Source organism: Siphateles boraxobius, unplaced genomic scaffold (assembly GCF_051911475.1).
Source record: "Siphateles boraxobius isolate OS27281-9 unplaced genomic scaffold, OSU_SipBor_1 8, whole genome shotgun sequence".
Classification (NCBI taxonomy): domain Eukaryota; kingdom Metazoa; phylum Chordata; class Actinopteri; order Cypriniformes; family Leuciscidae; genus Siphateles; species Siphateles boraxobius.
In genome coordinates this window covers 32,221,317-32,509,674 of record NW_027509208.1, presented here as the reverse complement: position 1 = coordinate 32,509,674, position 288,358 = coordinate 32,221,317, and the positions used below count along the sequence as shown (strand labels likewise).

Sequence of the window (288,358 nt, the reverse complement as noted above, 5' to 3'; positions counted from 1 at the left end):
TTAGAAAGTTTGTTGAGTTTGTAGCATTTTATTGGCATGATTTAGCACTTAGCTAATCAATATTAGCATGTAGCTATTCACTGCAAAACGGTTGCTTGGGTACTATGTTTGATTGCTAGGGAGTGGCTTGGCAGCTGCCAATCATGAAGCTCCAAAGTCAATGTGAATGTATAAACCAACCCCCATCTCTATACGATGTTTTGATGCAGAGATATAGGTCTTGCAAAATGGTTGCTAGGGTACTCTGTTTGGTTGCTAGGGAGTGGCTTGGCAGCTGCCAATCATGAAACTCCAAAGGCTGCTTGTCAGTATGAATGATATAAACCAACTCCCATGCCTCTGTGACATTCAGAATGGAAGATATCCCTCTTTGGATTTTGGTTGCTAAGGTGCTCGACAATGGTTGCTAGGGCGTGGCTAGGAAGTGTTGAGGTGATTCATGATTGGCTGTTTGCTGCCCCGAGTCAAACGAGACCACCCTCATGTTTCTATGACAATTCAGTCCAGAGATATCCCTTCGATCTCTTTCAATGGAAGTCTATGGGAGTTGTTGCTAAGGTGCTCTAAATGGTTGCTAGGGCGTGGCTTGATAGCTTCACAATGATCCTGAGAGACTGATTGGTTGTCTGAGTAAAATGAGCCCGCCCCTTTGTCTCTACGACACTGTGATCCAGAGTTATGTTCAATATAAAAGCGGTTTCTATGGTGTAGGACGGCCCATTTCATGGGCCGTCCTACACCATAGTAAGTCAATGGGGAAACTTTGGGCAGCTCCTGCCCCCCAGGGGTGCAACTTTTACCCCATTGTGTGGTATGTTCTTACAGAGTCTGTCAGCCTCTTCAAATGTGGTAAATTACACGTTTCTGCGACATCCTCGTTCCGAGCTACGACTCGTCAAAGTTTGACGCAATGTTAAGTCTATGGAATTTTTCGGCCGGTTTTTCGCCCCTGGGGCGAACATCGTACCCCCGATCCCTTATAAAAGTCATAGCACACCATTCCCGAACAGGCCGCACCATTTGACGCCTCATTCGTGGGTCTGTGACAAAAACTGCGGGAGGAGTAGCGCGTCAAAAAGTGGCCAGAAGAATAAGAATAAGAAGAATAAGAATAATAAGTAAGTGAGATAACAATAGTGTTGCTTTGCCATAGGCAAGCACCACTAATAAGTATGTGAGATAACAATAGTGTTGCTTTGCCATAGGCAAGCACCACTAATAAGTATGTGAGATAACAATAGTGTTGCTTTGCCATAGGCAAGCACCACTAATAAGTTTAAATAGGATTTCAGTAAGTTGGCTCTCACAAGCCAACTTAACTAGAAAAAGTTCGTTGAGACTTTAAGTTGGCTTGTGAAAGTATGGACCAATAAGTTTGAAGAAGTTTAAATTAGTTTAAAGTTTAAATTAGTTTGAATTTTAAAGTAGTTTGAAGTTGAAATTAGTTTAAAGTTTAAAGTAGTTTAAAGTTTAAATTAGTTTAAAGTTTAAAGTAGTTTAAAGCAGTTTAAAGCAGTTTAAAGTAGTTTAAAGCAGTTTAAAGTTTGAAATAGTTTAAAGTTTAAAGGGGGGGTGAAATGCTCAGTTTCACTCAATCTCATGTTAATCTTGAGTACCTATAAAGTAGTATTGCATCCTTCATATCTCCAAAAAGTCTTTAGTTTTATTATATTTATAAAAGAAAGATAGGCTGTACCGAGTCTTTCCGGAAAAACCCGAGCGTGTGGAGGCGTACCGTGTGGGCGGAGCTAAATAATCACGACACGAGCGCGCGAAGCTTTTGCGTTGAGAGCGTCTGGAAGCTGTGAGTGACATCCGAAAATAAACCATAGCTAACAATCAGATTCAGCCATACATTATATAAAGAAATAATTAAATAAATAAATACCATGTGGTTCTTTACTGGCAACATGACTTTCAGAATAATAACCTTGCTAGACTACAATCAAATAGTAATCCCATGCAAAACAAGGATCTAAACAATATAAGGGCTCGTTCATACAGAACGCGTTTTTGCTCACAAAAACGTGAGATGGGCAGTGAAATGGGTGAAAAACATAAGGTCTCGAGCGTTTTTTTAAAAATAGAAATGATTTGAACTTGAGCGCAGTGTTTTTAGAACACCATGTCATGCGCGAGTTTTACAACATTTGTGTGTTGTAAACAGACAGACTGGTTTATGAGGACATGATTTATTTTTACAATAAACAAACTGACACCTACAGTGGCCAGCTAAACAAATGTATTTAAACACACACCATACATCGCATGCTCCATAGATACATTAACTGTATGTGATCATGTTGTTTACTTTCTGTGCTTACACGCCGATAGTTAACAACTCACAGACATTTGAAGCAGTTTTACTCACCGCCTGCGGTTCCAACGCACGACCGTGAACCTTTATCGTTGGGACTGCTCCATCTTTGAGTATTAGGCGATCTGCAAATCCGGCGTTGAACTGGGCCTTGTTTATAAAACTATTACTGTCGAAATGAAGGGAACAAACAAAAACACTTGCACAACTCCTTTGCTGCTCTGGAAAAACAAAATCCATCCACAGGTCCCTTAACGCTGGGTTCTCTGGAAATTTGTGCAATGTTGTTTTGCCCTGGCAACCAAAAACACACTTTTTTGGTGCCATTTTTTTAATTGCAGCGCAGCCGAGCCCAGCGCTCTGATGGGCATAGGCGTACTCTCGCACGCACTAGGCTACAGATGCGCGCGCGCCCTTCCGGGAGAAGTGCCCTTAAGACCCGTATAAGGAAATTCCGGCGACTCTGACGTCACACAGGCCCGTATTCGAAAAAAACTTTCCGAAACTTGTGACAAACCGGAAGGAGTATTTTTGGAACAGAATTACTCCATCAAACTTACAACTTCATTTTTGAAACTTTGTCCATGTTTAGCATGGGAATCCAACTCTTTAACAGTGTGAAAAACTCACTATGCATGAAACAGCATTTCACCCCCCCCTTTAAAGTAGTTTAAAGTTTTGAAGTATAGTTTGAAGTGATTTAAAGTTGCTAGGGTGTTTCTAGTGGGTTGCTAAGGTGTTCTGGGTGGTTGCTTGGCGGTTGCTAAGGTATTTTAGGTGGTTGCTAGGGTGTTTTGGGTGGTTGCTATGGTGTTGCTTGGGTGTTCTATGGTATTTTGGGTGGTTGCTATGGTGTTGCTAGGGTGTTTTAAGGTATTTTGGATGGTTGCCAAGGTGTTCTGGTGTGGTTGCTATGGTTTTGTTAGGGTGTTGTAAGGTATTTTGGGTGGTTGCTATGGTGTTCTGGGCGGTTGCTAGGCAGTGCTAGGGTGTTCTGGGTGGTTGCTATGGCGTTGTTATGGTGTTTTAAGGTATTTTGGCTAGTTGCTAGGGTGTTCTTGGGGTTGCTATGGTGTTACTAGTGTGCTCTAGGCTATTTTGGGTGGTTGCTAGGGTGTTGCTAGGGTATTTTAAGGTATTTTGAGTGGTTGTTAGGGTGTTCTGGGTGGTTGCTAGGCAGTTGCTAGGGTGTTCTAGGGTATTTTGGGTGGTTGCTATGGTGTTGCTAGGGTGTTTTATGGTATTTTGGGTGGTTGCTAGGGTGTTCTGGGTGGTTGCTATGCTGTTGCTAGGGTGTTCTATGCTATTTAGGATGGTTGCTAGGGTGTTGCTAGGGTGTTTTAAGGTATTTTTGGTGGTTGCTAGGGTGTTATGGGTGGTTGCTAGGCAGTTGCTAGGGTGTGCTGGGTGGTTGCTATGGTGTTGCTAGGGTGTTATGGGTGGTTGTTAGGTGGTTGCTAGGGCGTTCTGGGTGGTTGCTATGGTGTTGCTAGGGTGTTCTAAGGTATTTTGTGTGGTTGCTATGGTGTTGCTAGAGTGTTTTAAGGTATTTTGGGTGGTTGCTAGGGTGTTATGGGTGGTTGCTAGGCAGTTGCTAGGGTATTCTGGGTGGTTGCTATCGTGTTGCTAGGGTGTTCTAGGCTATTTTGGGTGGTTGCTAGGGTGTTTTAAGGTATTTTGGGTGGTTGCAGGGTGTTCTGGGTGGTTGCTATGGTGTTGCTAGGGTGTTCTAACGCTTTTTGGGTGGTTGCTAGGGTGTTCTGGGTTGTTGCTAGGCAGTTGCTAGGGTGTTCTGGGTGGTTGCTAGGGTGTTCTAGGGTATTTTGTGTGGTTGCTATGGTGTTGCTAGGGTGATTTAAGGTATTTTGGGTGGTTGCTAGGGTGTTCTGGGTGGTTGCTAGGCAGTTGCTAGGGTGTTCTGGTGGTTGCTAGGGTGTTGCTATGGTGTTCTAGGGTATAGTGGGTGGTTGCTAGGGTGTTCTGGGTGGTTGCTAGGGTGTTCTAGGCTATTTTGGGTGGTTGCTAGGCAGTTGCTAGGGTGTTCTGGGGGTTGCTAGGGTGTTCTAACGCTTTTTGGGTGGTTGTTAGGGTGTTCTGGGTTGTTGCTAGGGTTTTCTGGGTGGTTGCTATGGTGTTCTAGGCTTTTTTGGGTGGTTGCTATGGTGTTGCTAGGATGTTTTAAGGTATTTTGGGTGGTTGCTAGGGTGTTCTGGGTGGTTGCTAGGGTGTTATAGGGTATTTTGGGTGGTTGCTATGGTGTTGCTAGGGTGATTTAAGGTATTTTGGGTGGTTGCTAGGGTGTTCTGGGTGGTTGCTATGATGTTGCTAGGGTGATTTAAGGTATTTTGGGTGGTTGCTAGGGTGTTCTGGGTGGTTGCTAGGCAGTTGCTAGGGTGTTCTGGTGGTTGTTATGGTGTTCTAGGGTATTTTTGGGTGGTTGCTATGGTGTTGCTAGGGTGATTTAAGGTATTTTGGGTGGTTGCTAGGGTGTTCTGGGTGTTTGCTATGGTGTTGCTAGGGTGATTTAAGGTATTTTGGGTGGTTGCTAGGGTGTTCTGGGCGGTTGCTAGGCAGTTGCTAGGGTGTTCTGGTGGTTGCTAGAGTGTTCTAGGGTATTTTGGGTGGTTGCTATTGTGTTGCTAGGGTGTTTTAAGGTATTTTGGGTGGTTGTTAGGTTCTTCTGGGTGGTTGCTAGGCATTTGCTAGGGTGTTCTAGGGTATTTTGTGTGGTTGCTATGGTGTTGCTAGGGTGTTTTAAGGTAATTTGGGTGGTTGCTAGGGTGTTCTGGGTGGTTGCTATGGTGTTGCTAGGGTGTTCTACGCTATTTAGGATGGTTGCTAGGGTGTTTAAGGTATTTTGGGTGGTTGCTAGGGTGTTCTGGGTGGTTGCTATGGTGTTGCTATGGTGTTCTAGGGTATTGTGGGTGGTTGCTATGGTGTTGCTAGGGTGATTTAAGGTATTTTGGTTGGTTGTTAGGGTGTTCTGGGTGGTTGCTAGGCAGTTGCTAGGGTGTTCTAGGGTATTTTGGGTGGTTGCTAGGGTGTTTTAAGGTATTTTGGGTGGTTGCTCGGCAGTTGCTAGGGTGTTCTGGGTGGTTGCTATGGTGTTGCTAGGGTTTGCTAGGGTATTCTATGGTATTTTGGGTGGTTGTTATGGTGTTGCTAGGGTGTTGTATGGTATTTTGGGTGGTTGCTAGGCAGTTGCTAGGGTGTTCTGGGTGGTTGCTATGGTGAACTATTTATGAATTTAAAAGTTCATAAGTGTATGAATTTATGAAAATTCATAAGTGTATGAATTCATGAGTTTATAAGTTTATGAGTTTATGTGTACGAGTTTATGAGTTTAGAGTGTATAAGTTTAAATGAGTAAGAGTTCAGAGTTTATTAATTTATGAGTTTGAGTTTGAGTTCATAAGTGTATGAATTCATGAGTTTATAAGTGTACGAGTTTATGAGTTTATGATTTCATGAGTTCATGAGTTCATAAGTTTATAAGTGTACGAATTTAAGAGTTTATAAGTTTAAATGAGTAAGAGTTCAGAGTTTATTCATTCATGAGTTTGTGTTCATAAGAGTATGAATTCATGAGTTCATAAGTGTATGAGTTTATAAGTTTATGAATTCATGAGTTCATAAGTGTATGAATTCATGAGTTCATAAGTGTACGAGTTTATGAGTTTAGAGTTTATAAGTTTAAATGAGTAAGAGTTCAGAGTTTATTAATTTATGAGTTTGAGTTCATAAGAGTTTGAATTCATGAGTTTATAAGTGTATGAGTTTATGAGTTTAGAGTTTATAAGTTTAAATTAGTCTAAGAGTTCAAGTTTAGAGTTTATTAATTTATTATGAGTTTAAGAGTTTAAGTGTAGATAGATAAGTGTCATAGATATATGAGTTTATTAGTTTTAAATGTGTCTCAATGGCTCATATAGTATATAGAATGGCAGTTTGATTCAGTCTAGGGCTTCAAGGTATTTAGATTTGAATTTTTGGCAGTTGGCCAGTTTGAAAATCTGAGATAGAGTTTATAAGTTTAAATGAGTAAGAGTTCAGAGTTTATTAATTTATGAGTTTGAGTTCATAAGAGTTTGAATTCATGAGTTTATAAGTGTATGAGTTTATAAGTGTATGAGTTTATGAGTTTAGAGTTTATAAGTTTAAATAAGTCTAAGAGTTCAAGTTTAGAGTGTATTAATTTATTATGAGTTTAAGAGTTTAAGTGTAGATAGATAAGTGTCATAGATATATGAGTTTATTAGTTTAAATGAGTCTCAAAGGCTCATATAGTATATAGAATGGCAGTTTGATTCAGTCTAGGGCTTCAAGGAGTTTAGATTTGAATTTTTGACAGTTGGGGAGTTCTGAACATTCTGAACATTCCGCAATGTTAAGTCAATGGGAGTTTTTTCCGACTTTGATCGTCATTTTTAGGAAAACCGTAAGTCCGATCAGTTAGAAAAGATATAGCACACTAAGTCAGAACAGTCTGAGTGTCTGAGCCGAGTTTGGAGTTTGTAGAGTTAAAGCTCTAGGAGGAGTTAGAGTCAAACATTTTAGTGGTAATAAAAAATAATAATAATAACTAGAAAAAGTTCGTCGAGACAAACTTTAAGTTGGCTTGTGAAAGTTTGGACCAATAAGTTTGAAGAAGTTTAAATTAGTTTAAAGTTTAAATTAGTTTAAATTTTAAAGTAGTTTGAAGTTGAAATTAGTTTAAAGTTTAAAGTAGTTTAAAGTTTAAAGTTTAAAGTTTTAATGGTTTAAAGTTTAAAGTAGTTTAAAGTTTGAAGTATAGTTTGAAGTAATTTAAAGTTGCTAGGGTGTTTCTAGTGGGTTGCTAAGGTGTTCTGGGTGGTTGCCTGGCAGTTGCTAAGGTATTTTAGGTGGTTGCTAGGGTGTTTTGGATGGTTGCTATGGTGTTGCTTGGGTGTTCTACGGTATTTTGGGTGGTTGCTATGGTGTTGCTAGGGTGTTTTAAGGTATTTTGGATGTTTGCCATGGTGTTCTGGGTGGTTGCTATGGTGTTGCTAAGGTGTTGTAAGGTATTTTGGGTGGTTGCTATGGTGTTCTGGGTGGTTGCTAGGCAGTTGCTAGGGTGTTCTGGGGTTGCTAGGCAGTTGCTAGGGTGTTCTGGTGGTTGCTAGGGTGTTGCTAGGGTGTTCTAGGGTATTTTGGGTGGTTGCTATGGTGTTGCTAGGGTGATTTAAGGTATTTTGGGTGGTTGCTAGGGTGTTCTGGGTGGTTGCTAGGGTGTTGCTAGGGTGTTCTAGGGTATTTTGGGTGGTTGCTATGGTGTTGCTAGGGTGATTTAAGGTATTTTGGGTGGTTGCTAGGGTGTTCTGGGTGGTTGCTATGCAGTTGCTAGGGTGTTCTGGTGGTTGCTAGGGTGTTCCAGGGTATTTTGGGTGGTTGCTATGGTGTTGCTAGGGTGATTTAAGGTATTTTGGGTGGTTGCTAGGGTGTTCTGGGTGGTTGCTAGGCAGTTGCTAGGGTGTTCTGGTGGTTGCTAGGGTGTTGCTAGGGTGTTCTAGGGTATTTTGGGTGGTTGCTATGGTGTTGCTAGGGTGATTTAAGGTATTTTGGGTGGTTGCTAGGGTGTTCTGGGTGGTTGCTAGGGTGTTCTAGAGCATTTTGGGTGGTTGCTATGGTGTTGCTAGGGTGTTTTAAGGTATTTTGGGTGGTTGCTAAAAAGAAAGAAAGATTGAAAGAAAGATTAGAAAGAAATAAAGATAGATAGAAAGATTAGTTAGAAAGAAAGAGAGAAAGAAAGAAAGAGAGATAGAAAGATTAGTTAGAAAGAAAGAAAGATTAGTTAGAAAGAAAGATTAGTTAGAATGAAAGAAAGTTAGAAAGTAAGATTAGTTAGAAAGAAAGATTGAAAGAAAGATTAGAAAGAAAGAAAGAAAGAAAGAAAGATAGAAAGATTAGTTAGAAAGAAAGAAAGAAAGATTAGTTAGAAAGAAATAGATTAGTTAGAAAAGAAAGAAAGAAAGAAAGAAAGAAAGAAAGATTAGTTAGAAAGAAAGATTAGAAAGAGAGATAGAAAGAAAGATAGAAAGATTAGTTAGAAAGAAAGAAAGATTAGTTAGAAAGAAAGAAAGATAGAAAGTAAAATTAGTTAGAAAGAAAGAAAGAAAGAAAGAAAGATAGAAAGATTAGTTAGAAAGAAAGAAATATAGAAAGATTATTTAGAAAGAAAGAGAGAAAGAAAGAAAGAGATAGAAAGATTGTGTTCATAAGTGTATGAATTCATGAGTTCATAAGTGTATGAGTTTATAAGTTTATGAATTCATGAGTTCATAAGTGTATGAATTCATGAGTTTATAAGTGTACGAGTTTATGAGTTTAGAGTTTATAAGTTTAAATGAGTAAGAGTTCAGAGTTTATTAATTTATGAGTTTGAGTTCATAAGAGTTTGAATTCATGAGTTTATAAGTGTATGAGTTTATAAGTGTATGAGTTTATGAGTTTAGAGTTTATAAGTTTAAATTAGTCTAAGAGTTCAAGTTTAGAGTTTATTAATTTATTATGAGTTTAAGAGTTTAAGTGTAGATAGATAAGTGTCATAGATATATGAGTTTATTAGTTTAAATGAGTCTCAATGGCTCATATAGTATATAGAATGGCAGTTTGATTCAGTCTAGGGCTTCAAGGGATTTACATTTGAATTTTTGACAGTTGGGGAGTTTGAAAATCTGAAGATTCCGCAATGTAAAGTCAATGGGAGTTTTTTCCGAGTTTGATCGTAGTTTTTAGGAAAACCGTAAGTCCGATCAGTTAGAAAAGATATAGCACACTAAGTCAGAACAGTTTGAGTGTCCGTGCCGAGTTTGGAGTATGTGGAGTTAAAGCTCTAAGAGGAGATAGAGTTGGAAATTTTAGTCTCAGAAAAAGAATAATAACTAGAAAAAGTTCGTCGAGACAAACTTTAAGTTAGCTTGTGAAAGTTTGGACCAATAAGTTTGAAGAAGTTTAAATTAGTTTAAAGTTTAAATTAGTTTAAATTTTAAAGTAGTTTGAAGTTGAAATTAGTTTAAAGTTTAAAGTAGTTTAAAGTTTAAAGTTTAAAGTTTAAAGTTTTAATGGTTTAAAGTTTAAAGTAGTTTAAAGTTTGAAGTATAGTTTGAAGTAATTTAAAGTTGCTAGGGTGTTTCTAGTGGGTTGCTAAGGTGTTCTGGGTGGTTGCCTGGCGGTTGCTAAGGTATTTTAGGTGGTTGCTAGGGTGTTTTGGATGGTTGCTATGGTGTTGCTTGGGTGTTCTACGGTATTTTGGATGGTTGCCATGGTGTTCTGGGTGGTTGCTATGGTGTTGCTAAGGTGTTGTAAGGTATTTTGGGTGGTTGCTATGGTGTTCTGGGTGGTTGCTAGGCAGTTGCTAGGGTGTTCTGGGGTTGCTAGGCAGTTGCTAGGGTGTTCTGGTGGTTGCTAGGGTGTTGCTAGGGTGTTCTAGGGTATTTTGGGTGGTTGCTATAGTGTTGCTAGGGTGATTTAAGGTATTTTGGGTGGTTGCTAGGGTGTTCTGGGTGGTTGCTAGGCAGTTGCTAGGGTGTTCTGGTGGTTGCTAGGGTGTTGCTAGGGTGTTCTAAGGTATTTTGGGTGGTTGCTATGGTGTTGCTAGGGTGATTTAAGGTATTTTGGGTGGTTGCTAGGGTGTTCTGGGTGGTTGCTATGCAGTTGCTAGGGTGTTCTGGTGGTTGCTAGGGTGTTCTAGGGTATTTTGGGTGGTTGCTATGGTGTTGCTAGGGTGATTTAAGGTATTTTGGGTGGTTGCTAGGGTGTTCTGGGTGGTTGCTAGGCAGTTGCTAGGGTGTTCTAGGGTATTTTGGGTGGTTGCTATGGTGTTGCTAGGGTGTTTTAAGGTATTTTGGGTGGTTGCTTGGGTGTTCTGGGTGGTTGCTATGGTGTTGCTAGGGTGTTCTACGCTATTTAGGATGGTTGCTACGGTGTTCTAGGCTATTTTGGATGGTTGCTATGGTGTTGCTAGGGTGTTTTAAGGTATTTTGGGTGGTTTCTAGGCAGTTGCTAGGGTGTTCTGGGTGGTTGCTATGGTGTTGCTAGGGTATTCTATGGTGTTTTGGATGGTTGTTATGGTGTTGCTAGGTTATTGTATGGTATTTTGGGTGGTTGCTAGGCAGTTGCTAGGGTGTTCTGGGTGGTTGCTATGGTGAACTATTTGTGAATTTAAAAGTTCATAAGTGTATGAATTTATGAAAATTCATAAGTGTATGAATTCATGAGTTTATAAGTTTATGAGTTTATGAGTTTAGAGTTTATAAGTTTAAATGAGTAAGAGTTCAGAGTTTATTAATTTATGAGTTTGAGTTCATAAGTGTATGAATTCATGAGTTTATAAGTGGACGAGTTTATGAGTTTATGATTTCATGAGTTCATAAATTTATGAATTCATGAGTTTATAAGTGTACGAGTTTAAGAGTTTATAAGTTTAAATGAGTAAGAGTTCAGAGTTTATTCATTCATGAGTTTGTGTTCATAAGTGTATGAATTCATGAGTTCATAAGTGTATGAGTTTATAAGTTTATGAATTCATGAGTTCATAAGTGTATGAATTCATGAGTTTATAAGTGTACGAGTCTATGAGTTTAGAGTTTATAAGTTTAAATGAGTAAGAGTTCAGAGTTTATTAATTTATGAGTTTGAGTTCATAAGAGTTTGAATTCATGAGTTTATAAGTGTATGAGTTTATAAGTGTATGAGTTTATGAGTTTAGAGTTTATAAGTTTAAATGAGTCTAAGAGTTCAAGTTTAGAGTTTATTAATTTATTATGAGTTTAAGATTAGATAGATAAGTGCAATAGTTAGATGAGTTTATTAGTTTAATTGAGTCTTAATGGCACATATAGTGTATAGAATGGCAGTTTGATTCAGTCTAGGGTTTCAAGGGATTTACATTTGAATTTTTGACAGTTGGGGAGTTTGAAAATCTGAAGATTCCGCAATGTAAAGTCAATGGGAGTTTTTTCCGAGTTTGATCGTAGTTTTTAGGAAAACCGTAAGTCCGATCAGTTAGAAAAGATATAGCACACTAAGTCAGAACAGTTTGAGTGTCCGTGCCGAGTTTGGAGTATGTGGAGTTAAAGCTCTAGGAGGAGATAGAGTTGGAAATTTTAGTCTCAGAAAAAGAATAATAATAATAACTAGAAAAAGTTCGTCGAGACAAACTTTAAGTTGGCTTGTGAAAGTTTGGACCAGAAAGTTTAAAGAAGTTTAAAGTAGTTTGAAGTTTACATTAGTTTAATATGTAAATTAGTTTAAAGTGTAAATTAGTTTGAAGTTTAAAGTAATTTGAAGTTTAAATTAGTTTATAGTTTTAATTAGTTTAAAGTTTAAATAAGTTTAAATTAGTTTAAAGTTAAAAGTATTTAGAAGTTTAAATTAGTTTAAAGTTTAAAGTAGTTTGAAGTAGGTTGAAGTTTAAATTAGTTTATAGTTTAAATTAGTTTAAAGTTGAAATTTAGTTTGAATTTTAAAGCAGTTTGAAGTTTATATTAGTTGCTAGGGTGTTCTGGGTGGTTGCTAGGCAGTTGCTAGGGTGTTCTAGGGTATTTTGTGTGGTTGCTATGGTGTTGCTAGGGTGATTTAAGGTATTTTGGGTGGTTGCCAGGGTTTATAGTTTATATTAGTTGCTAGGGTGTTCTGGGTTGTTGCTAGGCAGTTGCTAGGGTGTTCTAGGGTATTTTGGGTGGTTGCTATGGTGTTGCTAGGGTGATTTAAGGTATTTTGGGTGGTTGCCAGGGTGTTCTGGGTGGTAGCTAGGCAGTTGCTATGGTGTATTGGGTGGTTGCTATGGTGTTGCTAGGGTGTTCTAGGCTTTTTTGGGTGGTTGCTATGGTGTTGCTAGGATGTTTAAAGGCATTTTTGGGGGTTGCTAGGGTGTTCTGGGTGGTTGCTATGGTGTTGCTAGGGTGCTCTAGGGTATTTTGGTTGGTTGCTAGGGTGTTCTAGCTTATTTTGGTTGGTTGCTATGGTGTTGCTAGGGTGATTTAAGGTATTTTGGGTGGTTGCTAGGGTGTTCTGGGTGGTTGCTAGGCAGTTGCTAGGGTGTTCTGGGGGTTGCTATGCAGTTGCTAGGGTGCTCTAGCGCATTTTGGGTGGTTGCTATGGTGTTGCTAGGGTGTTTTAAGGTATTTTGGGTGGTTGTTAGGTGTTCTGGGTGGTTGCTAGGCAGTTGCTAAGGTGATTTAAGGTATTTTGGGTGGTTGCTAGGGTGTTCTGGTGGTTGCTAGGGCGTTGCTAGGGTGTTCTAGGGTATTTTGGATGGTTGCTATGGTGTTGCTAGGGTTATTTAAGGTATTTTGGGTGGTTGCTAGGGTGTTCTGGGTGGTTGCTAGGCAGTTGCTAGGGTGATTTAAGGTATTTTGGTTGGTTGCTAGGGTGTTCTGGTGGTTGCTAGGGCGTTGCCAGGGTGTTCCAGGGTATTTTGGGTGGTTGCTATGGTGTTGCTAGGGTGATTTAAGGTATTTTGGGTGGTTGCTAGGGTGTTCTGGTGGTTGCTAGGGCGTTGCTAGGGTGTTATAGGGTATTTTGGGTGGTTGCTATGGTGTTGCTAGGGTGATTTAAGGTATTTTGGGTGGTTGCTAGGGTGTTCTGGGTGGTTGCTAGGCAGTTGCTAGGGTGTTCTGGTGGTTGTTAGGGTGTTCTAGGGTATTTTGGGTGGTTTCAATGGTGTTGCTAGGGTGATTTAAGGTATTTTGGGTGGTTGCTAGTGTGTTCTGGGTGGTTGCTAGGCAGTTGCTAGGGTGTTCTGGGGGTTGCTAGACAGTTGCTAGGGTGTTCTAGGGTATTTTGGGTGGTTGCTATGGTGTTGCTAGGGTGTTTTAAGGTATTTTGGGTGGTTGCTAGGGTGTTATGGGTGGTTGCTATGGTGAACTATTTATGAATTTAAAAGTTCATAAGTGTATGAATTTATGAAAATTCATAAGTGTATGAATTCATGAGTTTATAAGTTTATGAGTTTATGTGTACGAGTTTATGAGTTTACAGTTTATAAGTTTAAATGAGTAAGAGTTCAGAGTTTATTAATTTATGAGTTTGAGTTCATAAGTGTATGAATTCATGAGTTTATAAGTGTACGAGTTTGAGTTTATGATTTCATGAATTCATAAGTTTATGAATTCATGAGTTTATAAGTGTACGAGTTTATGAGTTTAGAGTTTATAAGTTTAAATGAGTCTAAGAGTTCAATTTTAGAGTTTATTAATTTATTATGAGTTTAAGATTAGATAGATAAGTGCAATAGTTAGATGAGTTTATTAGTTTAATTGAGTCTTAATGGCACATATAGTGTATAGAATGGCAGTTTGATTCAGTCTAGGGTTTCAAGGGATTTACATTTGAATTTTTGACAGTTGGGGAGTTTGAAAATCTGAAGATTCCGCAATGTAAAGTCAATGGGAGTTTTTTCCGAGTTTGATCGTAGTTTTTAGGAAAACCGTAAGTCCGATCAGTTAGAAAAGATATAGCACACTAAGTCAGAACAGTTTGAGTGTCCGTGCCGAGTTTGGAGTATGTGGAGTTAAAGCTCTAGGAGGAGATAGAGTTGGAAATTTTAGTCTCAGAAAAAGAATAATAATAACTAGAAAAAGTTCGTCGAGACAAACTTTAAGTTGGCTTGTGAAAGTTTGGACCAATAAGTTTGAAGAAGTTTAAATTAGTTTAAAGTTTAAATTAGTTTAAATTTTAAAGTAGTTTGAAGTTGAAATTAGTTTAAAGTTTAAAGTAGTTTAAAGTTTAAAGTTTAAAGTTTAAAGTTTAAAGTTTTAATGGTTTAAAGTTTAAAGTAGTTTAAAGTTTGAAGTATAGTTTGAAGTAATTTAAAGTTGCTAGGGTGTTTCTAGTGGGTTGCTAAGGTGTTCTGGGTGGTTGCCTGGCGGTTGCTAAGGTATTTTAGGTGGTTGCTAGGGTGTTTTGGATGGTTGCTATGGTGTTGCTTGGGTGTTCTACGGTATTTTGGGTGGTTGCTATGGTGTTGCTAGGGTGTTTTAAGGTATTTTGGATGTTTGCCATGGTGTTCTGGGTGGTTGCTATGGTGTTGCTAAGGTGTTGTAAGGTATTTTGGGTGGTTGCTATGGTGTTCTGGGTGGTTGCTAGGCAGTTGCTAGGGTGTTCTGGGGTTGTAAGGCAGTTGCTAGGGTGTTCTGGTGGTTGCTAGGGTGTTGCTAGGGTGTTCTAGGGTATTTTGGGTGGTTGCTATGGTGTTGCTAGGGTGATTTAAGGTATTTTGGGTGGTTGCTAGGGTGTTCTGGGTGGTTGCTAGGCGGTTGCTAGGGTGTTCTGGTGGTTGCTAGGGTGTTGCTAGGGTGTTCTAGGGTATTTTGGGTGGTTGCTATGGTGTTGCTAGGGTGATTTAAGGTATTTTGGGTGGTTGCTAGGGTGTTCTGGGCGGTTGCTATGCAGTTGCTAGGGTGTTCTGGTGGTTGCTAGGGTGTTCTAGGGTATTTTGGGTGGTTGCTATGGTGTTGCTAGGGTGATTTAAGGTATTTTGGGTGGTTGCTAGGGTGTTCTGGGTGGTTGCTAGGCAGTTGCTAGGGTGTTCTGGTGGTTGCTAGGGTGTTGCTAGGGTGTTCTAGGGTATTTTGGGTGGTTGCTATGGTGTTGCTAGGGTGATTTAAGGTATTTTGGGTGGTTGCTAGGGTGTTCTGGGTGGTTGCTAGGGTGTTCTAGAGCATTTTGGGTGGTTGCTATGGTGTTGCTAGGGTGTTTTAAGGTATTTTGGGTGGTTGCTAAAAAGAAAGAAAGATTGAAAGAAAGATTAGAAAGAAATATTCAATTCAATTCAATTCAATTCAAATTTATTTGTATAGCGCTTTTCACAATACACATTGTCTCAAAGCAGCTTTACAGAAATTGCATTTCGGAAATGTACATAGAAAAATACAGTTAGTTAATCAAGTATTAATTTATGGCATAACATATCGCCGGCGTCGAGTCGTCTCTTCACAGGCGTCGAGTCGTCTCTTCACAGGCGTTGGGGGATCTGAAGTCTCCGTGAGAGGCTGGATACAAACTGGAGCTGACGAACGCTATTTACCTCGGGACTAGCGTCCCGAGATAACAGCAGAAAGGCAGATGGGAAATAATTAGCATAGCTGATGTTCATAATGTTAATGCATTCGAACTGATTCAGCAGTAGTATCAAAGGTTAAGCATTACGTGAATGCTTGGTTAAAGAGATGCGTCTTTAATCTAGTTTTAAACAGGGACAGCGAGTCTGAGTCTGTAACAATATCAGGAAGGCTATTCCAGAGTTTAGGAGCTAAATGCGAGAACGCCCTCCCTCCTTTAGTGGACTTAGATATCCTAGGAATGACCAGAAGCCTCGAATTTAGTGATCTTAAAGAGCGCGATGGATTGAATGGCGATAGAAGGTCTGTTAAATACACAGGAGCTAAACCATTTAGGGCTTTATAGGTCAGTAGGAATACTTTGTAATTGATACGGAACTTGATAGGTAACCAGTGTAGAGATGATAAAATAGGTGTTATATGATCATATTTCCTTGATCTAGTAAGAACTCTAGCAGCTGCATTTTGCACTAACTGTAGCTTGTTGATTGAGGAGGCAGGACAGCCAGCTAATAAAGCATTACAGTAATCTAGTCTCGAGGTCATGAATGCATGAACTAACTTTTCTGCATCAGAAACAGATAGCATGTTGCGTAGCTTAGCAATGTTTCTAAGGTGGAAAAAGGCTGTTCTTGTAATATATGAAATATGATTTTCGAAGGTCAAGTTGCGGTCTAGTATAACACCCAGGTCTTTTACTGTAGTGGATAAAGTAACAGGACATCCTTCTAAATTAAAGTTGTATTGTAAGGGATTTTGTGGGTAGTTTTTTGGACCAATAAGTAATACCTCCGTTTTATCTGAATTTAATAGCAGGAAATTACACGTCATCCAGCATTTTATATCATTTAGACACTCTGTCAATTTAGATAAGTTAGTGTTTTCATCTGGTCGTGATGAGATATATAATTGAGTGTCATCAGCATAACAGTGGAAATTAATTCCATGTTTTCTTATAATATTACCAAGTGGCAGCATATATATTGAGAATAGCAGAGGGCCTAACACCGATCCTTGCGGCACTCCATAGTCTACTGACGTTATCTTTGATTTTTCCCCATTTAAACAGACAAAATGGTAACGGTCTGATAAGTACGATCTAAACCAGCTTAATGCCTGTCCCTGAACACCAGTGTAGTTTTGTAGTCGATCCAAGAGTATTTTATGATCGATAGTATCGAACGCAGCACTAAGATCGAGTAGAACTAGTATTGAGATACAGCCTTGGTCAGAAGCTAAAAGTAAATCATTTGTAATTTTAACTAGCGCAGTTTCTGTGCTATGATGCGGTCTGAATCCCGACTGGAATTTTTCATAGATATCATTTTCTTGTAAGAAAGAGCACAATTGAGCGGACACAATTTTTTCTAGTATTTTAGACATAAATGGAAGATTTGAGATGGGTCTGTAATTTGCTAAGTTATTTGGATCTAATTGCGGTTTCTTAATGAGAGGTTTTATTACTGCCAGCTTGAATATTTTTGGAACATGACCTAAAAATAAAGACGAGTTAATAATATTAAGAAGAGGCTCTTCGACTACAGGTAACACTTCTTTCAGTAGTTTAGTGGGTATTGGATCTAATAAACATGTTGTTGGTTTAGATGCAATGATAAGTTTATTTAGCTCTTCCTGTCCTATAGTTGTAAAACGGTGTAGTTGTTCTAGAGGGGCCATAATTGAGGCTGAATCATAAGACATCATAGAGGATTGTATATTTACAATTGTGTTTCGGATGCTTTCTATTTTCTCATTGAAGTAATTCATAAAATCATTACTACTATATTGTAATGGAATATTTTGCTCTGGTGATGTTTGTTTATTTGTTAGTCTAGCCACGGTGTTGAATAAAAACCTTGGATTATTTTGGTTATTTTCTATTAGTTTGCGGAGATGCTCAGCCCTGGCTGCTTTTAGAGCCTTTTTATAACGTGACATACTGTCTTTCCACGCGATTCTAAAGACCTCTAAATTAGTTTGTTTCCATTTACGCTCTAAGTTACGAGTTTCTCTCTTGATTGCATGCGTAGCACTGTTGTACCATGGTGCTTTAGTTTTCTCTCTAACCTTTTTTAATCTAATTGGTGCAACAATATCTAGTGTACTAGAGAACATGGTGCTCAAACTGCTAGTCATTTCCTCTAGTTCATCTGTTTGTTTGGGTGCACTGCGCAGCTGAGATAGATCAGGTAAGCTATTTGAGAATCTATCTATAGTGGTTGGAAGGATTGTTCTGCCTGGTCTATAACGTGGCGCAACATGACAAATTTCAGCAGTACGTATTATACAAGTTACCATGTAATGATCAGTGAGATCATCACTTTGCGGTATAATATTTATATCAGTTGGATTGGTTCCATATGATATAATTAAATCTAGTGTATGATTTAGACGATGAGTGGGACCACTGACGTTTTGCGTGACCCCAAAGGAGTTTAATAAATCTGTAAACGCAGTCCCTAACGCATCATTTGTATTATCTACGTGTATGTTAAAGTCTCCAACAATTATTGCTTTATCGACATTGACCAATAGATCTGAGAGAAAGTATGCAAACTCTTTTAGGAAGTCAGCATAGGGCCCTGGAGGTCTATATAGGGTAGCCAAGGCTAGAGATAATATGGATTTGTTTCTTGCATCTAAGAGCGTAACATTTAGCACAAGTACTTCAAACGAATTAAACCTGTGACCTGTTTTCTGAGTAACATTAAGAATATCTCTATAGATTGTTGCAACACCGCCACCACGACCGATCAGACGGGGCTCATGCTTATAACAGTATCCTGGCGGAGTAGACTCATTTAGACCGAAATAATCATTTGGTTTAAGCCAGGTTTCAGTAAGGCAAAGTACATCGAAACTATTATCTGTGACCATTTCATTTACAATAACCGCCTTAGGTGTGAGCGATCTAATGTTTAGAAGACCTAGCTTTAGAAATTGTTTTTGTTCACTGATATTTAGATTTTCTGGTTTAATTACAATAAGATTTTTGCTAGATCCTACACTAGATTTATTGTTTGGCCTCACTAAGCGAGGAATAGACACAGTTTCTATATAATGTTCTACACTACTTATATCAATTAAGTTGGGACAGCAAAGACTGTGATTTGGACTTTGACTTACTAGTCATATGGTGTGTAACGTCTTGGAGATGTTGTCCGACAGAACAGCCGCTCCGATTCTGCTGGGGTGCAGGCCATCAGCGCGGTAGAGCCTAGGTCGCTCCCAGAACAGATTCCAATTATTTACAAAGAGCAGTTTCTGTTCATTACACCATGACATTAACCATTCATTTAGAGCAAATAATCTACTGAACCTTTCTTGTCCTAGTCGGTACGTGGGAAGCGGTCCAGACACGATGATCGTTGCTTCAGGCGATGTGCTGCGAACCGTCTCGATCAGGCTTCTGTAGTCCTTCTTCAGAACCTCCGTCTGCCGCAGCCTGATGTCGTTCGTCCCCGCGTGTAGGACCACAGCTCCGACGCGCTCGTCACCGTTCAGGATCTCGGGAATCTGTGCAGCGACATCAAGAACACGAGCACCAGGAAAGCAGTGAGTGCCTTACGCTTACACCTTACGCTTACCTGAGGTAGCACGGACATGACGGACCATGGAAGTGCCGATGATCACGGCGGTGTCACGTTCCGGCTCGCGAAGAGGGGAGAAGCGGTTCCGGGTGGAGATCTCGAAGACCGGGAGGGGCGGGGAAGTCCTTGGTCTGGTCCTGGCTCGTGTCTTCCGCTGTGGGATCACCCAGGGTCCATGGTGTTGCCTCGGTGCCGGAGTGAATGAAGGCAGAGATGATCGCGTCCTTCTGGGCAGAGAAACGCACGGAGTAGACGAAGTCGGAGTCAAAAAGTTACTAACCACTGACTTGTGAGCATCGGCGCGTGATGTTTCAAGCGTTGATCGCCGATCTCGCAGCTCGGCTTGCTTCACCAGCAGAACGCGGATCTGTTTCTCCACCGACTCCAGCTCCAATCGTACCGAAACCAGCTCGAATGTGTCCTCACCTGCACTCAGAGGTAACGTTAGACACACATCCGATATGTTCGCCATTATAACAGATGAACAGTAAATTAGTAGTGATACTACCAATATCACTACTAATTTAGGACTGAAATGATGGATATAACCCGTATCCTTTCAGTCAAACGGGTGTAAAATGAGAGGGTCGATAGGCGCGAGGCCACGCGTGAAATGCTAGCGGGCTAAAGGCTAGTAGCCGAGATTCGGAAAGTTGGATCTAAGTAGCGATATCAAAGCAATCCGATTGTTTTTTTATAAGGAATAGTGTCGAGGATAAGTTCACATGATATAAAAATAGAAAGTGCTTGTTTATAAATGAGTGGTAAAGAAGAAAATCAGGGATTAATGAATCAATTCGACGGAGCTCCAAACACAAACACAGATCGCACGCGCATGCGCAAAAAGAAATAAAATTAGAAATAAAGATAGATAGAAAGATTAGTTAGAAAGAAAGAGAGAAAGAAAGAAAGAGAGATAGAAAGATTAGTTAGAAAGAAAGAAAGATTAGTTAGAAAGAAAGATTAGTTAGAATGAAAGAAAGTTAGAAAGTAAGATTAGTTAGAAAGAAAGAAAGAAAGAAAGAAAGAAAGAAAGAAAGAAAGAAAGAAAGATAGAAAGATTAGTTAGAAAGAAAGAAAGAAAGATTAGTTAGAAAGAAATAGATTAGTTAGAAAAGAAAGAAAGAAAGAAAGATTAGTTAGAAAGAAAGATTAGAAAGAGAGATAGAAAGAAAGATAGAAAGATTAGTTAGAAAGAAAGAAAGATTAGTTAGAAAGAAAGAAAGATAGAAAGTAAAATTAGTTAGAAAGAAAGAAAGAAAGAAAGATAGAAAGATTAGTTAAAAAGAAAGAAATACAGAAAGATTATTTAGAAAGAAAGAGAGAAAGAAAGAAAGAGAGATAGAAAGATTGTGTTCATAAGTGTATGAATTCATGAGTTCATAAGTGTATGAGTTTATAAGTTTATGAATTCATGAGTTCATAAGTGTATGAATTCATGAGTTTATAAGTGTACGAGTTTATGAGTTTAGAGTTTATAAGTTTAAATGAGTAAGAGTTCAGAGTTTATTAATTTATGAGTTTGAGTTCATAAGAGTTTGAATTCATGAGTTTATAAGTGTATGAGTTTATAAGTGTATGAGTTTATGAGTTTAGAGTTTATAAGTTTAAATTAGTCTAAGAGTTCAAGTTTAGAGTTTATTAATTTATTATGAGTTTAAGAGTTTAAGTGTAGATAGATAAGTGTCATAGATATATGAGTTTATTAGTTTAAATGAGTCTCAATGGCTCATATAGTATATAGAATGGCAGTTTGATTCAGTCTAGGGTTTCAAGGGATTTACATTTGAATTTTTGACAGTTGGGGAGTTTGAAAATCTGAAGATTCCGCAATGTAAAGTCAATGGGAGTTTTTTCCGAGTTTGATCGTAGTTTTTAGGAAAACCGTAAGTCCGATCAGTTAGAAAAGATATAGCACACTAAGTCAGAACAGTTTGAGTGTCCGTGCCGAGTTTGGAGTATGTGGAGTTAAAGCTCTAGGAGGAGATAGAGTTGGAAATTTTAGTCTCAGAAAAAGAATAATAATAATAATAATAAGTTTAAGTACAATATCAGTAAGTTGGCTCTCACAAGCCAACTTAATAAGTTTAAGTACAATATCAGTAAGTTGGCTCTCACAAGCCAACTTAATAATAACTAGAAAAAGTTCGTCGAGACAAACTTTAAGTTGTCTTGTGAAAGTTTGGACCAATAAGTTTGAAGAAGTTTAAATTAGTTTAAAGTTTAAATTAGTTTAAATTTTAAAGTAGTTTGAAGTTGAAATTAGTTTAAAGTTTAAAGTAGTTTAAAGTTTAAAGTTTAAAGTTTTAATGGTTTAAAGTTTAAAGTAGTTTAAAGTTTGAAGTATAGTTTGAAGTAATTTAAAGTTGCTAGGGTGTTTCTAGTGGGTTGCTAAGGTGTTCTGGGTGGTTGCCTGGCGGTTGCTAAGGTATTTTAGGTGGTTGCTAGGGTGTTTTGGATGGTTGCTATGGTGTTGCTTGGGTGTTCTACGGTATTTTGGGTGGTTGCTATGGTGTTGCTAGGGTGTTTTAAGGTATTTTGGATGGTTGCCATGGTGTTCTGGGTGGTTGCTATGGTGTTGCTAAGGTGTTGTAAGGTATTTTGGGTGGTTGCTATGGTGTTCTGGGTGGTTGCTAGGAAGTTGCTAGGGTGTTCTGGGGTTGCTAGGCAGTTGCTAGAGTGTTCTGGTGGTTGCTAGGGTGTTGCTAGGGTGTTCTAGGGTATTTTGGGTGGTTGCTATGGTGTTGCTAGGGTGATTTAAGGTATTTTGGGTGGTTGCTAGGGTGTTCTGGGGGGTTGGTAGGCAGTTGCTAGGGTGTTCTGGTGGTTGCTAGGGTGTTGCTAGGGTGTTCTAGGGTATTTTGGGTGGTTGCTATGGTGTTGCTAGGGTGATTTAAGGTATTTTGGGTGGTTGCTAGGGTGTTCTGGGTGGTTGCTATGCAGTTGCTAGGGTGTTCTGGTGGTTGCTAGGGTGTTGCTAGGGTGTTCTAGGGTATTTTGGGTGGTTGCTATGGTGTTGCTAGGGTGATTTAAGGTATTTTGGGTGGTTGCTAGGGTGTTCAAGTCAATGGGAGTTTTTTCCGACTTTGATCGTCATTTTTAGGAAAACCGTAAGTTCGATCAGTTAGAAAAGATATAGCACACTAAGTCAGAACAGTTTGAGTGTCCGTGCCGAGTTTGGAGTATGTGGAGTTAAAGCTCTAGGAGGAGATAGAGTTGGAAATTTTAGTCTCAGAAAAAGAATAATAATAATAATAATAAGTTTAAGTACAATATCAGTAAGTTGGCTCTCACAAGCCAACTTAATAATAATAAGTTTAAGTACAATATCAGTAAGTTGGCTCTCACAAGCCAACTTAATAATAAGTTTAAGTACAATATCAGTAAGTTGGCTCTCACAAGCCAACTTAATAAGTTTAAATAGGATTTCAGTAAGTTGGCTCTCACAAGCCAACTTAATAAGTTTAAATACAATATCAGTAAGTTGGCTTTTCCAAGCCAACTTAACTAGAATGTACATTTCCAGAAGAAAATGTGAAGTGGTGCTTGCAGTGGCAAAACTCGCCACTCGGTTGCTAGGGCGTTGTTAGGCGGTTGCCAGGGTATTCTGGGTGGTTGCTATGGTTTTGCTAGGCGGTTGCTAGGGTGTTCTGGGTGGTTGCTAGGGTGTTGCTAGGGTAGTTGCTATGGTGTTGCTAGGAGGTTGCTAGGGTATTCTGGGTGGTTGCTAGGGTGTTGCTAGGCGGTTGCTATGGTGTTCTGGGTGGTTGCAATGGTGTTGCTAGGCGGTCGCTAGGGTATTCTGGGTGGTTGCTAGGCAGTTGCTAGAGTGTTCTGGGTGGTTGCTAGGGTGTTGCTAGGCGGTTGCTAGGGTATTCTGGGTGGTTGCTATGGGGTTGGTAGGTGGTTGCTAGGGTGTTCTGGTGGTTGCTAGGGTGTTCTGGGTGGTTGCTAGGGCGTTTCTAGGCAGTTGCTAGGGTGTTCTGGGTGGTTGCTAGGCGGTTGCTAGGGTGTTCTGGGTGGTTGCTAGGGGGTTGCTAGGGTTTTGCTAGGTGGTTGCTAGGGTGTTTTGGGTGGTTGCTAGGGTGTTGCTAGGCGGTTGCTAGGGTGTTCTGGGTGGTTGCTAGGGTGTTGCTAGGTGGTTGCTAGGGTGTTCTGGGGGGTTGCTAGGGTGTTGCTAGGCGGTTGCTAGGGTGTTCTGAGTGGTTGCTAGGTGGTTGCTAGGGTATTCTGGGTGGTTGCTAGGGTGTTGCTACTCGGTTGCTAGGGTGTTCTGGGTGGTTGCTAGGGTGTTGCTAGGCGGTTGCTAGGGTGTTCGGAGTGGTTGTTAGGGTGTTGCTAGGTGGTTGCTAGGGTATTCTGGGTGGTTGCTAGGGTGTTGCTAGGAGGTTTCTAGGGTATTCTGGGAGGTTGCTATGGTGTTGCTAGGCGGTTGCTAGGGTGTTTTGGGTGGTTGCTAGGGTGTTTTAGGTGGTTGCTATGGTATTCTGGATGGTTGCTATGGTGTTACTAGGTGGTTGGTAGTGTTCACATTTGGTTACTATAAAGTTTTTATAATGTTCATGGCATGATTTAGCACTTAGCTAATCAATATTAGCATGTAGCTATTCACAGCTAGCATGTTTAGCATGTTGAAAGTCCTGTGTGCTAGCATGAGTCAAAAGACCCAACCCCCATCTCTATACGATGTTCTGATGTAGAGATGTAGGTCTTGCAAAATGGTTGCTAGGGTACTCTGTTTGGTTGCTAGGGAGTTCATGGGCCGTCCTACACCATAGTAAGTCAATGGGGAAACTTTGGGAAGCTCATGCCCCCCAGGGGTGCAACTTTTACCCCATTGTGTGGTATGTTCTTACAGAGCCTGTCAGCCTCTTCAAATGTGGTAAATTACACGTTTCTGCGACATCCTCGTTCCGACCTACGACTCGTCAAAGTTTGACGCAATGTTAACTCTATGGGATTTTTCGGCCGGTTTTTCGCCCCTGGGGCGAACATCGTACCCCCGATCCCTTATAAAAGTCATAGCACACCATTCCCGAACAGGCCGCACGTTTTGACGCCCCATTCGTGGGTCTGTGACAAAAACTGCGGGAGGAGTAGCGCGTCAAAAAGTGGCCAGAAGAATAATAATAAGAAAAAGAATAATAAGTATGGACAATAACAATAGTGTTGCCTTGCTTTCAGCAAGCACCACTAATAATAATAAGTTTAAATAGGATTTCAGTAAGTTGGCTCTTACAAGCCAACTTAATAATAAGTTTAAATAGGATTTCAGTAAGTTGGCTCTCACAAGCCAACTTAATAATAATAATAAGTTTAAATAGGATTTCAGTAAGTTGGCTCTCACAAGCCAACTTAATAATAATAAGTTTAAGTAGGATTTCAGTAAGTTGGCTCTCACAAGCCAACTTAATAAGTTTAAATAGGATTTCAGTAAGTTGGCTCTTACAAGCCAACTTAATAATAAGTTTAAATAGGATTTCAGTAAGTTGGCTCTTACAAGCCAACTTAATAAGTTGAAATAGGATTTCAGTAAGTTGGCTCTTACAAGCCAACTTAATAAGTTTAAATAGGATTTCAGTAAGTTGGCTTTCACAAGCCAACTTAATACGTTTAAATAGGATTTCAGTAAGTTGGCTTTCACAAGCCAACTTAATAATAATAAGTTTAAATAGGATTTCAGTAAGTTGGCTTTCAAAAGCCAACTTAATAATAATAAGTTTAAATACGATTTCAGTAAGTTGGCTTTCACAAGCCAACTTAATAACTTACTTAAGCTAGACAATGACTTTCTTCTAGGACTGCTGTGCAGCCAAAACAATCTTTGTTGCATTCATTTCCTGTTATCACTGTGAAACTGCTTTGAAACTATCTGTATTGTAGCGCTATATAAATGAAGGTGACATGACTTGACTTAACCACACTCTCGCCTAAAAACTCTTAAAAACTACATTACGTGACACAACAACAGTAGTATTTGGTTCCCGTGGTGATAATGGTAGAATATCGCACGGCTGGAAATGGCTCTCAGAACCAGTTGTGTACAGTCGTTGTGTGTGTGTGTGTGTGTGTGTGTGTGTGTGTGTGTGTGTGTGTGTGTGTGTGTGTGTGTGTGTGTGTGTGTGTGTGTGTGTGTGTGTGTGTGTGTGTGTGTGTGTGTGTGTGTATACAACCCCATAGAAAGTTTGGTACATTTCGTAAAATGCAATAAAATACACAATCTTTGATTTGCTTATTCTAATTGTTAAACTTTTTTTAACTGACAAAAGTACAAAGAAAAGTTTTCCAATGTTTTCACTGACCAACATAATTTTTTTTTTTTAAATATAAACATATTTTGATTTTGATGTTGAAACACACCCAAAATGTTGGGACAGAGGCTAAATAAAAGACAAAAGATTATAGAATATCCAAGTTAAATTCTTTTGAAACAGTCCACAATTAGCAGGTGAATTGGTAATAGGTGATGGTATTGTGATTGGGTGTAAAAGGAGCTTCTCTCTGTCTTTCACCACTTTGTGACATTTCTTTGAGATTTTTGAATCAAACAATTCAAAAATCACATTTCTCAATGCAAGATTGCAAAATGTCCATAATTGTCCATCTAGAATACCTAATATTGTGAAAAGATTCAAGGAATCCTGAGAAATCTCAGTCTGTGTAGGGCAAGACAGGAGACAGTCTTTGAGCCCTCAGACGACACTGCATGAGAAACTGTCATGCTTCTGTGTTAAATACAGCCACATGTGCTCAGGAGCAGCGCCGCCGCTCCCACCACGCGCATCACGCGCTGTGCGTAGGGCACCAAGTGCTGAGGGGGGCACCAAAAATAGCCTAATGAAAAATCAATCATCATATCATAGTCATAATAATTATAGTGCCGATATTATTTCATTATAGAAATATTATTAGGCACTTTTTAGGGATGTATATAACAAGACAGCCGGAACAAGAGTATTTAATTGCTCTAGAAAGTAACGATGGTGCCGCTGCCGCCTCAGTGTTCCGTTGGATTGCGCGTTAAAAAGTTAAAGTTAAACCGGCAAAAATAAACGTTTTTTTTTTTTTCCCGGGGGCGGGGGGCACCATAAAGGAATTATGCTTAGGGCACCAAAATGTCTAGCAGCGGTAAAGCTCAGGAGTACTTTGGAAAACCACTTAACACAGTCTGACACTGCATCAATAAATGAAACTCTAATCTCTGTTACACAGGGAGGAAAGCTATTCATCTGATCAATGCAGAGATGCTGCCGAGTTCTCTGGGACCATCTCATCTCAGATGGTCTGAAAGACTGTGGAAATGTGTATGTGTACTGAATCTTTTGGTCAGATGAGTCCACGGTTCAGCTTGTTTTGGGGAAAAAAACAGACATAAGATTCTCAGTCCCAAAGATGAAAGGGACCCTCCAGACTTTCATCAGAAGCAAACATCCGTCATGGTATGGAGGTGCATCAATGCAAATGGCATGGCTGACTTGCATTTGTGTGAAGGGACCTCTGACATTTAGGCGTATATTAGGATTGTACAGAGAGATTTAATGGCATCAAGATGACATCTTTCCTGGGAAACAAGACAATGCCAGGCCTCATTCTGCATATGCTAAAACAGAGTGGTTTCTTAGACAATCAACACAGTAGAAGGGATGTGCCTGCCTGCAGTCCAGGGGCTGGGTCCGAAAACCAGTCAGTACCCAAGGAAAGGAATGTTTCAACTGATTTAAACATATCACTAATGTATACACAGGGGGAAAGTGGATTGTACCATGTGTAAGCATGAGCAACATGTTTTTCTACCTTACAAGGAAGTTGTAAGCCCCAGAGTGGTGTATATAAGCTCAATCTTACTGTAATCTTACCTCAGAGAAACATAAAGGCATGACGGGTGAGAGGAAAGAGACACCTAGAGAGTCCTATTAGTAGAGTCCTACTAATAGTGGCGCTGTGCAGACGGGTGCCTCTCCAATAGCTCTACAGTTTTTAGCTCTTTTTAGTTCTTTTTACTTACTTAAACCTCTTTTTTTCCTATCTATATCACATGGATATTTCCAATCTTAAAATGCAACCAGGAGTTAGCTTTCTCACTCATTCAAGGGAGGAATTGCTGGTTCTGCGCACGAAAGGACGAGCCGGGATACGGCACCCTACACCGGCGGAACTGAGGAGGAGACCCAGGGGCTGCAAGGCCGGGGCTAAGCTAAAGGCCGAGCTAGGGGAGAATCGAAGGCGCTACAAGCCTTCGATTCCCTCCGTAATCATGGGGAACGTGAACTTGCTGCCAAACAAGATCGAAGAGCTGTCCGCGTTGAACATTTACCGTGAGATCAGCTTGTTCATTTTCACGGAGACATGGCTAAACCACCTTGTACCAGATGCTAACGTGGACCTGCTTGGATTCACTGCCGTGAGAGCTGATAGAGACACACAGGCAAGTGGAAAAAGCAAAGGTGGAGGACTCATCATGTATGTCAACAACCGCTGGTGTAACCCAGGACATGTCTCCGTAAAGACAGCCTCATGTTGCCGGCACCTCGAGCTGCTAGCCGTTACACTGCGTGAAAAGAGCTGTAATCGGGCATGTAAAACTCCTGAGTACTCCTGTGTACTCCACAAATAAACGTGTGTGTACGGGAGTTTGCTGTCCCGTCACACAATCCCGAATACTCCTGGATATGTACCAAGTTTGGGCACAGCAGGGAGCCACTAAGGGCCATCAGTTACCATGGTGAATAATCCCCCGGTCGGGGTCAATGCAAGGGAATATTAGCATTTCACACGTTTGGGACACAAGGCAGTGGCCTCCTTCAATTGGTCAGAGGTCTTACATAGGATTGGCTGCTCAATGCTTTGTCCATCCTCTAAACCCCCACACTATTGGTCCAGTTTATGGTCTCATTTGGGTTTATTATTACTCATTATTAATATTTATTATCATTGGTGTTCATGGTTATAATGTCAAGACAATCAGATAGACAAAGTTGAGTTTGTTATTTGTATTATTTGTAAATGACACTGGGCACATGACATATATATACACACATTCAAAATTCTATAAATAAAAATACATTAGCACAGAATACACTTTACTATTAGTCATACAATATATAACCCCACATAATATATAAGGCCTGTGTATAATATATAGAAAACAATATAATATACAAATACTTTAGAATATATAAATAGTACAATATATAAATAATACAATTTATAAATAGATAACAATATGGAATTGTATAGAATATATAAATGGAGTATATATATAGAAAACTATATAGAATTATATATAATACAATCTATAAATAATACTTTATAATATAAATAATACTACATATAAAAAAACAACAGAATATTCAAATTATACTATAGAATAATATTTAGATGCGTAATACTAAAATAATTCACAGGCCAGCTTCTGTGGTCTCCACCGCGACTCGATCTGCACCAACTCGTGCATGGTGAGTTCCCAAGTACTTCTGGTCTGCTTCCAGTCTTTTTTGTAGCACCCCACACAGCGCAGACAAAACTGTACTACCCACACTGACTTTCCATCCAAGATAGCATCCTCCTCTTCAGACATGTGGTCAACTGTTGTAGTCTTCCAGATAGCTGCCTCTTCCTCTTGTCTGGAGAACGCCTGTCCTGCTGCTCAGCAGCTGCAAAATAGGAGGGAAAAAAGTAATTAAACCACTGAATATATCAAATTGGTTGGGATGGGAGCCTCTCCCAGGCTGAGTCTTTTACTGAGATTTATATTTATTTACACTTACTCTTCTTTTTCTTTGTCTCATGCGCACAATGATCCTGCTGTCCTCCATCTTGTCTTTGTTCTCATCTTGGGCCATCCTGTAAACCCTTCTAACAGTTTCAAAATACGTCTTGCAGGATGCTAGAGAGAGGAATATAGTGAGGGGGGAGAATGTGTTTATTTATAACTAACTAATCTATACAGTTAATAGTTGTAGCCTTGGTACATTCTCTTGTGACTTACCTTTAAAAACAGCAGGATCTACGTCCAGTACAGCCATGGAGACGCCATTATAAAGATAGGTTGTGACCTCGAGGTTGTGGGGGGAGGATATACTGTGGAGCAGTAATTAAAGAAGGTTGATTAAAAATATAATTTAGAAGAAAGGACTGTTATGAAACAATAGTTTTAAAGATATACCTTGTCTGTGGGTCATATTTGTGTATGTTGTTTTCCCCATTGTGCAATCTCCGTACAGCTTTCTGTAAACATCCAACATAGTATGAGGACTCAATTCAAATACATTAATAAATAAAGCACACGAAGTTAAGCGGACACCGCCAAATGTTTGTGACGGTCAGAAAATAACTTACCGCAACAGAATTATTCCCAGCTCTCTTTAATTTCTTTGAAGCAGGCTCCTCTTTTGCCTCTTTGAGCTCATTGATGTCAGCCTCCATCTTATCCAACCTCTTGTCCATCGTCTCCAGTTTTTCAAATATCCTCTTCAAACTTGCATTTACCATATACACCAGTCTGTTTTCGTTCGGACTCGGAGTTTGAAAAGCCACATTGTCCCGACGTAAAGGAGTAACATCTCTACCCTGCTCTCCGTAAAACTCCAGCGATCTTTTGCAAGCCATCTTGAAGAGCAGAGGACACCCAGATACAAACTGCTTTTCAGGGTCTACAGTCTTTGTTGTAGATCGACACAATGTAAAGCACTTATCAGCCCACCTTTCCTGAATACTAATGAGGGGGGCAGGGGAATAGGGGCAATCTTGAGCTGCCAGTCCCAAAACAAATTAGCATTTACAAAGCAAGCCATCAACTAACAGCATGTGGTCAGACAAGTTCCTGTTTTCGGGCCTTTGCGGGCATTTACAGGTACGCGTAACAAAGTTCCAAAGATCCCTGCCAAACAGCACATTTAGCGGGCGTATTCATTGTCTGAATTCTCCCGTATACACCCCTTTTGACGCAGTGTTAGCCTGGGGCCATACTATCTGCCGAGGGAGTTCAGCCATGTGATCACGCTCTGTGTTTACATCCCTCGGAGAGCGGACGCAGAGGCTGCTTGTAAGAAGATCCACTCCGTCACAGCAGCGCTGCAGACACAGCACCCTGGGGCCTTTATGATCATCTCGGGGGATTTTAATCATGTAACTTTGGACTCTACTTTGGCTGTTTGTCACCAGGTTGTAGATTGTCCTACAAGAAACAACAGGACTATTGATCTCCTGTATGCTAATGTGAGGGATGCATACAGACCGACTCCCCTCCCCCACTGGGGAAGTCTGATCACAACCTGGTTCACCTACAGCCACTAAGGTCCAAAAACAACCGGTGACAACTCGCACCAGCAGGAGGTGGTCCCCTGAGATGGAAAGTGCCCTGAGAGACTGCTATAACATCACAGTCTGGGATGTGCTGATCGACTCGCATGGTGAGGACATAGAGGGAATGACACATTGTCTGACGGACTACCTGAACTTCTGTGCAGACGTGGTCTCCCCCATCAAGACTGTCCGCTGTTACCCTAATAACAAGCCATGGGTAACACGGGAGGTCAAGGCTGTCCTCAACAGGAAGAAGGCTGCCTTCAGGAGCAGGGACAGGGAGGCCATGAAGACAGCACAGCGGGAGGTGAAACACTGTGTGAGGGAAGCTAAGGACAACTACAGAAGAAAGGTGGAGGAGAAGCTGAGGGAGAACAAGATGAGGGAGGTCTGGGATGGCTTGAGGACTATCACAGGTCACAACACAAAGACAAGAACTACAGGGGGGAAAATGAAGATGGCCAATGAGCTGAATAACCTTTTTAATAGGTTTAACCAGCTCAGGCCCTTGTCCCCCTTACCCTCACCCTCACCGCAGCAAGGTCTTCTTCCCCCCACACACCTCCCCCCTGACACCACCATACCCCAGTCTACACCCCCCCCCCCCCCCCACTTCGCAATACCTCCCTCTACACACTTCTCCCCAACACCACATTACCCCCATCCTTCTCAATACAATCACCGCCCCACATCACTACAGACCAGGTCAGAGAACAGCTGAGGAGGCTTAGGCCCAGGAAGGCAGCGGGCCCGGATAAAGTGTGTCCAAGACTGCTGAAGACCTGCGCTGCAGAGCTGGGGGAGCCGCTCCAACGGATCTTCAACCTTAGCCTGCAGCTAGGGAGAGTGCCTACCCTCTGGAAGACATCCTGCATCGTTCCAGTTCCGAAGAAGAACAGGCCCAGCGAGCTGAATGACTTTTGACCGGTGGCACTCACTTCACACCTGATGAAGACGTGGGAGCGGCTCCTCCTCAGCCTCCTCAGACCCCAGGTACAGCACGCAGAGGATCGCCTGCAGTTTGCGTACCAGCCAGATGTTGGTGTGGAGGATGCCATCCTCTACATGCTACACCGGGTCCACTCCCATCTGGATAAGGGGAACGGCACAGTGAGGATACTCTTTTTGGACTTCTCCAGTGCCTTCAATACCATCCGGCCCCCTATACTTCAGGACAAACTGATCAGGATGGGAGTGGACCACTTTCTGGTAGACTGGATCAGAGACTACCTCACGGACAGGCCACAGTATGTCAGGCTGAAGGACATCATGTCTGACACTGTGGTCAGCAGCACTGGAGCCATCGTGGGATGACACAGCCATTGTTGGGTGCATTAGGGGTGACAGGGGGGGGGGAGTATCAGAGTCTGGTGGGGGACTTTGCTCTCTGGTGTCGCACTAACTGCCTACAGCTCAACACCTCTAAGACAAAGGAGCTGGTCGTTGACTTTGGAGGTCCAGATCAAGCCCGCTACCGATCCTGCTGGAGGGAATTGAGGTGGAGGCAGTCAAATCATACAAATACCTCGGACTGTGTCTGGATAACAAACTGGACTGGACAACACACACGAGTAACCTGTACATGAAGACACAGAGCAGGCTGTACTTCCTGAGGAGACTGTGCTCCTTTAACATCTGCAGCAAACTGCTGTGCATGTTTTACCAGTCTGTGGTCACCAGTGTCCTCTTCTACACTGTGGTGTGCTGGGGGCGCAGCATATCCAAGAAGGACACCAACAGGCTGGATAAACTGATCAGGCGGGCCGGCTCTGTGATCGGCCAGAAGCTGGACTCACTGGTGATGGTGGCAGAGAGGAGGACACTGGACAAACTGCTGGACATTATTGACAATGCCAGCCACCCTATGCACACCATCATCAGCACCCAGAGGAGCCGGTTCAGTGGAAGGCTGCTCCTTCCCAAGTGCCGGACTAACAGAGTTAAGGACTCCTTTGTCCCTCATTCCATCAGACTCTACAACTCCTCACTTGGGGGGAGGAGGCAATAGGGTAGAGAGGACGATACGGACAATACATACATACACACATACATACACACCTGGACTTAAATAATTACCTGGTCAATTTATCACTTTAACACTGGACTCAACACTGACACTTTTTAAATAATTTATGGTCTTTTTTGTTGATATTCTGACTAATGTATTATTATTATTATTATTATTATTAATTAAGTTGGCTTGTGAAAGCCAACTTACTGAAATCCTATTTAAACTTATTATTATTCTTTTTCTTCTTCTTTTTCTTAACCAAAATTTTCTGACTGCTACTCCTCCTAGAGCTTTAACTCTACAAACTCCAAACTCGGGTCAGACCTTCAGACTGTTCTGACTTAGTGTGCTATATCTTTTCAGACTGATTTGACTTTCAGATTTCTTAAAAATTAATATTAAAAATCATAAAAATCCCATTGACTTTCATTGCAACAGTTCAAATTGAGCCAAGGCTACGGTGGCCCAGCAGTGTACAACACAAAAACTCAAATCTAAACTCCCTGAAGCCCAAGACTCAATTAAACTACCATTCTATATGTACTAATGAACTTATCTATCTATCTATCTATCTATCTATCTATCTATCTATCTATCTATCTATCTATCTATCTATCTATCTATCTATCTATCTATCTCTTTCTATCTATCTATCTATCTATCTATCTATCTATCTATCTATCTATCTATCTATCTATCTATCTATCTATCCATCTATCCATCTATCTATCTATCTATCTATCTATCTATCTATCTATCTATCTATCATCTATCTATCTCTTTCTATCTATCTATCTATCTATCTATCTATCTATCTATCTATCTATCTATCTATCTATCTATCCATCTATCCATCTATCTATCTATCTATCTATCTATCTATCTATCTATCTATCATCTATCTATCTCTTTCTATCTATCTATCTATCTATCTATCTATCTATCTATCTATCTATCTATCTATCTATCTAATCTATCTTTCTTTCTTACTAACTAATCTATCTTTCTTTCTTTCTTTCTAACTAATCTTTCTTCTTTCTTTCTTTATTTCTTTCTTTCTTTCTAACTAATCTTTCTTCTTTCTTTCTTTCTTTCTAACTAATCTTTCTTCTTTCTTTCTAACTAATCTTTCTTCTTTCTTTCTGTCTTTCTTTCTTTCTAACTAATATTTCTTTTTTCTTTTTTTCTTACTAACTAATCTATCTTTCTTTCTTTCTAACTAATCTTTCTTCTTTCTTTCTTTCTTTCTAACTAATCTTTCTTCTTTCTTTCTTTCTTTCTTTCTTTCTTTCTTTCTTTCTAACTAATATTTCTTCTTTCTTTCTTTCTAACTAATATTTCTTCTTTCTAACTAATCTTTCATCTTTCTTTCTAACTAATCTTTCTTTCTTTCTAACTAATCTTTCTTTCTTTCTAACTAATCTTTCTTCTTTCTTTCTTTCTTTCTTTCTTTCTAACTAATCTTTCTTCTTTCTTTCTTTCTTTCTAACTAATCTTTCTTCTTTCTTTCTTTCTTTCTTTCTTTTTCTTTCTTTCTTTCTAACTAATCTTTCTTCTTTCTTTCTTTCTTTCTAACTAATCTTTCTTATTTCTTTCTTTCTTTCTTTCTTTCTAACTAATCTTTCTTTCTTTCTTTCTTTCTAACTAATCTTTCTTTCTTTCTTTCTTTCTTTCTTTCTTTCTTTCTAACTAATCTTTCTTCTTTCTTTCTAACTAATCTTTCTTCTTTCTTTCTTTCTTTCTTTCTTTCTTTCTTTCTAACTAATCTTTCTTCTTTCTTTCTTTCTTTCTTTCTTTCTTTCTTACTAATCTTTCTTCTTTCTTTCTTTCTTTCTAACTAATCTTTCTTCTTTCTTTCTTTCTTTCTAACTAATCTTTCTTTTTTCTTTCTTTCTTTCTTTCTTTCTTTCTTTCTTTCTTTCTTTCTAACTAATATTTCTTCTTTCTTTCTTTCTAACTAATATTTCTTCTTTCTAACTAATCTTTCTTCTTTCTTTCTAACTAATCTTTCTTTCTTTCTAACTAATCTTTCTTTCTTTCTAACTAATCTTTCTTCTTTCTTTCTTTCTTTCTTTCTAACTAATCTTTCTTCTTTCTTTCTTTCTTTCTTTCTAACTAATCTTTCTTCTTTCTTTCTTTCTTTCTAACTAATCTTTCTTCTTTCTTTCTTTCTTTCTAACTAATCTTTCTTCTTTCTTTCTTTCTTTCTAACTAATCTTTCTTTCTTTCTTTCTTTCTTTCTAACTAATCTTTCTTTCTTTCTTTCTTTCTTTCTTTCTTTCTTTCTAACTAATCTTTCTTCTTTCTTTCTAACTAATCTTTCTTTATTTCTAACTAATCTTTCTTCTTTCTTTCTTTCTTTCTTTCTTTCTTTCTTTCTAACTAATCTTTCTTCTTTCTTTCTTTCTTTCTTTCTTACTAATCTTTCTTCTTTCTTTCTTTCTTTCTTTCTTTCTAACTAATCTTTCTTATTTCTTTCTTTCTTTCTAACTAATCTTTCTTTTTTCTTTCTTTCTTTCTTTCTTTCTTTCTTTCTTTCTTTCTTTCTTTCTTTCTTTCTTTCTTTCTTTCTTTCTTTCTTTCTAACTAATCTTTCTTCTTTCTTTCTTTCTTTCTTTCTTTCTTTTTCTTTCTTTCTTTCTAACTAATCTTTCTTCTTTCTTTCTTTCTTTCTTTCTAACTAATCTTTCTTCTTTCTTTCTTTCTTTCTTTCTAACTATTCTTTCTTCTTTCTTTCTTTCTTTCTTTCTTTCTTTCTAACTAATCTTTCTTCTTTCTTTCTAACTAATCTTTCTTTCTTTCTTTCTAACTAATCTTTCTTCTTTCTTTCTAACTAATCTTTCTTCTTTCTTTCTTTCTTTCTTTCTTTCTTTCTAACTAATCTTTCTTTCTTTCTTTCTTTCTTTCTTTCTAACTAATCTTTCTTCTTTCTTTCTTTCTTTCTAACTAATCTTTCTTCTTTCTTTCTTTCTTTCTTTCTTTCTTTTTCTTTCTTTCTTTTTCTTTCTTTCTAACTAATCTTTCTTCTTTCTTTCTTTCTTTCTTTCTTTCTTTCTTTCTTTCTAACTAATCTTTCTTCTTTCTTTCTTTCTTTCTTTCTTTCTAACTAATCTTTCTTCTTTCTTTCTTTCTTTCTAACTAATCTTTCTTTCTTTCTTTCTAACTAATCTTTCTTCTTTCTTTCTTTCTAACTAATCTTTCTTCTTTCTTTCTTTCTTTCTTTCTAACTAATCTTTCTTCTTTCTTTCTAACTAATCTTTCTTCTTTCTTTCTTTCTTTCTTTCTTTCTTTCTTTCTTTCTTTCTTTCTTTCTTTCTTTCTTTCTTTCTAACTAATCTTTCTTCTTTCTTTCTTTCTTTCTTTCTTTTTCTTTCTTTCTTTCTAACTAATCTTTCTTCTTTCTTTCTTTCTTTCTAACTAATCTTTCTTCTTTCTTTCTTTCTAACTATTCTTTCTTCTTTCTTTCTTTCTTTCTTTCTTTCTTTCTTTCTTTCTTTCTAACTAATCTTTCTTTCTAACTAATTCTTTCTTTCTTTCTTTCTAACTAATCTTTCTTCTTTCTTTCTTTCTTTCTTTCTTTCTTTCTTTCTTCCTTTCTTTCTTTCTTTTTCTTTCTTTTTCTTTCTTTCTTTCTAACTAATCTTTCTTCTTTCTTTCTTTCTTTCTAACTAATCTTTCTTCTTTCTTTCTTTCTTTCTTTCTAACTAATCTTTCTTTCTTTCTTTCTAACTAATCTTTCTTCTTTCTTTCTTTCTAACTAATCTTTCTTCTTTCTTTCTTTCTTTCTTTCTTTCTTTCTTTCTTTCTTTCTTTCTTTCTTTCTTTCTTCCTTTCTTTCTTTCTAACTAGCAACTTTAAATTCAAACTATACTTCAAACTTTAAACTACTTTAAACTTTAAACTATTTAAAACTTTAAACTGCTTTAAATTGCTTTAAACTACTTTAAACTACTTTAAACTAATTTCAACTTTAAACTAATTTCAACTTTAAACTACTTTAAAATTCAAACTAATTTAAACTTCTTCAAACTTATTGGTCCAAACTTTCACAAGCCAACTTAAAGTTTGTCTCGACGAACTTTTTCTAGTTATTATTATTATTATTATTATTGTACTGTCTTTTTTTATCTACTATTCTCGTTCCTCCTTGCTAAAACTGCTGCTGGAATTTTCAATCTCCTTGCGGGAGTCATCCCAAAGGATTAATAAAGAGAAGTCTAAGTCTAAGTCTCTAAGTCTAAGTCTAAGAGATGGGGGGAGAGGAAGGAGAAACATAAAGGCATGATGGGGTGAGAGGATAGAGAAATGGGGAACAGAGAAATCTGGAATTCAGACTTCCTCATCTGTAGCCTTATTCTGCTATGCCTGTTTCTCTCTAGCCTCTTTCACGCAGAGATTCCAGAAAATACACGGATAAAGTGACCCGAGATTTGACCCGGGTTCGTTTGATTTTGGTTCATTCACACTGCCAGTGATTTTCCGGAATCAGAGAGCCCGTAAAAATCCCGTAAAATCGATGTGACATGTAATGTCTCAGCAGCGTCTTAAGTTTGCTTATGAGCTGCGATTTCTCTCTCTCTACGCTCTACGAAACTACGCGTGTGCATTTTTTTCTCTGATTCGATCATAAACTAGCGCATTACCTACTGTTTCACTAGCGTCATCATTACGACACGGCATTGATTGCGGCTTTTGTTCACACAGCCCGCGTTCCGGGACTGATCCCGGCAATGTTACTAGGTCCCCAACCCGGCATCGATCCCGGCATCAATCCCGGGTCGTGTTTGCATTCACACAGAACGCGTTCTGCCAATTTCCCAGCAATTTCCCGGGATCAACGCGCTGTTTGAAAGGGGCTTCTGTCTGATACATGAATAAAATAATAAATAGAGATCTCTTGGCAAAATATCTGGTACAGCTTCCTTATTCAACCATAATGGGTAAAAGCATGCTTTTCAAATCTACAGGCCCAATATCTCTTATCTCCATAATTATTTATGCAGCAAAATGCTGTGTAATAAGCTATTTGACTGTAAACCGTTAAATGTCCGTCTAGTTTGAACTTGCAACTGCTCTCTCCGCGGAAGCTTTGTATTTAAAGACGAAATCAAATATTTCAACTCAAATCAAAATTTTCTGTCTAATTACTTATGTGGCAAGTAGTGTAATAAGCGGGATAATGTACATCCAGACGTTTTTTCTCTCAAAATAACCCCCTTCAGGCTGATGGAAAAGTCCTCATCACCCTGTCTGGGTTTATTTTTAGAGAACAACCGGCTAGATGTACATTATCCCTTACATATTGTCACGGATACACCTAGCGACACACTCCAACCAGCATCAACTCAGCACACCTGGTCACGCTCATCATCCGCTGAATACTGATTACTCACCACCTGCACTGCATCACAAACTTACCGACCTGCACACAGGATTTAAGCTCCAGTCTCTCCATTGTTCTCTGTCCGGTCTCGTCTAGTGATGCGTGTGACTCACCTGGTTCCTCATGCTTCTCTGGTTCCCTTGTGCTCGCAGTAAGTATACTCAAGTTTATCACTAACCACACTCCTGTGTGTATTTCCAAGCAGCCATTGTGTTCGGCGGTGCTTCAGGATTCTCCAGTCTGATTCTCCGAGTTCTTCTGTGCATCTATGGACCTGTTATCTCTTCTCTGCATTCAAGTTGGAAGTTTATTCAAGTCCACTCTCAGTTCATGTGTCTTCGGATCGGTATTTCCATTCAAGTGTCTACGTATCTGCATTCAAGCTCGAAGTACTTTCGTGCCTTCAAGCCCTGATTTATCACCAAGTCTACTTTTGAGTTTTAAGTATTCAAGAGACTATTTCTGTTCCAGTTATTTCCCTGTTTCCTGTTTTCTAGTGATGGCGAGATGAAGCTTCATAAAGCATTGAAGCGTTCCATCCAATGGTTCACTCATGTGCCGAAGCTTCATGGTGCTTCATTTGCTCTATTGTGCCATCAAGTGGACAATAAATGTAAAACGTGCAGTGTGATTATAATGACATCGCATGGTTTCATCGCAAAAAAAAGAAGCTTGAATATATCGCTAACAAAGTCCCAAGTCCACAAAATGTGAGGGGGAATCCTTTGCATTTTGCTGGCCCTTATATTTCAAATAGACCGCCAAACCGTGAACCACTTCCTGAAGCAGTCACGTGGTACAGGCGGCTCGCGAGGCTTCAAACGTCACCACATACGTCACCGATACAAGCCTCGACACGCGCTTCACAGAAATCATCACGGATTACTCGACACACGCTTCGAAGCCTCGATACGGGAGGACACATCACTACTGTTTTCAATTCTGTGTGGATCTCGAAGCCTTCTATGAGATCGGATATTGCAACAGGTGTGTAAATAAAGTCTGTTAACCATATTCCTTGTGTCCTCATCCTTCTAGTAGATTTCATAATGTGATTTACCTAGTAGATTTCATAATGTGATTTACCTCCCAATTTCCAATTCTTTTACTTTAATGAAAGGTTGATTTTGGCAAATGTTTTGAATGAAAGATTAAAAGGATAAACAATGCAGATTTATTTTTAATCTTTGATAATATTTACCAGGGGTGGCAATAATTCTGACCACAACTGTGTGTGTATATATATTAGCCTACATATTTTGTCTCTTGGAAATGCATATTTGACAGTATAGCTTGATGTAAATTTATTTTCATTTACACAAACAGTAACATCTGTAAAATTAACAACCTAATTTTACAGGTGAAATGTAAATATTCTTTATTAGTTGGAACTACTCTTTAATTATAACCATTGGTTTCTGTAATTTACCCTATATTTCATTACTACTTTGATATTTAACATGTCTACAGTACTATAACATTTTATATGAATAGGCTATCCCACATTTCTACCACAATACCATGTTTACAGTAAGTGTTACTACAGTAAATCCATGGTAAATGTTTGTGGATTGAAAAATATTCTAACTGAATTGATGTCGCACAATGTTCCTCCTGTTTCCCCTTCAGTGTTAAGAATGTCAGCTATTTGTTTCACTAAAATCTAGTTCAGTCACCTTGTGTTGACACTGTGATACTGCATGATTTATTAATTATCTGTGGTCTTTAACCCTCTGGGGTCTGAGTTGTTTTCTGGGTCCTGGAGGTGTTCGGACATGCTCTGACATTTGTGCTTATTTCTGTTACTTGTGACATTTTCATGGCTAAAGTCTTATTACATTGTATTCAGCACAAACTCTGCTACAGTAATATGTCAGCAGCATGTATGTAAAAGTTTCTAGTTTTAAGATGTTTATGCGTGGTTTGTGAAAAAACAAAAAACAAATGTCACTGAAATAAGATCATAAAACCCATAATGATTATTTCTTCACAAGACTTTTGAAAATTGTATCACGTAGCCTAGAATATTTGCTCCAAAACTATGTGAAAATCATCCTGCATACTCATTTAGATAAGATAATATATTGATTTAAAATTTGTGTGAAGTGTTTTGTGTGAGAAGGCTTTAAGCGAGGAGGCGTGAATCTCTCATTAATATGAATGCATTTTACACCTGAGAAAGACAAAGACCAGATCATTATGAGGAGCCTTGCACAAAGAATGAGGAGAAATTAAAAAAAGAATGGCTTTTAGATTGTCTGGATTTTTTTACAACACAACATAATCCAAAGATACACAACAAAGGACAAAAAGCACATAAGTTAACACACTGATCTTAAGAAAAAGACTTAAACAGTCACACACCTTCGTGCCATTCATGAAACATAGTAGCCTACATACCTGTCATGTCCAAGGTGTTTGAATTTTCATTTTACCATGTTCATGTACAGAGACTCATGTGAATGTCGAAGTCAGCAGGACTCATCCAATGGCATCTGGTCCCTTTCTAAAAAATAAATAAACACCTGTAAAGATGTTGATATCAAGACAAACTATAGGGCTGCACGATTCTGGGAATACATTTTAGATTTTTCACACACACACACACACACACACACACACACACACATATATATATATATATATATATATATATATATACACACACACTGCCGTTCAAAAGTTTCGGGTCAGTATGATTTTTAATGTTTTTAAAAGAAGTCACTTATGCTCACAAAGGCTGCATTTATTTGTAACCCAGTAATATTGTGAAATAATATTTCAATGTAAATCAGCTGTTTTCTATGTAAATATATAGTAAAGTGTAATTTATTCCTGTGATCAAAGCTGAATTTTCAGCATCATTACTCCAGTATTCAGTGTCACATGATCCTTCAGAAATCAGTATAATATGATGATTTGATGCTCAAGAAACATTTTTCATTATCATCAATGTTGAAAACAGTTATTTACATTTTTATTTCAGGATTCTTTGATGAATAGAAAGTTCAAAAGAACTGCATTTATCTGAAAAATAATCTTTTGTAACATTAAACACTACCGTTCAAAACTTTAGGGTCAGTAAGAATTTTTATTTTATTTTTTGGGGGAAATAAATAAAATGGATCAATACTTTTATTCATCAAGGAGGAATTAAATTGATAAAAAGTGACAGTAAAGACATTTATAATGTTACAAAATATTCTATTTCAAATAAATGCTGTTGTTTTTAACTTTATGTTCATCAAAGAATTAAAAAAAAAAGGTACACAACTGTTTTCAATATTGATAATAATCATAAATGTTTCTTGAGCATCACATCATCATATTATACTGATTTCTGAAGGATGATGTGACACTGAAGACTGGAGTAATGATGCTGAAAATTCAGCTTTGATCACAGGAATAAATTACGCTTTTAACTATATATTCAGATAGAAAACAGCTGTTTTACATTGAAATAATATTTCACAATATTACTGGGTTTGTTTTGTATTTTTAATCAAATAAATACAGCCTTGGTGAGCATAAGTGACTTCTTTTAAAAACCTTAAAATCTTACCGACCCCAAACTTTTGAACGGCAGTGTATATATGTATATGTATTTTGTAAATATATATACGAACACCTACTTTGTTGTGCCTTGTATATAGGCATGTGTAGGGCTGCATAAAATAATAACAATAGCCTAGATAGTAGGCAGCCTATAAATCGTTAAAAATGAACACTTCAGTAATACTACACTAGACAGACATATATTGTTTATCATATGTTACTTCAAATATTTCTATTCGTTATGAAATGAGATGAGTTTGGCATGAAGCCTAATGTGTGGCGTGTTTTGCTTTTCAAACACACAGCGTGACTCAGACCCAAACTCAGCGCGTGCAGCGATCGAGCCGCTTCAAACTATGAAATATTATTGTTACATTATACATCTACGTTTGAGCAGATATCCACAAACACAGTATTTAACAGTAAACAAAGGTCTAAACATTCAAATATTCACCATATTAGAATAAACACTCATACTAGCATACTTGTATCTCATTTCATAACATTTTAGGCTGGCACCAGTTTAGTAGCTACAATGTTAAGTTTATGCAACAATAAAACACTATTATGTCTCTTACCTTAAAGATTGTTCTCATAATCAAAACGTGTCCTTCTGAGGTAAATCCAAGGTAAATCCACAGCACAAACAGTCTTCCAAACTGATGAAAAGCAGAGAAATACTGGAGTCGCTAATTCTTGGTTTCGAGCTGATGAGGGCGTTAACAGCTCTGCGTTCCTTCACGTGGATCATTTGAATGAGAACAGCTTGCGCGCGTGGGGATGTGGTCACATTAAAGTTAATGAGCTCGGGCTGGAGAAACTGTACATATCGTTGCTTTCATACGGATTTCTTAAACTGAGAATATTTGTTTTTGATATGATTTACTTCATTTAAAAAAGCTCTGTAAAGAAATTACTTGCATGCGTGGGTGGCAAGTATTGGGTGAGTTACAGATCATTTTCTGTCGCGTTTCAGAATGCACTTCACATTCAGAGAGAAGACAGAAGCCCTGGGGGTTAAGCTGTGGGCATTTGAAATTCATCCCCGGGCCGGACTTTGGCAGCACATCTTGGCCATCCTGGATAACATCAAGTAGTGGCTAAAGAGGGTGAGGCTCAGATGCTGGCAGAGGTGACTGCAGGTCAGATCCTGGCTGTTGTAGGGGCTTCCCTGAGAGGGAAACATTGATGTTCTTGACAATGGCTATAATGGATCAGGTAGAAGGGTAGGAGGGCCAAACATCTGTATGATAATCTGTGATGTGACTGTCCCAGCTCATACTTTCTTGGGCCATCTAGAATGGAGATCATAGTTGACGACCAAAATGTGCTGATGACGAGGAACTCCATGGCCATGTACACTTATGTCCTCACAAATTTCTAGCTGAAGGTGCTCTGCAGAGAAGTTGGGGCTAGTAGTCCAGTCTTTTTCATTTCATCGATAGGACTTGTGCACATAGGCTGCCGTCCAGTCTTTTTCATTTCATCGATAGGACTTGTGCACATAGGCTGCCCGGCACTACAGTACAGATGTCGATGGAGACACAAACATCACTCCAACATGACAACACCGCTCTCTGTGACAGCACTAGAGTAAACATCAGGGGATTGGCCTGCACTACTCAGAAAACATCTCGGTTACGTATGTAACCCTCGTTCCCTGAGTAGGGAACGGAGACGTTTCGTCGTGACGACGAATGGGGTTCCAGTCTAATCACGCAACCTTCACAGCTGTCTTTCAGTGCCCTGCATAAGTCTGAGCTCTCTGTCGGGAGACTGGCATGGACAAAGGACTCCTACTTAACACAGGAATACTAAGGTACACTGGGAAGCATATCTCATTTCTCAGAGGAAATATGCAAATAATCCCACCTCACCTGGAGAAATATTGCACATATCCAGTCCGTGGAGTGGAATGATGAGCAAGCAAAAACACCTGAGCGGGTCCTAATACTGGCTGGTTGAAGCGAGTACACGAGAGGACACTGGCTCCACTCGGAGATTGTAGAATCTGGCGAATGTGTTGGATGTCGCCCAGCCTGCTGCTCTGCAGATGTCTGGTAGCGAGGCGCCATGGGCTAGAGCCCAAGAGGAAGCCACACTCCAGGTGGAGTGGGCTGTCACACCAAGGGGGCATGGTCGACCTTGCTCCTGGTATGCCAAGGCAATGGCGTCCACTATCCAGTGAGACAACCTATGCCTGGAGAGAGACTTTCCCTTCAGCTTCCTACCATAACAGCCAAAGAGCTGGTCAGAGGTCCTGAAACACTGCGTTCTGTCTACATATGAGAGCGCGTACTGGACAGATCAGTGCGAAGGCTGGGTCTGGCTCCTCCAGGGGCAGCGCTTGCAGGTTCACCACCTGATCTCGAAAGGGAGTGGTGGGAACCTTGGGCACAAATCCGGGCCGGGATCTCAGGATCACGTGAGAGTGATGGAGGCCAATGCAACCATGAGCGCTGTCTTCATTGACAGGAACTTAAGCTCTACTGATTGCAGAGGCTCAAAGGGAGCACTCTGCAGGGCAGTTAGAACCACTGAGAGGTCCCAAGAGGGAACGAGAGGACAAGGAGGATTCAGTCTCCTCGCTCCTCTCAGGAACCTGACGATCAGGTCGTGCTTTCCTACGGACTTACCCTCGACTGTGTCATGATGTGCGGCGATAGCGGCAACATATACTTTCAGGGAGGAGGGAGACAGCCTTTGCTCCAACCCATCTTGCAGGAAGGAAACCACGACACTAATCGGGGCATATCCGGTGGTCTTCTCGATGAGAAGAGCACCAGTTGACGAAGAGGTGCCACTTCAACGCGTAGGCATGTCTCGTAGACGATGCTCTAGTGGAAGTGATGGTAGCCACCACCTCTGGTGGTAAGGTACTCAAACCTGCTTTGTCCCGACCAGGAGCCACACGTGGGGGTTCCAAAGACCGGGACAAGGGTGCCATAGGGTGCCCTGTGCCTGAGAAAGGAGGTCCTTCCTCAGAGGAATAGGCCAGGGAGGTGCTGTCACAAGGAGTACAAGTTCGGAGAACCAGGTGTGGGTGGGCCAGTGAGGCGCAACCAATATGACCTGCTCCTCGTCCTCCCTGATCTTGCACAGGGTCTGTGCAAGAAGGCTCACTGGGGGAAACGCATATTTGCAGAGGCCCCGCTGCTAGCTGTGTGCCAGTGCGTCTGTGCAGACCGTGCCCTCGGTCAGGGAGTAAAACACGGCGCAGTAGCTCGAGTCGTGGGAGGCAAACAGGTCTACCTGTGCAACTCTACCAGAAACTCGATGCAATTGACATGCCAAAGGTGCTGGAGTCCTGTCCAGGAGCCCGCGGCAGCATGTCCGCTTTACATGGCGCCCTAGCCCGTGTTGGAGGCATCTGTTGAAACAACAACATGCCTGGAAACTCGTTCCAAGGGCACTACGGCCGGTAGAAGGCTGAGGTTCGACCACGGGGTGAAGGTCTGACAGCAGGTCGGAGTAACTGGTACTCGGAGCGCGCCGTGTTGCCATGCCCACCTCGGGACTCAGTCGCGAAGCCAGAGCTCAAGCGGTCCGAGCGACGTTGCCACGGCTGCAGATGCCATATGCCCCAGGAGCCTCTGAAATAACTTCAGTGGAACCGCACTCTTGCCCTCGAATTGTTTCAGGCAAGTCAGCAGTGACTGCATGCGCACACTCATAAGCTGCGCTGACATGGCGACCTAGTCGATTTCCATACCGAGAAAAGAGATCCTCTGCACGGGGCAGAGTTTGCTCTTCTCCCAGTTGACCCGAAGGCCCAGACAAGATAGGTGCCAGAGCACTAGTTCCCTGTGTTTGCAAAACCTGGTCTCGAGAGTGAGCTAGTATCAGCCAGTCATCAAGATAGTTCAGGATGCGAACCCTGTGTTCCCCTGGAGGAACAAGGGCTGCCTCGACGACCTTCGTGAAGACGCGAGGAGACAGGGCTAGGCCGAATGGGAGAACTGCGTACTGGTATGCCTGCCCCTCGAAAGCAAACCGTAGGAACAGTCTGTTTCGAGGGAGAATGGAGACATGGAAGTAGGCGTCCTTCAGGTCGATCGCTGCAAACCAATCCTGCGGCCGCACACACTCGAAGATGCGTTTGGCCGTGAGCATTTTGAATGGCAGCCTGTGAAGGGAGCGGTTCAGGATGCGCAGGTCCAGGATTGGCCGTAACCCACCGGATTTCTTCGGGACACTGAAGTAGGGGCTGTAGAACCCGGACCTCATTTCGGCTGGAGGGATAGTCTCGATCGCACCCTTCGCCAGTAGGGTAGGAACCTCTACTCTCATGATATTGCCACCGACCATAGTAGAGCGGACTCCCCTGAATCGAGGAGGAGATCATGCGAACTGAATCGCATAACCGAGCCTGATGGTTCGTGCGACTCAGCGGGACAGGTTGGGAAGCTCTAGCCAGGCTCCCAAGAACTGTGCCAGCGGGGTCATGTGAACCACAGACGTCCCCTCGTGGTGCAGCGAAGCGGAATGACCGGCACGAACGTGGACGGCATAGCGGCCCAGTGTGGGGGCACGGACATTAACCGCAACCTGACAGAGGAGGCCAGGGAAGGACCAGCGTTCCGCAGGGGCCTGCTCTGCCAGGGGTCTGGCGACAGAGGGAGATGAGAGTGGTGCGGCCCAGGGATGGCACACACTGTCATCTGAGAACTCTGAGACAGAGGGCGACGAGAGTGCCGAGGCCTGTGGGCGGCGCGCACTGTCATCCGAGATATCTGTGTGCTCAGGGATGGGGGTGTCAGTTCTTTCTTTAAACACATTAGGGTGCTGCCCAGCCGGGGGTGAGCAGTGGGGAGTGGAGAACAAAAAGATTCTCCCCCGTCTCTCCACCGGGGGAAGGAGTGGTCCTTCTACCATCTCCTGAAAAGAACTGACGACCATCCCTGAGCTTCCCATCTCAGGAGCGCCGCTTAGTCTGGTGTTTAGTGGGGCGCGGGGCTGGAGAGGGCGGTGGCGAGGATTCTGCGCCGGCGGCTGGGTGGAGAGAATATGTTTAATAGCCTCAGTCTGTTTCTGAGCGGTTGAGAACTTTTGGACAAAGTCCTCAACCGCTCCACCGAAGAGGCCGGCCTGGGATATGGGATTGTCGAGCAGCCGGGACCGCTCGGCATCCCGCATATCGGCCAGGTTCAGCAAAAGGTGTCACTCCTGGACCACAGCAGTGGACATCACCAGACCCAGTCGCTGCATTGTAAATCTGAAATAATCCATATTTCAGATTTCTGAGATGTTTTTGAAGGGCATAAGAAAGAGCATACGTGGTTGACGTCTGATATTTACTTACAGCACTTTTAACAGAGTAAAGAAGACATGACATGGAGTCGGTGTATGAATGAGTGTATGAATGGGTGAATGTGAGGCAATATGTAAAGCGCTTTGGTGGCCATGGTTCTGTTGAAAGTGCTATATAAATGCAGTCCATTTACCATTTACCATTTACATGTTGCACAATGAAAGATCAGAGAAAGCTAAACTTGCCAAAATATCATTCGATTCACTAATTTTACTTTGATCAGCAGAAATCCAAATTAACCAAACCAAGCCCGTAGTCATCTACAATGGCTGAAGGAAAAGCTTAGTGAAAATATCCTAAATTGCTTGTGTTAATTTAAAAAAAAAAAAATTGTAAAAAAAGCTTTAGTGTATTATATAGCATGTTATCACTCTTAAAAACTGTGATTTATAATATACATATTTTCTTGTATCATTTCCATTATTCACACTGGATAATTCATCACTAAAATAAGTAAATAATTTATTGTTGTACAGTCAAGATTACCAATACTGATAGTTTAGTATTATAATGAAGCTACTGAACAATGAATACAGACTGTAATTGGTACTCATAACTGAGGTATACAATTGCTGACCATGTAATGACATGTCAAAGTTATAGTTTAAAGGCACATTTGTAACTACACAAGCCTTTTAAATGTTTAATGAGTTAAATGTTATAAAAAAATATACTAGCATTCAAAAATGTGTTCACAAAAGTCTTTGGAAAGTTAAATGCATCTATCTGTACAGAATGTAAACTGAAGCTGGGCTTTCATTAAATTTTTTTAGATATATATATATAAACACAAACACAAACAGCAGCATAGAGCACACACACATACATGCAATATACACTTTTCTATTAGATGTGGTATATTGTTTTATCCCTGTCTGATGGATATGGCTGGAGTATTTGGGTAATAGTTCATTGCTGGCACAGTATGTTGACCCTGTGTCTGATCTCTAGGGCCTTTTACTTCCCACAGTCAAGTTCATAAGTCTTCTGCTGTGTAGAGTGACACAATACTGCTTCCTCTAGTTAATTTTCCATTCTACAGACTTGAAACAGGCTATATGTTACAGGTCACTCCCGCATCTTCTACGTGACCACAGTTGGTTTTCGCCCATCCAGAGAACTTACACTGGTGAATAGAGTCTTCAGTACCAACACAAGCAACATCATCCATCCATATTAACCCAGTGCCTAAAAGAGAAAGAAAACTGTCAAAAATGAATCTCATTAATATTTTCAATCTTTATGGTTGTAAAGGATACATCATGCAGATGCACTGGGACACATCCTCAGTAATGTATCCTGGGGTCATTGGGTGTTTCGGGTCTTTCAACATCAGACACCCTCGCCCAGGCGACCCGGCCGGGGTTGATCAGACCCTGGCCTGTGTCCCAGCAGCAATTGCCCACGGTTCTGCCCTCTTAATCCAAAGCCACCTAGTAGCTATCTCATTAATCTTTTCAATCTTTATGGTTTAATATCATAGAACAATGGCAATGCATTTTACACATTTGACAAATGCTTTATCCAAATTACATTTGAGTTCTACAATGCATATAATAACTTCATACACTGCCTAGCAATTAAACCCATGACAGTACCGTAGAGTGCAGTAAATATTTGCAAGCATATCTTTTGCTACCTTAACCTTGTAATGACTCTGACCTTGTCCAAACCGGCCTGTTTTGTGGATTTCTTTAGCACCACGGTACCCCAGCATCCTGCACACAACGTCTCCATCTTTTATGTCCCAAACGTCATCGCACACTGTCCCCCATCGAAGCTCATGGAACACTTCCACTCGACCTTCATGAGGCCCGGAGCCGTTGACCAGCCTTACCAGAGTTTCTTCAACTGAAATATATACATTCATTGCAGAATGATATCAGTTTTCGTATTTTTTTTAATCATATTAAAAATCAGTCCCACTTTACATTAGGTGTCTTTATCTCTAGGGAAGCCCTCCATTAAAGATTTCTCTTGTTGACTATTAGTCATTAATTTAAGCGATAAGTCGACTAATCAAACGAGCATATTACAGTTTTTTTTTCAAATTGCTTACACACTGAAAGTGGAACTTGAGGCTCACTCATTGAAACCATTCACCCATGTACCTAATCTTCAGACCAAGTCTGCAAAAACTGCAAGCACGCGCTTTACATTTATTTTGAAATTGAAAAACAAACTTTTTGCAAAATTCTAAACACTGTTCTCTACATACCACACTCATTTACTGATGACCTACACCAAATGATCATGTGTGAAAACGCATACATAAATTGATCACAGAAAAAAATCAAAACTCAATTTTGAGAAATAAATAAATTGTATTCACCCCCTTGAATTTCTGTTTATAGTACAAATATATATGCATATATATTTACATATATACGTGTATGTATGTATATATACAGTTGCAATCGAAATTATTCAACCCCATTACAAATCAGGTATATTGGCTCAATTTACAGACTTTCAACTGTTTGCAATGTACAAATCAAACAAAAGTAATTGAAATAGCTCAACACAACAAATGTTTCAAGTGGTTTCCCCAAATTCAACTGAAAATGCAACTTTAAATGACTTCTGCAGTCTCAAAATTGTTCAACCCCTTCATGGCAAGAATCTTTAGTACTTAGTAGAACACCTTTTGATGTTCTGACCTGTTGCGAACGAGATGTATAACCAGACACCAGCTTCTAGCAGCGTTTCTGAGGAATCTCAGCCCATTCCTCATGAGCAATGGCCTCCAGTTCAGTAATATTCTTGGGTTTGTGTGCTGCAACCACCTTCTTCAAATCCCACTAGATATTTTCTATGGGGTTGAAGCCAGGTGACTGTGATGGTAGAATCTTCCAGGACTTCTTCTGCAACCAAAGCCTTAGTGGAATTTGAGGTATGCTTGGGATCATTGTCCTGCAGGAAGGTCCAATGACGCCCAAGCTTCAGCTTCCTCACTGACGGCATGACATTTTCTCTTAGGATTTCCTGATACTTCAATGAATCCATCTTGCCTTCCACATGCTGCAGGTTTCCAGTGCCAGAGGATGCAAAGCAGCCGCAGAGCATTACCGAGCCATCGCCATGCTTAACTGTAGACCAAGTGTTCATTTCAGCATATGCTTCATTCTTCTTCCTCCAGACATACCGCTGTTTACAAAAGCACAACGTTTAGTTATTGTGAGTGCACACAAAAAAAATCTGTCAGTTTCGAATGACGTATTAGGTCATTCATTAGGCCTTGATGTAAGATCAAAAATGATGTGATCGCGAAAAAAGTTATCGCGCCTGCGTCTACATGTCATGCAGAAAGCGCTCTAATAACTTCCACACTCCGCACAAACACTTGAATATGGGCTTAATAATAACACACATTTTTATAGGTTAACATTAAAGCCAGAAGCCATGTAAAATTGCTATTATGTTTCCAATGATAAGCCATTTTTTAGGTAGATATTTTCCTGCACATACTGTAATTACCACAAGGACACGCTGGTAACGATCTCTCCCCCATGGATTGCGTAACTTCACCAGGAATGTATTTTTTTCGATTAACTACTGTAACTTATACAATTATTGATTGACTAAGCCTCTTCTAGTTGGCTAACGATTAGTCGACTATTACAGTTTTCTCGATTGCTTAAATACTATAACCAGGCTTTTGAACTAAAATTTCAAAACCATAATGCCATTTATCAAAAAGCACACCCATTTCACTAAACTATAAACACTATTCCCTGTTTTGACACATGAGTTAGATTTGTTGAACTCTCACTGCAAAACTCTACACACAAATCCCTTCTTTTCTCATTGCCTAGACCATGTTGTCATGTATAAAGCACTAGCATTCAATATTGTTCACTCAAGTCAGGACAGCTTCAGCTCAGTTAGACACAATTACCCAAGTGGAAACACTAAGAGTCAAAATTGAACAAACATCAATCAGTTCTTTCAATTGATATTAAAAAGGGCCCAAATCAGTTTATTGAGTTTTGGAACAATGGATCCAGAAAGAAATGAAGGAAGAGATCGAGAATGTATAAGAAGGAGGAGGACGAGGAGGCAAGAAGACAAGCAGTCTCAGATGAAATTCAAGCCACTCTAGTTGCCCATGTCTTTGTCAATGGTATGACTATGAGGGAGGCTGGGCTACGAGTACGGCCAAATTTGAGTCGCTTTACCGTCGCCTCGAGAAACTTCAGGGAGGTGTGGTGGCAAACAAAATTCTATCACTGAATAAGAGACAAACATTTCCAATAGTCTTTGATGAGGTGTATTTTCATGCAAGAAAAGGCCAGCAGTCGTACAGTCTGGCTGCGGAGTGTGACAGTGAAGGGAGGGCATCCTTTCTAATTTATAGTCTTGACTCCCAGAATGCTATCTTTTTAGGCCAATGATGGTATTTCAACCATATGTGGAATATTCTTAGACGTGTTCATCATATTGTCTCCTTGAGTGGCGGCCCTCCTGTCACGTCCCAACACTCTTTACCATTCCAATGCAATTCCATATTATAATAAGGTGTTGTGTGGCTCTTTTACTGTCATATGATGGTCACACACATTTTACTGTAAGTAAATATAAACATTTTAGAGGAGAGAGAGAAAAAAAAGTAAAACAGGGAAAAAATTTTTGTTTTGTTTAGTTGTGTGCTGTACTGTGTAGAACAGTACATGAATGAATAAAAATGTGCCACGTGAAAGGTTTGTAAGGGGGAACCACAAGCAACATAACTTACCAGTTTTGGAAATGTTGTTTTGAATTTACAGTTTTTCTGAATTGCTAAAACACTAAACCCCATTCTCTGAAATAAATTCTCAATAGCCTAAACCAATTTGTCGAATAAATTACTCTTTCTGTGAAACATTAAACAAGTTCAGGTAGTTAAAACACTGTTTGCAAAACTCTAAACACATTCTCACTCAGTAAAACATATTTCGCACCGTGATGCACTTATGTTTCAAAAACACAGGCAGGCAAAAAGTTAAACACAACTACAACACAGTTGTCATCGTTTACACACAACGACTCAATGCTGAATGTTGATACAAACAATGATGGAAACAATATAAGAGGGAGAGGAAGAGTGCATGTAAGAGGTGGTGAACAAGGAGAAAGAGCACGGTGTGCAGAATGTTGTTACAGTTTTTTTACGATTGCTTACACACTAAAATTAAACTTTTCCCACAATTAGCAAAACCTTACACTCAAGGAGCAAAACACAAGGCTAGATTTGCACAACTGTAGGCACATTGTCAGCTTCACACTATTTGCAAAACATTACACACAGCGATTTGCAAAACAGTAAAAATACTTGTATACATCAGACACAGAAATTTAAGTGGCTTTAAGTGGCCCAAAAGAGGTGCCGTTACTCTATTATTATTATTATTTTATTTTATTTTTTTGCTAACTCCCCTCCTCCCCTGAGGTAACAACAACTATATTGAAGGGGTTTTATATACAGCAGTCAACAGACGACCTTATAACAAATAATAAATCCTTTTATTAGTTTGTGGATTTGCTTGAGCTAGAAAGAGCTACTGAACATAAATAAAATGTGCAAAAGGATATTGAAAAAAATCCCCTTAGAAAGAGCTACAGTAGAAAGAGCTACAGAAAATAAATAAAATGTGCAAAAGGGTATTGAAAATTGTGAACAAAATGTACATAAAATAAATTATAAAACATAATAAAATACACTGGAAACAAATGATACTTTGGATTAACTTTAAAAAATTGCTGTAATTTGTTACAACTATTTTTTTTTTTAGATTTTATCAAATTGTGTTTATGATTTAGTTAAAACCGTAAATTTTGATTTAATGTCAAACCAAAATTTTAATTTTTTCCAACACAACGTTTTACCTTAACCCAAAGTAATAATATCTTTTGTTGCAAAGAACGTGTGTAATTCTTTTGCTTTGATACACTGTAAAAAATAAAATCTTACAAAAACGGTCAATGACTGGCAGCTATGGCTGCCAAACAAAAACCGTAAAAATAAAGTAAAATATCCTAATTTAAATTGTGCAAAAAACTTTTAAAGATATTTTCCTTAAATGTTTTACAGAAAAACACTGTTATTTTACAGCTATTTTCTGAATTATTACGATCAAACGCCCTAACTGTAAAAAAAATCCCATAAAAAAACAGTCAATGACTGTCAGCAATGGTTGCCATACAAAAACCATAAAATGAATGTAAAATATCCTAATTTAAATAAGTGCAAAGACTATTACAGAAATTTTCTGAATTATTACGATCAAACACCCTAACTGTAAAAAAAAATCCCATAAAAACAGTCAATGACTGTCAGCAATGGTTGCCATACAAAAACCATAAAATGAATGTAAAATATCCTAATTTAAATAAGTGCAAAAGACTATTACAGAAGTCGTCATTAAGCTTTTTAACAGAAACACAATTATTTCACGTATATTTCCTGAATTTTCCACTAAAAAATAATAAAGTTTGATATCACCATGATGGAGATTAGTGTTTGCTTTAGTTGGGCTCTTGACCAAGGCTTTTTAACATTACTTTTTCTCTGGCTGTTTTAACTGTGTCTCTGATACATATTTGTTATTGTAGGAATCCAAGAGAAATTCAGATTAGGATATCTTGGTCACTTATTAGTGATAATAGACATGTAGTTGCCTGCTTTATTAATATCTGATTAAATCGTTAAATATTAGTTAGTTTTGCATGCCAATACTGCTATAGAAGATCCTGCAGTGCTGTGATACTCAGATTTTATGAAGTCATTATACAGAAAATGTTTTGACAGGATCATACAGACATCAAGTATCAGCGTATGAATCGCAACAATGGTGACAATAAAAAAAATCGGATCAACTCTGAACTACTAGGCTTTGTTGATTGTCACCATTGTTGAGATTCAGTTCAGTTCCGTTCGATTTTCTGAAGGCAATTTGGTTGCAGCAAACAGGCATACACATAATATAAAATCACACACACACAATACACCCAATAAAATACATTTACCTAGAATTTAAAAACTTTACAGCTGAGGGAACAAATTAATTTTTAAACTGATTCGTTTTACTGAGCGGAGTTCTATACCGGCTACCAGACGGGAGAAAATAAGACTCATGATACAAGGGGTGAGAATCATCTAACAAAATGTTCTGTGCTTTATCCAAAGCCTGTCTCTGGTATAACTGAGCCATGGCCATCTGCTTCCTCCCCGTTATTTTATTTCCTTGATTTACCATTCTCTCAATACGTTTTTTATTTTTCACATTCAGAGAATTGAACCAGCACAACAAAGAAAAGGATATAAACGACTCAATATAGGATCTATAAAACATACACATCAATGTTTTATCCACATTAAATGACCGTAAATTCCGCAAACAATACAATCTTTGCTGCCCCTTCTTACACAAGGCATCAGTATTTGCGGAAAAAGTCAATTTACAATCGAATACAGTACCCAAGTACTTGTACTGTTCAACACTCTGGATACCCACTCCGTTAATACTTATTTGCTTATCATCAATTAATTTCCCCCTCAATCTAAAATCAATAATCATCTCTTTATTTTTCATGACATTGAGTTTTTAAAAAGCATTCTTACACCAAGCAATAAAATCATCAACCACAGCACCATGCATAGAATCCTGCCCGCGTCAATAAGCTAACAATTACAGAGTCATCAGCAAATTTTAAGATGTGCCTATTACTATAACCACTCTTACAGTCATTAGTGTACAGAATAAATAATAAGGGAGAGAGGACGCATCCTTGAGGTGACCTAGTAGATAACACCAGCCATTCAGAATAACAGTCGTTTACTTTGACTCTCTGTCTTCTCTGCACAAGGAAATCTAAAATCCAGCCAAATAAAACCAAATAAAAATCCAACCCAAATTCTTTAATGAGTGTATCAATTAAAATATGTGGCTGAATGCTATTGAAGGCAGATGAAAAATCAATAAAAAGTAATTTAACAAGTTTTCGGCTTCTCTAAGAGCTGAAATACTAAATGTAAGAGAGTTGCAACACCATCCTCTACACCTCGTTTATTCCTGTACGCAAATTGAAGAGGCTCTAGAGAACTCTCAGTCTTTTGCATAATTTCTCTCTTAACTAATTTTTCTAAACATTTCATCACTAAGTATGTGAGCGCCACAGGTCTAAAATCATCTAATAACTAATAAAATATTTTTTTAATTTCAGATTGTTATAATATTGATGCCACGCTATTTCAAAGGTCAAGTTTATGACATTAATAATAGACTTTGTATAACCCAGAAGTCCATCTATATACAATGACATCTCAGCAAATTTATTCAGAGACTTTACTGTCATCAGTGAATCAGATCACCATATGATGAATATACCATCATCAATAAATGACCGACAACATCTGATATTTTCTCTTGCATATTTTGCAATAATAAATGTGTATCAAAAACACAGTTAAAGCAGCCAGAGAAAATAGAATGTTAAAAACTCAAGGGTCATGAGCCCAACTAAAGCAAACACTGATCTCAATCATGGTGACATCAAATTTCTGTTAAAGTTTTTTTGCACTTAATTTAAATTAGGATATTTTAATTTATTTTTACGGTTTTTGTTTGGCAGCCGCAGCTGCCAGTCATTGACCGTTTTTAAATTTTTTTTTTTTTAAAGTGTAGGTTGTATCAAAGCAAAAAAATACACATGTTCTTTGTAACAAACGATATTATTACTTTGGGTTAAGGTAAAACGTTGTGTTGGAAAAAAAATAATTTTTGGTTTGATATCAAATCAAAATTTATGTTTATAACTAAATCATAAATACAATGTAAGAAAATAAAAAAATTTGTTGTAACAAATTACATCAATTTTTTTAAAGTTAATCCAAAGTATAATTTTTTTCAGTGTAGAGGGCGTAACACGTACTTTGAGGCAAAGTGAAAACAGAAGGTATAAACTGAAAATCACAATTTTCCATTGGACCAATGTAAATATATATTTTTAATGAATTGCACTCTTTCACTTTTTTCAGTGTAATAACCATAGAACAGTAGAACATAAACATGAGTCTTGAAGATGGTTAATTTCTTTACCCCTGAAAAATATACAAACGCAGATTCAGCAAAATACAATCACAGTACACCAAATGAAAAATGAGAAATACTGTACAAATCGTTTTACCTAGAAAAGGCTCCAGCACGTTTTGGGCTCCACTTTCGTTGCACTTTGGGCTTCGCAGTTTGTGGATGCTGCACTTCTCCTCCCTAGGCCAGCCATGCCTGCACATATGTTTGTGCTTTAAATTGATCCAAGGGCGGTCCGTTGCATTTCAGGAAGAACAGATTTGAAAGCCTTTTGATGTCGAGAGAGTTTCTTTTATCTGTCAAATTATCATTCATTGAGCTGAAAGCTCGCATTCACTTGTTGATACTGCAATGGTGAGGACAGCTTTAAGAAGAGGCTTCAGGGCTTCTGGTGTCTTGGAAGCTTTAAGGTCTTTATACTTGCCACTTGTGAGAACCGCATCGACTGCGGCACAAGTGCTGCTTTCATTAGCTTGCGTCTGACCTGCAGTCAGTGTTGGGGAAAGTTACTTTTAAAAGTAATGCATTACAATATTGCGTTACTCCCCAAAAAAGTAACTAAGTACGTTACTTAGTTACTTTTTATGGAAAGTAATGCGTTACATTACTTTTGCGTTACTTTTTCTCACCTGCATGGGCTTGTTTGTTTTTTAATGACAGCTAAAACAATCTATTTTTGCCAATTGTTAAGGCCCTTTCACATCAAAAGTTAAATGAATAAGCCGAAGGCTGAAGGAAATGCATATTTACTACTGTACAGTAGAGGGCGCCGCTCAAACAAACCTTTCAGCTGCTGCTGTTTTTGAATAAATAACAATAGGATACAGGAGAAGGAAGTTCAACACTCTTATTTCTAAACCTAATCTAAAGTCATTTTTGCTTATTAGTATGGTTGAATTAGATCATTGTAGGTCAGCAGCAAAGACATTGGTTAATAAAGTGAGATTAAATACATAAAGTATATTTGTGTAATTTAACATAGTTAATTATAAAACTTTTGCACAAAATTCTGAGATTGCATTTGACTGTTTTTATTCATTTTGAGGAATACTGAATGTTTTTGTGCAAGTGAGATGAGTAAATGCATGTTCAATGCAAATGCACACAACACCTCACTTTATTTCTCTCAACATGGGGACAGGAGAGCTGTCAGTCAATAAATGTGAAAAAGTAACTAGCGTTACTTATTTGAAAAAGTAACTCAGATAGTTTGTTGTAAATTGAAAAAGTAATGCGTTACTTTACTAGTTACTTGAAAAAGTAATCTGATTACGTAACTCAAGTTACTTGTAATAAGTTACCCCCAACACTGCCTGCAGTGATATCATTCTGGCTTGGTGGGGTGTCAGCCAGCGAGTCCTCTGATTCTGACCTTCGTTCTTTTACTACTCAGAGTCTGAAGCCAGGAGAAGCATATTAAGTGTTCATTGTATTTGTATTTTAACCGAGCAGCAGGGACGTCACTAGGATTGGAAGACAGCGGGGGCTTAGCCCCCAGGCACACAGATTTCAGGGAGGTATTTGCACACACACTCAAGGATTCTCACTCTCTTCCTCTATGCTGTGCGTGCACTACGTGGTTTGGAGCTCGCGAGCTCTAGATTCCGGGAGATTTAAACTAATTTGCCGGCATCAGGGAGCCGCTATCAATATGCGGGAGACTCCCGGAGACTTATTGTTGTTCTTATTATCATTTAGGGGGCTTAGGAACATTTTGGGGTAGCTTCAGCCCCCCTAAAATAGGCCTAACGACGTCCCTGCCAAGCAGCTATGGTTGCGCGTTTCACACACCCTAACCCTCTCCGGACCACGTTGAGTTGACACTGACAGCGGCAAAAGCGACGCATGCGCTTTTCACTTGTAAAACTCAAGGGTGTATGGGTAATGTAGTCTCTGGTCTTAGTGGGACGAATTAGGAAGCGTGCATTGTGAAGGGCGCTTTGAAAAGCGGCAGCGCAGGCAAGGGGTTAAACACAGCCACCAGGTGCACAAACACATAATTGCTAAATTGTAGACAAACCCATCAGGTTTAAGCACTATAAAAAAGCAGCAGGTAGGTTCACCTGGCTTCAACCAAAATGGAAGGAGTCAGAAGAAGAGTCAGGGTGAGAGGAGGAGGAGGAGGAGGAGGAGGAGGAGGAAGAAGAAGAGGAGGAAGAGGAGGAGGAGGAGGAGGAGGAGGAGGAAGAGGATGAGGAAGAGGAGGAAGGCCTGAAGCAGTAGGAGAACGTGCACAAAGAAGAAGAGGACCAAACTTAAACATTGTAACAGAATTAAATATCTTTAACAGTTTTTTTTCTCTTATCCATGTAAGAATGGAAGGGTGTAGAAGCACTACGAGGCATTAGAGGGCGCTGTATAGGCTCACCTGTCTGGCATATAAAGAAAGGCTGACATGAAGAAGGAAGTGAGTTGTGGGTAGCGGGAAGTTATGTTTATTGGTAGCTGCCTCAAAAAAGAAATGTGTACTCATTGAGAAACCATTTTGTTTTAACCTCAATGTAAAGCCCAATTTATACTTCTGCGTCGAACTTACGCCGTAGCTACGCCGTAGGCTGTGCGTAGCGCGCATACCCTTCAGCGTACCCTGACGTGCACCTCTCCAAAAATGTAACAACGCGTCAATTCTACGCGGACGCAAGCGCTGTGATTGGTCTGCTCAAACCGCTTCCTGGGGTTTCACATCATGCTCCCTCTGCGTGCGTCAACGCGGACAACGACGCAGAAGTATAAATTAAAACCAAAGCGTAGGCTATGGCGTAGAGGCTCCGGAGTAGGTCCGACGCAGAAGTATAAAATCAGCCTTAAGGGCTGATATTTTCATTCACGTCTTAGGGTGAATTGGGAAGAAAGCATAACTTAAGATGGTTTAAAAAGGATGATATGTGGCAGAGTGGATTTGTTTGATTCTTCTCTCCAGATGGAATGGACAATGCTAAAGAAGAGGGAAATATTTCAACGCACTCAATGCTTTTCTTCATAGCAACATATTTCAGCGCACTCAATGTTTTATCTCCTCCTTCAGGTTGCATAAATTCATTTTTTCTCACGGGACAAAAACTCATCGCAGATAAGAACCCTTAAGTTTTTTGTTTAATTTTGTGAAATCAAAGACAATCGTTTTCTAGTACTTATTTTGAACTATTGTTAGCAAGTGCCAGCTTTGGGCGAATAAAACAACTAAAAAAGAAAAAGAAAACGCAAGAATGTTTGCTCAAGTTCATTAAACAAGTTATTTGATCTATATGGTAAACCCTCAATAGTAACTTGAAGAAATGTAATGGAAAAAAGTTACAACATTTTGTGAACCACGGATTGACGCTGAGGGAGGCTGGACTGAGAGTTCAGCCAAATCTTAGCAGATATACAGTGGCAACTGTCATAAGGACTTTTCGACAGGAAAACAGGTAAAAGAAGATCTGTCTACAGTTACAGTAATCAACCACATGATGTTTTATTAACAAAGTTCGGGAGGAGCACGTTCAGATAATTAAACCTAATTAAACACACGTGGAGCACATTCAGATAATCAAACCTAATTAGACACGAGTGGTGCTTAATCAACGAGGTAAGCGCTGTGTATATATACAGCAAACTTACCTCCGTTCATTGACAGTTTAACAGCATATTGGTTCGACCTTTTTGCTACCATGTCTCAACTCCAGTTCTTCCCATCCGATGAGGAATCTAACTTCTCGCCGGATCCTCAGCCACAATCAGCTGACCCAAGGACAACTCCTTCTCTGCCCAACATTTCAACTGATCCTCAGGCTTCTCCACGCGGCCGCCTGCCTGCCCGAACAGCTACACGCTCGCCTAGACGCAGAGGCCAGCCCTCGCCTCCACCATCGAGACATCACAATCCCTCCCCTGCTTCTTCCTATCGCTCGGCCGTCCCAACAATTCCACCAATTGGAAAGTGGACAGTTTTAGGATTGAGGCAAGCGCTGATCAATTCAGATGTTCAGTTCTCGCGAAGGATGAACAAAGCGGAACTATACACCTTGTATGTATCCTTGCAATCAACTAACCTCTCTCCGAAGTCCATGCCGGCCCCGAAAAGGACCAGCAGGCAAAGCAAAGCTCAGGATTCACCTCGCTCGACAACACCACCATCGCAGCGTACCAAATCCAGTTCTCTTTCAGCATCAAACCGCAGCAGAAGGCCTTCAGCAAGCTTGGGCCGCGCCCCAGTTCCTTCTGCTGTCAGTCCTCGCCAGCAGGCTGCAGCTTTGGTTGAAACCAGGCCCGCCGACCTTCCCTCAGCATATCAGAACATGGCTCCTGCTGTTTCTAATAATCCTTTTTCTTTTCAGTGGCCTCCAGCACCTGTCCCAGATGCTAGCGCGAGGCTGCCTCCGCTAGCATTGGAGGCCCAATCATTTCAACCTACTTTTGCAACAGCTACTAATCCCTCTTCTTTTCAGTGGCCAGCAGCTCCAGTAGCTCAAGCTAGCGTGAGGCTGCCTCCGCTTGCAGCACAAGCCCACTTTTCTCAGTTTCAACCTTCCTTTCCTTCTCATACTTTTAATCCTCTTCCCCAAGCCCCAGAGGCCAATTCAAGCGTGAGGCTGCCTCCGCCGACAATTGCAGCCCCGGCCTCGGTTCCTTTCAGCTCTCTTCTCCAGGCAAAATCTCTCCACTCTCTCTTCACAGCAACTCAGATGCCCGTCCCATCGAACGCCGTTGCTGCGGAGCCGCCCCCAGTGTCCCACAACATCCGAGCACAGATCCTGTCAGGTGCAGACGTAGATCTTTCATCTCTTCTCTCTCTGTTACCTGTAACCGAATCAAACCGTCAAATAGATTGTGGGGATTTTTCTGTCACTTTAAAAAACCCAAATCCACATTCATCACGTTTACTTTCTTTTTCCGAGTTCACAATTGCGTTCAGCCGTTTCACTGAAGTAATCTGCTCTGCCTTCCCCCATAGGCGGCGCGAATTAAACGATTACTTATCAATTATAGCCGAACTTGCGCTGTCCTATGGAGGAGGGCACTTCTACACATACCACAAGCTCTTTTCCGCCAAGTGCTCTGTCCGGGTCGCCCAGTGGAACCAATGTCCTTACTGGGGCGCTCTTGATCCAGATCTACACAGCAGGGTTTTCCTAGGCTGCAGGAACATTTCATGTGCGGTATGTAGGTCAGTGGCACATTCAACCACAACATGTCCCCAAATCAACCCCTCCATCCCCCCCTGCCCAGACTCAGCCCCAGTTAAATCAACCAGCTATGTGCCAAGACTTACAACCAATGAAAATCCCGATGGAGGAAGACAGCAGACAGCCTCCTTTTCAAACAGCAGGCAGCTGTGCACTAGTTTTAACCATGGGAGGTGCTACAGACAGCGTTGCCGGTTTCTCCATGTCTGCAATTTCTGCGGCGGTGCTCATGCCCGCCATGTTTGCCCAGTGTTCAAAGCAGTCAATAAAAAAACATCAAAAAATTACTTGTCGACTCCCGTGAATATTTCTCGCTTAGCGATCGAACTAGCTCATCACCCGGACACCCACTTCACACACTATCTTCTGTCCGGCCTCGAGCACGGTTTCAAACCTGGCGTGGAATGCCCACTCTCTCAAAATATTGTCTGTAATAATCTTCAATCTGCTATGGCTGAGCCCGGTGTAGTAGACAACCTGATCAAAAAAGAAGTCGAGTCAGGCTTCATGATTGGTCCTTTCGACAATCCTCCTTTCGAAATTTTTCGTATCAGCCCCATTGGAGTGGCCACAAGAAAATTTTCAGGTAAAAAACGCCTTATAATTGATTTATCAGCCCCACATGATTCCCCGTTCCCAAGCATTAACAGTTTGATCCCCCTTGACGAATTTTCTCTCAAATACCATGATGTAGATCAGGCGATCGACATGATAAATATCGCGGGTCGGGGAGCTTGGCTGACAAAAATCGACATCACTTCTGCCTTCAAAGTGATGCCCATCCATCCAGATTCATGGCACTTATTCGGTGTACACTGGCAAGGAAAATTTTATTTTTCCGTACGCTTAACTTTCGGATGCAAAAGCAGCCCCAAAATTTTCGACACGCTATCAGAAGCTGTTTGCTGGATTTTGTCAAACAATTATGCGATTCCTCACCTCATTCACTTGCTAGATGATTTCCTAATCATTTCGCCTCCCGACGCCATCCCAGCCGCTCATATCCTCACCGTTCAAAATGTTTTTTCAGAGCTTGGGATCCCCATCGCCCAGGAGAAAACCATGGGTCCCACCACATCCATCGAATTCCTCGGCATTAACTTAGATTCAGTACAATTCCAGGCTTCCCTGCCAAAGGAAAAAATTGACAGGATCATACTCGTCTCATCTACCCTCATTGACCGCTCAAATTGTTCCAAACGCGAACTCTTATCCCTGCTCGGCCACTTAAACTTCGCAATGCGCATCATTCCACAAGGCCGCCCTTTCATTTCGCATCTCCTCTCACTCGCTTCTTCGGTTCACGCACTAGAAGACCTAATTTCCATATCTCAGACGTGCCGTGATGAACTCAGGTTATGGATAACTTTCCTAAAACAGTGGAATGGCCTATCCTTTTTCTATAACGATCTCGTTTTTTCTCCAGTCGATATCCAATTATTTACAGATGCGGCCCCCTCAATTGGCTTCGGGGGTTTCTACCAAGGACGCTGGTTTGCATCTCCGTGGCCCCCCCAACTCCAAGACACGACTCAGTCCTCAGCCGTATTTGAGCTTTACCCTCTCGTGGTAGCAGCCTTCCTGTGGGGGAAAGGATGGGCCACCAGTAGCGTTTTAGTGCATTGTGACAATGAAGCAACTGTTGAATGCATTAATAAAGGCCGTTCCCATTCACCCTCCCTGATGCCACTCTTAAGACGCCTAACCTGGATCTCAGCGTGTGATCAGTTTATCATAATTGCCAAACACATCCCCGGGTCTGAAAATCAAATCGCTGACTCTCTGTCTCGTTTTCTGTTTCAGAAATTCAGGATGCTGGCTCCAGAGGCAGACCAATTCCCAACTCCAGTACCTCACTATTCAGAACTAATATTCCCGTAACCCACCCTCTAAAACAACTCCTCGACACATCACTGGACACCATCCTCCAAGCAGTTTCTCCCAGGACCCTCCAATCTTATGTGACAGCTTGGAGGTGTTTTAAAGCATTCCACTTCTCATACACCTTGCCATTCCCTGATTTTTCTCTCCTTTCAATCACCTCATTCATCTCCTACCTTAACAGCATTAAGGGCCTCCAAGTTGGAACCATCAAAGGTTACCTGAGCGGCATCCAGTTTTTCCACAAATTGATGTACGGCGCTCCCTCCCCAGAGATAAATAATTCACAAACCTCCCTTCTGGTCAAAGGAATTCAACGATCTCATCCCACCCATCCCGACACCAGACAACCCATAACACTAGATATTCTCACAAAATGTATTCATGCCCTCCGCACAGTCTACCAGCCTCTCGAGACAGCCCGTACACTCGATGCTATGTTTATTCTAGCCTTTTTTCGGCTTTCTTAGATGCTCGGAACTCGCCATCACTTCCAAATTCGACCCAAGAGTCCACCCCACCATCTCAGACTTATCAGTACTGGATAGTGAAACCATCTCATACTTGATTAAGCAAAGCAAGACAGACCAATCCAAAAAAGGCCATTTTATCTACATCTTCAAACTCTCATCGCCAATCCAACCATACCAATCCATTCAGGCATATCTTCATTGGAGAAGCTCCCAGGCTAAATCCCCTCTTGATCCCCTATTTATAGATGACTCCAACAAACCTGTGACACGCTTTTGGTTCCAGAAACATCTCAAATCCGTTCTCCAACAGTCAGGCATCCAAGCAAAACACTTCTCCAGTCACTCTTTCCGCATCGTAGCAGCAACTTCAGCTGCCCAAAAAGGCCTCTCCCAGCAGCAGATACAAGCTCTCGGAAGATGGTCCTCAGACGCTTTCCAAAGCTACATCAGGACCAACCGGTTCCACATTAAAAAAGCCCACCAAACCCTCATCGAATAAAACCCTCCGGGTTGTCCACCTGGGTGTTCTTCCTTCTTCCAGTGATCTAAATTCCCAACTGACAAAGCAAAAACTCTCCCTGTAGAAGACTTATATTATCTTTTTCCCAGCGGACATTGCATAATTCTGTCCAGCGAGCATTGGTCTCCCAGCGGACATTGCAAGCATCTATGTTTCCTCTTTTCTGTCCAGCGAGCATTGGTCTCCCAGCGGACATTGCAAGCATCTATGTTTCCTCTTTTCTGTCCAGCGAGCATTGGTCTCCCAGCGGACATTGCATAATTCTGTCCAGCGAGCATTGGTCTCCCAGCGGGCATTGCATAATTCTGTCCAGCGAGCATTGGTCTCCCAGCGGACATTGCATAATTCTGTCCAGCGAGCATTGGTCTCCCAGCGGACATTGCAAGCATCTATGTTTTCTCCTTTCTCTGTCCAGCGAGCATTGGTCTCCCAGCGGACATTGCAAAGCATCTATGTTTTCTCCTTTTTCTGTCCAGCGAGCATTGGTCTCCCAGCGGACATTGCAAGCATCTATGTTTCCTCTTTTCTGTCCAGCGAGCATTGGTCTCCCAGCGGACATTGCATAATTCTGTCCAGCGAGCATTGGTCTCCCAGCAGGCATTGCATAATTCTGTCCAGCGAGCATTGGTCTCCCAGCGGACATTGCAAGCATCTATGTTTCCTCTTTTCTGTCCAGCGAGCATTGGTCTCCCAGCGGACATTGCATAATTCTGTCCAGCGAGCATTGGTCTCCCAGCGGGCATTGCATAATTCTGTCCAGCGAGCATTGGTCTCCCAGCGGACATTGCAAGCATCTATGTTTCCTCTTTTTCTGTCCAGCGAGCATCGGTCTCCCAGCGGACTTTGCATGCATCTATGTTTTCTCTTTTTCTGTCCAGCGAGCATTGGTCTCCCAGTGGACTTTGCATGCATCTATGTTTTCTCTTTCCCATCCAACAGGTATCGATTTCCCAGCGGACAGCAAGAAATCTCCAGTTCGGGCTTCCAAAAAACGCGCCACTCCACCGTCAGCCGGTAGGGCCCATCAGCCCGACGCTGTGAGCTGCTCCCGTCGGAAGCTACATGGGCCCTCCTGGTTGGGCATTCCCAATCTTGTCAACCAGTAGGGCCCGTCCGCCCAGCGCAGTGAGCTGCTCCCGCCAGAGGCAACACGGGCCCTCCTGGTCAGGCGGCATACATCACGCTGTTCATCGGCCGGTAGAGCTCGCCTGTCTGACGCTGTGAGCTGCTCCCGTCGAGAAACGGTGCGAGCCCTCCCAACTGTTGTTCCAAATTACGACTGCTCCCCGTTCGTGAGCCAGCAGGCCCTCCTGGTCAAGCAACCAGGCTTATTCTCAAAACGCCAGCCCGCCAAATTCTCTGCGTTTTGGGGGGTCTTTAGTCTGGCGGCTGTCCTTTGCTCTTTTTGCCTTTTGGGGGAGTACTCTGGGTTCGGGCAAAATTCAGAGCTCGGAGCCCTCCCCCCGGACAGCACGCCAAATACGCATAATCTTTACTCTGTTTAATTGATGTAAGTGTGAACTCGTGAAATGATGTTTTATTAACAAAGTTCGGGAGGAGCACGTTCAGATAATTAAACCTAATTAAACACACGTGGAGCACATTCAGATAATCAAACCTAATTAGACACGAGTGGTGCTTAATCAACGAGGTAAGCGCTGTGTATATATACAGCAAACTTACCTCCGTTCATTGACAGTTTAACAGCATCCCTCCACCACCCCATCTCCTCACTTATAGTCCTAATACTCTTACAACAACGGGGGGAGTACTCTGGGTTCGGGCAAAATTCCGAGCTCGGAGCCCTCCCCCCGGACAGCACGCCAAATACGCATAATCTTTACTCTGTTTAATTGATGTAAGTGTGAACTCGTGAATTATTGTATGCACCATATCAGCACTTGTGATATCCATTCATGTGACATTGTACAGTAAGTTACATGTATTATTCTCTACATCGGATTGAGGGTCAGGAACGACAAGGAGGAAGGGGGCCCATATTCACGCAAGAACAAGAGAGAGAGATAATAAACATGGTGTTGGCCAATAATGCTATCAGCAAACATTATCGGTGACCATGCCATTTTCAATAATGTCCATCAGGTCTCTCACTGGTCAACACTGGCACGCATCCTGAAAAGACATCAGGTTCAAATGAAACAACTTTTTCGTGTGTCTTTTGAGCGTAATTCAGAGGGGGTCAAACTGTAAGAGGAGGTTTGTATTTTTCAGCACTGTGATGTTGCATACTGCACACATTACTTTTTTACATTGACTGTATACTAGACCTATCCTGAATTACACAATCGTGTCTTTCACTGTATTTCTTTCTTAGTTTTGCACATGGATGCTGAGGAAATCCTGCATGAATTCATATATATTGATGAGGCAGGGTTCAACCTCACAAAAGCAAGGAGAGGCAGAAATATCATTGGCCACAGGGCTATAATCAATGTCCCAGGGCAACGTGGGGGTAACATCACCCTTTGCGCTGCCATTTCACAGGATGGGGTTCTCCGTCAAGCCAAAATGGGCCCTTACAACATGCCTTACATTCTCGCATGTTTGGACGGATTGCATCACATAGTCACAGCAGGTAATGAAATGCACCAGATACACTACACTGTCATCTGGGACAATGTGTCATTCCACCGCTCTACTTTGGTCCAGAACTGGTTTCAACACCATCCACAATTTTATTAGACTTGCTAAAAGTGTTTTAGGCTAGCAACAGCAGTGTGTAACTGGTTTAAAAATATTGAAGTCATATGAAATGTGTGTGTTTCGTATGGTAACAAAAAATTGTTTTTATGAAGTTGTGTATATAGTTTTGACAAAAGTATTCCATTTTGCAAATATCTGAAGTGTTCAAAATTGTGCTTAAGCAATTGAAAAAAACTCTAAGGTTGGATCTGGAAGAAGGTCTGTGTAGCTTTGCCTAGATCCACATTTGATTAATTCCACATATTTTGCACTACTGTTGAGTTTCTTCAAGGTGCTTTTTGTCTGCCACTCTTCTTCATGACTTTAACAAGAGCAATGTTATCAATTACACTCTTAACTTTTGAGTTAAAGAAATCAAGGAGAAAATCAGAGTCTGCAGATATACTTGGTGTCAAAGATAAAGGGCGGCGCCAGACGCGACGCAAGTGTTTTTTTTTTTGTGCTAGTTTCAGCCTGACGCAGTTATCTTTTTCACTTCCTGTGCCATGTTGTTTAAATAGCAAATGCATTTGCGCCTATTTTTGCACCCATGGGCATTACTAATGCGCCCTTTAAATAACAGCAATAATATTGCCATTGACTTTAGACCAGGTTTCAGTTGGTGAATGGTGCAATATTTTTTTTGTTATTTAAGGGCGCATTAGTAATATGCGCCTATAGGCGGGTGCACAACGCATGTACACTCTGCTCATTACACACAGGGACGCGTGTTTATAGTATAACAAACTCTTAACTGTCAAAAGATCAAGGGAAATTTGAATTCTCAGTTCATGGCCACTTTAAAGGGTGCATTAGTAAAATGAGCCTACAGACGGGTGCACAACACGCGTACACTCAGCTTATTACACACACAGGGTGCAGCAGCACACAAATCTAGCCAAATATTAAAAATAAAAGGATTACAATATAAAAGATTAATATTGTGTACATAAAGATATGGTGGAATCCGGCTTGTCTCATAGATGGTCTGCTTGCGTGCTTTAGCCTACGCGCACGAGCAGATCCGTTTCCTCTCTGTAGAAGCGTTCAGTCTTTACACTTGCAAATTCCGCCATGTAAATAGCGAATTCGCATTGGCGCGAGCTCAACTGGCTTTTAAAGAGAATGGGAAATGACACTCTTATTGGATTATTGTATGTTACACCCAAAACACAACCATTACTCATTAAGAGACTAGGGACAACCCGTTCAGACCATGCGCCCTTTGGATACACCCTAAGTGCACTTGCGCCAAGTGCTTTAGACCATGAGCTTAGATCATTAAAATAGGTCCCCTATTGTACTCTCCAGCGTTACAATATCATCCATGGCTTTATCTCACTGCTTTTGACTGCTGTTCAAAACATACGACTGTGTTCCCATATGCAGGGTTTGAGACATTTTATTATAAGAGTTCAAAATCCTAAACTCTACCTTAACCTGCAACAGTGATCAGAGAAAATGATTTTGATTTCGTTGTCAGACTGATGCAGATTTCACACAGTTGTTTTAGTCCCTGGTGTCGGGGTCAGATGATAAGAGCAAGATCATGCAGAGAGATTTTAATGTTCAAAGTTTAACCTTTCATAACATTAATGCAGAACACACTGAGTACTGTAGATCAATGAGATGGTATAGTCAGAAAAGATCTCGTAAATATGTAACAGCTGTGTGACTCCTGGCAGCAAACACACACCCACACAGCTGATTAAAGCCATATGCATGGATCATTAGAATGGTGTGCTCAGAGACTTTTAAGAGAGTTTAAGAAAATCCGTATAGAGAATGATTGCATTAAAATCAAAAAGTTAATGGTAAAGAAAGTGGACAACTGCTTGAAAGTAGGCAATACAATTATTTATGTCTCAGTGATTGCTCACTGCATTGCCGAGTCTGTCAATAAACTGTTTTTGAGATGAGTAATCTGTGCCGAACCAATCACCGGCGTTAACAGTGAGATGCATGACGAGGCGGCCGTGGCAGGTGGAGCAGTTTGCTCTCCAGTGAATGCGCTGATGGATGGGAAAGGACTTGCTGATGACACATCTAAATGCTCATTGGTTTAAACAACTGTGATGCATTGTTCTCATCTAAAATGTGTGATTTTTTAACTCTGATAATTTTTTGTGTGTGTATAAATTATTTGTGAATATTCCCAAATACTCTGACAATGCAATTTCTGTATGGGACAGGTGACTGTTGTCATATTTATTCCCCCTTTCAGGGGAAATTAAGTACTTTGGGTGTCTGTGTTCATCATATTCATTTTTTTTATATAAAATCAACAAAACAGAACAACAGAACAGAACACTGCTGGCGGGAAATTATTTGTTTTTCATCAATTGTTCAATAAATCTTCATAAAGGTTTTCAGCTTTCAAATTCAATATAGAAAGAATGTGAGCCAATATTCACTGTTTATGTGCTTCCCAAATCAGAGGATATGTGTAATCTGTGAAGAAACACAGTTAGCAACATATTTAAACCATGTCGCTTTTTTAGACTGTATATACATTTGATTGTCATCAAATTATGCCTAATATCTTTTGAGGCAAATTTAGATATTTTTTCAATCTGGAGTTTTGAAAATCATTCCACGGGTGTAATCAAAGGGGCGAGTAGACAGAGTGGAAAATGGTCATGTATTAAATCTTTTGAATAAAAAACTTGATATAAATTATAAGAGAATATCAAAGGATGTAATCATTAAAAAATATGTATGACTTGACTTTAACATACATTAACAAAATACTTTCACAAAGCACAATTTTTAGTAAAAACATAAAATACAATGTTATAATGTAGCATGTTTATTTTCTGCATGAATCAAATGTTCACCTGTTTTCCCTCCTTTTTCTCCACACTCTCCCTTCTCTCCTTTCTGTCCTCTTTCTCCTCTCATACCTGCAGGTAAAGCAGAGAGTTTCATTCAAAATTCATTCTTTTGTGATCAGGAAAATTATGAAAATTGTATAATTGAAAATTATACAATTTGCAAGACGCAAGGAGCATGAGCTCAGAGAACCAAGTGCTGGTGGGTCAATACGGTGCTACCAATAGGACCTGTTCTTTTTCCTCCCTAACTGCACAACATCTGTGTAATACCAATAGCAATAGCACTGGCAACTCGAGGCAATTGATATGCCAAAGTAGGTCCAGTGAGACGGGTTGGGAGACTTAAAATCAAACTCAAAACTCAGTACTCCAAACTCAGCACGAGTAGCACCAGAGGAACAACCAGCGAAGTGGAGCAAAGGCGACATTTTGGGAAGCCGATTCTGTGGCTATGGGTATATCGGAATACCTAACTTGCTCCGTAAACCCCAGCTGGAACTGGCCAGCGATGGGTGAGGAAGCAGTGCATCCTTGAAAAACATCACACTGACCTGTGCAGGGCTTTGCGTGGGTCGCAGACAGATATGAGAAGACAACAAGCTTGCATTCAATATGTCCGGGCTGCAGACTGTGTGACCCAAGAAATTAGATGCAGCTGCCACTCCACTTGGGCTTTTGGCAGAACAAGAAGAAAAGGGAACAAAGGATTCTCCACCTGCCCCTCCAATGCTGTTGCTCATCTTAGGGATGCTTCAAAGCCTTCTGATGAGTGAGCTACGTTGCATTTCCTCCAGAAGCTCGCCGCTGTGGCCGGGCCATAGGCTCGGACTATGGCGGAGCTAGTGTGGCTGCCACAGGTAGATGCCTTCTACAATGAGCAGACGGAGCAAGAGATTTTTTTTGTATGTGGAATCACACCAAAGGCAGATGTATGTCTGCTTCTTAACTGCCAAGAACTGCTGGGCAAAGTCCACAACAGTGTTACCCAAGAGGCCACCTTATGAAATAGACCTTATGTAGCAACCACTCTTTTCAGCGCTGAGCTCATTGTCTTTTGACTTCCGGTCTGTATTTTCACAGCGATCTTGCGTAGTTATGAATGAACGGCTCGTTAAAAAAAATTCCAAGGTCCATTTGTTAAGACATATGCTTTACAATGCTTATGATAAACATTACAATGCTCATGATAACTTTCGTTAACTCTACAATAAGTAAATCAACTTCACCAGCTAATTACTGCTGAACAGCGATGCCATAGAAATATACAGAGCGACCGCAAAAACGGAAGTACAAAGACAATATTCTAAAGATGGCGGCGCCCTCGTTTCTCTGGTGCATAAGGTCTATAGGGGCGTCAAAAAAGCGAACCTTGCTGTGAATCGTGTTTAGAGCCCAGATAGCAAACATCCAGCCAACCCTCGACAATCGACAGTTCGTCCTAATATGGAGCCCCGAATTAGAAATTTGGCTTGCCATGAGACAAGCCGCCTAACTCATCCAGGATCTAACTCATCATCCAGGACCTAACTCATCATCCATCTGCCCTCAGTGCTTGCCGCAGCGACCTAGTGCATACAGAAGGACCAGAACGGGTAGCGACTGAAGTGACTATCTCCCTAGACAGAAAAGAGAGTTGTGAAAGCTACATTGCCATGACCATGTTCTCACAATGGGAACATAAATCAAAAACGAAAACTTCCTCTGCATGGGTCAGACCCAAACACAAAAGGCAGAGATCGTCGCCATCCAAGGAAACCCACAAACATACCCAGAAACACACAAGGCAGAAGGGCATCTTTAAAAAGACACTCTCTTGTCTGTGTTTGCTCTTTTAGGGAAATCTGCTTTTTTAATGCTGAAGTGCCTAGGGTAGCTCTTTGCACTTATCTGTGCTTTAGAGAAGGGAGAGAGACTGCTGCAATGTGTCGTGTACAGCAGCTTCGATAGAAGATTCTCTTGTGTATAGGTGAATGGAAAGAGTGACTTCACACTACTCAGCTCCGAAGAAAAAATTTTGAATGAGTGGAGCAAGTCACCTTCTTTTATACCCTTTTATTAGGGGAGTGGCATGCAAATTCTACTCACCATTTCTTATTTGCCTTTTCTCAAAGTATCAGAGAATCAGAATCAGAATCAGAATCAGAAAGATCTTTATTGCCAAGTGTGCTTGCACACACAAGGAATTTTCCTTGGTACTGAAGCTTCCAGTGCACATATACAAATACAAATACAAATACAACAAGAAACATATACAAATTATAAGAATAAAAATTATAAAAAAATATGAAAATACTATAAAATAAAAATATATAAGGTCACAGTTGGGTTTAGTCAGAATAAACATTTACAGATTATGAACATATTTACAGTATTTTGAATAGTATATATAAATATAAATATCACCTGAATTTTTAAGATATTGCACTAAACTGTGGGAGTATTGCACTTACAGGCATTTGCCTTGGGAGGTATGTTAAGTGTTCAGAAGGGAAATGGCCTGTGGGAAGAAACTGTTCCTGTGCCTAGCCTGTCACCTGCTCTCTTCCTCACTCTGGAAGAGTACAGGTCCTGGAGGTTTGGCAGGGGGGCACCAATGATCCTCTCCGCAGTCCGGACTGTCCGTTGTAGTCTCCTGATGTCTGATTTGGTACACTCTAAAAAAAGATGTGTTTAAAAAACAACACACAGGATGTGATGATGGTATTTTGACACATGTTGTGCATATTTTTAACACACAATGTGTGTTAAAATGTAACTCTGGATAGAATAGCACTGGGTGGAGGGAAGTTCGTGTTAATGAAAAAATTATAGGTATATTTTATATGGTATCCCATAAAATGCTCTAAAATAAATAAAGCAATACATTCAAGTAAATAAATAAAATCTTCATTAATGAAAACTTAAAGATTAATGAGTGTTTTTTTTTTGCAGCCAATCACATCATGCCTCTTTTTCAATGTCTTTTTAAAATGCTGCTTTCACTTGTTATTATTAACCAGATTAACTTTATTTCTGTCAGACTCTACAGAAGCTCTTATTGAGAATTAACAGGTTTTGGTGTTGACGATTCATTGAATGTTTCATTTAAAGTCACCAGAATCGTGATTAGTGTCAGTTTTATTTGGGCTCTTGACCCTTGACTCTTTAGTAATAGTTTTCTCTGATTGCTATAATTTCTTTTAACACATATGAAATAGCAGAAAAAGTCATGGGAACAATATCCCAGATGATAATATTATCATCATGGACACGTAAGATTATTAAGCTTAGTTTAATATTTGAAAGATGATTTTTTTTAAAATAAGAATATTGCAATTAACTTTAAATACATTTTTAAAAACACAGTTCATAAAGAGCCTTACAGTCTAAAGCCCCGTTCACAACACCAGCGACACGCAGCGACAAAGCAACATGATCCCATTCATTTCAATGGAGCGCTGGCGACATCCGGCGACACGAGCGGCATTGACCGTTGGCGACAGAATGTGCGACAAAAGTTGAGAAAAGCGACAAAAGTTGAGAAATTTCAACTTTATGCAAATGAGAAGCGATTTTCGCGAGCGACAACCAATAGGAAAGAAGCCTTTTCAGTGGAGCTCACGTCACCGTCTCGAGTGCAGGCAAGACAGAAGAGTTCGAGGATGATTACACTGTTTAATATGATTTAACTGTAACCACATATATGGATATAATAAAATGATGCATGGAAAAGAAACTGTCGACAGTCTCAGTGAGTTTAATTCATACATTTATGGTTCGAGTTGTCTAATTTTATGATGCAAGTTTAGTACTGCTGCAGTTCATTTTACAGTTTCCCCTGCATTGTTTTGACTATTAGGGACAAGAAAATTTATAATTTGTCAAATACGAATGACGTTTTAGTAATTTATGACAGTTTGAGTCAGTTTAATTTGTTGATTGATCGATCGTTAATCTAGTAAATTATTTAATCCACTGAACACTGCTATGGTATATATCACTTGTGATGGTATTTTGTATAGATATGGCCAGACGTGCAGTCTACCAATAACATTAAAGCGACAGCACTACGAACGCCCACGAGCGACATCACAGTACAGAGCCTAGCGACATACAGCGACAAAGTCGCTGGTGGTGTGAACGGGGCTTATGGTATCAAACAGACTTCAAGAATCAGCGTATGAATCTCACCAATGGTGACAAATGAAAAGCTTCATGCTGCAATGCATTCTGGGTGCCACCATAGTACAAATCTCATCCATGACTCCCAGCATGCATTGCGGCATGAAGCTTTTCTTTTGTCACCATTGTTGAGATTCATACGCTGATTCTTGAGGTCTGTGTTTGACTACTTTCTGTTGCAGATTAAAATTATCAGAAAACATTTTTATTCTGCACTGCTGGATAGCATGGTGTAGTGTCACAAGATTGGTATAACTAACAGCACATAAATAAATGTAATGCGCACCATCCATATACTTGATCAGAACAGCACTTGCTGATTATGACGTCATCAAGTATCATCTGATCATATTTTCTCTCACCATAACAAATTGTATTATATTAAAATACAGTTAAAGCAGCCAGAGAAAAACTAAAAGAAGAGTAAAGGGTCAAGAGCTCAAATAAAGGAGCCATTAATCACGATTCTGGTGACTTCAAATAAAACATTCAATGTAACATCAACATCAAAAACTCAATTTGAACTTATTCTCAATAAGAGCTTGTCTATGTAGATTCATGACGTCTAAACCATCCAAATGTTCGAACAAACTCATTATTAAACGTCACAGGACTACATAAACACAAGTTAACAATACGTTTCAGTGTTCATCCAAACACTCAGTTGTAAAAACACAGGAAGTAACTCTGGCAAATACACACCGACTACAGTCACATGTGACACATATCTGACACAAGTTGTGTAACTATAACACATTAGTGTGTAAAAGGTTTCAACACACTTCTGTGTAAGAGGAATAACACATTAGTTGTGTTAAAGGTAATACAAAATGTGTAGCCCTAAACACAGAGGTGTGTTAGATATAACACAGGTTGTGTGTTAAATTTGACACAACATGTGTTGTGCCTGAGCACACACACTACATGTGTTAAAATCTACACAACATGTGTTGTCCCTGAGCACACACACTACATGTGATAAAATCTACACAACATGTGTTGTCCTTGAGCACACACATCACATGTGTTAAAATCTATACAACATGTGTTGTCCCTGAGCACACTCACTAAATGTGTTAAAATCTACACAATATGTGTTAAAATCTACACAACATCTGTTGTCCCTGAGCACACACACTACATGTGTTAAAATCTACACAACATGTGTTGTCCCTGAGCTGATTCAGCACATGTGTTAAAATCTACACAACATGTGTAATAGTTAACACATCTCTTTTTTCAGGTTGTGTTGTTTTCAACTAATCATTTTATAAGAGTGTGCCGACACTCACCATCACTGTGAATGGTATGTAGTGTTTGCTATGTTCTGAAACATTCAGGCCAGTGTAAATACAAGTTATTTATATAAAATATTTTGTCAGTTGCTACATTTTAAATAATTCAAAGTGGAAACTCTGTTAACTGTTATCTCTCATGGATTTTTGTCAAAAGCAGCATTATCAGTTATGGGTTGAAGTGTGAATAACTGAATAATGTCAAGTACAGTGAGTCTGTCCAGTCATTGAGCTTAAGACATTGTCTTGTACTTTGTGTGCACATGCATTCTGTACTCGACTACTGATTAAACAGTTAATATTTTTGCATCTGGCCCTTTCGCTTTATTTTTTAAAATGACACAATGTGTGTGTTAAAATGACTTGCACATTTATTGTGTTAAATTTGACACAACATGTGTTGTCCCTGAGCACACTCACTATATGTGTTAAAACTGACACAACACATCTCTTTTTAGAGTGTACATTTTTAATTCAACATAAATCCATCAAAACACAAGTAAACACATCTTTGTGTAAAAATAACACATCTTTGTGTTGACCAAGTTGACACAATAGTTGTGTTAAAGAAAGGGACACATAAGTTGTGTCAAATTTGACACAATATGTGTTGTCCCTGAGCTGATTCAGCACATGTGTTAAATTGAACACATTATGTATTGTTTTAACACATCTGTTCTAAGAGTGTAGCTGAACCAAACCAGACAGTGTTGGAGGTGCATAAAACAGACTCAATGACGGCTGAGTAGAACTGAATCAGCAGCTCCTGTGGCAGGTTGAACTTCCTCAGCTGGCGAAGGAAGTACAGTCTTTGCTGGGCCTTTTTCACAATGGAGTCAATCTGATTGTCCCACTTCAGGTCTTGAGAGATGGTAGTGCCCAGGAACCTGAATAACTCCACTGCTTCCACAGTGCTGTTCATGATGGTGAGTGGGGGGAGTGCTGGGCGGTTCCTCCTGAAGTCCACGATCATCTCCACTGTTTTGAGCGTGTTCAGCTCAAGGTTGTTATAACTGCACCAGACAGCCAGCTATTCAACCTCCAGTCTGTAAGCAGACTCATCACCGTTTGGATGAGACCGATGACAGTGCTGTCTTCTGCAAATTTCAGAGGTGTTTGGGGCTCCCAAATGCGACCTTCAGTGTCAGTACATTGACCCAATGTCAAGGTGACTGACAGATAGGGAACACCAAATTCCAAGTATCTGTTTGAATTCTGGTAATAGTGGTGCATTTTTTTCTATGGTTTCTATGGCCACTTAGAGGGTTTGGTAAGGTTTATGGAGGGATGTTGCAGTGATACATGTATTTTAACAGATTTTAAGATTCAGTCCAAATTTCCTGTAACTATAATAATTTATAGTTCATCTGTGGGCGCGGATTCAATATAGATCATGAGTACCCAAAAGGCCGCCCCGCATCCAGAAGCGTGAATATTAGCCAGTGCGATTTTAATTTTGCATTTTGCAAATGTGTTTGTCACTCCTGACAAGTAAGTAGCCTCTTAATAGCATGAAAAACTAGCAATTTAAAATGACATTTAGAATAGTACCGTATTTTCCGCACTATAAGGCGCACCGGATTATAAGGCGCACCTTCAATGAATGACCTATTTTAGAACATTAACTGTATATAGGGCGCACCGGATTATAACGTTTGACTGGGTTTGCGTTATGCATCCACTAGATGTGCCAAATGGAATGTGGCGATTGCGCTGCGCCGGAGGCGAGGCGTTTATTAGTAAGCGTGAGTGCGCTGGGGCGGGCACGTAACTTACATTCGCAGCCTGACTCATACGAGTATTCATGTGCGGCGGCTTGCTGACAGCAACAGGTGGCTGTTTTGAATGAGACGACCAGGTAACTGTGAACGGGGAACGCTTTATGAACATTCTGTGACGCGCAAGTAGCGCCGGGGACAGTGTGTCTGTTCGTATGTCAGTTAGTAAGAGTGAGCGCTCGTGAGCGGGCACGTGAATTACACACATAACCTGATTTATACGAGGTTGAACTGGCCGTGTGACAGAGCGGCCATAAGATGGACACGAGCGCGAGTTCGCGGGCGAATTTAATAACGCGGAGCGTTATTAACCAATTGATCCAATTAACCAATTGATCCATATATAAGGCGCTCCGGATTATAAGGCGCACTGACGTTTTTTGAGAAAATTAAAGGCTTTTAAGTGTATAGTCCGGAAAATACGGTATATGTCAGTCATACACAGCCACAGTCTCACTCTTCTGGTCTGTTGTAGTCAGCAGCAATCTCGGCCAATTCACACTGATCTTTCCCAGCTGTTTGTCACATGCTCTGAAAACATGACGCATCTATTGCGAGGCCCAAGATCGTAGTGAATGTAAGTGAGGATGATTCTATTACAAAAACATGGATCTGAGGTCCAATAAACACCAGAATGAGGCAATGAAAATAGGAGAAATGGGTGGATTGTTTTGGTGGAAGTTGAGGAAAGATGAAGAGCGAGTGGAGGATGATGTGGTGCACTGGAGAACATTAGGGGAACTCATTATATGTTTTGGAAGGTGTTTAAGGAGCCACACATGTTCGGAGAATGAGATCATTGAGTTGGAGTTTGAGCTCAGACTGAATATTAAATACAGAGTGAAAATAGAAACAAAGAAGTAAGCAAAACCTGAAGTCAGCTAGCTCTTTTACCAGCCTAGAACCTCACACCCTGTCCAAATCAAGTTTCTAGTGACAAGTGAATTGTCTGTTCACAATGAACACAAAACTGTTTTGTGGCATGACTCATTCATAGTAAATGAGAACATATTTGATGCTTTATGTAGAGTAAAGGATGTCTATATAATATCAAGAGAAAGCTATACAATTTAGCTTAGCATTCTCATTGATCTCAGTGGGAGTTTGCAATCTAAAATCTACCTATTATCTGTTTGCTAATTGTTTTTAGTCAAACACCTGAACCTGAAGGTCATGAAACTTATAATTCCAGAACTAAAGGAAAATAACATCATGACATCATTTTTGAAACTCCCAGAACACACACAGTCCCTCTTCACTTGTTTCTATACTGAATTGTGACATAATGCAGCCTCTACATGGAAAATATTAGTCAATTTTATGCTTTTAGGAACCCCCTAAAAAGAATACCACAGACATAGAATCTTATTTTCTTATTACACATTCCTGGTATAATTGTAGATGAAATGTCACATTAGAAAATTAAAATGTCTGGAAACACATTTCAGTTCGCCTAGTGCAGGGGTAGGCAAGTTCGGTCCTAGAGAGCCGCTGTCCTGCAGAATTTAGTTCCAACCCTAATCAAACACACCTGAACAAGCTAATCAATGTCTTCAGGATTACTAAGGCTATAGGCAGGAGAGGTTTTTTTCAGTGTTGGAGCCAAACTCTGCAGGACAGCGGCTCTCTAGGACCGAACTTGCCTACCCCTGGCCTAGTGGGTAGCACTAGGCGAACTGAAACAAAGATAAAGGGTGAGAAAAGAAATTAGGGATATACATCTGTGTACCTAGCAAAACACTTGTTTTAATCAAAGCTGAATACAGTGAACAATAAATATTTACATTGTGTTTACACTTTAATGTGTGTGAGTACAGGTTTGACTATACTTGTGAGGTACAAAATCTCCTCACTAATATACAGTCCCCTCCAAAAGTATTGGAACGGTAAGGCAAATTCCTTTGTTTTGGTTGTTCACTGAAGACATTTGGGTTTAAGACCAAAAGATGAGTATGAGACAAAAGTTCAGAATGTCAGCTTTTATTTCCTGGTTTTCACATCTAGATGTGTTAAACAACTCACAACATACCACCCTTTGTTTTAACCCACCCATTTTTCAAGTGAGCAAAAGTATTGGAACATGTGACTGAGAGGTGTTTCTTGTTGCCCAGGTGTTGCCTTTTAGTTTGATTATACAAACATTAAATAGCTCTGCATGACTAGTCTAAGTTTTCATACTTGGTTCAAACCTATAAAGACTGCATTTCCTGTTAAAGAAGATAAACCAACATGAAGACCAGAGAGCTGTCTATGGGAGAAAAGCAAGCCATTGTCAAGCTGAGAAAAGAAGGAAAATCGACCAGAGCCATTGGACAAACATTGGGCATAGCAAGCACAACAATTTGGAATGTCCTGAAAAAGAAAGAAACTACTGGTGTACTGAGTAACAGACGTTGAACAGGTCGGCCAAGGAAAACAACAGTAGTTGATGACAGAAATATTGTGAGAGCTGTGAAGAAATCCCCCAAAACATCAGTAAGTGACATCACCAACAACCTCCACAGTGCAGGGGTGAAGGTTTCACAATCCACTGTTCGAAGAAGACTCAGAGAGCAGAAATATAGAGGCCACACCACAAGATGCAAACCACTCATTAGCAGTAAGAATCGGAAGTCCAGATTGAAATTTGCACAGAAGTACAGAGATGAGCCGCAAAAGTTCTGGAACACATTCTTATGGACTGATGAGACCAAGATTAATCTCTACCAAAGTGATGGTAAAGCCAAAGTGTGGAGAAAGAAAGGAACTGCTCTTGATCCGAAGAATACAAGATCATCTGTGAAGCATGGTGGAGGTAATGTCATGGCTTGGGCGTGCATGGCTGCTTCTGGAACAGGCTCATTAATATGTATTGATGATGGAACTGATGATGGTAGCAGCAGAATGAATTCAGAAGTGTACAGAAACATTTTGTCTGCCAATTTACGGAGAAATGCATTGAAACTAATCGGGAGAAAGTTTATCATGCAGCAGGACAATGACCCAAAGCACACTGCCAACAAAACAAAGGACTTCATCAGGGGGAAAAAGTGGAAGGTTTTAGACTGGCCAAGTCAATCACCTGACCTTAACCCAATAGAGCATGCATTTCACCTCCTTAAGAGGAGACTGAAGAGAGAAATACCCCGAAACAAACAAGAACTGAAAGAAGCTGCGGTAAAAGCCTGGAATAGCATCACAAATGAAGAATGCAACCGTTTGGTGATGTCGATGGGTCGTAGGCTTGAGGCACTTATTGCAAGCAAGGGTTATGCCACCAAATATTAAATGTTATTTACTTTAAGATTATTTGTTCCAATAGTTTTGCTCACTTGAAAAATGGGTGGGTTCAAACAAAGGGTGGTATGTTGTGAGTTGTTTAACACATCTAGATGTAAAAACCAGGAAATAAAAGCTGAAATTCTGAACTTTTGTCTCATAATCATCTTTTGATCTTAAACCCAAATGTCTTCAGTGAACAACAAAAACAAAGGAATTTGCCTTACCGTTCCAATACTTTTGGAGGGGACTGTATACTGATAGACCTTAGGGACCGTTCGGTATTTATGGAATGGACCACCAGAGGAAAATAGGGGAGGGTCATGTATTTTTATTCTTTGTTGAGGGGAGGGTCATCCAACTTTTTTTAGTCTAGGGGGAGGGTCACCCAACTTTTGTATTCATGAAAACAGCAACATTTCAAAGTGGCTTGTTTGACAAAATGAACTTTTGTGATTGCGAATAAGTGCAGTGTCCTGTGAGTATAACTCTACCACTGCATTAACATTCGATGAGAATGTACGTCGAGTTTTACAGTATTGGGACTTAAGCCTTGTTTAAACTTTTGCCTGGCTCCACAGTGCGAGCCTCCGCTGTCTCTATCAACTTAGGTGGCACCTTACCAACAAGTAAGGTGCGCATTACTCATGCGCACCTCCCCAAACGGACGAGGCATTTAGCCTATACTTGACGCGCTCGCCGTTGTACTATTCTTTGAAACGACAGGAGGCGACTGAAGGCTGATTTATACTTCTGCGTCGGACCTACGCCGGAGCCTCTACGCTATATACTACGCGTTGGTTTTGATTTATACTTCTGCGTCGTTGTCCGCGTTGACGTGCAATTACTCATGCAGAGGGAACATGTGAAACCAGAGGGAGAGGTTCTAGCAGACCAATCACAGCGCTTGCGTCCGCGTTGAATTGGCGCGTTGTTACATTTTTGGAGAGGTGCACGTCATTTATTCATACAAGCAACATTGACAGTGTTACAGTGAGATAATTATGTGAATATGTAAGTGATTGTTGAGCATTAGTGATGAACACCTGCTGTTAACAAGCAAAATCACTGAAGGAAAGAGGAACACAAGAACAGAAAATAGAGAAACACAAGAACTAGAACTGACTTCCAGCCATTACACATTATTACACTTATTAATCACCAGTTTTACTTTATTTCTGTCATACATCTACAGAAGTTGTTATTGCGATGTGTAATTGAAAATGTTTGGTTTGAATTTACTATTGTGGAGATCAGTATTTGCTTTAGTTGGGCTCCTGACCCTTGACTTATTTACATTCGTTTTGCTCTTGCTGTTTGAACTGTGTTTTCGCAAGTCGTACTTGTGTGTGCACACATACGGTTTGCGAATTGTTTTTGTTATATTTATGATGATGATGATGACAAAATCATAGCCTGTTCATTCACTAATCTCATTCAGAGTTTAATCCTGTATTAAAAGTGTTACATTACCACCACTGTGAAGCTTCTAGCAACATCAATCAGTTGCAATGACAATTGTTTTAAACACATAATACACAACAAAAAACAGAGCTACACTGTCTTGTAGAAACACAGAGATCTCAACAATGGTGGCAATAAATACATATTTTATTCATGCTGCAGTATATGCTGTGAGTTTTATACTATCCTGGAACCCAGCATGCATCACGACATGAAACTTTTGATTGTCACCATTGTTGAGATTCATATGCTGATTGTTGATGTACGTCTGTCTAAGTCAAGCAGGAGTTCAAAATGTTTTAATGCACTATATGATTTCAATATCCATCAGAATAATTGATTACAGCAATATTGCTGGATCTTATGCTGTATTCACAGATATATGATTGATAGATATTAAATACCCATAAATGTAAAGCTTTTACACAGGATGAGATCAGACATGTCCAGAATGATTATGGTATCAGTACAACAGCCAAATACACCTGATGAAAAACTAGTGAAAATCTAATGTTATAAAGTCAAAGGTCAAGAGACCAACTAAATCAAACACTGATCTCCATAATAGTGACTACAAACTTTATTATTTTCAATAAAACCTAAAACCTCTGTTAATTCTCAACAAGTAATTTTGTACATGTATGAAAGAAATAATGTTAAACTGGATTGTATACTGTTTTCACAGTCAGTGTGGCTGGAAATCAGTTGTAGTTCATGTGTTTCTCTTTTTTTCTCATCTTGTTTCTCTGTCCTTCAGTGATTCTGCTTGTCAGGTGTTTATCAGTGTCTGAATTCACTCACTTCTTTTTATTGACTTTGTCAAATGGACTATATTAGTGAACTAATGTAGGGAATAGTGAATGAATGTATAGGGTGTGATTTTGAATACAGCCTCTGGTGTCAACTTTGAGCGCTGTTAATTCACAGTATATTCCTGTAGGCTATTTTCTTGAAAATGGCAAATATAACCCAGAGTGCATTTTTTTCTATGAGTGTCCCCACAAAGATAGTGAACCAGACATGTGTGTGTGTATTTGTCAACATAAATGTCTAACCTTTCGGTCCCTCTGGCCCAATATCTCCTTTTTCTCCGTTGTGTCCATCCTGCCCACCTCGTCCTGCCAGTCCACGAGGACCCTGAATGCCCTTTTCTCCTGACAAGCCTGACAAAAAACAAAAACAAAAGTTTCTTTAGGATGTATACTCAAGACAAATGACATACACATGAGCTGTCATTGGGTTGTGTTCATACATGTGGATGATTTAGAGACTATAGCTGGTCAGTCAGTTGCTGGTGATGATATGTTTTGGCTGTGCTTCACTGTGTGTTGTGTGAGTGTGGTACTACACCTCTTATTCCCGTCAAACCAGGAAGTCCAGCTGGTCCCAGGGGCCCACCATCACCCTTCTCACCCTTTGGTCCTGGGGGTCCTAAAAACAGAACAACAACATTTAACTATTAAAACTGAAGTGTAAAAAATCGATCCATTACTGGTTCCAGAGTCACCTAACAACAGACTTCTTATAACCTAGACTAGCAGGCTCTGTTTCTTTGTTCAGTGCAATTTGTACAATGGAGAACACATGTTTACCCTGCTCTTTGGACTGTGTGTGTATGTGGACTATAAAGGATAGGACATATTTTCTGTAGACCTTTGGGTGAAGCAACTGTTTAAACATCACAAGCAGCCCTGACACAGGAATACTGATTCAACCAATTGTGTGAGTTTGTGTTGGGACTACAGTATTTGTTTGTCCAACCAATGGCAAATGGGGGAAGTGTCACAGCCAAATCCTCAGTGTTAAAACAACACTGTTCCATGTTCATAGGTTTAGGGAGTAACACTGAAGTAGTAATGGAGTTGATTAAAGTAGGATCCATCTACAAGTGATGACTTACAATTCACAATGTTTTCTTTGGCCTGTTGCATGAAGCCAGATTCAGTTGCTAGAACTTGCTACCCAGGTAAGTTTGAGATTAGTTTAAGAAAACTCTGGTTTTGCGGGCTCAATAATATAGATTGTTTTTTAGCTGGTTTCATTGCCATGGTAACTTACGCTACATGGCTAACCTGCTCCGGAGCAGGTTTTATTCTGGGTTAGAGTTCCAAACCAAAACTCCGAAATAAAATATCTATATATTAGTATATATATATATACATATATATATATATATATATATATATATATATATATATATATATATATATATATTATTTTTTTTTTTTTTGAGTAAAGCAGTTTAGAGTGAAAGATTTTTAGAGACAAAATTGACCATCTTTTGCTGCTAATTATTTATTATATTTATGTCTTATGAATTGTAATTATGTATAATTCATATAATATATTCTTATAATTATTATATTAATTTACAATTAATATTAAACTTTGCTTTTAAATATATATATGCAAGCTTTAGCTAATGTATGTTTTTAAACAGATTAAGCATACATGTATTATTTTGAGCTCTATGTGAAACTATAAAATATAAGGCCTATTTGTTTTATTCACTTGTATTGATATAGTCAGATATTTTATTTCAGCTGCCTTCTCAAACATTTGCTGAAGAAGCAGTGTTTATTCTTGCCTTGTAAATGCATTTAATTTCGTGATATTTTTTTTCATTACAGTCTCTTAATGTTCAGAAGAGAAGTGAATCACACGGCCAATCACAACAATCACAACGTGCAGTCTCTTTCGCAAGAAGTGAATCAACTGATGCTCTCCATGTTCCGTGTGATTGGCTGTTTTCTGCACGTGTCACACTTTCAGGTGCACACACTTCAGAGTTAATTGGAGACTCTGAATTAAACCTGAGTTGACGGAGAATATTTATACTGAGCTTTGTGAGATCACTGAACCTGATTTAAACCAGGTTGGTTTTATCTGGATTTGTGAATCTCAGAGTTTGTTCAACTAGTTTCATGCAACAGGCCTCACTGAAGAGACATAAGAAAAAAAACGAGGCGAAAGAGTGTCAGCAATGGAGTCGCAAACAAACATAAAATAAAAGAGCTGGATCTATTTCCAGTCAGTGAATACTTTAATTATAATAAACTCCAAAATAGACTTCAGGGGCCTATACCATGAAGCCGGTTTAGGTGACTAGCCAGCTATGTTTCAGTTTAGTTTGCGTCAACCCTGGGTTTTAGGGACCATGAAAGTGGTTTGGCTTTTAGCAGTGTTCATCGCCATAGTAACTTACGCTACACGGCTAACCTGGTCCGGGGCAGGTTATGTTCTAGGTAAGAGGTTGCAAACTGAACTTGGACCAATCAGCTGTGAGCAAAGTGACACATGTCTGATGCGATAAAGTCACTCCATCTGTTTCTACTCCAAATTAAAGGTCACTACATAGCAAATGATTTTTAAAGACAAAATCGTCTGGTTTTTAGTGATGCTTATTTAGAATAATAAATTTGTATGATTTAGATATTATTTATGTAATTATTATACCCTTTATCAATCACACATGTACAATTTTAGTTCATCAATTATTATTACGCAGTTTAAATGAATAAATATATAAAGGTAATATAAATACGCTTTAGCATCAATAGATGAAGCTATAAAATGACTACATGTGAGCTTAAATGTTCAATTCTCTCTATACCTTTATCAGCTGTATAAAATAACTTCACAACTTTTACTTGCACTGATATACAGTAGCGAGACTTTTTCTTTTAGTTGTCCTCTTTCATAGACAGCTGTTTTCTTCTTGCTGTGTAAATTTGTTTAAATTCTTACTATTTTAATACTTTTATTTAATAAGTGAATTTCACTGCTTCTCTCGCGAGAAATAAATCTCAGTTTCACTCTTTCTCAACGCTGTTTGCTACTGACGTCACACCTAAACTCCTAAACTCAGGATCAAAGCCTGAGTTGACAGAGAAGGTTGATGATCAGCATCATGGTACCAACAAAGCCTGGTTGGATTGGTTTGGTTTTGTCAACTCTAAACTAATCCTGTAACCCTGAGTTTGTTCAACTACCATCATGGTACAGGCCTCAGGTTAACTAATAACAAAAACACAGGGATCAAAGCAACAACAATGACAAAATAGACAAAGGGCAACTAAGGCCACGTCCACACGAAGCCAGCGCTTTCCCTAACCGATCTTTTTTTTCCTCGTTCTAAAAAAAATTCCGTAAAAACGTCGCCGTCTCAAGAAATATCTCCGTACACTCGAAACCACTGAAACGACTCAAACCGATGTAGTATACATGCCAGAAGACTTGCGCATAAACCTTTCGCACTGTATACAGTAATATACAGTATGTAATATTAGACACAGTAGCTTTATTGAACAATATGAAAAACCATAAATGGCCTGGTACAAAATAGGGATGAGTCACGATATTCGATTAGTTAGCTAAAGCATAAAGCTTGCCACAAAGAACCGGCAAATAGCCTAATCATTATGAATGTGTCAAATATAGCAAGGAGACATTTTAATTGTTTATTAATAAACTAGTGTTTTCTGTGACGATGCTGACTCGCAGTATTGTGAAGGTGCATATAGAGAAAAAAGCGCACTTCATACGGATTATTAGAGTTGTCTGTTTCTTTTAGTTTTGAATTGTTTGTTTAAAAGTAGAAATTTCAAGCTTAGATATATTTCTGAGTTTCTGTTCATTTATGAGACAAGCTCCAGTTCACGTGCGATGCAAGTTATATCGCGTCGGCGCCTCCATGTCCTGATTATAGGCTATTGTCTGCTATATTTGCTTCTTACTTATTAAATCCAGGAAATTGGTTGATGAAACATTGATTAAAATTAAGATACAATTTATACAAAACGAAATTTACTTTAAAGAAAGGCTTTATACAAAACAAAACTTAATGAAGTGGTCAAAATGATGTGTCTCGACATTGCGCATCTTATGATTAGGCTTCTCACGCTGTTCACTTTTCATATAATCAACATATGTGACCCGTCACAGAAACCAGGGACACAAGTCGGCAGCACAACTTTCGAGCAAAATGAGAAAGAAGAGTTTTTTTTCAAAATTGGTGATTTTCAATTTTTTGGAGAATCTGTTAATTGAAATCACGAAGAAGCCTCTCCATGTTTGAGATAGCAGTATTGGTATATTTAAAAGCTTACATTTTGAGGTTGAAATCGGCTTGTTTTCGGAGATTCTATCATGCAGTAGGGGCGTGGCGTGTCATTGTCTGTGTGTATTTCCATACTGAATAACCCGGCGCTTTTGCCCCCGCCCTCCAAGTCAACCACATGGCTACTTATTATGCTGTGCTCTGGCCAGCTCTCTCTGATATCAAAATTCAATGAAGATGGATGCCGCAAAGATTGTCGCAGACGAGATGAACCGTCTGGCAGTTACACCGAAAATGTTTTCGCCGCACTTCGTGGGCTCGGGAAACTGAACCGGAGGTATGGGCGCAGCGCGCTCGCCCTCAGTGCTTCAATACGGCGGCTCGGCTCGCTGACAGCGGTGGCTGGCTGTTTCATATGTGACGGAGAATCGAAATAGAGGATGCAGTTAAGACCTTTGCTGCTGCGATGAAGGCCTGCCGTGCGTGTTTCTGAAATGTAAGTTAAGCTTCATTTGCTCTTTAGTCGTTATTTAAGACCTGCTGATGATATAATGTGCTTGCGGACATTTCATTTGTGTGTGTATACGCACATAAGAAAGTGGTGTAAAGAGATTTGCAACAGTAATTTGAGGAGGTGAAATGTGATTATTTGGAAAATTGCAGAAATGACTGCTTAAAGAAAAATGCCAGCAGGCATTTGCCTCCTACATAAACTTTAATATTGTTGACATTTTGGGCACACGAGCGTTGCGTACTATTTGCGCTATAGATATGTAGGCCTATGGCTTATTGGTCTTTGTTTGTTGTTGTTGGTTTTGCGTTATATGTATATGGCATATTGGTCTTTGTGTATTGTTGCTGGTTTTGCGTTATACTGTATGTATATGGCATATTGGCCTTTGTGTGTTGTTGCTGGTTTTGCGTTATATGCAGGCTATATGGCATATTGGTCTTTGTGTGTTGTTGCTGGTTTTGCGTTATATGTATATGGCATATTGGTCTTTATGTGTTGTTGCTGGTTTCGCGTTATATGCAGGCTATATGGCATTATTGGTCTTTGTGTGTTGTTGCTGGTACGTTGCAAATAGAGGGGCAGCACAATTGTTTTTCGCCTAGTGCGGCAGAAGTGCACTCATTCGAAGTGTAAAAAAAGCTGTAAAGCACATGGAGGAGCTTTACAGGGGGTATGGCTTATCTAAATGAGATGTAAATGAGCCCTATTGTCACCCCCAGCAGCAGAGACAGGTGAGAACTGCACAATCTTTAGCTCGTTTTCTCCTCTTTGAGCTTTTTTAAGTGCCTACTTTAAAATGGCCACAACTTCTCCAAATATTATCAGATTTCCACATGTTACACATCGTTGGAAAGCTTGGATATTACACTCTCAGAATCTATGAATAACTCAAAATGCCCCAGAACCGACTTGTGTCCCTAGTTTCCGTGACTGGTCACATATATGAAATGGAAAAAAATAACATAATATTTAAACATAAATATGAAACTAACTTTTCTTTAATGGCTACAACATGTAGGCCTACAGTACAGAGAAATTTAATGTCGGAGCGAACGCCGTGTTACCGGTGCGCATGGGGGGGCAGAGGTGCATTTTTTGAATAATAATAAAATAATTCCCAGAGATCGTCGAATATTATTTTTGCTTGAAATGCCCATCCCTACAAAATACGAAATGTCTTAATCAGACAAAATACAACCATCATAGCATAAGAAATAAATATAAATAAATAAAGAAGTAAAATAAAGAAATAAAATAAAAATACATTAAAGTAGGCCTAAATAATAAATAAAGAAATAAAAGAGGCTCAGTAGCTTCTGAAGCATGAACGTTACTCAAGCAAGTAGTCGCAGTTGTTGTTACTGATTTAGCGCGTCTGACTAGTCGACACGTGGGTTGATGACATCATCGTTTCACAAAATATACGGATTGGCCGTACACACGAAAACACAAGGGTGTTGTTTTCAGATTTATCCACCCTGTGACCCGGTTTAAAAAAAATAGCGGTTTCAATCTCCCAAAACGCCGGATCCGTCTGGATGAAACGTCGATCCAATAAAAAAATTGTACGTATACAGCTAAACGCGTCTCCGTGTGGACAGGGCCTAAAACACAGGCTATATAAATACAAAAGACAAACAAAGGAGATAATCAAAGAAACTCAGAACAAGTGCTACTCCAATCAGCAATCAAACTAGAACAAAGGAAAGTTCTAACAAAGAGCAGATGCACAACAATTACAAGTGACTTGCAGCCACAGAGCTGGAAATCAACTGCAAATACAATAAATTAAATCTCTCAATATCTTACATGAGGATGCTCGAAACAACTATAAAAACAGCATTACCTTGTTTGCTTATTATAATTGAGTTTGGGCTTGTTTTTTTAATACTTTTATTATTATTATTATTATTATTATTATTATTATTATTATATTAGTTCTTTTCCCAGCCATTGCAGTGTTTCTAGAAACACACTGACTTGTATCAAGGCAATTTTTTTTATATTAAAATTATACTGCCCTTGTGTTATTATAATGTATTATTGTTTTGACAAGATGAGCAGATACTGTCTCTGAAGGATATATAGTGCAGTGTCCTTCACAAATGTTCTGTTTAAAACCAGTGATTCGGAGGGTGTATCAAACTGCCAAAGCCACCTGACTTCAGTAAATAAGGCAAGGAAAAAACTATTTCAAAACTAATTCATAGCTATTTTTAAATTTCAATGGTTCACCTCTAGAGGACGATTTCACATAACCCATGAACCAGTGTCTAAACAGTAAATATGTTTTTACTTGATCTCGGGTCATTTTTATAATGTAGACACAATATTTCTTTACTCTGATGAAGAGTAGGAAATGTTTTGATCCTGACAGAGATCTCTGTTTAAACATATTTTAATGCATGAAATGAGTACTGGCCATATTTAGGTTAAGCACAATGGGCAAAACTTTCAACCAATCACTATCAGTAATATTTAAATCACGGAAGAAACTCCAGTACAGGATTCAGAGGACAACAAACCACACATGTTGAGTTATGAAAAAATATCTCTAATACAAATTACATTAAAATTACTATTACTACTCAGAAGTGCATACACCTTGTGTATGTTATAATCAAGCAATGTGCATTCTTATTAAGACATTTATTAAAATTGTAAATTTAGAAAAGACTGTTAGAAAAAAACATCAAACACTTAACAGTTTAAACAAAAAAGCTTTTTTTCTCAGTAACATTGTCCTTATTGAGACGCCGATAGAAAGGGGACAAGCTCCTACCTTGTAATACAGTTAAATTTTTGAGTGCCATGGAGTGCTCCCATTCCTTTAGCCTCAGATCTGCAGTGATGACGTTTAGGATTTCAATCTCACTCCTGATCTGTTCCTCAAGGTGTATTTGTGTGATCCTCATGCTTGTGGTATCATGGGACACATTTCCAATCTTCTCCTGTAGTTCACAGATTTTCACTTGGTGCAGACTCACATCTCCACTAAGTGAATGGTTTAATGTCTGCACTGTCCATCCCACCTCCTTCAGACCCTCCTGTAGAGTCTCTACGTTTACCTCCATTGTCTTTAAAACTGCATCCTGTGTTCGGATAGAGCCAGCAACAAAGGCTAACTCCTCTCCCAGACTGCTGCTGTTCCTTTGACTAGAATGACTGATCATGGCTAGATGCTCCCAGAGTTGAGCCACAGAGTCCGTGGTGTGCTCGGAGAAAGCCTGCAGATCTTTGATGTCACGCTCCAAGCCCTGTGCTAGTCGCCCTGGTCGTATTAGTAACAGAAGTGTAGAGCATGTATTAGTCACACTTGCACAAGTAAATTAGGTTTTATGTTGATGTGATGTAGTGTGTTCACACTGGCACCTCAATTACAAGTATAGGCATATTAGACTCGAATAAGTATTCATTCTCTCAAACAATAGACCATGGGGATATTAATATGAACGGCACAGGGAATAAATTAAATAAATGTAAATGCATCGTCCCACTTTATGCTTTAATTACTATTTACTGATCGTTAATATTAGGGACAGGTTTGGTGGTATGCTTAGATTTAAAGGTGGGTAAGGTATAGGGTCAAAATTATAAATCTACATGTAATTATGGAAATTAATTATATATGTATTTACATGCAGGCATTTTTTTTAAAGTATATGTACGTAAAAATGTGTATGTACATCACAGCAAAATCCCCAGTGTTAAATTAACACTACTCAGTGTACATATGTGTCCACACTACAGGGTGTTAAAATTAACACTGAATCAGTGTTAAAGTTAATTAGATGATTTAGTGATTAATTAAGTGATGATTGGCCATTAGTGGTGACACCTAATGTTAATAAGCATAATCATTGAAGGAAAGAGAAACAACAAGAACAGAAAAAAGAGAAACACAAGAACTACAACTGACTTTGAGCCATTACACATTATTGCACTTATTTTTAACCAGTTTGACTTTATTTCTGTCATACATCTACAAAAGTTCTTGAGATTCAACAGAAGTTTAGACAGTAATGTCTAATGGAAGTTTTCGTTTCAAGTCACCATATTGGTGGTCAGTGTTTGAGTTGGGCTCTTAACCCGTTTCATTTTTTAATGTTAGTTTTTCTCTGACTGTTCCAACATTGTGTTTATGAAGCACATGTGTTACTGCAAGAAAAAAACTGTTCTGCTCACAATATGTTTTGATGATGAACATTATCGTCATGTAGTGACCTGAGTCACTGATATCACTCAGAATCTAAATGTTTGACTATATGCTTGATGTCTTATTTAGTTACTGGTGATTGTAGCCCTGAGGTTCTACAGTTTGAGATCCAACAGCAATATGAACAATTTTGAAAATACTTTGAGCACAAAAGCTCTTGTCTTTAGACACACAGACATCAAGAATTATCATAAGATTCCCAACAATGATGACAATAAACAAACTAGTGACAAACAGATCAACTCTGAACATCACAAAACAAGCTACTTAAGTCATAACAGAACAACAGCAGAATAAAAGCAAACAGATAAAAACAATGAAAATGACAGGACAATTCCGCTCCATAATTTATTCATGCTGCAATGCATGATGTGAGCCATGGATGTGTTTTGATTGGTGGCTCCCATCATGCACTGCAACATGAAGCATTTGTGTGATTGTCACTTTTGTTGAGATTCATATGTAGATTCTTGATATCTGTGTGTGATTTTAAAACCTTCAGATTATTAAAGCACTACTGGAATTAGCTACTGTAATGCAAAATTAATAAAGTATTTGTATAATCAATTTATAATGCTGGGTGAGACCAGTGAATCAGGACATTACAGGATTGTTATTTCATCATCGACACATAACCATCATGACCTGGGCTGCGTTTCCCATAAACATCTTAAGCCTAACTTGATTGAAGAAGAATTGCAATAAATGGTCTGTATGATCAAAATAAGCTTACGATGCTTTCAGGAAATGCAGCCCTGGTCATAGTTTCTCTTGCTAAAACAAATGTGCTTTATAAACACAGAGTTGGAACAGCCAGAGAAAAACTAATATAAAAAATTAAAGGGTCAAGAGCCCAAATAAAGCAAACACCGATAACCATAACGGAGACTTGAAACGAAACATTCCATAAAACATTACCATCTAAACTTCTGTTAAATCTAATAACTGTATAGATGTATGACAGAAATAAAGTCAAACTGGTAATAATATGTGCAATAATGTGTAATGGCTTGAAGTCCGTAGTTATTTTTCCTTCAATGATTCTGCTTATTAACATCAGGTATCTTCAATAATTCTCAATCATCACTTAATTATCTCATTAACTTCAACACTGTTTCAGTGTTAATTTTAAACACCCTGTAGTGTGGACACATGTGTACATTGAGGAGTGTTAATTTAACACTGGGGATTTTGCTGTGAACATTGTATCAAATTATGAATTAAATTGTTAATAAATAGTAGTTAATGTAGTGTGTAGTAGTAAAGTAGTAGTGTTTGAAATGGATTTATTACAATAGAGAATTTCTGCTGTTGTGGGAGAATCTCTCGCCGGTTAAGCCAACTGTGAATTTCTTCTTCCCGGACCAGAGGGATCTTACTCGAGGATTTAAAATTAAAGCCCACTCTAGTCAACAGCAGAGGATGCGAGGGAGAAGAGGTGGGGTACTTGAAATAATGAGAAAGAGACCGCTGTTTCGCATTCCACTACCGTCCATTTCTTAGTTTGGTATCTACGCAACAACAAAGAGGAATTACACGCACATGTTGGTTTTCAACATGAATTTAGAGACAGTTGTTTGCTTTCAATTATGGAGACATGGCTATTGAAATCAGACTCTGAAAAAGATCTGTTAATCTATGGATTCAGTGGCCCATTTCGTCCTGATTGTGATGCAGGGATAACTGGCAAGATTGTGGTGGTGAGAGAGCGACTATGCACCTTTGACATAGACATTGAGTTGTTCATGATATCCCTTCGTCCACATTACGCCTAGAGAGTTTCCCCAAATATTTAAATACAAACTTGGCCATGAGTACATCGAGAAGAGCATCACGCAATTTCAGACATTAACTTCATATTTTTATGATGGGTGATTTTAATCACTGTGCATTGTACAAATATGTAAGGAATATGCAGCAGTATGTCACATGTCCAACTAGACATAATATAACCTTGGACCAATAATGACTCTATTAAGGGAGCATAAAAATATACCCTATTACCTCCATAAACCTCCTGAGGTCGGTAGAGACTCATAATACACCTTCGTTTTTGGTCATACAGATAAGTGTTATACATCATTCATAAGCAGGGCTGGACTGGGACAAAATATCAGGCCTGGCATTTTGGCCCAGACCGGCCCACTAAATATGATCATAAACACCACCGATCTTTGAATGCCCTTGAATATATACCAACTCCTATTCCTTAAAACCACTAATGCCATGTAATGAGTGAGTATGAATAAGTGATTTAACAGATGAAATAACTCCAAAATTGTCATTTATTAATACAATTGAACTATACTCCAGAGTGATGAACCCTAAACCAAGCTAAACGCTGCAATGGCACAGCAATAGTAGTGTTTCCCACAGGATTTTTGGTAAAACTGTGGTGGGTGGACCTCTTTTCCTCTAGGCGACTTGGGGGTCATGCCCCCGGAAGAAATTTTTGTGCATTTTAATGATGAACTCATCAATCTGGTGCACTTTAAGGTCCAACCCGTATTCAGTGTGCGAACTGAACAAAGAAAAACTCAAACCTCATTTAGTTGTGATATTGTGTCTGTCTACATTACACTACTACACTGTTAACCCTTTCTGTAAAAAAGGCCAATATCATACCATTTTCCATCAAAACAGTAATATACAGTAGAAAACAAAACTAGCCTACAGGAATATACTGTGCATTAACAGCTCTCAAAGTCGACACACAGGGGCTGTTTTCACAATCACACCCTATACCCTCATTCACTACTCCCTAAATTAATTCTCTAATATGGTCCACTTGAATGAAAAGAAGTGAGTGAATTGAGACACTGATGAACACCCGATAAGCAGAATCACGGAAGGACAGAGAAACAAGAACTGAAAAAGAGAAACAAGTTTATTGTCACCATAATGGAGATCAGTATTTGCTTTAGTTGCTTTCTTGTCCCTGCACTTCTTAGCATTCATCTCTCTCTGACTGCTGTAATAGTGTGTTTTAAAAGCACATTTGTTGTGGCAAGAAATAGTCAAGAGAAAATTGATCTGGTGTTTTTGACTTTTGTGATGATGTAACAATTGTACTGGACATGTCTGATTTTCAAATGTGTCCTGTAAATATACTTTGAATTTATGTTTTTTTCATATTTAGCATATATCTGTGAATCTACAACATAAAATCGAAGATTCTGAAATCAGGTCTTCTGAAGAATATTGTAATCATATAATGCATTAAAACATTTTTAACTCCTGCTTGACTTAGACACACACAGAAATCAACAATCATCATATGAATCTCAACAATGGTGACAATCAAAAGTTTCATGTCGCAATGCATGCTGGGTTCCAGGATAGTATAAAACTCCCAGCATGCACTGCTGCATGAATAAAAGAAAAATTGCCAGTTCTTGTTGAGATTCATGTGCTAAATGGTGATATCTCTGTGTTTCTACAAGACAATGTAGCTCTGTTTTTTTTTTTGGCTTATCCATGATGTGTTAAAAAAAATATTCATTGTAATTTATTACTGTGATTTCATGGTGGTGGTAATGTAACACTTTTGGTTGAGGATTAAACTCTGAATGAGTGAAAATGAAATCCTTAGTGAATAAACAGGCAACACGATGATTTTGTCATCAAAATCATTATAACCGCAGTCGTTTAAAAACTGTGTGTGTACACACGTACACAAAATAAAACCTCAAGATATAGCATCAGCATATCAACTAAAGCAAACACTGATCTCTATAATAGTAATGTCGAACCAAACATTTTCAATTAAACATCTCACTAACAACTTAGTAGATGTATGACAGAAATAAAGCCATACTGGTTAATAATAAGTGTAATAATGTGTAATGGCTGGACGTCAGTTGTAGTTCTTGTGTTTCTCTATTTTCTGTTCTTGTGTTCCTCTTTCCTTCAGTGATTCTGCTTGTTAACACCAGGTGTTCATCACTAATGCTCAACAATCACTTACATATCCACTTAATTATCTCACTGCAACACTGTCAATGTTACTTTTTACTCTTTGTAGTATGGATTTTCCTGTGGGGTTGAAAGGGTTAACAGTGTAAGATTAAAAAGACACACTCACAAAATGTATTTTAACAGCAATAAACTGTACGTAATAAAACAGGTTTATACTCGCAACACTGTTGCCAGTAGTTTACTCTAAAATCTTGTTTTTTGGGTCACCATTGTGTTGAAGAGTAGAGCCTGTGCTTCAGTCCAGGAGAAGATCTAGAAACATTGATGATACGCTACATGTTGCTTTATTTAAAAGGCAGTGATCGTATAGTTGCTGGTCCAGTGGCAATCTCTTTATTTACAAAAGTTTTTTTGTGGTTTCAAATGAAATAAGTTCACAGTAATACTTTGCTCATGTTATTAATGCATTATAAATTTTAGTTGATTTAAGGCAGTCGGTTTCTGCAAGTGAAATTAGTTAACTAGAGTTTTAGTGCATTTTTACAGTAACATACTGTAGATTACAGTAAAGAACTGTACAATTAACAGTAAATTACTGGAAACAGTGTTGCCAGTATTTTAATTTAAAAAAATCTGGTAAGGTCTAACAGTGTACATAATAACAATTATAATATTAATCCCATTACAGTAATACACTGTAAAAAAAAATCTTAATTTTAACGTTAAAAAACTGTAAAATAGTAATGGAAAAGACATGTTAATTGCTTAACAGTATGTACCCTTACTGTATACAGTGGAAAAACTGTAATAGCTCTCACGGGACATTTCTTGTAATTTTGGAGTAAACTACTGTTAAATGTATGGATTTTGGAAGTACACTGTAAAAAAAAAACTTGCCGTTCCATTTACCGTACCTTACCGTAAAAAAAATACAGTAGCAATTTTTATGTTTAACTTCACTGAACTAAAATGTATGGTAACAAAAACTGGCAGTTGTACCATAAAAAATACAGTAGAAAAAGTTATGTTTTACGGCATTGAACCAAAGTTTACAGTAAAAAACTGGCAGCTGGTTGCAAGTACTTTACCTTAAAAAATACGGTAGTAATATTTTAGGTTTTATGGCATTGAACTTCAGTTTATGGTAATAAACAAACAAACTGCCAGCTGTGGCCTGTAATTTAAAAATATTGTATTATAAACCAATTTGTCATAAAAGTTATTATTGAGAATTACCAGAGGTTTAGACGTGGATGTTTCATTGAAAATAATAAAGTTTGAAGTCACCATTATGGATATCAGTGTTTGATTTAGTTGGGCTCTTGACCCTTGACTTTCTAACTTTAGATTTTCTCTGGCTGCTTTAATTGTGTATTTATAGAACACGTTCGTCATGGCATGAAAATCAGTGAGAAAATGTGATCCGGTGTTGTTGGCTATTTATTGATGATGATATAATCTTCGTGTAATGGCCTGATTTACTGATCCCATAAAAAGTCTTATCTTTCATTGTATGAGCAATGTTAAATACTAATATATTTCATGTTATTGAATATAATAGCTGTGTGACCCTAATGTATGTGAGCAAGCGGTGACAAACAGGTAATCTGAAAAACTTTAAAAGCACGGTGTACAAAAGAGGTTTTCAACTACTATATGATTTATACCAACACAGACATCAAGAATCAGTGTATGAATCTCAACAACGGTGACAATCAACAAAATAATCATATAAAACTCTGAACATCACAAAACAAGCTACTAAAAATGCAACAAAACAACAAAAACAAAAGCAAAAATAAAAGCAGATAATAATAGTAAAAGAAAATACAAAAAAATAAATAAATACTCATTCAGCATAATTTATTCATGTTGCAATGCATGCTGGGAGATATTGATGAGTTTTGATTGATGGCTCCCATCATGCACTGTACTTTTATCATCACCGTTGTTGAGATTCATATGCTGAACCGTGATGTATGTGTCTGAAAGAGACAGTAGTTCAAACATTTATTGTGCACAATATTTTTAAAATTCTTCAGATTATCACAACACTGATGGATGAAGAATCATGCTGTAGAATCATAGGGATACTACAATCAATAACATAAAATGTATGTAAGACAATACTCTATATGAGCTCAGTGAATCAGGCCTGATCATCACTACATAACCAACATCACCTGATTCATTTTCTCTATGATTTTCTTGCCATAACCAACATGTCTTATAAAACACAGAGTTACAGCAGACAGAGATAAACTAATGTTATAAAGTCAAGGGTCAATAGCCCAACTAAATCAAACACTGATCACCACTCTGTTAATTCTCAAACATAACTGTAGATCTCTGAAAGAAATAAAGTCAATCTGGTTAGTAATAAGTGAACCTCGTAGTGCTGTTTGTGAAGTTGTTTAAAAGGACATTGTGTAGAAATTTATCCCATCTAGCAGTGAAATTGTATTTTGTACTCAAACGAATTGTGCTCTCCAGCGCCTCGCTTTTTCAAATGTGTGTTGCATCTACGGTAGCTGTTATGTACCAAAAAGCTATGACGGGATGTCTTCTAATAGCACTTTGTCAGGTTTTCCTTCGAGTGAACAGGTTTGTTATTTCAAACAAACTGCAACTTGACACAACAAACAAACGAATGTTACAGTATGAATAATAACAGTGCAATGCAGCCTTTTAAACTAGCCAGTGAGAAATAAAGTAAATCTGGTTAGTAATAAGTGAAGCTGGTAATGCTGTTTGTGAAGTTGTTTAAAAGGACATTGTGTAGAAATTTCTCCCATCTAGTGGTGAAATTGTATTTTGCATTCAAGCCAATTGTGCTCTCCAGCGCCTCACTTTTTCAAATGTGTGTCGCATCTACGGTAGCTGTTATGTACCAAAAAGGATGTCTTCTAATAGCACTTTGTCGAGTTTTCCTTCGGGTGAACAGATTTGTTATTTCAAACAAACTGCAACTTTACACAACGAACAAACGAATGTTACAGTATGAATAATAACTGTGCAATGCAGCCTTTTAAACTTGCCGGGGCAGTGACAAGAGGCTCTCACTGCTCTGCTCCTCCGTTTCTGCTGCTTTCAGTTACGTGACGCTGGCTCTAAATGAAAACGTGTTGGCCAAGTACCCTAGCAGACCCTCTCTGCTATTATAGTTTTTCAAGATGGCGGAACGACATGGAAGCCTCCGTGGACCCGTCACATGTATATAAAGATAATAAATTCCTTCGTTTATGAGGACGAGTCAGATAATTGGCAGAGATATTTGTACACCATATAGGACATATTTATGAATAAAAAATTTGATTTTAGATAATAAAATATCTAAAAAACTACACATGGTCCCTTTAATCCTCTGATGAGATCTTGAGAGATTTAATGTTTTTTATCTTCAGTTAATTTCATCTAAGGATGCAGCCAAAGTCAGTTGTAGGTCTTATGTTTCTGCTCATCTCTTCTCTTTTTTCTGTTCTTGTTGTTTTTCTAAATTGACATTCACAGAATTCCCTGGGTGACACTTCACATTTGATGTTAGTTCATTTAAATAATTATGTTTGTTCTTAGTTTTTGTTATCAGTTATGTACATTTGGGTTTTATATTACATCATATATTGTTTAATGAATGTTTATGGAATTATTTGTAGTCATGTGTGTTACCATGATGGTGTTTTGTATTTGTGTGTATTAGACTGTGCACCTTCTTTTTATTAATATGTGCCTCAGCTTGTGAAAATCTAATGGTGGTGAACGTCTTGGTTATGTATGTAACTCTCTTTCCCTGAGTAGGGAACGGAGACGTTATGTAATATGGCGTTGAATGGGGTTTTGCTTAAAAAGCCTATCGACTTCGAGTATTACAAAACGAGCCAATGGCAAAGAAATGCCATGGGTCTGCGGAATTTGCATGGCGCAACTCCGGCCCACCTCGTGGGTATAAAAGGAGGACGCCGGCAACATGCAGATATGTTTCTTCGCTGAGGAGCCTTAGACAACTTAGAGAATACACATATGACCCAGAGGGGAATGCATATGGGGAACACTAGGGTGTCCAACGGCAGGTGGAATATTTCAACCCCAGAGGTGGCAAGGTGGCTTGCCAAGGGAAAGACACATACTCAGAGAGGCTTACAGTGAAAATACACATGTGCGGGTCACCCAGAGAGGGGACCATGCACATGGAAGGCACCTAGCCAACGCGCAGGCAATAGACACTGGCGTCGACGTCAGCAGTGCTGGAGGAACTCAGGGCTTGAGGGGAAGCTCAACTGAGGAAAATATTGCACGTATCCAGTCCGTGGAGTGGAATGGCGAGCAAGCGAAGCCACCTGAGCCACCTAATTGACAGGAACTTAAGCTTGCCTGATTGCAGAGGCTCAAGGGGAGCACTCTGCAGTGCAGTTAGAACCACTGAGAGGTCCCAAGAGAGAACGAGAGGAGGGCGAGGAGGATTTAGTCTCCTTGTCCTCTCAGGAACCTGACGATCAGGTCGTGCCTTCCCACGGACTTACCTTCACCTGCGTCATGGTGTGAGGCAATAGCAGCAACATATACTTTCAGGGTGGAGGGCCTTCGCTCCAACCCATCTTGCAGGAAGAAAGCAAAACACTGATCGAATATCTCCGGGGGTATTCTTGGTGAGAAAAGCACCAGCTGACGAAGAGGTTTCATTCAACGCATAGACATGTCTCATGGACAGGCTTTAGCGGAAGTGATGGTAGTCACCACCGCTGGTGGTAGGGTACTCAAACCTACCTCGTCCCATCCAGGAACCACACGCGGAGGTTCCAAAGATCGGGACAAGGGTGCCATAGGGTGCCCCGTCACTGAGAAAGGAGGTCCTTCCACAGAGGAATAGGCCAGGGAGGTGCTGTCGTGAGGAGTACAAGTTCGGGGAACCAGGTCCGGGTGGGCCAGTGAGGCGCGGCCAATATGACCTGCTCCTCGTCCTCCCTGATCTCACACAGGGTCTGTGCAAGACGACTCACTGGGGGAAACGCATACTTGCGGGGCCCCCCGGCCAGCTGTGTGCCAGTGCATCCGTGCAGAGCGTGCCCTCGGACAGGGAGTAATACAGGGCGCAGTGGGTCGAGTCATGGGACGCAAACAGATCTATCTGTGTGTCCCCGAACTGGTCCCAAACCAGCTGAACCGACTGGGGATGGTGTCGCCATTCTCCAGGGAGGGGCTGAAGCCGTGGGAGCTGAGGGCAGGTCGGAGTAGCTTGTACTCAGAGCGTACCATGTTGCCATGTCCACCTCGGGACTCGGTCGCGAAGCCAAAGCTGAAGCGGTCTCAATTGAGCAATCCAAGCGGCGAAATTGCGGCTGCGGATGCCATATGCCCCAGGAGCCTCTGAAATAACTTCAGTGGAACCACACTCTTGCGCTTGATTGTCTCAGGCAAGTCAGCAGAGGCTGAGTGGAGAGGAGAAGGCGACAAAGTCGATACCGAGAAAAGAGATCCTCTGCACGGGGCAAAGTTTACTCTTTTCCCAGTTGACCCCATGGCCCAGACGAGCTAGGTACCAGAGCACTGGGTCCCTGTGTTCCCAAACCTGGTCTCGAGAGTGAGCTAGGAAAGCCAGTCGCCAAGATAGTTCAGGATGAGAACCCCGTGCTCCAATGGAGGAACAAGGGCTGCCTCGACAACCTTCGTGAAGGCGCGAGGAGACAGGGCTAGCCCGAATGGGAGAACGGCGCACTGATATGCACGCCCCTTGACAGCAAACCGTAGGTACGGTCTGAGTCGAAGGAGAACGTAGACATAAAAGTAGGCGTCCTTCAGGTCGATCGCTGCAAACCAATCCTGTGGCCGCACACATTCGAAAATGCGTTTGGCCAGGAGCATCTTGAACGGCAGCCCGTGAAGGGGGTGGTTCAGATGCGCAGGTCCAGGATTGGTTGTAACCCACCAGATTTCTCCGGGACAATGAAGTAGGGGCTGTAAAAACCGGACCTCATTTCGGCTGGACGGAGAGTCTCGATCGTACCCTTCGCCAGTAGGGTAGCAACCTCCGCTCTCATGATAGGGGCATTGCCAACGACCATAGTGGAGCGGACTCCCCTGAAGCGGGGAGGAGACCGTGCGAACTGAATCGCGTAGCCGAGCCTGATGGCAGGGCCGTCGGGGCAGAATAAGCCTCAGTCTGCTCGTGGGCGATTGAGAACTGTTGGGCAAAGCCCTCAACCGCAACGCCGAAGAGGCTGACCTGGGGTATGGGGGTGTCGAGCAGAGGGGTCTGCCCAACATCCTGCACGTCGGACAGGTTCAGCGACAGAATGGTCGATATCACCTGACCCAGAGAGTGTGCGGCCACTTTCGTCGCTAGCAAGGTCAGGGGCGGCGTGCAGCTCATTAAAGAGACCCGGGTCATTCCTGCCCTCGTGCATGTCCGTGAGCATCTGGGTCTGGTAGACCAGCAGAATGGCCATGGCATGCAGTGAGGCAGCTGCCTGTCCTGTGGCGCTATAGGATTTCGCCACAAGTGTAGACGAAAAAGTACAGGCTTCGGACGGGTGCTTAGGATCGTGCCAAGTTGTAGTTCACTGAATTTTGGTGAATAAGAGGACCCGTTTTATTTTGATGCACATATTTGTACATTAGCAGCAGGAATGTAGGACAATATGGATGTGAAAGCAGTTATAATTAACCTATGTGACAATAAAATTTGTTTTGGTTAAAATCAACAAATAATCGTGATAATTAATCGTGATCTCAATATTGATAAAAATAATCGTGATTATCATTTTGGCCATAATCGTGCAGCCCTATACACAATAATAATCTTTTACATTGTAATCCTTTTATTTTTAATATTTGGCTGGTCTGTGTGCTGCTGCGCGTCCCTGTGTGTGTAATAAGCAGAGTGTATGCGCATGTTGTACCCACCTATAGGCGCACATTACTAACACGCTCTTTAAGTCACAAGAAAAATTGTATTTAAAATATTGCATCATTGACTTTAGACCAGGTTTCAGTAGGTTAATGGCACAGTCTATTTCAGTTGCCTCAAAATAGCAATGCAACAACAATGCCTAAAAACCTTGTTTTCAGACCAGCACGCCCATGGGCACACAAATGGGTGCAAATGCATTTGCTATTCAAAAATGTGGCGCAGGACATGAAAATGATAACTGCATCGGGCTGAAACTAGCAAAAAACACTCACGTCGTGCCTGGTGCTGCATTGTGCCGGGTGTATGATACGGCCCTTAATTTTTATCATACTTTGTAATTTCTATATATCAATATAAAATAAGAATATGGTGTCACTTCCTCTACAAAATTAATGAAAAAAATATGCAAGTTCATTGATGGGTAATAATATGGTTATTAAAAATGTGTTTGACTACCATGTAGGTATAAATAGCTTTCTAGACTCTTGTGCTTTGCATTTTGGCGGTTACCTAGCTGTTGCAGCTGTTCGCTATGATTATGGAAGAGGCTCTCAAGCTTCCAGATGTTCTCCAGAATGTCGCTTTGGGAGGGGAGTTGGCTAAGAGATCTCTGCAAGGTCTCAGTGTGCTCTCCCAGACGAGTCACATTCTCCAGCAGTGCTTCCTCCCTTTGTGAAGATGCATGGGATTTTGATACTGGAAAGGGATAAATGTTGAAAAAAGGTTATTTTAAAATGACCGGTTACAAATCCCACACTGCACAATCTCCAATTATCTGGCCACCGGAATGGTGTTCTCCATCGGTAGCCATTTGGATAGCTGCATCCAAACTTATACATGACTTGCACTAAACTAAGCTAACTGCTTTGACACTATGTTCAATAACTGAGAACAGAGGATGAATTTCCCCCTGGGGTCGACTTACTGAAGTTTAGTCAATAAACTCTAGTGCAAGCCATAATGTGCCAGCCAATCACCTCATGTACCTCTTGGCATGAAATGATAGGTCCTCTGCTTGTAATTGACAGCAAATCGTTAACATTTAAATAGTCTTTTTCAGTGGTAGCTGTGAACAGGTCTCACTGCAGCTTTTATTGACACTGACACCAACGTTATCCTCTATAGTACCTAAATCTAGATCTGCTTGCTTGCTCAATGCAGTCTATTTACATGTTTGCAGTAGCTCTTTATTTTCACTGCAGCAGCAGCAAACTAGTTTGCAAGACCACATTCCCAGATGGCAAGGTGACATTGATATTTGTTCAGTTTTGATCCAAATCAAAAGAGATTGACATTTCAATGTTTAAAGTATGTTGGATCAGCATTGACATTTATAAAAGTCGATAGCACACATTGGTGGAGACAGGGAAATTGAACTAAGAGTTGTTTGTAGTTGATGACTAGAAGATCATGCAGGTATGTATCTCTGCAGAACATTACTGGATGTTTCCCAATCAGTGGAGCATTTTCATCCGCTTTACCCAATTTGCTCTAATCCACTTGGTTCAGGGGTGGGCCTTCATGATTTTAGCAAGTCGGTTGAAAAACATCCATTGTAGTTTGAAGATGCCCACTGCTTGGTAAACGGCCATTTTGGTTTTGCATGTGTACTTTTTTGCCATTTGGTAAGTTTATTTATATAGCACATTTCATACACTATGGTAATTCGAGGTGCTTTACACATAAAAAAATTACAATAATCACAAAATAAAAGCAATGGAAATTAAAACAGTTATGAAAGGAATTAAAAGAGATATAAAGATGATACAGTTATAAATGAAGTAAAAGAGTAAAAAGATGATGTATAGATAAACTTCTCATCTAGCCAGTGGCCAACACCAGTGTACCATATTTTTTTTACAGCTGCTTGTTTTACTGTGAGATTTTCCCGTGTTGATTGTATTGTGTCTGTGGTGTTCTTTTAGCACGCCTAAGTAATTTATTGGACGTCTCCAATGGATCAGACTTTTCCCTAAAATTGGACAGGAAGAGCTCTAGGAAAGGAATCGATCCATTCGATCCAGGGAGATCGCTGGAGACAGGGAGAACGCTGGGGACAAGGAGATTGCTGGAGACAGGGAGATCGTTGGAGACAGAGGGGAAGAGTCCACATACATCAAACGATGTCAGACGTAGAGCTGGGGTGTGGTGAGTGCATTTATAGTGGCAGTGAAGCGTCAGATCCGCCCTGGCTCCCTGAAGCGTCTCATCCCCTGGCCCCATTAAGCGTCACATCCGCCCTGGCACCCTGATGCGTCGCATCCGCCCTGGCCCCCTGGAGCGTCGGATCCGCCCTGGCCCCTTGAAGCGTCGCATCCACCCTGGCCCCCTGAACCGTCGGAGACTACTCCACCCTGGCCCACTGAACCGTCGGCGACTGCTCCGCCCTGGCCCCCTGCACTAACTGCGTCTCCAGTTTTTCCCCCTCTCCACGGACCTGGCCCTCCAGCCCGCCCTATTGTCTGTCTCCGCTCTGCTATGTTACGTCACCAGCTGGAGTGCCTTTGAGAGCCACCAGAGGGCCCTCCACATCAGACTATTGTCATTCCCTCACAAACTACATCTCCCATAATTCTCTGCCTGGAGTTATCAGCACTCATTGTTTTCAGCTGTGTCTCATTACTTTGTTTAACTCACCCTACAATAGCCTGGTTTTCACATTCATTCCCTGCAAAGTCTTGTTTAGTGTTTCTAATGCAACATACATTAAACAAAAAACAGCCAGCAAAAACAGGTAATCCGCGATCGATTTCGTCCTTTTTTTATGAATGAGATTCCAAATCTCCCGAACACGGTTAGCTGGTTCCTTTTAAGGTAAAAACCCACCATCTAGTTCCTGTTTGGTGACGTGGTCTAACGTGCTGCGAGGTCACAAGAAAGATCTCGCGATGATGGGGATTGAGTTCAAGGACACACACAGAAGGGGAAATACAGTTCTTCATGTTAAGGGTAAGAAATACCTGGTTGAGTTTCTGCATTATAGTGTTCAGATGTTGTATGTGTTCATCTAATGATCGTGAATAGATAATAATGTCATCTATGTATACAAAACAGAATTTGCCTCTTATTTCTACCAGGACCTTCTCCATAAGCCTCTGGAAGGTGGCTGCGGCATTCCTAAGCCCATACGGCATGTTGCAGAATTGGAATAGCCCCTGGTTGGTGATGAATGCTGTTTACTCTTTACTCCCCTCCTCCATATCCACCTGCCAGTATCCTGATTGCAAATCCAATGTACTGAACCAGGTGGCACCATCCATGGATTCTAAAATGTCACGAATAAGCAGCATTGGATAAGTGTTAAATATGGTCTTGCTGTTAAGCCTCCTATAGTCCATGCAGAACCTGTAGGAACCGTCAGGTTGGGGGACGAGGAGTATGGGGGATGACCATGGAGAGAAGGAGGGTTCAATGATGCGGTCTCTTAGCATTTGGTCTACCTGTTCATCAATGATATTTTTGAAGGGTGAGACCCTGTATGCCCTAGATTTAATCGGCATTTCATCAGATAGAATGATCTTATGTTGTTCCACAGATGTTTTACCTAGGACATTGGACGTGATACAAGGCCAGGTAGCCATCAGTTTCTGTAACTCCTTTTGATTGTCGAAGTCCCAGGCTGGATCAACCTTAGGGTTCTGAGAAGTGATCGATAGTTCCCAGGTTGAAGGTAAGATGTAGTAGAGACTCAAGGTGGCAGAAGGGAATATATTTTCCCCAACCTTTGTGGTAGACAGCCCAGGGATAATCAGAGAAGTTAGGAAAGGGTAGTATATATAACCTCTCTCCATTTTAAGGCCATATCTGCCTTGGCCAACATCCACGATGGTTTCGGCTGCTCTAAGGAAGTCCAAGCTAACTATAATAGGAAAAGCCAGATGGGCATCTTTCATATGTGTCCACTCTGCATACTTTATCATACCACTTATAACTGACTGTAGGAGCCAGGTATGGGTTCTTAAACACTCCCCTTTTGGTTGCTCACGGGTTTTAGTCACATGGTGTGGCTGCTGATAGTAAATTAGGATATCACCTGTTCACGTGGAAAAAGAGGAAGAGAGAGGGGGTGATGGGGGAAGGCCTAATTTTTGCTGACGCGGTTCACTGTTTGTTATATTTATTGATATTTTCGCTCTATGGAACTGATCACCTGTACAGCCTACCCGCAAAATAAACCATCAAAACGCAACAATTGGAATCCTGGAATTATGATTATGAATCCTGGCAGACAGTTTTTCCCTTCTCAGCCTCTCGGCGTCTGCATTTTATTTTTTGGATAGATGCCTATATTTGTCAGCAAAAAACTATCGGCAACAATGGAACGGAGCCACGTCCAAGCAACTTTGTTAAGACAGACAGGAGAAACTGGAACCGGTCTGTGAGCCATACTATCTCCACGGCTTCAACAGCGGCCATCCCAACAGAATCGCTTCGTAATAGCGACATGTAACCTCTGCTTTGTATCTACTGTGTATCGCTTGTTGGAGCACAGTTTGAATCGTTTACTGCCATGAGGCGAAGTGTTTTGTTTGTGTAGGGAGACCGCTGTTCAGTGTTGCGTTCGGAGGCTTGGAAAATTGGAAGTGTGTGATTTGGCTTATCAAGTTGGATATCTATTGTGCTTTGCATGCTACGGCTGTGGCTATGGATGTTGCTGGATTCACACTGGAAACATATTGTGACGCTCATTGTTTTATGTTTTAAAGAATGAGTAGATCAAGTGCTGGTGCAAATTATGGCAAATCTAAAATGGATTAAAAAAAAATCACTCTCACTGAAAAAGGTCTAGCGAGCAAAATTGAGACGATCCAGAAGGAGCGTCAAAAGGAAGTTAATAAAATAAAGACTGTGATATTGTCTCTCAAGGAGCTCATGAAAGATAATGAAAATGCTTTAAAGGTTAAGCAACAGTTGGATATGTTGGAGCAGTTGTCTGAAAAATGCTATTGATTTGCACACGTCTCTGATGCATTTAATTCAATCTGCTGAACAAGAAAGACAAAATAACTGGTTCACAAGCATCAGTAAAACAAATCAAGGATTTATTAAGGATGGCAAGGTATGGCTTTCAGAAATCAGTCAACATCCAAGCAGACATCCTTCAGAGCTACCTCATAATGAAGAAAGGCCACATGAAGCTCGGTCAGAGGAAAAAGGAGAAGTTAACAACAGTCAAGAATCTGAATCTCATCAAAATCCTCAACATGACGGCCAGGATGAAATATTACCAAGTGACAGTATATTGAATCAAGGCAGCCGAAACTCAAAATCCATTATCTCTACGACTTCATCTGCACGTATCAGAGAAGAGGCTGAAGTCGCTGCTTTGCTTGCACGTCAAAGGTTGTTCAAAGAAAAACATGCTCTTGAGGAACAGGAAGAAAGAATAAGAAAAAGGAAAGAACAACTTCAGCTTGAAGCCGATATAGCTGCATCAATCGCGAAAATGGCTGTCTTAGGAGCCTCTGGATCTGGTGTACTGCGATCACGGCGTGTTGCTTCACGGCGATCAGATGGAATGATGTCCTATATTTAGAAAAATGAAAGAAAAATTTAAGCTCTTAATGTTGATGCAGAGACTTTTGTACCACCTAAACCTGAAAAGTTTGGAAAGGGAAAATCATTACCTAACAATACTGATTCCAACTTAAGAAGAACAAGGCTTAAACGAGAGCAAGCAGATAACGCCCTTCATCTCCAACAGGGGGCCTCAGAGCTAATGAGAACACAACATACAACCCCAAATGCAGCAGCTCCTCAAGTATCTCATCACAGTCATGTCCATACATCTCCTTCCATGAATGGCAACAATGATCACAATCCACTGTTGTCTATAATGGAGAAACAAAATGAGATAACTTTAATGCTGGCGAAGCAACAAGGCTTTTCATCATTGCCTAAGAGAGACCTCTAAATATCTGATGGCAATCCATTACAGTAGCATGCGTTCATCCGATCCTTTGAACAGGTTATTGAGGGAAGAACTGATAATGCTGAAGCTTGTTTGCATTTCCTGGGTCAATACACCAGGGGGCAACCAAGAGAGCTTGCCATAAGCTGTCAACACAGGACTGATGGAACCGGATATGTAAAGGCTAAAACCCTACTGTTTGAACACTTTGGAAATGAGTATATGATAGCGTCTGCATACTTGGAAAAGGTGACTTCATGGCAATTAATTAAGTCAGAAGATGGAAAGGCTTTACAGGCATACAGTCTCTTCTTGCGTGGATGTTGCAATGCCATGGATGAGGTTAACCGTCTGTGTGAATTAAACACTCCTGCCAATATGCTTGCTGTGATAAAGAAACTGCCCTACAAATTGAAAGACAAGTGGCGAACAGTAGCATGTGATATTCAGGAAAGACACCGCCGAAGAGATATGTTCAGTGATATTGTGGTTCCCTATCTGTCACATGCCTGTCCTGTCTTGTGTTGCACATGGGTGTTTTGTTATTGTGGGCCATGTGCTCTTGTCCTTGTCTGATCCCTCCCCCTCGTTACCTGATTATTGTTTGAGTTCTTCCACCTGTCCCCTCTTGATTTGTTCCCTTCTTAAGTCTCCTCTTGTTTGCAGTCTTTGTCGGATCGTTGTCTAATGTTTCCTGTTCCCTGTGATCCTCCTGTAAGTTTCATGTTCTGTTTTTGTTTTATATGTATTAGTTATGTTTTCCCCCTCGTGTGTTTTGTTTTGTGTTTATGTTTTCTTTTGTAAATAAATATAATTTCTCCTGCACTTGAGTCCTCACACTTTTTTCCTTACCTGTTCCGTGACATAACGATCCGACCTAATGAGGACTCAGCGGAGAAGAGGGGCCATGCCAGGGACTGTTCACGCTCCGTTTGCCCAGCGAGAGACTGTTCACGTCACGTCTGCCCAGCGAGAGACTGTTCACGTCACGTCTGCCCAGCGAGAGACTGTTCACGTCACGTCTGCCCAGCGAGAGACTGTTCACGTCACGTCTGCCCAGCGAGAGACTGTTCACGTCACGTCTGCCCAGCGAGAGACTGTTCACGTCACGTCTGCCCAGCGAGAGACTGTTCACGTCACGTCTGCCCAGCGAGAGACTGTTCACGTCACGTCTGCCCAGCGAGAGACAGTGCACGCTCTGTCTGCCCAGTCAGAGACTGAGCACGTCCAGTCTGCCCAGTCAGAGACTGAGCACGTCCAGTCTGCCCAGTCAGAGACTGAGCACGTCCAGTCTGCCCAGTCAGAGACTGAGCACGTCCAGTCTGCCCAGTCAGAGACTGAGCACGTCCAGTCTGCCCAGTCAGAGACTGAGCACGTCCAGTCTGCCCAGTCAGAGACAGATCCGGAAATGCCCATTTGTGTGGCCGCCAAGGCACTTACGGACTACCTGGAGCGTCTGGCTCGGATCCTGGACATGCCCGTGTCTGCTGTTCCAGATCCGGAGCCAGTGTCTCCTGTTTCAGAGCCGGAGCCAGTGTCTGCGGTTCCAGAGCCAGAGGCAGAGCCAATGCCTGTTCTGGAGCCGGAGACAGAGCCAGTGCCCGTTCCAGAGCCGGAGGCAGAGCCAATGCCTGTTCCAGAGCCAGAGGCAGAGCCAGTGCCCGTTCCAGAGCCGGAGACCGAGCCGGTGACTGTTGTTCCTGAGCCGGAGGCAGAGCCAAGGCCTGTTCCAGAGCTGGAGCCAATGTCTGTTCCAGAGCCAGCGCCTGTTCCAGCGCCAGAGCCAGTGTTTGTTTCTTTGTTTGTGTTTGTTCTTGTGACTGTTACAGTTCTTGAGCCGGTGTCTGCTGTTCCTGAGCCGATGTCTGCTGTTCCTGAGCCGGTCTCTGCTGTTCCTGAGCCGGTCTCTGCTGTTCCTGAGCCTGAGCCACCGTCGTGGCCACCCGAGGGGTCTTCACCGCCCTGGCCGCCCGATGGGGGGTCTTCACCGCCCTGGCCGCCCGATGGGTCGTCTGCTTCGCCCTGGCCGCCCGATGGGTCGTCTGCTTCGCCCTGGCCGCCCGATGGGTCGTCTGCTTCGCCCTGGCCGCCCGATGGGTCGTCTGCTTCGCCCTGGCCGCCCGATGGGTCGTCTGCTTCGCCCTGGCCACCCGATGGGTCGTCTGCTTTGCCCTGGCCGCCCGATGGACTGAGATTCAGTTCAGATCACGCCCGCCTCGCTTCAGAGGGGCTCTGCCCACAGTGGTGGGCCCCGAGCAGGCTCTGGTTATGGAACAGGAGGTGAAGACCATGCTTGGCTGGACAGTGAACGGGCCACTTGGTGGAGAGTATTGTGATGGACCTGAGTGTCAGTCTGTTACCATCAACAGAATATCTGCTGTTACACTAGAAGAGCTCTGGAAACATCAGTTCAAGGCAGACTTTCCAGAATGCAGTCAGGATGAACAGCCAGGGCTGTCAAGAGAAGACTGTAAGTTTCTGGAAATGGCTAATAAAACTGTGAAACTTGTGGATGGCCATTACAGCATTGCTTTACCTCTGAAGTACAGAAGCATGAGCATGCCTAACAATCGCAGGATTGCAGAACAACGTGCCCTTAACCTGAAGAGGAGGTGCATCAGGGATGCTGCATTTTACCAAGACTACACAGTCTCCATGATAAACCTCATGCAGAAAGAGTGCCTGCTACAGATCTGGAACGTATTGACGGCAAGGTTTGATATATTCCACACCATGGAGTATACCATCCCAAGAAAGGAAAAATCAGGGTTGTCTTTGATTGTGGAACCTCATTTCAAGGTGCATCACTCAATGCACTGCTCCTACACGTCCTGATCTAACAAGTAATTTGGGTGATGTCCTAACCAGTTTCAGGAAGGAGCCTGTTGTACTGATGGCTGACATTGAGGCTATGTTTCATCAGGTATGAGTGCCTGAGGAAGATGCAGACCTGTTGAGATTTCTCTGGTGGCCAACTACTGCTCGATTACATAATTTTGCGGACGCAAGTGAGAAGGGATATGGTACTGTTACCTATCTGCTGCTGCAGAATAACTGCTTTCAGACACACAGCACATTCATAATGGGAAAATCAAGAGTGTCAACTTTAAGACCTGTTACGATCCCTCGCATGGAGCTGACAGCAGCTGTTGTAGCAGCTCGAATGGATAAACTGTGGAGAAAGGAGTTAAGACTGCAACTTCCCCACTCTGTTTTTTGAGACAGACAGTACTTCGGTACTGAAATACATCAAGAATGAAACTTCAAGGTTTCGTACATTTGTTGCAAACAGAGTCTCCGAAATTGTCAAGGTTTCTGACGCATCTCAATGGAGATTTGTGAATACTGCACATAATCCAGCGGACGTGGCCTCCAGAGGGATGAGGGCCGAGCCATTTCTAAAGAATGAAGTGTGCGCATCTGGTCCTTCATTTCTTATGCAGCCAGAACAAGATTGGCCAGTCAACCCAGACAACTTGCAGGAACTGCCGGATGTAGACCATGAGATCAAGGTAGCAGCTGCTATTGAAGTGTGTGCAGACCAAGGTGAAGACGATGCCGTGACATGTTTGATTAATCACACCTCATCTTGGACATGTCTCACAAGAGTGATGGGTTAGATCCTAAGGCTCAAGGGTTTGATTATGAGTCTAAGGAAGAAGAAAGAAAATACTGCATGTCCTACTCAGTCTGCGTCAGATGCAATTCAAAAGGAAGGTGAGGTCCACAGTGAGCTGCAAAATTTCAAAACCAAGCTCTGTCACGGTTATCTCTCAGTGGGAGAGATTAAGGAAGCTGAGATGCAGGTAATAAGATTCTGTCAGAGAAGAAGGTTCTCAGAAGAGTTCTCAAGCCTCCAAAGGGGAGAGTGTGTGAAAAGAGACAGTCACATATACAAGCTGCATATACAAGTACAATCCTGTACTGGATGATGGTGTATTGAGAGTTGGAGGACGACTTAGTAAGGCTGTCATGTCCGAAGAGTCCAAGCATCCTGCCATACTAGCTAAAGATCTTCATATTACTGACCTCATTCTGTGACACATTCATCAAGAGATTGGTCATGGAGGCAGGAATCACATGTTGTCCAGATTACATCAGAGATACTGGATTCCTGGTGTTAGTGATTCCATAAGAAAGATCTTGTCGAAGTGTGTGGTCTGTCGTCGGCTACATGGAACCTCAGGTCAACAAACAAATGGCAGACTTGCCTGAAGACAGAGTTTCTTCAGAAGAACCTCCATTCAGTTTTCATCTGTCCGATGAAAACCGCATATGTCCATTTTGCAGATTTTGAGATTTTTCGATGGATAGAATGTCCAGGTTCATTTCCGTATACAGTATGCTTCACATTATCTAAATGACCAATGAAAAGTTGTGAAATCATGTTATCTGATTTTCACTTATATCCATTTGGTGTCAAGTTTCATCTTAAGCGTCTCTGGAAGTACAGCATTGGATAGCCGAATAACACTGTGATGTAAAGTATCAGCAAAAGTTTGTTTTTGACAACTGTTCTCAAGTTTATTATATATTCACAAAATTACGGTAGGACTGTGCAAACAAAGTATCAGTCTAGCACTGCCATGTCAGTGTATTGATTCATTGTCGCTTCATAGTTTGCAAGAGATATTCAATAAACTGAGCGTATTTAATAAACTGAGACGTAGGCTATTTAATAAACTGAGCGTATTTAATAAACTGAGACTTAGGCTATTTAATAAACTGAGCGTAGCCTATTCATCTGTCAATATGAAACGCGACTTGGAAATTCTAATTAATGATCGGAAGAACGCGTATCGACCACCGTTACTGTAAAATATGCACGTATGTCCATTTAAACTCGATTTTGGTCAAATGTGGATTATATCATTACACTTGCAAGAATATGGTTACATTTAAAGATGCCGTACCAAGTATGCAATGCTACGTTCAACTGCTTTTGAAATTACGTCGTTTTTTTCACATCCTGAAAAGTAACCGTTTTGGACATACGTGAGTTTCATCGGGCAGCGACGATATATATATATATATATATATATATATATATATTTTGTCCTTGCATTCTTTCTTGTGGCTCAGTGACACACCTGTGTGAAAGGCTCATTATGCAGCTCATTATGTGGCTCATTATGCAGGCCATATTTTCTTCTCAGGTGTGAATCAGTGTATTCACGCCCCCTTGCATATTGCCTTTCCAAACAAAAAATTTGTCTTACAAAATTTAAGTCAATGTATTGTTTTATGTGAATGATTAGGTAGGATGATTTTCAGATCATTTTGAAGCAAAAACTCTAGGCGACAACATCCATTAGTCAAAAGTCTTGTGGACATATATTTAGTATGTGTTTTGTGGCCGTATTTCAGAAACTTTAATATTTTGTTTTTTCAAGAACCATGCATAAACAATATTCTCTCAAAAATACAAACATTTACATATATGTTGCTCACATATTATGGCAGCCCTGTTTGTGCTAAATAGTGTAATTACACCTTTGCCATTAATATGTTTATAAGCAACTGAAAAAAGCACAAATGTCAGGGCGTGTCAAAACATCTCAAGGACCCCAAAAACACCTTAGACCGTAGAGGGTTAAAGGGGATCAAGTGGATCTTCAACCCTCCAACTGGATCACATCATGGAGGAGCATGGGAGAGGTTGATTCGCTCCATCAGGAAAATCCTCAACTCCACTTTGAGGACCAACGTCTGGATGAGGAAGGACTCCACGCAGTGCTTTGTGAAGTGGAGTCAATTCTCAAAAGTAGACCTATTACTAAAGAATCTACAGATCCCTATTACTAAAGAATCTACAGATTCGAATGACTTAGAAGCATTGAGACCTAACCACCTTCTTCTTAAGGCCAAACCATGCTTACCACCTGGCCTGTTTCAGAAGGAGGACGTCTATGCACGACGGAGATGGAAGCAGCTTCAGTACATGTCTGATCTGTTTTGGAAACGATGGACTAAGGAGTACCTACCACAACTACAAGCGCAACTTCATCCATGGGGACATAGTACTCATAGTGGATGATTCTGCATCTCGTAATTACTGGATCACTGGTAAAATCACTGAAGCAGTTCCCGACAGGAGGGGGCTTGTGCGACAAGTCTGGATTAAAACTCCAACCAGCTGTGTATGTAGGCCTGTCACCAAGATTTGCCTTCTTCAGGAATCATCAGACTTGTAATCTAACTTTGAGACTTACAAATGGACATAATCATATATGATGGTTGATAGATGAACATTTGTCGCAATGGACTATGAGTGTATGACCATGTATATTCCTGCATGTGTAATGAATATGTAATTATTACTGTGTATTAACTGTAATAATTAGGGGACGGAATGTAGGAGCCAGGTATGGGTTCTTAAACACTCCCCTTTTGGTTGCTCACAAATTTTAGTCACATGGTGTGGGTGCTGATAGTAAATTAGGATATCACCTGTTCACGTGGAGAGGAAGAGATAGGGGGTGATGGGGGAAAGCCTAATTTATGCTGATGCGGTTCACACTGTTTGTTATATTTATTGATATTTTCGCTGTATGGAACTGATCACCTGTACAGCCTACCATCAAATAAACCATCAGAACGCAACAATCGGAATCCTGGAATTATTAGTCAATCAGCACGTCTGGCAGACAGTTTTTCCCTACTCAGCCTTTCGCCGTCTACATTTTAGTTTTTAGATAAACGCCTATACTGACTGTTTCCTGAAGCATAGCCTGGTAAACTTTTCCATCAGCCGTAATGAATCTTTGATAGGAAACTGGCGTGCCTGATGAAGCCTCTCCTCCGAGCTGTCTCCACAGGTTCTCCTGCATCAGGGTATAAGTACTCCCTGTATCCAATACCGCCTTCACTTCTTTACCTCTTACCTTTACAGATACCAAGAGAAGGGAGGTCATTGAGTGGGGTTTCGCAATGCAAAGTAATGCCAGATTTTTGGAGGTATTACGTTCACTTGGTTTTCTATTGGCTTTTTCTCTACCATTCTGACTGTCCACCTTCTGCCAGTAATCAATCGCCCCCATACAGTCTTTCTTCACTATAGAGCCCACTTTCACCAGCTGTTCCACAGTTTTCACTATCCCTTTCAAGCAGCCCTCGACCCTGGGGTTGATGCTGTTGAGGATTTAGCTCACCATCTCTTCCTCTGCAATTTCAGGCTTCCACTTGAGGCAGAGGGCCTGGTAATCATAGGCAAAATATCTCAGGCATTGAAGTGGCTGCTGAACCTCAGCTTGTCTTCCATTTCTGTGAGGTCATCATCTGGTAGTAACGCAGCTATAAATGCCTGTTTAAAAGATTGCCAATCTGTTACCTTGTTCTTCTGAGTCTTCCACCAGCTCAGACCAGGTCCTTTAAGAACCGTGCTCAGGGTGCCGACAAGCTCCACACTGGGAAGGGGCCTGATGTCTAGATAGTTTTCGCACTGTTCGATGAAGTTGTGCACATTCAAAGTCTCACAGGACTCACCAAGAGTAGGAAACTCCAGACGAATCGGGGGGCCGCCTGCCGAAGGACGAGATTCTGAGAACAACTGGAAGGTTAGGCACATTAGGAAGAGGAGTACTTACATGGGGTAATATCATAAGAAGCATTGGCTGTCTTGGATGGGGGGAATTTAAATCTACATGCAGGAATAGGAGTTCTAAAATCATGAACAGAGTATATAGAGGTAGCTGAAGTGTAGAACTGCAATCTAGAGATAAAAGGGTACTAGTGAATCACAGCTTTTCATTTGACTCTCCTATCTTGCATCTCTTCTCAGGAAATGATCAGCTATAGCTCTCTCCATATTTTTCCAGTGATCTGTGGAAATTATCTTCCAAGTCTGCTAAGCCAGTATCCACTGCCTCAAAGAAATTTGTTTCACGATTGAGATAACTTTCAACTGATTGTTTAAAGGGAACATATCATGCTTTTAAATCGTTCCTTTTTACATATAAATCATACATTTGTGGTCTATATAAAGCGGAACTGCAATGCTTGGGTCTGAATTCCTCATCGTTGGTGCAGATGCCGACTTGGCTCTGTGCCAATAGGTGTTTCAATGCGGTCCGGTGCCTGTTCCTGAGCTGTGTAGGGATTAGTGCTTGTGCTATCCTTAGCTCGTTTGAGCTGGGCCGGGTTTTCCCACGCGGCGGGGGTTTTATTGTTCCCCATACGTAATGTCGAGAGACCGACTCGATAAGGGAACGTCTCTGGTTACTCACGTAACCGTAGTTCCCTGAGAGGAGGGAACGAGACATTACGTAACCTGCCATGTGGGAAAGATTTACAGTCTCCTTACTCTCGTTCAGCTAAGATTCTGAGGTTTTTTGGGGGGACCACCATTGGCTATTTGCAAGCAAAAGAGTTATTCAATCAGACTTCATAACTCGAGGAAAATGGATTTCCCCATACGTAATGTCTCGTTCCCTCCTCTCAGGGAACTACTGTTACGTGAGTAACTAGAGACGTTTTTGTTTCATCTCTGTTTTGCTTTACGGGTGTGAGAAGGACAGTGAGTGAAATCCAATCAGCTTTGGTGCCCATTCTGACTTCCATCATTGTAATTGTTTCATGATTTTCTGGTTTATTAATTTAAATGTTATTGTTTTTTTTATTATTTAGCGTCTTTGTTGAATGTTGATACAAGTGTGGTAATTTCTTTCGTTTCAGGAGCCGAGGCTTCAAGGCAGGCCGCTAGTAGGCCCTCACGTGCGGTGGTGGAGGGTTTTGTCATGGAGTGCTGTGCGTTCATGCTTGACTTTATTGGAGTGCGTGTGTTGATACCTGTGCACAGGGTGGTAAGAGTGATGGTAGGAGCCTTGTGCTCACTAAAATAGTAAATCTGCCATTGTAAGCTTCGGTCTCCTTTTTGCTCTCTTGAGAATTGTGAATGTTGAATGTGATCCAGTTTTTTAAATGGTTTTTTTTTAAGATTGTTGTGACTACTAAAATAAAGCTTTTGTATTTTTCGTATCCACGTCTCTGGCCCTCCTTTTGGAAAATCACGCTCCTGCGTGTCCCTATGTAGGTGGTTAAATTCACTAGTATACATATTTCCCTGGTTAAACAGGGTGGCGTAGTCTTGCACATGTAGAGGTAGTTTACTCCTCTTAAGGTCCCGCTACACGCAGTACCTGCTTGATTTTATGTTATAAAAGTGGTTTGTGTGTTAATGCTTTAATAACAAATAATTTATCAGGGCCGGGAAGCGCAAAGAAGACGACATGCACTACTTTTGACGACGTCCACTCACTTTAACCTCCTCACCCACAGGTTCCACTGGATAGATTTACTTTTTTTTGAAGGAAATCGATAAAACCCTACACCTTTTGCTGTATATCTGGCGGCGCAACCCCAAACACAACACGTTTTAGTCATCGTTTCAACTTTGATCAACAACAATGATTTTAACTATGTAACTGTTTATGACAATGACAAAACGGCAAAATTCTGTAAAAAAATACAAACATTTACCTACAAATTTACATTTTTTTTCTTACAGTGCAGAGAAGGGCGAAATACAGCAGCCAGGAGAAATCAATTAAAAGAAATGTGCTAAACATACAATTTTATAAGTCAATATTATTATATAAAAGCTTCCCCTTATGTGGCCACACTACAGTGAATTGAAATTCAAACCTGTATGAATTTATTTGTTCAGCTGAATTGTGGGGCACCATTGACTTCCATAGTATCGCCCCCGAATGCCGAATTTGGGAATTGCCACTTTAGTACATTGGGGCAATTATATATAATTAAAAAGACAATTTCCTCAGAATCTATCAATAACCCATCGTGTATAGAGCAGTTCTTTGAATCACTTAACATTCCGTCCTTAAATATGAAAGACAGGGTTGTTGTGGAACAGCCACTAATGATTAGTGAAATAAATCAAGCAATATTCAATGTGCAATGTTCAAAGTCCCCAGGTTCAGATGGTGTTACAACCGAGTTTTACAAATCTTTTAGTGATCATATTTCATTATTGCTTTTAGAGGTTTTTAATGAATCACTTTAGAAAGGCTGTTTACCACCAATATTTTATCAGGCAAACATTTCCTTAATACACAGGATAGATAAAGACTCTTTAGACCTTAGTTCGTACAGACCTATCAGTCTTCTTGATGTTGATAACAAAATACTGGCCAAGGGTTTGGCCACTCGTCTCGAAAAAGTTCTTCCATCTGTGATCTCCACAGATCAAACAGGATTCATCAGAAATCGCCTCCTATTTTTTAATATTAGAAGATTATTAAATATTGTTTCCACACCTGCTCCCAATCCCACTCAGGCCGAGGTACATACATAGGATTTGTTTCTATAATTAACTTCTATTCAAACAAACAATAATAACTCAAGTTATTTTTAATTAAATCGCTCTACGAGACAGGATTGCCCTCTTTCACCCCTGCTACTTGCTTTAGCAATAGAACCCTTAGCAATTTCTCTATGTGAGTCTACAGCCTATACTGGGATAACGAGAGGAAGAAAAGACACAAAGTATCATTATATGCTGATGACCTGTTAGTTTACATCTCTAACCCCTTACAATCAGTGCCAACCATTATGTCAATCTGAGATCATTTTGGGAAAGTCTCAGGATATAAGATACATTTTTCTAAGAGTGTTATATTGCCGATCAACCCTAAGGCCCAATTTGAAAGACTTTCCTGTTAGGGCTGGGACGGTTACCGCATTACCGCAATACCGCGGTCACGTGACTCCCACCGCGGGTCTGAGCTCGTCACCATCATCACCGCAAAAATAAAATAAAAATAATAACCTTGGCCTGCACATGTGTGCACGTTGTGTCTAATGACATGGATTCATTGATTCTAATGACATGGATTATGTCTAATGATATAGTGGCTTACATGGATTCAAGGTTTTCTAAACAAAACTTATCATCAAAAGATGGAGCAAATCCGATCTTTCACGAGTTGAGGAGCGCAATGTTCCATGACACATAATAACATTCCATTCGTATTAGAGATGCGCGGATGGGCTATTATTATTTAATCCGCAACCGCATCACAAAACGTCTCAGGTTACGACTGTAACCTATGTTCCCTGAGAACAGGGAACGAGACAATACGTCAACGACGTTATGGGGAACGCCTCAGGCGTGACAGGTGTCTGAAATCACTATCAAATCACGTCAATCATATTGACCAGCGACAGCCCGTGAATCATTAGCGTGAATGATTAACTTGCGACCTGGAAGTATATAAGGGCGCCTTGCAAACATGACAAATCACCTTATCGTCTGAAGGGACTGTACGGTAGGCAAACCCCGAGGCATGGCAGGGAGACGTATTGTCTCGTTCCCTGTTCTCAGGGAACATAGGTTACAGTCGTAACCTGAGACGTTCCCTTTCGAAGGGAACTCAACAATACGTCAACGACGTTATGGGGAACGATATACCAACGCCGCCAGTGTCTGTGTTTCGAAACACTGAGGAGGCCTGTGAAGGCCTAAGGGCTGATCTAACTGGGAGGCCTCACGAGAGGCCTACGACCGTCTGAGCAGACTCAGGAGGCCGCATGCTCATAGTGACCCCGGTGAGGGGAGCACAAGTTCCGCCTGGTAGGCAAACCAGACTGTAGGCAGGAAAGGTTCCGGGAGGGAACCAGTAGCAAAGAATAAACACTTTAGCGAGCCAGGGCGCAAGCTCGCCTTCAGCAGCTGCCTCCTAAGGCCAGCTGAGACTGATAGCAAGAGGCCACTAGCTTCATAAACCCAGCACCACGGGGAACATTGACAGGGAGGCCTGGATAGGCCTACTACCTGATAACCACAGTATGTGGGGAGCTCACCTTCAGGGAGGCCCGGTGAGGCCTACTACCTGATAACCACAGTATGTGGGAACTCACCTTCAGGGAGGCCTGGTGAGGCCTACTACCTGACCGTTCTCATTCAAGGAGGCCTGGAGGAGCCTACTACCTGATAACCACAGCATCTGGGAACTCACCTTCAGGGAGGCCTGGTGAGGCCTACTACCTGACAGCCAATTATTTGGGAGCTCACATTCAGGGAGGCCCAGAGAGGCCTACTACCTGATAGCCAACGTAAGTAGGAATTCGCCTTCAGGGAGGCCTGAGTGGCCTACCACCTGATAACCACCGGTAGCTTTGAGCCCTGAGTCCGGGTGATAGTATAAGGTGGCCTGCTAAGGCCAGCCAGCTGGGGACTCGATTATCAGGGAGGCCTGGTCGGGCCTACTAGCTAATAGCAAGTCATATTCTGCCATAACGTACACTGTTGGGTGTACTACCATACTACACAAGCATAATTTACTAATGGGCTTCCAGTAGCGCTATAAGGTATGTCCCACAATGTTGGGACTCACCTCCGAGGAGGCCTGTTTAAGGCCTACTACCCATCAGTGAGTCAACTGCCCGAACCACCAAGGCCAACTGCATAAAGTGAGCTGGCCTACAGTGCCCTCTAGGGGGCTGTCCAATCAAGGAGGCCTGCTGAGGCCTACTACCTAATGGCGCAGCCTTCGTTTGCAGAAAAGCTGTTTAGACAGCGCCTACAGCATCCTGGTGCCTAATCACGTTGCCCATGGCAGTGTACTCCGCAAGAAAGCTAGCACCCTTAAAACAAGGGGAGTACAACATACGCCACTCTGCCTCAACGGAGGCCCCAGTTAGTCAGGGGCCTACCATCTAAGCATGGGCGTCAACTCAGGGCAATGCTCTGGCTTCAGGGGAGCGTACTTCGAACCAAAGAAGAAGTGAAGCTTACTTCATACTCGACCCGAGCCATAGTGGTGCTAGGTAGGATAAAACAGAACTGGGAGTGAAGTGCTCAGACCTACCCTGTATCACAGGGGAATACTCACACCTCACCCTGAGGTTACCAGGGTGCGAGCCTGCCAGCGGCTCTAGGGGTGACAGAAATGTATCTGTGCCCAACCTAGGGGAGTGGGGCTTGAATGAAAGCCAAACCACCTACAACCCAGCGCTCGGGCAGTAGCTCAGCGAGGTGAGTGAAGCCTAAACTGGCGGCCTAAATCCGTAGGCCAGTTCTGCACGGCAGGGTCGGGCAGGAAACCCAGTCTTCTTCGTGAAGCGAAAGACGGCCTAACCCTGCTCAGTAAAGACATATATACCACGGAGGCCTATTTGAGGCCTACAATGTCCTTATAAACCATCCTCTGCACCACGCTGCATTACTCTAGTCACCCCAGAATGCAGAGAAGGGGGCGGGCCTTGGCCAAACGACTCCCATGGGAGGAGGCTGTTTATACAGGGATGCTAGAAACCTACATTCACAAAGTGAAGGGTCAGAGGAAGAAATGCTAAATTTTTAGCAGAGCGCCTCTATTATCCCTGGCACAGCCTAGGCCAGCTACAGAGGCGGCCCTGGTGAGGGCCAGCCTGCAAGCATAGATCTATCTGAGGGCTCAGAGGAGCCACACCCTTACTAAAGAATATAGTCTGTATTATTCCATACAAAGGGCTGCAGAATCGCTCAGCCTAATGAAAACCCAAACAGAGCTCAAGGGGCGACATACTCAGGAAGAAGTCAAACGGACCCGTGGGCCGGACATAAGATCTATCTGAAGCTCTAGAGTCAGTCAACACTCTAAGTAAAACAATTTTAAGAGAGAGACCAACCACTCTACCCTGAGGTGGCTAGCAGCCCGAAGGCTAACACAGTTACCGTTCTGGCCACCTAACGGGGAACTTCAGGGCCCTGATAATCCAATAAAGTTCTCTTATTACCTTGACATGACCCCATGACTCTATACAGGGAACGAGGTCTGTAAAGAGAAATATGTTATTTTTTAATCACAAAAAATACTCTTTGAAAAGACCAGCAGCTCACCTGCGGCGTGCAAAGTGAAGACTCGCCAGATAGTTCTTTACAAACCTGGGATCCGCCACTTTACATGGCTGAAAGGGGCGTTTCCACTAACCAAGCCTAGGTGGGCCATCAGAACATAGTTCTCATCATAGGCCCATCCCCAGGCCTGATGTAATGAACACCTGGGGGTCAGAAGAGAGAGGGCAGATTTCGTGACCCTCCGGGGAGGTTATCCATTACCGACGCTGTGTGCGTTTGCGCTGGATAACCTCCCTCAAATCTCTTCTGTTTCGGGAGTCACGCCTCCTCTGCGACCTGCTCCTCAAGGGAGGGGGCGCACGAGAGGCGACACTGGCTCGCTGGCCCTTCCTACGGTCCTCAGACCGTGAGGGGCCAGGCTCTCCCGCCTGCCTGGGTGCGGACGCGGATCTCAGCGGTATACAGGACTTAAATGCTGCTGAGCGCGCCTTCGCCTCCCTAAACTTCCCTACCACCGCCTCTACGGAGGTGCCAAAGAGTTTGGAAGGCGAAACTGGCGAATCGAGGAGAAAGGCTTTTTCTTTCTCCCCGATGCCAGCTAGATTTAGCCACAGATGCCTCTCTTCCATGCCTTCTCGATCTCCATGTGAAGATCAGGAAGGAATGGAAGGCTCACCTGAGCTGGTGGTGTATGGCCGGGGAGAAACCGATCATCGAGCCTACCGCGAGCGGCCTCTCCTCTAATGCGCTGCCAAGGCAACTGCAGCCTACCAGCAGCGCGCTCCATAACATCCACCAGCTCTGCATACACGGGGCAGGATGGCTGAGGGGGTTCAGGATCTTCCTGATCATAAACCTCCTCAACCATGTCCTGCGCGTCCTGAAGAGCAGAAACTGCAGGAACAGCGGTGAGTAATCTTCCCCATCGACCTGCAGTTCGCCCTCGTCAGCCGTCGAATCATCTGAGAGGTTTACAGCCCTCTCGAGGCGATCGACGAGCTCCATTTGGGAACCCCATGATGCAAGTCGCCGCTCGGCCTCGGCACGAGTGGGACCTGCACCATGAGGACCAGACGCTCAGTCCCCTTCACTCAAGAAGAGGGCCAGACGAGAGCGGAGCGTTTTAAGAGAAAAACGCTCGCAGTTTGCACAGAGGGCTCCTTCGAGAACCTCCCGTGCATGCTCTTCTCCCAGGCAAAAAAACGCACAGCTCGTGTCTGTCAGCCGGTGTCAGGAACCTCGGACATGGGTCGGCACACTTACGAAAACAATCTGTCTTTCCTGTGCGTTTCATTCTCTTACCTTTTGCTCGTAACTTTGAGTAGCGTTTCACACAAACAGTCCCTGAAGACGATGAGATGATTTGTCATGTTTGCAAGGCGCCCTTATATACTTCCATGTCGCACGTTAATCATTCACGCTAATGATTCACGGGCTGTCGCCAGTCAATATGATTGATGTAATTTGATAGTGATTTCAGACACCTGTCACGCCTGAGGTGTTCCCCATAACGTCGTTGACGTATTGTTGAGTTCCCTTCGAAAGGGCACTCATCATCTGTCCGCCATCCACCCGCACCAACGTTTTTTGATAAATTTTCGAAACCGCATCCGCGGCACTGACTGTTTTAAGGTCTATGAGCAATGTGAGGCGCTGCTGTCGCGAGGCTAGAAAGCTCTTGGCTGTTCTAGAAAGATCCAATGCAGCAAAGATATTTAAAGACTAAAGTCTCTAGTATATTGGCTATGTTGTATCCCCAGAATATCAGCAGTTCATCAGCAGTGAACTCCGTCTCCGATCGGCGCACAGAGATAAATATATATAAGTAAATAGCCTATAACGCACATCGGCAAACCTGACCTTACCTTACTAGGCTACTGTACACTAAAATGTTATCATTTCGTTTTGAATTTTGTTTAAAAGTAGACATTAAGGCCCAGCCTACGCCGAGTTTCGGTTCATTTGAGACAAGCTCCAGTTCACCCGCAAGAGATCGCACCCGCGCTTCCACGTCCTCCTGATTATATGTCTGCTATTTGCTTCTTATTTCTTAATTCCAGGCAATTAGTTAATGAAACAGTGATTAAAATTAAGGTACAATTAATACAAAAAGAAATTTAATTTAAAGAAAGTCTTTCTACAAAACAAAACTTAATAAAGTGGCCAAAATCGTGTCTGACCCATCTTATGATCCTATCTTACTCATACTGTTCACTCTTCATATAATCGACATAGATTAAATAAAAAATAACACTATATAATGTAAAAATAAATATGGAGTATAATATTTGTAATTAAGACATTTTTTTCGTTTTTTTTCGGATGTAGGTGACAATATTTAACAAAGTCTGTCTACAAAGACTGTAGACTGTGCTGTAGAAACAAAGTCTCTACAGCACAGTTCAAAGACACTCCTTCCTGCTGGTTCAGCTCTCAGTCCACTTTTATCAAACTCTTCCCGATGTGTAAACTCATTCCATTCATAAAGCTCTCTTCCCTGTACAAACTCAGTCCATTTGTCAGCCAGCAGGTCGTGAGTGTTGATACGAGTCCCCGGTCCTTCTCTCTCTCTCTCTCTCTCTCTCTTGCACCAGCCGGTTTATATGCGGTCTCCCCACGCCAATTGCTGCAATCAGACACAGGTGTTCGTCATTTTGCACTTGACCTACTTACTTACCGCTCGGCTCCTCCCTCACTCTCCCGCTGCAAACTCCGCAAAACCACGCCCCCCTCATCACATACCCCAACCGCCCGACTCAGGCCTGGGAGCCATCTGTCTCGGACAGGTCGCAACTGCTGCAGTCTTATCAATTTGGGGACGCACCTGTCCATGACCCAAGTGGAAGCCCAGATACCTAACTTCCACACGCCCAACCGCACATTTCGTTGGGTTGGCCGTGAGCCTGGCTCCTCGCAGCACCCCGAGGACAGCCCGCAAATGCTGTATATGACGCTGCCAATCATTACTATAGATGATAATATCATCCAAGTAAGCAGCGGCATATGCAGCATGCGGCCGCAGAATTCTGTCCATCAGGCGCTGAAAGGTCGCCGGAGCCCCGAACAAGCCGAAAGGAAGAGTGACAAATTGGTGTAATCCAAACGGCGTTGTGAAGGCATTTTTTTTCCTCTGGACATTGGAGTTAAGGGGATCTGCCAATATCCCTTTGTTAAATCCAGTGTCGAATAAAATCGAGCAGTGCCGAGCCGATCAAGCAATTCGTCAACACGAGGCATTGGATACGCGTCGAATTTCGAAACGGCATTCACGTTGCGATAATCCACTCAGAACCGAACCGAGCCGTCGGGTTTTGGAACCAAAACGATCAGGCTTGCCCAGTCACTGTTGGATTACCCCCATGTCCAGCATAGCCTTCAATTCATCCTGAACTACTTTCTTTTTATGTTCAGGTAAGCGATATGGCTGGCTGCGTATTACTATACCCGGCTCAGTCTCAACGTGGTGCTGAATGAGGTTTTTTCGGCAAACTCCGTTTGTAAATTACGAATATCAGTGATTTGGGACGGCGAGAGGTGATCTCCACCAGGGGCCAGAGTGAGTGATTGAGATTTTAAATTCGCTTCTGGACCAAGATCCTCCTCCCCACTCACTACCGTTGCCAACATCACTGATTCCGCCTCATTCCATTTTTTAAGGAGATTGAGGTGGTAAATCTGATGTGCCCCTCCCCTGTCCGTACGAATAACCTCATAGTTGAGATCCCCGACTCGCCGTGTGACCTCAAAGGGTCCTTGCCACTTCGCGAGTAATTTAGAACTGGATGTGGGGAGTAATACAAGTACTTTATCTCCCGGTGCAAATTCCCGTAGTCTAGCCCCCCTGTTGTACAGCCGACTTTGTTTGTCCTGGGCCTGTAACAAATTCTCCATAGAAAGCCGCCCCAATGTGTGGAGTTTTGTTCTCAGGTCCATGACATATTGAATTTCATTTTTGCTATTCTAAGGTCCGTCCTCCCAAGCTTCCCTAAGCACGTCCAGCACCCCACGGGGCTGACGCCCATAATGAAGCTTGAAGGGGGAAAACCACGTGGAGGCTTGGGGGACATGGCGTACAGCGAACAAGAGGGGTTCTAGCCACTTATCCCAATTTTTGGCGTCTTCCTGCACGAAATTCCGAATCATTGATTTCAACGTGCGATTAAAACGTTCCACCAGTCTGTTTGTGGGTGATAGACGCTGGTGCGAATCGATTTAATGCCCAATAATTCGTATATTTCGCAAATAGTACGCGACATAAACTCCGTGTCTTGGGCGGTGAGAATCTCCTTTGGGATTCCCACCCGGGAGATTAATTGAAACAGCGCGCTCGCTACGCTCTTGGCAGAAATATTGCGACGCGCCACTGCTTCTGGGTACCGCGTTGCAAAATCCACTAGGACTAATGCAAAGCGATGCCCTCGTGCGGATCGTTCTAATGGCCCGATGAGGTCCATACCAATTCTCTCAAAGGGGACCTCCATTAAAGGAAGGGGGCACAACGGTGCTTTTGGGTTGGCCGGTGGGTTTACCAACTGACATTCACGACAAGACGCCCACCACTTGCGCACGTTCTCGTGAATGCCCGGCCAAAAAAATCGGTTCATTAGACGATTTAGTGTAGCTGTCTGCCCTAAATGCCCAGCCATCGAATTACAATGAGCCGTCTGGAAAAGCATTTCCGACGACTTTTCGGAACTAATAACTGTGTTGTATCTAGCTTTGTCTGGGCGTCCTGGGTGAACCGATACAACTTGTCTTTTATAATTGCGAAATAAGGATATGAAAGAGGTCGGTCTGGGTGGAGAGGCTGTCCGTCGATTGTGCGGACCTGATCAAATGCATTTTTAAGCGTTTCATCTCGGGACTGCTCCAGAGGAAAGTCATCACGCTCCGAAAGATCCTGTCTTTCAATAGCGTTCCGATCCTCTGGTGCAGGTTCCGATGGTCCCGGTACAGCCTCTCCCATCTGAGCGACCGCTCTCCTCCCCCGCTTCCTTTTAGTCCCAGAAACACCCGCACATAAATGTCCCAACAATACTTTAAACCCCGGCCAATCGGTCCCCAAAATTAGCGGGTGTCAGAGGTGCTGACATACGGCTGCCTCCACACTATGCTTTTGGCCCCTGAATTGGATCGTGACCAGCATTAAGGGATAATCCACCACTTCCCCGTGCACACACCTTACCTTAACCATGCGGCTATTATCCAATGCCCCAGGTTGAATCAGATTTTGATTGATGGAGGTTTGGTTACAGCCTGAATCCATCAAAGCCTGAAAAGTAACCCCCTTTATACTCACTGGTATTTGGTACAACCCAGCTCGATCGGGGGTGGCCTGCGGTGTATGAGGGACCCTTACCAGAGTCCCCACATCCATCACTGGACACTGATCGATAAAATGACCAGGGTCCCCGCAACGTCAACAGGCCGGCCCAGTCCTTGCCACCGCTGCAGTGGCGGGAAGTGGGTTAAGTGTTTGGCGCGGGGAGAGCGCGGGTGCAGGGAGTGGAGGGAAACCGGATGCGGAGGATGCTCTCCTAGGCGGCGCTCTAGGTGCGGGGATAGGCTCTGCCCCGGTGCCAGTCCTCCAACGGGGCGCTGTCCTAGGAGGGAAATTGCCACGGGACCTAGGGAGAGGGACAGGACGAGAAGAAACAGAGGGAGGGGGAAGAGAGGGAGAGAGAGAGAGAGAGAAGCTGCTGGAAGGGGTTCGCCGACCCCTGGGCACGCCACCATCTGGTCCTCCGCCAACTGGATGGCCTGGTCCATCAACGTCAGGCGGTGGCACTGGACCCACTGCGCGGTTCTCCAAGGGAGCAGCGCCACGAACTGCTGCAGTACCACCTGGTCGAAGATTGTCCGACATCGCGCTCTTTGGCCATCAGCCTTCTGCGGCACATTCACATTTTGTGAAGCGGGATGGTCTGGGCCGAGGCTGAAGCTGGCGTTGGTGGTCCTACCCGTCCCTCCCGGTCTATCCAGCTCCGGAACAGCTCGCGGTCTTCCTGCCTCGAACCAGCGCTCCTGTTCCTCCTTCACGGCCAGCAGGGCACGATGTTGTTCTTGGTGGAGACCCGCGAGCGCATGGATGACATCCGCAAATGGGGACGGAGGCTGTCTGGCGGCGGCTTCTTCTTCCATCCCGGGTTTCGGCACCAGTGTAATGAAGGTTCAGTGTAGGGATGAAAGAAGACAAGGGTCGGCGTAACGGGGACTCGTATACTTTATTAAAAATGAATCAAAGTAAAGAAAAGGTGTGCCACATGCGCCTTCACCGTAGAAGTCTCTACAGCACAGTTCAAAGACACTCTTTCCTGCTGGTTCAGCTCTCAGTCCACTTTTATCAAACTCTTCCCGATGTGTAAACTCATTCCATTCATAAAGCTCTCTTCCTCGTACAAACTCAGTCCATTTGTCAGCCAGCAGGTCGCTAGTGTTGTTACGAGTCCCCGGTCATTCTCTCTCTCTCTCTCTCTCTTGCACCAGCCGGTTTATATGCGGTCTCCCCACGCCAATTACTGCAATCAGACACAGGTGTTCGTCATTTTGCACTTGACCTACTTACTTACCGCTCGGCTCCTCCCTCACTCTCCCGCTGCAAACTCCGCAAAACCACGCCCCCCTCATCACACTCACCTTCCTCTTGGCCTGCGTTAATTTATTCAGCCTTATTCACCCCCCGCCCATTAACTGCTAATCATTTTTTTTCTGCCTTCCCAAATTGATTCAATATTTCAGACCTTCTCCAAAAAAGGGATACGGTCCTTCCAAAATTTGTTTATTAATAATTCCTACTGTAGCAATGTTCAGGGTAGAAGGAGGCGGGAACCGGCGAACATTCAAATAAACTTTATTAAAATAAAACAAACCAAACTAAAATACCGCAAGCAGTCGCTCGCGGACGACTGCTGGCTTACCTAAAATAAACATAACGGCCAGCAGCCCCTCGCGGACGACTGCTGGCTAAAATAAAACACAAATACAAAAAACACAACTCAACTAAAATACAGGCCTGTTCCTCTCTCGATCATCAACGTCGTCGGTCCTCCTTTATGCTTCCGCTCCTCCGAGAGAGATGCGAGACCGGTGTGCTTCACAGGTGTTGCTCATTAGCAATCGCACCACCGGCCTCACGCCGTTCTCTCACGTCCCTCTGCCGTCCTGTTCGCCACACCTACATTTCACTTTTTAAGGACTACAACAAACCCTGCCCCTGGGAACATGCAAGCAGTGTTGAGAAGAGGAAGAGTTGTTGTAGTAGAGCATATTTGTGAGTCTGCTCAAGCTGTCACATCCGTCTTTACACATTTATTACAATACAGTACGTAATACAAATCTATGTCACTCTGTAGGCATCTTACAACAGTTCCCACACTACACTCTGCCGGAAGCACCAGCTCATTTGCATTTAAAGGTACACACACATTACAACGTGTTTTTGCTTACCCTCAAAAAGGGAAAATTTTTAACATGCAATAAAAATTATCTGTGGGGTATTTTGAGCTAAAACTTCACATACACACTCCGATATCCGAGACTTATTTTACATCTTGTAAAAAAGGGCATTATGTCACCCCTTTGATAAAGAGAATGTTAAAAAAAGCCAATAATATAATAAAAAATATTTTTTTTAAAAAGAAAGAAAAAGGCCAGTGGGCCAAATCAGTTGCCAGGCCACCGGGAATTCACCTCATTCATCACCATATCACCTGAGCCTCATTTATAACATGTGGGTTCTTCAGAGTCCAGAAACTGCTGAGCACTTCATGAGTTTTGAGTTCTGCAATTGCAACATCTAGCTCAAAAGATCAATAAAACAAATTTAATTCCTCATGCTGTAAGCCATCTAAAGTACATCTGATTTAATGTTAATAGAATGTTCGTTCAAAGTTATCTGGCCTTTAATAATGTTCTCAAAAGGTTATTACCAAAAAGTTATTTATATATCGTTTGTAATAGTTTTTATTTAACATTGATGGAGCAACACATTTTGTGTGAAAATAAATCATAAATGTGGTTTATTTTGTTTAAAAATCTTATAAATATATGAGGTGGCGAGGGGGGTCTTTTACCCCACAGTCACACGGTTAAAACCAGCATGGGGCAAAAGACACATAGTATTAACACAAGTACTGCTTTAACAGTGTGAATACTGGGCACTGCATTGTGACTCATCTCTCTCTAAATGTGACACTTAAAGGGGTCCTTGATTATGACGTGTCACGAACTGCTCCGAGACACGAAGGTTGAGGATCCAAATGCAGTATTTATTAAACAGGGTAATCCAAAGATGTAATCCAGATAACAGGCAAGGTTCATACACAAACAAACAATCCAAACAATAACAGATCAGGGCTGAGGCAAAGAGAGAAATCCGAGGGAACAGGCAGAGAATCAAGAGAACCAGGACACGGGAGAAATAGGATACAAACATGCTCAGAAATCCAATGAGACAACATACAAGACTTTACAGGGAATGAATGAGTGTACATGGTTTAATAAGGCTGAGACTAACAAGGTAATGAGACACAGGTGGATGCAATCAGGGATGATGAGTCCGGGCAGTGAGTTATGGGAAATGTAGTTTGTGAGGGAATGACAATAGTCTGATGTGTAGTGCCCTCTGGTGGCTCTCAAGGGCACTCCAGCTGGTGACCGTTATAAGATGACTACAACAAATGGCAGGTAGGGAATACAACAAGCTTCTTCCTGTGTTGGGGACATCACAAACACTAAAATTGACATAAACCATGTTGGTTGTCACTGCTTTTTACAGCCCAGAAAAAGTTTGTCATAAGGCTGACAAACAGGGAGGTTCAAATTTATTTTTTAACGCTGTTCCTGAACATTATAACCTCAACATTTGATTTATCATTTGATTTAAGTGCAGTTGTTGTTACTTGGAAACAGTGTTTGTTTACTGTGCTCAAGAGCTGAAATCTCGGTGAAGTCTTGTTTGTTCACGCTTAGTCACGTGGTAAACAGTTTCGATAGTGAGGCGTGGCCTAAGCCAGCTCGCACTATTTATACGGTGTGTTTTGTAGCACTTATTAGAAAGAAGCAGTCAAGCAACAGGAGGTGACAGTAACTGTAAGTGTTTTGTATCCTTTTCTTATTTGATTTAAGTGCAGTTGTAGTTACTAGGAAATAGTGTTTGTTTACTGTGCTCACAAGCTGAAATCTCTGTGAAGTCTTGTTTGTTCACGCGTAGTCACAGAGTAAACAGTTTCGCTAGTGAGGCATCGCCTAAGCCAGCTTGCACTATTTATACAGTGTGTTTTGGCTGCTCTGTCAAGTCTTCGCCATCAGTTAGGAACCTCGGTGTGCTCTTTGATACCAATCTTTCATTTGAAAGTCACGTGTCTAGTATCTGTAAAACCGCATTTTTCCATCTTAAAAATATATCTAAATTACGTCTTAATGACAAATGCAGAACAATTAGTTAATGCGTTCATGACATCAAGGCTAGATTATTGTAATACTATTATGGCTGGTTGCCCTGCACGCTTAATAAACAAACTACAACTGGTCCAAAACACAGCAGCTAGCCCATACACAAAAGAAATATATTGAAATATACTTTATAGTGTCAAAAATATATGTGGCATATATTCCAAATACACTGAAATATATTTGCATTGTTGTTCACTTATATTTATCATTTTGAAATATATTCTCAAATATAACAAAAATATATTATGTTAAGTGTGCAATATATTTACATTTATAACGTAATGTAAAATATATGAAAAAATATATGGTCATAAAATGTTTAGCTTGCTAAAGAAGGGTCGAAAATGTATTTTGATCATAGTAATTCCTCTACCTTTTCCCCAAAAACAACAGTAGGCTACCATATTTCACTACTGTATTGTGAAACACAGCTATAATAAATACTGTACTTACATTTAAATGACTGCAATGTAAAATGACAGATAGTAGCTTTCCTAGGACTATTAGGCCATATTAGGTGGCACGTACCTAACACTACGTGCAATTATTAGATTTATTGTTGTTTTATTGACATCTATCCTGAAGTCATTTAAATATTGAAAATATGCACAATATTTATGATGCAAGTATAACAGTGACACTCCAACAGTGAAGTACACTTAAACAATAGATAGAACTCAGTGTCTAACACTGCACACACACTATTAAATAACTGTATTCAATTCTGTAAAAATAATTCAAATAAAACCATTTGCAAAAGTTAAAACATATGAACATATACGTATGTTGTTAGTAAATATATTGACATACAAATATATTCACATATTTAACTAAAATATATTAAAAAAATAAAATAAAAATATATTTACATATATTTAACTAAAATATATGTATTGGGCCAATTTCAAATATTTACATATATACCAAAATATATTCTGAAAATATATTTCAAATATATTTCTTTTGTGTAAGGGAGAGTTCTTACTAGAACCACTCACGAGCAGAAATCTCGGTGAAGTCTTGTTTTTTCGCGCTTACTCACGTGGTAAACAGTTTCACTAGTGAGGGGTGTCCAACTGTATACCACGGCAGCAGACACGGCAGCCCTTGTGTGAAGCCCTTGTTGTGGAAATTTTAATAGTCATTGATCCCAAACAGGTATCATAAGAGAAAGAACCTATTCAATGTATAAAAGTATATGTGTGTACGTGCTTGTGCGTGACTTTTCAGGAACATATGGGACAGGACCTCTGACCTTAGGGACGGTCAGTTTTGGCCAGTTTATTTCAGTACCAGTTTGTGTCTTTAAGTAGAAACTGAACAGCAGTAAGGACCTTATCTGGGTGGGTGAAAGGTACAGCGGGTGAGGAGGAACCTTGAAAACAGTATAAAGGCTGTCTCATATCTTCCTGTTGGGTGTCACTCTCTTGCACAGCGTAACTTCTGTGTACTAGACTGAACCTATTCTTGCAAGAATAAATACTTTTCTTTTTATTAATTTGACTCTGAGTGCCTCTTACGCAGTGATGATGTTTAACAGATGTTTGCCACAACAATTTGGTGTCAGAGTGGGGTTCCTTGGAAGTGCCTTCTGGACCTGAGAGCGGACGGTGTTTGGCCACCTGGACTGAGCAGTTCCAGCTCTACCTCGTAAGCTTGAGAGAGAGGGGCCGACCGCTATCGGGTCCGGGAGGGGCTCCACTGGAATCAAAAGAAAGCGTACCCGTGGCAACCAACATATCTCTGGTAAGAGACGTCTAAAATATTTTCTTTTGGGGAAAAGTATTTTGTTTGGTATGAAATGTGAGTGAACCATATTGGCTGAGGGCTGTTTCTGTGGTACGTAATCTGAGATTAATTGAGATCTATATATAGATCAAGAGGTTTCAAACAGATACGAGAGAAAATTATCTGAGATTAATTGAGGTCTGTAACAGATCAAGAGATTTCAAACAGATAGGTAACCTGAAAATTAGTTGTTCCACGACGGAGCAAATTGTTTTTAGGTACTGAGACTAATTAGGGGGACCCAGAACAGTTTTTGGTAAACCTTAATTAGGAGGGCACTAATAGTGCAACCCGACCGATTTGGGTTAAAAGAAAAAATCGGGTCTGTTGGGGACGCCTAACAGATCAGGAAAACGCGCGTTGAAGAGAAATCCACAGAGAACAGAGAAGCAGCCAATATGGGGAAGTCTCAAGGTAAGCATGCAAATTTGATACACCGGTTTTTCTATCAAATGAGAAAATTATGGGGGAAAATTTATGTTTTAGATATTGAAAAAACTGAGAAAATACCATGATTTCCCCAGGGAGGGAACACTGAGCACAACTAGACTGAAAGTAGTGCGAGAATCAGTTGAACAGGGCAGTGAGAAACAAAAAAGGATGTTATGGCTGTGTTCAACATGTGTAAGCAATGTGGACAAACAATGGATTGTTGTCTTAAAGGGGCAGATAAAAAAGAACTGTCGAGAGAAATAAAGCTTTTACTTCTTCATGCAGTAAATGGATGCATGACATTAGATGTCTAGAGAACTTAAATTTATATGATAAGGATTGAAGTAGCAAGCAGCAATAAGGCTGTCTGTGTGAAATAGAGGGAACTGTAAGTGAGAGACTTGATGGAAGAGGGAAGTGAAAAACAAAAAGGTTGGTGTGTGAGATATGTGTGTGGGGATTGTTAGCAAACAATCATGTACTGGTTAGATAATGAAGGAACTGGCATGTAGAGAAAAGAAAGAATTAGCATGTAGAACAGAGGATGCAGAAGGAACTGGCATGTAGGGAAAGATGGAAGGAATATAGTAGAAAACTATATGTGATGAAAATTAAATGTCTGACAGAATTTATGGAAGTCAAATTAACTGTTTAAATGGTATGAAAAATGAGTTTCAGAATAAAAATAAGGCATTGAGTATGATTAACGGGGACTAATGTGATATAAAGATAAGGAATGTTTCATAAAGCAAAATGGGGAAAATTCTATATTTTAATGGTAAAATAATGATTGAAATTAGGTTTAGTTTTAGTTCGATAACCATTGTGTTTTGAACCTAGGGTCCAGCTATGCTGGGGGTACAGCAACAGGGTTTGATTATTCAGCCCGGTTCCCGGATGTTAGATATGTACTTGTTCTGTAATTAGGGTTGTTGATGATAATACCAAATTAGTAAAATGTAAAGACAACTTTGACCAAAGATTCTGGAAATCAATAATGTATAATGTTGGATATTTGTTGATATTAAGTAATTGAAGCAAAAGATATTGTCTGTTTTATAAATGAAATTATGGGTCGGGGATAATTTCCCTGGACAAGTATGACTAAAGTTAAACGAAAACTTTGTGAAAACAACTTAGAATATTTTGAGCATTTCGATGCAGCTTATTAAAATTAATGTGCGGCAAATGATAATGATGAAGATTATGATTTGGCTATTGTGATTAAATCCGCCACTGGTGGACTGTAAAAGAATACAAAGAACTGCTTAATCAGTGGCTCTGTTTACATTCCTGAATGGGACACACACTGCTTCAAGGGTGTGCAGTAAGTTGGAGCCGTTTGCAAGCTCACAGTGATCAAACTATAGTCAAGGACAGGTGTCTGATGCTGTAGTTGAGGCTGACACATGAACCCACTAGATGACAGAGAGTGTCTTGATTGTGGTCAGCAGGACCATTTAACACGTAACTGTAAATGCCCACCGAGGTGGTGTAAAAAAAAAAAATGTGATAGTGACACATTTCTGATAATAATGTAGGTTTGAAAGTAGATCAGTGTTTAAATGACGACATTAACATTTTGTCTGAGAAATAAGAGATAAAAAAAAACAAGGTCAAGAGATTGAAGTCTTAAAGTGAATCCTTTTAAAGAAAAGATCTATAATAGTAATTTTTAAAAGTGAATTGATGAATACAGGTTGATGTAAAATTAATGACTCCAACAAATGTGAGTTGTAAAATATATAAAAGTAACTAAAAGGATGATTGTGTGTTAATTAAACATTTTAAAAAGGGTTTAGAGTATATAGAGAGACTAATCTCACAGATGATTTACAATAACTGCAAATGTATCACAAGCAGAGAGTGCTTGCCTCGTCAAAATTAAATCCTAATTGGAGATTGATAAACTCCAAGAGAAAACTTAAGTCAGATATTAAGCTATGGTAATTGAGATTGAGAAATGTGAAACGTTATTGAGAACTACAATAATTATTTTTATGTAAGAACAAATAAGCAGAAGTAGTAGGCTACTGAATTAACGGTTGCTAAATGTAAAATGTGTTGAAAGGCATCTGATTAAACAAACAGCTTGAAAAGTTGACCATGAAAGAGCTAGAAGCTGATGTTTTGCTTTCAAAAGATAAGTCTGCTATTGGCTGTAATGAAACAGTTTGATTATCTAAATCTGATGTGTGCTGTGGCTGAAACAGCCAGTGCGACAGAGACTGAATCTGAGTGGAAATTTGTAATGTCTAGATTCCCTGACGTGGGCAAAAGACAACTGTAAAACTATGTTTATTTGAAAACACATGTAATTTCTGGCAAAGATGCCTTAAGCTGGGATAGAGTTAAAAGATGGTAGATAAAAGTTTGATGTTAGAAGTATATGAGAGAGCAGTGTACCAGTCCGAATGTCTCAGAGTCTATCTAATTCAATGAGTCAGCTAAAAGCTGACATCTGTGATAATAAGTAAAGCACAGTGTTTCAGTTGAGAATCATAGACACAGAGATGTTTAAAGAAACAATTGCCGTTCAGAGGGCTATTTGTAAATGTTTTAAATGTAAAACTGAATGACTTTAAAGAAGTCTTTAAAATAATAATACAGACCTTAAACGATAGAGGTGACATTTTGATTAGCGTATTTTAGGACCAGTAACAACTTTGTCTCATTTAGTCTCCACCATTCAGGACCGATGGCTCCGGCAACAGATGAAGTACACTGAATGTACGGTTGTGATCTAAATTCACTGAGTATAGTCTAAGTAGCTAGGTTGCTGCTTTTAAGATAGTTAATGGATTTAAGTGATTAGATACTGTTATTAACCTGTCTCCCTGTGAACACTATTAGGCAATCGTAATGGCTCTGGTGACTCTTGAACGTGCCTTTCCTAAGCTCCAGAAAACAGCTGAGTTCTGTTGAAGAAAACTGATTGTATTGGGAATGAGCGGTCACCAGTGTGTACGTGTGTACGAGTGGCTACTCAATGACGGGATGATCTTCCTGGCCAGGGGACAGCCCAACGCAGGGGGTCACGAACATTGGGCAACTCCGGATGGAGGTGTTATTTGTGAGAAAGGTATGAGAGTTGAGCGCTGATTACTGGAGGCCACCGGGGTCAGCAGAGCATTGAGAGGTGAGATGCGCTGTGAGGTTAAAATTAATGTTACGGCAGTCTGACCCAGAAATGTGAGTTCCTCTATACCACTCACCAGAAACCGCATTGATTGTATGGCTTGTTTTTCATTGTGACAAGTGTCTGCAACTATGCCAGGGGACGACACCCTGAAGAGAAGAAAATTAAAGATAAATGATTAACGGGAGTGGGCTTTCAAAAGCCAGCTGATTCCATGAGGTGATTGCCATTATTTGCTGCGGAGACAGTAACAAAACTTAATTATATGAGGGACATGATGTTGGTTGCCATATGGGCAAGTAAAATGTATAGAAGAGTTAATGTTGAGCTAATATGTCTATAACACAGTTTTAACTCGTGAAGGTCGTTGGACATGGTGGTGGCTAAAGATGAAGACAGCTTTGTAGATTTGAGAAAAGTCTGGATAATAAAGCTGAATGGTAAAAGGTTAATGTAATGACTTTAATATTACTTTTGTCTAAATTACAGTCTTAGGAGGCTGTTGAAAAGATTATTTGTTTATAGTGTGACGAGCACCCAGAGGGTTCGTCAGCGTCGCCCTGGAAACAGACGAGGAACACCTGCATGCCCTCGTCACAGGCTGATCGGCCCCAGCTGTGCCCCATCAAGCAAACAGCTATATAAGCCACATGGACTTTGTCAAAGGGAGAGAGATCTCTGCACGAGACAGAACGTTAATGCCTGTACTCTATCTTTCTCCAGAAAGCAGCAGTTGACCGCTCAGCCTCCAAGAAGCACAGCTCAGACTCCAAGAAGCACAGCTCAGACTCGCTGCACTACGAGGAAGAGGCAACACACTTCACCGGGTTTTTCTTTGTTTTTTTCTTCATGTTGTAAATAAATCCACTCTTGGGCACTTTGCATGAGCTCCCCTTGTCTTGTGATTCTTCACCCCGTGACATTTGGTGGAGAATGCAGGCAGGAGAGTGAAGAAAGAAAAAAAAAAAAAAAATCACAGACAAACGAGCTCCTGCACGTCTCATTGTTTTTTTTTTGTTTTTTTTTGTTTTTGTTTTTTTTTTGTTTGTCCTCCCGGTTCTGCCATAGGCGAGTGATCCAACCCCAACATGGAGGAACTTCTCAACCGACTCACCGAGGTTAGCATCCGCCAGCAACGAATAGTTGAGCATCTCGCCACCCGCCAGGAAGAGAGCGAGAGGGAATTCGCAGCAATGCATGCCGCTCAACGCGTCCCACTGCCGGACCCCCGAACTCAAGCCGCCAAGTTGTTACCAAAGATGACCCCCCACGATGACATTGAAGCGTACCTACAGATGTTTGAGGTCACAGCCACCACTGAAGGTTGGCAGCGCGAGGATTGGGCACAGGTATTGGCCCCTCTCCTAACTGGTGAAGCGCAGCGCACATACTTTTCTCTCCCCGCCGCCACCGCCCAGCGCTACGACGAAGTAAAGCGGGAAATTCTGGCCCGCCTGGGTTTGTCTCCAGTATGCGCTGCTCAATACTTCTATGATTGGGAGTATAAGCCCCGTCGACCGGCCCGTCCCCAGGCCGCTGAACTCACGCGGTTCGCGCAGCACTGGCTGCTGGAGGGGGATCCAACGGCCAGTCAAGTGGCGGAACGCGTTGTCATCGACCGTCTGCTTCGTGCTCTTCCCCGTTCACACCGACAGGCGGTCGGGATGAGAAACCCAACCACCACCCTGGAACTTGTCGAAGCCATCGAACTGGCAGATGCTGCCCTACAGCGAGAGGCTGGGGAGCGAGCGCCGCCCTTTCCTCGAAGGCTGACCCTCGAGCAACGCACGCTAAAGAGCACTCAGGGACAAGTAGACAGGCCAGCGGTTCCCTCACCACGGGACGAGCCCATGCCAACGGCGGCCTCTACGCCTCCGGCCCGAACTTGGCTCGCTGGCTGCATTGTTCATAACAATCTACCAATTGGAGCCCCGGAAGCCGACGTCAGGATCAACGGTAAGCCGGTTCGGGCCATCCTGGATTCCGGCAGTGCGGTAAGCTTGGTCCACTCAAACATTCTGTCCCCCCGATCGGAGTCTTCCGCCTTCCTCCCTATAACCTGTGTCCACGGGGATACCCGACAAGTACCAGCTCGCAGAGTGACCATCTCAGCTGGCTCGGGGACCTGGCCGGTGGAGGTAGGAGTGATGAAGGATCTGCCGGTTCCCGTTCTGCTTGGGAGAGACTGGCCCGGGTTTGACCGCCTGTTGGCTGCCTCGACGCTGCCTGCCAGCCGTAGAAGAAGCCGCCAAAGACCGAGGCTGACTCGGGGACCTCGTCAGCGCCCCGTCCTCCTGGCCTCGGACAGCGGAAGAGACGGTGAGTCCCCCTCTCAAAATCCTAACCCTTTTTATGATGTGTTCCAACAGGTGACGCGAGGGGGCTCATTTGCCAAGGAACAACGGGGGGATGACAGGCTGAAACACTGTTGGACCCAAGTCCGTGTCATCGAGGGCAAAGAAGCTCAGCCTGGCCCCCATCCTTTCCCACACTTCATTGTCCAGAATGGCCTGCTCTATTGTGTCGCTCAACGAAGGGGAGAAGAGAAAGCGTTGTTAGTCGTGCCACGCACAAGGACGGAGACCGTGCTAGAACTCGCACATTCACACCCCATGGCGGGACATCTGGGGGCCGCTAACACCGTTCAGCGGATCCGCGACCGCTTCCACTGGCCAGGCTTGGAGGCCGAAGTAAAGCGCTTCTGCCAGGCTTGCCCGACCTGTCAGGTGACGTCACCCAGGACTCCACCTCCCACTCCGTTGATTCCTCTGCCCATAATCGAGGTGCCCTTCGAGCGCATCGGGGTGGACATTGTGGGGCCACTGCCTAAGTCTGCCCGGGGACATGAACACATCCTGGTGATCGTCGACTACGCCACCCGGTATCCAGAAGCAGTCCCCCTCAGAAAGGCCACTGCCAAAGCCATCGCTCAGGAGCTCTTCCTGCTCTCCAGCCGAGTCGGCATCCCAGCAGAGATCCTGACTGACCAGGGTACCCCCTTTATGTCCCGGCTAATGGCTAGCCTTTGCAGCCTGCTGCGGGTGAAACAGTTGAGGACGACCGTCTACCATCCCCAGACTGATGGCTTGGTGGAACGGTTTAACCAGACCCTAAAGCAGATGCTGAGACGGGTGGTCGCGGAGGACAAACGCGACTGGGACCTCATGATACCCTATGTCCTTTTCGGAATCCGTGAAGTTCCCCAGGCCTCAACGGGCTTCACCCCGTTTGAGCTCCTTTTCGGTCGACAACCCCGCGGCCTCCTGGACGTAGCAAAAGAAGCCTGGGAGCAACAGCCTGCAGCCCATCGCTCTGTGGTGGACCATGTGAAACAGATGAGGGAGAAAATCGATCGAGTCATGCCACTGGTAAGGGAGCATATGGTGAAAGCGCAGCAGGCCCAACAGCGCCACTACAACCGGGCCGCCCAACCACGAGAGTTCCAGCCCGGAGATCAGGTGATGGTTCTAGTCCCCAACGCTGCCTGCAAATTCCTGGCCACATGGCAGGGCCCCTACACGGTGGTAGAAAGAATTGGACCGGTTACCTACCGTGTGCGGCAGCCGGGAAGGAGACGAGCCGAGCAGCTGTACCACATCAACCTCCTAAAAAAATGGGTTGGGACTAGAGACCAGCTCGCCGCCCTCGCCACCTCTGACCCCGTGGTGGTAGACGTCAACCCCCATCTTTCGGCGGCCCAGAAGGGGGAGCTGCAACACCTAATTGATCAGTTCTCTGACGTATTCTCTTCTCTTCCCGGGCAGACCACCGTCCTGCAGCACGACATCCGCACACCTCCGGGAGTCATCGTCAGGCAGCGGCCCTACCGTGTCCCTGAGGCCCGTCGGCAGGCTATTGAGGAGGAAGTACAACAAATGCTGAAGTTAGAGGTGATAGAACCTTCACGCAGCCCATGGTCCAGCCCGATCGTGATGGTCCCGAAGCCTGACGGCAGCCTCCGCTTTTGCAATGACTTCCGTCGCCTCAACGAGGTTTCTGAATTCGATGGTTACCCCATGCCTAGGGTCGATGAGCTACTGGACCGGTTGGGAAGGGCCCGGTACATCTCAACACTGGATCTTACCAAGGGCTACTGGCAGGTACCGCTCTCTGAAAACGCAAAGCCTAAAACTGCTTTTTCCACCCCTAGCGGCCACTGGCAGTACCGGACCCTACCCTTTGGTCTTCACGGGGCACCGGCCACGTTCCAGAGAATGATGGACATTTTACTACGACCCCACCAGGCCTACGCCGCCGCCTACATCGATGACGTCGTGGTGCACTCCGAGACCTGGGAAGACCACCTGGACCGTCTGCGGAGGGTGCTGTCAGAGCTCCGGAAGGCTGGGCTCACCGCTAACCCACGAAAATGCCACCTCGCGCTTTTCGACGCAAAGTACCTGGGTTTCCAGGTCGGTAGGGGTCTCATCCGACCGCAAGAGAAAAAGGTAGAGGCAATCCACTCAGCCCCAAGACCCGAAACAAAGACCCAGGTACGAGCGTTCTTGGGGTTGGCGGGGTATTATCGCTGCTTCATCCCTAACTTCTCCTCCTTAGCCGCCCCTCTGACAGATCTGACTAGAAAGGGACAGCCGGAGAAGGTTCACTGGACGGCAGAAAAGGAGGAAGCGTTCCGAAACATTAAGACGGCCCTCACCTCGGAACCGGTACTCCGAGCACCGGACTTTAGCTGCCCCTTCCTGTTACAGACAGATGCATCCGATACGGGATTGGGAGCCGTCCTGTCACAGATCAAGGAAGGTGAGGAACACCCTGTTTTGTATATCAGCAGAAAGCTGACCCCAGCCGAGAAAAACTACGCCACGGTGGAGAAGGAGGCCCTGGCTGTCAAGTGGGCTGTCTTGGAGCTGCGGTATTACCTCCTCGGCCGAAAGTTCACACTGGTCACGGATCACGCTCCCCTTCAGTGGATGGTCCGAGCCAAGGACACCAATGCCAGGGTAACCCGATGGTTCCTCGCACTCCAAGACTTCCACTTTGTTGTGCGCCATCGGGCGGGAGCTGCAAACGCCAATGCTGACGGCCTTTCTCGGATTTGGGCAGCTTTTGCAGGTCTGTCAGGGGTAACTCCCCGCCCACCCCCTATTTCTCCCCTACTGTCTCAAATCATCCACAGGACTAAGACGACGCTTGGGGGGGGGAGTGTGACGAGCACCCAGAGGGTTCGTCAGCGTCGCCCTGGAAACAGACGAGGAACACCTGCATGCCCTCGTCACAGGCTGATCGGCCCCAGCTGTGCCCCATCAAGCAAACAGCTATATAAGCCACATGGACTTTGTCAAAGGGAGAGAGATCTCTGCACGAGACAGAACGTTAATGCCTGTACTCTATCTTTCTCCAGAAAGCAGCAGTTGACCGCTCAGCCTCCAAGAAGCACAGCTCAGACTCCAAGAAGCACAGCTCAGACTCGCTGCACTACGAGGAAGAGGCAACACACTTCACCGGGTTTTTCTTTGTTTTTTTCTTCATGTTGTAAATAAATCCACTCTTGGGCACTTTGCATGAGCTCCCCTTGTCTTGTGATTCTTCACCCCGTGACAATAGTGAGAGAGACTGCTTGAGTGGAGGAAGGGATGGTAACTGTGTCTGTCCTTCTGTTATCGGCCTGCTAGAGCAAGCTGAAGCAAAATAGTGATAATGAACCAAAATCCAGCTGACTTTTCTAAAATCAAATGAATAATGAACAGACATGCTTTGAAACTGGTTAAGAGACCATGTAAAATTAGGTAAAAGCTACAGTAAAATGTGAAGTTTAAAATCTTAATTAAAATTTAAATCTTTTTAGAGATGATATAATGAAAAGCGAACATTAAAAATGAACAGTTAAAATATGTGTCTAATATGAGTGTGTGTGATGGTGACTGCACTCAATGTCTTGTATGTGTTAGTTTGGGGTACGAATACTGTGTCTGAATAGTATGTATATTGTAGCATTAACCTCTGGAATGAGGGTTTTATCATTACAGATGGGTTAAGGCAAATGACAAGTTTTAAGGAAGCTAATAGTTTTGAGTCAATCTGATGACAAGATGATGCAGAAAATGGGACGAGCTTTAAATGGATTAGTTATCCAGCTCTGTCTGCTACTGGTAATTATGAATCAATCTATGGATTAAAAGCATTTATGTAAATTGGATTTGTGAAGTTGTAGAGAGATGTCCATCATGGGTTGAGATAAACTAAAATGTTTTAGATTTGCAGGCAATAACAAAGTGACATATTGGCTAAGTCAATATCAAATTATCCAGAGAGTCTTTCACATTTATGAATATTGTGAACAAAAGGGGGAAAATGTTGTTTGACTGACATTGACCAAGTCTGTACAGCACGACCTGACCAGACAGAAAGAATTGATGACTTTGAAAATGTTTGTAGAAGACGGGATTAAGAGACCAAACAACAATCCAGCCTGAAAAGCAGGATACACTGTAAGACTGAGGGCCGTTGCCCTCCAAATACTCTGATAAGATGTGTTTGTGGCTTTAAGTAATATTTTTGTTTCAGAGGCAGAGAAAGATGTCTGGAGGAATTTTGGCTTTGGGACAACGTTTGGGTTAGTGTTGATGGCAAACTTTATCCAAACACCATTATGTTAGATTGATGCACGAGATGATTCATGCATCAAAAGGGGGGATGGTAACAATTGGTAACAATTTTGATAACAATTGACAAAGTATGGTTTACTAGGGGACAATATATGTTGGGAAGACACTAGGCTTAATTGGGTAAAAGCCTGGCAAGAAGCCATTCTTCTACCTAACAAAATTGATGTCTGTAAGTGTGCCGCACACGCTGATAACAAAATTGCAGGACTGTTTCAACAGGAAACGCCAGGGCAGATGCAGCAGTGAAGGCCGTGGCAGCACAGCAGACAAAAGAAACTACGTGTACTTTACTATCTGAAAATAACCTCGACATTTGTTTTTCTTTACAGAGCATGCAGACTTTTGATGCAGGGCAGAATGTGCCCAATAAAATAATGGTTATGGATGAATTTGACTAACTATCCTGGCCTAGATTGTTATTGTGGCAGAAAGAAACAAGGCCACACCTGCGCAGCGCATAACTTAAGATTTTCCTTTTGCAGAATGTCAGGAAGGATTGCAGAAAACAGAACTAATTCTGTTCCAAATGTATAAATATTGTGTTGTGGACATGAGCAAAGTGGGTTGAGTGTTTTTCAGGGTAAAAGGACCCCGAGTGCTATTAAGTGAGGAAGAAATTATTTAGTGATAAGATGATTTGTAAAATGAGAAGAAACAGAGTTGAATTGGACAAGTGTTGAGAATAAACTTGAAATTCTTAATGCATATCATCAGCAAGGTGAACAAATGGTGAAAATTCCACAGGTCACACCAATAGGCACGAGCGGCAAGACAAGCGGTCGTGATTTAAGGGAAAACCTTATAAGGATCAGAAAATGGTTGGAGAGTGTGACACCTGGGTCCAAGCCTCTCACCTTAGACAACACCAACAGGCATCAACCATCATATAGAGCACAAAGTGAGGGGTCAAAGGCTCGTGCTAGTAACAGCCTCCCTCACCGGCGATGGAAGACCATGGCTACGGCTCGCAAAGTGTCACCCTGGTAAAGACGGAATGTCCATGGGGCAAACGAGATGACCAACACACCTGGAGGAAGATGCACCAACTAATGGTTTGAGTTTAGCAAAAGAATCTGGTTTTGTGATGATTTTGATGATTTTATTTGATTGAATCAAAATATGGCTAGATCAAATGATTTGATTGGTTAAAGATTCATTAGAAAATATTTCAGGTAAATTATAGGGATTATTATTGAAGAAACTTGATGATTAGGCTGTCCATTAAGGGTAAGAAAGGCCGATCATGGGAGAATATGTATGGTAATAAGCTAAAAGATTGTCCGTTTTTGAAATATTAGAGTTAATTTTGAACAACTACATTGGTTAAAAGAATGGATAAAAAATATAAAACCTTTTCAGGATAGATTTTATTAAATATGGTGTTAAAAGTTAAGAAAATATGGTTAGGAAAATGGAGGCGATGTATGGAAATGGGCGTGGACTGATGGTAAATGGATAAGATTGGTTAATCTTTGGGGGGTTGGGGGTACTGTACTACCAATTTCAGCGATAGGATTATCAATATTGTTATGTTTACCATGCATTATAATGTGTCTCCAGCTCAGTACAGAGACTGGTTAAAGCTGGGAGTCTGTTCAATTGGATGAACAAAATATGATGATACAAGTAGTGGGAGCTACTGTGACATGTGTTAAAGTGTATGTTTCATTTCCTTTTTCTTTCTTTCTATGTATGTTTTTGATATGAACAGAAGGTTAAAAGCTGTGGTTATCCGCTATGTGATGACGTACAAGGAGAGGGGTCGAAATGAGGGATTTTATTCTACTTTTATTTCTTCGTATTTCTTAGCCTGGTGAAATGCCATGTGGGTTTCAAGATGTGTAATGATAACCAGGGTGTTAAATTGATGTGTTTCATACTTAAACTATACACTATTTCTTGTTTATACTGAGGTGACTGAGAGTCCGACCTAGGTCGGGAGTGCAATAACAGTGCTTATTCATTCAGCCCGGCCGCAGATAAAGTCTTTACTTGCTTGCTAATACTTAAGGGACTATCCCCACAAAAACAGCCTAGGCTTTTTACTTTTCCAAATGTTATTTCACAAATGTTTAACTGAGTGGTCAGTTATGTGAAAACCAGAGATGAAGAGTATAAGTGTGATGAAATGACTTAAAATTTTTTCTATTATTTTTATTATTATGATTGGGTAATCTGAATGATAAAAAGGGGGGAATTGTTGTGGAAATTTTAATAGTCATTGATCCCAAACAGGTATCATAAGAGAAAGAACCTATTCAATGTATAAAAGTATATGTGTGTACGTGCTTGTGCGTGACTTTTCAGGAACATATGGGACAGGACCTCTGACCTTAGGGACGGTCAGTTTTGGCCAGTTTATTTCAGTACCAGTTTGTGTCTTTAAGTAGAAACTGAACAGCAGTAAGGACCTTATCTGAGTGGGTGAAAGGTACAGCGGGTGAGGAGGAACCTTGAAAACAGTATAAAGGCTGTCTCATATCTTCCTGTTGGGTGTCACTCTCTTGCACAGCGTAACTTCTGTGTACTAGACTGAACCTATTCTTGCAAGAATAAATACTTTTCTTTTTATTAATTTGACTCTGAGTGTCTCTTACGCAGTGATGATGTTTAACAGAATTTTTGCCACAACACCCTCATCGTGTGAAGACTGAAGAGTGTAAAGACCAACGACTCTACCTGCGCGACTCCACCTAGCAAGGACACCGACAAGGCACTTGTGTATAATTTTCTTGTTGTTTCCACTCTTTTACAAACCTTTTCTTTCCATCTTTCTGTTTCTGAGCTCTCTTATACTATGTGTTTACAAATCCCTACTATTACTAACAAGCGTAAATCAAATGTCACACATAGGAGGCAGCACAATCCTAGCAACCTGCTTACCTTTCCGGTGTCTTCTAGTACTTTATTCTCTTTTCTCATCGGTCTCTGATATTGGTAGTCAGCTTTAAACAAAGCTGATTTTATTTAATTTATTTCTAGTCATTCACGTATCAGCCTATTGGCCCTGACAGAGACCTGGATCAGACCAGAGGACACTGCAACACCTGCTGCCCTCTCCACTAACTTCACTTTCTCACACACCCCTCGTCTGACCGGACGGGGTGGAGGTACTGGTCTTCTCATCTCAAACGATTGGAAATTTTATCCTTTACCACCTCTCTGTGACAACAGCTCATTTGAATCGCATTCAATTACCACCACTAGGCCTATTAAAATCCATTTTGTAGTTGTTTATCGCCCACCAGGTCAACTTGGCAGTTTCTTGGAGGAGCTTGATGTGCTACTCTCATCCTTCCCTGAGGATGGTACTCCTCTCATAACCAACTAGACCTTACTTGCACGCGCTACTGCTCCACTGACCATACACTGGTCAGTCCGCTGCATAGCTCAGATCACTTCCTCCTCACTCTCAACCTCAACCTGCCTCAGAACATAACTCAAACTCCTCCACAGGTCATCTTTCGGCGAAACCTACGCTCACTCTCACCCTCTCGCCTATCCTCTTTGGTCTCATCCACACTTCCTCCACCTGATCAGCTCTCAACATTAGATACTAACAATTCAACGGATAGTCTTTTATTCACTTTAACATCCTGCTTGGACAACTTCTGCCCCATTTCCTCCAGGCCAGCCCGCACCACACCCTCTGCCCCCTGGTTATATGATGTTTTCCGTGTACATTGTTTTAAACTCAGGGGTGCAGAATCGAAAGGGGTGGCACAAATCGAAAGATCCTACTGACCTTGGTCTTTATCAATCCCTCCTCTCTTCCTTCTCTGCTAATATCTCTACAGCTAAAATGTCTTACTATCACAACAAAATTAACAATTCTTCTGACTCTCGCATGCTTTTCAAAACCTTCTCCTCTCTTCTCAACCCTCCTCCGACAATTTTGCCACATTCTTCATAAAACAACCACCATCAGCGGCCAATTTACCAAATCACAAACTGACACACACATCTTACCAGCTAACACCCTCATCTACCCTCCTTCTCTCTACTTTCAGAGGCGGAAGTCTCTAAACTCCTCCTTTCCAATCACCCTACTACCTGTCCGCTTGATCCTATTCTCACTAATCTACTTCAAGCCATTTCTTCCTCAGTTGTGCCCGCACTCAGGCACATCATAAACACCTCTCTTCACTTAAACAGGCTTGGGTAACCCCACTGCTTAAGAAACCCACTCTAAATCCAGCACATCTGGAAAATTACAGACACTTGAATGAGTTCTTTTCAACAAGATCTCTTACTTTCTTACACAGAACAACCTCCTGGACAACAACCTGTCTGGTTTCAAAAGCGGACACTTAACTGAGACTGCCCTGCTCTCTGTAATTGAAGCTCTGAGACTTGCAAGAGGAGCTTCCAAATCCTCAGTTCTCATCCTGCTGGATCTGTCTGCTGCCTTTGACACAGTTATCCACCAAATCCTCCTGCCAATCGTAAAGTAGAAAGGCATCTCGGGAACCGTACTCCAATGGTTCAAGTCTTACCTCTCAGGTAGGTTGTTCAGGGTGTCGTGGAGGGGCTGAGGTGTCTAAGACCCAACATCTAGCTACTGGGGTGCCTCAGGGCTCAGTGCTTGGACCACTTCTCTTCTCCATCTACATGACATCACTAGGATCTGTACATGGCTTTTCATGGCTTTTCCTATCACTGCTATGCTGATGACACACAACTCTACCTTTCATTCCAGCCTGATGATCCAATGGTAGCTGCTCGCATCTCAGCCTGCCTGACCGACATTTCTGGCTGGATGAAGGACCACCACCTTCAACTAAACCTTGCGAAGACAAAGTTGCTTCTGGTCCCGGCCAACTAGGGATGCACCGATACCACTTTTTTCAGAATCGGTCCGATACCAAAAATTCTGAGTATTGACCGTTGCCGATCCGATACAACACAGTTTTTTTTTAAATCAAGTAGAATTTATATAACTCTCCGTGTGTTGAACTAATAATCATTCTTTTGTGTGTTAGACAACTTCAATATAAAGAAAAATAATATATGATCATAATCCAGGGTTTTGCCCTAGGTTTACAGCTTTTTTGGGGGGGTTTGGTTGGTTGGGTGAAAATTGACAGACACAAACACTTAAAGGAGTCATTGTGTTCATTTGTTTCTTTTAATGGCAGCAGTGAATATATTAAAGGTGGGGTATGTGATTCTCTTTTTTGTCCATTTTTTCAAAATAACTTAAAATCCTATTCCTAACCCACTTACAGCCACTGAGTTAGAAGCACTGAAATGAAAATGAAGCAATTTAATCATCTGTGGAACGGGCAGGACTCGAAAAACTTAAGCCAATCATTTCCAAGACCACCTAGAATCATTGGACAGTAAGTTCTCAATCAAACGGTCGTACCACACCCCCCTCCCCCCAGCGCACGTGACCCCCTTCGAGCGCATACTCAAAGCTCGTGACGCATGCGCATCTCGTCAGTAAAGCCGGTTCCATGCTTAGTAGTAAATCGTCATTACAATCTCTCGCGCATCTGAGTTTTCGCTCGTGCATGATTGCGCGTCCATGTTCTTCGAATGGGTGGAGTCAAGGCCAGCGTTGGAGGAAAGAAGGTAGGACCATTTGAATTGTATATTTTCAAAATCTGCCGGTCGTTTTCCAAATCACATACCCCAACTTTAACTGAACAATTATTTGAACAGTACATTAAACTAAACATTGGAACATTTATTTTTATGTAATCTATCCACAAAGTGTGCGGCTTTTGTCACTGCAGTATATCTTTCTGAGCTTCTGGAAGAATATTTCCAGACCCTCTTGATATGGGAAGTCAGAAACGTCTGGCCTATTTATTGAGATCTGCATTCATGATTGGCTACATCGCTCAACGCTGCAAACATGTTATAAAAAGAAACTCTGGCCTGTAAATCGTTTCTATTTTGTTTTAGTTGTTCTTGTTGCTTTACTGCAATATTGTGAATACAAATTTATTATTTTTTATTCATAGATATTTCTAGTTTGCGGGAGTCCAGTGAATCGTTTTATTCTCCTGCAACGCGCACACACAGAGTGAGTGCATTAAAGCCCGCGCTCGCACTCGCACTCGGCCATAAAATCTAGTCCCGCGCCGCACTCTATTGCGTTGGAGGTGCACGTCTCTAGATCAAGGGGCCCGGCCCGAGGATAGTGACAGGAAATATCGGCCCGACCCGGCCCGAGGGTCAAGTTCGGGCTTGGGCAAAGAATCTAAGCTCTAAGTTACTTACCAAGATCAGTCTTGTACAGCCAAGGGGAGTATTTCCCCTCTGACAGCTAAGCTGAGTCAAAACCAGTCATCTTTTGATGTTCGTCAGGGGCAGGATGCGCAGCACTTAGACTTGGAGCAAGAGAGCTACTCCGGCTGCTACTCGCAGTAGAGCGATTGTTGCCATCTTCAGTTCCCTGTGAGCGTTTAAAAAACACAAATATTTTTGTCTGATTTTCATATCGTTGTCGCGACATATTTCCCGCCGCGCTCTCTGTCCACAAGTGCTCATCTGTATGTGACTCAAGTGTTTGTTTGTTTGTGTGTGAGTGTGCGCGTGTGCGCACTCATTGGGACAATTGTAAACGCGCAAACACAGACAGAAAAGACATGCCATCGTGGAAATAAGATCTTGATCTGGTCTTGCCAAATATGGCTTTTGGTCTCGACCGAGTCCAGGTGTCTTTATTATGTTCCCAGTAAGCACACATAAAAGCCATTTATATGCGCGCCGTTTATTTGCTCTGGTGTGAGCTGCAATTGCATCAGAACCAGCCAGTCATCGAGATAATTCAGCACGCGCACTCCCCGGAGTCTTAGGGGAGAAAGCGCCGCGTCCATGCACTTCATAAATGTACGGGGTGCTAGGGACAGACCGAACGGCAGAATTGTGTATTGATAAACTTGCCCCTCGAAGGCGTATCTTAAGAATGGCCTGTGATGGGGGGCTATCTGAATGTGAAAGTATGTGTCTTTCAGATCCACAGTGAAACACTGCTATTATGAGGTATCACCATATGTCATCATTCTGTTTTCTTTAGATTAGAAGATGATATGATATCATGGGGAATGTCTATACCTAAAAATCCTGGGTGTTGTGACACTTTTTTTGCTTTTAGATCAACAAATAATAGCCCAAAATGATTGTCTTGATAATGTCTTGCACAAGACTTTTTTTCCCTGTCCTGGACTCGGTCTTGACTCGGACTCAAACCTTTTTGGACTCGGTCTTGTCTTGGACTCGAACCTCTTTGGTCTTGGTCTTGTCTTGGACTCGACTAGTCCTGGTCTTGGACTCGACAAAGGTGGTCTTGACTACAGCCCTAGCTTGAAGCAACATGGAGTCAAAGCGCGCAGTGCGTCGAGTCTTTTTTATAAAGTTCAAAGCACAAATACACAGTAGTGTACTATACAGTATCTATCTATGCAATAGTTTATTGAGCCTTTTCTTTTAACAGTTTTAAATTTCAGTTACTGTGCGCGTGAAGAACAATTATAGTGCTCTGACTCTACTTTAGTGTTGTGATCTAGCCTAAGAGACACCCGGTAGAAAGTAACATGATTAAGTTACAGCAATAAAGTCCAGCAAGATAAAGTTGTTTTATGTGAAACCATAGACCTTTATCTACAGATGAAGTATAATAATAGTAATATTGAATCATCTTGGAGAGGGTTTCATCATGTTGCCTGTCGTAACCGAAAGCAACGCGCTGTTTGAATGCTGAATGAAGAATGATTGACAGCCGCAGCGCAGGGAAAAGTTTACGTGATCTTGAATATAATTACTTAAATGTTCATTTCTATGTCATATTATACAATAATGGCTTCAGGACACTTGTAATATAGTGCACAAAACTTTATGGTGCTTTATAATGTTTTTTGTGGGGCTTAACAATAACACAGAATAGTATACGCACAATATCGATTTGGATCGGCCTCGTCTGACCGATACCCCATCCAGCAAAAATGGCAGTATCGGAGCCGCATCCCTACGGCCAACCCAACACTACACCACATTTTCTCCATTCAACAAGGTTCATCATCCATAATTCCATCAAGGTCAGCCAGGAACCTTGGAGTTGTGATTGATGATCAATTGAACTTTACAGACCACATTGCTACATTATCAGGAGGATCAGGCCCTTCCTATCAGAGCATGCTACACAACTCCTTGTCCAAGCACTTGTTCTATACAGACTGGACTATTGAAATGCTCTCCTGGCAGGTCTTCCAGCTTGCACTATCAAATCTCTTCAACTGATCCAAAATTCTGCAGCTAGAGTGGTATTTAACGAGTCGAAGAAAGTACACGCCACTCCTCTCCTCACAAAATTGCACTGGTTGTCAGTTGCTGCTCGCATCAAATTCAAGTCACTGACTTTTGCCTACAGAACAACCACTGGCTCTGCTCCCTTTTACCTAAACTCATTACTTCAGATTTACGTGCCATCCAGAAACTTAAGCTCTGCAAGTGAACGTCGTCTTGTGGTGCCGTCTCAAAGAGGCACTAAATCTCTTTCTCTGACCTTTTCCTGGTTGGTTCCATGCTGGTAGAATGATCTGCCTGACTCAACCAGAGCAGCTGAGTCCATGTCCATTTTCAAGAAACAGCTGTTTCTAAATATCTGTTATCTTTAAAATAAATACAGGTACTGCGTAGATAACAACTTCCAGAAGAGAGTACAATGCAGGCTATACGCAAAAGCTTCTCATGAAAGAAGTAGCCATTACCATTTTGTCGGAACAATCTGTTGTTTATGGATCAAAACTTGTAAGTAGGCATATGTCTTATTATTTGTAGTTGTGATTTCTATTAACAGTTCCAATTATAAGCTTTATGTAGTTGGTATGATAGCTATGATGTAAATGAAGGGCAAAGCTTTGCCTCCGCTAGCCTGCTAACCAACATTACAGTATTGATGTAGTGTTTACTTTAGCTTTTGTAAGCTCTTGCTTTTGTAAGACTGTTCACAGCCCCTTAGGAAAATTATCTGTGATTTTGTGATCGATTACTATTTGAATTACCATAGTTTTCCGAAAAATATGATTAAATGGTGGATAACATCATATCTATAAGAAAATTACACACAAAAAAACATACCACCCTGAAACGTCCAGTGAATACCGTGTTTGCAAAGTCCGTGCTTAAAATCCGTTCAGCACAATCCTCTTGTTCATTAACATTGTCAGGGTCTGAATTTGGCTCGAAATGGTTTGAAATTGACCCCATCGTTAATATTTACATTTGAGTAGAGCTTGCGGTTATGGAGGGGCAAGTGATTTCCCAAACACACGCTAAGCACTACCAATCACAACACTCTGGGCCAGCTAACCAATCACAGCACATTTCGTATTTCGGAAGGAGAGGCTTCATCGAAAACGACGCGTTCAACCAGACTGGGGAGAGAGGAGCTGTAACAATGTAAAATATGAGAAAAATAATGCAATTTTTGATTTTTCAAAAATCAAGCATGAAAACATTCTACTATACCCCCAAAACAAAATCAAGACTTTAAGACATATTTTGGGGAGGAAATGCCTGATTAATTAAAGTAACATGTAGTGTCTTGGCATGTGTTTACAGAATATCCACATAGTTCAATCACTACACAAAATGCCTGTACGGCTGCTTGGTGCATGTTCAGTAATTTAAACAGGCTGTGAGTCATCTGTTCTAAAACACTCCAACTCAAAAGAGCACTCGGTTTTTCTCGGTTTTTCTCTACCCTTTTTTCCCTTTTCTTGTAGATTGTCCTCCCTCCCATTTCACTCATATTAAATTTCAAGCAATCAGATGAATGATGTAATGGCTTGTGCAGTGAATGACTCATTCAGCTGATGTGTGTGTGCATGTGTCTGCCCTGCACTTCAAACAAAAATACTGAATAACACTGCAGGGTAGATTTCCAGGGTTGCTGCATGTTTTGCTTTATGATCCAGATTATTTAAGTGGCAAACCAAAACATAACAAAAAATGTATTTAAAAAAAAAATCAAAATACATTTACACATGTGTAAATGGTCCATGTTAGCACTTATCTAAAGCAGAGTGTTGTGGTATTAAAATGGAAAAATCAATAAGTCTGGAGTGTCTGGAATCTGTTGTGACTGGATGAAAGAGTGAATTTGTATACTGCTCGTTCTTCAGAGCAAATGTTTACAGTTAGATCATAATGTTAAAGCTACAATATGTGATTTTTTTCCCTGCTAGGGGTCGCTAACCTCTTACAATAACAAAGGCTTAGGTTGATGATGCATAAGCAGAATTATGGAACTTGTCGTCATGCTGATGGATCTAATAATGTTTATGGAAGAGTGAATACATTGATGTTTTTAACATGACTGTGGTATGAAGCAGGTCGCGATTGGCTGTGATTTGAAGCAGCACTTGGGGCGCTGATCTTGTAGTGACTGGTAGCGTGTGCGTGCCTCGTGTGTTTGTTACATGAAAGTTGTCTCCCGTTCCTTGTTCCTTGTTTCGTTACGTGTTTTTTTATTATTATCCAGAGCATTGTTTTGTCTTTTAATATATTGAAGAAGATTCATCAGACGAAATGGATTGGTTTTGGTTTTTGACGTTTCGGACATTTTTTGGGGTTGTTTGGAGTACTCAGGAATCTCCACGCTATCCAACGTTACAATACAGCTGGGAACTGTTGCTCCAATTGCGTAGAAGACCTTGGCGAACTGGAATACTGGCAAACTGGAACTGTAAGGCGAGGAAGAGGGGGAAGCGTGGTGGAATCCGACTGAAGCTAAAAAAGTTGGGGTTTAAGGGCATCCCACTGCCCAGCATAATTCTCGCGAATGTGCAATCCCTACAAAGTAAAATAGACGAACTGCAAGCAAATGTGAGCTGTTTACAGGAGTACAGATATGCTTGTATGTTTGCACTGACAGAGACCTGATTAAAAGAGGACTGTGACACCGAACTGTCTTTGGACAAGTCTCAAGGAGTTTGTCTGTTTGTATGTGAACAATCGATGGGCAACGACAGTGATTGTACATGAGGAAATGTGTACTGCTGACATAGAACTATTGACTGTATCCATCCAATCTTTTTATTTGCCAAGAGAATTTCAGGAACTTTTTGTTTCAGTGGTATATATTCACCCGGAGTCTGATGTTCAGACGGCAACGGATATCATCAGCCAGGTGGTGCAGCGGTATCAGTTGCGTTCACCGGATGCTCCCCATTTCATTATGAGTGATTTTAACAAATGTTCTTTGGAGGGAGTTTTAAATTTTCAGCAATATATTGACTGTCCTACACGTCATCAAAAAACTCTTGATTTATGTTATGGGTCAATACTGGACGCATATAGATCTTTTTCCAGACCCTCAATTGGTCCATAATGCAGTCTCTTTGCATATAAACCAGTGTTGCAGAGATCAAGGATATCAGTCATTAGCTCCAGTCATTAGGTCATTTCAAAGATGCACTGATGATAATATCTTACAGTTACAAGACTGTTTTGATCGTACCGAATGGGATATTTTTAAAAACTTCTTGTGTAGACAATGATGATCTAGCTGATGTTGTGAGTTCTTATATTCATTTTTGTGAAGAGTCTGTGATACCTAGGACAAATGTAAAAATGTACTCAAATAATAAGCCCTGGATGATAGGGATATGAAATGTAACGTTACGTGACATATGTGGTTCTCCAGCTGTTTTATGGGCATCTTTCCGCGGTTGAAAAACACTGATCGATCGATTTTATTACATTTCGGTAAGTTGGTAGTAAAGAGTAACAGATGATTGTTTCACGTGCCGCTTGAACTGAGATCTGCCAGCTTTCTTTAACGTCACATTTACAAGCGCCAAAACTGTGTATTGTTTGAATTTCTTATAAAAATTGACAGAATCTGAGAGCTGAGAATCTGTTTCATATCGATAGTAACCTGCTCTGTCTTGTCTGTCGGTGTCAGTGTCCTCTTAGCTTTGCGATTTTCCTCTGGGTGAGAAAATAGATGTGTGGCGTGAGAGCGTGTAAAAAGTGACAAAATTGCGTCTCTCACAGTGAACTCGTGAGAGTTGGCAGCCCTGCAGATTCAGCTTGTAAATGTTTTCCGCGGGTGTGCTTCTGCTGCCGCGGTCTTGCTCATTTGCCATGTTGTTTGTGTATCTCTATCATGGCAAGCGCTGAGCCCGGTCGGAACTACGGGAGCCCAGATGGGAGCGTCGACAGTTGTTAAAGAGAAAAACGATTTTCATTAAAAAAAAATCGGCGTAAACTACACATTCGAGTTAATCGATAAAATCGATTTATCGCCCAGCCTTACTGGGTGACAAAATCATTGAAATATGTTTTAAATGAGAAGAAACACATTTTTTACCAAAGCACATATATGGAAAAGAGGCAGGTTAATAAGGAAGTAAAACGAGAAATTAGGAGGGCAAAAATGAAATACAAGGCATCAGTGGAGGGAAAGTTTATTAACCCCCTGGGGTCGGCGGTCACGCCGGCGTGACCAGCTCGCTTTTTTTCTTATCAGTGCAAAAGAGACTTAAAATACTCTGTTGATTATGATCTTACATATAAGTGTTAAACATCATTCGATAGAAGTGTCTATTTTTGTGTATACTTACAATAAAAACAAAGTGTTGTGCTTTTTGTCAAATAAAGAAAAATAAACATGATGCGAGTTTTGCCTTCTCTCTGTCAGTGAAGTCCATTCTGAATCACGTCCGTTAATGAACTGTAACTCTGCGAATACTTGTCAAACAGGCACGAGAGATTTTTCTTTTTGAAGCTTGAACTCTCTTCTTTTAATTGAAGTAATTTATATAAAAAAACAAATATTCCTCAGTTTATGTAATCTGTATGAAAAGAGAGAGATGTCAGTCTTTTTCTTTTCAGCTCATTATAACTTATTACGTGTTAATTTGACACGCCCACGGAGACTGCACGCTATTCAAACCCAAATGATCTGAGGCAAGCCATCCAAACATGCCAACGCCCACATCAGCTGGATAAAACACATCAAGTTTAATAAGAATCTTGTACTTTACCTCGTCTTGCTACACTGTGAGGAATAATACTAACTAATAAACCTGGGAAATGTACCAGGAGTGCTGGTAGTTTCATTTCGAGGAGCAACGGATCCAGCTGATGTAGTAAGTTATTTATTCTTAAGTGCTTTGTTCTAATCGCGATATTGAATAGTGTCTGTAAACAGCAAAAAGACTGTTTAAATATGAATTGCGTGTCTGTATGTGAATGATGAATGAACGACACAAGCGCGCGCGCTGTTGTTTACTACAGTTATACAGCGGTTTCTGTGCTGTTCATTCACTTTCGCACCTACATTAGTAAACATGTTATTTTAACATGAACACATCCAAATTATATTGCTATAGCCTACTGAGATGAGTAAAAATAGACTGAAATATGTTGAAATAAAATGTCTGTATAAGCAACAAACAACAAAAATATGAATGCTTGGACAATATTTCGTATATTAGTTTTGGATAGATTATAAAGTTTTTACTGTAAAAAAAGACTACTGCCACATTAAATAGGTAAGCTTTTGTTCGCCAATTTCTGCTAATATGTTAAATATACTATAGTATGGGATGTTTTGTCAAAAATAAAGTAGGTATATTGAATTATCAACTAAGATGATATTATAGTGTTTGTTCCAATATTCAAACTAATGAATACTTACCTTTGAAATACGTATGATAAAATGTATACTTTTTACAAATAAAGAATACACTTGAAATATTGTTAAAATTGTAATTGTTGTTGTAATTGACCCTTCGCAGGGAGCTTGATTGACAGGTGATCTGACCAATCATACTTCGCCATCCACCATTTTGCCCGACAAAGCAGTCAGGAGAGTTAGTAGATTAACATGGGAGGATTTGAACTTGAAAAACTGAATATACTGACGCCTTTCCGCGGTTAAAAAAACATTCCTTCTTATGTTTATTCATGTTTATTTGATGCTATAAATGAACTAGAAGGACGAGATGATCGGTTCACGAGCAGCTTTAACTGAGGCTTTACAGCGATCTGTCACGACACATTAAAGAATCACAAAACGGTATTTATTGTTTACATTTCTTTTTAAAAATGACCAAATTTGAAAGGTGAGACTTGTTTAATATGTTTGATTTCAAAAGTAACCGAAAAGTAACCTGGTCTGTCCTGTCTGTCAGCGTACTGTCAGTCTCCTCTCTGATCCGCAATGTATTTTTCACTGCGTGAGAACATGGTGTGCGTGAGAGTGGTGTAGCTTTTCGGACATAGCGACAGTAACTAAGGGGGGACGGGTCTTTGTGAAGGGTCAATTGTAATTTGTAATTGGTTACAATTTCGAATAGTAATATATATATATATATATCAGATCTTTTTCCCCATGAAAATGTCATTCCCGGTGATCATTGACAAAGTATGAAAATAAAATTATTAAACACATTATAGATATGCTTATAAATCAAGAATAAAGCATTTATAGCTGTATTTATGAACTGCGTATTAATGTATATTAATGCTTTATAAATTACAAATTAACTGTTTACTAATGCTTAACTACTGATTAATTGCATGCAGTTATTATAAAGTGTTACCAAAATGGGATATAATTAATAAATATGACTACATCATTCGTCATTACATTATTATTAACATTACAAAATTCAAATCAAAGATAATTGAATGTGACTCATTGAATCATATGAAATTAAGATGAATGACAGCAAAAATATGGCAAAAAACATACAATTATGTAAATAATGTTAATGTTAATAATATAACTAAAATAACTATGCCTAAAAGTTTACAAATGTTAATTAAAAACTAGATTGTTACGCTTATGTCATTCTGGATAACGGATGACATGTCCTGGCTAACAGAGGTTCTCTTACGAGAGGTTCTTGCGTATTGCGTAAGTTTAGCTTACGCTACGGAAAAGATTCAACTTCTCGAGATACTGAAGCCAAAAAATTATCCTTAATTTTGTATTCCTTGTCAACGCAGTGCAGCAGCTAGCAGACCTAGAGCAGGCCATCTCGCGTGCTCATTGGCTGCCCTGCGGCAACTGCTGCAGCCTACCAGTGAGCCCGGCGTGATGTCACGCCCAATGAAGGGCGCCCGCGCCACGTTCATACTGTCACAGCCTGCCAGAGTGTGGGTGTGGCCTAGCGTTTAAAAGTAGGGGCTGTAGGCTGAATTCGCTGATTTTTCGTCTCTTCAGCGAGCTCTTCGCATCGCTGGATTTGAGAGAAGCCACCGCCGCCGTCGAACAGCGAACAGCCAGTTTAGGACAGAGCTGAGGAAGCCGGCCGTCTTCGCCGCCTTCAGCCATCCGTTTGAGCTACGCTATCCGGCGACGTATCCTTTTTGCCTTGCAAAAAAAAAAGAAAAATTCTAAAAGAGCAGCGAGCGTATTTTTCAAGATGCCTCGCACTTCCTGTGGCTCGTGTAGAGCCCCGCTCAGCGCCGGAGACTGCTCCTGATCTGCGCTCTCTGCCTGGGCCTGGAAAACGCAGAGGAGTGAGGAGCTTCCGCTGTCGACCCTGCGGGCTCGACTTGAGGCGTTTAACACCGCAGCAGTCACTCCGCCCTCTGTGGGACCGCGCAGGAAGAAGCGCCGTTCCCTGAGACAGCCGGACCCTGTGGCCACAGCGAAGCGCTCGCCGGAGAACCTCCCTCGAGCCTCGCCTTCTCCGCCTCTCCTCACTGACGCGCAGCTGCCGCTTACGAGCCTCACTACTGTCGCATTGGAGGATGAGGCCGAGGAACACGCCACGAAAGACTGCTGCTCCATCCTGGCATCGGACAGCGAGGAATGGTCACTTCATTTCGCCACCTCGTCGAGCCAGGAATCTACCCGTACCCGCGCTGGAGCTGATGCCGAACTGATGCGCCTGCTGACACAGGCTATGTTGACCATCTCGGGCTCGAGTGGTCACTGCCAGAGGAACCCGCGCCGAACAGGCTCGACGGCTGTTTCCTTCAGAGTCGCCGCTGCCATACAGCTTCAGCAACTAGGCCCGCTCCATTCCTGCCAGAACTTCATGCGGAGCTGACGAAGTCATGGAGTACACCTTTTTCTTCAAGACTTCAGTCACAGGCCTCCGCATCGCTCTCCCAAGTGGACGGCGCCGCCGAGAAAGGGTACACGGCTATTCCCCGTGTGGAAGAGGCGGTCGCAGCGCACCTTTCCCCGCCCTCTGCGAGGGAACGCCCTCTGCGGTCACGGTCAGCCCTAACGTCTAAAGCCTGCAGAGCCACGTCCGCCTTAGTCGGCCGCGCTTATGCTGCCTCCGGCCAGGCCGCGTCTGATCTACACTCAATGGCTGTGCTTCAGATCCTGCAAGCCGACCTCCTCCGTGAGTGGGATGAGAAGGGCCGGGATTCAGCTGCGGTTACGGATCTGAGGAGTGCGACGGATCTCTCTCTCCGCGCCACCAAAGCCACAGCCCAAGCCATCGGACGAGTTAACTGTGAAAGAGAGGCACCTCTGGTTAACGCTCGCGGATATGAGGGAATCTGAGCGAGCCACCTTCCTGAACGCGCCGCTCTCCCCCACTGGTCTCTTCGGCCCAGCGGTGAACGGGATCGACTGCTTCTCCTAGGTGCAGAAGACCACGCAGGGCATGAACCTCTTCCTGCCGCGACGCTCGAGTTCCGCCACAGGCCGCCCTCGCGAGAGACAGAGACAGCCGCCCGTGCGAACCAGCACCCAGCGTCCAGCACAGCCTCAGCCTTTGCAGCGACGCCAGGGCGGCCGCCCTAGGTCGCGCTCAGACAGCCGTTACAGACCGCCGCCCCCCAGAGGGCCTCGGCAAAGAATTACGCTGAAGTCTGAGCACGCGAAGCCCTCCTAACAGCGAGAGAGAAAAGTCGCGCGTGTCCCGCTGCGGCCGGACCGCCGTCAAAGTTCATTTCCCTGTCAGTCCCCTTCAAATAGGCTACTGCAGTGGTTCAATTAGCAGCCAACGAGCCAGTTTATTCACCCTCTCGCCTGCACACAAACGCCGTTTTCACGGCGACCCAGAGAAATCTCAAAAAGAGTATAATGTCTGGTCCGGCTCACGCAGTCAGTATTTTAAGTGTAGTGAAAGTGCCCACGCCCCAGTGTTCACCCCTACACATAAGCACTCCGAATCCCGTGTCACTCACAGAGCCAACTCTCATAAAGTGCAGAAAAGCCGCTCGAGTGTTCAATGTAAAAAATGTGTCCACAGGTCTATGCCCACTATCTGCCCGCTCTGTTACACGATCAAAAAAGCAGGTTATGAATGTAAGTTTCGTGCCCGCCAGAGAACGCTCACGCTTGCCAACACAAACCTCCCCCCGGGCCCCGCCCGCGCGTCTAAGTGTGATCACAAAACGCAGAGCGTTAATAAAACGTTCCCCATCCAGTATGATCGGGGCGTCAGATACAGTTGTAAGTCTCGTGCCCGCGTACACGCGCTCACGCGTACAGAAAGCTTTTCCGCCCGGTGCGCTGCTCGCGCGTCAAAGTGTGGTAAAAGTATGTTCCCCATCCCTTATGATTGGGACATCTCACATAAGTCAGCCGGTTTCGGCTGTCAGCGAGCAGCCATTGCCCAGAACCGAGAGCGCGCGCGCCGCGCTTTCGGCTCCGGTTCAGTTTCACAAGCCCGCAAATGGCGGCGGTCTGAACCCGGAGGCCATTCGCCCCCTAGCGGCTCACATAACTGCGTGGGAAACTATCCCAGGGATTTCAGAATGGGTATTGAGCACAATAAAGCAGGGCTATACACTTCAATTCATTCGCCGTCCCCCACGCTTTCAAGCCCGGACCGCGACGATAGTGAATGCAGAAGTAGCACACCTACTTCATGCAGAAATAGCAAAGCTGCTGTGCAAAGGGGCTATAGAAAAGGTACCGCCTACTCTCAGCGAGTCAGGCTTTTACAGCCGATATTTTCTCGTACCCATGAAGGACGGAGCCTTCAGACCTATCCTAGATCTGAGACATTTGAACAAAGTACTTGCGAAAAGACCGTTCAAAATGCTTAAGACCAGAAAAATTCTCGCGCACGTTCACCCGAGGGACTGGTTTATTTCTCTAGATCTGAAGGATGCCTCTTTTCAGATTCAGATAGTACCCCGTCACAGGCGATTTTTGAGATTCACCTTCGACGGTCAGGTATATCAATACACCGTCCTGCCGTTCGGCCTGTCCCTAGCACCCCGTACATTTATGAAGTGCATGGACGCGGAGATCGCCCCCCTGAGAAGTCAGGGGCTGCGAATAATGAACTATCTGGACGATTGGCTGATACTGGCACAGTCAGAGACAGAACTGCTATCTCACAGAACAGTGCTTCTCAGTCATCTGGAAAGCTTGGGTCTCACGGTCAACTGGACCAAGAGCTCATTACTGCCCAGCCAGTCAATTTCCTTTTTAGGAATAGAACTGAACTCGGTGACCATGACGGCTCGTATATCGACACAGCGCACGCGCCGTGTTCGCCACCTAGCCGCGTCTTTCCAGAAGGGCAGCTTTCTCCCTTTGAAAACTTTTCAGAGGATGTTGGGCTGTACGGCATCAGCTGCAGCGGTGCTTCAGCTGGGCCTACTGCACATGCGCCCGCTCCAACGCTGGTTGAATGCTCACGTGTCCCACCGAGCCTGGGTGTCTGGCGGCCTGAAAATCAGAGTGACTCAGACCTGCATAGCGGCTCTGCAGCCCTGGTTAGTGGCCGACTGGTACCAGCAGGGAGTAATGATGGGAACCATCTCTTATCGGAAAGTCATCTCGACAGACGCGTCCAACTCAGGTTGGGGCGCGCTGTTCGAGGGCAGACCGGTCTTTGGCCAGTGGTCTACCAGGAGAAGGGTTTTCACATAAACTGTCTGGAGATGATAGCGGTCGAGAACTTGCTGAAGTGCTTCCTCCCGTTCATACAGGACCAGCATGTTCTTGTCCGCTCGGACAACATGTCTGTGGTTTCCTATGTAAACCGTCAGGGCGGTGTCAGATCCAGAAATCTCTGCAAACTGATGGAACGCCTCCTTATTCGGTCTCAGATGCACCTGCGCTCGCTGAGGGCGGCGCATGTAGCTGGCCATTTGAACGACAGCCCAGACAAACTGTCCAGGGACAATGTTCCCCCAGGGGAATGGTCCCTGCACCCCGAAACGGTCCAGAAACAGTGGCGCCTATTCGGCAGAGCGGAAGTCGACCTATTTGCGTCAAAAGACAATGCTCAATGCCCGACGTTCTTCTCGAAGGACGAGGACGCGCTGGCCCAGGTTTGGCCCAGCCTCCCGCTATATGCTTTCCCTCCGGTCTCTCTGTTGCCACAGGTGATCAAGAGAATCAGGGAAACGCGCCACTCGGTGCTCCTCATAGCCCCGCGTTGGGAGAATCAGATTTGGTTCCCAGAACTAGCACGGCTGTCACATACAGCTCCGTGGCCGATTCCGGTGAGGGCAGATCTCCTCTCTCAGGCTCGCGGCACGATCTGGCATCCCCATCCAGAGCGCTGGTCTCTGCATGCATGGTTGATCAACGGGTACTCGTTGCCCTGCCAGAAGGAGTGATGAACACGATCACGCAGTCTAGAGCCCCTTCCACAAGAAGGCTCTACGCGTCTAAATGGTCGGTGTTCTCTGGATGGTGCACCGACAGAGGTCTGGAGCCGCGGACATGCGGGGTGGCGCATCTGCTCACCTTCCTACAAGAGCTGCTGGATAAGGGAATATCCCCATCCACGCTCAAAGTATACGTGGCGGCCGTGGCAGCATTCGCAGAATCGACGCACGGCCAGTCACTGGGAAGACACGAGTTGGTCATCCGCTTCCTTAGAGGAGCTAGAAGAATGAATCCGCCGCCCCCCCCGTCGATTCCCATGTGGGATCTTTCGTTGGTCCTCGAGGCCCTGAAAGCGTTTCCATTTGAACCACTAGACTCCGTGGGGTTGAAATATCTATCACTGAAAACCGTCTTTCTGACTGCACTGTCGTCAGTAAAACGTGTGGGGGACCTGCATGCGCTGTCTATCAGCTCGTCGTGTCTTGAGTTCGGGCCGAATGACTCTAAAGTCATCCTCAGACCTAGACATGGCTATGTCCCTAAAATGATGGGCACTCCATTCAGAGCGCAAGTTATTTCATTGTCAGCTCTCCCAGCATCTGACATTGAAAGTGATGTGAATCTCCTCTGCCCTATCAGAGTGCTGAGGGTTTACATTACGCGCTCCGCCTCCTTCAGGCGTTCGGAACAGCTTTTTGTTTCGTTTGGTGGGCGCACCAAGGGTCTCGCCTCCTCGAAACAGAGCCTGTCCAGATGGATAGTGGACGCTATAGCAGCCGCTTATGCGTCGAAAGGTCTGCAATGCCCTCTGGGCATCAGGGCTCATTCCACGAGAGGCGTGGCCTCTTCGTGGGCATGGTCCAGAGGAATTTCTATCCATGACATATGTGTAGTGGCGGGCTGGAGCTCCCCGTCTACCTTTGTCAGGTTTTATAACCTAGAAGTTCCTGCCTTGCAGGCTAAACTGTTGTCAGTTTGAAGGAGAGGTGTATTCTGCCTTGATCTCCTGCTCAGATCACTCTCACATGACTCAGCTCTCCTGGTTGAGCTGCACTAAGTAGGGTATGTGCCATGTGCCTATACAGACCGGCGTGCTGCTCTGTATTTCCTACGTGTGCTTATGTACAAGTGATGGCCCGCGTGGCTGGCCACCTTATTTTTCACTTATGGGGTTCCCCTGAAAGTTCGGGGTCTCATGGTGGATGCTTGGCGCGCACGGCGTTGACAAAGTGTTCCCGTAGCGTAAGCTAAACTTACGCAATACGAGAGAACCTCTCGTAAGAGAACGATACTCGGTTACTAACGTAACCTCGGTTCTCTCTAGAGAGGGAACGAGTATTGCGTAACCGGCCGTGCTCGCGCCACGATTGACTTCGCATCAGTCGACGAAAAACCAGAGAATTCAGCCTACAGCCCCAACTTTTATACGCTAGCCCACGCCCATTCTGGCGGGCTGTGACGCTATGAAGGCACGGGCGCCCTTCATTGGGCGTGACGTCACGCCGGGCTCACTGGTAGGCTGCAGCAGTTGCCGCAGGGCAGCCAATGAGCACGCGAGATGGCCTGTTTTGTCATTTCTGGATAACATGTCGTTCTTGGATAACAAAAAAGAGAGGGAAGGAACGAGTATTGCGTAAGTGTAGCTTACGCTACGGGAAAGATTCATCTTCTCGAGATACTGAAGCCAAAAAATTATCCTTAATTTTGTATTCCTTGTCAACGCAGTGCAGCAGCTAGCAGATTATAAATACTTTTATTTATATTTTTTACATTTTTGTCATATTTTTGTATTCAGATTTTAAGTTACCCGGAATGACATTTTGGGACTTTTGAGCTCAATAGTTCCTTTAAGATTAATTATTTATATTGAATTCTCACATGAGTAATTAAAGAGGGGGAAGTTGAGTCAAATGTATACATTTTTAATGTAATTAATATGCTTTGGACACCGGAATTGACACGCCACGTCATTGACCCACATACATCTTGCTCACATTATGGTAGGGATTCACATGAAATGAGTAGGGATTTGTATTTTAGTTTGAAAACAGAGGAATATCTGAAAATTGATAAAGCCTCTGTTTTGAGGGTTTTACAAACCACCCAAAGAACTAAAAGCCCTGGGCCTGATAAAGTCAGTGGGAAAGTTTTGAGGAGCTGTGCTTATCAGCTTTGTGATATCAGTGATTTCATTTGTCAGACCTCTTTGAAATTACTGAGTGCCTTCAGCGTGGAAAAAATCCATTATTGTACAGATTCCAAAAAAGACCAATGACAGAAAAATTTATGATTTTAGACCAATTTCATTAACATCATTATTAATGAAGTGTTTTGAGAGAATTATTAAAATTTGGCTTGTAGAGCATACTAGTCAGCTGATTGTTCCACTACAATTTGCCTATAGGAGAAATAGGAGTGTGAAGGATGCCACTCTGACAAACCTAAATTTCATATATAAACATGTGGATATCGGTAAACGTCATGCTCGTTTATTATTTATAGATTTTTCATCAGCATTTAACACTATTCAACAATTATTTTAGCTGAATGTTTGCTTTCTGAATTTAATGTTCCTAAGGGTTTGGTGGCCTGTATTTTAGATTTTCTGACCAGAAGATCTTAAATAGTACGGGTAAATGGAGAACATTCCCGGGAACTGTATTCTTCAGTGGGCTGACCCCAGGGCTGTATTCTTTCACCTTTATTATTTATTTTATATACAGATAGGTGCAGAAGTCAATATCCAGACAGACATATTATGAAATATGCAGATGACACAGTGGTGCTAAGTTTGTTAAAGCTAGGTGACACAGAGCATGGGACCATTTTGAATTATTTTTCGGATTGGTGAGAGAATTCTCATTTACAAATTAACTTCTCCAAAACTAAGCATATGACGATTTTTTTTATCGTTTCTTTTTTCTGTTGAAACTCCATCTAAATTAGTCATTGCGGGTAAAGAAGTTGAGATGGTCAGTTCATACAAGTATTTGGGTACATTAATTGATGATAAGCTTAAGTGGGTGGAAAACACACATCTTATTATATCGAAAGCACATAAACGGTTATATTTATTGAGGAAGCTTAAGTCCTTTGAAGTGATAATATTGATCATATTTTATAGTTCTTTTATTGAAACTGATTTGACTTTTGCTATGATCTGTTGGTTTTATGGATTAAATGTTAAAAGTAGATCCTAGCTTCAGAGCATTATTCATTTAGGGTCAAAGATTACAGGCTCTGTACAGATAGGTTTGTCTACTCTGTGTGAGAGGAATGTTTTAAGGAAGTTTTTGACTATCTTGGATGATACATCTCACATCTTGTTTTCAGAATTTGAACTGCTTCCCTCAGGTAGGCTATATAGAGTGCCCAAATGGAGGACTCTTAAAGCTTCAAGATCGTTTGTTTCAAATGCAGTTATGAGTGTAAATACTTATCTGAAACAAAGATAAAGGTACTGTGAACTTCAATAGTAGCTAGAAGTATTGTAAATGCTCGGGTTTGTGATGTTTTTGTGATGTATTAAAAAATTGTATGTTGATGAGGTTTGAAGCTGCTTAAATTGCCCTGCAAAGAGACAAATAAAGATTTTACTACTAATGAGAGACAGATATCAGCGCCACACGTGAGTTCAGCGGATATAAAGAAATAAGGACATTTCATTCTATACTGAACTACCCGCAAGTGGTGAATTAATACTCACACAGTTCAGTTTATTAGACGAATGAAAGTGTTTGAACGAAACAACAACAGCGTGAGCATCCCGCCCGACGTAATACAGTTTTCCACGTCTGTCGCCATGGTTACTACGGCAGTAAGAGCGGAAACCAGGGAAAATTTGGATATTACGTCATTGACAGGCGACAAGTGAACATGGACGAGCCATTATTTAAAATTAGAATTTCTATGAAATTAAAAATCTTTGGGAACTTTTGGGATATTAAGGAGATGTTTATGTTGCATATCATAAAGACAAGTTATCGTAACTAAATGTCTCTCTATCACTGTTTTTCTCTCTCATGGCATCAGCTGTTGTTCTTCATTAGAAGGTCTTCATGGAAGTTACACTGAAGAACTAGGAAGCCAAAATTTCTGACCACCATTGGAGGCTATGATTAGAACCCATTTTTTGCACTAGGAAAAAGGCAGATGTATAATCAAAGCATATATCCATACACTCTAATCCTCAAAGTAATTAATTTTATTAATTAAATCATACAAATTAGACAACAACACCATTGCAATAACAAACAATGAACCAGTAATACCTGATTCACACATACTCCATTTGCAGTACGTACTGTAGTGTTTATGCATTTTAACAACAGTATGTACCATAAAAATATTGCACAAGTTTGTTTGCCCATGTTACATTCTATGTGTGTTTGTTGTTGTGCTTTTGTTTTTCCCTCCCTCTCGTTACGTCTCCTATACGCTATCTCGTCAGCAGTCAATCATCATTAGGCTCTTCTGCGTTCAATCTTCTGTCGCCCCGCTGGTTTAAAAGCCTTCCAGCGCGTCTCGTTTGGCAGCAGTGTGTGTGTGTGTTCAGTGTTCAGTTGTGTACTTTGTATCAGTTAGTAATTGATTTTCCCATTCATTTCAATGTGGGGCCATATTGACCCCGAAGACCAGAAGTGTAAAAAAATGTTTTACATACCTATAGAACAACCGAATCAAGCCCAGTTTTTTTGTGTGTGTGTATAGATAGATAATGCAGGAAAATTCACAAAATCTTATTCCACTGGGATGAAGGGAACCATTTTTTTTTTACTAAGGAAAAGTCGATTGGGGTCATATAGACCCCAGTGACCATGTCGCCGAGTTAATTAAACCAAACATTGATAATTTGCCATTCCTAAAATGTGGTTTGGAGTTAGATAAGTCAACATCGAGGTAAAAACACGCCCACGGTGAACACAGAAAGACACTCTCGACAGAGCGTTGAATGCACCATGGAAATGGATGCTAAGATGGACGCATGCCATACTTCAGTGGTGTAGAATTTTAGTGAATAAAGATTTTAAACCAATCTGGGGTCCATTCTTTGTACCTCGTTTACTACACCTGAAATGATTTGACAGATACCAGATATGGAAGCTTTAGCATAAGTTCTGCCAGGAAGACTCAATTGCTATGTCACTTATTACCTTCTCATCTATCCAATCGTGTTCTAATTCTCTTGGTATAAAGTTCGGTATTGACACATCATAACACATGTTTCCAGATGCTGACACTTCCATTCACCTCCATCCTCCCCACCACCACCAGGATGGTCACTTCCTATACCTCCCAGAGCGTCAGCTGCGCCCCTGCCTTTGTCTTCAGGCAGGAAATGCAGAGTCCGGACCCTTGGATTGCGAGCTATGGACGGGGCCTATGCCAAAGATATTTATATCATAATATTGCTTGCTGGGCTGTCAATAAATGTATAATTGTTACAGTATTTATTTTCCCAAGTCTTTCTGGTAGAACTTATAATCATGATAACTGATCACTGAGTAATTTGGTTCTTCAAACGATTTGATAAAAATGTCTGGATTAAGTTGTCTGATATTACTGTGCATTCTTGTGTTCATTGGAAAGGGCAGATATATCGATACTTGAAACCATGATCAGCAATGCAGCGATTGGCTGTAATACAGCAACGTAATGACATCATATTAAAAAAGAACATCACACACCTGACAGAAAACTTTCTGGACCTTTATAAGGTAACTGCCAAGTGACCAAAACGACATTAAAGTTGTTATCCATAAATTAAATGTGCACTGTTTGTTACAAGATTCTTACATGACTGTTTGTTGCATCTCCTGCACTGCATCAAGACACACTCATATTAGCTATCACCATTTAAATTAATGCACGGCTCAGACTAACTGTACATCATGGGCCAGATTTCTAACAGCTTATGCCAGTCCAAATGCTCTTTTGGTTTTAAACAAATACTGTCAGGATTTACTAAAGATATACGCAGTGAAAAATTCGCTCTAAAAAGGCATGGACAGGGTTATTTTTGCGGCTGATCTTATTGCATATGCATTTGTAGGAGTTTCCCTTTCAGACAAAAACTTTATGGGAGCAGAGTATTTAAATTAATCATGCAAGGTGATTTACTAAGGTTTGCAGTCATCAATTTACTGGTGTTTGAGCCATTATGTACCAGCCCAAAAAAGCTTGTCTTAAACCAGACACTAACTGGTAGATTGCGTTGGTCATTATGGAAATTATCTGACTGTGTCTGTGTTCTTTTTTTTGCGCGTCGTCAGTAGATCACGCACATAACTTTCCACTCCCATTAGCACTTTTTTGGAATTGCTAATTTGCCCTGATTAGTACATCAGGCCCCATGTGTGTAAGATTATTGGGTTATTTTCCTCTCACAAATAAAATCTCTCAATGAGTAAAACATATTATGATAGACTACACACCTTTAGAATAATATTTTTAAATCAATTTCTACATTTTTATTATTATTTTTAATAATAATTGACCTTGGTTCATTGGGGTACTGTTGTAAGAAAATAGCAGTGGCTGGAACAGACTATGAAATTACCTCTCCTAGAAAATATGCAATCTAGTCTCAATTAAGGCAAGGCAAGGCAAGTTTATTTATATAGCACATTTCATACGAAAGTGGCTACTGACGAAAACTTTATGGGAGCAGAGTATTTAAATTAATCATGCAAGGTGATTTACTAAGGTTTGCAGTCGTCAATTTACTGGTGTTTGAGCCATTATGTACCAGCCCAAAAAAGCTTGTCTTAAACCAGACACTAACTGGTAGATTGCGTTGGTCATTATGGAAATTATCTGACTGTGTCTGTGTTCTTTTTTTTGCGCGTCGTCAGTAGATCACGCACATTTCGTCAGTAGCCACTTTCAAGAAACTGCTGAAGACGTATCTTTTTCGACAGCACTTGATTCAGTAGTACTAACACTTTCTCTTCACTTTCTCTTCTCTTCTATTCTATAAAAAAAAAAAATGCACTAAAGTTAAACTGAGAGGGGTTATAGCACTTGCGTATTGTTGTCCTACTGTTAGTTTAACTGCTTCTATTGTTCTCATTTGTAAGTCGCTTTGGATAAAAGCATCTGCTAAATGAATAAATGTAAATGTAAATGTCATACACAATGGTAATTCAAAGTGCTTTACATAGAAGAAATTAAAATAATCAAAAGAAATCAGAATAATTAAAACAGTTTAGAGTAAAAGATAAAATACAGAAATAATCAAAAGTAATCAGAATAATTAAAAACAAAAATAGAATACAGTACAAACAGTCGGACGAACAGTGGCACAGTGCTCATTCATTAAATGCACAGCTAAACAGATGTGTTTTGAGTCTGGATTTGAATGTGACTACTGTAGGAGCACATCTGATCTCTTCTGGAAGCTGGTTCCAGCTGCGGCTGGCATAGTAGCTAAAAGCGGACTCGCCATGCTTAGTGAACCCTTGGTATTTCTAGCTGATGTGATCCTAATGATCTGAGTGATCTGTTGGGTTTATATTCAGTGAGCATATCTGCAATGTATTGAGGTCCTAGGCCATTGAATGATTTATATACCAGAAATAATACTTTATGTGATGTGTTCATATTTTCTGGTTCTGCTCAGAATCCTGGCGGCAGCATTCTGTATGAGCTGCAACTGTCTTATGGTCTTTTTGGGAAGGCCAGTGAGAAGTCCATTACAATAATCCACCCTGCTGGTGATGAAAGCATGCACAAGTTTCTCTAAGGCCGGAGACACACTGGCTGCGTGGCGTAAGCGTCTCAGCTGCGTGGCGTGTCCGTTTTTATTTCGGCTCCCATGTTAACAGGTTAGAGCTTGCACACTGCCTGCATGACACGCGCGTCTCAGGCGCTCAAACGCGTGCATGCTAGAAATAGAACCGACGCCTATTTTTCACGCGACACGCAAGCGTGTTGGAAGCGTTTCCAGGCAAAATAGAATAGGAAAAGATGTTTAACTGTTATTTTGTACACGAATACATATTAATAAATTACATTTTTGATAAATTTAGATATAAATATAGGCCTAATTTAAAAATAAATAAATAAATATGCCTAATTATCAATTTTCAAATATTGCACCTGTCAATACAGAACGACATATTCTGTAGTCTAATTTGCTGTCAATACTGCTGTGCTGACAGTGTCTTTATCAGTAGGCTTTATATTTATGCTTAACACGAAGTATAGGGCTTGCACAACTCTCTCCCATATATGTCGAACAAGGGTGATGCGTTTCAGCAGCGCCACGTCAGACACGCTTCTGATGTGCAAAGACACAGAAAACGCGACGCAGCCACCACGCAGCTGACACACAACAGAAACGCCACGCTCACGCCACGCAGCCAGTGTGTCTCCGGTCTAAGTCTTGACTGGTAACAAAACATCTAATTCTTGCAATATTTTTCAGGTGATAGTATGCTGATTTAGTTATTGCTTTGACATGACTACTGAAACTAAGGTCTGACTCCAGAGACGTCACCAAGATTCCTGACTTGATTTTTAGTTGTTTGACCCCTAGACTGAAGGTATGCGTTCACCTTGAGAACTTCATCTTTGTTTCCAAACGCAATGACTTCAGTTTTGTCAAGTCAAGTCAAGTCAAGTCATCCTCATTTATACAGCGCTTTTAACAATGTAGATTTTTTCAAAGCAGCTTTACAGAGATAAACATATAATTTAAGGTAACAGAGGTTGGTTTGGTTTTATAGTGGCTCTTGAAAAATGTTTTTTTCCAGCTAAAGTTAGTTTTGATTGATTCACTTCCGTCTAAATGATCATTTGTTATTAAATTAGGGGCCGCTAAGACGACACCGTTCTCTCTAAACAGACTTTAAACGTGAACCTGTGATAGACGCTGATGGCGTTCACATGCGCATTAAGAATTGATTCTATAGTTATGTGCGTTTGAATATATGTGCGCATGTTTGTAATTCCTTACAAACCATGCCTAAACAAACTACTTGTCTATAAATTTTGAAGCAGAATTTTTATTTTATCTTATCACTTTGGGTAGGTACGCGAACCGAAAAATTCCACAACGCTTTATCTGTAGAGTGGTATAGGGATCCTCCATAGGGAGAGGCTAGTTGGCACTTCAGTTGTCTTTGTTTAACTGAAGAAAGTTTTGGCACATCCAATTGTTTACTTCATCAATGCATTGGAACAGAGAGTTAATGGGGCTGTAATCGTTAGGCGATAGGGCTACGTAGAGCTGTGTATCGTCTGCATAGCTGTGGTAAGCGATTTGGTTATTTCTCATTATTTGGCTCATTGGGAGCATGTACAGGTTGAATAGGAGTGGCGCAAGAATTGAGCCTTGAGGGACACCGCATGTCATTGATGTCCATTCAGACTTATGGTCTCCTATACTCACATAATAACCTCTCCCTACAAATTATGACCTGAACCATTTTAGGACTATCCCAGAGAACCTGACCCAGTTTTCCAGCCTGTCAAGAAGTATGTTGTGATCGACAGTGTCAAATGCAGCACTGAGGTCGAGTAGTACCAGCACTGATAATTTGCTTGTATCAGTATTTAAGCGAATATCGTTTATTATCTTTATGAGCTGTGCTGTGCTCTGTGCTGTGGTGCGGTCGGAAACCAGATTGAAAATGGTCAAAGTGTCCATTTGAGCTTAAGAATTTGTTCAGCTGATTGAAGACAACTTTTTCAATGATTATGCCTATGAAAGGAAGATTTGAGATCGGTCTATAGTTGTTTAATATGGTCTTATCCAGATTGCATTTTTTCAGGAGGGGCTTGACAACTGCAGTTTTCAGGGAGTTCGGAAAACTCCCAGAGAGAAGTGAGGCATTTACCACTTCTAGGAGATCTGCTTCTAAGCTGTGTAACACATTTTTGAAAAAAGATGTGGGAAGTGCGTCAAGGGCGCAGGTTGATGTTTTAAGGTGCTGTACGGTTTCTTCCAAAATGTTACCATCAATTTCTTCAAAATCAGACATAGTGACTACTTTCTCAGGCTGTTGTCTTATCTGCCTGAACCCAGCGCAACTCAAGAATGAGCTGATCAACTTTCTGATATTATTGATTTTCTCAGAGAAGAAAGAAGCAAACTCACTGCACTTGCTCTCTGAGAGCATTTCACTGGGAATCTGGCTTGGGGGGTTTGTCAGTCTCTCTACAGTAGCAAAAAGAGTGCGTGTGTTGTTTATATTGCTGTTTATAATATTCGAGAAGAAAGTCTGTCTAGCTTTGCCTAGTTCCTTATTGAAAGCATGGATGCTGTCTTTGTAGATGTTATAATGGACTACAAGTTTTGTCTTCCGCCACATGCGCTCTGCTTTTCTGCATTGTCTTTTCATATTTTGCACTGCTGTTTAGTTTCTCCAAGGTGCTTTTTGTCTGCCATTCTTCTTCCTAACTTTCACAGGAGCAATATCATCAATTACACTCTTAACTTTTGAGTTAAAAGAATCAAGGAGAAAATCAACAGAGTCAGCAGATATGCTTGGTGTTAAAGATATAGCCTTCATAAACAGTACACTAGTGTTCTCATATAAGCATCTCTTCTTGACAGACACAGATCTAGCTTCAATGGCAGGAGAGATCAATATATCAAAGAAAATACAAAAATGATCAGACTGTGCTACATCATTAATAACAATCGATGAAATGTTTAGACCCTTACTGATAAGTAAATCTAGATTGTGTCCATGATTATGTGTGGGTCCATGTACATGCTGAGTCAGATCAAAAGTTTTTAAAACAGTTTTAATTTCTTTTGCCATATTGGTTTCTGCATTATCTATGTGAATGTTAAAGTCTCCAGCAATGATAAAACAGTCAAACTCTGAGGAAATTGTTGATAACAGTTCTGTAAAGTCATCAGCAAAGGCTGGAGAGTATTTTGGAGGCCTGTAAACAATGATAAGTAAAATGCGTGGAGCACCTTTTAACACAATACCCAGATATTCGAAAGACGGGTAATTCCGAAATGATATTTGCTTACATTGGTAGACATCTTTAAAAAGAGCAGCTAAACCCCCACCTCTTCTGACAGCTCTGCAGACACTCATAAAAGTAAAGTTAGGAGGGGCTGTTTCATTGAGGACTGTTGCACTGCAGCTGTCTTCAAGCCAAGTTTCATTTAGCAACATAAAATCCAGGTTGTGTGTGGTTATTAAGTCGTTGACTAGAAGTGATTTATTTTTAAGTGAGCGGATGTCTAAAAGTGCTAACTTATCAGTCTTACTTTTTCTCCCCACAGCATAGTTTGTCGTGTAATAGGCACCAGATTAGATGGGTTTGCTGTACGGCTTTTGAATGCCTTAGACTTTCTATCATGTAATCGAACAGCAACAGCGAAAGATACAGGCACACTGGGTTCCCGCTTGTTCTGTAAACATTTGGAAAAGTTATTGTTATCATAGCGGGGACCCGACACATATCACTGAGAGCTGGTATCAGTTGTTTTTGGTTCAGGTAGAGTGGATTGGCACACACTGCAGAAGGATGACGGAGGGAGAAGTAGATATTGTCCTTTAGCACTCTTGAACCAAGTTTGTATGGGTGGTGGCCATTCTGTTGAAACAGGTGCCTCTGACTCCAGAAAAGATTGAAGTTGTCAATGAAGTTCACTCCTTTTATATTGCAGGTTTTTTGCAGCCATGTATTAAGCCCAAGCAACCGTGAAAACCTGTTTGTTCCTCTTGCTGGGAGTGGTCCACTGATGAATGTTTGAACTTTCAGTCTTTTAAGTGTTTCAAAAAGTTCATTGAAATCCTTCTTAAGGAGTTCCGACTGCTCTTTATGAATATCATTCTTTCCCACATTAATGATGAGTCGATTTGCAGTCTTATGTTTCATAAGAATGTTCTGAAGTTCCCTGTTTACATCAGAAGTTGTTGCTTGTGGAAGGCAGCACGTAGTTGTATCCCTGCTGCTAATGTTTCTGATTATGGAGTCGCCCACTATCAGAGTCCTGGGCTCGGCTGCGCTGTGAGCTGAGTGCCGCTGTCTGCTCGACCTTGAGCCCCAGTTAGCATCAGTGTTAGCTACTGGCTGATTCAGTCTGTGTTCATTCATCAAATTTGGGGATTCCTCATTCATTAATACTTCAAATCTGTTCTCAAGATGTATAGGCGGTGGTAGGAGACCAGTGTTTGCAATCCTTGTCATAGCCATATCTGGGGTAGAGGATGCTACTGCGGCAATATGTGATGCTCGTGACAATATGATGTCTCGAGTGCCTTTGGGTCTCGCTCCCTGTTTGTGCCATCGATTTGTAAGTCGATCAGCTTGTTTCTCTACACTCAGTATGGCCTGTCGAGGAGCACTAGATTCATGGGACTCACCGGCTGTATGCTGAGGACGTCCATGACGAAGCTCTGTTGTGTGTTCCGTCTGGTTTGGTGGTCCCGCAATTAACTTTGTTTCAAGAACTGCAATCCTTTGTAAAAGTCTGTGGCAGTTAGAGCAGCAAGTAGATTCCAGAGGAGGCATTTTCTTATCCTTATGAATGTCCTAATGGCAGTTGTGTTTTCTCTTCCCCGGAATGTAAGCTTTCAGTGGGAGGCTGATCGAATAAAAGAATTCTGCTTTTTTTTTTGTAGTAATCCAAGCGTTTGAGCACTGTGCCGATTTGCTGAAGTTAAAATTAGGTGATAAAAGGAGATAAAATATAAAAATATAAAAGCGATAGAGCAAAGCGCGGAGCAGTAAGCAAGAGCGTCCGAACAGTAGTTGAGCAGGAAGTGAAAAAATTTAAATTAATTTTCTTCTGAGAAGGTTTAAGCTTAAATATCTGTTGCTATGACAGCAAGTCCGTGATGAGCTTCAAAGAAGCTAACAATCCTGAATCATGTCAAATTGACAACAATGAAATCCAGATAACTGAGTAATAGGCTACGCGTACGAAGAACTGCCCCAGCACTTGCAAAGGGAATAAATACATAAATCTCTGTGGCATCTTGAGTTCATTAAGGGTCAGCCCACATAAGCACTGAATCCTCGCCGTGTGTCCTGCTGTGGGCTAGATTAAATTTTGTCTGTGCTCTAACTTCAGGGTAAGGCAAAAAGGAAATCACAGAGTCAGTTTTTGTCTTCCATTAATCACTCACTTAAAGTCGCCTGTGGTGAAAATCAAGTTTTTAATGTTGTTTATATGTCTATGTGGTGTTTTAAATATGCTTTGAGACAAACCATGTGCAGTTTCATAAATCAACACCATTGCTGAGTATTTTCTCTTTAAAACTGCAGTGAACCAAAGACAGTCTCAAACAAACGGTTTGAAATCGCTGGTGTTACTGACGTCACAAACTACCTTGTAACCAATCAGATCAATGTGCCGGCAGGCTTTATCATTAACAGTGTCCAAGCAGGGGAGTCTCAAGAGGAGCCAGGTTATCCTGATATATTTTTCTGTTTAGCAATATAGCGTGTGTAAGATGTATATCACGATGTTATGATGAACTATATGCCTTTATCCAATGACATTCTGGCTGTCTGACTCTGAGATGTAACGAGAATATGGTTTGTGTAACATTAGCAACACATTATTAGCTGTTTGATAACATAGTCAAAAGGAAAATCATATTAATTACCGGTATGTGTCCGAAATTGTAAAGAGCGATACCATTGTGCAGCTATTACGTCAGTAAGATGGTGGAATGAATCTCTGAGCTACTGTGAGTGAATGGAGGTGGGGCTAATTTGCATATTCATGGTTCCGCATATACTAAGTGAAGCGAGGGTGTAGGTACATTCAAGCTAATTTAAGACCTGAATACTTTTTTTCACATGGAAAAACGTTTAAATATGTAATTTTGGTAATCAAATATGAGATGATACAATTATTGACTACATGGAAACATAAATCACTTTAATTCCACAGGGGAATCCTAAATTCTTTGAATTGGAATTTGGAAGACAAACTGTTCTGCCAGAATGTTACAGCAGTATGTTAAATGTACACTGCTTTGTGTACATATGTATATGTGGCAAGCAGGACGAGGCAGAGGGACGTGAGCGATACAAGACCGGTGCATTGTGCAGGTGTCGCTCATCAGTAAATCACGCCACCGGCCTCGTGCCGTTCTCTCACGGCCCTCTGCCTCTGCCAAATACCCCCATTGCCCCTCGCAGGCCACAATTTTATTTTTTTCCAGGGTGGTAGGGGAAGACTCATTAATATTCATTGGGGAACTCGTCCCTGATTGGCTCGCCGTGACGCATCTCTAATGAGATGTGATAGAGAAAACAGACATCATCTCATTCGTGACAACAGACACTTTCACGAAGGTAAGGCATACCTGTCAACATTTGGTTATCCCAATCCGGGAGATTTGTGCGGAGACCACTCACAAACTTCTGTATCTTTGCGGGGACACCGTCTTGACCTGCTGTGTCAACCTGAGTGACGTGTGACAGAGAACCAATTGCGGATGAGTTCCCCAATGAATATTAATGATTCTTCCCCTACCACCCTGCAAAAAAAAATTTGCTCGCAGGCCGGGGGTACCCACAAGAGCAAGCGGGTAGAGCAAGACTCACGGATGACTTCTGGCCACACAAAACAGAAACAAATCACAAGTTCAGGCCTGTTCCTCTCTCGATCTCCACTGTCATCGCTCCTCCTTTTATGCTTCCGCTCCTCCGTGAGAGATACGAGACCGGTGCGTCGCGCAGGTGGCGCTCATCAGTAATCACACCAACGGCCTCGTGCCGCTCTCTCATGGCCCTCGGCCTCTTCTTGCTCAACACAGGATCCATTCTATACTGCTTGGCCAGCCTATTTTCTTTGGAGTGAAGTAATAAGGAAAAGGATTGCTACTACTCCTAACGCCAGAAGAAAATAATCAAGCGTTGGGTTAGTTCTGGCAGGTCACGTTAGTCAACCTCGCATCAGCTTACTCTCAGATGATCCACGTCTACCTATAGGAATACGACACCTATCACTGTATTCATATATAAGCTTCTTCAGTATTATCAACAGCTATTGCGTTTCTCAGGAGCTAATTACCCCCCTCCCAGCTCCACCTCTCATCAGTCAGGATTTGGCATTCTGATTCCCCCTTGAATCAGACTAAATTCTCGAATTATGTTGTACATTAAAATATTGACATAAAGGGGACCTATTATGCCCATTTTCACAAGATGTAAAATAAGTCTCTGATGTCCCCAGTGTGTGTATGTGAAGTTTTAGCTCAAAATACCTAACAGATACTTTTCTGTATGGAGCCTGAACAGGTATAGTCTAGTTTAATTAAGGTTATAACTTGTTTTTCTATCTTTCTTTTATCCACTATTAGTACAAGCCTGTTGTAGCGGACCGCGTCCGAATGTTGTAAAAATATACTGATGAGTTAAATGAAGTTTATTGTACATCACACAAAAGATGAAGCGTCAATTTCACTCTAGAAAATCCCTGTAAGAGCTGAATAAACACTGTAACGTTATAAGAAGTCCGCATTAAAGTATTATCCATAAACTCTCTCCTCTCCCTTTCATTATTATCAACATACACAGCGAAGTACAAAAAACACTCGTTAAAACTAACAGTAAACAAATATTGTACACAACTTTTCAGGGGGTGCTTAATAAACTGGTAAACTGTATATCCGTAAAACAACTCCTATGAACTGTAATAAAGTGCGCGCTCTCACTTTCATTACTGCCATGATCAATAATGTTAGGCCTATCGCTCCAGTAAATAAACAGAGCTATGTGGATTAATAGATCCAGCTACATAACAACACTTGGGAGACATTCTCTCAGTGCAGCAATGGCGGATGTGTACAACTCTCACCTCGCAGTGAACTCGATCTGGGCGGTTCTATGTTAGAACGGCAGTGTCTGTCAACCCTCGTGGGCGGGGCCTGTGGCTTTAGTGACGTCACTAAAGCCACATTCTGAAAACAGGTCGTTGGGAGACACTGCTTATGATTTATGGGGATTTTAAAAAAAAGGAGTGGGTGGATTTTTATCACTGCTGGGTGGTTGTGTACACACACTTCCATCACACATTTATGTCCAAACACCATGCAAAAGTGAATTTTGCATAATAGGTCTCCTTTAATGATATCTGCAATACATTCATGTTGGCTCTGTTCTGTTTACCCTAAGGGTGGTTATCGCTGCTCTCCATGTTCTTAGGGAGTTCTTGCTCAGAACAGAACCATACCGCCAATCCAAACTATATGCTAATTGTCGTATTTGACGATAGTGGTCCTGACAGAACTGTTATTTCAGTTCACATAACAAAAGAATAGTATTATGTGGTGAATGTCTGCAAAATGTTGTTCTGTTGCTGATCATGTCACGCTGTCACGGTCGATGGTTGTAATGAACTGCATGACGAAGGAGATACTCAAAATAAATCTTTAATCCAGGGGTCTCAAACTCAATTCCTGGAGGGCCACAGCTCTGCACAGTTTAGCTCCAACTGGCTCCAACTCACACCTGCAAGGAAGTTTCTAGTAATCCTGAAGACCTTGATTAGCTGGATTAGGTGTGTTTGATTAGGGTTGGAGCAAAACTGTGCAGAGCTGTGGCTCTCAAGGAATTTAGTTTGAGACCACTGATTTAGTCCAAGAATCAAAACAAAAAACAGGAGAATAACTCGGAGGAAACACAACCACGAACACACCGACATCAAACAATGCAAGACCAAGAACAAACTGAAACAGAGGGCTTATCTACACAGAAAACTAAGGAGCTAATTAACAAGGCAAATCTGAACTGATGACACTAATTAATCTGTAACCTAGGAGACAAACAAGCAGGGAACAGAGGCCCTGTCCACACGAACACGGATATTTTCAAAACCGCAGCTTTTTCTATGCGGTTTTGCCATTCGTCCACATGCAAACGCATGACAGGTCACTGAAACCAAACCCTTTTGAATTTCAATTTCAATTTGAATTTCACTTCCTGCTCAGCTACTGTTCGGACGCTCTCGCTTACTGCTCCGCGCTTTGCTCTATCGCTTTTATATTTCTACATTTTATCTCCTTTTATCATCTAATTTTAACTTCAGCAAATCAGCACAGTGCTCAAACGCTTGGATTACTACAAAAAAAAAGCAGAATTATTTTATTCGACCAGCCTCCCACTGAAAGCTTACATTCCGGGGAAGAGAAAACACAACTGCCAACATTCATAAGGATAAGAAAATGCATCCTCTGGAATCTACTTGCTGCTCCAACTGCCACAGACTTTTACAAAGGATTGCAATTCTTGAAACAAAGTTAATTGCGGGACCACCAAACCAGACGGAACACACAACAGAGCTTCGTCATGGACGTCCTCAGCATACAGCCGGTGAGTCCCATGAATCTAGTGTTTCTCGACAGGCCATACTGAGTGTAGAGAAACAAGCCGATCGTTTTACTAATCGATGGCACAAACAGGGTGCGAGACCCAAAGGCACTCGAGACATCAGATTGTCACGAGGATCACATATTACTGCAGTAGCATCCTCTACCCCAGATATTAATGAATGAAGAATCCCCAAATTTGATGAATGTGATCGCACACAGACTGAATCAGTCAGTAGCTAACAATGATGCTAACTGGGGCTCAAGGTCGACCAGACAGCGGCACTCAGCTCACAGTGCAGCCGAGCCCAGGACTCTGATAGTGGGCGACTCCGTAATCAGAAACATTAATAGCAGGGATACAACAACGTGCTGCCTTCCACAAGCAACAACATTTGATGTAAACAGGGAACTTGAGAACATTCTGATGAAACATAAGACTGCAAATCGACTCATCATTCATGTGGGGAAGAATGATATTCATAAAGAGCAGTCGGAACTTCTTAAAAAGGATTTCAATGAACTTTTTGAAACACTTAAAAGACTGAAAGTTCAAACATTCATCAGTGGACCACTCCCAGCAAGAGGAACAAACAGGTTTTCACGGTTGCTTGGGCTTAATACATGGCTGCAAAAAACCTGCAATATAAAAGGAGTGAACTTTATTGACAACTTCAATCTTTTCTGGAGTCAGAGGCAACTGTTTCAACAGAATGGCTACCACCCAAACAAACTTGGTTCAAGAGTGCTAAAGGACAATATCTACTTCTCCCTCCGTCATCCTTCTGCAATGTGTGCAAATCCACTCAACCTGAATGGCACACACACACCTGGATACAGTATGAACGACCACAGGATTTCACTTCAGCACCTGAATGGACATGCGGTTGACACATCACACAAGGACAGTGATAACACCACTCAGCCACAACAACCTCTGCTCACGGACACAATCTCAGCTGAGTCCTGCCCACAGAGCTCACCACAGACAATTCCTCTCACCGGAAACGTTATCACTCTCTCCAGCATCTCCACTTCTGTGCTTCTCAGAGAAAATGGAACAACTGGTGCATGCTGGAACTAGACTATCCCACTCTTTTGCTGCGAGCCCCCAGATACCAACCAAAAAACGCCAGGCCCCACAACCACCAAAGCCTACGGGCCCAGCTCGCCCTCTCCCTCCCCCTGTGAGAGCTCTTCGGCCTCTGCCACAGCGCCAGGGCCCACACCCTCCTCCAGCGGCTCGAGGTGAACCAAAAACAATTGATACCAGCTCTCAGTGATATGTGTCGGGTCCCCGCTATGATAACAATAACTTTCTTAAATGTTTACAGAACAAGCGGGAACCCAGTGTGCCTGTATCTTTTTCTATTGCTGTTCGATTACATGATAGAAAGTCTAAGGCCTTCAAAAGCCGTACAGCAAACCCATCTAATCTGGTGCTTATTACACGACATACCAAGATTGCTGTGGGGACAAAAAGTAAGACTGTTAAGTTAGCACTTTTAAACATCAGTTCACTTAAAAATAAATCACTTTTAGTCAACGACTTAATAACCACATACAACCTGGATTTTATGTTGCTAAATGAAACTTGGCTAGAAGAAAGTTGCAGTGCAACAGTCCTCAATGAAACAGCCCCTCCTAACTTTACTTTTATGAGTGTCTGCAGAGCTGTCAGAAGAGGCGGAGGTTTAGCTGCTCTTTATAAAGATGTCTATCAATGTAAGCAAATATCATTTGGGAATTACCTGTCTTTCGAAATCTGGGTATTGTGTTAAAAGGTGCTCCACGCATTTTACTTATCATTGTTTACAGGCCTCCAAAATACTCTCCAGCTTTTGCTAAGAACTTAACAGAACTGTTATCAACAATTTCCTCAGAGTTTGACTGCCTTGCCATTGCTGGAGATTTTAACATTCACATAGATAATGCAGAAAACAATATGGCAAAAGAAATCAAAACTGTTTTAAAAACTTTTGATCTGACTCAGCATGTACATGGACCCACACATAATCGTGGACACACTCTAGATTTACTTATCAGTAAGGGTCTAAACATTTCATCAATTGTTATTAAGGATGTAGCACTGTCTGATCATTTTTGTATTTTCTTTGATATATTGATCTCTCCTGTCATTGAAGCTAGATCTGTGTCTGTTAAGAAGAGATGCTTAAATGAGAACACTAGTGTACTATTTATGAAGGCTATATCTTTAACACCAAGCATATCTGCTGACTCTGTTGATTTTCTCCTTGATTCTTTTAACTCAAAAGTAAAGATTGTATTGATGATATTGCTCCTGTGAAAGTCAGGAAGAAGAGTGGCAGACAAAAAGCACCTTGGAGAAACTCAACAGCAGTGCAAAATATGAAAAGACAATGCAGAAAAGCAGAGCGCATGTGGCGGAAGACAAAACTTGTAGTCCATTATAACATCTACAAAGACAGCATCCATGCTTTCAATAAGGAACTAAGCAAAGCTAGACAGACTTTCTTCTCGAATATTATAAACAGCAATATAAACAACACACGCACTCTTTTTGCTACTGTAGAGAGACTGACAAACCCCCCAAGCCAGATTCCCAGTGAAATGCTCTCAGTGAGAAAGTGCAGTGAGTTTGCTTCTTTCTTCTCTGAGAAAATCAATAATATCAGAAAGGTGATCAGCTCATCCTTGAGTTGCGCTGGTGTCAGGCAGATCAGACAACAGCCTGAGAAAGTAGCCACTATGTCTGATTTCAAAGAAATTGATGGCAAAATTTTGGAAGAAACCGTACAGCACCTAAAAACATCAACCTGCGCCCTTGACGCACTTCCCACATCTTTTTTCAAAAATGTGTTACACAGCTTAGAAGCAGATCTCCTAGAAGTGGTAAATGCCTCACTTCTCTCTGGGAGTTTTCCGACCTCCCTGAAAACTGCAGTTGTCAAGCCCCTCCTGAAAAAGAGCAATCTGGATAAGACCATATTAAACAACTATAGACCGATCTCAAATCTTCCTTTCATAGGCATAATCATCGAAAAAGTTGTCTTCAATCAGCTGAACAAATTCTTAAGCTCAAATGGACACTTTGACAATTTTCAATCTGGTTTCCGACCGCACCACAGATTTTGCCTATGAAAGGAAGATTTGAGATCGGTCTATAGTTGTTTAATATGGTCTTATCCAGATTGCTCTTTTTCAGGAGGGGCTTGACAACAGCAGTTTTCAGGGAGGTCGGAAAACTCCCAGAGATCTGGGTCTTCCTGAAAGGAAGATCAAATCTTCCTTTCATAGGCAAGATCATTGAAAAAGTTGTGTTCAATCAGCTGAACAAATTCTTAAGCTCAAATGGATACTTTGACCATTTTCAATCTGGTTTCCGACCGCACCACAGTACAGAGACCGCGCTCATAAAAATAATAAATGATATTCGCTTAAATACTGATACAGGCAAATTATCAGTGCTGGTACTACTCGACCTCAGTGCTGCATTTGACACTGTCGATCACAAAATACTTCTTGACAGGCTGGAAAACTGGGTCGGGCTTTCTGGGATAGTCCTAAAATGGTTCAGGTCATACTTAGGAGGCAGAGGTTATTATGTGAGTATAGGAGACCATAAGTCTGAGTGGACATCCATGACATGCGGAGTCCCGCAAGGCTCAATTCTTGCGCCACTCCTATTCAACATGTTCATGCTCCCAATGAGCCAAATAATGAGAAAGAACCAAATCGCTTACCACAGCTATGCAGACGACACACAGCTCTACTTATCCCTATCGCCTAACGATTACAGCCCCATTGACTCCCTTTGCCAATGCATTGATGAAGTAAACAATTGGATGTGCCAAAACTTTCTTCAGTTAAACAAAGACAAAACTGAAGTCATTGCGTTTGGAAACAAAGATGAGGTTCTCAAGGTGAACGCATACCTTCAGTCTAGGGGTCAAACAACTAAAAATCAAGTCAGGAATCTGGGTGTGTCTCTAGAGTCAGACCTTAGTTTCAGTAGTCATGTCAAAGCAATAACTAAATCAGTATACTATCACCTGAAAAATATTGCAAGAGTTAGATGCTTTGTTTCCATTCAAGACTTAGAAAAACTCGTGCATGCTTTCATCACCAGTAGGGTGGATTATTGTAATGGACTTCTCACTGGCCTTCCCAAAAAGACCATAAGACAGTTGCAGCTCATACAGAACGCTGCTGCTAGGATTCTGAGCAGAACCAGAAAATATGAACGCATCACACCAGTCCTCAGGTCTTTACACTGGCTGCCAGTTACATTTAGGATTGATTTTAAAGTATTATTACTGGTATATAAATCATTCAATGGCCTAGGACCTCAATACATTGCAGATATGCTCACTGAATATAAACCCAACAGATCACTCAGATCATTAGGATCACATCGGCTAGAAATACCAAGGGTTCACTCTAAGCATGGCGAGTCTGCTTTTAGCTACTATGCCAGCCGCAGCTGGAACCAGCTTCCAGAAGAGATCAGATGTGCTCCTACAGTAGTCACATTCAAATCCAGACTCAAAACACATCTGTTTAGCTGTGCATTTACTGAATGAGCACTGTGCCACTGTTCGTCCGACTGTTTGCACTGTATTTTATTTATGTTTTAATTATTCTAATTTCATTTGATTATTTCTGTATTTTATCTTTTATTCTAAACTGTTTTAATTATTTTGATTTCTTTTGATTATTTTAATTTCTTCTATGTAAAGCACTTTGAATTACCATTGTGTATGAAATGTGCTATATAAATAAACTTGCCTTGCCTTGCCTTGCCTTTTGAAAACTCCTGCCAGGGTGAAGATTTTTTTGAAAAAAAAGTTACAGTGTTGTCGCTTAGCCATTGAAACCGGAAATTTTGGTTTGTGACATCCAGACATCTCAAGTCTCCCGGAAGTTGCGTGAGTCTCCCGCATATTGATAGTGGCTCCCTGATGCCCGCAAATTAGTTCAAATCTCCCGGAATCTCGAGCTCGCGAGCTCCAAACCGTGTAGCGCACGCTCTGCAGAGAGCGAGAGACCTGGCGTGTGTGTGCAAATGTGCGTGTGTGCCTCATGAAGCGCATGTAAATCCCACCAACAACAACAAAACCGAACAACGGTTTGCGTGTTCATCCAAAACAAGATTTACGTACTTGTGTGGATAAGATTTATTTATTTTTTTTACGAAAGAGGAAAAACACTGTTTATAAAAAAATATCAGTTTACGTGTGGATTAGGCCAGATAAGAATATGAACGAATTAAGAAATTAACTGTGAACAGAAACATAACACAATGAAAACCTTTTCTACCTTAAACAGTTCTTCTTCACAGTTCTACCTTAACTCTTCGGGGTCGCCGATCACGCCGGCGTGATCAAGTTACATGACCAGTTTAAGACGTCGAAGCATAAAAACAAAGTCACGTTGAGCGCTGCCGTCCACTTCTGTCGAAAGTGCTGGCTTGAAATTCTATTTTACTTTTTGTTTTGTGTTGATAGACCAAGTAAAAACGGAGATATGATCATTTAAACTTTATATAAAAAAATACTGACGCGTTCGTAAAAGAACGCAAGATGGGATGCGACAGGCGTTGCATTTATTCTAATAACTTCGTCGTTTTTTGTCATAAAACAAAACGGAGAAAAATGTGTGAATCTGCTGACTCTGCTCTTCAGGATGCACGTTTGAGGGAATGGAGGAGGAGCCAACTGAGCTAAGACGCAAAATTGAAAGGCAGAGGATTTACGGAGTTGATAAAGAGAGACGTATATCTACGTTATATATAGAGAGAGAGATTATTGATAGTTTTTGGAAGAGTTTGAGTAGATTTTGAGAGTAGTTTAGGAGTAGTGTAGATAGTTTAGGTAGTTTAGGAGTAGTTTAGGTAGTTTAGGAGTAGATTTAGATAAACTGTTTTGAGGAGAGGCACAGATAAAAAATAAAAATAAAAAAACACCTGATATTTGTTGTAAATAGTTGTATGTATAATTTGATTTTGTGTTCATTTTACCTTTTGTATGGTATATTTGCACTATTGAGGAACCCCTCTTACTCAAGGAATGAAATCCCTGTAATGTAGCTATCTGTGTAATTGTACATGAAGTGTTTTGTAGAGTTTCTAAGCAAAAAAGAAAAGAAAAAACGCCTATTGCCACACCTGCTTTTTGCTGCATATAGTTTAATTTTATCTCAATTTTACATTTTTTTATGTTGTATTTGCACTATTTGCGAACCCTCATACTCTGGGAATGCAAGGCCTTAAATATAGCTCTCTGAATAATTGTGTGCACAACATTTTTTTAAAAAGTGGCTGAGCTAAAAAGAAAGAAAAAAAGCCTATGGCTACACCCGCTTTTTTTTGTAAATCATATTTTTTTTGTATATAGGTTGATTATATCTGAATTGTACCTGTATATGTTGACATTTACAACTTGTGTTTACATTTTAAACCTTTTAAAATGCTTCATTGAGCATGTTTGTGTTTTTTGTAGTAGAAAAGCTATAATTTTTCTATTCGGATTTTGTGTTTTTTGTGTGATTTTGGGTCCAGTATGTTGATAGAGTACATCAAAGTGAAAAACTAATTGTCTGATCATATAGGTGATGTTGTGCTGAAAAAAATTATACCAAACATTGGTATGGTAAACATTTGTTTATGTTGCAAAATTTAAAAAAAATAAAAGTACTCAAAAACGGCCAAAATAGCCCAAGACTCCGAAGGGTTAAAAGTTTACGCAGCACATTTCATTGTGGATTGTTTTATGGATATGTATGGAATTTAATCATAATAGACGTGCATGTAGTTTTTGAAGGGGTAGGTTTTAAGTGCCAGTGTTAAAATGGGGGTCTTGACTAGCATTATGAGAGCCCTTTAAAGAAAAATAGCCCTCTTTTCTATTGGCTAAAATACACTGAGCATGTTTTTAACTCTTAAATAACTATATCTTTAATATTTTTGTTTATTAATTATTACTTAAAGCAAGATTTTTTTTTTCTCCGATTACAATAAATATTGATTTTAAAAAAGTATAAAATTATGCAAAACATGTGAAACAAAATGGCCCAACACAAGTCCAAGGTTCAGAAAAAAAGAGAAAGACAGAAAAAAGAAAATATGCCTACCTGCTATGCAGAGGCCAAATATCGTGAGCAGTACCAGAATATAAAGGGACACAATGGCATATTTGATTGCAGTGAAGGAATCCAATTGACCACAGCAATTATCTGTCTTTCTCCTGTACTTTGAAGAACCTACTGTGAAAGATAAACACTGATCAACAGTCTAGAAAGGTAACACATAGACTTTAACATCAGGACTACGGAGGTAAATCCAGTTTAGAAAGACTATCCACATTATTCCTACGCCCCATGACACTTTGCACGAATTATGGGTGTAACTTCCGTTAAGCTGTAAACAATCACTGAAAGACTAGCTCTATGTAAGCAATAATATATATTTTTTAAAACTGTGTACGATGACATTACATTATTCCACTCACCCTTCAACCATTGAACATTAAAAGGACATTTAAAAGTGTAAAGGAAGGTACTTTAAACAGACCATGAATAACCCCAAAAGCGTGAATCTTTCCACAGCAAAATCAGACGGTTAAATATCACTGGTAATCTATATTATATAACATACGTTGCCTTAATAAAAAAAATTTAAGAAAATTTACTTCAGCATTTCGTGATACTATTTCAAAATTATTTTAGTCAATTTGACAGATAATAAATTGTATTTACCTGTGAAAACAAACCTGGAAAGAGACGTGAGTATGGAAGTAAAATAATGCCAAATGTTTTTGAAACAAAAAGCCTGTTGAATTGCACAACTTGAAAAAATATGCATTGCATTAACCATGCTTGCCTTTTAATGCATTGTATTTTTAGGACTTGCATTTTTTATTGGCTCAAATTTGACATGGTTGAATATTTAATATGTGAATATTTCAATTCAAAACATTTCAAACACATTTTCATTATTAAAAAATCAATAATCCATATTCACCCTTCATATTTCACTTCCAAAATATTCAAACTTTTTAAAAATACAACCAATAATATTCAACAGGCAATTTTCGGTCAATTTTATTTCGCTTTACAAATTCGCTTCCACAAATTCAGTGGTTCAAATTCGACAGTAAATTCAACATTGACATCCAGGAACTGCAGGAAAAGCAGTAGATTACCGATCGTAATCCCCATCTGCTGTCAGTCGACCTCACCAGCAGGGGATGCAAGCGTGTGTTGTTGACGAAGACCGAACAACAGTAAGAGCAAGCCATTCATTCATAAAAACCAAAAGGGGGTCGCTGTGTCCATTTCTTTTACTGTCTATGATAAAAACTAATTTATAGAAATGTAAGTGTATTTGTTAACTTTATATCGCGGCGATGTGCTTCAGTACAAGGGTTTCCCTCAATACTTCAGGATTGCTGGAATATAAAGTGCTTAACGTAGCTTATTGGACTAATACAGTGATATAAAAAACTTGCACCTTATTGAGAAGGCTGCAGGGTACTATATTGCTACAGGCAAGCAGATGGACTCAGAATATGAACTTAACGTGCATTAACGAGTACGTTTCACGCAGCGTTTCCCTGTGATATAAGTTACTCAGTGGCATAGTGTGTGTGTGTGTGTGTGTGTGTGTGTGTGTGTGTGTGTGTGTGTGTGTGTGTGTGTGTGTGTGTGTGTGTGTGTGTGTGTTGCTAATACAATGTTAAATCATAAATCAGACGTAAGGTATGTACTTTCATCTGTCATGTTTAATGAGATCTAATATGTTGTTAGTGCCGAGAATTTTGATTTGCATATGTACAATAATGGTCGAGTGGCAGAACTTTTGCCATGCGTGTCAGAGGTTCCTGGTTCTAATCCGCACTCGTATAGTTTTTTTTTTCCTCATCAAAATCAAATATATTTATCAGTGGTTGTATATCAAGCAGTGACACGTTTGTGTGCAGTTTGTTTTGTGATTTCACCGGAACGAATAGTGAAGAGAGTCTTTGCAACCGATTGAAGCGCGAGCCACAAGAGATACTGTATAAGAGATGAGGACTTGATTTCATTAACAACACATTTCAGCATTAGATCGCCTCTTATTTAACAAACGAACGAAATTAATGCTCTGCTAGTTAACTGGAGATGTTTTATTTAGGCTATTTGTATGTACATCTGTGCTGTGAGAAGTGGTTTTGAAAAGAGGTGGGGACAATATCGACCATGGCAAAAATTGGTGGAGACATGTCCCACCCGCAAATTACGCCTATAGATATACTGGCATAAAGTTGGCTTGACATTGGACATTCGCGCGTAGGGACCATCTCCAAAGTCACATACGACATTACACACGTTTCTAACTTCAATAGCAAACTTCAATTTAATTGAATACATATCAAAAATATAAAAGGTGTGCATCCTGCCTGACACCTACCACTTTTCTGTAAGTCATTATCTCCCAATGCTATTGAAGCTAGAAACGTGTGTACCAATGTATATGTAACTTTAGAGACGGTCCCTAAATTTGCGAATTTCCAATGTCAAGCCAACTTTATGCCAGTGTATCACTGTGAAACGCGTAGTGTGAAACTTTCCGCGTTAAGTTCATATTCTGAGTCCATCTGCTTGCCTATAGCCATATAGTAGCCTACAGCCTTCTCAACAAGATGCAAGTTTGCTATTTTATATCACTGTATTAGTTAAGCTACGTTACGTGTTTTATATGTCCAGCAATCCTGAAGTATTGAGGGAAACCCTAGTACTGCAGCACATCGCCGCGATATAAAGTTAAGGCAACTTAACAACCAAGAGAAATATGTCCTGCCTACCATTTGATCTGTACATCAGCATCGGGGAAATAACATTATACACTTCTATTTGATGTTATATTTACATCTGGAAGAGACATTTTTAAGAGTGTTTGCTCATCTGCAATACGTCTATAGGACGTTTCCTGTCAGATGTCAAATAGACGTTTAGAAGATGTCAGTTTAACATGCATTCTAAATCATTACATCTTGAAGACATCTTCCAAACGTCTATTTTACATCTGACAGGAAACGTCCTATAGACGTATTGCAGATGAGCAAACACTCTTAAAAATACGTCTTCCAGATGTAAATATCACATCAAATAGAAGTGTGCTATCTTAAGCTCGTTCATGGTAGAGAAAGATGCATGTAGGCTACACAGGGACCATGAAGACAGTGAATTAAACAAAAACAGCCCTCATAATAATCACAAATACACTTACATTTCTATAAATAATTTTTATGAATCAATGGCTTGCACCCCCTGCCGGTGAGGTCGACTAACAGCAGATGGAGATTATGATCGGTAATCTAGTGCTTTTCCTGTAGTTCCTGGATGTCAATGTTGAATTTACTGTCGAATTTGAACCACTGAATTTGTGGAAGCGAATTTTTAAAGCGAAATAAAATTGACCAAAAATTGCCTGTTGAATATTCTAGGTTGTATTTTTAAAAAGTTTGAATATTTTGGAAGTGAAATATGAAGGGTGAATATGGATTATTGATTTTTTTAATAATGAAAATGTGTTTGAAATGTTTTGAATTGAAATAGTCACATCTTAAATATTCAACCATGTCAAATTTGAGCCAATAAAAAATGCAAGTCCTAAAAATACAATGCATTAAAATGCAAGCATGCTTAATGCAATGCATATTTTTTTCAAGTAGTGCAATTCAACAGGCTTTTTGTTTCAAAAACATTTGGCATTATTTTACTTCTATAAGTAAGGATTTAGGGAGAAAAAAAGAGTGATTCTTCGTGCATTCCAGTATATTATTAATGGCATATATTGTAAATTCAATCGGGGGAAGAGACCGGGAGAGAGAAAATGTGCAGTACATGTTGACCTTTTTCATACTATTACAGTGGAATGCAAAAGGAAAAAAGTATATAATTATGAGGAAAAGAATGCAGTGACTGAATAGATATTCTTGTTATAACATGTCACATTAAAATTGTGTGTTACGTTATTCTCATGTTATTCTTAAATAAAACATGAAAGAAAACTGATTGCTCATTGAGTCAAACTGACGGATAAGCTTTATTTGTAGGGCAACCTTATGATTCGAAATGATTCGTTTCAGTCTTTTTGAGTGGAAGTTCCCCAAACCGGAAGTGCCACCCATAATTCAAAACGCAGTAAGCTCATCAGGAATAAGGTGGATACCACAATTTTGGCTTCGTTACGATAACAGAATTTAATACCTCTGTATCGATAATAAATCAATACCATAGTTGACTCAGCAGCCTCAAAAGATAACTGAACTAGAAACAATTGTATTAAACATGAACATTAACATGAACATAAACTAACAACATATTTTGATTTTCTGAAAAAAACATAAAATAACACTTAATCTCTAAATGTACCCTCCTAATGCCGTCCCTTGCAAAGCATGCTGGGAACTACAGATCCACATCCCAGAAATGCGTTTCCCAAAAGCATCATAAGCCATAAGTAGATCGTAGAGCCTTTGCCACGATCGTAGAGCCTAGCTCACATTGCTTTTGAGAAATGCAGCCCTGGGCAGTGGATCTGTAGTTCCCAGCATTCTTTGCAAGGGACTGCATTAGGAGAGTAAATTTAGGGATTAAGTGTTATTTGATGTGTTTTTCAGTAAAGAGAAAGATGTTGGTAGTTTATGTTAATGTTTAATGTTCAGTTATGTTTAAAGGAGTTTCGGTTATTTAATTCTTTGGTTACCATTGTCCTAAGGAGTAGAGCTGTCAATTGCGATTTTCACTTTGATGCAACATAATGGGCCATATCATACACCCGGTGCAATGCGGCGTCTGGTGCGATGCAAGTGTTTTTTGCTAGTTTCAGCCCGATGCAGTTATCATTTTCACGTTCTGCGCCAAGTTGTTTAAATATCAAATGCATATGCGCCCATCTGTTTGCCCATGTGCGTGCTGGTCTGAAATCGAGGTGTGTTCAGGCGCATTGTTGGCGCGTTGCTATTTTGAGGCAACTGAAATAGACTGCGCCATTGACCAACTGAAAAATGGTCTAAAGTCAATGGTTATTTTTTTGTTGTTGTTTTAAAACAGTTTTTTGTTATTTAAAGAACGCGTTAGTAATATGCGCCTATAGGCGGGTTAGCACCATGCGCGTACACTGACTTCCGCCATGAAGAAGACCTCTGGACATAAATCTTGAGAGCTCTGACAGGGCAGAGCAAATTAAGTCTTTCTTCATCCACCATCACGTGAGGTGGGGGATGAAAAGCCTGCAGAGCCATAGGCCGTGCCATATTAGAGTGCACTTTAGGCACATAGCGCGGCCTGGGATGCATCCATCCATCCATCTTCATCCGCTTATCCGGGGCCGGGGTAGCGGGGGCAGCAGTCTGAGCAGAGAAGCCCAGACTTCCCTCTCCCTGGACACTTCCTCCAGCTCTTCCTTGGGAACACTGAGGCGTTCCCAGGCCAGCCGGGAGACATAGTCTCTCCAGCGTGTCCTAGGTCTTCCCCGGGGTCTCCTCCCAGTGGGACGTGCCCGGAACACCTACCCGGGAAGGCGTCCAGGAGGCATCCGGAACAGATGCCCGAGCCACCTCAGCTGACCCCTCTTGATGTGGAGGAGCAGCGGCTCTACTCTGAGCTCCTCCCGAGTGACCGAGCTTCTCACCCTATCTCTAAGGGATCGACCAGCCACCCTGCGGAGAAAGCTCATTTCGTCCGCCTGTATCCGGGATCTTGTCCTTTTGGTCATGACCCAAAAAGCTCATGACCATAGGTGAGAGTAGGAACGTAGATTGACCGGTAAATCGAGAGCTTTGCCTTACGGCTCAGCTCCTTCTTCACCACAACAGACCGGTACATCGACCGCATTACTGCAGAAGCTGCACCGATCCGTCTGTCAATCTCCCGTTCCATCCTTCCCTCACTTGTGAACAAAACCCCACGATACTTAAACTCCTCCACTTGAGGAAGGATCTCTCCACCAACCTGAAGTGAGCAAGCCACCCTTTTCCGACTGAGGACCATGGCCTCGGATTTGGAGGTGCTGATTTTCATCCCAGCCGCTTCACACTCGGCTGCAAACCGTCCCAGTGCATGCTGAAGGTCCTGGTGTGAAGGGGCCAACACGACAACATCATCCGCAAAAAGCAGAGACAAAATCGCGTGGTCCCCAAACCTGACACCCTTCGGCCCCTGGCTGCGCCTAGGAATTCTGTCCATAAAAACAATGAACAGAACCGCCGACAAAGGGCAGCCCTGCCGGAGTCCAACTTGCACCGGGAAGAAGTCTGACTTACTACCGGCAATGCGAACCAAGCTCCTGCTACGGTCATACAGGGACCGGACAGCCCTTAGCAAAGGACCCCGGACCCCATACTCCCGGAGCACCCTCCACAGGCCGCCGCGAGGGACACAGTCGAATGCCTTCTCCAAATCCACAAAGCACATGTGGACTGGTTTGGCAAACTCCCATGAACCCTCCAGCACCCTGTAGAGAGTATAGAGCTGGTCCAGTGTTCCACGGCCTGGACGAAAACTGCACTGTTCCTCCTGAATCCGAGGTTCCACTATCGGCCGTATTCTCCTCTCCAGTACCCTGCCATAGACTTTCCCAGGGAGGCTGAGAAGTGTGATCCCCCTGTAGTTGGAACACACCCTCCGGTCCCCCTTCTTAAAAAGAGGGACCACCACCCCGGTCTGCCATCCCAGAGGCACTGTCCCCGACCGCCACGCGATGCTGCAGAGGCGTGTCAGCCAAGACAGCCCCACAACATCCAGAGACTTGAGGTACTCAGGGCGGATCTCATCCACCCCCGGTGCCTTGCCACCGAGGAGTTTCTTGACTATCTCGATGACCTCAGCTAGGGTGATGGACGAGTCCACCTCTGAGCCCTCAGCCTCTGCTTCCTCAATAGAAGACGTGACGGCACGACTGAGGAGATCCTTGAAGTACCCTTCCACCGTCCGACGACATCCCCAGTTGAGGTCAACAGCTGCCCACCTCCACTGTAAACAGCATTGGTAGGGCATTGTTTCCCTCTCCTGAGGCGCCGGACAGTTTGCCAAAATCTCTTCGAGGCCAGCCGATAGTCCTTCTCCATGGCCTCACCGAACTCCTCCCAGGCCCGAGTTTTTGCCTCCACAACCACCCGGGCTGCAGTCCGCTTGGCCTGCCGGTACCTGTCAATTGCCTCAGGAGTCCCATAAGCCAACCGGGCCCGATAGGACTCCTTCTTCAGCTTGACGGCATCCTTTACTTCCGGTGTCCACCACCGAGTTCGGGGATTGCCGCCTCGACAGGCACCGGAGACTTTACGGCCACAGCTCCGAGCAGCCGCTTCGACAATGGAGGTGGAGAACATGGTCCACTCAGACTCAATATCTCCAGCCTCCCTCGGGATCCGGCCGTGTATCCGCCGGAGGTGGGAGTTGAAGATCTCTATGACAGGAGACTCGGTCAAACGTTCCCAGCAAACCCTTACAGTACGCTTGGGTCTGCCGAGTCTGTCCAGCCTCCTCCCCCGCCATCGGATCCAACTCACCACCAGGTGGTGATCAGTTGACAGCTCCGCTCCTCTCTTCACCCGAGTGTCCAAGACATACGGCCGCAGGTCAGATGAAACGACCACAAAGTCGATCATCGACCTGCGACCTAGGGTGTCCTGGTGCCACGTGCACTGGTGGACACCCTTATGCTTGAACATGGTGTTCGTTATGGACAAACTGTAACTAGCACAGAAGTCCAATAACTGAACACGGCTCGGGTTCAGGTCGGGGGGGGCCGTTCCTCTCAATCACGCCCCTCCAGGTGTCACTGTCGCTGCCCACGTGAGCGTTGAAGTCCCCCAGAAGAACGACGGAGTCCCCAGTCGGAGCACTTTCCAGCACTCCTCCCAGAGACCCCAAGAAGGCCGGGTACTCTGCACTGCCGTTTGGCCCGTAGGCACACACGACAGTGAGAGACCTATCCCTGACCCGTAGGCGCAGGGAAACGACCCTCTCGTTCACCGGGGTAAACTCCAACACATGGCGGCTGAGCTGGGGGGCTATAACAAACCCACACCAGCCCGTCGCCTCTCACCATGGGCAACTCCAGAGTGGTGAAGAGTCCATCCTCTCTCAAGGAGTGTGGTTCCAGAGCCCAAACCATGCGTAGAGGTGATCCCGACTATCTCTAGTCGGAACCTCTCAACCTCACGCACCATCTCAGGCTCCTTCCCCGCCAGTGAGGTGATGTTCCACGTCCCTAAGGCTAGTTTCCGTGTCCAGGGATCGGGTCGTCGAGGTCCCCGCCTTCGACTGCCACCCGATCCTCTCTGCACCGGCCCCTTACGTCTCTTCCTGCAGGTGGTCAGCCCACGGGAAGGCGGTCCCACATCACTCCTTCGGGCTGAGCCCGGCCGGACCCCATGGGGAGAGGCCCGGCCACCAGGCGCTCGCATACGAGTCCCAACCCCGGGCCTGGCTCCAGGGTGGGGCCCCGGCTGCGCCATACCGGGCGACGTCACGGTCCTTGAATGTTTGTCCATCATAAGGGGGTTTTGAACCGCTCTTAGTCAGACCCGTCGCCTAGGACCTGTTTGCCTTGGGAGACCCTACCAGGGGCATATAGCCCCAGACAACATAGCTCCTAGGGTCATTGGGGTACTCAAACCCCTCCACCACGTTAAGGTGGCAGTTCAACCTTAACCTGGGATGCAAGATAGCCTTAATATCTAATATCTACTCTCTATACCAAATGGTGAAACATTCCATTTTAGGAAGTACAATTTCCTCGTGGAGGGAGCTCTAGAGCTGAATATGGTCTTGACTACTCCTGCAGACAGGCCAGCCTCTCGGTACTGTGCCCCCTCAGAAGCCAGACCCAAAGTTTCCATAACTCTGGCCGAGGGTAAAATACTGAGCCCTCTGCCTGCAACAGCAGGCCCCTCCTGATAGAGATATCCTATGGAGGGCCCTCTAGGAGTGATATTATGTCTGAGAACCATATTTGAGCCGGCCACAATAGGGCTACAAGCAGTAGACTTAAAAGCGTTATATAAATGAGGATGACTTGACTTGACTTGACTAGACAGACCCCGTCCCAACGGACCCTCTCCAGAACTCCCGGGAGCAGAACGATCAGAGGAAATACTTACAGGCACCGCCTCGGGCCCGTCTGCACCATGGCATCCAACCCCAGCAGGGCTGGATGCGTGAGAGAAAACCACAGTGGAGAGTGTGTTGCCTCTTGAGACACAAACAAATTCACTTCCACTGGGCCGAACCTCTTGCATAATGACTCCACCTCTTAAAGAGGGCGTGGTTTCAGACCCCCCTGATGATTTAGATAGGACACCACTGACATATTGTCTGTTCTCACAAGAACGGGGTGACCATTGAGGTCTGGCAGGAAATTCGTCAGAGCTCAGAAAACCGCCAACATTTCCAGGCAATTTATGTGCCAGGAAGAATGATGGTCCTGCCATAGACCTTTCGTAGAGCGGCCACCCATGACCGCGCCCCAGCCCGTGAGGGAGGCCTCTATCAAAACAGCTTTCCGGTGACAGCTTTCCGGTGACATGACGCTCACAGCACGGGACCTTGGGACAGGAACCAAGGTTTCTTCCACATAGATAGGGAACGACGGCATCTGTGTGTAACCCTGATCATGCAGAACAGTTTCCCCCCAAGGGAAAACCCCTTGGTTTTCAACCACCACTGCAGAGCCCTGATGTGCAGCAGGCCAATGGAATCACGTTGGACGCTGCTGCCATGGGCCCTGACACTCTCTTTTTGAAAATGTTTTACAGTGATGGCCTGGCCTAGCTTTACCCTGGTCACTGTGGATGGGCTCAATACGTGCAGGCAACTTAACAGCTTTCGCCAAGATAAGCACCAACTAAGACATAGCTTTACAGTTACCTATGCTTCTCCATCCATGTACGCTTCTTTCCATATGGTGATGTAAATCTCCTTCTGTCTAGTGTTAACACGCGTCAGCACACACAACGGCTGCAACCATAGTGTGGTCCCCCCATGACAACCGTCTGGATTGAGCTGAGTAGGGGACATCTCTAGGGTCTTCAAGTGGGCACCTTCCGTCCTCAGTGTTTCGTCGACTAGCCCACGACACCTCAAGAGGGCTCGACAGTGACTCTGGCGTCCCAGAGTCACCCCTCTCCGTCCCCCACTCAACTCAGCCCAGCTTACTGACCTCTACATCCCTCCTGCTGCTGAGACCTAACCACAATCTCACAATCTCTCCGCAACCCAACCATATGCGCCAACCCGTTTGACTAAGGCTGTCGAGCCCCACTGGTGCGTTAATATGCAGTTTCAGTGGCAACGGTTCCGTATGGCATACCACCTACCGCAAAACACAATATCTGCCCAACCACCCGTCATTCACGCAATATACACAGGAACGTAATGACTGTAAATACTATACAACCTATACAAATAAACCAACAGACTCTTCAAGTTTTCAAGAATCCTACGAAACCGTAGCATGGCGGCCTGTACACAGCCAGCTAGAATCTTTCCGTCTCAACCACAGCCAGTTGCTGCTCCTTTCTGCTGCTTCAGATAAGTTCTTTACTGTGCGACGCAACTCTTGGCCACTGAATCCGACGTCTCTGAGGAACTGGGTTGTAGAGTGTGCCACAAAACCTCGACAACCCACTTCCACTGGATAAACCTGGACTCTCCATCCTCGCTGTTCTGCTTCAGTGGCCAGATGAGCATACCGCAGTTTCTTCCTCTCATACGCCTCATCTACAGCATCCTCCCATGGCACTGTTAACTCTATCAGTTGAACAATGCGTGCTGATCCAGACCATAAAACAATATCTGGTCGTAGGTTAGTGGTGGCAATCTCAGGTGGAAAAATAAGCCGTTGATCAAGATCAGCCAGCATCTTCCAGTCCCTAGCAGCTTCCAGTTGTCCTGGGCGAGAATTGGTGTTAGCACCTTTTCTTGGTGGTTGCTCGCCTGGGCGGAGGAATATTGTCTTCTGCGTGTAATGTTTTGCTAGAACAGACGGCAACTTATTGGTCATACTACGCTTGCCTTCCAATGCTAAAGCCAAACATCGCAATACTTGGTCATGGCGCCAAGTTAACTGACCTTGGCTAAGAGCCACCTTACATCCTGTCAAAATGTGCCTTAATGTGGCAGGTGATGAACACAAAGGACTAGAGGGATCCTCTCCTACCCAGAGGTTTGGGTTCTGCGGTGATGGTAGAAAATCATATGTTGACCTAATAAGGAAACTGATCCTAGTCTCTTCCATTGACCAAAGGTCTTGCCAGCCATTTTGCGTTGTTCCACACTCTCCCATCTCATCCACTCTCCCTGCTTGGCCTGGAAAATGGCCTTTATACATCTCATCCTCTCCTCCTGCTTTCTCACCTCGTTGACTACCAGCTTCCTCCTTTGAGCTGGGCCTGCCTTGTGCCATTTAGGAGGAGCTAAACTGAGCCCAAAACCCCCTCTTCCATGCTGTAGCTGTCCCACGATATCACCAATTTGAAGGTCAGCCTTTGCCTCTACTACAGATTTCTTTGCTGACCACTTTCTACCAGTTTTTACCACAGGGGCTGCCTCTCTTACACATTGGTCGCGTGACTCTGCTTAAGTAATTTCCAGTCTGACCTTGGCACACTTAAACTCCTCGGTTAAAGCAGAGACTGGCAGCTGCAATACTCCTTTACTATAAAGTCCCACTCTGCTGAGGCAGCGTGGAACTCCCAACCATTTCCTGATGTATGAACTTATTAACGCTTCCAGCTTATCCACTGTTGTCAAAGAAACCTCGTACACAGTCAGTGGCCACAGCAACCTTGGCAGTAGACCAAACGGAAAGAACCAGAGTTTTAGTTTGCCTGGTAGAGCACAGCTGTTTATGCTCTTCAACCCTTTCACTGCTTGTCGTCTAACTTCTCCCACTCGAACTGTGTCCTTTAGATCCCCATCGTACCATCTCCCAAGACTCTTCACTGGCTTCTCAGAAACTGTTGGTATTGCCTCACCATTAATGAAGAATGTTTTATCTACTACCTCTCCTTTAACTATCGAGATGCTCCTTGATTTAGAGGGCTTAAATTGCATTCGTGCCCATTCGATATTATCTGTTAACTTCCCCAATAACCGATTAGTGCAGGCTACTGTTGTAGTCATGGTTGTCATGTAGGGGTGTGCCATATCATACCGTCCACGATAATACCGGTATAGATTTTTACATGATAAAAAAAGTGTCATATCGCGATATCAATGATATAGCGACGCAATGACGTATGGCCCATTTACGTTCCCTAGCACGCACAACAACAACACCTGTCTGAGCGCGAGAGCAGCCTGTCAGCCTCCGATGACGATTTAGCAATTTCACAAACAGCTTGAGTGTTCAGCGGGACTGCCGACGCGCGTCTTAGGATATGCGTCTGTCATTAATGTTGTCGTCAAAACAACAAAAGATAGCTTTAATTGTAATGAATGACAATTATTAGCCTATGTATTTAATTTAATCAGGAAACAGAACTAAAAGACTATGTTTTATTTTACATTTGATTACTTTATTATGTTTCTGTAGTATTTCTGAATACTGGTGTTAGACCTACACACATTTAACATTTAATTCAAAGATTGAAATCAAGCTTCCTTGTGTTGTGTAAACTCTTAACAACAAAATTACCACATTGTAAAAACGCAATGAGTGAGCAAACATTTAGGCGAGATAAACATAATAAGAAAATTTTCAACAACAACAAAAAAATGTCTATATCGTCAAATATTCTTGAAATATCGTGATAGAATTTTGAGGCTATATCGCCCACCCCTATTGTCATGTCATCCATGTATGCTCTGATAACCAATCCTTGGATTTGATTTGGCTCACAATGGTGGAAATAGTGAGCATATAGTGAGCATATTGAACCTGAATCCCCTCAGAGACTGATTCAAGTGCTTTAGATCTAGAATTGGACGCAACCCCCCAGCCTACTTGGGAACTATGGAGTAGCGGCTGAAAAACCCGGACTTCCTGTCCGGCAGAGGAACATGTCCTATAGCTTCCTTTGCCAACAGGGAGTTTACTTCTTGTTCAAATACCCGACCCTGCTGTAGGTTGACTGCAGTCCAAACCGCCCAGTTGAAATTCAGTGGGCAGAAATGGAACTGCAGCCAAAGAGAAATATTCGGCAGGTTTTGCCATGCTTTGAAATATTCTACTAAGGGAACCAGCCTCTCGAGGCTGATTTCGGGTATTATTCGAGATTCGTTCTCGATCCCCTGAAGCAGCTCTCCAGTAGGGTTTTGTCGAAAACTATTCTAAGTGTGCAGACGCGAGCGCTGCCTGGCTGCAAGCCTGTGGGGCAGACAGGGCAGCGTGCGTTCGCTGGAAACCGATGTTGCTCGAAAACTTCAGAGGTCTGCGCATAGCGACAGGACCTTACAGGAAGCCGTCTTTAAGAAAATAACAGTCCTCAGATCTGTTATCTATGGAAAAGCGTCGGGCAAGAGTGTTGCTCTGACCCCCATGCTTCCTCAGGGGGGGCTTGAGAGGCCACTTATTCGCTGCTGCTTAAACTAGGAGCTCGGCTCATAATGTGCGCAGGCAGCCCCCTCGAGAACTGCCCATGCATGCTCTGCTACCAGCTTAGATGATTATTTCATCTTTTTTAATTCCTCAGAATTAAATGCAGCCATAATAACCAGACAAGTAAAATATGGTCTGAATGGTAGGCTGAATTAAAATATTTGGCTGAATTAAAATATTTAGCTCAAAGTCAAATAATATTCCACCATTTTAATTGATCATAATTAAATGCAGCCATAATAACCAGACAATTGGAACATGGTCTGAATTGTAGACTGAATTAAAATATTTAGCTCAAAGTCAGATAATATCCCACCATTTTAATTAATCAGAATTAAATGCAGCCTTAAACACCAGACAAGTGAAACCCAGTCTGAATGATAGGCTGAATAAAAATATCTAACTCTTCAAAGCCAGATAGTATTTATACATGTATATCGGTCTCGTAATCTACATGTTGCCTCGACAACGCGAGATACGAGCCGTTCATAGTACATATTGGCTTTCTTCCCTCGAGATGAAAGTCAATAGGCGTGAGGCTGAAACACCCAAAAGCACACGTCTTTTTCTTTTGGTGTACGCTTCGAGATAGTTCTCAATGAACACAGTCAGCCCCCTCAAGAGCTGACTGTGCATGCCTCGCACCCAAACCATATCACACACTGATCGCGTGTGTCACCTCCCGAAGTTTAACGGGGGCAGGAAGACACATGCTTTTAGCTGTGCTTATGGTAACAATTCAAGTTCCCACAGGACAAACAACCCCAAATAGGATAGACAGTTGTACACAGAGCACTTGCTGAAGAGCAAAAAGCTGACGCTGTTGTGTGCCGGCGTCCCTTTGTAGCTTCCGTGTATGCCGTCACACATTACGTCATGACGCAATGCAAATCAGGATTGGAATAGTTTAATTTAAGCTTAATAGATTAAACTTTAAGTTTAATAGACCCGCTATGCTGGGGCCATTCCCCAATGCGTCATAATCGATGCAGTTCGAGTTCCCTCGAAAGGGAACTGCATAGGAACGGCTTAAGCCATCATTACAACTTCTGAAATTTTCCTTTCGAAATAATAATGGAGGTTTGGGCTGTTTATAAGGAAGAAAAATGAGAAAGTAGTCCTACACACAATAATGTTTTGAGGACAAAAATCAGAAGAAAAAAGTAATTAAATACAACACCTGAATAACATTTAAGCATGGTAATCCTGGTATACGACACAGAAGGTCCACAATGCTTGTCTCATCTAGTTCTGTTAAAGTTTCTGTTACAATTTTTTTAACAAGATTTTCTGCATACTTTCTCTTTTGGCATTCTCAAATGACTTGCTGTGTAATGTTGCACAAGTAATAAATGTGTATAGCACGAGGAAAAAGAAGACAGAAAGTACTGTCTGACAATTGGGAACTGACAATTCAGTTGATAAAATAGAGATGAAGTATTGGCAATCCAATAATTAAAACAATGTCCAGGAAAGTATAGTACCAAGACATGCAAGACTGCCAATGAGCTTTCATGAGAAAGAGTGTCACATAAAGTGCTATAAACTGGACACTAAATTTCGTGTCTCATAATGTGTATTTGTTGTTTGCAATTTCACCATTGTAAGACCATAAAATATTACTGAATACTGGGCTCTTTCCAGTGAATGTGTCGAATCTGCCAATGTAGGCTAATTACAATCGTTCTGAAAACTATGCTGAAAGCTGCAGTCCGTAGTTTTTCCTCTTTGTTCCTCTCTATTCGAAATCTGCAATTGCAGTTATTCACAGAATTATCAACTATACGTGGGTTGTGCCTCCTCGGCATGGCACAGCGTGGATGAATCCAATGTTTTAAGGAGAATGTGTGGCTGTCAGTCACCGCGCCGATGTGGATACTTTCATTCGGAATCACAGATTCTACTTTTTGGAAGTATGAGCAACATTAGAATTTTCAACGCAAAATGTCATCTGAACAAGTAAGTAACATCCTCTTTTGTTCTGACCAAAGGGAAAAAAGCATTGCAGTAAATCGCACTGATTCAATCTAACCATCGCTTTTCATATCACTTCAAACCGTGCAAATTATACTTTGTTCTCAAATTGTTAATGTTAACAACATCAGCATTGTGTGACTACATTTTATGCCCTTCAGATATTTTTTCTTGTTTTCGCATGGGATGGTTCCAGTCTCTTTTTTTCTGTAGCCACTCCGAAGTTCGAAGTCTTTTGCATTTTACAACGGGTGAATCTCCAGTTGTCAATGGTGATTGTCTTTTTAACCTTTCTGGATCCGCCATCAAATTGATAAGTTTAATTATATCAAGTGCTGTGAGAAAAGACTATAAATCTCCACCTCCAACATCCTAACACGCATAGCCTACTAGCCGAGACACCTTCTTTATGTGTACAGATGAGACCGATCTCACGAAAGTGCGTATCTATACAACGAATGTTATTTCTCGTGCCATTTATACGCCAAAAAGAGTTTTTGCGTGCATATGCTACGCAGTTTTCGCGTGCATATGATATGCACTTTATGGTGTGTAATACGCACACACTCCCCACCCTAATTGTCACGGAGACATCCACGTCATCACTCCCGCCCACTGCATCCGATCATTACACCAGATCAAAGTCACCTGATTTCTAATCACCGGTACCTGCATGTCATGATTGCACTCACTACTTCAGTCACAGTCTCCTGCACCTCAGTGTCTGGTCTCGTCTCTCGACGCTACAGACTCATCTTACCTGATAACCACCCTGAAGATACTTACCTGTTGTCCCGAGGTTCCTTCGTTCATCGTCCTGTGTTCCCTAGTCATCAAGTTTGTCTGTATCCTGCAAAGACATTGTTTCACCGTCAGTTAAGTGTTCACCATATCTGCTATTCATCATCGCACTCAAGTTATCCTGCATCGCTCACTCTGCACTTTAATAAACTTGTTATTTGCTTACCACTACCTTGTCTGCCTTTCTATGGATGTGACAGAAGACCAGACCATCGCAATGCAGAGCATGAGCTCAAGCACGGGTGTCACGGATCCTTTCGGCAGGTTGGTGAACACTGTTAAGTTTATCAAGTGCTGTGAGAAAAGACTATAAATCTCCACCTCCAACATCCTAACACGCATAGCCTACTAGCCGAGACACCTTCTTTATGTGTACAGATGAGACCGATCTCATGAAAGTGCGTATCTATACAACGAATGTAAACACTGTTCACCAAGCACTTCCTCCATCACCCCCCACTACTTCACCTGCTGCCTCTGCCAGTCCCGTGGCCCGACCAGCGACCTACTGCGGCGAGGCGGAGGATTGCAGCAGGTTTATCCTTCAGTATAATCTTCACTTCAAGATGCAACCCCATCTGTACACCTCTGATCGAGTGCTTATAGCGTTTATAATCTCTCTTCTCTCCGGTCGAGCTCTAGAGTGGGCTCAAGCACTGTGGCAAGCAGAAGTTCCCGTAACCAAGTCGATATCAGCTTTTATTCGTCATTTCAAGGAAGTTTTTTGGTCAAACCACGTCCGCTCTAACCGTCCATGATCAGCTCTTCAAACTTCGACAAGGCACACGATCGGTGGGATCCTATGCCCTGGAATTTTGCACACTCGCTGTGGCAAGCGGATGGAACAAAGTGTCTCTCCTCACCGCCTATCGCCAAGGTCTGGATCTTGAAATTCGTTCTTTAATGGTTATACATGATGATAACATGGGGTTACAGCACTTCATCCAGAAATCAATCCGAGTCTCCCAACGACTAACTGCTTGTCCGTTATTCCAACCCGCTCTGCATCCTCCGCCTCTAGTACCATCTGCCGCCCTTCCAACACCAGAACCAATGCAGGTGGATACCCAGCGACTAACACCAGCGGAGCGTCAAAGAAGATGGGTTAATCGTCTGTGCTTGTACTGTGGGGGAGAAGGACATGTCATCACTAATTGCCCAGTTCGACCTTCACGCCCAGCGGTGAGTACCATCCAACTTTCTCCCAAGATTACATCTCTGACCTGCACCACTGTCTGCATCGTAACACCCCGTTCTACTGTTCCAGCGCAAACTCTCATCGATTCAGGGTCAGCAAGCAACTTCATCTCTCGCAACCTCCTTCAAAGGCTCAATGTTAAGAGAAGACGCTGTCCCCAGAACCTAACGATTCACACCATTCTAGGTAAGCCGCTGGGTCGTGGTCATATTAGCCATTTCTCCCCCACCATGACGATCCGCATCGGCTGCCTGCATTCTGAGGAGATCTCGTTTCTGGTGTTGGAAGGATCCACCGCGGACATCATCCTGGGATGCCCATGGATGCTCCAACACGAACCTCAGATAAAATGGATTACTGGTAAGATTCTCCAGTGGGGTGCCTCCTGTCATCAGACCTTTTTAACCTCCGTGATCAACGTTTCTCGTCCTTATTCCAGTTCTCCCACTTTGTCTGTCGCCGTTAACTCCACTACCATCGAGAGTCCAGCGTCTGACATGAAGGTGGAGATTCCTCAAGAGTACCGGGCGTTCCAGGATGTGTTCAGCAAGCGGTTGGCAACGCAACTACCACCTCATTGCCCATGGGACTGTGCCACGACCTGCAACCTGGGGCGGGTCCTCTGTCCATCCCGGAGCAGAAGGCCATGGAGGAGTACATCAAGGAGGCTCTTCACCAGGATTTCATCCGCTCTTCAACGTCCCCTGCCGCTTCCAGTTTCTTTTTTGTGGCAAAGAAGGACGGAGGCTTGCGGTCCTGCATCGACTACCGGACTCTCAAATCACAGACCATCAAGTATAGTTATCCCCTTCCTCTGGTCCCCTAAGCCCTGGAACAACTCTGTGGTGCCTGCGTTTTCTCCAAGCTTGACCTATGAAGTGCCTATAATTTAATTTGCATCCGTAAGGGCGACGAATGGAAGACGGCCTTCGTGACGCCCTCAGGGCACTATGGGTACAGGGTCATGCCCTATGGACTGTCCAATGCTCCTTAAGTTTTCCAAGGTTACATGAACGAAATCCTCCGAGACTTCCTCCAACAGTTCGTCATAGATAAAAAAGACGATATCCTGAGATACTCCAAGAACCTCACTGAACATCGGCACCACGTGAAACAGGTTCTCCAGCGCCTCAGGGAACAACAGCTCTATTTGAAGCTAGAGAAATGTGAATTCCACACTTCAACTGTTCACTTTCTCGGATATTTCATTGACCAACTGGACATACAGATGGACCAGAGGAAGGTGGACACAATCCGGACCTGGCCTCAACCCACTACCATCAAAGAACTACAGAGATTCCTTGGATTCGCAAATTTCTACCGCAGGTTCATTCATAACTACAGTCTTCTCAGCTCTCCTTTGACATCACTCCTCAAGACCCGGCCCAAGTCTCTGTCCTGGACTCCAGAAGCCACCACCGCCTTTTCCACTCTCAAGGACGCCTTCGTCACCGCTCCCATCCTCATCCATCTGGATCCAGAATTACCATTCACCGTGGAGGTGGACGCTTCATCCACCGGGGTGGGAGTGGTGCTCTCACAGTGGCAGGGGGACCCTCCTTTACTCCATCCATGTGCCTTATATTCAAAGAAGCTGTCCCCGGCGGAGCAGAACTATGACATCGGCAACAGAGAGCTCCTCGCCATCAAGCTTGCATTAGAAGTGTGGAGACACTGGCTGGAGGGAGCTAAACATAATTTTGAAGTCATCACAGACCATAGCAATCTAGAATATCCCAGAGAAGCTTGTCGTCTCAATCCACGCCAAGCCAGATGGTCCCTCTTCTTCACGAGATTTGACTTCCTAGTTACTTACCGACCAGGATATAAGAATTCCAAAGCTGATGCTCTCTCACGTCTCCATCAACCTGATCTGGAATCTACCAATCCTGAAACCATCCTCCCTCCAGCCATGATAGTCAGTCCCATCCTCTGGTCTTTAGATGAAGATATTCGACTTGCCACTCAAGCAGAACCTGCTCCGCCAGGAGGTCCAGCTCACACCTCTCCGGGCTCTGGACACCCGGGTAGCCAGCGAACCCTCTCGCTCCTAGGTCAACGTTACTGGTGGCCTACTATGGCCCAAGATATCTCCCGATATCTCAAGGGTTGCTCAGTTTGTGCCATCACCAACACTCCCCGTCGACTGCCCGCTGGCAAACTGGTCAAGATCAAGAATTTTTATTGCCAAGTAGTGTTGTGCACATACAAGGAATTTGCTTTGGTAATAAGGTGTTACCGAGGCTGCTATATTCAGCGCCAACTTGAGAAAAACAAAAAAACAGCATGACATGAGGAGAGGTGAGGAGAAAAAAAAGGCGACCCCCAGACTATGCTCCTGTAAGGAGAACAGTCTGGGAACAGGAAAAAACACCTCAGCAACATTAGCACATAAACAGTACACTCTACAAACAAGACATTGCAACATGGTGGGGAGTGGGGGATGGAGGTAGTCCAGCCCAGGCAAGCAGCATCCGGTCCTGCAGCCATTATGGCGCTAGTCACAGACCCGCCTGTCAGACTGGGGGTACGAAGCGGCGAAGGCGTGGGATGGGGTGTGGGTTAGGTGCATATCTGTGTATGTGTAAGTTCATGTGTGTGTAGGCCTGGAGAGAGTCGCTAAGCCAGCACCATAATCTAGGAGCCTCAGTCCGCAGGATTGTCATAGCGATACACAGCAAGTTGCCATGGAGACAACCTTGATCATGTCCCAGGCAGAGTCAACAATCAGCAGGTGTCTGAGGAGTCGGGGAAGGAATGCAAGAGCGGCTCACTGCAGTGCTCTTCCGGGAGAGTTGTTGTTCCAGCAGCGGCCTTGGCCAAGGCCAGTGCTGGTAGGCGGGTGCCGAAACAGATAAGATTGGGATTGTTTGGTCTTCGGGCGAGTAGCCGCATTCAATTTATGCAGGCTATTCTCCTGGTCCGTTTTGGTCTCTGAAACGATCCATTTGCCTTTGCAAAGCTGTGAGCTTCTCCATGATGTTATCCATATTGTGGTTCATAGACCCAGTCTGAGTGCAGACAGCTCTGCCCACCGCTTCAATCATCACGGGCAGCCTTGCGGGGCTTTTGACAGCTGTCACCGTCTCCTTAGTTCCTCGGTAAACCAGGGCAATGCCTAATCCAATCAGCAGAAGACCTGTTATCATGGTGCCGAATAGGTAGATATCTTCAACGTCCTCCACGGAAAGAGCCGCCAGACACACGACCCGCCACCTCTCCCACGCGTCCATCGTGTAGCCAGCTGCGAACGTCCCGGCAGGGCAGTCAGGTTCCCCCGAACCCAAGCTTCTCGTCGAGAAGATGGTGTCAATTGCGTTGAGAGACCAGTTGATCAAATCCATAATTTCTTGGTTTTGGAGAGCAGTGTAGCGAGGGTCTCTCAAAGTACAAGACAGTAGACGTGACGAGAGAAGCAAAGCAGGAGAGGCGAGGGGAGGGAGAGGGAGAGAAAATGCGACCGCCTTCGTTGAGAGCCAAGAGGGAAATTAGTTTTTTTTAGGAAATTAGGTTCCCCTACCCATCCCTCATCGTCCGTGGTCCCATCTGGGAATTGACTTCATGACTGACCTTCCACCCTCAGAGTCCAATACCTGCATCTTCGTCATTGTCGACAGATTCTCCAAAGCCTGCAAGCTAATCCCTCTCCATGGATTACCAACAGCCTTCGAAGCAGCCGAAGCACTCTTTCAGAACGTATTCCGTCATTTTGGTCTCCCTGAGGATATAGTATCCGACCAAGGTCCTCAATTCATCTCCCGTGTCTGGAAAGCCTTCTTCAAACTCCTTGGAGTCTCCATCAGTTTATCCTCTGGTTATCATCCTCAGACCAACGGCCAGACTGAGCGCAAGATCCAAGAGATCGGGAGGTACTTGAGGTCATACTCCCACCAGAACCAGAACAGCTGGAACCGGTTCCTTCCCTGGGCGGAATATGCCCAGAATTCTCTCCGCCAGTCAACCACAGGACTCACGCCTTTTCAATGCATCCTAGGATATCAGCCTCCCCTGTTTCCCTGGTCCGGTGAACCATCAGAGGTTCCAGCTGTTAATCACTGGTTCGAGCAGAGCGAGAGGGTGTGGGACTCAGCTCACGTCCATCTACAACAGGCAGTGCGGAGACACAACACACAAGCCAACGCCAGAAGATCAGAGACAACCCAATACCAACCTGGACAAAAGGTATGGTTGTCTACCCGAGTTATCCGTCTTCGCCTGCCCTGTTGTAAGCTGAGTCCCTCTACATAGGTCCATTTACCATCCAGTGGCAGCTCAACGACGTCACTTACCGGCTCAACCTACCTGCACAGTACCGTATTTCTCCATTCTTTCACGTTTCACTGATGAAAACATATTCTGAACCCTTGTCTCCTCCCCACACAGAACCCGGTGAACCTGAAGTGCCTCCTCCTCCTGAAGTCGCAGAAGAAGAACTCATCTACAGAGTCCAATCCATCATCAACTCGCGACGACGGGGCAATCGACTGGAGTACCTGGTCGACTGGGAGGGGTACGGCCCAGAAGAGCGTTCCTGGGTAGCCCGTGCTGACATACTTGATCCCTCCTTGTTAACCCAGTTCCATCAAGATAATCCCACTCATCCTGCGCCCAGAGGTCGTGGTCGTCCCCGTCGTCACAGTTTCCGGTCGTCTGGAGCCGACCATGGAGGAGAGGGTACTGTCACGGAGCCATCCACATCATCACTCCCGCCCACTGCACCCGATCATTACACCAGATCACAGTCACCTGATTTCTAATCACCGGCACCTGCACGTCATGATTGCACTCACTACTTCACTCACAGTCTCCTGCACCTCAGTGTCTGGTCTCGTCTCTCGATGCTACAGACTCAACTTACCTGATAACCACCCTGAAGATACTTACCTGTTGTCCCGAGGTTCCTTCGTTCATCGTCCTGTGTTCCCTAGTCATCGAGTTTGTCTGTATCCTGCAAAGACATTGTTTCACCGTCAGTTAAGTGTTCACCATATCTGCTATTCATCATCGCACTCAAGTTATCCAGCATCGCTCACTCTGCACTTCAATAAACTTGTTATTTGCTTACATCTACCTGGTCTGCCTTTCTATGGATGTGACACTAATCCTACCCAAGGGGTTTTCAGTGCGTACCATATGCATGCTAAAACCATTTTTGGCGTATAATTGGCACGAGAAATAACATTTGTGGTATAGATACGCACTTTCATGAGATTGTGTTGGTACAGATGTGACGTAATAATGCAAAGATATGCTTGAATTTCCTGCAGAAATCCACCAGTACCACTGGAATAAAAAATATTATTACAAGCTTACTGTTTTGAATCAAGCTAAGGCAAGCAGATAGTTTTGAACACTGGTTGGTTATCCTACTTGCTCAAAAAAATATTTCGGATAATTTTTAACCCAAAAAAGTTACGCACTGCAGCTTTAAGTGAATCTAAGGGGATAGAGAAGGGGAGGTGTAGGCAAAATCTATAGCCGGAGACTTTTGCCTCCATTTGAAAAAATTAAAAAATAGACAATCACCGTTGAGTGTTTCGCTTTTAGTGGTTAGAGTTTTGAGAAAAATACATTGGCATAGTAGGCTAGCCTACCTTGTAATATCAACCAATCATTGTAGATATTTAATTTACATAATAATAACTGCTCCTGCTGAAAATTTAGCTCCTAGCGTAACTATAGAGGATAGAAACTGATCACCATTAAATTTACCATTAAATTGTGCTCTTTTAACACAGACATTTAAATATACAGCAGTATTTTTTATTCTTCAAGTGATAGGTGTGTGAAATAATATTTGCATTGTCTTTATGCATGTGTAGTCATTTTCTTATTTTTTTATATCTAAAGGTAACAAAAAAAACATTTTAAAGCAGTTGAGCAAATATAAACAAACAATCAAAAACAAAAAAGCTACAATTTAGTGTGCTTAATTTATTTTATAACCCAGCTGCCAATGTTCAAAGGGTTTTCTTTACTCTAACATTGCGGCCTAACCAGGCTCGATATTATAATATATTTATATTGATTTTTTTCTCCTAATCAGGCACGGCAGCAATACGCAACGATTCTAATTTAGAAATTGTTTCCATTTCTATTGCAGCTGGAACAAAAACATCTAAAGTATGACAGTGATAATCTCAGATACTGATTACGTGCTTTATTCAATGTTTATTCAATGTTAAAAGTGTCTAATGTGAGTTTGAATATCATTCATAGTAAGGCAATAGATTTTTGTTATAAAAAAAATTTAATCGATATTAATCGCACCCTTTTGTCACACACAAATCATGCATACATAATTTATCTTGTTTAACATATTCATTTTGTCATCATTTGCTATATTCAGCAAAGGAAACCATTAGCTTGAAGGGTGATTCTCACAAAACAGTAGGGATTTTCTCCAAGCTTGATTGCAATCCTCATCCATCAAAACTTTACTAACGAAACATTAGTTTGCTTTATGTAGCCGAGAAGTGTAGTTTGCGTATCCTCTGGCCATACAGCAGTGGGATGTTTTGACGTTCTGTTCAGTCTGTATTTCACACAGAAATGAGGGCTCGTGCTCTTAAGAAACAATCACATAATATGACAACGCTCATGTTTTAAAACTCAACACACTGGAATTAATAATTCACTGAAAACACAATGTGAGTCTCTATTCTGTCTGCCATCTCTGATGGAATCAGCTTGGCTTTCTTTACATTAGCGCTGTTTTGGGCTGACTGTTTGAATGAATACGTTATTGGATAATTGGACTGAAAAATTACCCAGAGTTTAGCTGCTTAAAATGATCTGATTGCAAACAGAGAAGCGAAATTGGGTTAAAGGGTTAGAATTAAAATTTAATCTAACAGCGTGATGTAAATTACAGTAATGACGCAATTTCACATGCTTCATGAATGTATTTGCGTTAAATTATTTCAATGTGTTAAGAATTTGGAATTAATCACATGCATTAACATTTTACCGTTGACAGCTCTAATTTATAGCCGTAGCCTACCGAAATCGACAATGGATTTTAGAATTAAAGGAAACAAAAAGGTTCAAACAGTCAACTCAAACTCAATGTGAACAGTCAAGTGTATTCAGTGAAAAATATTGTTTAAGTCACTCAGTACATATTTTTAATAATGTTAAAATAATTTGATTATATATTTATCCATTTGGTTGCGAGTGCAGTGCGCTTGCAAAGAGACTCTGCCCACACGCTCCTCTGATTGGCCGTGATCATGTTTTCTGTGGACAGACAAACTGCTTGCTGCTGAGATCTCATCGCATCGCATCTGGTTGTGACACAGTGTTAGAGAGACTGCAGCTGTGTGTCTACAACATTTTCTAAAACTTTGGTGAGAAGTAGTAAAATAGAAATTGATCTGTAATTAGCAAATATAGCAGGGACTGATTGAGGTTTCTCAATAATTTGAGTGACGACAGCAATTTTGAGATCTTCAGGGACAATATGACAGAAAGGGCCTGTCTTGATCAAAAGCAAAATGGAAAGATGTCAGATAGACAAACCGTACAAAAAGAGGTAGACGCAATCAAAGAAGATGTTTATTTCATAAATAACTTTGTGTTTGATGGTGTGCAGTGCAGGTAATAAAGAAATACTAAAGAAGATACAAACCTTCTTCACATAGGTTGAGTTTTGATAGATTCATCCCATCGTAGCCCTCCTCATAAAATGAGCTGTTATCCCTATCTTCACTGTTGGTGGTCAGATACATTGCCTTGTTCTCCATTCACAACCCACTGCAAAAATGGCAAACAAATGGTACAAAAGAAGTTATTCAAGGAAAGAACAAGCCGTTGTCAGTGGCAAATTAGTTGCAAATGAAGCAGATTTTGATTTTATTGACAAACCTCTCAAAACAAAATACTCCGCAGAGAACAGACAAAAAAACTGAAAGAAACGTATAGCTTACTTACCCAAACAAACAAATCATTGAAAAATTATGAAAAACCATGGAAACAAACTGAAGACTATAGGCAACAGATTTAAAACCCACCTTAAACAGACATAAACACAGATTGCCCATTGTAGCGGTGACTAACAAGGGATTTAGTTAGATTTATACAATTGTAATATACAATTTGGCCATCTTTACACTTAAAGAACTGTTTGTACCATTTGACTTTCTCACAAATAACAATGTCCTACAATGAAAATAGTAATTATTACATAGAGTTCATCAACAAAGGTACAAAATTACATATAAAGAAGCATCTGATTTTGTTACATGTGATCTACACCACATTAAAATTATATATACTATACAGTATAGAAAAAAATGGATGAAAAAATGCCTAATTACTACTTACAGAAAGTAACATTTTTAACAACAGAAAGTTACTTTCAAAAGGTGATTGTAGTCATGTTGACATCAGTGTGTCTATCTGAACTATAAACTTTTATCCCAGTACGTCTGCAATAATCTGAATTATTGTATGACAGAATAATAATTTGAAAAGACTGTTTGTGAAGCTTTTTAATATCCATTCATGATAACTGATCTCTCTGGATCAGATCTGAATGTTCACTGTGATCGTACTTGTCAAAGGTTTAATAGACATAGAGCCGAATCACTGTCATTTACGAATATGATTGTTATCATTGTCACTTTGAATAAAAACACCTGCTAAAAGAATGAGTGTAATTATTTGTTTGACTTTATTACAATTGTTTTTAGGAATATTGTATTTATTTTATTTAATATGTTATAGGTATCTCACATGACAAGCACATATTGGAATTGCTCATGAAAAAATATTTGCATTAGTCAATAAAGATTGTGTTTAGTCAATTAGGTGTATTTTTATTTAAAAACTATAGTTTTATATTTAGCATTTATTAAGGACATCAAAATGAGTATGGCTTCACTGACCCTCACAGGTAATGTATAAAAACAAAATGTTTAGAAATGGTTTGTGTGAAAATATTACAAAGTCTGTAAACAGGACGTTAACACGGGCCAAAGACAGGACACGCTGAAGATGGACGCAAAGAGGGGAGAAAATACTGCACAAGGCACAGCAATCTCCCTGTTCGTTCAGCTCGAAATCTAGGAAGAAAAATATAAATATTGTATTGGGGGTGGGGGTTCATATGAATGTATCTCTGAAGGGAACTGACTGTCTTCAGAAAAGTTTTGATATCGGAATCAACCAATTTGCTAGTAAAAAATGCTTGGTGCATCACTAGAAATGTTGATAACATTGTTTAAACACTATCACAATCATAGATGTGGGAAACTGCGTAGTTAAGGTGATTAAGAGTTATGATCAGGAGTCTTCTATATTAGATATTGTAACTTAATAACTGTAACAAGAAAAATATTCCACCAAAGCCAGAGAACTGGACTATTCTCCATCACTGCATAGTCTGTGCATGGCTTCTATCAGGATAAAGCTCACACAAAAGTCAAAGTTTGAAGAATCTACTTCTGCCTGAATGATCATTGTAACCACCGTTTACTTCTTACAAAACAAACAGAGTCCAGTTTAAAAATGTAATTAAAAAGCACTCTATCTGGTCTCTCTGATTACACAAGTGCACACTGACAGTTTGGCACAAAGCGTGGACAGCACTGTGAGCTCATGTGGCTGCTATGCAACTCAGATTACTGTAAATCTACTGGATAATGGAGACAAAAAAGAGAGCAAACCTCTCTGCTCTGCAAACCTTTTCACTTTTTCAGTTCCCACATCTGTCTCTAATAATTGTCTCTTTACAGTGCAGACTGCATCTTACATGAGAAGTTGTATAAGTTTGGTGCAGCATTCTGTTTCAAAAAGCAAAATAACACAATGTATTACACAAAATAACACAACGATGAACGACTTCAAAAAGAGAACATGTTTATCATTATGATAAATGACTTCACTTATCTATGTTATAACTACAGTAAATACAGATATATGCTTTGTGCTAAGGTTGAGGATGGTAACATAATGTATGTCCCTTTAATGAGCAATTATTGTGCAAAAAACCAATAAACTGCCATGCCTTGCTTATCCCATACATTACTAGGTAGAAAAGGTTAGACATTGTGTGCTGTGGCTAGTAGATAACCTGAAAGATTCGGTTGAAATACTTTGGTATTTTTAGATAAAAATATTTTTTTTTTAAAGGAATAACTATCCACAATAGAATTAAGTTAAACCAAAGATTACCAAGGTTCATGCATTGTGTGTACCACCCTCAATACATCTTCACAAATACCATCGTAGTCTTAATCTGACTGTAAGTGGTGAAATTCCAATATACAAGACAATACAAATCTGCTGTGCTGTAGACTAGCATAGTAGATATGAGACTTGAACTAAATGATTGTATGACAACAAAAATATAGAAACTTTTTTGATCGCAACCACTTTTAGGCAGACGAGGCAGAAAAATAAAACAAGTAGACAGCGATCCTGACAAATACAAAATGTGCATGAAAACATTCTACAATGTTTTACTTTCTCAATTCGACCTGTCAGCTCTTAACTACATCATCACCAGAAGAAAAAAAGGCTGTTTGTGTCATTACCGGAGTCAAGAGGGTGCTGAAAGCCGCAGGTTCTTGTTCAAACTGATGCTCTCACTGGTGGAGACTGAGACTGCGCAGAGCAAAGATCCGTCAGCTAAAAACTAATATATTTTTGTTGTTGTTGTTGTCGCGCTACACGGACCAGACCTGCGTAACGTTTTTCTGTAAGTTCTGTGTACAGAGCAAATATATTCTTGCCTCAATCCATCGTCAAGCGTCCTTCGCAATCAAGAAAGTGTCCGATTTCACGCGACTCCCACATGTGGGAAAACACACAAAAGTGCTTCCCAGGGTTGCCAGATTGGGTAGACTAGTACCCTAACATTCAATATTGTTACGAGTAGGCTACATGCAGACCAGAAAAGCGCTTATAGCGAGAGAGCTTATCACCATGATACGGTTCACAACCGGCATTAGGCTATTTTTATGGAACAATACAAGATATGCTGCAGGTAAAAGAAAATAATTAATTGCAGGGATAATCACATTGTAATACAGTTTTTTACAATTTCCTAAACTCTTAAAGGAGAACTCCGGGCAATTTTTAAGTTAATCTTGATCGTTATACCTTTGTGAGTACTGTCTATAGAAAAAAAACCGAACCGGATTGGTGCTTGCAACACGGAGCTGCGACCGCAAATGCCCAGAGCTCCCCTCAGCTAAAACGGCAGTTAGGTAAGCCAAAATAATTGTACTAGTTTTGTAGCCAGCAACCCACAATTTTTTTTGTATTATTATTCTTTGATGACTCACATCTTCATTTTTTGTTTCCTCGGAATTTTGGAGTTCTTCATGTGACGTGCAGAGATTATGGCTCTTCTCGCTTCTAAGCTTTTAAAACACTTCAGGTTGGACACAGACACAGTCTTAAAACATGGAATTCGCTGTGGTCCCACTTATACAGGTTATCAGGGGCGTAATTTGTGGGGGGGATGGGGGGGATATTACCCCCCCCCAATATTTAAATCTATGCATTAAAACCCCCCCATTATTTATACCATGATCACAATATCAGGAGGCATACCCAAACTTCAACCCCCCCAATGTTCAAACCAAATCTACGCCCTTGCAGGTTATCAAGGTGCTGATGGACTGAACATTTACGCTAAGGAGGCATGAGATGATCGAAGATTTGCGTTTCATTGCTGAATTTAATACCAGATAACTCTTTAGAGGTACGTTTTTTTAATGTAATGTCAGCTGTGATGAATTACTTGGATGGTTATTGTACGCAATTCCAAAATTATAAATTGAAGTCCTTTAGATGTATTTCAGGTAAATGCTGTTAAAGAAATACTGTAAGTGTTGGTGTATGATAATATTGTAAAGACTCACAAATTTATCAGCAACCAACCTGATGTGTCCTTTTTGATCATTTCTGAACCCAGCTCATCAAAAATTTCAAAAAGACAGTAGAACTTCTTTTCTCCTCAAAAAAAGACGGTTCTTTTCCGCGAACCGGTTCTTTCGGACAGTCCGTTTCAATGAACCGGTTCAAGAAATGGTTCGCGTTTGTGCCGTTCCGAATTATGGCAACAGAATGCGAAAACAAAATAACTTATTTTCATCGTCTTCCTTTCCATGACCTCGAGATTCTGCAGTTGTGTCTTTGTACTACAACTTGATGCGCAAACTCCCATAGGCCTACAAGTCAGAGTTTCCGTTGTCCGGTAATTACCGGACATTAGCCGGGAAAAAAAATGAAATGTCCGACAAAATTAAATCTCTCCGGTCAAATTGTCCGATTAAAATTGACTAATAATCCCGCCCCCCTAATACAATGAATTTGAGAATAAGCCTAAAATGTATAAAGCAAAAATACACCGAACTTTGCCTATGTTATAAATATAAAGGAACAGGCACTACCGTTTGAAAATGATGAAACCACATCGCATGCTGCATTTCAAATAAAGCGCACGCCTAAAACGGCTGTAATAGACCTAAACATCGAACGATTGAGTGAGACGTTTCAAATATACATGAATATCAGTCACATGACCTATTACGTCATCCGCTCTTTTTCCAGTTGACTGCCGCCATCTTGAGTACCTGCCGAGTACTGTCTACAATACTGACGGCATTAGCTAGGAAGCAGATTTTTATCAGTTAATCGCGATCTCACATCTCTGTTAATATCAATTAAGCTGACTGCACAATGAATCTTTCATAATATATACACTTTGTTTGTTAAAATTAGGGGATTTGTCAGCATACAGAGCTCTGAACAAAAAGTCAGTTTTGAGCAGTTAGGGGAGTCTATCAGAGCTTCTGATTGGCCTTTGCGTTGAAGAAATCAACACGTATGTCTGTGATTGGCTATATCGCTCAACGCTGCAAACGTGTTTTAAAAGGAAACTCTGGCCTGTAAATCTTTTCAATTTTGTTTTAGTTCTTGTTGCTTTTCTGCAAAAAGTATTAGTTTTTATATGTTTTATTCATAGATATTTCCAGTTTGCGGGAGTCCCGCGAATCGTTTTATTCTCCCTGCAACGCGCAAACACACAGAGAGTGCCTTGCCGCTCGAACTCGGCCATCAAATCTAGTCCCGCGCCGCACTCTTTTGCATTGGGAGTGGACGTCTCTAGATCAAGGGCCCGGCCCGAGGATAGTGACGGGAAATATCGGCCCGCAAGTTCGGGCTCGGACAGAGAATAAGCTCTAGTTCCTTTGCGACTGATGTATCGATCTTGCCGAATCAGGTACTCAAGATGGTGGAAGACAAGTTTTAGAATTGAGTGACGTCAGTGAGGAGACGTTGGTGACATCATCTGATATTCATGTATACCAGGCAGACTAGCCTTAAAAGCTTTTTTCAGAGGCCAGACGATGGTGAATCAGGAACATCTCATTATAGCCTGTAGATCAGTGGTTCTAATCCGCGCACTTGTTCAGTTTTTTTTTTTCTCTCATCAAAACTGAATAGCATATGTTCATCAGTGCATGGTTACAGTCTATATCAAGCAGGGACACGTTTGTGTGCATTTTATTTTGTGATTTCACCGGAATGAATAAATCTCCTCAACGGCGATAGATTGAAACGCGCGTCCGAGTGAAGATTGCGGAACTCGCGCAGCGCGTCGTCCATGCAACTGATAGCAGCGGACAGCGCTCAGCTTGATTTCAAAAACAACAGATTTTAGCGCTAGATCTCTTTAATAGCGAACTAAACTAATAATCTGCTAGTTAACTGGAGATGTTTTATTTATTAGGTACACCGTGCCTCAATGTTTCAATAAGTGAATGTGTGTGAAACCATAGTAAAAAACAATTGGCGTTGATTTTCCGTCTATTTGAAAGTTAAGCTAATAATAACAACATGTTGCATTCTATACGGCCTGATTATACCAATTTTTTAAGTTACATAGACTGCCTCCAGTTTTCCTCAACTTGACTAATTAAGAGGCGATATTTGACCGGCATATCATCAGAATGTCCGTAAAACGAAACCTCTGCCTGTGACTTTGACGGCACCATTTTTTTATAGCGGAAACTCTGCTACAAGTAGGCTACTACGCGCTAAAGATTACCGCATTTGCAGCGAACACTTTGACAAGGATGACTACACAGACACACACAACACAGCGGGGCCGGTTGAAGAAAAAAGTGATTCCATGGACAAAGACGTGTGCAACCACTGTGGAGGTAATGTAAACTTTATTTATCCTTCCATTTGGGCGTTGTGTTGTCTCTGTGTAGTCATCCTTGAACGACACAAATGTGAACCATTTCTTCTTCACCTACACACTGCTATTTACCTTTGGCTACAACTGAGTTACCATGGGCGCAAGACTACAGCTAGTCGTCTAAAACACTATTTAGGTGAATTTAAACAATGGCTAAGTTGCTAAACGCGTCTTGTTCACATGTAAGGGCCCTGTTCATGTTGGACGGGCATTTTAATAACATTTTGAGTCTGTTAAGAGGCACAAAGACACTCTTTATGTATATGCCCTCATAACTGCCGTTTTAGCTGAGGGGGAGCTCTGGACTTAGGTAAAGTTGGTTATATATTTGCATATTCGCACATTCGCGGACTTCCGCGTTCAATAACTCGTGAACTAAACGTTGTTGCTACACACAACACCTATCACAAATAACTACAAATAAAACACCAAAAGCTACAACATAAATTTCCTCAAAACGATCGTTCCTGCGTACTGGACAAAATACATTGATCTCTACGCGCAGGCTGCTAAGAAGGGACCATCTGCAAAGTGCAAACCCGAAGGAAAGCTCGTTTTGAGGAGATTAAAAAACAATGTTATTTGTGTAGTAACAATATTCAGCTCACGAGATATTGAACGCGGAACTCCGCAAATATGCGAAGCGAATATAAAAAGCAACTAATGGCTAGTTCACACTACAGGATTTTAAGCCCGATTTAAGCCCGATTTGCAAGTTAACGAGCTCGCCGACAGGTCGGGCTGTAATCGCGCGCAAATCTGCGGGTGATCCGCGCTCGCCAATCTTTAAGTGTGAAATACTAAACGACGCATCAAAAACGCTCGCTGACACATCGCCGACGCGTCACCGACGCCAAACAAATATCTAGCATGCCAAATATCTGGAGCTGTCGGCCGACTCGAAAGCGTGTGGTGTCACGTGTAGTTGCGAGCTACAGCCAATGAGAGAGCAAGGCATAGGTTGAGGTCACCGAAAGAAAAATAACAGCAGCACCAGCAATGGCTTCAAGGAAATTATGGAACCAAGAAATGGAGCAAAATTTAATAGAACTCTGTAGCACGGACAATCCCTGCTGCCTGCGTGCGCTTATCCAGCCTTTGACCCATATTCTTTTTTTCTCCTTTTTTTTCTTGGTTCTGAACAGACCATTGCGCAAACAACTTGCACCGCCAATTTTGTCCCGGTGTCCATTTTCAAATAGACGTAATTAACACCTGTTTCGCGATAGTTCCCATCCACATCTCGCGTGTGTTTTCGTGACTAAACGTGGTTTGGGGTACCTGAGTCGTTGAGTGACAGAGTTGTTGTCAGCTCGTGTAGTGTGTAACCCCCTGTTGCAGATCATTCATGTAGTATCGCGTAGTGTGAACAGCACAACGACTTCAAGACTCCAGAGCAAGTCATGTAGTGTGAACAGCACACCGATCTGCCGACGTTTAAAGTTGTGTAGTGTGAACTAGGCATAAGTTGCAGACTTGATCGTGTTGGACCTTCAGGACCACATAGCCTACGTAGACAGCACCATGAACATAGTCAAGTTTTAAAAAAAAACAACAACCAGGGTAAAATAGTTTCAGGTTTGATATTTGCTGCATATTCGCCTAGACTGCTTTAGTGTACTTTTGTGTAGGCTATTGTACATACAGTACGCAAAAAGTTTTATGTAAACGTTACAGTAATTCACCAAAGGGATTTTTTCATGTTCCAAAGGTTGTAGTATGTTCCTACTGACCTGACTGACTTACTACAGGTGGAATTTTGACAGTACCTCCCTTACTGTACATTCAGTATACAAATATTAATTTAAAAAAATTACAGTAATTCCCCTAAAGTATTTTTTCCTGTTCCAAAGGCTGTAGTGCTTTCCTAGTGATCAGACTGACTTACTACAGGTGAAATTTTGACAATACCTCCCTTACTGTACGTACTGAAGGGTTGGGGTCAGAACCCCTTGTCTCTTCAATTTAATTATATATATATCCTTATATATATATATATATATATATATATATATATATATATATATATATATATCCTTTTGAATGATTATTTCATTCTCATTAAAAATTCAACAATCAAGTATGTATCCTAATCATTTCTATATTCATTTTCTTTTAGGTGCATTCCAGTGTGTGCCCTTGGGTTGTGTTCACATGTAAGGGGCCTTTTGATGATAATTGTCTTGGGATTCAGAGAGCGGCGAGAGAGATTCTGTACTCATGTATTACATATATATTATATATATTGTAAGTAAATCAAAACCAAATGATTTACAAGCTTTTAACTTCATGAGGTGCAATGGCAAGGTATCTAACACCGGAGACGTCATTGGTGAATCTGTGTCTGGTTTGACATTCCTTTACAGTCATTTTTAAAGTCCATCAACCTTTTGACATGTTCAGAAATCCCATCCTGGAAACTCCCTCTGCATACATTCAGTCTTTTACAGCCAATTGGTCAAACATAAAATCTTGAACTGTCATTATTTCTGGAAGACCCCTTAGGACTTTTGCATATAAAACTCGTCGTCCCTTTGTCCTCTTTTTCTGGACCTTTCCATCATCGCTGTATCTTCTGTATCTTTGTCCGCAACACATAGACCGTAATGATGGCATTTTTCTCCTTTCTTTTGCAAAGCTCTTTCTAATACATTTTCAATTCCTCTCTACTCTGTCACCATCATCTGCTTAATAAATGCTTACAACATTCAGTGCGGTATGTTTTTCTTTATAAAGCATTTTCATAATAAAAATATTTATAAAACAAGTTACAGTGTTTTCCTTAATAAACCAGCTTCACAATAAAAATCTTTATAAAACAAGTTGAGGTGTTTTTCTTAATCTATTTTCTCAATATATGGTTACAATGATTATTAATACAAGTGTTTCAAAGTGAACACTTTCTGAATAAATTGTTTAACAACTACTTATGGTACCTTTCATTATAAAAGCACTTTTTATTAGTTACAATTGTGGCTTACTATGACCCATAAATACTTCATATTCCAAAAGCCATGATTAGAATAGAATAATTGCATATTTCATAACAATATCCACAAATCTGCATCTATATATCTGTCTTAGTTGACTTGTTTAAGTTTGAGGGTCAATTTATACATACTTTCACCTATATTTTCATTAAGTGAACATATCATGTGTATTTCTTTAGGGAGTGGAGTAAAGGGGCATATTATAGTGAAATGTTTTATCAGCCTGTTAAGGTGGACTGCTCTTCTGATAATGAGCTCAGGCCTTCTTCTGCCTCGAAGAGAACTGTTTGTCAGTGTTCTGTGTGTGTGTGCGTTTGATATTCTTTGCAGGTTCTGAACTTTGTGATATACAACATTCTCGGACCCTGGAAGAAGGTCACCAAGGACTTAAATCTCGGAAATGGACGACAAATATTCTTATTCATCATTGGTCGGGTCCCCTGGTATGGAGCTCGACAATATGTTTCCACAATTCTCTATTCTTGGCGATGCTGATGATCACTTTAGTTTCCTCTTCTCTTTCGAAATGGGTGAGTGACTGACGTCTCTTCGCTGCGAGGAGAGCTATTTGATTCCGGGCTTTTTGACTTTTGTTGTACTCGTCAATATAGCTCCGGATTTTATGTCTGAAAGTTAAGCGAGGAGCTCCTCGCTTGTTCTTATCACAGACTTCTGAATGATAGATGGCATAGATGTGGGCTGGTTCGCTGTCTTCCATGCGAAGACAGTGGCCCACGAACTCTAGCTGTTGCTTGCGGATGGTCACGCTGACTGGACATTGCTTGGTCAGTCTGTAGAGTTCCTTGTTTTTCATATGGGCATCTGCTTGTCTAATTCCCAACATGGTTCGCTAGCACTTTCTCGCAAACACATCCAGTTCTTCCTCTAGAGCTTTCGTTAGAACCCATGTCTCGCAGCCATAAAGCAATACAGATAGACAAGTTGCATTAAAGAGCCGAGTCCTGAATTCTATCGTTGGCTTAGGTGGTGGAGCGGTAAGCAGATTCTTTAACTTGGTAAAGGCCACCCATGCAAGAGAGATATGATTTCTGACGTCTTTCTCCGTCGATATGATGTAAGATCCAAGATACTTGAATTCGTTTACGATTTCAACATCCTTTCCGTTTATTAGTAAATGTTTATTGTCACTGGAAGCATTCATTTGCAATCAATTCTGATTAACGGCGATATACCCACTTATCTATCAAAAATGTATTATTGTTTAGACTTTATGTTGTCTTAGCCAATCAGAAGTAAACAATTATGTAATGCATGTCCTTGGTAAAGGTATAATTGTGTGAGATTTTTGTGGAGGTAGAGTTGGCTTGCAACCTCCTCGTGACTTTGACACTGACTCTACCAATTTAACTGCAAACTATTCTTCAGTAAAATTTTACTTATTTGATTGAATTTCACGACTCCTGGTCTTCTTTCATCATATTATCTGGTCCTGGGTCTTACAACTGTACCCCCCCCCCCCCCCCCCCCCAAAAAAAAACAGTACAATAATCAAATAATTTTTTCATGTTTCAAAGGCTGTAGTGCTTTCCTAGTGATCAGACTGACTTACTACAGGTGAAATTTTGACAATAACTCCCTTACTGTACGTACAATAAACTAATAAGTTCAAGAAAAAAATACTGTAATTCCCCTAAAGTATTTTTTTCCTGTTCCAAAGGCTGTAGTGCTTTCCTAGTCACCACACTGACTTCCTACATGTGAAATTTTGACAATAACTCCCTTACTGTACAATTATCAAATATATTTATGTAATAAACATTATTACATGTGTTTATTACATATGTTTATGTAATAAACTGTAATTCACCTATAGTGTTTTTTCATATTTATATTCCAAAGGCTGTAGTGTTTTCCTAGTGATCAGACTGACTTAGTACAGGTGAAGTTTTGACAATAACTCCCTTACTGTACATACAATAAACTAATAAGTTCAAGAAAAAAAAAATACTGTAATTCCCCTAAAGTATTTTTTCCTGTTCCAAAGGCCGTAGTGCTTTTCTAGTGACCACACTGACTTACTACAGGTGAAATTTTGACAATACCTCCCTTACTGTATGTACAGTACACAAATATGTTCACAATCAAATTACAGTAATTCACCAAAATGGGTTTTTCATCTTCCAAATGTTGTAGTATGTTCATAGTGACCACACTGACTTTACTCTACATACAGTACACACATAATTTTATGAAAACATACTGTAATTCACCAGCTCCCAGAAAGGGCATTTTTGCACACTACTTGTTTAAATAGTGGCTTTGCCTTTACATTATTTTTTTATTTTTTTGCTGAAACGTTTTCTTTATTTGATAACGTCATTATTTGTAATATTTTTTCAGGCACAATTATAACACTTAAGAAATAATCTGTAAAATGTCTTTTTTCAAATGTCTATGCAGAAAACGGGGGATGACAGTTTTTAATGTCGACACAAAATATAATTCAGAATATGAAACTAAAAACTCAGTAAAGCACATGGATACAAGAACTCAATTATTTTGATCACACATAGTATTTACATTCAACAGTACAACAGTATTTAAATTACAACAGTACGTCAAGCATGTTAATTCACATTGATTCAAAACACACCATCATTTTTCAGGCAACAAAGCAATTAGCAATTTTTTTTGCGAGACATAGACATCTCTTACATTTAAGCAAGCTAATATAAACCCTTCTTCTTAACTCTTAAGACAGTAATCGACACGTATGACTCTTACTACAGTTATCCACAGATAACCTCTGCTCTTGTCCTTCTAATCATTACCTTGTCACTCTAAAGGTAATTAAGTTTCAGTGTCATCTTGACAGCCACTATCGCTGGAAACATTTACAGTGTCATATTCCACAAGCTTAGGAACACGTGTGGTCTTTGATTTAAGAAAGGCAAATCATTATGATGCGTTTGGTGTTGGAACGTAGATGACACAGCATTTCTAATCAATTTCATTATACAGGGCCACAAACACAAGATCATCGAGACCGAACAAATGATCCAAATTACCATCATCATCACATTTGTCACATTAGTAAAAATACCTTTAAACCATCCCCATCCAAAAGACAATGAATTAGTCATCTGTCAGAGTCTTTGCTACGAAGCTCAAATTCTTCATCCCTTCTTCAATGATATGGCCCCTCTCATCATTATCTGTAATGTATGTGCAGCATTTTCTCCCACTATCACACAAACTCCAGCTTGTGATGCCGTCAGCTGGTCTAAAACTAAACCATTGTGCAAAGCCGTCAGTCTCAGTCTTCTCAGCTCCTCCTTGATGCCTTCCATCATAATTTTTTTCGTGGGTATGAAAGAAATCAGTTCATACCTGGTTACCTGTACCTCTTGCACACTGTATATACAGTACACTGTAAAAAAAATCCCAATTTTACTGAAAATAACTGTGATTTTTTTGACGATCATTTTCTTTAATTTTAAATTATACTCAAAACACTGTAAAATTACAAATAATATCTGTAAAATAAAAATTCAGCTGTTATTTTAGGTATTGTGACATTAATGACAAATTACAGTAATTCACATTTTTTATACAGAAAATTGATTGTATTTTTCATACAGTATTTTTTCTGTTTTCTTAAATTACATAAAAATGTATGTAAAATTACAAATATAATCTGTAATTTAACAGAAACAAAACAGTTAAATGATAAAATGGTCAAATGACTGTCAGCTCCCCAAAAAACTGTAAAACTTAAATTCCATCCTAAATTAAATAAACTGAAAAACACTGTTATTTTACAGGTATTTCCTGAATAATCACGATCATATACCTTCATTGTAAAAAAAAAATCGTAAAAAAATGGTCAAATGACTGGCAGCTACGGCTGCCAAACAAAAAACATAAAATTAAAGTAAAATATGCTAATTTAAATAAACCGAAAAAACACTGTTATTTTACAGGTATTTCCTGCATTATTATGATCAAATACACTCAAAAAAATGATTCAAGCCCTTCTTAGAGGTGACACATTTAAATCTAATTTGCTTTATTTAAATAAATCTATTTAAGATCATATGTGTAAATATATTTAATTGGTTTAACTAAAAAATTATTAATAGCTCCACTCAAAAAAAATATTCATTGGATGAACTCAATTAATTTGTGGGCAGGATTTCCATCCAATAAATATATGTAGCCCCAACTCAATCTGAGTACATCCATTCAACAGAATGTAAATCAGTTAGCCTAACTCATTTGTAATAAATAGATGCAAAAGAATATAAACGAGAGAGGCTAGCTTATTTTTAACAAATACTTATCACTAACCAGAATGACTTTATTTCTGTCAGGCGTCTACACATGTTTTATTGAGAATTAACAGGGGTTTAACTCTGTTTTCCATTTGAAGTCACCATAACAGTGATCAATGATTCCATTAGTTGGGCTCTTAACTCTTATTATATCTATTGTCTTTTTTTGCTGCTGTGACAGTGTGTTTGTTAAACACATTTGGAGCAGCAAAGAAAGCTAAAGTGAAATGAGATCAGCTGATGATGGTTGATGGTTTTATAATCATCATGAACCAGACTGATTCACTGAGGTATTTTAATCTAACAATTATGTTTTTTTCACAACAAACCTTGTTACTGCAGCATGAGATCAAGCATTATTATAACAATAAGTTTGAAAACTTTAACGAACATGAGCACAAAAAATCAGTTTCTGATGAGACACACAGACATCAACAATCAGCGTATGAATCTCAGCAATGGTGACAATCACAAATATTTAGATAAACAGATTAATTCAGAACATCACTGAAAAGCTACTAATTCACAACAAACACAACAGCAAAAAATAAAAGCAAATATTTAGAATCAAACAAAATTATAGGACAGTTCAGCTGCATAATTTATTCATGTTGCAATGCATGCTGGGAGTTTTGTACTATGGTGGTACCCAGCATGCATTGCAGCAAAGTACTTTTGATTGTCACCATTGTTGAGATTCATACGCTGATTGTTGATGTCTGTGTGTGTCATCAGAAACAGACTTTTTGTGCTCATGTTCGTTAAAGTCTTCAAACTTAGTGTTATAATATTCCTTGATCTCATGCTGCAGTAACACAAGGTATGTGTTGTGAAAAAAAAACTTGAAAACATAATGGTTAGATTATAAAAACCTCAGTAAATCATTCTGTTTCATAATGATTATAAAACCATCAACAGGTAACCATCATCAGCTGATCTCATTTCAGTTTAGCTTACTTTGCTGCTCCAAATGTGTTTAACAAACACACTGTCACAGCAGCCTAAAAAGACAATAGATATAATAAGAGTTAAGAGCCCAACTAATGGAAACACTAATCACTGTTATGGTAACTTTAAATGGAAAACATAGTTATAAACCCCTGTTAATTTTCAATAAAACTTTTGTAGACATCTGACAGAAATAAAGTCAATCTGGTTAGTAATAAGTATTTGATAGAAATAAGCTAATCAAGTCACTCATTTATATTCTTTTGCATCTATTTGATACAAATGAGTTAGGTTAACTAATTTACATTCTGTTGAATGGATGTACTCAGTTTGAGTTGAGGCTACATATATTTATTGGATGGAAATCCTGCCCACAACTTAATTGAGTTCATCCAATGAATATTTTTTTGAGTGTACCTTCATTGTAAAAAAATCGTAAAAAAAGGGTCAAATGACTGGCAGCTGCGGCTACCAAACAAAAACCATAAAATTAAAGTAAAATATGCTAATTTAAATAAAGTGTAAAAAACTTTAAAATAAATTTGATGTCACCATGATTGGGATCAGTGTCTGCTTTAGTTGGGGTCATGACCCTTGAGATTTAACTTATGCTTTTCTCTGGCTGCTTTAACTGTGTATTTGATACACTTTTGTCATAAATGCTGGAGAAAATATCAGATGATCTCGATCATTAATTGATGATGTTATAGTCATCGTATGATGATCTGATTCACTGATGTGACAGTCAAATCTCTGTAGATGATATATTAGATTACAGAGTATGTAGGTGGAAATTAGCTTTATACAAAGTCTTTAATTAATGTCATAATTTTTCACATGACCCTTGAATATTGAGGTATCAGTATTATAACAACCTGCATTTAAAAAATATATCTATATATATACTACAAAAAAAAGTTTTGTCGTTTTTTTAGTTGTATAGAAACATCAAGAATCAACATATGACATTTTTTTTTTCATTGTCACCATTGTTGTGATTCATACGCTGATTCTTGATGTCTGAGTGAGTTTATATGATCCTGTCAAATATTTTCTGTATAATGACTTCATGAAATCTGAATATCACAGCACTGGAGAATGTTTCATAGAAGCTTTGGCATGCAAAATGAATAACTAATATTTAATGACATAATCACATATTATACTTCAGATGGTATCAATGCAGCCGGACTCTACATGATGACTATTCTCACTACGAAGTGACCAACATTATCTGATCTGAGTTTCTCTTAGACTCTTACTATTACAAATATGCATCAGAGACACACAGTTAATGCAGCCGGAGACACATTAAAGTTCAACACTAAAAGTTCAAGAGCCCAACTAAAGCAAATACTGATCTCCATCATGGTGACATCAAACTTTATTCTTTTCAATAAAGCTTTAACTTCTAAACCTCTGTTAATTCTCAATAATAATATTAGTATGAAAGAAATAAAGTCTGGATTGTAATAAGTGAAGATTCTGCGATCCTGAGAGATCTGGTAGTGTTTAATGTTCTGTTGGGGTTTAAAGTGTTTCTGTATGGTGTGTTTCGTGTGTCGCCATTGTGTTGAAGCGTAGAACCTGAGCTTCAGTCCAGGATGAGCAAATAAACACTGTTGAAATGCTGCATGTTTCTTTATTTAAGTGACAGTAACTGTGCAGTTGCTGATGTAGTGACGTATATAGTCAAAGCAAATCATGCATGTAATTAACTGCATGTTTTTTAGTAAATAAATCAGAAAATAAATGTGAAATAACTGTTTTAACTGTGTGTTTTAACTGTGTGTTTCTGTTAAAAAAAGATTAATGAAGATTTCTGTAAAAGTATTTTGCACTTATTTAAATTAGGATATTTTACATTAATTTTATGGTTTTTGAATGGCAGTCGTTGCTGACAGTCATTTGACTGTTTTGTTATTGGATTTTTTACAATGAAGGTGTTTGATCGTAATAATTCAGGAAATAGTTGTAAAATAACAGTGTTTTTCTGTAGAAAAAAAATTAAGGAAGATTTCTGTAAAAGTTTTTTGCATTTCATTTAAATTACGATATTTTACTTTATTTTTACGGTTTTTGTTTGGTAGCCGCAGCTGCCAGTCATTGACCGTTTTTTTACGATTTTGAATCGTAAAAAATGAATATTACTTAACCTGTTAAGCACTGGAGCCATTTTTGAGTTGTTTCGTCTGAGAGACACGCATAAAAGTACAGACTCATAACTCCAAAACTGTAACAAGGAGAGTCAAAAGGGAGGTATTGTTTGATAGAACACTTTTCAAATTTTTTGAAAATATAAATTACATTAAATTTGGACATTCTCCTGCTGAGAAACTGCTGATAAAAGACAAAAAATATATATATAATTTTTATTATGATTTTGCGTATTTCTTGTTTGACATGGAATAACTCTGGAAGGAAATATGGTAGCTCAAAAATTCTTTTTTGGTGAAGTCCCTCTACAGGTGACCTGCTTCTGGATCAAATTTTGTGGTGATTGCAAAAAGTTCTCACAAGTTACAGCATTCTGAACAAACGTAGCCTTTTTGTTTAGTCCTCACACATTTGAAAGGCAATAAAAAATTGTTGTTTTCTGAGTGACACACAAAACTAAAGACTCATAACTCCAAAACTATAGCAAGGAGAGTCAAAAGGTAGGTATCGTTTGATAGAACCCTTTTCAAATTTTTTGAAAATATAAATTACATTACATTTGGACATTTTCCTGCCGAGAAACTGCTGATAAAAGACAAAAAATAAATATAATTTTTATTATGATTTTGCATATCTTTCTTATTTGACATATAATAACTCAGGAAGGAAATAAGGTAGGTGGAAAATTCTTTTTTTGGTGAAGTCCCTCTACATGTGAGCTGCATCTGGATAAAATTGTGTGGTGATTGGATAAAGGAATCAAAAGTTACAGCATTTGGAACCAAGGCAGGCTTTTTGTTCAGTCATTGACGCCCCCTAATGGGCATTTTTAAAGTTGTTCCCCCATGGAGAATATCTTGTCATAAACGCAATTGATTATGTTCATTTTGGGCTCATTTTAATTGTAATAGTATGCTGTAAAAAATGATGTGCCATTTTCAACGATCTGTGAATGTTTCATGAGCTGTATTATGTTTTTGGCACATTGCAGTACATAGTACAAAACAGTATTTTATAGATTATGAAAAAAATAAATTCTATTTATTAGCAAATAACTAAGCAATACTTAGGAGATGTTCAAATTGGCTACATTCACTATAAAGTTCAGACTCTAAGCTTTCAAATGACACCTATTTTGTGTTGATCAAGGCAATATTTTTGAAAAATATGATAATTAATATTTTCGCAGCCAGGTGGCCACCGCGGGCGGTGCCCTCAAAGTTAGAGGGACTACTCAGCACTCGTTCAGAGTTGATCGAAGTTGTTAGATGCTTTAAAAAGCTGAGATTCTAAGCTTTAAGATGATACATATTTTGTGTTATCCCACGTTTGAAAAAAGCACGGATGGCTCCGGAAACATTGGAAAACACATTGCATCCCGGAAAGATGAGAGACATGTTTTTTTAGCCAAGCATGCATCACTGTCAATAAAGATGTTCGATTTTTCACAATCCATGCATGTTTCACGGAGTTATGAGCTGAAACGTCACATCAAAACAACATAGCATCACTGCTACTGCTACTTCATTGGTGCGCATAGTGCAACGTCATGTGTTAGAAGTCCATAAGGAATATCTTTAGATCTGAGTGATGGATTATGGTGAGTCTGGGCTCTTTTGAATCTTAACAACCTGCTGTAAATAATGATGTGCCATTTTACACGATTTATGCATGCTTCATTGAGTTATGAGTGAAATCGCGGCATTAGTGGTCCATCTATATACAAGGGTCTATGTGCGCCTGTGGGGGTTCGTGTGTTACAACTCCATTAGGAATATCTTAAGATCTGAGTGATGGATTATGCTGTGTTTGGGCTCTTTTTAATCGTGAGAGTCTGCTGAAAACAATGTTGTGCAATATCCTACGATCTGTGCATGTTTCATGAAGTTATAAGCGAAAAACCAACGCGAGTGCTTCACCAGTATATACTTGGCTAGGTACGTCTGTGGTATTTTTTGTGTTGGAACGCCATGAGGAATATCTTTAGATCTGATTTATGGAATATATTGAGTTCGGGCTCTTTTTAATCGTGAGCCCCTGCTGTAAATAACGATATGTCATTTTTCATGATCGATGTATCTTTCATGAAGATACGAGTGAAAAGGCCAAGTCTAAGCTACCTTGCTTGGCTACGTGCGTCTGTGGATTTTCTTTGTGGTAGAAATCCATGAGGAATATCTTTAGTTCTGAGTGATGGATTATGTTAAGTTTGGACTCATTTTAATCGTAAGAATCTGCTGTAAATAATTGTGTGTCATTTCCCACAATCGGAGTATGTTTAATGAAGTTACGAACGGAAATGTGCCTTAAATTATGCATCCTTATATGATTTACATATGGTCTCTTGAGGGGCTTCTTGTACAAAACCTCACTCAAGTTTAGTAAAAAGCCCGAAACAATTATGCTTGTTCTATTCTACTCATTGAGACCTTTCAAATGACATATGGCACATGACTATCTGAGCTGTATGATGTATTTGACATATTGTAGTATGTAGTACAAAAAAGTACTTCATAAATTATGAAAACATTTTTTTTCTATTTATCAGCAAATAACTCATCACTACTTAGGAAGTTATAAAATTGGCTACATTCATTGTAAATTTCAGACTCTAAGCTTTCAAATGACACCTATTTTAAGTTGATCAAGGTAATATTTTTGAAAAATATTATTATTATTTTTTTATCGCAGCTAGGTGGTGCCAGCTGGCGGTACACTCCATTTTAGAGGGATTTCTCAGCATTCGTTAGGAGTTGATCAAAGTGATTAGATGCATTAAAAAGCTGAGATTCTAAGCTTTAAAATGATACCTATTTTGTGTTATTCCATTTCAGTGGTTGCTTAGAAATTTGAATATGAATTTTTTTTGCGGGGGGGGGGGGGGGGGGGGGCGTTGGTTATTAACAGGTTAAGACCAATACAAAAAAAGGATTTTTAGAAATGTTGGCCAACTGAAAAGTATGAACATGAAATGTATGAGCATGTACAGCACTCAATACTTAGTTGGGGCTCCTTTTGCCTGAATTACTGCAGCAATGCGGCGTGGCATGAAGTCGATCAGTCTGTGGCACTGCTCAGGTGTTATGAGAGCCCAGGTTGCTCTGATAGTGGCCTTCAGCTCTTCTGCATTGTTGGGTCTGGGGTATCGCATCTTCCTCTTCACAATACCCCATAGATTTCCTATGGGGTTAAGGTCAGGCGAGTTTTCTGGTCAATTAAGAACAGGGATACCATGGTCCTTAAACCAGGTACTGGTAGCTTTGGCACTGTGCGCAGGTGCCAACTCCTGTTGGAAAATGAAATCTGCATCTCCATAAAGTTGGTCAGCAGCAGGAATGAAGTGCTCTAAAACTTCCCGGTAGACGGCTGCATTGACCTTGGACCTCAGAAAACACAGTGGACCAACACCAGCAGATGACATGGCACCCCAAACCATCACTGACTGTGGAAACTTTACACTGGACTTCAAGCAACGTGGATTCTGTGCCCCTCCTCTTTTCCTCCAGACTCTGGGACCTTGATTTCCAAAGGAAATGCACAGAGAACATAACTTTGGACCACTCAGCAGCAGTCCAGTCCTTTTTGTCTTTAGCCCAGGCGAGACGCTTCTGACGCTCTGTCTTGTTCAAGAGTGGCTTGACACAAGGAATGTCACAGCTGAAACCCATGTCTTGCATACATCTGTGCGTGGTGGTTCTTGAAGCACTGACTCCAGCTGCAGTCCACTCTTTGTGAATCTCCCCCAGATTTTTGAATGGGTTTTGTTTCACAATCCTCTCCAGGGTGCGGTTATCCCTATTGCTTGTACACTTTTTTTCTACCACATCTTTTCCTTCCCTTCGCCTCTCTATTAATGTGCTTGGACACAGAGCTCTGTGAACAGCCAGCCTCTTTAGCAATGACCTATTGTGTCTTGCCCTCCTTGTGCAAGATGTCAATGGTCGTCTTTTGGACAGCTGTCAAGTCAGCAGTCTTCCCCATGATTGTGTAGCCTACAGAACTAGACTGAGAGACCATTTAAAGGCCTTGAGGTGTTTTGAATTAATTAGCTGATTAGAGTGTGGCACCAGGTGTCTTCAATATTGAACCTTTTCACAATATTCTAATTTTCTGAGATACTGATTTTGGGGTTTTCATTAGTTGTCAGTTATAATCATCAAAATTAAAAGGAATGAACACTTGAAATATATCAGTCTGTGTGTAATGAATGAATATAATATCCAAATTTCACTTTTTGAATGGAATTACTGAAATAAATCAAATTTTTGATGATATTCTAATTATATGACCAGCACCTGTATACATATACATATACAGTACATATATGCAGAGGCGTCGGACAGGGGGTAATAGTGGAACTAAGGATTACAGAGAATTTTTTGATTACAGTTGTTTTGTTTTTCCTCAATTTTATAATTGTTGTTAAATCTTTGACTGGGTGCTGTGTTTTCACAAGATAGGGTAAAATGTTTCTCAAACATATCAAAACTTTCCCATGACAAATTTTTGAAACAAGGTATGACTATCTCTGTGCTGGTCAGATATAGTCAGAAAGACTAAGTCAGTGAGATGGAGAGAAGGACAGAAGTTTAGTGAGACCTTATTGAATATGTAGGGAAGTGGACCTGAACCTGGACTAGGATCAGCATAGTCAGACTTGGATTTCTCACACTGTAGAATGGGGAGGTATAAAAGAGGCATACAAATTGTAAGATCAGATATATGAGAAAAGGCAGGAGGGATTGATTCTATGACAAAGAAGCTGCAGAAAGCTGATATTTTGAATATAAACACTGCATATTCCACAGAGATATGGTCCCAGCTTGCCATAGATTTATTTAATGAAGACACAAAAAATGGCCACCATTTATGGGTCGTCTGGAAGCATAACCGCAGAGAGAAAGACATCTCGCTGCAGAAGCTCCTGCACAATCCCCACACAATCACAACAGGACTGAAGAAATCCAACCCGCAGATCAAGGTCAAATAATGAAATCACAATACTAAAATAAATAAGAGGTTTTTACAGTGTGCTTACTTATTAAAATATTTTTTAATATTTGTTTAAGATAAAAAACGTATTAAAAATTTGTATTCACTTTGTTACTATTTTCACAAGTCTTAATAAAAAAATCCAAACTGATAACAGTTGTAACAGAGCTTGTCATTCTTTCAAAACATGATATCATGCTTTCATTACAGTAATACACATTTCAGTCCACATAATCATTGTTTCAAACACAAGATTATTGTAATATGTAATGAGAACATTTGGTTTAATCATGAACTATACAGTTTTTTTCAATTGCTATAATTTAGCAAACTAGGCTGGTTTTATCAAAATACTTAACACAATTCACAAAACCACACACCCAAACTGCAAAATACCTCATACATCCTGCAAAATGAAGCACTGCAACCAAAACTCCATATCGCATTATCAAAATCAAAGTTTTACACAAAATGGTACACACTTCATTCATATTACCAGATTTTTGTCTAACCAACTACACACTGTTGGGAATAATGAAAAGCACTCTCATCTTTAGTATGCTTTGCCATAATACTAAAATAGCTCAAATTGTAAACAAATTCTTCAGATTGTTCACATGCACAGCAATATTTGCAGATACACAAACATGCTGTTGAAACAATTTTTTTTTCAACCAACAAGTCAGTGCAACACATACACAACAGACATATTTACATTGGACTGAACAAACAGTCCAACACAGAAATCAAGAATCAGCGTATGAATCTCAACAACGGTGACAATCAACAAAATAATCAGATAAAACTCTGAACATCACAAAACAAGCTACTAAAAGGCTGCAACAAAAACAACAGCAAAAATAAAAGCAGATAATAATAAATGAATATACTAAGGGAATTCAGCATAATTTATTCATGCTGAAATGCATTCTGGGAAATATTGATGAGTTTTGATTGATGGCTCCCATTATGCATTGCAATTATACCATCACCATTGTTGAGATTCATATGATGACTCTTGATGTATGAAAGATTCAGTAGTTCTAACCTTTTTAGCACACATTGCTTTACAATTCTTCATATTATCACAAAACTGATTGATCACATGTTTTTGAATTAAAGGATTTTTTCAATCAATAACATAAAACGAAAGATCTACATAATGAAAGATGAGACCCTAAATAAGCCTAGTGAATACATGATGCTTAAATAATCATCAAGACATAACCGAAAATAATTTTACTAGTTAACGGTCAAGAGCTCAACTAAAGACAACACTGATCACTTTCATGGTAACTTCAAATGAAACAATAAATCATCAACATCTAAACTTCTGTTAATTCTCAGACAGAACTGTAAATGTATGACAGAAATAAAGTAAATCTGATTAGTAATAAGTGAAGATGGCAATGCTGTTTGTGGAGTTGTTTAACCCTCCTCTGCTGAGATCACAGATTTAATGTTTTTATTTTCAGTTGATCTAAGACTGTGGCTGAAGTCAGTTGTATTTCTGGTGTTTCTGCTCATCGCTTCTCTTTTTTCTGTTCTTGTTGTTTCTCTAAATTGACATTCCCAGAATTCCCTACGTGACACTTCACATTTGATGTTATTTTATTTAAATAATTATGTTTCTTCTTAGTTTTTGCTATCAATTATGTACATTTGGGGTTTATATTACATTATATATTGTTTAATGAATATTATTGAAGTCGTGTGTGTGTCACCATGATGGTGTTTTGTATGTGTGTGTGTATGAAACTGTGAGAAAAAATATGTGTCAACAGTATGTTTGAGTATCTGCAAATATTGCTGTGCATGTGAACAATCAGAAGACTGTTTAGACAAAGGTATTAAACTAAACAAGAATAGACGCAAATCAAAAGTTTGTTAGTAATGGTATTATGAAAGGCAGCTGCTGTGAATGAAATATTTATATAGATGAAACAATTATTTTATGTTGTGAAAAGGGTAATTTGTGATTTTGAGTATTGTACTAACACAATTGAAAACGATGAAATGTTTGGAAAAAAATGCACTGTTGTAGCCTGGGTTTCTCCATGCTGCTTTGCGCGCAGCGCGATTTTATTCCATGGACCAGATTTTCGCCTCAGCGAGGGGACCAATCACAGAACGGGGAGGGAGCAGCAGGACGATGACGAAGCAGTTTGTTAATACCTATGGATCCAACATGGCAGCAGATTCGAAGTTACCTTTCGATGCAGCCTTAGATATTGTTCTTGCACAAATGGCAATAGTCGCTGAACGCCATCGTGTACACAGAAAATCTCTGACCCATCGTCTTCTTCCTCGTCTAAATTCTGTCGCTCTACATACGTCATCTGGTGTAATTGAAACGATTCGCTATGAGCTACGTACAGGCGCATTTGATAGACATTCGTAGCAACCAATAAACGGCTCTGGGCATTCGTAAACCATGCCTCAAATACAAGAAAATGAACATGTGGTTCCCAGACCCACGTCTCAATGAGACGAGGTCTGACGTTAGCAAGGCTAGCACTGTTGATGATCTGTTGTGATATTAGCTCTAAGAGTTTTGAAAATCTACACCTTACTTGTGAAAATAGTACCAAAGCTAATAAAAATAACTGTAAGTGTACTTTACATAAACACTGTTCTCACCTTTTTCCGTATGAGACTATTAATGTCCACTGCTCTCCTTCTAGATGGCCAAGGTGGAACACTTTTCCAAAAACTCCTAAGAGTATCAATATAACACCCAGAAACTCCTGAGAGCATCAATATAACACCCAGCAACTCCTGAGAGCATCAATATAACACCCAGCAACTCCTGAGAGCATCAATATAACACCCAGCAATTCCTGAGAGCATCAATATAACACACAACAACTCCTGAGAGCATCAATATAACACCCAGCAATTCCTGAGAGCATCAATATAACACCCAGCAACTCCTGAGAACATCAATATAACACCCAGCAACTCCTGAGAGCATCAATATAACACCCAGCAATGCCACACCAGGAAAAATGTGGCCAAAGTAATTTTGCAGGCATCAGGTATTGGTAAACTATTTTGAAAGAACAGTTTATTTCCAGAGACAGAGTGATGGAGTATAAGTATCTACATTATCATAATTACAGTGTCAAGAGAGGAGTAGTGCTCAGTATGTGGACAAAAAGACACAAAGACAAATGGCAAAAGGGACCAAGAAGAGAAGCTCTGCACCTGGGTATTCATCATGCCATTCTTGTCTATTTGTTGAAAGTGAAGACATGGGTTTTTCCAAATAAATTTCTTTCTTCTTCTTCTTAGTTTCTGAATACATCTAACATGTCCTATTTTCCTTCCAGGTTCAATGTACGCAGAGGTGTTTTCATGTCCAGTGCCTCAAAATGAATCTGCCAGCAGAAGAAGAACCATGGATTTGCGCTTTGTTTTTGTAAGCTATTCAGTTAGAGGAGCTCATGCTAAAAGTGTGTTTCAATTATAAGAAATATGTATGTATTTTATTAAGCAGAAAAGAAAATGATTTATCATTTTATCATCTGGATTTTAAATAACATTTTATGTAATCAATCATATACTAAGAAACATTACTATCAGGTTGAGGTGTTTCTCATTACTATCATTTTGATATGTTTACCATAATTATCATTTGAAATGTATGTTTGATGCTTTTCTTTCTGTATGCCTCAAATGCAGCTGATTGACTAAACTTTTGAACTTTTTGTGAACTTGAGGGTGAAGTTTTGTACTTGTGGTTTAGATGATGTAAAAATTCAGTAAGTTTCCATAGACAGACCACAGATGCTCAAATGTTTCAGACCACAAATGCTCAAATGTCTGAGAATAAAGTGACAAACATCTTGCAGAAGGGACATGTTGTGCAGAACTTCTGTATTGTGTATTGTATTAAGATGAACATTAAGATAAACAACTTTATGACACTTTTAGGGTACCAGACAATATGCATTTATGTATGCATGCAACTTTTGATCCTGATTATGAATTAATTAATTGTACTCTTCGTTTATTATTTGATTGTCTGCTGTTAAGAAATAAAAAAAAGTTTTACTTAATCATCTGACTTGGTCTCCTCCATTCAACAACAACAACAACAAAAAGCTCAATTTATTATAAGGGGTTTTTACTAAAAAGTTTCTGTTTAACTTTAGTCGCACTTGTCCAATCAAATTATCCCCGACCCATACTTTCCTTTATAAAACAGACAATATATTTTTCCTTCAATTCCTTAATATCAACAAAATATCCCACATTGTACATTATTTATTTCCAAAACCTTTGGACATAGCTCTCTTTACATGGAATTAAATAATGAATGCGTTGTATTTTAAGGGCTTGCATTTTTATTGGCTGAAATTCAACATGGTTATACATTTAAGCTGTGAATATTTCAATTCAAAACATTTTACACACGTCTTCATTATTAAAAATTCAATAATCCATATTCACTTTTCAGATTTCACCTCCAATGTTCATTCTGTTTAAAAATACAACCTATAATACTCGACAGGCAATTTCCAGTCCATTTTATTTCGCTTTACAAATTCACTTCCATAAATTCACTGGTTGAAATTCCACAGAAATTTCAACATTTAACATCCAGGAAGGCAGGAATATCAGTAGATCGCCGATTAATAATCTTCATATATTACAGTTTATTACATAAACTTAGGTAATAAACATATGTAATATATATATATATATATATATATATATATATATATATATATATATATATACTGTATATATATATATATATATATATATATATATATATATATATATATATAATTGTACAGTATCCGAGTTATGGTGGAAATTTCACATGTAGTAAGTCAGTCCGGTCATTGGGAAAGCACTACGGACTTTGGAAAACGAAAAAATACTTACGGTGATTTACAGTAATTTTTTGAAAAACTCATTTGACAATAGTACGTACAGTAAGGGAGATATTGTCAAAATTTCACCTGTAGTAAGTCAGTCTGGTCACTGGGAAAGCACTACAGCCTTTGGAACACGAAAAAATACTTACGGTGATTTACAGTATTTTTTTCTTAAACATATTTGACCATAGTATGTACAGTAAGGGAGATATTGTCAGAATTTCTCCTCTAGTAAGTCAGTCTGGTTGCTGGGAAAGCACTACAGCCTTCAGAACACGAAAAAATACTTTGGGTGATTTACAGTATTTTTTTGAAAAACTCATTTGTCAATAGAACGTACAATAAGGGAGGTATTGTCAAGATTTCACCTGTAGTAAGTCAGTCTGGTAATTGGGAAAGCACTACAGCCTTTGGAACACGAAAAAATACTTTAGGTGAATTACAGTAATTTTTTCATAAACATATTTTAATATTGTATGTACAGTAAGGGAGGTATTGTCAAAATTTCACCTTTAGTAAGTCAGTCAGGTCACTAGGAAAGTACTACAGTCTTTGGAACATGGAAAAATAGTTACGGTCATTACAGTTAATTTTTCATAAACATGTTTTTCAATGGCACGTACAGTATGGGAGTTATTGTCAAAATTTCACCTGAAATTCTTTGAAACACGAAAAAAATACTTTAGGGGAAATACAGCAATTTTTAAAATAAACATTTGATAATTGTACGTACAGTATGGGAGTTATTGTCAGAACTGTACTTTGTTTATAATGGTTTCAATGTTCTTTTAAAGCAAATCATTCCTCTATAAATACATCCATGAAGTAAAGAAGTTACTGTTTTCAGCCATTACAGTAATAAATAAATTTAGATAATGTAATATTTTTTGATGGAAGGTGTGGCATTGAAGAACCCCATAGGAGTTTTGCTAGTTTTTTAAATGTTCACCTGTTAGGGGCGCACAGTCAAAGACCCAGAACCAGATGTGATGAATGAAGAGCAGGAGTCAGAATTATAATAAATTAAAGAAAAGATTTATTGAAGATAGTTTTCAGTTTCATCAGCAGAAGTCAGCTTCAAGACTGACTCTCACAGGAGTTCGTAGGCCGCCCCGCTTGCAGTTACAAAGATCAGAGCAGTTCTACCATTTCCAAGGGCATTGATTACATCATTGCTTACAGGTTAGCTACTTCTGATTGGCTAAGTACGCATAAAATCTAAACAATTTTCCACACTTATACAGATAAACTGAAGCATATCTCCATCGATTATGCAGCTGAAACTCGGACCCTGAAGTTAGGCACGTCGTGATCTTCCAGGTCTCAGATTTGGGTTGCTGGGCGCCAGCATGTCCCGAACAACACTCAATCTCCAATAATGCCAGTGGTTTCTTAACCTGTAACCAAGAAGTCTAAGACACACACTGACACACAGCTTTTTCAAGGTTGGATTTGGCCAGGCTATAACTATAAACAGGAGAGTATTCTAAAAACATCAGGATTATGCGTTCTTTCTCTCAAGAAGAGCTACACTTTAGTCTAACTGGAAAGTAAGGCTTTAACTGAGAAAAGTTCCCTTAAACGATAAGACTTCAATGACCCCTGTGACTCCCAGATGTATGTATTGACACATGTTGAAGGCCTTTCTTAACAAAACATCTTTCCATATTTCATTTCTGGAAGCCGGACTAAATGAGCAAGCACTGTTACTGCATTCAGATATCAAATACAGACATTAGAGAATACATCAAAAGAACATTTCAGTAATCACACTGGTAACTTCTATTACAAAGTAAAATCTCACAAGTATTAACTCATGTAATATTTAGAAAGAAAACCTTGATTATAATCACTCATTACATATACATTGAAGCAGCAGTTTATTCCAAAATCCACACCCTTCACACCCAAAATAAACATCATGTTTGCTGTCATGTTTTCTGAGTACTTGTCAATAATCTGATGGATTCAGTGCCATGGACAGTAATATTCCTGCAGGACTGTAAACATCAATGTACATGAATTGTGTTATTGTTAGAGTTCTATGTTAAACACAGATGTGATACAACAGGAAAACATAAAATAGAGTTTAGCCATTCTTTTTATTCAACACCTGGAGAACACTGTTACACAGTCTTTATCACAGATAAAAACAGAAAAACAGAGGTGAATAAAACAGCAAGACATGGGCTGTAGTATGTTCTGTAGGGTCCAGACAAGATGATCCAACTTGCTTTGTAGCAGTCGTCTTGATGCTTTTCAAAACCTTTTGAAATAAATCATATTTTATTATTAAAACCACCACACTTACGCAGTTCTTTTTCATTTTTTTTCTCTCAAATAAACAAATAAATATAAACGGTTGTAAAATGAAACGATTAACTATGTTCAGGAGATTAAACATGATTTTCCACTTTCTACAGTCTGGATTGTTACCAAATTACAGTTCATGTACGTTCATTCATTATTATTTCATAAACACCTTTTTAAACAGCATCATTATAATGCAGGTTTTGTTGCTAAAGGACATTCTATAGCATCAGAAGACATTATGTGAGAGATATTTGCCAGCATGCTACATCTGCATTTGGCTAAAATGTAGTTGTCTGTTTGCACACAATGAAAAAAAAATAACTTTTTAGACGGTCCCTATCTTGGTTACCACACTACATTGAATATTCTCTAAAGTATGTATGCATTAAAAATATACTTGCCCATTTTGATCGAAAATGTTGTAGTTCACAATCTTTGTTGTCAATATCATGTAGCTGCTTCGCATCTGAAAAAAAAAATAGCTTTATTGACTATTTAATTGAAAAAGTTATATAAAACCAACTTTACCTAAGTGAGCTCTGGGCATTTGCGGGAACAGCTCCGTGTTGCAATCACCAATCCGGTTCATTTTTTGTTTCTATAGACAGTACTCACAAAGGAATAACGATCAAGATTAACTTAAAAATTGCACGGAGTTCTCCTTTAACACAGTTAGCTCTACATCCGTCTGTGTAAGCTATACTATTAACAAATTTAATTGTTGCTTTAACACAAAATGCATACAATTAACACAAATTAAAAAAGCTTGAACTTCTTTTACACACAAGCTCAAACAAGACCAAAACAATGGATTTTTACTGGCAAATTTACCAGTGCTTTACGCTGTATTTCAGAACAGATAACACCATGATGTTCTAAACCTAACCTTACAGGCTAATGTCAAGGTAAACAGCTGTTTATATTGTGAATTGAAACAAATACATCACTTATATTTTATTCTATTGTTACTGAGAAACAGCTGATTGAATTATGCAAATATATCAATTTATTTTTATTTACTTTATTGCAGCAATTCTGTCTCTGTCTTCGTTTTTTATAACAGTAACCGTACATTCTATAAAGCACTCTGGGATGTTTTTTATATATATATATAATTTCTGCAGCAAAAGACCTAAACCCAACAAAAAAATGTAGAGATGCTTCAAAAGAAACTGCAGTGCAAAACACAATCTATGATCAATACAATATACTGTCTGTTGTATAAGTGCAAACCTGACACATAAAATAATGCAGTTTCTGTAATTACATCTAATGTTAGTGTTTTTATGACATTGTGCTATGATTGACTAAATCTTCCTGTTGGACGAGAACATATGTTAGTGTTTTGAAAAATTATTTGATTTCGACATGTTTGCAGTGTTTTGGTAGACAGTGTATTGTTGCTAGTGTATTATTGTATTTTGAATATTAGAGGAGTTTAGTTTACAATGTGTGATTTTGAGCATGAAATTAACCGTTTTGCCCATTGTGGTTTGTAGGTGTTTTGGTGCATTAAGAGTTTAGGAAATTTGTTAAAAGTATTGAAAACATTGTGATAGCGATTGTAAAAAACTGTAATATCAACATATGTTAACAGAAATTATATCAATTTAGCTGAATATCAATTCAGTTGTCTGGCGCTGCTTTTTAGACGTTGTGTTTAATAAAGATTTCATACTACAAAAACATATGAAACAATAATGGTAAACTTTGCAAAGTATCCACTATCAGAGAACAAATGTATTTGTCAGGGATGTCTGAAGGAAGGACCCAAGAGCGATAGCAGATAAATAATGTCTTTAATATAACCAAGGAATGTGCCACGTAGGGCTAGCAACAGAAAGTCTCTTAATTATTTTTTTACAGTCGCCAGGACACATTTCTCAATACTTGGGTCACTTTTTCAAAACTCTTCACACAGTGAGCACAACAGAAGTATATGTGGGCTAAACTGTGGATCATTTATCATTGCTTTGGCACAAAATGCATTCAATGACTACATCTTTCAAATTACATTATTTTCTCACTTCGACACAACAACCACCAAAACTCTGTGTACTTACAGGCCAATTTGCACATGCTTACATACGGTTTCCAAAACTGTTTAACTAATGTTCAAAACAATAACATAATACAAAACTGAATATGACAGCAATTTGCTACATTTCTACAGTAATATTGTAATGAAATATATTTTGAATCTAAAAATAAAATGCTATAAAAACAATTGGACCAACCACAGCTGATTCCTATTGTATCTGTATCGGTGAATGGTGTGTACAAATTCTTGTATTTTGTAATTAGTCTGTGCAAAAAAAAAAAAAAAAAAACGACAAAATATATTGAAGCATACTGCATCATGTCTGATTCATTCCAGTAAAATATATTGGAGTGAATTCTAAACAATAGAGAGGTGTGCTTGTTTTACAGAAGAAAACATTGTATAATGCTACCTGTTGTTAGTGTTTTTTAGGTCATTGTTTTGTGGGTGACAAAGTGTGTTTGTTGTCTGTCAACCTTTGCTAGTGTGATGGAAGAACATGTTGATTTGAGACATGTATGAACCCAGCAGGCACAGGATATAGACTACAACGTCGGCCAGACGTTGGATTTTGGTTGAAAATGAAAGTCGGGTTGACGTCTAAATCCAATGTTTGTTTTACGTGAGGCTCCAACGTTGGGCAGTCGTTGAATTTTGGTTGGAATAAACCAAACAAAAAGGTGAAATGCATGGCCGTACACTTATTACCAGCTTCACTTAAAACTAACCAGATTTACTTTTTTTAATTTCAATTTGAATGAAATCAATAGTTGTATTTTAAAGTCACCATGATGGTGGTGAGCATTTGCTTTAGTTGTGCTCTTGACCCTTAACTCTTTAATATAAAATTTTCGCTGGCTGCTATAATTGTGTGTTTACAAACCACAATGGTTGTAGCTAAAAAAAGTCATGAGATCAGGTGATGTTGGCTGTTTATTGCTGATGATGATATCATCATGTAATTCTCTGAATCCCTGATCTTTTTCAGTGTCTAATGCATTGATTAAATGGGACTTGTGGTTTTAATATTGCTTTATTCATAATAGAAATCATTTGATTCTACAGCATATCTAGCAGTGTTGTTTATCATAGAATATACTTGTTTTTTAAAAACTATATAGTGCACAAAAACCTTTAATCTATGGCATTACTTAGACGCACACAGACATCAAGAAACAGTGTATGAATCTCAACAATGGTGACAATCAAACAAAATATCCAGATATTCAGATCAACTCAAAAAATCCTGCATAATTTATTAATGCCGCAGTGCATGCTGGGAGATATGGGTGAGTTTTGATTGGTGGTACCCAGCATGCACTGCAGCATGAAGCATTTCATTTAATGTCACCATTGTTGAGAATCATCCACTGATTCTTGATGTCTAAGTAATAATGTTGAAGAAAATGTTTAATGCACTAAATGTTTTTACAATCCTTTATATTATTTGATATAACGTTGCTTTCATACTGTAAAATAAAATGGGTTCTGCTTTAAAACAACATTAAAAACACAAGTACTAAGTTTTCAAAACTTTCAGGCAATTATATGATGATGACTTCATCATCAATAAACAACCATCATCACCTAATCTAATTTTCTCTAGGCTTTTTTGCCACAATTAATGTGCTTCATAAAAACACACAATTATAGCAGCCAGAGAATATTTACACTAAAGAGTCAAGGGCCAAGAGTCCAACTAAAGCAAACACTTACCACCATCATGGTGACTTTAAAATACAACTAGTGATTTCATTAAACCGGAAATGAAATAAAGTGAGTCTGGTTAGTAATATGTAAAGCTGGTAATGCTGTTTGAGATGTTCACTCTTCCTCTGCTGAGATCTTCACAGATTTAATGCGCTGCCATACATGTCACATTTTTTTGCAGTGTTTATTCCAACCAAAATTCAACATCTGTGTGACGTTGAAGCTTGACGTCAAACAAACGTGGGGTTTAGACGTCAACCTGATTTTCATTTTCAACCAAAATATGACGTCTGACTGACGTTGGATTAGTTGGAGTCCAATGTCTGCCTGACGTCACATTGACGTACTGTGCCTGCTGGGAAGTGATATGGTAGTTTTAGTGCATTTTGAAAGTGAAATGAACTGCTGTGCCAAGCTGAAAGTTGGTTTGGAGAACTGTGTGAAGAGTTTTGAAAAAGTGACCTAAGTATTGAGAAATGTGTCCTAGCGACTGTAAAAAAACTGTAATATAGTGAAACAACAGAGAAGAAAACCCTGGGCTGGGCTGGAAGGTCCCGGAGAGACAACAAAAGAGATAAGAGGAGCCTCAGCAACAGCGGTCAGGAAATCCGGTAAGGTACTCGTCTCTTGTCTTCAACAGCAGGATAACTGGGCAGAGTATAACTTAAGCGAACTTACAGTCAGAGAAGCCAACAGATCAGGGCGCACCAAACAAACTAGACAGGACAAGATAGTCAGGAGACCGATCAGACACGTACGTAATCATTGGTAATAATCTGGCAAAGGAGAGGAGGAAAATGGAAACAAGTTAACAAGTAGGAAAACTAATTAGAGGTAAAGAGGTAGCAGGTGAGAGGGGATGAATGCAATAAGGATAATTGATAAGAGACGGCTGGCAGAGAATGAAGAGTGTAATAGTAAATGGGTGTGTCTGCACGGAGTGTGATGAGAGACGGCTGGCAGAGAATGAAGAGTATAATAGTAAATTTGTCAGTGTGTGTGTGTGTGTGTGTGTGTGTGTGTGTGTGTGTGTGTGTGTGTGTGTGTGTGCGTGCGTGCGTGCGTGCGTGCGTGCGTGCGTGCGTGCGTGCGTGCGTGCGTGCAAGATGATAGCGTGTGTGACCAGAAGAGGGAGACAGAGAAAGGAAGGACAATACCAGGATCATGACAGTATTAGTCTATACATAATAAGCAAAATAAATGCAATGTAAAAAATATATGTGTTTTTACAGAGAATGCAGTCAAATTTAATAATGATTTCACACTTTTTTATATATAAAAGTTCCTTAACATTTTCTTAAAAATACAGACCTTCAGACCACTGAAAAAAACTGGCCTTATCCCTTAAATAAAGGTAAATGTCATGAAGTTTAACCTGAGATGTCCACAAATATAGCCTACATATAATTGAGTGATGATTGAGCATTTAATTTAAGACAGCTGATAAAAACAAGCAAAATCACTAATAGGAAAGAGAAACACAAGAACCAACAGACTTCAGACATAGCCTTAGATGAAATCAACTGAAGATAAAAGACATTAAGGCAAAGATGCCGTTTTATAAGGGCTTCTGCCACTTCATTTAATTCAGCATCAGAGAGGTACACTTTGAATTTTACTATTTCTTCAGCAAGTCCATCCAAAATGTCTGATTTCAGCTTTGGGTCTGGATTCAGTAGAGAGCCTTTTTTTGGTATTCTGAATTGCCTTGTTCCAGCTTAATTTCTGCATCATAGGAGAAACGGGGCTCAAAAAACATGTTGGACTATACAATATTTTTTTAAACAAATGTGGCCATTTTAACATGGGGGATGGAATTTTATGGATGAAACCGCAGATTTGGATGACAGAACGATTACCAGAGTTCTATAGAGAAATTTTCAGTGCCTGGGGAAAATTTTTAACCAAAGTCGAGTATGATCCACATGGGAGAGAAAACATTTTAAATCAACCTCTGTTCTTAAACAAAAATATTTTAAAACAAGAGAAAGAAATGTTTTTAAAGAAATGGATGAAAGTGGGGATAACGAGAGTGAGAGACGTTTTATATGAATTCAAAGAAGGGTTTTTACCGACACAATTTATTGTGGATGCAATGGAGGCAAAAGAGGATTACAGTAAACAATAAATAATAAACAAATATGAAATAATTAAAAGTGCAATACCCGAAGAGTGGATTAAAAGAATAGAATGTATGGAAGGAGAGCCAAAAGAGAAATGTATTTATGTGAAATTGGGGGGAAAACTGAATGATTTTAAGGAATGTACTGTGAAAATGATTTATTGTTCTTTTAGAGATGATGTTTTTAAAGAGCCGATTGCAAATGGATACTGGTTGCAGAAATTCAAAGATTTAAAAAAAAAGAGTGTATATGGAGAAACATGAGGGGGAGGTGTGTGGAAAAAAATTGAATGTTTGCAGTATTTTATTAAGGCATAAAGTGGTTTTTACTGAGGCAATTTGAAATAAAATAAGAATTAAAGTAAAGTTTGCCAGGAAAGGAAAGAGTGGATTTTACATCTCTTTCTATACTGTAAAGAACTGGAGGAATTTTTAAGGAAATGTAAATGTTTAATTAAAGATTTGACTGAGGAGTGGGATGGAAATGGAATGGAATGGAACAGAGTGGTGATGTTAGGGTGGGAAAAGAAGTGTCAAACCAAAAGTTTTATAAATCTGTGTGTAATGTTAATGAAAAGTGCAATATGGGAGAGAAGAACTGTAGCTAAAAAGGAAAAAATCGTGTTGGATGTTTGGACTGTGTTTAAAAGGAATACTGATGTAGGGTCTGGACCAATCAGACACACACTAATTATTCATATTCACTATATTTAATGAATATAAAGGTCTATGAAACTCTCCCCCAAAACTAACCTCACAAATGAAGTTACTTTGTCAGCCGGCTGTCCGGTTACAGAACACTTTAAGACTGATAACAGACTTTACGACCTCAAAGGAATGTGGCCACATGCGCCACATGCTTAAGAGAGAGAGACCATCTTTAATTAAATAAACTTTGCGGTGTTACTCTGATCTATGAAGGAACATGCCTCACAGAAACTGTGATGATTTACTGTCTCGTGTACTATTAGGTATAACAACATGGTATGTTTGATTGGGGTGTATGTGGTTGAACAACCACCCAACGGTCAATATAACCTCACCTGTATCATGCTTCCTAGCGAATTAATCCTCATTTAATGACACACACTTTGATGTACATCACCTTCTCTTAGAATGCAATGTGAATTTGTTATGTCTATTTGAGCTTGAATGAACAGTCTAAGCATGCTGGGGACAAAGACCATAAATCAACTAAGAGCCGCTTCCCCTCTCGGACATGTCACCTTACTCATAGGTCCATTCAAACCTTAGGGGTTGGTTCTTTTCTCAGGGTATATCAAAGGCAGGCAACAGTGACCGCCCTCTCTTAGTTTTTTCATCCAGCCGCAACACTGTTCTGGTGAGACTGGGGAGCCCCCTCCCCCTCCACGGGGGCCCCAAGGGCCCAGCAGGCCTCGATTCCAACCAGAGGTGGGCTCAGGCAGGAGAGAGAAGACTCTCTCACAAAGAACCAAGGACAATCTCAGGAGTTTTGGAACAAAGACTCCAACCAACAACGACTCCAATCACCCATCCTTTTGACTTCCTCACTTCCAATCATGCGTTCCTGGAGAAAGAGAACGCTCAACCAACTTCCACTTGACGCTGCCGGAACCATCAACGACTTCAATTTTTAACAACTTCAAGAATTGTTCCCATTACAAATGCAAGTATTCAATTCAATGAAATGTGAAAATGAAATTCTGATGGTTCTTCTCATAGACCCTCTTCCGGTTTCCAATTTCATCCTATCACTAACCTATTTATGTATTCATGTGTGTATGTTGTTTAGTTTATTTATATTCATATAAATATCTATATTTAGTTAATAAAACTTGTACATAATATGTATTTGGTTCTGTTTTGTTTGCAATACAAGTCACTTTACGATCACGGTTTTTGCTACTGGCTCAAAGTACTGTACAGGCGAAGAAATAATTATTCTTCGGTGGCCATGGAAGATACCCTTTATTAGAATAAATTAATAATCAAAATAGTTCGTTGGAAGAACTGATTAATTGATTGTAATATTAATTCAGCCACATCAAGTTAATCCAATTAACTGACCCAAATATTTATAATTAATAATAACAAGATATTATTGATTATTAATATTTCCAAAAAGCTGAGTTCCTTACATAATGGTGGAGAATTTTAAGGCATCGTATTAAACATTGTATGCAAGCAGACAGTAATCAATCATATGTTGTCCCATAAGTTTTATTAACATCTCATACATGCACGTACAAGTTTCTGAGTAAATCAGCAAAACTATAGCTTGAATATGCCTTCCTACGAATGGCAGAAAGTTCACAAATGCTATAATGCATATTTAAATCGTACGATAAGAAACTCCTGATATTAGCGAAGAAAGCCTAATTTCATATATATAAATCGAGCATAAGCCTTCTCTGACGAAGAAATCTCAGATTAGCCGCGCGCATAAATGGTACCAGAACTAATTAACCTGATATGGACGAAGAAATCTCCATTTTCAGCATTTTTGAATGTGATCTGAGCGATGTTCCTCAATCACCGATTAAGGCCTTATTATGCGTTACGTCATTGCGTCGAATTAGTGGTATAAATTCTAGCTTAGCTAACTAGTAATTTGCCATTGTCTGTGAAAGAACGGTGCTGTTTTGATTTGTTAAAAAGAGTCACTCACACGCAACGTCGTGTCTAAGCGAGAGACTCAGTGCAAACTGTCAGCACAGCTCGATCGCTGCTCCGAACGATCTGTGTTGTTGGTTGGCATTGCGTCCGGAACGCGAGCAGGCGTTCCTATCTAGTTTTTCTGACAACAGCACCAATCTCACAGACCCTCGTGTAAACAAGCGACGGTTGTAGCCAATAGCTCCCTCAATCCTAACTTACACGCATGACTTACAAGTAAAACCCTCTACCTCGAGTGATAGTTTTAGCACCGCCTAAAAACTTAGACACGTTAGAGCGTAACGTGTAACCTTAAACCAAAGACTATAGATTTTGCGTGATTTGAACTGAGTGATTTGAACACGAGTAATGAGAGTCAAAGCTCTTCGAGGCTTTGAATCAAAGGAGTCAACTGAGTCACAAATGACTCTTTGTTTGAAGCGCACTCGCTGGCGACCCCTGCTGGTCAAAACAGTGGAAGTGTAGCGGAAACTCAAATCAACGGAACACCTTTTACAAACCAATCGCAAAGGTTTTATCAAAAGGTGTAATCAGGTAATGGCAATCCGCGAGCTACCTAATATCGTTTAATATGAGGTGTCTTTCAAGGCATAATATCTTAGTAAACCGTAGGGCTCGTTTTATGAAAGCTTGACTTGAAAGTCAATCAGACCCTTTATCAAATGCGTCATTAAATGTGTACGAATCTATAAAGTGATACGAGATCACATAGAGACCAGATACACAATGGTTCACGAACCGTTGAAATTTAAAACAATTTCGAAACAGCTATGACGCGTAACGAAGCCCAGTTTAATAAAATCACGTGACCTTAGCAGTGATACACTCCGAATGATTTGAGAAGAATGATTCACCCTGGTGTCAGAGCTTCACGAAGCACGTCTCATAAGAGGGTTAAACCACCCTCTTCTCTCTCTCTTTCTCTCTCTCGACCCCTTCCTCTTGGTTTCGCTTTCAGATTGAAACCCAGATACTTTGGGTTTTTATTTGTGTTTCTTTTATTTTTACTTAAATCTACCCCTATTTTATTTTGTGTATTTACACCTGTTGAGCCTGGATAGTCCTATTCAGTTAAATTGAATTTAATTAAATTGGGAATTTAATTAAATCAATTTGCTTAGTCAAGTTCCCCTCTAGTTACCAGAGCTATGAGAACACACAATGTTTACATACATTTTTTTTATTTATTTTTTTTATTTCAATTTAGTTATTTACGTTTGTTTCAGCCTGAATTCTTATATTCATTTAAAGAAAAAAAGAAGGGCTTAACTAAATTTGAAATTTAATTAAATTACTTGATACGCTTCCCTTTCCTTTTAGTTTTCTTAGAGCTATAAGGACGTTCTAACTTTACCTTTACCTTATTTTAGATCACTCTTCACTATCCTCATCTTCTCTCTCTCTATAGGATTACAATATCTAGCGACTGTTGTTTCCATAGCGAGTTACACAGGTCATTAATATCCTACTTCCTGTCTGTGTTTTACCCATCCTCACTCCTTAGCACCAAGCTAAGTACATGAAGTACGGCTAAACACAAACGCACAGTAGGCCCCAGACAGAACTGGAAACACTTCCCATTGTTTCTTCTTCTTCTTTTGGACCTTGAGATGTCTGATGTGTCCCTGGTAGCTTAGTCTAACAGCAGCATAACCCATAAGTGACTCCTGTTTACCTATGTCTCCTAGCTAAACCTAAATAGGTAAAACACTCCTTTCTTCCTCTTCTTTTCTGGTTTCATCCCATTGTTTTATTTTGGTTTTGCTCTATCTGTTACTCTCGTAGCACAACATGTGAGAAGAACCATCAGCATTTTTGAGTAATAGGTTATGACATGTAAGAGCCCAGTCATCAGTCGATGCTGCTTAAAGCACGTCAACTAAGATACTCAAAACTTTTTTTTTTTTTGTTGTGTGTGCTCACCAACACTAAATTTTAGCTGCTCCACATAGCCATTCTCCCACACAGATAGCTCACCACCTCTGTAGAAACTTGCATTTGCCTTTGCCATTTCTCTCTCGTGTTCCCACAAGTGTTCCAGTAGGCCTCAGACACCCAGCCCTGCCACCAGGACCATCTGAAGACCCGGCAGAGCAGTGTCATGGACATCCTTCAGCCTGAAGCAGGCAACGACCTGCCACGGCAGAGGAAGGAACAGTTAGGCAACAATGAAAGCAGACGTCTGACACCCAGCCTGAGCCACCAAGAGCTGACCAGCATTATCTTCTCCTTGGCCATGCTCCCGCAGGCCTCAAACAGGAGGTAAATGAACTAACGCTGCCAGCCACAGGACTCCACAGAGAACGAACCCTGCTCAACGGGAGAAGGCACAGGACAGATGCAAGGACCCTGACAGAGCAGAGCAACTGAAAGAGATCATCAGTTTTCAGGCGGACGACAGCTCTGAGCACCTGCAAACCGACGGGTAAAGAACTGTTTCACTCAAAGAACTTAAAGAAATGGTTGAGCTCAAAGAGAGCTAAAGCCATCAATGTGCAGCGGAAGTCCGAACACTGACTTAGCGATGCTGTAACATTATTGACGCACTCCATGTGGTCCAAAGAGAGCTGCAACAGTCCAACCCACTGCAAATGGACCACACAAGAAAGAAGGACCCTGCTGACCTTCACATTAGCAGCGTAAGCTTCCCCAGCCCTGCACAAAGGGGGGAGGAGCCAAAGCCCTCGGCTTAACACTTCACCAGACAGTGCCCTGAGAGCCCCTGCAGCTGCAGGAGGAAAAGGTAAATCAGACAAACCCTGAAATGGCACATGAAGTGACACTCAACAATCTCAAGTGAAAGGTCAGAAACATCCCTGTCAATCTACGAGACATTGATTTTCACCTGCAGTCTCCAACCGGTATGGCACACCGAGACAGACTCCATCTGATCTGGACACATCCAGCCCAGCTGGGCCCTGCCCAAACACCAAGCAGGACAGACCTAGAAGGCCCTGTGCTACCTCCACCAACTCCGAACGAGTTGTCTGTGGAACTTACAAGGAACCTGTGACGGAGGAGGACACCAGCTTCAAGAAACTTTTCCTCCAAAACCAGTTAGTCACCATATTTTCACCTGCCCCCACGCAATGCCCACTCAACGATGTGTGACCTGATGCGGAAGGCCTCTAACACAGAAGGCCTCCCCAGAAAGGGTTCCTAAGACCCCATTGATCCTGAACTGCAAAACCAGAAGCCACACAGCATGAACACAATGCAAGACTCTGCTAAAAAGTCCCTGGTCAGCATAGGACATAAAACTTTTAAAGTAGATGAAAATGGGTGCTCAAAGAGCAGCAAGACTCTGCATTAGTAAAAATAGAATTTTACTGATATAAAGAAAATCTTGAATGGACGTGTAAGCCTCACCTGCCAACAGACTATGCACAACTCTTTTGAAACAAACATTTGCTACATGCTGGTTGAATTGGCACTGCTACATTAGTTTCCATGACAATGAAGGGTTACAGGAAACACTAGCTCCAAATAGGGCATACCTTGACGCCATAGTGTAGGAAAACCACCTGAGTTTTAAACTACTGTTAACCTACAGGTGTGCATTTGACCATTGCGGTCCAACTGGAACACAACATGCGATACGCATTTTGATCACTGGTTGCTGGCTTGTCTAAATGCAGATAAAACGATAGCGGGAATTGACATCTCTACTGTAAGTGAAAGAGTCTTAGATTTCCAACTGGTATCAGTAAGTTCAGCATTAAAGCGTAAGTCTGTTTGACAAAGGAATCTCATCTCAGCAGCTTGTAAACTGTACCGATATCTATCCTGCTTTGGTTAAAGAAATCCAAATTGCAGTATTGCTAAACCTGTTTCTGAAAAAGAAAGCTCAGGACAGTGTTATATATACGTAGACCTGGGTGATGCTCCCCTTTCTACAATGTAAAGGCCTTACAAATTATTGTTAGATTGATGTAATTCACCTAAATTTTTAGCTGCATCCACAAGCAGAGAGCTACCTAGCGATCAAAACTGTTCACTCGCTGAAAAGTCAGCATGTATGCATGAGAGGGACGTAACTATATAGGCTTAGACAAGCTTTGACTTACAGCAAATCTATTTCCTTACTTTGTAAACGAATAGAATAAGTTGTGTAAAGTAAAGAGAAGAGTTCCATGAGTAAAATTAGCAAATGCCAAAACACATTAGCATTTTACTGAATGTAACATCAAGTTCTTGAAAGACTTAAAGTATAGGCGCCCCCTTTTAACCCGTTTAAACATGCATAACTCAGTAAAATGTGTAGACATTCTTCAGGTACTGTTGAATTGTTCTGACATGCACTGGTTCCCATGACAACGACTTGTCACAGGAAGTGCTAACTCGTGACGTCATTTTGTAATCAAACCAGCCTAGGTGGCTAAGCTAACTTAACCTAGCGTCCATCCAGCTTAGGCTAAGCTAAGCTAACCTAGCATCCATCCAGCTTAGGCTAAGCTACATACTAACTTCTACAGTTAGCGGTTAGCATCATTTACTTGAAGCCTTAATTACAGCTTTTATGTATACAGCGCAAAGTATTCTAAAATACTTTCTTTAACCCCATTTAGGGTTTCTAATTTTTCTCTTTCCTTACTTTCAATTCTTCTCAGCTGAATTTCACCTTCACTAGTTTAGGCATAGTCCTTGCTGAGCGCTGTAGGCTAAATTTGCAGATGCCCTGGCAATTAAACCCAAGTTTAATTACATGTAAGCTGTGTAGCTAGAGAAGAATTATTATAGTTATGAGAATTTTCATCAGCATATTGACTAAACCTTTGGAGGGACACACACGGTGTGGTCTTAAACACGCAACAGCTGTGACCCACTAGGGAGTGTTGGTCCAGGCAAATCTAAAGGTTAGTCACTAGTGCTATTGATTATTCTCAATTTCAGATCATTACCGCTGTTTTGATTACTTACTTTATTTTTTTATTCTTTTATTTCCACTTTGATAATAATAGCAGTCAGCTATTCCCTTGTCTATTCGGTCATCTATATGATTTAATTCCATTTCCTCTCTTGTTCGAATGTGGTTCTATTTCCCATTGGGCCCAGAAAGGAAACAGAGACACCTTTATTTGTGATTGTGTTTATTTTCAACAAGTGCACTCATTTTTGTGACCCTGCGACACAAGTAATTTCAACAATTACTAGGGCATAACTATAGTCCTGAGGATTGATAATAAGCATAATTTGAATAGGAAAGCTGTCCCTTTTCCTCCTATCCTTCACTTCGTCAAGTCGCAGTGATGATCCACCATTTAAGTCCAGAGAAATAATTTAGTCATAAAAACCATCTTAAGTCATTTATTTCATCTCGGCTATGCCCTTTCCAGGAAATACTCTAGGAACCACACAAGTCTTAGCCTCCTAACATCCACAGCTAAGATGATAAAGATACAAGAGACACATCACTAGCTAGATACACATGAAACACCTAACTTTATGCTACATATCTAGCGAACCCATTAAACAGTGGTTCTGAACTTTTAGGGTCATGAATTAGTCTCTCACCACAAGTGTGCCAAAATGTCACAGAGCCTATGCTTAACCTGACCCCAACCTTCCAGCTTACCAAAGACTATGACAAACCAATGGACACTATGAGAAACCACCTCTAACCCCTCCAACCACCCACGAACGCCGTCTGCACCCACCGACAACCGGTGCCCCAGACAACTGAAATCAACAAGCACACACTGCGTGCACAGGACAACACTCTGTGTTATGCACCTGATGACATCGCTGCGCCAAAGCTTGTGGTGCCACAGTGCAAGAGGGGGGTTCATGCCAGTGTATGCCCATGACGCAGCATGTGCTGCACACCGCAGCACCAGAACACCGAAGCAATTGGCATACCGGCGTCCTCGAAGCGGAAAGACTGTCCTAGCCAACAAAGGACGACAGTCGCTGAGATCTTTCCTCCCTTTCTCTCTCCCTCTCCCCTTTGTCTGTTCCAGGATGCTGCTGTGGTTAGTCTTCCTGTGCCTCCAGCCAACCAGAGGACAGCCGCAGTCGGTCATCTCACCAGGTCCGGTATCAGGCAGCGTCCCGAAGGAACAACCGGGACTCCTTATCACCAACTGCAGGACCCACACCCAGAGAGTGTATGTTCGACTCCACTCCCTCGCCCACGCTGAGGCCAATGTCGAACACATGCTCAACCAACTTGAAAAAAAAAATGTCACACAAGCAGAGCCAGATGGACACAACCGCCACTGCCGTCGGAACTCTGTTAACATTGGCATGTCCAGTGTCAACGCACTGAACCTAGCCACCGTGAGACAACGTGTGGCTGAAATTCAAACTGAAATCCCACAGCTAAAAGGGCAACTCACAACACAGAGTGCCTCTCTGCCGTCCATCGGCAAGACATCGAAGGGAACTGTGGTAATTCTCAACACCCACAGCGTTCGGCTGAACCAGACAGTGAACTCCATGAAACAGCTGTTTACTGTCTTCCAGAATGACTTTACTCAAACTCAGCTGGTCTGCAGTCTCTGATCCAAGACACACGCTGCCCTGCTGAGGCCAAACCTGAATCAAAGCTGGAAACCTCATCCTTCTTCAAGAACCACAATTTCACCCTAACTCCAGAATGACAGGTGATACCCAGTCAAGGCACCTTCTGCCCCAACACCTGCTGCAGAGACCTGTACTGGGCTACTGTCCACATCAACCGCCGTGGAACGACCACCACTCCAGAAGACGCGAGCAACCAGAGGCCACCATGGCCTTCCAGCCTTCTATGACAAAGGTGTGTCTGATCTGTCGGCACTTTCAACTTCGATCATGGTTGTCCTTGAGGGGGACAACAACGGTCGAAAGGGGGGGATGTAGGGTCTGGACCAATCAGACACACACTAATTATTCATATTCACTATATTTAATGAATATAAAGGTCTATGAAACTCTCCCCCAAAACTAACCTCACAAATGAAGTTACTTTGTCAGCCGGGTGTCCGGTTACAGAACACTTTAAGACTGATAACAGACTTTACGACCTCAAAGGAATGTGGCCACATGCGCCACATGCTTAAGAGAGAGAGACCATCTTTAATTAAATAAACTTTGCAGTGTTACTCTGATCTATGAAGGAACATGCCTCACAGAAACTGTGATGATTTACTGTCTCGTGTACTATTAGGTATAACAACATGGTATGTTTGATTGGGGTGTATGTGGTTGAACAACCACCCAACGGTCAATATAACCTCACCTGTATCATGCTTCCTAGCAAATTAATCCTCATTTAATGACACACACTTTGATGTACATCACCTTCTCTTAGAATGCAATGTGAATTTGTTATGTCTATTTGAGCTTGAATGAACAGTCTAAGCATGCTGGGGACAAAGACCATAAATCAACTAAGAGCCGCTTCCCCTCTCGGACATGTCACCTTACTCATAGGTCCATTCAAACCTTAGGGGTTGGTTCTTTTCTCAGGGTATATCAAAGGCAGGCAACAGTGACCGCCCTCTCTTAGTTTTTTCATCCAGCCGCAACACTGTTCTGGTGAGACTGGGGAGCCCCCTCCCCCTCCACGGGGGCCCCAAGGGCCCAGCAGGCCTCGATTCCAACCAGAGGTGGGCTCAGGCAGGAGAGAGAAGACTCTCTCACAAAGAACCAAGGACAATCTCAGGAGTTTTGGAACAAAGACTCCAACCAACAACGACTCCAATCACCCATCCTTTTGACTTCCTCACTTCCAATCATGCGTTCCTGGAGAAAGAGAACGCTCAACCAACTTCCACTTGACGCTGCCGGAACCATCAACGACTTCAATTTTCAACAACTTCAAGAATTGTTCCCATTACAAATGCAAGTATTCAATTCAATGAAATGTGAAAATGAAATTCTGATGGTTCTTCTCATAGACCCTCTTCCGGTTTCCAATTTCATCCTATCACTAACCTATTTATGTATTCATGTGTGTATGTTGTTTAGTTTATTTATATTCATATAAATATCTATATTTAGTTAATAAAACTTGTACATAATATGTATTTGGTTCTGTTTTGTTTGCAATACAAGTCACTTTACGATCACGGTTTTTGCTACTGGCTCAAAGTACTGTACAGGCGAAGAAATAATTATTCTTCGGTGGCCATGGAAGATACCCTTTATTAGAATAAATTAATAATCAAAATAGTTCGTTGGAAGAACTGATTAATTGATTGTAATATTAATTCAGCCACATCAAGTTAATCCAATTAACTGACCCAAATATTTATAATTAATAATAACAAGATATTATTGATTATTAATATTTCCAAAAAGCTGAGTTCCTTACACTGAATTATATATTAAAAGATTGTATGTGTATTTTAAATGTGAAAAAATGTTGGATGCTTTTTATGATGTTTTTACCACAAAAGTTTGTTGTGTCTTAAAAGACCTAACGTGGAAGCTGCCGTGAAGTGGAGTTTTTTAAATTGTGTATGCAAATGAAAGATATGTGATGTAGAGGTGTTTGTAGAAGAAAATCTGTATTTTTGATTTGTATTTATTTTTATTGTATTTTATTGATTGAAATTTCTTAATAAAAAAAATTAAAAGGATAAGGTTATGGAGTTGAAATCCATTGGGGTTTCCCCATGCAGGTTCAAACTCTGCCGACTACATGGCTCTTTGTCTGTTTAATACAGGAATTGTGACACCCAGGAGCTTTGTGCGAGTAGCTTTTATCACTAACATGGAAATTGGGCAACCCACATCTCTTTTCAAGCCTGGAGTGAGCAGGTTTTCGTGTAGATGAGAACGTCGATGAATTCCTTTTTGCCATAACAGTATTGTAGCCGAGTACATCCTCTGCTGCTCACATTCGCATTGATGGTTGGCCCCGGTGTCTTCTGCTGCTCACATCCAGAAAAGAAAATAGCATGTGACCCACAGGCAGGAGTAAGGCGATGGACTCGAAATGCATTTGGGTCTCCCCGTGCAGGTTCGAACCCTGCCGACTACGTGGATCCTTGTCACTTTGTTTGTTTGTGACAAGAATTCTGACATCCAGGAGCTGTGCACAAGCTGCTTTTTTCCTCTAACTGCATATGCAGCATGTTAATTAGTCAAACCAAATTTCTTTTCAAGCCTGAAGTGAGCACCGTTTCAAAAGGCCCAGATCATCTGTGATTTTGGCCATTCTATTCAGCCAAGCAGAGCAATGGCTTTGGCACCCCCGATAACTTCAAGGCCTTCAGGTTTTGTAGCTAAAGAGTTGCCGCATTCTATTTCGTGGAGAATCTTGCATATTAGTGTTTAGAAATGTCGCATTTGTTCTCTCTTAGAATAGTGAAACAGAAACCTACTCATTATGTACCAATTACTTGTTTGTCCAAACCACCTTAGAGTTAGCAACAGGCCATGAAAAAAACCCCACTTCTTCAATGTCAGTATTCCTAGCTTGCCAGGAGCAGCCTATCTCTCTCGTCCCTTTATAAATTGGGGTCTTCATCATTATGTCATCATTAATGCCACAAACTTTAAGCTGACAAAGTATGGACAGTTTATGGAGAATGTGCTGTTATATCCCCAGGGTGGCTGTATGATTTTATCAAAGATTTTGCTGATTTTCTATAAGAAGCAGTACTGGCTGCAGATAAAGTCCTAATTGTTGGTGATCTTAATATCCATAATGAAAAAGATGCATTGGTATTAGCATTTGCAGACATTCTAAACTCTATTGGAGTTAGACAACATGTGTCAGGACGTACATTGTCGTAATCATACTTTAGATCTAATATTGTCCCATGGAATCAATGTTGATGGCGCTAAAATTCTGCAGCAGAGAATCATGACATCTCAGATCATTATTTAATCTCATGTATACTTAATTTAGCCAAGGAAGCAAAGCCCGACTCTGTGTTATAAATATGGTAGAACTATCACTTCTGCCACTTGTTGACTTGTTACTTACTACTGACTCTGGGAACTGTGCTATTTTAATCTTACTAGACCTTTCGGCTGCATTCGATACTGTAGACCATGAGATCTTGATCACACACTTAGAACAATGTGTTGGTATTAAGGGTACTGCGCTGGCATGGTTTAGATACTTGTCTGATAGAACTTTTTCAGTTTGTTTTGGAGACTTTATCTCCTCAACGGCTTCTTTCACGTGTGGGGTTCCCCAGTGCTCCATTTTGGGGCCTATTTTGTTCTCCATGTATATGCTCCCCTTAGGTCATATTTTTAGGAAATTTGGTATTTCTTTTCACTGTTATGCAGGTGATACGCAAATGTATCTGCCTTTAAAACTAAAAGATACTCTCACATTAGCGCCTCTATTGCAGTGTCTTGAGGAAATTAAGGCCTAAATGACATTAAATTTCCTTAGTTTTAATGAAAATAAAATGGAAGTTATGCTGTTTATGCCAGGAGGCACTTATGAGTCAATACAATTGGACCTTGGTGAATTGAATCCACTTGTGAAGCCCTATGTAAAAAATGGTGTCATTATGGATGGTGATTTTAAATTGGACAAACAGATTAACTCGGTAGTTAAAGCTATTTTTTTTCAATTGAGACAACTCACCAAGGTGAAATTTTTCCTGTCTTTTAAAGACTTTCAAATACTCGTTTATATTTTCATCTCATCTCGCCTGGATTATTGTAATGGCCTTTATATAGGCATTAGTCAGGCCTCTCTCTCCAAACTGCAGATGTTCCAAAATGTGGCAGCTCGTCTGTGAATGGGTACACGAAAGCGGGAACACATTACCCCTGTTCTCGCTTCTCTTCACTGGTTACCTGTCCATTTCAGGATACATTTTAAGATTTTGGTGTTTGTTTTTAAATCTCTTAATGGTCTTGCACCTAAATACCTATATGACCTGATCAAGCTGTATGCTCTGCCAAGAGCACTTAGGTCTGCTGATCATTCGCTTTTAGTTGTCCCACGGGTAAAGCTGAAGAGCAGGGGTGACAGAGCATTTGCAGTGACGACACCCAAGCTCTGGAATAGTTTGCCCCTGTACATTAGACAAGCTCAAACACTTGCTGTTTTTAAAACTACCTTAAAAACTTATTTTTATAGTTTGGCATTTGACGCTATGTGAGAGTTGCCTTGTTGTTTCATTATGTGCTGTTGACTGTTTGTACCACTGATATGGGATATCTGTGTACAGCACTTTGATAAACACTTGCTGTTTTTAAAAAGTGCTTTATAAATAAAATTTGACTTTGTTTTATTAGGTAAAACGTACTGTAAACCACAAAGGAAACAATGAAACAGACTGATCTACATTATAGCTATTAATTATGCATCATTAGCCTTTGTGGCATCATGAGAGGGCGTGTTCTAGAGGGCAGATACATTACCCTCAGATGGATGGAGCAAGATGGCCGTCCGTTAAGGACTACAAAACCCAGGCTGCCTGAGAGTACAGCTGCAGCTAATGAGACCAGCAGGAGGCTCTAATAGTGGGTGTGAGAAACTGCTGATGAGACTGTGTGTGGCTGGAGAAAGGACATACCTCTGTGAAACAAAGAAGATTAAGTTACTTTTGAGCTGAAGAGATTTAAGTTGTAAACCTTCTGTTTAATTATTAAACACACCTACGTACTGAAGAGATTGCTGAAGTGGTGTTTACTGGGAACTTGCACACACTAAAGATCCTGAACCTCTCATGCTGTCACACCTTAAAAATTAAGTGTCCATAGATGGCCTAAAGGGGCCGTGTCGAATAGGTTACAGGTGGGATGCTGCTTTGACGTAGAAATTTTCAGCTGTTGAATTACCGTAACGTTTTGAGATTCTCACCAAAGTAGGTGAAGTCCTGTGAGTAACTCATTTCACAGGGCCCCTGTAGGCTGTCTGTGGACTATCCATTAACCCTCTGGGGACGGATTGGGCGGTACCGCCCAAAATGGCATACTTTTACAAATGTGTAATTATCTTAAAAACTATTAATGATAGAGAGGTGCGGCCTTTTTTGCCGTCTTCCTCAGATTCCGCTGAAAACAGTGATAACAAAGTTACCCGGCTTGTATACACACTTCCTTGTTGCGCAATACCACTACATCAAAGGCCAATGAAATCGATGTTGTTTGGCAGATTCACGAGCAACAACCAATGGAAAAATTGCCGATGGAGGAATATTGTTCTTATCCAATCAGAGGAAGGTTACCATGAAGTATTCTAGCAAATCGGAGGACTCTGTAACCTTGCAAGGGGTGGTACTATATACTATCACGCAAACAGCGTTGAGTTGCAGAGACGACAGAAAGCGAACGGATGCGTCGAGTTTAAACAAGGCTTTATAGAGCGGGAGCGCACAGAGATATGAGAGAGAGACGGAACAATTATAATATATATACATTCCTAAGAAAAACGCCTGAGACTATTTGTAAATAAAGTTAAATTTTTCATTGTTCTTTACACATTTTATTTAACAATTACACATGTCTGTCAAGCAAAGGCTTTGACAAATATATTTTTTGTTCAAAAACTGTTCACTATTGTTGTGTGATGCGTGATTTTCAGAAATAAATGCCAAAAATCGAATTTCCGTTTTTGAAATTCTCTAGTTTATTGTAAATTTTCACTCATACTTCCTTTATAAACATATTACATGCATGCTTATGTTAGCTTAGGGTCTTCTGAATCCATAGATACCAAACACATAGTGTTCCATCTCCATTACATATAGTTTATAAGCCCTAATGTAAAAATTGAGAAAACGGACCAAAAAGAGCTTAGTCCCCAGAGGGTTAAAGGGTCATATTTCATAATTTACAGATGGGAGACAGTTGGCAAAGTCCCGTCTGTAACTTATTTGACAGGACCTCTGTAGACTGTCCGTGGTCAATGCATTAATAGGTCATAATTCATAATTATAAATGTTTTATTACTTAAAACATACATTACAGTGCAGAGGAAACACCATATAACTGTTTCTTGTACATGTCAGCACATAACAATTATGAATATGCATAAAAATGCGTAGCCCACAGAAAGCCTATCTGGGTCTTGTCAAATAAGTTACAGGTGGGCGCTTCCTGTTTCAGTTGGTCAAATCAGCCTTCGTTTTTGTGCAAAAGCCTCGGGGCATCAAACATTCGTCCATCACGCCCTCATGCACAACACGTGCAAGGCCCGTGTCCCTCGGAGTTGGGCAAGTATTCAAAAAAAATCAGGAAATAATATTCAAGGAAAATTTTAAGCCCAGAACATCCCTAGCTCAGCCAATTAAGCACTTAACGGGGTACTAAGGACTTCTGTCTTTGCATACCGTCAAGAGGACCCTGAGGGGCCACAGATTTCAAATCGGAGCCATTCAAAGCCATTGGGACCGTTCCGAGGGATGTACACCACACACACCTATGAAAATCAATGGGATTAGCTGCAAGTGTCAGTGGGGCCTCAAACTTGACTTAAAGTTGCGTCACGTGGCCCTCTGCGACGATGCGTGCGGACTAGGCCGAGAGATGCCAAGATTTATTTTTTGCTATTTTTCATGCATCTCTCTGTCTTACATTGATCTCTATGGGAACATGTGTCTGTTAGGGTTATTGCAGCAGTTAGGGTTAGAGGGCCTAATAGGCTTAGGAAGCATCTAGAGCCACGAAACTTGAGGACCCGATTTGGGGGCCCGTAATGGTCGTCTGTGCTGAATATTGAGGTCCTGCGACCTTTTGACCCCTTTTGGCCCCTGTTTTCCAGATGTCCAACTTGCCACCTATTCCACACAAGCTGTTGGTGGCCAATTACCGTGAAAAAAAGGTCAAAGGGACACGGAACTCTGGACACCGCCCTCGGGGCCCGTGACGAGGTGCATATGTCAGTTTCGGGTAAATTGAGCCTTTATTTAAAGCCGTTTTCCTAAAAAACATACTTAGAACCGATATAGAACCATGAAATCTAGGATCTAGAGCCGGGGGACCCTGGACTATCACGATGTCAAATTTGGAGACCCTGCAAACTTTTGACCCCTTTTGGCGCCTGTTTTCCAGATGTCCCACTTGGCACCTATTCCACATAGGCTGTTGGTGGCCAATTAGCGTGAAAAAAGGTCAAAGGGAAACAGAACTCTGGACACCGTCCTAGGAGCCCGTGACGAGACATAAATGTACATTTTGGGCCGATCTGACCTTTCTGTCCACCCTCCCGAAAACACCTGTGAAAATGAATGGTCCTCAGGCCCCTGAACGACACATAATGAGGACGAGTCTCTAGAACACAGGGGAGATTTTTTTGTTTGCTTTGTTTAAATCTCTCACACAGGCCTATTGCACTCGTAGGCAGACAGGCCCTCTTGATAGGTCAAACTAAACCAAAGTGAGGAGAATTGTGTACTGCAAAAAGACATATTTGGAGCCGATCTAGAACCCTGCAATCCGGGCTCTAGAACCGGGGATCCCTGGACTACCACAATGTGAAATTAGGAGTCGCTGAGAAAATTTGACCCCTGTATTTCCGACCACCTACGCGCAACTTATTCAATTGAAACTTCACAGGGGCTTCCAGGTCAAGGGGGTCTTTTGGGGCCAAACAAGCAGATGCGGACTTGGAACTCTGGACACTGACCCAGGGGCCCATTAAGAGACACATATGTCAATTTCACAGAAACTTTACAGAAAGCTGCGTCACACGGCCCGCGAAAACATACCGAGAGGGCAAAGCCTAGGAATTAAAAAAAAAACACTTGTTGTCCAATGTGCATAGAACACCTGTGAAAATGAATGGGTTAAGTTGCACGTGGGACGCTTTGCCATTTGACCCCCGGGGGCCCTAGCGGCCCCAAACTTGACCTGCTGGCAGTCCATGGGGTCCAGAAAGACCCTTGTGGATGGAGAAAGCTGAACCATGTGTGGATTAGGCTGAACTGCTGAAACACATACTTGGAAACAATGTAGAACCTTGAAACTGAGGATCTCACCTTGGGGTCCGCTTGGGCTACCCTCATAACGAATTTCGAGGCCCTGTGACTTTTCAGCACCGAGTTAGAGAAACGTGACTTGTGACTGAAAACAGGTGTTTTAGTGGCATGAAAGGCACTTTGTGGTCATGCCCAGTATTTGATGAAGAGTATGGTAAAGCACAGCTGTTTAGGGTCAGAATAGGCACTTTGTGGACAATGAGGAAGACTATGGTGAAGTTTAGGTGGTTAAGGGGCACAATAGGCACTTCGTGGCACTGAGGAAGAGGATAGGTGTTAAGTGTCAGAAAAGGCACTTTGTGGACAATGAGGTAGACTATGGTGAAATTTAGGTGGTTAGGGGGCACACTAGACACTGTGGCAACGAGGAAGACTATGATGAAGTTTAGGTGGTTAGTGGGCGCAATAGGTACTTTGTGAGACTGAGGTAGACTATGGTGAAGAATAGGTGGTAAGGGGGCTCCATAGGCACTTGGTGGGATGTCCCGCAGTGCAGTGGCACCCCCAAAGGAGTCCATAAGTTGCCTATGGTCAATTTAGCCATCTTACCTGCATTTTGAGAAAACGTCCATTTCACCATTAGAATAAGTGGCTTGTGTCGTCCCTATAACGCACACTGACCTCCAACCCACGGTGCTGACGTTGGCAACTTATATGAATGGAAAAAATACCATGAACCACCTGTATACAGGTGAAGGCCATCGTACCAAGGAGAGACTGCCATGCCGAATGAGCTCTGTTCTGTTGTTTGTGGAATTTACACAGACTGTCACATTGCTTGCAGGGCAGATTATGGGACGGAGCCATGTTCGAAAAAGCACATGCGATGATCCATGAGGTTTCTGTAGTGTAGTTGTCATCATGTTCGCCTAACATCATGTTCGCCTAACATCATGTTTGCCAAAAAAAAGGTCCTTGGTTTGAAACTGAACAGAAACTGTGGGTGGTATATGCAAAACTCTCTAATGTGGTTTTCTGTTGAGCAGGTCAGTACACTTGCAAGGATATTTGTGGTGTATGCTCTTTAAAAAAGGAAAAAAATAAAACAAATGACCATAGAGGTTTCCTGTAGAGTAATAAAAATGTTTGGTCTGCCACCAAAAATAGCAGCTTTTTGCCATTTTATGGAACACTGGGCAGTTTATCGTTTCAGTTGTTTTTGAACAAGTGTACGCTAGAAGAGGTCGGACTGTTTTCCAACTCAGCTTTCCGTAGTGTAGGGGATATCACGTTCGTTTTACACGTGAATTCAAAGAGCAGTGATGGAGGGAGCTAACAGCCGCGGAGAAGTCGATGTGGCAAAAAATGATTTACAGCGCAAAGTCAGAAGTAATGGAACTAATTATGCAAGAGCATAATTGATGAAAATCGTTAAAATGTAATTAAAAAAAACTATAAATTTAAACTATAAATGTATTGTTTACTCAACAAGAAATGAGTAAAATGCAGCTTTATGTGCTGTTTGGGTTTATTAAATTATTGTAGACATGGTGTGAACTATGTACTGTTTTTCTTTTATTAGCTGTCTTCCATTTTATGGAGAAAATCTAGAAACAGGGGCTCAGCAGCTGGTCTAAAACAGGATGGAGAGCAGATAAAATCAAATTCTATGTATTAACTAAACACTAATTGAAGAAAAAAATATATGGGAGCCGTACAGGAGCGGGAGTCAATTTAAACAGGAGCGGGATTGGAGTGGGAGTCAATTTACCAGGAGCGGGATGGGATAGGATTATTTTTTAAACTTTGGTCTGGGAGTGGGACGGGACAAGATTTCTTTTCTATGGGAGTGGGACGGGACAGGAGTGAAAATCCACTCCCGTGTCATCCTCTAATCCACACATACCCGTGTTCGTGCATCCCTTCAACATCAGCGTAGTTTGCTCGCTGATAGCTATGGATGTGCGCTGAACACGGGTTCTTCCATTGCTTTTCGATCTCATTGTATAAATCGGGCAAGAATGAAAGGCTCACAGGAGCTGGAGCGTTATGGCTGGAAAGAAACTTTTCGTAAAGTCTGCCACGAGCAGTCTATTCCCTCACATACTCCTACAGCAGCAAAGCCTCGCTGAAGCCCGTTCCATAACACTCAACATACGTGGGGCAGGGTGGCTGTGAGGGTTCAGGTTGTATATCCTCTTCACCTTCATCAGCCATCTTCTGCTTTCTTGGGCTGCCAGCAGAGCACTCGCTTCCAGATCATAGGATGTTCGTTTTTTCTCTTTTTTTTGACAACACATCCTCATCCGGCAGCTCAATCTCGCAAGCCTCCAAGGGGAGTGAGAGATTAACACCTCTCTCAAACTCCTCGGAAATCTCCCTCTGAAACCCCACGATTGTAGTCTCTGCTCTGCCTCAGCGAGAGTGGGACCTGAATCGCCTGGCACAGATGTCTGTCCCTCTTCCCTTGAAAATCTCACAGTTGGCACAAGCAGTTCCCTCAATAACTGATCGTGCTTGCTCTGAGCCCAAACAGTAAATGCACAAGTTGTGTGTCTCATCAAGTGTCATTATCTTAGACACGAATCCACACACTTCCTGAAGCGTTTTTCACAAGCCATGATTACCTTTTGAAGATTCAGGTTGAAGCGTACAAAAAACAGTCCCTGAAGATGAAAAGCGGATGACATGTTCTCTAGGCACCCCTTTTATACTTCTGGGTCGCACTAGTAGGGACGTCATAGGCTGTCGTCGGTCAATAACAATTGCCGTGATTGGATAAGCTCTCAGACACTGGTTCACGTGTAGGGCGTTCCCCATAGCATCATTGAGGCAGTGCGAGTTCCCTTTCGAAAGGGAACTAATGTGAAAAAGTCAGTGAATGAATGAATGAATGAGGCATTTATATAGTGCTTTCATATGTACTGCTGTACTCACCACACACCAGCTATAGGTGGAGAGAGGAGAGAGAGTGATAGAGCCAATTCAATGGATGGGGATTATTAGGAGGCCATAATTGACAAAAGCCATTGAAGGGAATGTGGCCAGGACGCTATATTTTTTTTTTTTGCAGGGTGGTAGGGGAAGACTCATTAATATTCACTGGTGAACTCATCCGCAATTGGTTCGCTGTCACACGTCACTCAGATTGACATGGCAGGTCAAGACGGTGTCCCCGCAAAGATACAGAAGTATGCGAAGTTCGTGAGTGGTCTCCGCACAAATCTCCCGGATTTGGATAACCACATGTTGACAGGTATGCCTTACCTTCGTGAAAGTGTCTGTTGTCACGAAGGAGACGATGTCTGTTTTCTATATCACATCTCATTAGAGGTGCTACATGGCGAGCCAATCAGGGACGAGTTCCCCAATGAATATTAATGAGTCTTCCCCTACCACCCTGCAAAAAAAAAAAATCGCGGCCAGGACACCAGGGTCACACCCCTACTCTTTACGAGAAGTGCCATGGGATTTTTAATGACCACAGAGAATCAGGACCTCTGTTTAACATCTCATTCGAAGGACGGTGCTTGTTACAGTATAGTATCCCCATCACTTTACTGGGGTGTCAGGACCAACCAATAATAAACAACTGCAGAACCGCAGAACCATTTCGTCATAACAGTCTGAGGACCACAGCGGAAGTGGGCGGGTAGCAGTCCGATGTCGGAAGTGTACGGAGTTCATGTTTAGACATGTGTTTAGACTAGACAGTAAAATGTTTTTAGACAGTAAAAGATAGACAGTAAAAGGTTTAATTATGGCGGAGCACACTGTAGAACAAGGAAAAGAAGAAGAGAAAGAGGTAAAAAGAAGTTATAAATTTGATATGGATCATGCAACATACTTAACATAATAACGTTACGCTTATACAAGACGGCTCTGTAATGAAATGTTTTTTTTGAAAGGAAGTATTTTGAAACGAAGTATTTTGTAAGTTAATATTTAACAATATCACAGTATCACTTTGTTGGGTTACGTATTCATGATTTGTGATTTAATTAGTTGTCGGCGTTGTATTTTACAGCATTTGTTAAATTTTCTGACCATGAGAAATGCATTAATTGTATTTTATTTCACCTATAGAAGAACATATCGATTCAGAGAGGGTCAGCACTACCACTTCTGATCCAATGCACAACATGTTGCAGACAATTTCACTGCCCATTTCGTGATGCCAGTATCTTTAAACCAACAAGACGGAACAAATTGACCAGTCATATGAAAATCCACTTCAAAAAGGCTGTTGTTCATGGAGGTATGAACATCTTGAGTTATTTTTTATAATATACAGTGGCAACAGATTTTTTTTTTTACATGTATGCATTTGGCAGACACTTTTATCCAAAGCGAATTGCATTGCATTTCAAGGTACACATATTCAATGGTAGTCCCTTTGGAATTAGATAGATGTAGATGGTTTTCTGCATGATTTAGCCATCAAATATTAATTTATCTTCATTAACATCTAAAGTTTGCAAAAGCATTGCACACTGAAACTTGAGCTAAAAAAACTTCAAAGAATGATATATTTGTATTTTGTATCATTTGATATGTATAATCTATTAAATTGATCTATTAACACTTTCTCCCCTTATGCAAGTCGGATTTTCCTCTTATTCGAAAATGGTGGTGCCTTATTCTCATGGAGAATTTTGCCATTGAAAGGTAACTCTCTCTTGCTTTCTCAAGTTTTTCTCTGTCTATAAATTTACTTAAAAATGTATTTGTCACAGGAAACATGCTGCCGTTGATGTGCATGAGCCACCTAAAGCACAAGAAGACTCTGAAATCGGCAACAATAATAATAATAATAATAATAATAATAATAATAATAATAATAATAATAATATATTTTATTTGTAAAGCACTTTTCATAGTTAAAAACAATCCCAAGGTGCTACAGAGTATAAACAAAGATAAAAACCGTGAAGAGAAAAAAAAGAAAAAGAAAAAAAAAAGAAAAAAAAAGTTAGCAAAAAGTAAAAAATGCTTGCTTAAAAAGTAAGGTTTTTAGTCCTTTCTTAAAAGAGTCTATGGCTTGAGGAGCCCTTAGGTTTTCTGGAAGGGAATTCCAAAGACGCGGTGCGGCTGAGCAGAAGGCTCGATCCCCCATAGTACGGAGCTTAGTTCTGGGTGGTTGAAGAAGGACTTTGTTTCCGGAGCGGAGATTGCGTGAAGAGTTTTGCATTGTGAGTAGGGTACCTTGTAAAAACAACAAGGTATGTTTTTATTGTCTCAAACGGGCACATGAAAGAGCATAATGTCAAAGCATTAATTTACATGCATCCTGATTAAACCACAATGTATTGTTGAGGACACTCAGGGACAACAGATGGAAATTAGCTAGGAGCCAAATGTGGTGCATCTCTTCTCTTGTGAGAATAATTATTTTAAATGAATTAATTATTTCATTCCTTTTTTGTACTCTTCTCTCATGAAGGAACCACAGATGGTAAAAGACCTCAGGACCGCAGTTGGATGGCTGCAGAACAACTGCCACTCCTTCAGAGGTTTTGTGCAAGAGCACACCATGTGTATGGAGTTTTAATTTGTTATTTATGTTTCTCTTGAGAATTATTGTTGTCAAATTTGTGCCTGTATAACTTTTATAAGATTTATTTTCTTTGGTTTGATTTTGTTTTATATAACTTATTTATATAGTTTATTTTTGTAATTTTATTTAATTAGAAAACAGCTATAGTGTGTGATTTATTTTTATATTTCAGAGGAAAAAACTCATTTTATTGAAATTAATATTTTTTTGTGTTTTCTGTCCATCATATTATTGTGTAGGGTGGTCTTTGTTGGTTGAGTATTAAAAATTTAGTATTTTCAATTGAATAAAATGTTCAAACTCTCAAGCTTTGTTTTCATTGTATTATTTATTTTTCATTTTATGCTTTGTTTAATGTATAATATTGTTAATCAATCTTAAATATACATTTTCAATTAAATCGTTTAAAACAAAGTTTTTATAATAACTGTAATGTCCTGTAATGCTGGTGATGTAGAAACGGAGGAGGCTGGATCCAAATGCAGTGTGGCTTTATTAACAAACTATAAACTCAGACAGGAACAGGTTACAAGGACTCGGGAACAGGTTACCAGGAATCACCAACGTTAGCATACATACATTCATGCAACAACTCACCAGGACAGGGCAGAAACACAGGGCTTAAATAATGAAGTACAAATGAGCTAACAGGATAACCAGGGGGCGTGGAGAACGAGAAACACCTGGGATCACTAATAAACAAGACAGGGAACCACTGAACATGACAAAACAAGACACAAAACCCACATTACGACATAACCCCCCCCTTAAGGGCGGCTCCTGACGCCCAATAACACCAAAAAAGTCCAGGAGGGCGGTCTTGGGGGGGGATGGGGGGCCAGGCCCATACAGGGGAACAGGACCTGGACCTAGGCAAGGCGGGCCTGGGCCGTGGAGCGTGGGCAGACCTGACAGACCAGGAGACCACGGCGGAGCTGGATGCGGGCGTGGCCACGGCGGAGCTGGATGACGGCGTGGCCACGGCGGAGCTGTCGGACCCTCGGGCGTCCAGGGCGGAGCTGTCGGACCCTCGGGCGTCCAGGGCGGAGCCGGACGAGGCGAAGGCCAGGGTGGTGAAGCCCCTGCAGACGACCGTGGCGGCGCAGCCCTCATGGTCTCCTCACCGGACCCTTGCCCCCCCCCCAAAAAATACTTGGGGAAATCCACGGGTTCAGGAAAGGCCTTCCGGAGCTTGAAGGGCGCAGGCAGGGCGAGGCGCAGAGGCGGGGCCGGCAGGGCGAGGCGCAGAGGCGGGGCCGGCAGGGCGAGGCGCAGAGGCGGGGCCGGCAGGGCGAGAAGTCTGGGTACGCTCACTGGAGCCTGACGAGCCGAGCGAGTCCTCCTTCTCCTTCTGCGACGGCGCTTCACTGGACTTGACTCAGTAGACTCACTTGACTCAGTAGACTCACTTGACTCAGTAGACTCACTTGACTCAGTAGACTCACTTGACTCACTTGACTCACTTGACTCAGTAGACTCACTTGACTCACTTGACTCACTTGACTCACTTGACTCACTTGCGGCACTTGACTCACTTGACTCACTTGACTCGGCGGCACTTGACTCGGCACTTGACTCACTTGACTCGGCACTTGACTCAGCGGCACTTGACTCGGCACTTGACTCACTTGACTCGGCACTTGACTCACTTGACTCGGCACTTGACTCACTTGACTCGGCACTTGACTCACTTGACTCGGCACTTGACTCACTTGACTCGGCACTTGACTCACTTGACTCGGCACTTGACTCACTTGACTCGGTACTTGACTCACTTGACTCGGTGCTTGATTCACTTGACTCAGGGCTAGATTCACTTGACTCAGGGCTAGATTCACTTGACTCAGTACTTGACTCGGGATTCGGCGAAACCTCCGCGGTCTCCGGATTGGCAAATCCAACAAGACCAGTGCGGAATACGGGCTCGAGTGGGCATACGTGAGTCGCGGGTTTGGCAAAGCTGCAGTGAGGAGCTGGCTCGGCCGGATAGGACGGGAACGTGGATATGGGACTGTCCACGAAGCAAGCCTCAGCAATGTACCGGTCCAGAGTCCAATCGGTAATGTCACTCGGCATCCATCGAGCGATCCGGTAATCCAGCCCGTTCCGAAACAGGCCTATGAGCTGGATTTCATCGAGCGTTCCTAGATGGCAAATGGAGAGGAAGTCGTTAGCGTAGCTTTGGACGGACTGGTTCTCTTGAAACATTACCGAGAGATATTTTCTCAGGGCCCGGTTGTTGACGACTATAGCAGAGACTGCTGGAGCGACTGCTGGATCCATGTTGAGGTGAGTTGTTCTGTAATGTCCTGTAATGCTGGTGATGTAGAAACGGAGGAGGCTGGATCCAAATGCAGTGTGGCTTTATTAACAAACTATAAACTTAGACAGGAACAGGTTACAAGGACTCGGGAACAGGTTACCAGGAATCACCAACGTTAGCATACATACATTCATGCAACAACTCACCAGGACAGGGCAGAAACACAGGGCTTAAATAATGAAGTACAAATGAGCTAACAGGATAACCAGGGGGCGTGGAGAACGAGAAACACCTGGGATCACTAATAAACAAGACAGGGAACCACTGAACATGACAAAACAAGACACAAAACCCACATTACGACAATAACGTTGTTTTAAACTTTAAAACTTTCCAAAACACGGAAGTAGCGTAATGCCTTGCCGCACCCACTTCCGCCCACAGACTGTCGGGCTGGCGCTGTCGTCCTCAGACTGTTATGACGTAATGGTTCTGCAGCCAGACCTATCTCGGACCAACACAGACCAGAGGGGCTCAAGGCTCAAGAGCCCAACTAAAGCAAACACTGATCACCATAATGGTGACATCAAATTGTTAGTATTCTTTTTTTTATATAAGACAGCAGCATCTAAACCTCAAAAATAACTTTAGTATGAGATAAATACAATCAAACTGGATTGTAATTGAAGGTGCTGACAGCTTGAGAGTGAGATCTGTTTGTGTTTAATGTTCTGTTGCTGCCAGTCTTTTGAATTTTTTCAGGAAATACCTGTAAAATAACAGTGTTCTATAAAACATTTAAGGAAATGTTCTGTTAAAGTTTTTGCACTTTATTTAAATTAGGATATTTTACTTCAATTTTACTTTTTTTGTTTGCAGCTGCTGCTGCTGTCATCATTTTTTTTATGATCAGTAGTGAGGAAGGTGATACATATCCCTAAATAAAAAACTTGAATTTGGAACTCTTCCTGTAATAACTTGAGAGAGAAAGGTCTGAGAATTAAAGATTGATCATTTACTGAGTTCAACAGCAAGCAGTTCAATCAAGTGTATTACAGGTAGATCCACATACACAAACAACAGCTTCATTTTAGCTGCTTTTTAAGCTAAGTTGAACTGCATTTGACTGTCATAAATATTCACACTTTACTACAGTTCCTCACACAAAACATCACATCCTGAAGATTTGGATTACAGCACAGGAATAAAATATGGTGTATTTTATGACAGCATATTAATACAATGATGCCCCATAATAAACAAAATTAATGAAATATTGCATGATAATGGTTAAATGATCACAGAAATATGTATTCAATATTTTAAACTGTAGTACTGTTTAAAATTTATCTTTGAAAAGTCATCTTTGGACCAGATGATCATTCATCCAATTACAGCTGTTTAGGGTAATGGTTTACATTTATATTTTATAACTTGAGCCAATGAAAAATATATAACTTTCCCTAAATAATATTTTCTATCTTCTATGTCTATGAAAACTATTTCATGAGAATGTTTGGTCACCATTATGGTGAGCAGTGTTTCATTTAGTTGTGCATTTTGACTTTGTGGTTTTTATAACAGCGTTTACCAAAACACATAATTTGTTGCAGAAAAAGTAATAATAATATTCATCAACAATGCTTTCTCGCCATAGATCAGACGTTTCGATTTTGAAAAAGACATTACGTGAATTTTTTTTAGATACACAGAGATCAAAAAACAGCATATAAATCTCAACAATGGTGACATGCTTTATGCTGCAATGCATGCTGGGTATGGCAAACCGTTTTAACATTTAATAAAATAAACCTACTAGTCTCTATTTTCATGCTACTAGTACTTATTTTTTAGATACTAGTATCTATTCAATTAAGTTCTAGTACTTATTAATTAGCTACTAGTGCTTATACTTTAGGTACTAATGCCTTTTCTTTAGATACTAGTACTTATTTTTTAGATACTAGTCCTTATTTATTAGATACTAGCACTTATTCATTAGATACAAGTCCTTATTTATTAGTAACTAGTACTTATTCATTAGATACTAGTACTTATTCATTAGTTACTAGTACTTATTATTAGATACTAGTACTTATTCATTAGATACTAGTACCTAGTGATGTATGTCTCAAGACCGTTCTTGGTCTCGCGACCGGTCTTGAGACCACTTTTAAGTGGTCTTGGTCTTGTCACGGCCTTGACGGTCTTTGGTCTTGGTCTTGTCTTGGTCTTGGACCTCTCGGTCTTGTCTAGGTCTCGCTGTCTCAGACCGACACAGTGGCCGGGGGATTTACCAACGTTCGATAATGCAACAGTGTTTGAATTCTCGTGTGACTCATTTTGCCTATTTGAACAATGTTATGGTCCAGTGGTAGAATTTTCACCAACCGTGTCAGAGGTTCTAATTCCGCACTCGTATAGTTTTTTTTTTTTTCTCGTATAGTTTTTTTTCCTCATCAAAGACGATTATGTTCATCAGTAATTGTAGGCTATATCAAGCAGGGACACTTTGTGTGCATTATGTTTTGTAATGTCACCAGAACGAATAGAGGGTACAGTGTTGTGCCTGAATGCGTTCATTGAACGATAGTTCTTGAACTTGTTCATATTTTGGACGAACGGGAACTGAACGTACTGTATTACTGCCTGGTGAACGTTACTGTGAACTCGTTCATTCTGGTGTCTGTGAACGGCGCGCTCTTAGTTTAACTTCGTTCAGTAGGGTGCCAGATTACTATAGAGCCTTCCAGGCGAAAACCCGGCTAAAATACACCGTAAACAGGCCTTAATATGTAGCGGAAAAAACACCCAATCTGGCAACACCAGCCACCAGCGTCGCACCGCCGCATGCGTGATCAAAACAAACTGCAGCAAGGAAGCGGCGTAAGATCATTAAACAAGTTTTATGACAAGGTCGGTGAGGATGGGAAAAATCGTTTCTGTTCAAACTTTGCCCGCCGATAAAATAATTGCTGTCTGTAGTTCTATATGGGTTGAGGCAATCATTTTGAAAAATAATTGCTAACTAGTTCAAAATTTTAAAGTATGAACTGAACTGAACTAATTCATTTTAAAATTTGTGAACTGACCTTTAAAGTAGTTCATGTAGAAAGTGAACTTTCTCAACACTGTACACTAGTCTGTTTTTTTCCCTCCGGTCTCGACTTGGTCTCGGTCTCGGTCTCGACTTGGACTGTCTTGGTCTTGGTCTTGTCTTGGTCTCGATACCCTCTGGTCTTGGTAGGGTCTTGGTCTCGGTTTAGGCGGTCTTGACTACAAGTCTACTAATACCTATTTAATAGATACTAGCACTTATTCATTAGCTACTAATACTTATTCAATAGATACTAGTACTTATTCATTAGATACTAGTACTTACACTGTTAACCCTTGCTGTAAAAAAAGGCCAAATTCTGACAATATCATACCATTTTCCATTAAAAGAATAATATACCATAGACAAAAATAGCCTACAGGAATATACTGTAAATTTACAGTGCTCAAAATCGCTGTTTTCCCAATCACACCCTATACCCTCATTCAATATTCCCTACATTAGTTCACTAATATAGTCCACTTGACAGAGTGTAAAGAAGTGAATGAATTAAGACACTGATGAACACCTGATAAGCAGAATCGCTGAAGGACAGAGAAACAAGAACAGAAAAAAGAGAAACACAAGATCTACAACTGACTTCCAGCCACACTGAGTGTGAAAACAGTTTACAAACCAGTTTAACATTATTTCTTTCATGCATGTACAAAAGTTCTTGTTGAGAATTAACATATATTTAGTTGTTGATGTTTTATTGAAAATAATTAAATTTGTAGTCACCATGATGGAGATCAGTATTTGCTTTAGTTGGGTTCTTGACTTTTTAACATTAGCTTCTCTCTGGTTGTTGTAACTGTGAGTTTTTAAAACACATTTGTTAAAGCAAGAAACAGCCGAGAGAAAGATGATTATTTGGTTTTGTTGTTGTGATGATACCATAGTCATCCTGGACATGTCTGATGTGCTGATTTCATCCTGTGTATAACCTTTGAGTTTATGGGTATTTCTCATTTATTAATCATTTATCTGTGAGTCTACAACATGAAATCCAGCAATATTTATGTAAACAGTTATTCTGAAGGATATTGAAATCATATAGTGCATTAAAACATTTTGAGACAAACACATACATCAACAATCATCATATGAATCTCAACAATTTTGACAATCAAAAGTTTCATGTCACAATGCATGCTGGGTGCCAGGATAGTATAAAACTCCCAACATGCACTGCTGCATGAAAAGAAAAAATAAATAAATATTACCACCATTGTTGAGATTCATGTGCTGATTTTTGAAATCTCTGTGTTTCATTGTATTCACAGTGGCGGTAATGTAACACTTTTGATACAGGAAGAAACTCTGAAGGAGATTAGTGAATGTACAGGCTATATGATGACTATGTCATCATAATGAATTGAAGAAATTACTTTCACAAACTGTGTGTGTGCACAATTGTTACTTGCAAAATCACAGTTCAAGCTAGAGATATATAAGAGATTAAAAAGTCAAGGATCAGCATCCCAATTAAATCAAACACTGATCTCTATAATGGTAACTTCAAACCAAACATTTTCAATTAAACATAACAACTTCTGTAGATGTATGACATAAATAAAGTCATACTAGTTAATAATAAGTGTAATAATGTGTAATGGCTGGACGTCAGTTGTAGTTCTTGTGTTTCTCTATTTTCTGTTCTTGTGTTCATCTTTCCTTCAGTGATTCTGCTTGTTAACAGCAGGTGTTCATCACTAATGCTCAACAATTACTTACATATTCCCTTAATTATCTCACTGCAACACTGCATCAATGTTACTTTTTACTCTTTGTAGTGTGGATTTTCCTGTGGGGTTGATAGGGTTAACAGTGCAAGATAAAAAGACACAACCACGAAACATATTTTAACAGCAATAAACTATAAGTTATAATACAGGTATATACTGGCAACACTGTTGCCAGGAGTTTACTGTAAAATATAGTTTTTTGGGTCACCATTGTGCTGAAGAGTAGAGCCTGTGGTTCAGTCCAGGAGAAAATCTACAAGCATTGATTTAATGCTGCATGTTGCTTTATTTAACAGGCAGTGACAGTGTAATTGTTGGTCCAGTGAAAATCTCTTTATTTACTTTTTTTTTTTTTTTTACTTTGCTCACATTATTAGTGCTGTAGCGACTGACCGAATCCTGTTTTCCTTTCACTACTGAACAAATATGAACACATATATGTTTAATTCACAAAACCTTGAATCATGTGAAATGGTGCCCCAATGTCTGCCAGCAGGTTATTGATTAACTCCATTTATGACGCATTGCGCAATCAAGAAACAGGTCCCCGTTGTTCTCGAAACCCTCACGTGGTGCACACCACGGATGGACAATATGCCCTAAGGATACACACACAAACACCACACATACCCGCACACAAACGTCCTTTGTGTGCAACTTAGGATAGGAATGTCCTTAATGTATATAACACAGAATTGTATCTAACCTTCCTGTATGCATGCATATCTAATTAGTTTTGTCTTATTCTATAGATGTAATTGGAGACTGGTCTGTAACTTCAAATCTTAAGTGTATTTCTAAAGAAAGATTACCTAACAGGATCATCTTCTGTAACTCTCCCTCTTGCCAGGTCATAAAACTTTATGACCCCCAAATGGAATTCCAAGGGAATCACAGCTCCCACTTGAATTCTGATAAAGAAAGAGGAATAGACTCTGCAATCTTATATTTTCTATAAGTATAACCCCTTAAGAAATGTATAAACATGAATTTGATCTTTCCTAGGTCATGGTAGCCGGTATTATGGCTTTATAGTCATGTGAGTGAACATTAAATGTGTGTAATTCTGCATATGAATGTAACTTTATGTTTCTTCTACTCTTTCCGGCCATTCTTGGTACCTGTTTGACCGTCTTGTTTTGACTAAACCAGTCATACATAGGATATTACAGTAAAATGTTTTGTTCTGTGTGTACAATCTTTCTGGCTAGAAATGACAAAATTTTATAGCATCATCAATTATCCTGACAAGACAAAGAAGAACTTTTCCCGCTCGAGATGCTCTAAGATGATTGGTTCACATACGCGAAGCAGGCGTGAACCCCTCCTCTCCACAAGAGACGGACACAGAAGTTTCTCAGAGAGCACTTTCCCTGTGAGAGGTTTCCGGTCAACATGGCTCCTTAGGGAGCTTTACACCGCGCTTCTTTTCTTTTCCTTTCTTTACTAAGTTTTATTTTCATTTTCGCCTCTCCCTCCCGAGGGAGATGAACTCTGAACTATTTCCTTGGTAACTTCACGTTCGGTGAACCTTTAAAACTTCCCGCGAGTCTGCTCGCCCCGGAAGACACGAGAGAACAAGCCTATAGCGCCGAAGGACAAACACGCATACGACTCTGCGTTCCTCAGCAACACAAAGAGAACCATACGCATTCACAAGTATAGGTTATTGATTTGATTTGATTGATGTGATTTCTTGTTGCCTCTCTAAGGGTTATTGTCTGTGATTTTTGCCATGCTGCGATCACCCCGGTGATCTCTCTCATCCTGACCGTTAGTTTCACTTTCTCATCCTCTATCTCTCTATATATAAATATATTTCACTCTCTCTCTCTCTCTCACTCAATCTCTCTCTCCCTCACTCCCGTTGTTATTCGTTTGTCTCGTTAGTTTTACTGTTTATTGTACATACATGTATCCCGGGTTTAAATGTAGAATTCTGTATCCGTAGTTTCATTTTATTAAAACCATTATATTCTTGATTGCTAATTGTCTAAAGTGCTCATTTTTACAAGTCAATGAAGTGTTCGACCCTTTAGCTACAAAGCTTTACAATTCGTTACTATTTCAGTAACCTAAATTTTATAATAACAAGAAGGTGATTTTTCATGGCCAGAAAATAGCTTTTTTGGAATTATAAGAAAGAGATACTTTTTGTTGAAAATTGATAAGTAAATCTTACGGCCGTTTGCTGGACAAACAGATTGTTCGATAACTAAATTAATTCCATTTAAGGTTATCTCATATAATCGATCTGTAATAAGACTATTGATATATTAATGACGAACCATAACCCATTATGGTGATCATTCATATATACAATCGATCTATTTTCAGCTTCGATAATTTAACTGTAATATGCAATATATTAATCATTCATGATCAATTATAAAAATTCCCTATATATAATTCGAGCTAATTTAATGTAAGACTCATTGTCGCTACAGAGCGTTATACATTTTTGTTGATTCATTTAAAACGACAGTTGGTCAATTTAAGGCAGTTGGCTTCTGCAAGTGAAATTAGTTAACTCCAGTTTTAAATTAGTACATGGTATTTTTACAGTAACATACTGTAGATTACAGTAATGAACTGTACAATTAACAGTAAATTACTGGCAACAGTGTTGCCAGTATTTTACTGTAAAAAAAACCTGGTAAGGTCTAACAGTGTAGATACTAGTACCTATTTATTAGATACTATTACTTATTCAATAGATACTAGTACCTATTTATTAGATACTAATATTTATTCCAAATGTTACTAGTGAGATTATTATTATTATTATTTTACTAGTAAGATTTTTAATTGAACTCTACAGTGGCCTTTCTGACTAGTCATAACATAAAACTAGTAAAAAAGCAGTTGTGACTAGTAAGATGAGAATAGTTACTAGTAACAATTACAAAAGATACTAGTGTCTAATAAATAGGTACTAGTATATATTGAATAAGTACTAGTCACTAATAAATAGGTACTAGTATCTAATTAATAGGTACTACTAGTATCTAATGAATAAGTACTAGTATCTAATGAATAAGTACTAGTATCCATTGAATAAGTACTAGGAGCTAATGAATAAGTGCTAGTATCTAGTAATAGGTACTAGTATCTAAAAAATAATTACTAGTACCTAATGAATAACTACTAGTATCAAAAATATATATGTACTAGTCACAATTGGAATACATACTAGTCAGAACTGAATAGTTGATATCTGAATGACAAATCCCCATAGAAGTCAATGGCAAAAAATTAAATTTGGTACTAGTAACAAAAGAATAGTTACTAGTCCCTATCGAAATAAGTACTAGTATCTAATGAATAAGTACTAGTATCTATTTAATATGTACTAGTATCTATTTTATAGGTACCAGTATCTAATGAATAATTACTAGTATCTAATAATAAGTTCTAGTAACTAATGAATAAGTACTAGTATCTAATAAATAAGTACTAGTAACTAATGAACAAGTACTAGTATCTAATAAATAAGGACTAGTATCTAATGAATAAGTACTAGTATCTAATAAATAAGGACACCTATCGGTTACACTTTATTTTGATAGTCACTTTAGACATTCTACTAACTATAAGTAACTTTTCAACTACATGTCAACTAACTGTCATTAGAGTATTAGTAGGCTGTAGTAGACTGTCATTAGACTGTTAGGTTAGGGTTAGGTGTTAGGGTTTGGATTATGAGAACAAGTTGACTTGTAGTTGCTAAGTTACTTATAGTCAGTAGAATGTCTGTTGGGGGACCAACAAAATAAAGTGTTAGCAGATATGAAGCAGACAGTCTACTAATACTCTAATGACAGTTAGTTGACATGTAGCTGCAAAGTTACTTATAGTTAGTTGAATGTCTAAAGTGGACTATCGAAATATAGTGTTACCCTAGAATCTAATGAATAAGTACTAGTATATTTAAAAAGGTACTAGTAGCCTACCTAAAGAATAAGCACTAGTATCTAAAGAAAAGGCACTAGTACCTAAATAATTAGCACTAGTAGCTAATGAATAAGTACTAAGGCTGGGCGATATATCGCATCACATTGTTATGTGACATTACATTACTCGTCAGTAAAGCCGGTTCCTTGATTAGTAGTAAATCGCCTTCACCTGCTTTCAGATGGAGCGGCATTTACTACAAAGAGCCGTAGTTAACTGACAAGCTGAGCCATAACGCATTAATATCGCGGACGTATCGCCAGCGATAATTAATGCGATATGGCTCAGCTTGTCAGTTAACTACGGCTCTTTGTACACAGCAAAAACTCCAGTGTTAAATTAACACTCCTGGGAGTGTATGAGTCCACACTCAAGAGTGTTAAAGTTAATGAGATAATTAAGTGATTAATTGAGTGATGATTGAGCATTATTGAAGACACCTAAAGCAGAATCACTGAAGGAGAAAATCTAAAATTGTATGCCACAGTTATGGCGATCATTGTTTGCTTTAGTTGGGCCCTTGACCCTTATTAATTTTAGAATTTTTTTTTTTGGCTGTTCTATCTGAGTTAGAACTGGCAGATGAACAAAGAAAAAAAGTGATCTAATGGTGTTGGTTATATTATGACAATCATAACGTGAACTTTATGTTTGTGATTTATGCTGTTGGTTACAGCATAACTGTGATTCTGCATAAATATCTAGAATTTTAGATATAATATAAAGGATTTCTTAAAAGTTGTTTAAAAAAAAATCTTCTTTTAGGCACACACAGACGTCAACATTCAGTCAATGCATCTTAACAATGGTGACGAGCAGAATATTCAATTAGGAAAAGTAAATTACATAGACAATTCAGATCATAATTTATTCACACCGCAATGCATGATGGGAGCCATTAATGAGTTGTGATCGGTGGTAGCCACTGCAACATGCATTATTATTCACTTTGTTGAGATTCACAGGCTGAAAATTGATGTAGGCTATGTGTAAGGAAGTAAAATAATGCCAAATGTTTTTGATATAAAAAGCATTTTGAGTTGTACTACTTGAAAAAAAAATGCATTGCATTAATCCTGCTTGTATTTTTACTGGCTGAAATTTAGCATGGTTGAATATTTAAGCTGTGAATATTTAAATTCAAAACGTTTCAAACACATTTTCATTAGTAAAATTTCAATAATCCGTATTAACCTTTCATATTTCACTTCCAAAATATTCAAACTGATTAAAAATACAACCTATAATATTCAACAGGCGGTTTTCGGTCCATTTTTTTTCGCTTTGCAAATTCGCTTCCACAAATTCAGTGGTTCAAATTCGACAGTAAATTCAACGTTGACATCCAGGAACTGCAGGAAAAGCAGTAGATACCGAGCATAATCTCCACCTGCTGTTAGTCGATCTCACCAGTAGGGGGTACGAGCGCGTGTTGTTGACAAAGAAAGAGCAGCAGTTAGAGCGAGCCATTCATTCATAAAAACTCATTTACAACAATGTAAGTGTATCTGTGATTATTATGACGTCATATGTTTTATGTGAAATTCATTGTCTTCACGATTACTTTTCCTGTGTAGCCTACATGCATCTTTTTCTACCGTGAACGAGATTCTAATGTTAACCTTATATTGCGGCAATTGTACTGCATGCAGTACTAGAATTTCCCTCAATACGTCAGGATTCCCCTGCTGGACATATAAAACGCTTAATGTAGCTTAATGGACTAATACAGTGATATAAAAGACCAAACTCGCAAGCAAGCAGAAGGACTCAGAATATGAATTTAACGCACAAAGTTTAATGCTCAGTATTTCTCAGTGATACTGGCATAAGTTGGCTTGACATCAGACATTCGCACATTTAGAGACCGTCTCTAAAGTAACATTGGTAGTAGTCCTATAGGCCTAAACGTTTCTAACTTCAATAGCAAACTTCAATGTATTATTCTAACTTCAATAGCATTTGAAGAGAACGACTTACAGTCATAAAACCAACTGTAAAGTGTTCATGTAGGTATCAGGCATAATGCACAATTTATTCAAATAAATTGAAGTTTGCTATTGAAGTTAGAAATGTTTAGGCCTATAGGAATATACCAATGTTACTTTAGAGACGGTCCCTAAATGTGCGAATGTCAAGCCAATTTTACATTTAGTCAGAGGTGGGCTGTCAGGGCCATCAGGGCCTTCTCTGCTGGCCCTGTCAGAATCTAAAATATAAATATAATATAATATAATATGTAAAATATATATTTTTCATTTTTACGATTATATTTCCATAAAGAATATGGTTATTTTTTGTGAGGCTGAGCTGGATTTTCCATATGGTCATCTAAACGCATCACAGCTCCGTGGACCAGCACTAGAAGTATAGCTACCCTTCTGTTGAAGCTGCCATTTCCCATTTGATCATAACTTTGACTCACGTGTATCATTAGCCAATCAAATTTCGATGCGCAGTGACAGAACCCCCTCAGGGCCCAGTTATGTGTCGGAGCTAGCCCCCGCTGATGTCATCGACCGTTTGAAATGATGGCGGGTTGTGAGCAATGTCAGTGAACTGAGCTATGGCCGCTGCCTTCACACCTCTTACCGGTCCAGTTGACGATCTCCTTCGTGCACAGCAAAATTCCCATTGTTAAATTAACACTCCTGGTGTACATATAGGTCCAACTACAGGGTGTTAAAATTAACACTGAATCAGTGTTGAAGTTAATGAGATAATTAAGTGATTAATTAAGTGATGATTGGCCATTAGTGGTGACACCTGATGCTAATAAGCAGAATCATTGAAGGAAAGAGAAACAACAAGAACGGAAAAAAAGAGAACCAAAAAACTACTGACTTCGAGCCTTTACACATTATTGCACTTATTACTACCAGTGTGACTTTATTTCTGTCATACATCTACAAAAGTTATTGAGAATCAACATAAGTTTAGACGGCAATGTTTTATGGAATTTTTCATTTCAAGCCACCATTATGGTGGTCAGTGTTTGTTTTAGTTGGGCTCTTGAACCTTTTCATTTTTTATTGTTTTCGTCTGGCTGCTCCAACGTTGTGTTTATAAAGCACATTTGTTATTGCATGAGAAAACCTGCTAACAATATGTTGTGATGATGACATTATCATCACGTAGCGACCTGATTCACTGATGCCATTCAGTCTAAATATTTGACTATATGATTGATGTTGCGTTTTAGTATTGGTGATTGAAGCCCTGAGATTCTACAGTTTGAGATCCAACAGCAATATGAATCTTTGAGCACTGGAGCTCTTGTGTTTAGACACACAAACATCAAGAATCAGCATATGAATCACAACAATGGTGACAATAAACAAACTAGTGGCACACAGATCAACTCTGAACATCACAAAACAAGCTATTAAAGTCATAACAAAACAATAGCAAAAAAAACATGCAAACAGGAAAAACAATGAAAATTACAGGACAATTCAGCTGTATAATTTATTCATACTGCAATGCATGATGGGAGCCATGGATGCATTTTGATTGGTTGCTCCCATCATGCACTTCAACGTGAATATTTTGTGTGATTGTCACCATTGTTGAGATTCATATGTAGATTCTTGATATCTGTGTGGGATTTTAAAACCTTCAGATTATTAAATCACTGCTGGGATTAACTACTGTAATGAATATGAATAGAACCTTTGTATAATCAGTTTATTATGATGGTTGAGTGAATCAGGACACTACAGGATTGTTATTTCATAATTTAAACAACCATCATGACCTGGGCTGTGTTTCCCAAAAGCAGTTTAAGCCTAATTTGATCATAGAACAATTGCAACAAAAGGTCTGTATGATCAAATTAGGTTTACGACGCTTTCGGGAAACACAGCCCATGTAATGGTTTCTCTTGCAGTAACACATGCGCTTTATAAACACAGAGTTGGAGCAGCCAGAGAAAAAATAATGTTAAAAAGCAAAGAGTCCAGAGCCCAACCAAAGCAAACACTGATCGCCATAATGGTGACATGAAACTAAACATTCCATAAATCATTACCATCTAAACTTCTGTTCAATATAAATAAGAATGTGTGTAGATGTATGACAGAAATACACTGGTAATAATAAGTACAATAATGTGTAATGGCTCGAAGTCAGTATTTCTTGTGTTTCTCTTTTTTCTGTTCTTGTTGTTTCTCTTTCCTTCAATGCTTCTTCTTATTAACATTAGGTGTCACCACTAATGGCCAATCATCACTTAATTAATCACTTAATTATCTCATTAACTTCAACACTGCTTCAGTGTTCATTTTTAACACCCTGTAGTTGGACCTATATGTACACCGAGAGTGTACATATGTACACTGGGGATTTTGCTGTGTGTGCCTTTTTCAAGGCGTATGTTTGGAGAGAAGAAAGAGATCATTTAAAAAGGAAGATCTACACCCAAGCTGAATGGGCTGACCAAGGCCGGAAAAGGTTTTGTGTGGCACTTCACTGAGGGTAACTATGACCGCTATGACTGGCTAACAGCTAGCACTGAGCGGAACAGGTTATTTATCATTCACACAGGAAGTGCAGTGAGGAACGGGGTGCAGCCTTTCTTTTACTGTCTATGGGTGCAGCTGACAACACTGTGAGGGGTGTTAGTAAGCTTGTTACCCTCGCAGGGCTGTCAGCTGCCCCCTGTTCTCTTTCCCTCACATGCATGCACGCACGCACGCACACAGACACACACACAGTATCATTCACACAGGAAGTGCAGTGAGGAACGTGACGAGGAACCAAAGTGCAGTGAGGAACTACGTTCACGTCTGTCTGTATAATGCTGGAGCCAGCAGACTTGTTCAACATGTTGACGTTAAAGGCCCTGTTGGGACAAAGTTTTTGTAAATGTTTTGTAAAAGAGTAAGAGTAAGTTTGTCGCTATGCAAGCATTTTCATCGCCTAGCTTATGAATAAAAAAAGTTACGTTGTATGAATTATTTTTTATGTATATAAATATTGTAATCAGTTTTAAATACATTTTAATCATTTTAAATAAATGCACAAAAATATTTTCAACATTCATGGTTGTGTGTTTCATATTATTTTTAAATCCATGTTATATACACTTTTAAACTATAATTCTTTAGCTAAACTATGAGTTTAATGTAATTGGTGGCTAAGAGCCGTTTGTTAAACATAGAAGACTTATTATAAATACAAGCTGTATACAATAATATTAGGCACAGTAGCTTCTTTTCTTTTCATTTTTACCAAGAACTTTATTGAACAATGTGAAAAACCATAAATGGCCCGGTACAAAATAGGGATGTCACGATATTCGATCAGTTAGAAGACGCATAAAGCTTGCCACAAAGAACCGGCAAATGTAGCCTAATCATTATGAATGTGTCAAATATAACAAGGAGACATTTTAATTGTTTATTAATAAATAGTGTTTTCTGTGACGATGCTGACTCGCCACTGTCACGGATTCACCCAACGACACGCCCCAGCCAGCTTCAACCCAACACACCTGGTCCCGATCGCAATCACCGGAATTCTGATTCACCTCACCTGCACCCTCATCACTTCACTCACCAAGCCAGCTCTGCATATAAACCCCAGTCAGTCTACAGCTCATTGTCAGGTCTCGTCTTTCGATGCCAGTGACTCTCCGGTTCCTAAACCCTTCGGTCTGGTTCCAGTATCCTCAATATATCTACGCAAGTATTGTCCTTCTACACTAACCTCCCAGTGTGTGTGTATATTCCAAGCAGCCTCTGTGTGCGGTGGTTCCCCGGGATTCTCCAAACCGCCTCTCTGTGTTCTACAGTGGAATTCGCGGATCTCTATCAGGATTCCAGTGGTCCGCTATTTCCAGTATCTACAAGACGGACTCAAGTTCAAGTCTTCTCCCTGTGTTCCCTGTGTGGATCTCGAAGCTCATTCCTGTATTCAGGAGTTGCATACAGTGTCTAAAATAAAACCTGTTAACGCCATTCTCTGTGTCTTCATCCTTGCAGTAGTGTGACAGAAGACCTGACCACACACCATGCAAGCTTCCTCTGCTTCTGAGATCCACGCTGCATCCACCGAAGCCCCTCGGGGTGCCGCCGCACCCCAGCTGCTGATGGATGCCTCTGCTAATGCAGCCGAACCTGCTCCGCCGGGGGGTCCTGAGGGGAAGGTTTTCGTACCTACCAACTTCCGCCTTCACCTCATGGACTCTGTACACACCTCTCTGGGCTCTGGACACCCAGGCAGCCAACAAACCCTCTCACTTCTCCAACAGCGCTACTGGTGGCCCGGCATGGCCCAGGATATCTCCCGATACGTGCAGGGGTGCACCGCTTGTGCTATGGCCAAGGTACCTCGACGTCTCCCAGAAGGGAAGCTCATGCCCCTACCAATTCCGAACAGACACTGGTCCCATCTCGCCGTGGATTTTGTTACCGATCTACCATCGTCCAACTCCAAGACCTGCATTCTAGTGGTCGTTGACAGATTTTCCAAGTCCTGTAAATTGATATCCCTCTCCGGACTCCCCACAGCCTTCAAGACAGCAGAGATGTTATTCACCGAGATTTTCCGCCACTTCGGAATCCCAGAGGACATAGTATCGGATCGGGGACCACAGTTCATATCAAGAGTCTGGAAATCGTTCTTTAAGCTTCTAGGAGTATCGGTCAGCCTGACGTCGGGGGACCACCCTCAATCCAACGGCCAAGCAGAGCGTAAGATCCAGGAGATCGGGAGATACCTGAGAACCTACTGCCATGACGCACAGGACCGCTGGCACCAGTACCTCCCATGGGCAGAGTATGCCCAGAACTCTCTACGCCAAACATCTACAGGCTTGACGCCGTTCCAATGCGTTCTGGGATACCAACCACCTCTGTTCCCATGGACAGGCGAACCATCGGACGTTCCAGCGGTCCAGCACTGGTTCACCGAGAGTGAGAGGGTCTGGGACTCAGCCCACGTCCACCTACAAGGGGCAGTACGGAGGTTCCAACAACAGGCCGATGTACGTCGAGGACCCACACCCCACTACACTCCTGGTCAGCTGGTGTGGCTCTCCACCAGGGATATCCGCCTCCGACTGCCCTCCCGTAAACTGAGTCCCAGGTTCATAGGTCCATTCGCGGTGCTGAGGCAGGTCAATGACGTCACGTATCGACTTGCACTACGCCATCACTACCGGATTGCACCCACCTTCCATGTTTCCTTATTAAAACCCTACACTGCACCTCTCTCTTCCCCTTCCACAGAAGCTGAAGCTGGCGAAGTACCCCCTCCTCCTCCAGTGGACCCCACAGACGAAGCCGTATACCAGGTCCGCACCATCTTGGAT

General features: G+C 41.0%; 1 protein-coding gene and 1 long non-coding RNA gene across 5 annotated transcripts in view; one reads left to right on the top strand and one right to left on the bottom strand.

Moving 5' to 3' along the window:
* Positions 1-23,396, top strand: part of LOC143728812 (uncharacterized) — a 25,947-nt gene extending 2,551 nt beyond the window's left edge. The window contains exons 2-3 of the long non-coding RNA XR_013199903.1: positions 23,042-23,065; positions 23,378-23,396. This is a non-coding gene — a long non-coding RNA (uncharacterized LOC143728812). The remainder of the gene's footprint in view (positions 1-23,041; positions 23,066-23,377) is intronic.
* A 23,594-nt stretch (positions 23,397-46,990) lies between these two features.
* On the bottom strand, positions 46,991-215,096 carry scara5 (scavenger receptor class A, member 5 (putative)). 4 transcript variants are annotated; one of them, XM_077219657.1, is made up of 10 exons: positions 214,805-215,096; positions 211,897-212,021; positions 186,838-186,969; positions 102,275-102,460; positions 89,509-89,997; positions 82,504-82,584; positions 82,209-82,316; positions 69,201-69,266; positions 48,216-48,404; positions 46,991-47,741 (listed from the first exon to the last, which is right to left on the bottom strand). In XM_077219657.1, the coding sequence occupies exons 2-10, from the start codon at positions 212,009-212,011 to the stop codon at positions 47,608-47,610; spliced, it is 1,500 nt and encodes a 499-aa protein (XP_077075772.1). In that variant the 5' UTR covers positions 212,012-212,021; positions 214,805-215,096; the 3' UTR covers positions 46,991-47,607. The 4 variants fall into 4 exon arrangements, with proteins under 4 accessions (XP_077075772.1, XP_077075773.1, XP_077075775.1 ...); XM_077219658.1 differs by having other exon boundaries at positions 186,838-186,966; XM_077219660.1 differs by lacking the exons at positions 46,991-47,741; positions 48,216-48,404 and adding an exon at positions 49,084-49,700.
* Positions 215,097-288,358: the final 73,262 nt, after the last annotated feature.

Excerpts from the sequence above, each read along its gene's own strand:
- scara5 (XM_077219657.1), bottom strand. The coding sequence starts at position 212,011 with ATGGAGAACAAGGCAATGTATCTGACCACCAACAGTGAAGATAGGGAT. Across the intron at positions 82,317-82,503 it reads TGGTTTGACGGGAATAAGAG|GCTTGTCAGGAGAAAAGGGC; the intron begins GTGTAGTACCAC and ends GTTTTTTGTCAG. Across the intron at positions 47,742-48,215 it reads AACAGGCCGGTTTGGACAAG|GCACTGGGTTAATATGGATG; the intron begins GTCAGAGTCATT and ends TTTCTCTTTTAG.